The 281734-nt window shown below is 51.0% G+C and overlaps 9 protein-coding genes across 14 annotated transcripts in view; 4 read left to right on the forward strand and 5 right to left on the reverse strand.

Annotated features, from left to right (window-relative positions):
• Positions 1-6544: 6544 nt before the first annotated feature.
• On the reverse strand, positions 6545-28491 carry Slc38a8 (solute carrier family 38 member 8). Its single transcript, XM_028875727.2, has 10 exons — positions 25318-28491; positions 23878-24076; positions 20448-20580; positions 18856-18957; positions 16620-16677; positions 12975-13089; positions 11666-11813; positions 11109-11317; positions 8860-8911; positions 6545-7364 (listed from the first exon to the last, which is right to left on the reverse strand). Exons 1-10 carry the CDS (start codon positions 25543-25545, stop codon positions 7271-7273), a joined length of 1338 nt encoding a protein of 445 aa, XP_028731560.1. The 5' UTR covers positions 25546-28491; the 3' UTR covers positions 6545-7270.
• Positions 28492-32424: 3933 nt separating this feature from the next.
• Positions 32425-87135, reverse strand: Mbtps1 (membrane bound transcription factor peptidase, site 1). Of its 2 annotated transcripts, XM_028875729.2 has the most exons (23): positions 86968-87134; positions 75046-75532; positions 73544-73801; positions 69587-69790; positions 68616-68726; positions 68186-68295; positions 65073-65189; positions 64322-64389; positions 61108-61210; positions 58632-58783; positions 56350-56511; positions 52367-52511; positions 49285-49473; positions 48279-48451; positions 46874-46989; positions 46032-46188; positions 45170-45294; positions 44430-44507; positions 42033-42173; positions 40005-40136; positions 38345-38471; positions 34751-34881; positions 32425-33252 (listed from the first exon to the last, which is right to left on the reverse strand). In XM_028875729.2, the coding sequence occupies exons 2-23, from the start codon at positions 75206-75208 to the stop codon at positions 33056-33058; spliced, it is 3159 nt and encodes a 1052-aa protein (XP_028731562.1). In that variant the 5' UTR covers positions 75209-75532; positions 86968-87134; the 3' UTR covers positions 32425-33055. The 2 variants fall into 2 exon arrangements, with proteins under 2 accessions (XP_028731562.1, XP_037062194.1); XM_037206299.1 differs by lacking the exon at positions 40005-40136 and having other exon boundaries at positions 86968-87135.
• Positions 87136-90674: 3539 nt separating this feature from the next.
• Hsdl1 (hydroxysteroid dehydrogenase like 1) lies at positions 90675-105617 on the reverse strand. Of its 3 annotated transcripts, XM_028875736.1 has the most exons (6): positions 105537-105617; positions 100283-100347; positions 98336-98561; positions 97104-97549; positions 96712-96939; positions 90675-92828 (listed from the first exon to the last, which is right to left on the reverse strand). In XM_028875736.1, exons 3-6 carry the CDS (start codon positions 98553-98555, stop codon positions 92730-92732), a joined length of 993 nt encoding a protein of 330 aa, XP_028731569.1. In that variant the 5' UTR covers positions 98556-98561; positions 100283-100347; positions 105537-105617; the 3' UTR covers positions 90675-92729. The 3 variants fall into 3 exon arrangements, with proteins under 3 accessions (XP_028731569.1, XP_028731568.1, XP_037062196.1); XM_028875735.1 differs by lacking the exon at positions 100283-100347; XM_037206301.1 differs by lacking the exon at positions 100283-100347 and having other exon boundaries at positions 98336-98520; positions 105537-105611.
• A 78-nt stretch (positions 105618-105695) lies between these two features.
• On the forward strand, positions 105696-126706 carry Dnaaf1 (dynein axonemal assembly factor 1). 2 transcript variants are annotated; one of them, XM_028875733.2, is made up of 12 exons: positions 105696-105906; positions 106951-107086; positions 108483-108574; positions 111610-111831; positions 111935-112101; positions 115956-116077; positions 117897-118054; positions 121424-121678; positions 123536-123627; positions 124673-124732; positions 125591-125954; positions 126414-126706. In XM_028875733.2, exons 1-12 carry the CDS (start codon positions 105795-105797, stop codon positions 126506-126508), a joined length of 1875 nt encoding a protein of 624 aa, XP_028731566.1. In that variant the 5' UTR covers positions 105696-105794; the 3' UTR covers positions 126509-126706. The 2 variants fall into 2 exon arrangements, with proteins under 2 accessions (XP_028731566.1, XP_037062195.1); XM_037206300.1 differs by having other exon boundaries at positions 106951-107032.
• A 154-nt stretch (positions 126707-126860) lies between these two features.
• On the reverse strand, positions 126861-134129 carry Taf1c (TATA-box binding protein associated factor, RNA polymerase I subunit C). 2 transcript variants are annotated; one of them, XM_028875730.2, is made up of 15 exons: positions 134028-134129; positions 132814-132952; positions 131771-131852; positions 131501-131598; positions 131340-131429; positions 131184-131257; positions 130437-130675; positions 130213-130329; positions 129991-130108; positions 129832-129903; positions 129564-129699; positions 129321-129458; positions 128703-128877; positions 128480-128617; positions 126861-128397 (listed from the first exon to the last, which is right to left on the reverse strand). In XM_028875730.2, exons 2-15 carry the CDS (start codon positions 132949-132951, stop codon positions 127487-127489), a joined length of 2526 nt encoding a protein of 841 aa, XP_028731563.1. In that variant the 5' UTR covers position 132952; positions 134028-134129; the 3' UTR covers positions 126861-127486. The 2 variants fall into 2 exon arrangements, with proteins under 2 accessions (XP_028731563.1, XP_028731564.1); XM_028875731.2 differs by having other exon boundaries at positions 132814-132967.
• Positions 134130-139353: 5224 nt separating this feature from the next.
• Positions 139354-143578, forward strand: Adad2 (adenosine deaminase domain containing 2). Its single transcript, XM_028875699.2, has 10 exons — positions 139354-139850; positions 140676-140816; positions 141407-141454; positions 141562-141687; positions 141769-141919; positions 142005-142172; positions 142276-142505; positions 142593-142836; positions 143050-143170; positions 143264-143578. The coding sequence occupies exons 1-10, from the start codon at positions 139499-139501 to the stop codon at positions 143366-143368; spliced, it is 1686 nt and encodes a 561-aa protein (XP_028731532.1). The 5' UTR covers positions 139354-139498; the 3' UTR covers positions 143369-143578.
• A 6423-nt stretch (positions 143579-150001) lies between these two features.
• On the reverse strand, positions 150002-164226 carry Kcng4 (potassium voltage-gated channel modifier subfamily G member 4). The gene is made up of 3 exons (XM_028875737.2): positions 163488-164226; positions 160913-161709; positions 150002-155583 (listed from the first exon to the last, which is right to left on the reverse strand). Exons 1-3 carry the CDS (start codon positions 163531-163533, stop codon positions 154813-154815), a joined length of 1614 nt encoding a protein of 537 aa, XP_028731570.1. The 5' UTR covers positions 163534-164226; the 3' UTR covers positions 150002-154812.
• A 32828-nt stretch (positions 164227-197054) lies between these two features.
• On the forward strand, positions 197055-218313 carry Wfdc1 (WAP four-disulfide core domain 1). Its single transcript, XM_028875738.2, has 7 exons — positions 197055-197544; positions 209533-209722; positions 211097-211180; positions 211983-212123; positions 215044-215085; positions 216538-216611; positions 217968-218313. Exons 1-6 carry the CDS (start codon positions 197425-197427, stop codon positions 216594-216596), a joined length of 636 nt encoding a protein of 211 aa, XP_028731571.1. The 5' UTR covers positions 197055-197424; the 3' UTR covers positions 216597-216611; positions 217968-218313.
• Positions 218314-231938: 13625 nt separating this feature from the next.
• Positions 231939-281734, forward strand: part of Atp2c2 (ATPase secretory pathway Ca2+ transporting 2) — a 59577-nt gene continuing 9781 nt past the window's right edge. Inside the window, exons 1-16 of the mRNA XM_028875741.2 lie at positions 231939-232146; positions 249889-249999; positions 252908-253024; positions 256654-256743; positions 258063-258098; positions 258209-258270; positions 261695-261803; positions 265818-265970; positions 266042-266110; positions 266519-266594; positions 270166-270232; positions 274525-274649; positions 274771-274868; positions 276359-276460; positions 277465-277554; positions 281250-281351. Coding sequence (XP_028731574.1) covers positions 232054-232146; positions 249889-249999; positions 252908-253024; positions 256654-256743; positions 258063-258098; positions 258209-258270; positions 261695-261803; positions 265818-265970; positions 266042-266110; positions 266519-266594; positions 270166-270232; positions 274525-274649; positions 274771-274868; positions 276359-276460; positions 277465-277554; positions 281250-281351 — 1500 coding nt within the window. The 5' untranslated portion in view covers positions 231939-232053. The remainder of the gene's footprint in view (positions 232147-249888; positions 250000-252907; positions 253025-256653; positions 256744-258062; positions 258099-258208; positions 258271-261694; positions 261804-265817; positions 265971-266041; positions 266111-266518; positions 266595-270165; positions 270233-274524; positions 274650-274770; positions 274869-276358; positions 276461-277464; positions 277555-281249; positions 281352-281734) is intronic.

Here is a 281734-nt window from a genome sequence, read left to right on the forward strand (position 1 = left end):
GGCACCTTCGCTCAAATCTGTGAAAACTTGGCAGGTTCTCCTAGCAGTTCTCAATCTGAGGCATGCTGGGACCATGAACTGGACTCAGTTTACTTGCATCAGGCTCCCCTTCCAGCTCTTCAATCGCTCACCACCCATCCATCCATCAGCAACAACCATGTAAGTTTCAGCTGGGTGCTGCCCACAATCCCACAGCTCCTTTAGACCCTTGTGGCTTTTGCAACACCATTCCTGACCTTTTCCTATGGATGAGACCCCTCTTAGAACTCGTTTTTCATCCTCACCTCCTGGCCTCTGCAAAAAAAAAAAAAAAAAAAAAAATCCTGGTACTCCTCTGGCTTAGCCAGTCTAAGCCTGATCCCTATTGAGTGTGGTAATGACACTCTGTACGGCTTGGTCCTCGGTCAGCCCTCCCTTTCTTAGGAGATGCCCACAGACAGCTACAGGCTGTAGTGAGTCCTTTCTCCCTCTGCTATATTTTTCGGGACATTTGTGACTACTGTGAGCAATCAGGGCTCCCCTCCCAGGTCCCCACTCTGACTCGGTCTTTCACTCCTTTGCCTTCCTCCTCCCTCAAACCTCTTGCACTAATTCTATCGCTTGTGGCATGTTTGTTTAGTGGCACACCCTGACAGGGCCCTTCAAAGGCATCCACTTCACGCCAGGACCTGCTCCACCCACGGCAGATCTGCTCCCTCTTGCCTTCCATTCAATGCTGGCACTCGGGTCTCTGGGAGGGCTACCCACCTCCAACCGTCCCTCTGGATGTGAGACTGGCCACAGCATTACTTTGGACCAGACAGTAGGGGAACCGGGAAAGAATTCTTCACTTTCTTTCTTCTCCTTTTCTTACTCAACTCCTGTTTAATATATTTCTATGTGTATATGCATGTGAATTGGATTTACCTAATTTAAAAAAAAAAAAATGTTTTGAGCAGCAACCAGATGGCTCTCCTCCATCTTGGCTGGTGACCTCATCATGATGTAGATGGCCATGTGGCTGGAAATAATCTTTTACTAAGGTTTACTAAGGTTAAAAAATACATTTAGTCCTGATGACCTCTGTTCATTTTATCTCCTTCTAGAGTAAGGAAGCAACAAGCCTCAAATATTTTGGATTGTTATGGACTTTTTGTATGATGGTAGAGATGTAAAGCTGTATTTGATTCAACACTGGATTATAGTATACTATAATATATATTATTATATATATGATAATATATGATATATATGATAATAGAAATTAAATTTATAAAGATACATTCTATTCAGATGAACAAAAGCTAACTTAGAGATTCACACCTATATCTTTGCCAAATGTTCAACACCAAGCTTCTAGAGAATTTAAATAAATGATGTTACATGTTTGATAAATAGGGTATCTGATAAACAAGATATATACTCTATGCTGGAGTTTCTGGTCCCCTAGAAGGTCCTTTCTCAGAGTTGGGCCACACCCCAACTCACAAGCCCCTTTTCTCCTGTTCCCATGTGGCCCTGGGATCTTTCCTCTGTCACTCTGCTTTCTCAGGAGACAGTAAGTCCTAGGCTTATGAAAGCTGCTAACATATGGAGACTGTTAGGGAGCACAAGTTGATAGTCATTCATACCTAGTAGACAGACAGTCCTCAAATGCTCAGAGATCTGCAGAATATGGCATTTAAAATGTTTAATTGAAAAGCTTTTTGTGATAGAGAGACATGGTAGCTCCTGACAGCACCTTTACTTCCTCCAAAGAAGATGGCTGGGCACGGAAGAACCCCCACCCGGAACTTGCTCCAGAGTGGCAGCACCAGCCACTGAGCAACACCTGCCTATCACCTCATCTACTGCCTTTCTCCTTGACTGCTGCCAGGACAACAGGACTCTGGGGAATCCATTGCCTCACTTTTGCCTGGACAAGGTAGGCTGGTCCTCCCCACAAGCTCCTACACCATGACTGTCAGATCTTCTGATGCCTGGTAGACCTAGGTCTGGCAGCCAAAGACTGATGTTGCCCTGAGACCTCTGCCCTCAATGACCATGGAGGACCCTGGGGTGCTGTCTCCATAGTCAGCAGTCAGTCTCCGTCACGGTCAGTCACTAACTCGGGTAAAATGCATCCTTCTCAGATCTCTGGTGTCACTGGACAGTTCAACAGCAGCAACCAGGGCTCCAGCTGCCTTCTCAGCCCTCTGTGTAAAATCCACGGGCCTCACTCTCTTAGAGCTGGGACTAAGTCTAGACACAGTTCACCTTGCTACCAGACTCAAAAAAGGGATAAACTCGGGCTGGAGAGATGGCTCAGTGGTTAAGAGCACTGGCTGTTCTTCCAGAGGTCCTGAGTTCAATTCCCAGAACCCACATGGTGGCTCACAACCATCTGTAATGAGATCTGGCTCCCTCTTCTGGCCTGCAGGGATATGTGCAGACAGAACACTGTATACATAATAAATTTAAAAAAAAAAAAAAGGGATAAACTCACTTTGCAGTGACTGCTCTCAGTATCTCCCGGTGAATTAGATAAAAAGAAACAGCTTTAAGGTTTGTTTATGTGAAGACAGGAAAGCTGTCTCACTTCTGTTCATTTGCTTATCCTTCTCTGATCTGATGGTGTTTGATAACCAACCAGGGTACCAATAGATTTTTGCCAATTTTTGCTCTCTCCCCCAACCCCAAGGTTACAAGACCCTTGGTAGCTCATTAGTAAGTTTCCTATTAAAAGGACAGACAGGTATGCTTCATTCATAGACTTCATGGTACAAGATAAACTGGTTTCTGAACTTCAGAGGTTCAGAGTTTTAGCGTTGATATATGCAGTTTTGATAAACTGATAGAACACTGACTACAGAATCTTTGTAAACGAATTTCTAAACAGTCTTATTAAATAAGAAACACAGAGCCAAATACAGGGGTGCAAGCCGTAGAGATCAGAGCAATAGCCGCCAACTCACCTTAGCTCACCACATCGCTGTAGCTTCCCAAGAGAGCCTCTTCCTGTCTAATCTGTGCCTTTATTGCCTTCCTGTTCTGCCTTCTCATTGGCTCTAAGCCCAGCCTCATCACTTCCTCGTCACTTCCTGTCTATACAGACCTCCAGGTCTCTATGATTGGTACTGGGATTAAAGGCGTGGGTCACTACATTTGGCTGTGTCCTTGAACACACAGAGACTCTGCCTGCCATGTGATCTGTGATCAGATTAAGTGTGTGTGCTACCACCGCCTGACTTCTGTTTATAGCTGACTATGACTTCTGATCTCCAGGCAAATTTTATTTATTAACATACAAGTAAAATATCACCTTTTAGCACAAATAAAATATCACCACAAATCTTGAGAGCCCTTTAATTTCTGTGGACTTTACTGGTCACAGCTTTTCAAGACAGGTTAGCATTAGAGATTAACCTCCCGACTCCTTCACTCACTCAGCCACTTCCATTCAGTAAATTTCCTCTGGTTATAGATTTAAAGATATGTTTCATTGGGCTGAAACCAGGCCCTAGAAAGTGTTCATACCTTTTAAACCAAAGCCATAGCTTTTGCTATGACATCAAGATGTAAATCTGTCCCAGTTGTTTTACAGACATTTGCAGGTTCCTGCACAAGTCCACCCCTCCTGCCAGACTCATGCCAAGGCCAGACCCCCAGGGGCCCTCCAGATACACCACCAGCCACTGCACCAACCAAGGACACCAACCAGGCGAATACTGGCAGGTTAACTTCACCCATATGCCCATTCATAAAAACTCTGTTATCTCCTAATTCATTGATACTTTTACAGGATGATTAGAGGCATTTCCCATCTCCAGAGAAACAGCAGATGTGACGGATCCTGTACTCCTGGAACACATCATCCCTCGATTTGTCATGCCATTTCCCCAAGCTCCTGGGACTTCACGGCTGGTACCACCTCTTCAGGCTCAAGTGGGCACCTACTCAGCAACTGGAACCTGATCTTCCAAGATGTCCCAATGAAGGACATATTTGCTGTCATGTCTCGCTCATTCACCCTTGCCTGTTCTGTACAAGCAGGGCACATACATCTCCGCCCCATTCTTCCTGGCAGTTATCACTCTTCCCATAGCTAGCCCCACTCATCAGGCCAATGATAACAATCTATTTTCCCCCTAGCAACCTGCCCTCTCAGCTTCCTTAAGGGGTGTCCAGGATGACAGCTGTCTGAATGCTTCTTCACTCACACCTCCCGCTGTGCGTGACCCGAACTCCCAACTCCCCCACCCCACTTTATCCCAAAATCAGCAGGAAACAGTCTTGAGAATTCGGCACCCTCATTCCCCCCTACACTTGCTACCCATAACTCACCTTTTTATAGCAATCAAGAGCGGGGAATGTTAGCATTCAGACCTGCCCCTGGCCTGCCCAGCATCCTGACATCATCATCCTATGTAAAGTCCTCTTTAAGAAAAAAAAGACCTCCCTCTTCTCTCCCCTCTCCTCTCTCTCCTTCCCTCTCTTGCCATGAGGTAGTGCACACCTCCTCTCTTCCTTTCTTCCCTTTTCTCTTTCTCTTCTTCTTCTCTCTCTCTCCCTCTTTTCCTCTCTCCCCTTCTCCCTTCTCCCAATAAAACTTTCCATGTGGGTGCCATGTCTGCATGGTGTGAGTGACTTTCCACGGTGGCCCCCTTGGCTGCTGCCCACTGTGTCTGCATGGCATGACTCCCTCACCCACCATGGGGCACTTTGGCTCAAACCCACCAAGGCCTCTCTCCCACCATTTTACAAAACCAAGAGGAAAACCAGTTCCACAATTTTGAGCCAGTTTGGAGTAAGCTTTAATTAAATACTGACCAGGATGGACTCTTATTCTTTTCCAGGAACTACAACTTCCAGCATTCCCGGAAGTGACCTGGTCCTTAGACAGGTGGGGTGTACAGGTTGACTCTGACTCTTACAATGGTTCTTGGCAGACAGTAGCGTTAAGAGCAACATGAACCAACGGAGGCCCAGCTCAAGAGGTTTCAGAGGGGAACAATATCAGCAACTAGTCTAGAGACCATTCTTGGGATATTCTGACAATGAATGTGGCTGATTTTTGCCCTTGTCCTAAGAACATGCAGGGGGGGGGGCTGGCTAAATTTAAGAGTTTGGGACTAATTTTATTGGCAGAGAAGAGTTCAGGACTCAATATTGAGTCTACTCCATGGTTGTTAGTGCAGGTCTACAATGGAAAAGGGCAAAAAGGACAAAAAGAAAAACAAAATACACAGTTTGAGGAGAAAAAGAGCACCAGGAAATTCAATGTTGGGGCTGTGATTTGTGCTGAAAGAGAAGAGGAGGGGATGAGTAAAGGGAGGGGTACCCTCAGGGTGAGGCCCCACTCAAATAATCCTGCAACTTGTGGGGGGAAAAAAGGCCTGAAGGGTTTTCTGATCCTAAAAAGCATCAACAAATCAAAGATTATGCAAATGTAATTCACAGAGGGGGGGCGGTCAGATTCCATTCCAAGCAGCCAGCAGAACCTGGCAGCATCAGCAGTGTGGTTCTAGCTTTAGAGTCGTGAAGGATACAGGAGGCAGTAAATGGGTTGTGGAATCTTCTTAAGATGCTAAGGCCAGGAGTATGGCAGGGGAGTTTCTGCATGGAAGCCCCGAGAGGCCATTGCGTGAAGCTGTGAAGGTGAAGCCTGGACTGTGTTGGAGATCCCAAGATGGTGGTGGTGCCAGAGCCATGAATGTCCGCCAGGGAGAGCTGCATGCGGGGAGTGGAAGCAGCCCAAGAGAGAGAAGTGTGTTGCAGTCGGCAAAGCTGGAAGGGCGGAGCCATCTAAGCCCTTCGACCTCAGACATAGAGTTACAGGATTTGGAGTTTGCCCTGATGGGTTTCGATCTTGCTTGGGTCCACTTTTCCTCACTGCGCCCCTATCCCTCTCTTTTGGAATGGTAATGTATATTCTGTGCTCTTGTATGTTGGAAGTATGCAGGGGGTTGTGTAAGAGATTGTCTTGAGTCTCAGAAGAAATTTTGGACTTTTAAACAATTGAGACTGAAAAACAATGAGGTGGGAGAGGTTGCCCGGAAGAACCAAAGCGGGGGAGTCAGGGGACTCAAGGCAGCCAAGCACTTGAGGGCCATCTGCACGACAGGGCTCAACTTTATGATTACAGCTCCTTTGGTAGAGTGAGTTTACAGTCGCAGAGAGACCTGCCTTACAAGCATGTTCAAGGTTATATAAAGCACAACGCTGTTATTTGTCTTCAGAAAACTGCCTGAGGTATAGGAACATCATTTACCATTCTCTAGAAATTGGGGAAGGTCACAGGCATTCCTGTGTCCCTTGTCACATCTGTTGCCGTTCCAAATGTACTTCTTGAGAAATATCGACATTGGATGTTCCCATGCCTGTGTCCCAATTTCATCATATCCTCAGACAACCATATGTCAAACCCTAATAATTGGTACTTTTGGCATCAGACTGAATACATTCTGCATTATGATATGGCTACAAGCCTACAGGCCCAGGGAGAGGAACGTGGTGGTTTGAATGAAAATAGCCCCACAGGTTCATACGTTTGAATGCTTGGTCTTAAGTTGGTAGAACTGTGTGGGAAGGATTAGGAGGCGTGGCCTTGTTGGAGGAGGTGTGTCTCTGGGGGGTGGGCTTTGAGGTTTCAAAAGCCCCCACCATTCCTAGTGTGTTCTCTTTGTCCTGTGCTTGTAGATAAGGATGTAAACTCTCAGCTACTGCTCCAGCACCATGCCTGCCTGCCTGCCACCATGCCCCCCACTGTGACGGTCATAGACTCTAACCCTCTGAAAATGTAAGCCCCCCATGAACTCTTCTGTAACTTACCTTGATCATGTGTCTCTTCACAGCAATGGAACAGTAACTAAGACACACGTCTTTGGTAACTAAGAGGAGATACTGCCAGTGCAGGCAAGTGCTTACTAACAGGAGATGGGCCCAGCCTGGGTAGCTGGCATCCTGCTTGGGAAAGGGGAGCTTGAACAGAGACACACAGGGCAGGTACTGACTGTGGAACCACGAATACAGAGACCCTGAATGACAGACACACCTACAAGCCAGGACCACTAAGGATCTCTTGCAGCCACCAGAGGAGGACAGCAGGAGCAGCACTCCAGAACCTTCCGAGGCAGCATGGCCCACCACACTCAAGCCAAGACTCCAGCTTTCAGTCGCCTGAGTATCGACGGTCCTGAGTCACCAGCTGGTGGTAACTTGTCCCAGCAATCCTTCCTCACCAGGAGCCGTAGGAGGAGCCGAGCTGGGTAGGCAGCCCGCAGGCAGGACGGTCCCTTTTCCCAGAGGCCTCTCAGAGCAACTCCACCACAGCCTCGGCTGTGCTCTGCCCGAAAATGAAAGTGCCCACCAGCACGGTGAGGGTGCCCCAGGCCTCTAGGCAGCACCTGCAATGGAACACATCTGGCTGTGGGGCTGGCAGGATGCAGTACCGGATGGTGCTGGCGGGCCAGCGCCCCCCGAATCAAGACAAAGCTCCCCTGTGCTGGCTAGTTTCCTGTCAACTTGACACAAGCTAAAATCATGAGAGGAAGGCATCTCAATGGAGAAAACGTACCCATAACACCCGGCGGTAGGCAAGCCGGGAGGCCATTTTCTCAACTGGTGATGATCAATGGACCAGCAAGTGGCAGGGTTTCCAGAGAGACCACTGCAGCATTAACAGGGGCCAGAAGGAACTGTCGCCAGAGGGGGGACATTTCTGGCTGAACAACATCAGCCCCCACCCCCAGAAGCCCACAGGACACACCGCGCCACCTGCCACCGCGCCATCAGGTGGGAAGGACAGAGGGCAGTTTCAGAAAAGCATCTTGGAAGCCTATGAATGAACCATGCTGAACTTGTCTGTGACAAGAGTCCACAGCTGCTCCGGGGACCAGTGGGGACCAGTCAGCTAGTTTACAGAAGTCCAGAGCAACTCCCGTCAGGACGGAAGGGGTCTGAGCCTCACCTGCATTCCCGGAAAAAGAGACTTTGGGCTCACCAGGGCTGAAGGATGGGGCTGGGCGCAGACCTGCAGCAGGCACCCACATCCATGGCTGTGTAAGCCATGGGCATCTGAAATGGGCTGAGAGGTACCACACATGGCATGCTTACATGGGACTAGAAACTTATCCAAAACAGGGTCTGCGGGTGTGATTAAGTGCAAGGTGCTGGGGCCTGAGTCCATGGACGAGTGTCCTCCTAAGGAAGAGCTGGTAGAGGTTTGAGGCCCACAACACAGCCCTGCTGGCTGATCAGTCGATCTTAGGACTGCTTCCAGAGCCTGCAGGGTGCATTTGTGCCACTAAATGCCACCCTCCAGGCCGTGGTCATTTCCTGCAGAAAGCTAACCCTTCAATCTGCCTTCGTGTTTCCACAGCTGTGCAGTGGCCATCAAGGGGGTGGATAAACAAGGGAATCCGGTCCCAGGTCTGAGCTGGGGCTGGCTCTGTCCTCACGGGCCTCCTGAGGTCCCCCCTTCATCTGTACGGTGGAGATAGGTATGTGAGGGGGGGTCTAGATTAGAGGAGACCCCCCCAACCCTGGCAAGCTAGATCTGCTACCATGATAACACTGCAGGTGGCCTTGAGTCCTGTCAGCCACCTGACCTTTTGACTCAGGACCAGCCTGTGCCCTGCTCCTGAGCCAAGCTTCAAGGGAGGTGTAGCCTGGGCCACTGGGTTATACTCCAAACAGACAGGAAGTTCCAAACATGGAGCCTGGAATGTATGTACACACTGGTGAGGGCTAGCTGGGAACTGTGCTGTTCTCCTACACGCATGCTCACAGGAGGGTGAGGCCATCACCACCTCTGGTTTCCCAGGCCCAGGAGATCACATCATTCCAGCTCACAGCCCCTTGGTACACCCTAGGTGCCACCCTCATCTTGGGGATGCTCACTTGACTCTTGGTCCCATGGGCTCCACGTCCACAGCACAGATGAGGCACAAACCTGCAAAGGAGACACAGGTCAACTTGGCTCGCCCTTACTGAACTGGAGGTGCAGAGAGCTGCCAGTGCCCCGCAGTGGGCCACGGAAAAGTGGGACATCTGGAAAGGTGGTGTGGCACAGGAGTTAGCGGGCCGCTTGGGGTTGGCGAGGCCAATGAGAGCCTCAGCTAAGCACCCCTGAAATGATTTGGTTGAACAACATGGCCTCTCAGGCCTCTGCCTTCCAGGGGCAAGAACCTGGTTGGTACCCAGTCCTGGGATGCACCCATGGAGCTACAGCCATGCCTGTGCCTTCTCGTTCCTTTCTTTCAGACAGGGTGTGGCAACACAGCCCAGACTCGGCCTAGACTTCTTCATCCTCCTGCCTCAGCTCTCTATTGCTGGGATAACAGGCAAGTGCTACTATGCTCATCTTCCTCTTCCTCCTCCTCCTCCTCCATTTTTTAATATTTTTAGAGGCTGGGGAGATAGCTCTGTTGGTAAAGTACTTGCCTTGGAAGCATGAAGAGACCCAAGTTTGATTTACCTAGAAACCATATTAAAGAACAAAAAACCCAAAGAGACAGCATGGGGCTGGGGAGCTGGCTCAGTGGGCCCTTGCCATGAAAACATGAGTACTGGAGCTCAGCTCCCTAGAATTCAGGAGCTGGTGGTGTGGTAGCCCGCCTATGGTCTCTGCATGCGACGGGCACAGCTGAAATAGCAAGGCCAGGCTTAGCCAACGCATAGGGTGGAAAGCAATTAATGAAGATACCCAATGTCAATCTCAGGCTTCCATCTGCATGCACACACATAGGCATGTGCATCCACATATGTTACAAAAAACAAAAAGGAAAGAGGAAAAAGCCAGGTGCATGGCATAGGCAGATTCCTGGCAGTGCCCTCCCTCCACCCCAACCATGCCTCTTTTTGGCTGGGGCTGTACTTTAGCTCCAGAGCTCTGGCCTGGCATGCATGAGTCCCGGGTTGCACCTCCAGCATTGCATCAGTTCTGTTCGGTTTCAAAGCCTGCCACTTCTGCCTGGAGCTCCCCAGGAACTGCTCCCACACTGACCCTCCTCCCCCACGCCCGGCAGTTCCCTTGGGCACAGGCAAGAGTTGGAGCTTTGAAAAGGCTCCCCTGGAGCCTGAGCCAGACTTGAAAGAGGTGGCATCATACCAGGGAGTTGAAAGAGGCAGGCACCTTGAAATTCATCAGACTCTCCCCCAAACCAGAGTGAATTGTGACACTCTCTGGCCTGGCTTCTAACCATGTAGAGAGCTGCCGTGCCCACTGGTATTATCACTGTCTCAAAGACAACCTGGGTTGGACATCCAGAACATCTGGCCATGGTTCAACATGGGGCCATTGTGCCCCAAGTTCAATATCTACCTAACACAGCTCTTCTCGTAGCAGAATTGCAGAGTCTAGGCATAGAAGTACTACTGTGTGCTGTGCACCTACTGTGTGCCTAGGCCCCTATTATAAGCTGAAGCCTGGAAACAACTGAGGTTTTTCCCTCCAGTCTCATCCCTGCTGGGTTTCCCATCTGGAGAGTATTCCCGCTGTCTCCCCTTGAACTTACCCCCTCAGCTCCTGCACTCTGGGAAGGCTCCCTCAGAAGGCATCATTGCAGAACCCAGTATCTGCCTCCAGGCAGTGCTGAGAAGACTCTTGAGGAATGCTCCTTTGTACTGTGAGCCTTGTGAGTTTCGCACAGACGGTATTTTAAAACAACCAACCATCTCTACAGTGGCAAACACTGACAGTGGACCAGGTAACCCTTCTGTTCTGTCACAGGCCAGGTGTGCCCTGGGTCCCGGAGCCCTGTCTTCCCATTTGTGGGATGAGATGACACGGTACATCTATCTAGGGCTGAAGAGCCACTTAGCCAGAGAAGGTCTGGGAAGCCTGGTCCACACCTGGCTCAGTAACCTAGGCCCTCATCCTATGAGGGTCCTGCCTACAGATCTTGCAGACCAGAGGTTCTGAACCTACCTAAGCTGCGACCCTTTAGTACAGCTCCTCATGCTGTGGGGACCCCCAACTGTTAAAACTGTTTTCATTGCTACTTCACAACTGTAATTTTCTTACTGTCGTACATTGTAATGCAGATATTTTTGGAGACAGAGGGTTGCCAAAGGGGTCACGTCCCACAGGTTGAGAACTGCTGCTGTAGACCGAAAATGAGTGCTGGAGGCTGGAGGCAGCCGCTCACCAGGGAAGATGAAGATGAAGAAGGAGCTGATGCCGCCGATAATGCTGATGATCTCGCTGAGGTCCGGCAGGAACAAGACCATGGCGAGGGTCACTGACACCCACAGGAAGGTCAGTGGCAGCCGAACCCATGGCCCCGAGGGGTCAGCCAGCACTGGGGGACCCCGTGTGGCCCAGGAGCTCCTTTTCCAAAAGTCCTGCATCACAGACCTGTAGACACATGGACACTAGTGCTCAGCCAGCGCCTCTGGCTGCTGACCTCCTGGCTTCCGTGAGTCCTGCACACGGCAGGGTCTGCCTCACATCCAGCTGCGTGTTCCCCAGGGCACCTCTCCGCCCCAGGGTCTGTAGGGTCGGGCGGGGTGGGGTGGGGGGGAAGTCAGGGGGCTCAGGTCCCAGTTCTGAGACATACTTGCTGGTCATCACCTACATGCACTGTGCCTGTGAACCCCTCTCTGTCCATCAGAGGTGACCTCCGTCCTCAGTCCCACAATACACACCTGTACCCCCCCATCCCCGGGAACAGAACCTGTGGTGCACTGGGCTGAGCAGACTCACCTCCCCAGGAACAGTACAATGGGGTAGACAGTCACAATGGAGACGGCAAAGAGAATGCGTGCTACAATGATGGCCATGTCATTGCCTGGGTAGGACATCAAGATATCAGCAGAGACTTCAGTCCCAAAGGTCAGGAAGCCATACACCCCTGCAGGCGGGAGAGGAGGAGGCAGGCACCTGCCATGAGCACAGTCCCACGCGCTTTCCCCCCACAATGCCCTAAGGGGTTCCTTTGGTATGGTGGGAAGGTTCTGGAAGGGTTCCTCGTGCTGGGTCCCCAACACTTCCTGCAGACTAGCTGGTCGCTGACGGCTGGTGCCAGGGCTCAGAGGTGACCACTGACGGCAAGTCCCAGAGCCTTGGGGAATAAGACACACACTTCCCACCTCCCATGGCCTCCAACTCCGGGCAACAGAGCCAAGGAGGCAGCGGGTAGCACATCCATCTTCCAGGTGAGAAAACCAAGGCCTTGACTAGCCTCGGTCCTCCACGGTCACACAGCCGGCAGGAGCGGAAAGCGAGCTCCTTGCCACTGCACAACACTGCTTCCTGTCACCCAGGTCCTTCGCCCTGTCCCGAGACGTTACCTCTGGCCTCAACACATAGGTGTTTCTTGGAGGCCTATCTAGGAAATCCTGTGATCCTATTGGCCCTGACAGAGGGACACCTGGAGGAGGTAATACAGTCACAGCCTTCAGAGCCTGGGGCCGCAAAATGATAGGATCTGCTGGCTGGCCCTGGCAAGTCCCTCAGGTGACCCTAGGAGTCCAAGGCTGCACAGCAGATTCACTGAAGCCCAAAGCCTTCCAAGTCAGAGGCTCCAATAGACGAAAGATAACTCAAGTCAGCTGTACTGAGCCCCCAGTCTGAACAGGCACATGCTGTGACCTTGGGCCTCTTATGGCTACCCTCTGGGCCACGCTTTCACCACCTCTGACGACCTCCGCCTACCTCACAAAACTTGTGAGCACTCGAAGTCGCTTCATCTGGTGCAAGTGTATTGTAAACCTCTTTCCAGATACAACCACATCTTAGAACAGCAAGGGAGAGGAGGACAGGGACACTGGGACATTCAGAACATGCTGTGGGTCTCAGCTTTGCATCTCTAACTGCAGGACCCTGGAAAAGTCACGGACGCCCCCTGAGCCTCAGTTTCCCCATCTGCAGTCTTTTTGTATGGGATGTTACGTATTAAATGAACAACGGCGTTGACAGCCCAGCAGATAGGCTCTCTATGGAGCCTTGTCTTTGCTCCCTTTCCACGGCCACTCCCTCCCCGCTGGGGCACCTCCCCTCCCCCAGGCCCTACCTGTCAGTGAGTAGACAAGGCAGCAGGCCAGCAAGGACAACACAGAGACCAGGGCCCAGTGGGAGAGGCTCTGGTTCCGCATGCTGCAGTAGATGGAGACTGCGGCCTCGTGACACTGGAAGACAGAACTTGCAGCTCAGACCCTCCAGGGACAACGGGGAGGTGTTATCCCCCCAAAGCTGGGAAGTGCCCAAGTGCCCACCAGCAGCATAGGCCAATCTCAGGACACTCCCGAGTGGAGTACTATACAGCTCTCAAAAGGACTGACTTGACTCCCCGCCTCAGTGCAGAAGAATCTCAAAAACAACCTCAGGTTGAAGGAAAGATGCCAAGCCAGGGAGAGGCCTCAAGTTCAGATCACAAGATAAACACATTTATAGCAGGATCCAGGGCATCCAGGGCCCGGGGTCCTCGGCATCCGTGCTGAAGGCACTTGGGGGGGGGGGCGCACAATTCCCGTAATGAGGGCTGTCCTGTGTGTTGGAAGGCATCGGGCAGCATTCCCTGCATAGACTGCTGGATGCTCATGCATGTTAAAAATTCAGAATAGTCTCAGATGCCATCAGACGCCTCTGGGACCCCATCAAGCTGCTGGGACCCCACATCTGTAGTGACAGAGGACAGAACAGCGGTTTGGGTAGAGTGGGTGCTACTGATGGAGAAAGTGGTGAGGGCACTCTCCGGAGGTCACGTGGAAACACCCACACTTGTGATTACACTTTAAAAAGGAGCAAGTTATGGGCCAACAAGCTGGCTCAGCAGGTAAAGGAGCCTGCCACCAAGTCCCCCACCAAGTCCAATGCCCTGAGTTCGATTTCCATAACCCACATGGTAGAAGGAGAAGCTGATTCCTACAAGTTGTCCTTTGACCTCCACACATTCATCACTTCATATGAGCGTGTGCACACACACAATAAGTAAAAACATGTTTAAGGTAACATGCTATATCATGATGACAATTCTCTGTGTAAAACACGTAGCCGAGCCAATGCAATTTGGTGGCAGCCTAAGCCCTGGTACCACACAGCAGGTGAGGGACCCTATGGGGCTCACAGGGTGGAGATGTCCCATCAGGATGCATCCCTACTACCTACCACAGTCACACCCTTGCCCTCATCCCAAACAGAGCTCTTTCCTCCCCCACGGCCCCAGCCCCCACCATGTGTGACTCTGTCATCCCTGGGTCACCATCTCCAGCTCAGAACCATGCCCGGGTAACACAGGAACATCTCCTGACTCCATTGGTGGCCAAACAACAGTGACCAGCTCCAGCCCTCCATTAGGCCCTGTTTGGTTCCCACTTAGTGTGAGATGGGGACCAGAGTGCTCCCAGGAGCCCTGGAGCACAGGGAAGTGGGCTGCACATAGGCCTCGCTCCTCCTGGCCCAACCCAGGGGCAGGAACCCATGAACCTCGGGCAGTGGTGGACACTCACTGTCTGTCCTGGGCTTCTCTTGATGGCCAGGAGCCCCTGAGCTGGGGGCCGGCTCAGCCAGGCAGTGGCGACTATTCCAGACCCTCGGCTGACAGTGGTGGAGCCCAGGGTAAACCCTCCCTCCCTCCTGAGTCCAGGAGCACTTTTGTGTGTGCCCTGTGTCCCTGCCAGGACAGCCAACGGATCCGGCAGTGCCACTTCACACTCTCTGTTCCACCCCTGTGGCTCCTGAAAGGACACCGGCATCTTGGCCCAGTCACGGGTGCTTTAGGGAACCCTGTGGGGGACCCAGAGCCTCAGCTCTGCAGGCCGAAATTGCAGCCAAGCCCCCACACACGGTGAAGATGCGCAGGGATGCAGACACATCTGGAAGCTTGCCTTCCCTATGCACCTACCTGACGACAGCATGTGGGGGCAGCAGGTGCTCCCAGACTCCCCCGTCGATGCCCGGGAGGGGGTGGGGGGGGCGACACATGAGCCAAGTGACAGCCGCCTCAGATGCACAGCCAAGTCACAGGTCCACAGACTGTAGCTGTCCACCTGATCGAATGCCATTTTGACTTTTAAAAGGAATGAGGCAAGCTAGGTATGGTGGCACACGCCTTTAATCCCAGCACTCGGGAAGCAGAGGCAGGCGGATCTGAGCTTGAGGCCAGCCTGGTCTACAGAGCAAGTTCCAGGACAGCCAGGGCTACACAGAGAAACCCTGTCTCAAAAACAAACAAACAAAAGGAATGAGGTGCATCTGACACCCGTGGCCCAGATGACCAGAGGCACAGCGTCACGGACCACTCATGGCAAAGAGATCCACGGACAGGGCAGAGCCATGGTCACCAGAGGCTGGCAAGAGGCGGAGGAGCGAGTTGCTGGTGGCCACACTGCACACTCTGACCGTGGCCACAATGTAGAAGGGCGGTTGGATGAGGTGACCTGAGCCTTAGCAAAGCTGTTTAAAACAAAGCCAGGGGGGCCAGGGGGGCCAGGGGGGCCAGGGGGCCAGGGGGGCCAGAGACAGAGTCTGCAGCCCTCTGCCCCCACCAGGCCCTTCACTGATCCAGTTCAGGCTGGGATCAGGGGTGTCCTATTTCTAAAGGTGTTCGGGGGAGAGGTGGGGCGTTTGAATCCTGTCAGAAGTCCTAATGGCTATAAGCCTTGCTGCCTTTCCTTCCTTCCAGCCCAAGCTGCCAAGCTCGGCCATCTTCATCCTCGCATATCTCCTCAGACTCCCGACTCTCCAGATCCTTCATCCACCCCTGGCCTGTGCCCCACCCCCACACTCGCATCCTGTCCTTCCCAGCTCCCCAGTCACTGCAGCCCTGGAAACCCTGGAAACCACAGCCTGGTTGCTAGGAGAACCAAGGAGGGGGCCGAGGTCAAGGTGAGGGCTCTGAGCATTTGGAAGGGGGGTTTGCACAGGCTGCCTGCTGCTGTGTGTTGACCACACCCAGGGCAAAATCACCCCAGGCAGCTTTCAAAATATCAGGTGTGCGAGCATCTCGAGCATCTCGTGAGCCTCTCACTGAGCCCCAGAAGTGAGGCTGAGTCAGTGACCAGGCTGAGAAATGGCAATGTCGCAGGGGGTTATCAAACACAGCTCTGAAAGAAAATCCAAGCGGAAGAAAAGAACTGGAGGATGGGGGAGGAGGGGAAGGCACAAGGCCTGGGCGCTGTCACCGATCCCGGTGAACTCCGCTTTGTGGTGAAGTGGTTGGCGGTGATGGTTGTTTAAGAGAAGCAGATCTTAACCAGGCGTGGTCCCCTGTAATGTCTCGTGGCCTCCTATATTCTTCCTATACCCTCTAGGCAGGAAAACCTTGAGCGATGTGGTCTTTCTTCTCCAAGGCCCAGGGCAGAATCTACCCATTCTGCAAGTATATATGTGGGTGGCTCTGTCCCCAGGCCTGGCGGCAGCTCTGTGATCACCCTTCAGAGAGGGGTGCCCCAGGTCCCCTCTCCATTCTCTGGATTCCAGACCCAACCATGGTACTGCTGATACACTTGGGGGCATGGGAGACAAGTTCCATGACAGCTTACATCCCCGCTAGGTGGCCCAGATGTCACCACGGCCTCTGGAAGACAGCCCATGGGCACAGCTGGGCACTGAGAACAGAGCAAGTGCTCAGACTTCTCCCTCGGGGGAAAGCTGCACTCTCCAGAGGGCTTGGGAGCCTGAGAACGAACGTCACATTCCAAACGCACTCCACACGCACCTGGAATCCGAAGCAGATGGTAGGGAAGACGCTGAAGGCAGAGGTCCAGGGGGGCGCGCTGTGAAGAGACAGGGGCAGGTGCTCACTACGGAGCGGAACCCACCTTCGACTCGAGAGTGTTTGTTTCTAATGAAATGAGGGAAATGGGATGGAGTGTGGCTGCAAGATGTGTTTGGCAGGGCGGAGTCTGTGAGCGCGCTCCAGGGCTGAGGGGAAGCTTGTTCAACGCTGCACTTCCTAAATACATCTTCGTGGACACTGGGTGACTTGATACTGCCTGGGTGGGTGGGGTCTGGGCAAGGCAGTGGCAAGACAGGACCCCCACCTTCTCTCAAGAGGCTGCCTCTTCCAAATGTTGTGGGATGCTAGGAGACACGCAGCTACTGCCCAACACATCTCCCCAAATGCAAGGTCGGTGTGCCCTATGTCCAAGTCACCTCAAGGAGCCAGTGTCCCCTTCCCTGACTCCTGTCGGGGAGACCCTGTTTGCTTTGCTAAGTAACTCTTCATGTCAGTCTCTGACACCCACAGGGACACACAGTGGGAACAAAAACAGCATTTTGGGCTGTGGAAGCGTTAACAGCCCCCCAAAACATCCCTGTCCTGATATCGCCCAGGACTCTGCCAACATATTCCCTCAGGGCTGAAAGGAACTTTGCAGACAGGGCTAAAGCTTAGGATGAGCAGTGGCTTGGATCATGGCGGTGAGTCCGGTGTGCCACCGGAGACCACACACGTGCAACCAGAGCCTTTGCCCAGTTGTAACAGGGGTGCCACGACCAGGGGGCAGGGCAGAGCTACCACATGGCTGGCTTCGGAGGAGGAAGGGCCTCGGTCCAAGGACTGTGGGCAGCTGCTAAAAGCGGGAAAAGCAAGAGGCTTTCCCGGGAACTCCAGAAGGGGTTGCCATGGTCTCACTGAACATGTGAGCTGGACCTCTGACCCCAGCTAGCACTGCGAGGGAAGACACATGTGCTCCGGGGCGAGGGAAATGTTCCTGGCTGTTTGAGCGCCTTCGTTTGCAGGGACTTGTCACAGCAGCCCCAGGAACCCCACCTACCTTACAAACCCCACCCCGGGGCTGGAGGGATGGCTCAGAGGTTGACAGTACTGACAGCTCTTACAGAGAACCGGGGTTCAATTCCCAGCGCCCGCATGGCGGCTCACAACTCTAAGTCCAGTTCTAGGGGACCTGACACCCTCGCACAGACATACATGCAGGCAAAACACCAATGCACATAAAATTTAACAACAAAAACAACCCCCACCCCACCCAGGTTCTTCCAGCTCCTAGTTCAGTACCACAGCTCCACAGACCAGCAGTGCAGAGACCTCAGCACCACAGCCTCCAAAGATGTTCCCAGATATCACCACCACTCTGCGCCCCCTAGCCTGCCTCCCTCAAACTGCAGGCACACACACAGCTGACCAGCCACCGAGCATCTAGCAGATGGCTCCAAGCTACCTTCTGGCTTCTGTTGTGCCCTGGCCCTCAGGCTCCACCATCTGGGACATGCATCCTCCTGTCTCCTTGCTACTTGTAGTTCCCGGGCCCAGACAACCACATCATCTGCAGGACCCAATACAGGGTGGACATGCTGAGGCCCTGGTTCAATTGTGGCAGAAAATTCCAAGAGTGGTGACTATAGTTACATGCCCCTGAGCTGTGCCCTTCCCTGAGAAACAGACGTCCACACACCTAGCATCTGACCACATCATATCACCTGCCTGGGATGCTCCCCAGCCTGAAGCATTGGGCCTAGGCTGGGACTTGCTGCCTAGTCCATTTCTTACACCTGACTTCCATAGCCGACCTGGTAACCCTTTTCAGGAATAAGCCACGCCCCACCCCTGCTCTGCTCAGAACACTGAGGGTGTCCTAGTTCACCCATGGCAAAAAAAAAAATGTCTTCAAAGTAGCTCTGAGTCCCCACATGACATCCTACCTCACTAAGCCCTACTCTGGGCTGCTCAACAGCCCCACTGTTCTGTAAGCCTGGGCATCTGTCAGGTCCTACAGCCTCCACATAGAGGGTGTGTCTGTTTTTGGCCCAGGAGTGGCCTTCAGTGCCTTGGTTTTTTTTCTGAAGGAGAACTTCCTTGGCTTTATCACACATCAGAGACAGGAGGGATCTCATGGGAAAGAGCCAGGGTTCTGTGGCAAGCCCCATAGGATCTCCTTCCAAGAACCCCATTCCCAACCACAAAGCAGGCAGAACTGTTTACCCAGACTCACCTCAGCAAGGGTCGGGACTGGCGCACGAGGCCCTGGGGCCATAGGTAATACTGCACTGTGATGACCAGGGCAAGGTAGCCAGAGGCCAGGGTACCTAGGATGCTGGCACACAGGACAGAATCAGAGACTGCACCAGAGACACACAGCCAGTGCCCACAGGGGCATCCCAGCTCTGCCCTGGCTAGAGTGGAGGCAGGAAGTTCTCCTCCTGAACCACCATTCCCCCCCCTCCATACGGGGAGCCCCAAGGAATGGCTGGGTAGTGTTGTTCTGGTCCAGAGTTCAGAAGTGTGGCTTCTGGATGGCCCAGCATCCTAGGGAAGAGCAAGCAGGACATCTCTCCTCTCACCAGCGAGTGCCAGTCAGCTACTGGGTTTGATATCCAAGTCAGAACATCTTCAGGCTTGGCCACAGGACAGGGGAAGAGCCTGTTGTGGCCCGAAGGCCACAGGAGTCTTGTGGGCTGCAGCTGTGGAGGGCCTGGACTCTGAGGCCCCTGCTTCTAAGGTTACAAAGTACATTGCTATTTACACACAAGGGAAAGGCCAGTGGTGAACCCGAACTTGGGCGGAGTCTGTCTGCTATTAGGCTTTGGTTTTTCAGTACCATCCCTGGAAGCCTCAAGATCAAAAAAGAATGAAAAAATCATGTCCAATGAGTGTGTAGCCTGCAAGGCTGTGTGGCCTGGGAAGCCTGCTACGGGTAGACGACAAGATGTGCTGTTACAATGCTGTGAAGAAATGCTCAGGAAAATGGATGGAACTGGAAAACACACTAAGGGAAGTGACCTAGTCCCAGCTAGTCAGACACTACTGTTCTCTCTCATGAGTCCCAAAAGCCTTAACAGAGAAGGTGATAGCGGAGCACACGAGATAATAAAATGCAGGGGGTGATACTGGTTAACGGTTCAAGTGTGGATAGGCACGGTAGTGGAGGAAATGTAAGGGGGGGGGTATAACCAAAACTAAGAACATAGGAACAATCAGCAGGGAAAACAACTGCCTTGTAAGCTAATTAGAAAAAGAAAAAAATTTTTTTTTTGGTTTTTCAAGACAGGCCAACATTCCCGTGTGGATAGTAGGGGCATGGACGGGGAGGGGACCACAAAGTCCCACCCCTACCTGAGGGGCTGCTGGAGTTAATTTCCTTTGGGGGGGTGGCCTATAGACGTTGCTCATGCTCCGATGGTAGCCCCACACCACATCTACACACATGTGGGTAATTGATTTTAAAGGAGGGGGAGTAGGAGAGAGAACGAGGAAAGAGGAGAGAGGTGGGAAAGAGAGATTTGGAGGGGATCCGGGGGCAGGGGGAGGTGGGAACGAGGAGTAGATATGATCAACATACACTGTACACGTGTAGGAAATTATTGCAGAGTAAGTTAAAATTATTTTTTAAAGGCCTGCTGCTAGCATTTCTTGGCTTATCTCTATTTTCTACTGTGAGTGCACAGAACCTGTAAAACTTCCAATTTTCTTTTTAAATGGAAGCAAACCTGGCCTTCTTTTATCTCTCTGACACAGTACTGCCCAAGCGGTCACTGCCCACCTGTCACACAGCTCCCCTGCCCAGAAGCCTCGGAGGCCCCATACCTGGTGTACTTCTGGAAGGCGATTTCCCGAAGGGCTGACAGGGGAAAGATGAGCAGGGCGGAGACCAGGGGCAGAGTGAAGTTCTGGGCTGCATACCAGGGCTGTGGGGCGTCGGGCAGGAGGGAGTCACACACTGTTAGAGACAGGGACAGGAGCCAGGCCGTGGAGCCCGAAGTCACTACACCGTACAGACATATGGGCTCGTAGCTAAGTCCACCGGGGCGTGGAGGGATCAGAAAGGAAGTGGGGCCCATCCCATCCCCCCACTTGAAGGAACCCCACAGTTCATGAAGTCATTCAACAAACACACCCTGAGCTTCCTTCTCTGTCTTTGTGGCACCGAGAGCTGAGCAAGGCCCCTTTCTGGTTTGGTTCAGAAGCCCAGTGGCTAGCTCGGGTCAGATGGGACCACGTGGGGCTCTGGCTGCACTGCTGGGGGAAAGTGAGCCGCTTGGTTCTTGCTGCAGCTATGCATTGGTGCTCAGTAACTGCACACGCCACAGCTGGGCGGCTGGGAAATGCAACCCTTGCCCACATTGTGAATTGCAGTGTAAATGTTAGGGGGAGCTGGGCTGGCTCCTCAGTACCAGCAAGTGTGGTTGGGACCCTTAGGGGCACCCGGCTGATGGCAGAGCTGGTCTGGAGCGCCCTGGACAGCAGCAGCCTGGTGCCTGCTGGAGACCCTAGAGTCCTCCCTCAGCCTTCTCTCTCTCCTCACGGGCCCTCTTGCTGGCTCCACTTTGCCTATGGCACCCAGGAGCTCCCCAAGCTGGAAACTGCCCATCCTAAAAGCCACACCTAGACCTGCCATACCGTCTCTTATGCCACACAGTGCAGGACAAAGCCATGCCACAGCACACCTGAAGGACAGGGGAGCGGACGACCTCTCTGTGAAAGCACCATGGAGAACAAGAAGATGCTAATGCGGATCTGGTCTGAGAGGGAGGCCAGGCGGGGGGGAGGGAGGCAAGGAGTGGCAGACAGCCTGAACTGGAGTGACCAGGAACCCAGGCAAGGGGACCACTGGACAGGGGTGAGGCTGGGAGAGGGTCGTGGGGTCGCTTGCATTGCAGTGAGTAAGCCCTCTCCAGAGTTCACCAAAGGCAGCTAGCTGTGCATAGAAATAACTGCCTTGTGGGAACAGCGCCCCCAGCTGGTGAGGTGAGGAAAAGTCCCACAGCCTGGTCACCATCATGTACATCATGTACAGGATAGTCTCTCTCTCTCTCTCTCTCTCTCTCTCTCTCTCTCTCTCTCTCTCTCTCTCTCTCTCTCTCACACACACACACACACACACACACACACACACACACACACCCTGGAGCTACCAAGAGGAGGCAGATGGTGAAGGGCACATAGAGATCCCAAGTGGGTTTTAGAACGCCACACAGGGTGGGGTGCAGACCCTTCACCCACAGAATTTCCTGCAGCCAGGAAACACCAGCCCTCACATAAGAATGATACTACCCCCTTCACAAACTTGAAATGTCTAGACAGCCCATGAAGTCTTCAGCACTGATGGGGTCAGTGTGCCTACCTCATCGGGTGACTACCCCTGAGCAGCCCAGCTCTCTTTAGCATCTCCTTTCCAAGAGGGTGGGATGACAAGGACAGCCACATCCCCAGTGACAGACCATAAAGAGATGAGAGTGCTCTCTCTACCCGTCAGTCCACCGAGACCTGGGGTGGTGCATATCTCAGGAAGGACTCAGGCACAGTGCTCCATCCCTGCGATTCTGACTTGTCAGCACTGCCTCACTGTCAGTTCTGGATCTGAGGTGTGGGAGGGACGCCACCTGCCACAGGTGTGACCACTTACTCACTGGGAGGTCCAGAGAGGCTATCCTCCATATTCCTTGACACTGTCGGAGGTTCTAAAATCCCACAGCCAAGGCCTTGTCATACTGATGGGATCAGGGCAGGAAAGAAAAACACGAACAGCGATACAGTAGACTGCAATCTAACCCTAGCAACAGCTACATTCCAATTAAGCCTAAAGATTCCAATTAAAAGCCTGAGGTTGTCAAGATGATTAAAAAAAAAAACCCATAAGACTCAGCCATATGCTGTCTACAAGGAATGCATTTACAATTCTAAGCTGTAGCTAACTGGCTTCAGAGAAGAAGAATGGGAAGGCTACCCGTGGACACTGATCTTGAGGAAGCTGGTGAATCTATTAATAGAGAGGGAGGCTTCATGCCAGAGATGAAAGCAGAATATTTCATATTAATAAAGGATGGGCCTAATCATGAGGTTTCAAAAGGCACGGAGAGGAGACTGTGGAATTAAAAGGGGGAGGTAGGCAGGTCTGCAGTCACAGCCAGAGGTGTCAACACCGGATTCTTAGATGGCATAGACCAACCAGGGCATTTTAAAACTCAGAAAAGATGGGCTGGAGACGCAGCTCAGGGAACAGAGTGCTCACCTAGCACACAGGAGCCCCTGGGTTCCATTTCCAGTACTATATAACCCAGGCATGGTGGCACACGGCTGTAATCACAGTGCCCAGCAGAGGCATGGGGCTGGAGAGACGACTCGGAGAGGAACATGTACGGCCCGTGTAAAGGTCCAGTTTGGCTTCCAGCGTCTCCACTGGGCGGCTCACAACCGCCTGTCACTCCAGCTCCAGGGGATCTGACACCTCTGGCCTCCACAAGTACTAGCACTCACAAGCACATTCACACACACACACACACACACACACACACACACACACACACATACACACGCCAAACAAAAACATGATTAAAATAATAATAAGGGAGGATAGGAACTCAAGGTCATCCTCAGCTACATGGTGAGCTCAGCCTGAGTCCAGCCTGAGCTACTGAAATCCTGTTTCAAAACAAAAATAACAAAACAACAGGGAATGCCTGCCAAGACAGACCAGCGCTGGGACACAGTGGGTTTTAACAGTCTCTAAATCTCCTAACGGTGCAAAAAGGATAGTCTTGTCCGTGACACAGTTAAGACAGGAGCCAGAGGATCTGAACAACTGCCAAGTGGAAATGAAGCAAGATGGCGCAGACATCTGTAAGTCAGGGTGGAAGGCACAGCAGGCCAACAGAAGGTAGGAACACACGCCAAGCGCAGCTACAGCCATGCTCCGCAGAGGACCAGAGGCCATGAGAACTCGTGTCTTCACAGCGCCCCTGTCAAAGGTGCTACTGGGAAGCTCTCAGGAGGGCCTCTCTGCAGGTGGCTTACTTTCCCATTTGTGAAATGGGCTGTCGTCATTAGCCATTCACCTGCAGCCATAGTCTCTCTCATGCTCCCTTCCTAACCACCCTGGGTCTTCAGGTGAGGCCTTGCCTCTACTGTTCCCCCTTGAGGTCCATCAACTACCCACTGTCCTGCTCATCAACTGGGGGCCCGAGAGTCATTACAGACCCTGCACCCTGGGTTACCCCAATGCCAGGAAGGGACTCACACTTCTCCAGCTGGTCCCCGATCACCCTGAGGAAGGCCACAGAGATCATGATCAGGTTGGTCAGGAAGCAGGCTTCACACAGCTTCCCCATGGCAGCCCCACACAGCTCACGAACCACGCCCTGGTAGGTGGTCTGGCCGCTGATGGAGGCTGCGTAGCCCAGGATGACCAGGCCGCTGATCAGGAAGAGCAAAGAGACCTGTAGAGGGGACCATGGGGCTGTGTACATTACAGGCATGACTCACGGGCCAGCTGGCCCAGGTGTGCCCTCCGTGAAGTCTCTGCAAAGGCCAGAGCTGTGGGTGGCCTGGGCTTCTACCAAGTGGTCCAGAGCCTTGCCCAAGGCCAGAGCTTCAGGGGTGGCGGGTGCTGCCAGCTGCTCTGGGTCTGGGTCTGAGTCTAGGACTCTTACAGCTCTGCCATGTGGGAGAGATCAAACTTCATAAAGCTAGAAAGTTGAAAATTCTCTCCTGTTCTCTTGAGAGGCATGGCTAGGGATGTGGGCAGGACAGGGATGTCTGGCTCAGACCCTCAGGCCAGTCTGTGGTGTGAAGCAGGCCCGCAGACCTGCTGTTTGGCCTGTGAAATGGTGACAGTCTCACTCACCCCTCAGGGGAGCTGGGGCCGGATGCATTCAGGTGCAGGCTCAGGTGAGTGCTCTGTGAGGAGGTGGGCTTTGGGGTTTGTGGGTGGGGGTGGGGGGAGGCTGTTTTACTTATTGCTTTCCAGGGCTTTCTCCATGCTTTTTTTGTCTTTCATCATTTATAGTGAACAATTTCACACAAATGTGAGTTAGACTACTGCCCTGAACCCACTACCCACCCCAGATCCCACAAAACAGGCTCCTGTGCATGCCCCTGTCTGCACTGCCCAGATGCACTCTTCAGCCATCCAAGTTTACAGGACACATGAGCGGGCTTCAGGTAGCACTGTGATTTCCCAGAATGCTTTGGGTGCCCACTGTTGAGAGCTCAGTGCCTTGTACACCCCTCCCTCATGGGCCAAACTTACATGGGAAGAGCTGCAGAGGTGCCTGTGTGGCCCTAGGATGTGCAAGCTGAGCCCCTCAGCACACAGTCCCACCTCACCCCTGGACAGTCCTACATCCAATACTGTCCTGGTCTTGTATCGGTTTCTTCTAAGCACAGCATTGAGGAGATATAACTGTGTGCACCTACAGCTTGTGGCTTTTCCCCCTGGGTAACACTTCAGGGCATGATGGAGCTCATCCTAACCCCAAGAGCCTGTGGAGACTCAGTGGGACAGCTCCTACATGTGACCCGCTTAGAGTAGGACATGTCTCCTGGGTGCAGAGGCTCGGAAATAAAATCCCAAGATGCTGTACACAAGACAGCCAGCTCTGCAGAAGCAACCCTGAGGAGCCTACCCGGAAGAGCTGGAGCCGGCTTCCACCCGCCCCTAGACACCTCTGTGACTCACCAGTGCCACCAGGAAGGTGGGCACCAAGCCTCCTGCCTTGTAGAAGGCCCACGGGAAGTTGAGCAGGCCGGCGCCCAGGGCGGACTTCAGGAGGATGAACAAGGCACCCAGTGAGGACAGAGTGGGGTTGGTGGCGGCATGGATGGGTTTCTCCAGAAGACAGCTGCTCCCTCCGGTCTGCCCTTCCATGACTGGGGCCGCAGCGGGACAGAGAGGGAAGGCTAGCATCAGACCTTCCTCTCTCCTCCCTTAGGTCTCAAAACCAGGTCAGCACCAGGCAGGGCAACCATGGCACTCCTCCCTGCCCTGGCCTCCTCAGTTTCCCCTCCTCTCTTCCCAAGGGGCCCATGTTCATTTACCCCGGCCCTCTAACTTTTTATGTTTCTTCTCTCCCCTGTCCTCCCGCTAATCTCCAGGCGACCCTGACCTCATCCCCCGCTCCCAAAGCCCCAGCTTCCTCTCTCCTGGTGGGTGCTTCCTCTCTGACCCCCACCTATAACCGTAATTCCAATTTCAGCTCCCGCAGTGCCCGGAGCCCTAATCCTTACCAAACCCAGGCAGGTACCCCCCAGTCCTGGGTCAGCAGACTCGAACTTAGGCTTCCTCTTGGTGCTTTGGCTGCACTGCTGGGGCCCTGGGGGGCGGGTGGAAGGAGAGTCTACCTCTGCAGGGATGGGGCTCTTGAGCTGTTCATTAAGGGGACCCTAGAGGGCATATGTTGGGTTAAGGATCCAAGTCTGAAGGACAGAGAGGCCAGACCAGGACCACCTGTCCCAGAAGCTTGCAATGGACCTCAGCGGGATGTCTTAATTCTTGTGACCTGCAGAGGCCCCTCCCTGGGGGTGTGGCTTTGTCAGCAGCTTACAGGAGAGAGCCCAGCTGGAATCCATCAGGGCCAGGCACCCAGAAGTCGATCCCACCCACTGCAGGCTGGGGGTCAGTTTCTTCAGAGCCTCTGCCCTCAGCAGCCCCTCAAGGCCTCCCTCTAGTCTGGGGGAGGGTTTTGGAAGGCACTGGGCTGAGTCTATCACCATCACTCAATGTGGTGATATGGCAGTATGTCTCATGGAGGCGCATCTGTGGAAGGGTCCCTAAAGCACTCCTGGGAGGTCGTCTCCCTGCCCCTTACAACGCCAGTGGTGGGCGCTTCTCAAACTAACCCCGTGCCTCAGATGTACCTTGTTGAAAGGCAGACTGATTGCCTCCACAGTGAGGAAGCCCGACGATCTTGATTCCTAATGAGCTCTAGGAGGGAGCTACACTGAGGGGAAGAGCAACCTTCGAAGCACTGAACCTATGCGCGGCTACTCAGCTGGCGGAAGACAAGCCCTGCTCTGGAAGACACACTAAGATGTCAAGATCAAGCCAGGCATTTCATCGGCTTCTTCTTGGAAGCCTGGCCCCCACTCGCTTCTTGGGGATCCCTTGGAGGGCTCCTGCATACAAGTGGCCAGTCCATCCCTGGCATTCCTGCCTCAGTGAGCCCCGGGGGTGGGGCCTGAGAACCCACCTGCCTGTCTACCTCTGTTTCTCAGATGGACCCTGCTGAGAACTGCTTTCCATCAGACATCTTCTCTGCCCAGGGCCCCACCCCATCCAATCAGCCTATCTGTCAGGGACGGCCCCAAAGTGCTGTTTCCTCCTGTGTTTCTAGTATCTCAACCCTGACTTGGCGACCTCCTTGAGGCTCCACGCAGCTGGTGCTCACTAAATGCCTGACAGCGTCTCAGCGTGACTGCCTGGGAAGGCTGTGATTCCACTGGCCCCCTGCCCTGTGTTGACAAGAGTTAGCACACAGGAAGTACTAAGGGTGGAAGGACTTGGACGAAGGAGGATGGAAGAGACTCCAAAAAGAAGAGGGAAGTCACTAGGTTTCCCCCAGTGAAAGCTCCTGGGGCAGCTGTAACCAAATGCCACAAACTTGGTGGCTTGAAACATTAGGGATTTAGCTGTCATTCTGGAGACCCAGGTCTGAGGACAGCATGTGGAAGGGCCATCCTCCCTCAGCAGGATCTGGGGGATGCGCCTTCTGTTTTCATGGGGCTCCTGGGGCTCCATAGCTATGGCCCGGTTCACTTGCTGGCCTGGGGTCTGGCGTTCAGTGGCTATGCCGAGCTGGATAGCCTTTCAACTCCATGTCCTCCTCACTAGAGCGGGGCTGTTAAATCTGGGGAAGGTGGAGGTGGATGCTATAGGGGAGTAGGCAGTAGGATCAGGGCAGGAGTCCAGGCTGGCAGGGAGAGGGGCCACGCCCAGTAGCATATAGGTGACCGGTGCCATACCACACCTTCCAGGAGCCAGGAGGCTCAACAGCCCACCCACACACACCCCTGCCCCAGCCTCCTAAGGAAAAAGATCAGTCAGCAGCTAAAGCTTTGTACTCCTTAATCAGGCTCAGGGGCTCAGGGCATGCTCCTGTCTCTGCCCAGAATCCTTCATTAGCTGCCCATTAGTGTGCATGACTTAGAAATTGGCCACTAGGCTGTAAAATTCCATGATCTCTTAATTCTTTGGGGCTTTGATATCCACTCCCTTGCCGGCCTCCAAGGCTGTGTGACCTTTCCCAAGCTGTGGAGGGGGCACCCTGGAGAGCTCCATCTGCAGCCAGGGGAGGGTAGGCGGCACTGAGCAGAAGCTAGGCAAGGAGGTGAGCACAGGCACCCTGGGGATCCTGCAGCTGGGGGCTGGCAGGGCACTGCTCTGGACCATCCATGCCTTCTCCCTTCATTCTCCTGCTGGCTGCGCACCTGTCCATCAGTGCATGGCAAGGACTCTCGTCAGAGGCCTAAAGTTCTGGGCCATGTGGGGTAGCTGGTGGGCATGGCCATCTTACTGGCACTGGGTCTCTGGCTTGACCACCTGTGAAAGCAATGCTTCCTGTCTGGAGTCGTTCATGACAAGCAAGGAAGAGAATATTGTGGTTGGTTAGCGCTGAAGCAGGAGCACAGGCCACATGACACTACTGCCTACGGGTTTTCTCTTTAACCTCAGCCCCAAAGGGAGCTTCTAGAAGCTGCCAGCGCCAGTCCATCAGCACCCCAGGCTACCCTGGTTTGACATAGGACTCCTAACAGCTGCCCAAGAAAGCCTGATGTGCTGCAAAGGGGGAATGCCATCATGCGGAGTGGGTGGGACCTCCTGGGGCCCCACAGCCTGCAGAGGCAGCCCAGTGAATGCTGGTGCAGCAGAGCTGGGGCCCCATGGGCCCCTTAGGTAAACACAGGACACCTTAGGGGTCTGGAAACCGGTGAGGCTGGCTGAGGAGGGCACAGAAACGGCTCCATCCTAACCCTCAGGCATGTGATGTGACCTCACATGGCAGGAGGGTTCCACAGATGAAATGAAGACCCTTGAGATGGAGAGGTGAGCCTGGAGCAGTCAAGTGATGTAAGCACTGCAGGGGACCCTCATGGAGGACAGGCCTACTGAAATTCACTTAGATGGCGTCTCAAGACCCTCGTCTGAGATCCTAGCTACTCACTTCCTGCAGGGGCAGAGGAGAGGCGGGGAGGGCTGACTGGGGCAACTTTGGGGCTCAGCACCAATGCTGGGGTGGGCGTTTCAGAGTCGCCTACACTCCTGCAACAAACCCCAATGAGCTCACTGGTTCAGCCAGCCCTTGGTGTCCCAGTCAGGGTACACAGGCGGGTTTGTGTCTCTTTACCAACAATCTTGCAACAGGTGTCCTAGTAAGAGTGCAGGCGTGGTCAGAGGTCAGTAAGAATGGAAGGGCCAGGAGTGGTGAGCTTGGGAGATAAGGACAGGCCAAGATGTGTAGTATCCCCTGGAGGTGAGAGAGGCAGGGGACCGTCCTCTAGGAGCATCCCCGGTACCCCTGCCACTGGACCAAACGAGACCACTTGGGAGCTTCCAATCTCCAGAGCCAACATTAGGGGACAAATAGTTGTTTGCAGGCACCCAACCAGCTCATTTGTCCACCCTGATCCTTGAGAAACCTGAGAGCGGAGGCCTCAGGCTCCTGGGCAAGGGCTGGGTCTGTGGATACAATCCTCCTGGGTCCTCTTGTCTCCTCCCCTGATAACAGGGCTGCTTCTGCAGGTATAATCAGGAGTCCTGTCTAAAAGGGGAGAGAAGAGATTGGACTTTGGAGGTACAAGAATGTCTTAGAATTCACTTCCAGGTTTACCTCCGTCTTGACAACCGTGTGTCCAGGAACAAACGGGAAGGCTGGGCAACCAAGAGACCTGGGGCAGGGCACGGCTGAAGCAGGGCACAGCTGGGGCAGGGCACAGCTGGGGCAGGGCATGGCTGGGGCAGGGCACAGGGTATAGAACTGGAGCCTTTGCCAGGCCCACCACAGCCTAACCACAGACCAATGCTACTCCTCAGGTCTGTAGGACCAGAGATCCTTTCCCAGTGCCCCAGCCAGATGCTTCCTGGGGCTGGCCCAGTCACAAGATCCCCTGGGGAGGTAGGTGTGAGCCTGTGAAAGGGAGGCAGAATTAACATAACTCACTGCGTTGTTAACCGCTGAGTGCGCCTCAGGGGCTTAGGTACATTCCTAGCACTCTGCAACCATTACCGATTAATCACCTCTCCTCACCTCTCCCCGACCCGGTCCCTTTCTCCCACAGCCCTGGCAACACTAATCTGCTTTGTCTCCATGGATTTGTCTGTTCTGGCCATTTCATGCCACCGCCGTCACAGGCAATGCCGCTTTTCGTATCTGTCTTTTCTCACTCACATGTGTGTTTAAGGTTTATCACGAGGTAGCATGAGGCAGAGTGTCCCTCAAGGTTAGTCTGCCATCTCACCGTCTACAGAGACTCTGCCTCAGCTGTAGTAGAACTCTGCACATCTCCTATAGCTTTGACTCAGCCGCTTCCGGCCACGTCTAGGAATGGGGCTTCAGGGTCTCACTACTGCCTCAGACCTTCCAGGTGGATTCCACTGGGGGCAAGACCCTGGAACTCCAGTTTCCAGGCCACTCCTCTGTGTCTTCTAGGCACCAGGGAAAGAAACCAACCTTCTACTAGTATGCACTAAGGGGGTTATTTGAGGGGGTAAAAATCAGGAACTTCTCTGGAAACCCCTACTTAATCCACACAGGGAAAATAAACAAACTCTGGCAATGTGTGGCTCAGCAGATCAAAGGCCCAGTCTCCCTCACCTCAGTGGGCTTCCTTGCTCCGGCCAACCTGAAGACAGCAAAATACTGCAGGCTGTAAGCAGCCTTGGCAGGCTGCCCACTTTAACAGGTGCCCAGAGGTGAAGGCTTGGCAGGTCCTGTGCAGCTGATGTGGACCAGGGTCAGCTTTTGGAGGTACTCAAGTTCTCGTTTTTGCATGGGCCCAGTATGGACAAACGTGAATGTGTAAAGTCTGGATTTGGGCATCCCACAGAGAACAAGCATGGGTTCTAAGAGCACTCTGGAGCTGGAAGGGCTGGGCTTGAGGTATTAAAATGCCTAGAGAGCAGCAAGGGAGCCAGTGTTGGGAACAGTCTCCAAGGTGAAGTTTGCCCACGGCCAGCAACCTGGTTGGTTCTGCGGCAAGCTTGCTGGCAACAGCTATACACAGGCAGGAGCAGTCCATCCCACAGCCACATGCTGTCATCAGAGCTGTGCTAGTCCCATGCCCGCAGCAGCTCCCCTTCACATCAGCGTGGAGGAGGTGACACTGGCCCTGTTTCACACAGGAACCAAAGCCCAGAGACCTTACCTGCAGTCATGACAAGCGGCAGAGATGGGATCTGAACAGGAGGATTTCATATTCCACACTTCCGACTCGTCACCCTGAAACCTATGCTGCCTGGGCCCACCCGCTCTGCTGCCTCAGTCCTGGCCCTTCTCGTTCCTGTGCTCTGGGGATACTCACCCCAGAGGTCCTCTGAGCTGAGGGGTGATTAGTGAGTCCATACCCTTGAGAGTGACCAGAGGCCCCACATTAACCACTTTTCCTTGGGCAAGCAGGAGTTCCATGCAGGCACAGGGTCCACTGTGTGCTGATAGAGCCAGGACTGCTTGTGACATTGTGAAGGACCTCCAACAGGGATCCAGCACTGCATGGGCCTTAGTAATACCTCCCAGACCCAACAGCAGCCACGAGAGCAGCTACGGTTAGGAGTGACTCGCGATCTGCCAAGGGCAAGATACCCAGGCAGTCCTGCTCTTCTCTCCCCAGACTTCCTTCTGCCCACGACCCACAGCAGCCCTGGTCACAGCCACAGGTCTCTAGGCAGCTGCCCTCAGCCATGGTGTACAGGGATCCCATGGGAAGCTGGGACTCAGCATGTTTAAAGAAGCAATTGAAGGAAGAAGCCCAAGTCTGACCAAAATTCATAATGTTCACGCTTCATCAAGAAAGTGAAAGGCCACTTCAAGTCTGATAAAGGAGCTCCTACCTGGACATGGAAAGAAAGTTCACAAGTCAGTAACAAAGGTTCAAATGACCCATTAAAAACCAAGCACAGGCTAGAAACAGCATTTCTCCAAGGAAGATGCACAAATGGTCATTCCAGCTCAGTCTCCGGGAATACACAGAGAAACCACAAGGGATGCCACTGCAGCACTGTGACCACAACAATAGAGATAAGCACGCGCCAGGGCACAAAGACGACAGGATTCACACCTCCTGACGGCAAACATGTCAAATACTGCACGCTCTGGGAAATTGGACAGTTTCTCCAAAAGTATGATGGCATCACTCCTAGGAAGACAAACATGCTTGCTCACCAGCACATGAATGACACTGTCTGTAGCAACTGGCAAGTGGTCTAGCCACAGCAGAGTATTCAGCCATGAAAAGGAATGCCTCTGACACATGCACCACGAGGGAAGCTTGAAGACAAGACACCAACAGGAAGAAAGCAGCAAAGGACCACACGATGTGAATTCATGATAGAAACCACCACAACAGGCAGCTGCTAACAGGCCTAAGCTTTCTTTGGGAGTGACAGCAATGTTCTGGAGTTAAGAGTCAAATGGCACTGGCCACACTACCTAGTGAGAACACTGGAGCTCATGGGAGCATAGCCCAAATGGACATTTTTTACAGTGTGTGCACCAGCTAAGCCAGACCCCTCTCAGGGTTGACAGCGAGAACAGGAAGGTGGCAGGGGTCTGGTATACAACACGTTCCAGCTCTGTAAGGTTATGCATATTTATTGAAAATTTCCTTCACCAACAATGGTGAATCAAGACCCCAAATTACAAAACATGATGGCAGTTGATACTTATAAAAATAAAGCAAAGGCCTGCACTTCCCAGATCTGTGCATGTTCCCTTCAGTTCAGTCTGTCCTCTCATCAAAAAGGTCACGGAATCTGACTCCTTAGGATATCACTGCAGAAAACTGCACTCAACTGACAGACAAAACAACAGGTTTGCTTCCAAACAGCACAAGTCTTTAAAGTGACTCTCCCCACAATAAATATAGAAAATAGCCTGGAACAAGCATGTCTTCGCTTGGTCAGGGTTGCAAGCTTTATGTAGAAAGTGTGTCCCGACAAGCCCTTCCAGGCTCTGTGTCTTTGGTGCACTGTCACGGGGCCTGACGCCACCGTAGGCTGAGTTACTGAGCACCTCCTGTCAGAGCCTAGCAGTGAGGTACCTCAGGATGTACCTCAGAGATGCCTGGGGAGAACACACTAACCCAGCCGCAAGCTGGAGATGGGGTTCCTTGGAAACAGGCACCTCCCAGGATGCTCTTCTGATGCCCTGTGTGGCCATCAGAGTGGTCCAAGGCTTGTTGGCGTCTATGGCTGGCCACTGTGATGGTCACACTGACGGGGTCCTTGGTGGGTGGGTCTGCTGTGCAAGCTGTGGTCGCTTTGCTCTGGGCCTCCTCCGCTTTGGCCGGCTTTTGGCTTTGCTGATCTGTACCACAAAGAAGGCCAGGGCCACCATGGCTCCAAGGAAGGCAAAGACAGGGATGGTCTGGCCCACCTCTTGGTTGTAGCGGCCAGGCATGATCCCTGCAAGAGGACAGTCATTGGTCAATGGTGCCACAAAACTAGAGCTACAGCCTTTCTGAGAATCAGTTCATCAGAGACCAAATGCTGACTCTATTAGCTGAGCTGGTAGGGCAGACATCACTCCTGAGCCAGAGTTAAGGAGCCCAGGCTGCTAACCATAGTGTTGGTGAGAGTCATGGAGCTTGTATTTATCAGCTGATCCCAAGCATCCCTATGTGTATGGGGTAGTGGTATCTCAGACTGTTTAGCCTCCTGGCTTGTGGGTGGCAGGGCAGGCCTCAATCCTATCACAACCAGCCTACCTCAGCAGGGCCCAGAGTTTCCCAAAGATCAATGGAAGACATACTAGTCTCAATCTAGAGGAGAAGAGGACAGTGCTGGAGTCCTACTAGCTGAGGAAAAATAAGCAAGGCAGGGAGGTACTAGAGGCCTGTTGGTCATGTTCCCCAGGGGGCAATTCCTCCTGGAAGGACCATCAGAGAAGCCTCAGACTAAAAGGCAATGATTCTGTAATGAAGCGATGCCAAGGGCTCCAGAGCTGACCATCATCAGCACACCCTATGACCTATACACTTCAGGGTCTTGGCTTCACCTCATGAAGTTCCCCCAGTTAGCCTCCGATGGCTGGGATACCTTTCCCCAGCCAATTCCTGAAATCCAGAGAAAACCTCCCTTGGGAGCTATAAATCCCTGAGGAGGCCACAGGAGTTTCCAGAATAAAGGGACCACACACACTCAGCTGGAGGGACCTGGAACCAACTCTCCCAGCTAAAACACGGGAACCTGGAATAAGAAGTCTGTTCAGGCCAAAGGAACCTGGTACAGCTCAGGCAAACGACAGTCCAGCTGTCAAGACAGGCCGCGGAGGACCCAACAACCCCAGGGGCCAGCATAACAGAGAAACCCCATAGAGAAAAGTTGTTTCCTGGAGCCCACAGTACATACCTGCTTACAGAACTTCAGCAAAGAGTACCCAGATTACTGTTGGATAACTTAGTGTGCCATGTAGCAAACACACTAAAAACTGCCATTTAAAATCTGTACAGAGGAGCTGGAGACAGGGCTCAGTGGGTAAGTGTACTTGTTGCTCTTCTAGAGGACCTGGGTTCGAAGGCTTCCCAGAACCACATAGTGGCTCACAACCATCAACCTGTAACTCTAGTTTGGAGGATCTGAAGAGGGTGTCTGACTCTCAAGGGCACCAGGCACATTGTGGTACACATACATACATACATACATACAGGCAAACACTCACACACAAAAATAAATGTTTTAATTAAAATGTGTATATAGAATTTTCTAAGAGAAATGGCATCTTCATCTCTAGACCTCTTAGCCTTGCCAATTTGTACTACAAAGGCAGCCAGGACCACCACAGTTCCCAGGAATGCCTAGGAAGGCAGGAAGGCAGGAAGGCCTGGCCCTCCTCCCTGGCGAGGGGAAACACCTGGAAACCCACAGCAGGATATAGCCCAGAAAGATGCCCTTGAGGACTCACCTCCAGGAATGTCCCAGGCACCACTTTCTCCAGGGGACAAAGGTCTCACTTGAGGGCGATTCGATCGAAAGTTGGGTAACACTACTTTGTCCAGGTCAATGGAGAGCAGCTTCTGATGTTTCCAAAGATTACTTCCGGGAATAGATTAAAACAAAAAAAGGTAAGTATCTGTCCTCACCTGGACACTTAGCTGATACACAACACACCACAAGCAACATACTGGGCAGCGTGAACCTCCACCTTGGATCGCCTGACTGGGAACAGAGCAACCAGAGCAAGTGCCTGCTTCCAGGTCCTGAGAAAGGCAGAGTCAGATCCATGCTCTGAGATCAGAGCCTGAGGAAGCGCTCTCCCGGGGACTTCTAACACAGCCTCCCAAGCCCATTTCTGTTCAGCACTGGCAACACTGCCAAGCAAGGCAAGAGGACAGTCCAGGCTGGAGCTCTGGAAAGAGCAGAGGATAAGGTGTCACGGAAGGCCTTCTTCCTTCCTTCCTTCCTTCCTTCCTTCCTTCCTTCCTTCCTTCCTTCCTTCCTTTCCTTTCCTTTCCTTTCCTTTCTTTCTTTCTTTCTTTTTTTTTTTTTTTAGGCTCCAAGTAACCACAGCTTGCTTTCTGGATGCAAAGCAATACAGTGGAGGAACTCCACAACAACCACACTCGGGAAATGGTACCAGACCAACCAGCCTGGTGGACTCAGACCAGCAACCGCAATGAGAATAGGACAGATTTGCAAATAATCAAGAACTTAAGAACAGGTGAGCAGGAAACACCTGCCTGCCTGGGGTGACAACCAACAAAACGTGTGCTGGAACTGTGGGCACTCAGGTGGGAGTAAGGCACTGCTCAAAGGCACTGCTCATCTCTGTTTCCTCTTTAGGTCTGAGGAATTCGGTTAGGCCAATGCAATTAGAGCTGAAGATCACAATGGCTGATGCACTCTGAACAGAAATGCACAACCTGTTGACACCTTGGGGAGAGCCAAGGATACTAACAGAAGGAAGGTATCTGAAATGAAGAATTCCTAATCTTCCTGTGTCAGTCCACCTAGAAGTTGTTGACCTGTGTCTTCTTTACTGTAGTTGAAGAAAGGCATAGGCAACCAGTCCCAGCGGCAGCGCCAGGCGTGAAGCTTGTCACTGGAGGGGGTGGGGAGAGACCACCAGTGGCTCCGGCTGAGCACAGCTTGGCCAGCTCCCACAACTGCAGCCCAGCCTGTTTTGGGTGACTTAACGCTACTGCTCAGGATCAATCTGTCTGAAAAGTTAACTGACAAAGACATGGGACCCGTGGCGTCTTAAGCTTTCCAAGCATATTGCTAAGTGGACATTCTAACAGTGTCCTACGTCCTGGAGCTTCCTGGGGGCTGACTGGACTTTCTAGTGGGGCACTGACATAAAAGCACTCACGTTACCACTGGAGCCTCACAGCACACTGATGTGATGGAGGGAGGGTCTGCCTTGAGTCAATGTTCCCACAGCAACGACACCTAAGGACACCTGAAGCCTGAAGACCTGGGAAAAAGCCTCACCTCACAGAGATGGGAACTTGCCCTTAGCATAGCTGATGGCAATCTGCAGCTGTCTAACACAGACACAGAATCTTCTAGAGATTCAGAATATATCCCGATCTAAGTCTCTGAAGACTGAGAATAACTTCCCTCAATCTGTGACATGTGAGATAAGAGAGCAGCTCGGTGGTATGGCAAGGAGAGGGATTGCTGAGAGCAAGTCACAATTCAATTCCAGGAGCTGAACATTATCAGCACCCTGGACGGACTCAGAGAGGGAGGGATTATCGGATGTGGCCAGCCAGATACCAAGGGTGTTGTTGTCTATCTCAGAGCCTTCAGTGCACACCGGGGAGAACTGGGCTTCTGGCACTCCAGCTATCACGGCTGCTCCTCAAGAAGGCACTGCGGATCATGTCTAGAATATAAAGTCTGGTCTGAATGCTAGGATAACAGAAGCTTCTAAATAAATAAGGATTCAGATATGGAAATATATTCCAAGTTTTAAATGATGCAAGGTGAATGAAACGGAAAAGCACTCTTCAATGAAAGGTTCGGGAAGAACACTGCTGCTAAAGGCCAAGTGATATACGTAACTTTCTGTGGGCGAGTGCACACGAGTGCCGGGGCCACTGGGGCACAGAGGCCAACAGTGGTGCATCCCTCCCTCCCTCTCTACTTATTTAAGACAAAAGGTCTCTGGGCGTGCTGCTCCAACTAGACTGGCTGCCGGTGAGCCCCAGACATTCTTCTGTTCCCACTCCTCAGCACTGTGGTTACAGGTGCATGCTGCTATGCCCAGCTTTTTTCTTTTTTTTTTTTTTTTTTTTGTTTTTCGAGACAGGGTTTCTCTGCGTAGTTTTGCGCCTTTCCTGGAGCTCACTTGGTAGCCCAGGCTGGCCTCGAACTCACAGCGATCCGCCTGGCTCTGCCTCCCGAGTGCTGGGATTAAAGGCGTGCGCCACCACCGCCTGGCTCCCAGCTTTTTTCTTTCTTTCTTCCTTCCTTCCTTCCTTCCTTCCTTCCTTCCTTCCTTCCTTTCTTTCTTTCTTTTTAAAATGGGGTTCTAGGGAATAAACTCAGTGTGTGGCAAGTACTTTACTAAGCCATCTCCATGGTGTCAACTTTCCTGTTTTCTGTGACAGCTATTCTAAGACATGGTCCTTGAGCAGAACACTGAGGACCTGCACTCGTGGAGCAGTGAAGTATGCAGGTGATCATAACAGGCCAGGCTGTCTCCTTCTCACAGAATGGGTGGGGATCCTACCCTTGGCTAGGCCACATCTGTCCATCACTGAACCAAGCATAGTGGCAGCCACAAAAGGGGAGGAAGGAGGGAGGTGAGAGATTGTTTTAAAGGAAGCCTATGCCAGGAAGGGTTGAGAGAAGCACACACCTGCCCTGCAAGGGTATGTCTGCCAGTTAGCTCTGGGACACCAGGCCCAGTTAACTTTGCTCCATCTTGTCCTGCTTAGGCAAGATGCCAGAGAGAGGAAGTTGAAGGTGCAAGCTGGTGAGATGGCTCAGCATGGCCTGGCTGGAGGAAACCGCAGTGGTCACTCAGGGCTGAGAAACTGAAGAGAATGAGGCAGATGAAGATGTCAGGTGAGAGACAGAGGGGCAGAGCCACACAAGGCCGGCCACACACGAGTGCAGCACCTCTGGACAAAAGCCACAGCTAATGGCAGGCCCTTCTGGCTGGGCCACCATAGCAGAAGCCACACCTCCCAGAAGCACTTCAGTGCTGGCTGCAGGAGAGAGAAGCATCTGCACTCCACATACAACATCTGGACAGGGAGCACAGCTGCAAACGACAGCCCTCGGACCCCGCTGCAGCCTGAGCTGAGCTGCTGCTAAGACAGCACGTGGTGGGACCCCAGCTTCCTTCAAAGCACTCGACTGCAGGACACCACCAAAGTACGTTTCTAAAGATCAATCTGGAGTTTCTCATTTCCACAACTGTCAGAAAATGACAAGCTAGACTGGATTATTCACAGTGATGTCAGCAAAACTGCATTCTCTCCTATAAAAAAGGAATGGGTCACAGGCCCTGGGGATCAGGAGGAAAGCACATGCAGACACTGACCTGGGCGCAGTCTCATTCAAAGGCTGTGGCTTGGCCCATGACAAGTGTGGACAGGCTGGAAGAGGCCGAGGTTTCGGGTCTCCCAAGTGGGCCTCAAGAACCTTGGAGTACCGATGAAGGTGGTTTCCTGAGGTCAGCAGCAGCAAGGACAGAAAAGGTGACCACCATTATAAACTACAGGAGAGAAAAGGGGCTTTCTGCCAACAGCTGTATTCTGTCAACTCCCCAATGTGCTTCAAGACCACACCTGACAGGAAGCCTGAGTCCCTTCATCAGGGTCTCACTGGCAGTGAGACTATCAATCACACAAATAAGGCCACCAAGGGCAGTGCCACAGAAAAACCTCTCTTCTGGAATACTTAATAATCTGGCAAAGTAAACAAACCAATTACATTTCTAGGTTTTACTTTTTTTTTTTTTTTTTTTTCCGAGACAGGGTTTCTCTGTGTAGCTTTGTGCCTTTCCTGGATCTCGCTCTGTAGATCAGGCTGGCCTCGAACTCACAGAGATCCGCCTGCCTCTGCCTCCCGAGTGCTGGGATTAAAGGCGTGCACCACTACCGCCCGGCTGGTTTTACATTTCTTAAATCTGTGCCCCTCACATTGCAGCCACCAGCTAAGCTACACACTGCTACAGGGCAAATGAAATAGGTGTCCCACATCCAAGGAACTTTTAAAGCAGCAGACTGAAATGTATTATGAAAATGACTTTTACCTTTTCTACTTTGTACGTGTGTGGAGTATACACGTGTGTGTGAGAGTGTAGAGACCAGAGATCAACGTTGGATGTCGTCCTTACTCTACAGTACTCTCATGGAACCTGGAAGTCACAGACTCTGCTGGCCTGGCTGGCCAGTGTCTTATCTCACCCGAGCTGGGGTTACAGACATGCTCTACGTACGCACTCAGTGTTTATGAGGCTGCTGCGGGAGGATCCAAACTGAAGTTCTCATGCTATCTGGCAAACACTCTGTCAACTGAGCCACCTCCCCAACCCTCCTTATATTTTAATGTAGCTGTTGGGATTTCTCTTTCCCCAGTCTTGGCTTTCTTTATTTTGAGATGGGGGTCACTATCAACAGGCCAGTCTGGCCTCCATTTAGTCTCTTCCCATAATCACCTAAGTGCTGGGATTACAGGCATACAACACCATGGCTGGCTGCTACTATAAAATTCTAAACGACTTCTGGGGCTCACATCCTTCTGCGGACAGCACTGCAAGGAAGAGAACATTAGGTTCTGTGAGTACACGAGCACCAATCCACACAGACCCTGGAGCAGAGAGCTTTAGACTCAGCTCACATGGACCGAGTGACCTGAGGTAGCTGCTTAACCTCTCTGCCTCCTGTCTCTTCACCTGTAATCCCAGCTCTATGAGGCTCCAATGCCTTCTTTAGGCCTCACCAGGCACGTGCACATTTCTCTCATGTACAAAAATATTTTAAAGGATGCTGGACTCCAGAAGGGCACCTATATACAGGGCCCATAACTCCTATCCATCCTGGGAGCAGGCGGATGAGTCCACAGCTGTGCTACCAGCACACCCTGAGAAAACTCACCACTCTCACTGAGGGCGGGTCCCTGCACTAGCAAGTAGTACTGTCTTGATGCAGCACTGAGCTGGCTCAAGTCCCTGCTGAGGCACTGTGAGAGACACTCACCTTCCATCCTTTCAGGAGGAGCCAAGCCAGCTCCACTGGGTGGACGCTGCCGGTTCCCTGAATGGCTAAGGCTGGGAGGGGTCACGCCATATGATGTGTACTGAAGGAGCGCATCCAGAAGCCAAAAGCAGTCTGCAGAGTCAACAGGCACACTACTTAGGATCCAATTTGTAAAATGAATCCCTCCAGGAGAATTGAAGAACACTAGCTCCCATGAAGAGGGGGCAATGGAGGTTCAGAAGTCAGAAGTTTAGGTCAATATGAAGCTGATACCCTCACCAGACTCTCCTACTCTTGAGAAGAATGCATGTTCCATAGGCAGGGTTCCGGCCCACCCAGGACAGCTACTCCAGTGCCAGCTGACTGTAGGTGGAATTTACTCTATGTCTCAGGGCCCTGGGCACCTCAGCCCCACTGTGACTGGTTAGGACCACCTGCCTGAGTGTCACACAGCTCCAGACAGCTCATGGGCAAAGACAGAACAGTGTTCATTCAGAGATGGCAAGACCATGTGACACCCACTGAAAAAAGAATAGCCTTCACAAAAGGAGCTCCAAGGACATGAGCTGCTGCTAAGGACCTGAAGTCATCCTGGGAACAGGAAATCGGTTTGAACTATGAGGGAGCAGACATGGAAAGGCCAGTTTAAGATTAGAGGAGAGGGTCTATTATTTGAGTCAGTGGTCCTAACCAATATGGTCAATTCTTTTCTGGACATCTCAGAATCCAAGTCTGAGAATACAAGAAGCTCCCACTCAGAGCTGCACAAAGCCTCCTCCTAAGGAGGCTGCAGATGCTCCCATCCTAGACCTGGTCTCTCTGTCCACTCCCTCCCTCCTACCCCCTATTTACCCAGCCCAAGTCCCATTAACACCTATCTGGACCACAGAAGCTTCATGAGTGGGAAAGACTGTTAAGTACTCTACTCTAGAAAGAGCATGCACTTCTGACCAAGTGCCAAAAGCCCCCAAGGACTCAAAGAGCCGCCATCTGAAATGTACAAGCACAGACAGTCCCTTTAGGCACTTAAAATTTTAATAAAGACTCTTAACAGGAAAGCTCAGATCCTAAAGAGAATTTCTGTGGAAATAAAACATTAATCTCCTATCTGCTGTGACTTTAAACCTTACTTCTGGTTTAAAAAAAAAAAAAAAAAAAATCAAAAATCAATCATAGTCTAAGGACTTACATAAGCCACTGAAATCCAGTCAACATCAACTGGACATTGGGGAAAGGTGCAGCATCTGGCATGTGCCTACGGCCCCACTGTCTGAGCACCCTGAGGTAGAGCAGAGTCCGAGACGAGCCTGGTTTACCAGCATCTTCCCAGATCAAGACCTGCAGCGCTGCCACTGTTCCTTCCTTAAAGGAAGAAAATGAAGTCCACACCCAAGCACATGAGCAGCATTCTTGGAGGATACAAGAGACAGGCCGCAAAAGAGAACTAACTCTGCCTTCTTGCTTCCTGTCCTCAAGAAAATGACAGTGGCCCCTCACTGGTAAACGCTCTCAGCACCCCAAATTCTCAAGTCTTAGGGGAGAGCAACAAGCAAGGCCTCCAAGATGCATGCATGGCTGGGAAGAGAGGCCAGACCAAAGAAACACACAGGACGTCACACAACCTAGCAGGAAGCCTGAGAAGGGCAGAACATGGGTCACCTAGGTAAAGGGACTCCACTAACAGGTGACATTGATTCATGCCCATAAGATGGGAAAACAGAGGTGGATACTGAGGTCTGTAGAGGTTTTGTGTAGCCTCTTCAGGTATCTGCAGAAATATTCCAGCAATCCAAGTACCTGGTAGGCACATGCCTGGCTCCTGTGGGCAAGTACTGTTTATTTCTCCAGCTCTGGCCAGCGCCTCTCCAGAGACAAAGGAAAGAGAACCATGTACCCAAATCATTAAGCCTGTGTGCTTCTTCTTCTCTTTTACGGCCATGCTGGGTTTGAACTCAGGTCTTGTACATCCGAAGCAAGTGCTCTACCACTGAGCTGCAGCCCCAGCCCTCCTGTGTGTTCTTTCCTTACCCTTCTGTCTGTGACTGTCATCCAGGCAATTGGAGTCTCCATACAAGACGATCCGGCCTCCACCCTCAGCTGGAATCTGATAGAGCCCCAGAATGGGAACATTTTCAACAACTGCTGTCTCTTGTTTTAAGACCTCCAATCCTGCAGTGAACAACAGCAGAGAGAGGTCTCTGAGGGATGACTCATTTTCTAGTTGCCTCTTGGCCTGAGATTTGACCTACCTGACACAAAACCAGCAAAACACAACATTCAATCAAGACAGTGCAAATCTTCAGAACAGGGAAGCAGTGTTTTAAGCATTATTAATTTTAGTTTTAACAAAATCCAGCTCTCACAAAACTAGTGTCTACAAATGCAGCCTCTACTGACATCTCAGACTCTATGCTGTATTACAGGAGTGGGACAAACGCAGCTAACTTTTAAAATGTGTGTCCTTCCACATGCCATTCAGACGTAAGACTTGATGAAGCACACACCTTACAACAGCACCTCTGACCTGCCAAGCAGACAGCACATGAAAATGTTTAATGAATCAAGATATAAAAAAGTACCAGTGCCCTGGGCAGCTGCCAACAGCGTAGCCACATTAGTTTATGCTACGTACACTTAAGTTTACCCTACTAGGTGCCAGACGCCATCAGAATTTGCGACTGTGCCTATGGCCAGCTGTTATATGCCCACCTGTGGAGTGAAGTAAGGGATTTAACAGGACATACCCAGATGGCCATGGATGCACTTACATTTAGCCCCAAGCTACCTAAGAATTTTGTTATTTTTTTTCCCCTTTGCTTGCCCCGTTTTCCTTTTTTGGTGATACTGGGGCATGAACCTAAGGCTAGGTAAGCACTCTACAGCACTGAACTACACCCCACCCCTTTTCTTTCTAACTTTTGATCTGATGGGGTGTCCTGCTAAGTCACCCAAGCAGGCATCAAGCTTGTGGTTCTCCTGCCTCAATTGTATCAGTAGTTAGGGATGACAAGCCTGTGTCACCTTGCTCAGCTTTGACTATAAGGCCTTTTCTGCTCTAACATGACAAGCACCATCAACGTACTACCTTTTATATCCAAAGACTATCCAAGTTAACACCAAGCAGTTGACTTTTTAGACTATGCTAAAACACAAAATAAAGTATACATTATTAAATCTACTTTTGCTATCTCCTTTTCCAAAATACTGAACTACAGGAGGCAGCAAACAAGCTAGGAGGCCATCACTCTTACCCCAGAAGCGGCAAGCCTGTGAGAGCAGCATTTAGAAAGCACTAACTTACAATGAGCTAGGCCAAGGGGCTGAGAAGATAAAATCTGGTGCTTAAAGTGGCCACAAACAGTTGAAACACTGTATTGTATTTTCAACTGATAAAACTGTCTCTCGGTTACAGAAAAACAGCCATCTTGATGGTGGTGTGGCTGGTCACTCTGAAGACAGAACACAAGCTGTCACATAAGGCACGTCAGTCTCCTGGCACTTAGCACAGATGAGACATGTCTTACAGCTCGGAATCCCAACTCTGGAGTGACAACCATAGGAAGAACATCCTGTGGTCCTGTCCTACTGTCCTGAACCTAACTTTCAAAACTAGATGTAGCCTGGTTTGTCCCAGCAGGTGGGTTCTGTGCACTCAGCAGACTGTTACCCACACTAGGGGCCTGGCCCAGACTTGAGGGATGTCTGCTGTGAGTAAACATAGATAAATAGCAATGCCCCCTGGAAGGGAAGATAGTGTTTTTTGTTTGGTTTTGTTTAGTTGTTGGGTTTTTGTTTTTTTGGGGGTGGGGTGGGGGTGGGTTTCCAGACAAGGTTTCTGTCTAGCCCTAGCTATCCTGGAACTCGATTTGTAGATCAGGCTGTCCTCCAACTCACAGATATCCACCTGCCACTGCCTCCTGAGTGCTGAGATTACAGGCATGTGCTACCTCTGCCCAGAAGATAGTGTTTCTAACCTGAATCTTCATCAAGCTAAGAACTCTCAAAGCCAACAAGACTATGCTATAGCTGTGCACCAATCACAGAAGATCAACCCTTAGACTGTGACCAAGATAATGTTGAGCTCTGTCCTGGAGAAACCCCATTTCCTCTGCAGACTACACACACACATTCAAATTATCATCAAGAGTCTGTTTCGCTCATTTTGGAATCCCCCAGAGTCCATGTCACAGTAAACAAACACTACTACAGAGAGTTTTAGCAGGAAGCAGAGCAGAGGGAAGGGAAGGCCCGGACTACTTACTAGTGGCATTCTAAATGCCCAACAAAGCATGCAGAAGTGGGCTGCGAGGTGCACACAAGGATGCACCGAACACCACTGAACCAGACACATCAGAAGTGAATCTCTGGGAGAGGGAGAGGGAGATAAAGGAGACTAGAGGCCTGTGACCAGTACCCTTTCTTTACCTTGGTCCTTGAAAGTCTGTGTGATCACGACACCATCTTCTGGAAACTTGGCGATGCTGCACCCCGACGCATAATACACTGGAAAACAATTGCTCATCATTAAGGGAGCAGAAATGCCCAACACTCGACTCACTGACCCATCATGCATTTCAGACCTGGTCTACATCACTATCATTTATTTTTAAAGGTTTTTTTTTTTTTTAAACCTGAAGAGACAAATAGCTATTGCCTGTCCACTTCAACTAGAAGTAATCACTTCAAACTTCAAGTAAAAAATGCTGGTGACATAGTTTCTAAACAGATTTTTAAGAAACATACAAATAAACTTTTTTTTTTTTTTTGCTTGTTAGAAACAGGGTTTTGTTATATATCCTAGAGTGACTTCAAACACCTGTCTCAGGCTCTTGGCTCCCAAGTGCTAGGATTTACAGGCATACCACCATGCCCAGTTTATGTGGCAGTGAGGATGGAACCCAGGACTTTGTGTAAGCCAGGTAAGCACTCTATCAACTGAGCAACATGCCCAGATCTGATGGGGACTGAACCTAGATCCTTGCACATGCAAGACAAGTGACCACTGACCTACGGTCCCAGCCCTAAATGTGCTTTTTGAAGACATTGACTATGTCTTTCCACACTACAGCTCATTTATGAGTGCCATCTCTCCTTCAAAAGCATGTAGCTCAAACCCTCACCCTTCTGCCAACTGCATGCCTCTACACACAGACACAAAGCCTTACTGTCATGGTTTGCCAGGGCAAACTCCCCTTCATAAAGGCCGTCACTGAACCCCATGTTCCACACAGATAGCAGCTCATTCAGAGCTGGGATGTTGGCTCCTCCAGTATCTGGCATCCACCACTGCCTGTAAAAGTAGCAGCGGGCACAGAGAAGGCAAGAATTAAAATCCTCCCATACACTTCCTCTTTCCTTGACAAAACATGGTGTCTTCTGTCACAATCCAGTCCACACATGCATAAAAGTGTCAACTGAAACAAGCTGTTTGGTTTGAGAAATATATAAAACCTACTGCTCCAGCAAATGTATAGAACACATTCAAGCTTTCTTTCATGAAATTAAAATCAGAACTTCTCTGGCATGCAACCCAGACAGGCCTAGTCTAGACTTAGCCAGAACCAGAGAAGGAGAAGTGAGAAAGGAGGATAGACATGCCAAGGAAAATCCGTAACACACACACACACACACACACACACACACACACACACACACACACACACACACACAGCATTTATAGCATTCTAGCCCTCGGCAGCTGACTACACGGTTCTGAGGAATTCTTCCGTGGGTGCATGTCCATTTTCTTATGTTCAGTCTGAAGGGTGCAGGACAGAACAGCCCGAAACAGAGACCAAAGCACAGGTATCCGGGCTCAGCAAGCAAAGACAATGACCCCCTAACTAGCACTGAGTCCGGAAACCTCCGTCTCTCCACAAGGAGCTTTCTGACACACAGACAAGAGCTTTCTCCACCCACACCCGCTACCTAGAAAGGCCACCCCAAGCTAACACAGTTGCCCAAGAGCTTGCTGGGGACTCTAACCCCAAAGCCATCCTGCTCTGCAAATGCCAACTGCAACAGTACCTCGTGTTCTCGTCGTAAAACTTCACTTTCCTCATGACTGACGTATTGTACCAGTCACTGAAGACGACAAGGGAAAGGCCATTGTCCACGTCCCTCCTCAGCTTGGCGATCTCCTCAGGGAAGTACTCTTCTTCACTGTCCACCATAAGCAAAGTGCCTGATGGAAGAAGCACTGCAGTTTGAGAACTGTCCCGCCAGAGCGGCAGAAGACAATTCAGAAGTGACACCTGTCACTGGTGTCCTCCCTACGAGTCTGGTTGGTGCCACCCTGCCCCACTCCAGAGGGAGGTCAGACACACAGCCGGGGCCAGCAAGCCACGAGGACCGGCTAACTGCACTCTTGGTTTTCATCTGTGCTCAATGTAAAGATTTTTCATTACTTTAGGAAAGAGTAATGTACAGTGATAGCATTAATTAAAAAAAAAAAAAGACTGAGCCAGTGAGGTGTTTCACTTCCACCAAACCTGAGTTCAATCCCCATGATCCATAAAAAGGAGAAAACAGATTCCTCCAAGCTGTCCTCTGAGCGCGCGCGCGCGCACACACACACACACACACACACACACACACACACACAATAAATGTAGTAAAAATAGTTAAAAAAAATAGTTTAAAAAAAGGCTACAAATCTCTGTTCACAACCAGTTTCGTACTCAGCTGAGAATTCCAATTATCACTACCTAGTGATCATGAACATCATGGAAAGCCTCGTTCTCCACCTCCACTTGGTCACAGAGACTATCCTGGGCTCCCTTTATCAGCCCACCAGTGAACGTTGTGGCAACACTCAGCACATATATGTATGATGTGGGCTGAAAGACCTGGCCAGCAAGGCTGCTCACCATACTGTGTGGCATCAAAGCATGTAAATGGGGCACCGAGCACCTCCACGAAGTAGCCCATGCTGCGCAGATGCTGGTACATGTCCCTGAAGTTGGTGTGGACATGGTCGCCATTCCTGAAAAGCAACAACCACAGCGGTCAGATGATTCCTCTCCACTGGTTACCACAGGAGGCCAGAGCTGATCCCAGGAGCCAGCCTTTCCAGGATTTCATCCTTTGGGTTAGACAAGCTAAAGTGGTAACAAGAGAGTGCATGGCATGTGCAGATGATAAAATGATGCCGAGACAAGGCTTCAGATGTCCTGAGCAGTACATTAGAGGTACACACTAACTAGTTAGTAGCCACCTGATGGGACAATCCCCACAGGGACACACAGACTGGTGCACTCTGGCAGGTTAAGCACATGATTCCCTATCACCTTGGCTTGCTTTCCTTTCCAAACATGCTCAATTTCCCTGCACAGCTAGATTAACTGTTTAAATGCTGGCAGACAAACCCAGAGCCCATCTCCTCAGCCATGCCCACTTGACAGGTTCCTGTGCAGTCCCTGATGTCAGTTTCCCCTATTCCTATCACTTGTCTGGTTTGGACCCACCACCCTCCCTTTTAGGAAAATTTTACTTTAAAAGGCGAATCTGGAGCTAGAGATAGCTCAGTGGTTAAACTGGCTGTTTTTTACAGAGGTTCAATTTCCAGCACCCACATGGCAATGTACAACCACTTCCAGGGAATCTGATGTCCTTTTCTGACCTCTGCATGTAAGAGGCATGTAAGTGGTGCACAGACTTACATATAGATAAAACATCCACACATATAAAAAAAAAAAAAAAAAAAAAAAAAGACAAATCCAACCCTGTAAGAATTTTGGTCAGGCAGGGTGTGGTGGCACACACCTTTAATCCCGGCACTCAGGAGGCAGAGGCAGGCCTTTGAGTTCGAGGCCACCCTGGTCTACAAATTTCAGGACAGCCAGGACTACACATAGAAACCTGTCCCACACTTTCAAATGGAGCCGACAGGCAGTAGATGGACAGGCTGAAGCAAGCTGTGGAGGGCCTTCTTTCAGGTGATCATGGTGGCTGACGTAAGCCAGATGGAATGCAGAGAAGCAGTAAGAACAGAACCAAGACTTGTCCAGAGGACAGGGACAACACCCAGGCCTCAGCCAGTCAATGGAAGGCCACACACGGGAGGACAGGAGGACAGAGCCTGACAGTGGGACTGACCAGACTTGCCAGTTGACTCAGTGGTGGACTGGGAAATAAGACAACAGAGCATGACGTCAGTTTCTGCTACTCAAGTGTGGTTTAGAGAAGTGGTTGTCTTCACAACACAGCCCCAAGAGTGATATGAGCAAGGACACAGCCCTAGGGTGACAGGATGCAGGCAAAGCTGCTGCTCACCAGTCTAAAGGATCATTCTTCATCCGCAAGTTGTCCCTGGGGAAGTAGCCTGGAGGGTAGCGGAGGTTGTGATACTGGTCCCAGAGGACTCTCTTGCTCCGAGGAGGGGTGGGAATGATCTTCACCTTAATGGGAAGTTTCACTGTGGAAGTATGCTCAGCACCATTTTTTGACTAAAAAAGAAAATGGATAAAACAGAAACTTGAAATGCACTCTCTTTCTGAAAAACTCTTAGTTCAGGTTTTAAAACATCTTTTTCTTTTTCCTCTTTTGTTTTTGAGATAAGATCTCAAACTCAGGGGGCTGGAGAGATGGCTCATTGGTTAGAGCACTGGTTGCCCTTCCAGAGGACCTGGGATCAATTGCCAACACCCACGTGGCAGCACACAGCTGTATGTAACCTCAGTTTCAGGGGACCCAACACCCTCACAAGGACATACATGCAGGCAAAACACCAATGCTCAAAAAAAAAAGATCTCAAACTCAGGATCTTTCTGCCTCAGCTTCCAGATGTTGGGATTACATACAACAGTACCATACTGTGCTCACAAAGCTTGTTTCTATTTACCAATCTAACCCACACAACTTACATATAAGAATATATGACAATAACCTATGTTCATATGTTACAATTAATTCTGTTCAAACTCAAGAACTGACTTAAATTCAGGCACTTTGTTCCCTAAAAGCCACTAGAGCAACAAGACCAACCCTATATTTGTTTCTTGGGAGGCTAATTTCAGACGCACTAATTTTGAGCTTGAAATTAGGCCCAAGAAGGTCCTGTCTGCTGAGACGACAGCAGAGCAGGAAGCACAGAGTGGGTTAAACAGAGCTGCTCTGGAGGCCTGGGCCATGGTTCAAGGCCTATGAGGCTAAGCCAGTCAACCTCGTGGTCCATTAAATGGAGACCCTCGGCACTGAGCCTGCCCCCCCACATCTCCTTCTCCTGGCAGGAGCTGGTGAAGGGTAAAGAAAAACAAGCTACTTCCTGGTGTACCCTTACTTCCATCTCTGCTGGGGAAGCCACCGTGATCATGATGTGGCCCTGCGCGATGCCTTCCCAGGAAGCTGCCTTCTTGGTCACAGAAATGGAGATGGCCAGGTAGCCTGACCAAGGCCATAACACCGAGGAGTAGGAGAAGGCTACTTCAATGTTGTCTCCATTCTGTGGTAAGTAGGGCCGCCACTCAGGCTGCAGGAAAAAGAAAGCAGGCCAAGGGTGAAGTGAGCTGTGTGGACTGCAAGTGAACTAGCCTGGCTGTTGAGGACTATTTCAGTGCACTGGAGTGGAGTCTTGGACACAGACATGATGTCAGCAGTCCACAACACCACTGCTGTGGATGTTCTACCAGGTTATCAACTCCACCATTCTTTAGGAAACGGGGTGCACTTGTCAAGAGTTCTCCAAGAACATGCATCAGATGAAGAGAAGTAACACAAGCACAGACCCTCAGACTTGTCCTCAGAGAGTCACACGACTTAAGTGTCACAGAGGTCAACTGTCACCAACCAAATCCTGCAGCTAGTGAGGGGCCCCTGGAGGAAGGGCTGTGCACTGGCTGTAGTTACTGCCCTGCTGTGTAACATGCACACCCCACCACGGGCCAGAGGAGAGAGGAGAGGCAGGCAAGAAGAGAGCACCTAGAAACCATACAGACCTAAGTCACTGACTCCCTCACAAGCCACAAAGCTTACAGAGCCAGGGCAGCTGCCAAAGTGACTCAGCATAGCTAAAAAAATAAATAAATAAAGTTCTGGAAAAGAAGCTCCTGTAGGACACACCACCACAAATCCCAGTTAATAGCTACTCTTGGAGCTACTGGTTGGCAACTGAGAAAAAAAAATTTAACTTCCATCCATCTCTTATGCAACAAACACTAACTGATGAAGAAACTGAATGTTTAATCATATAAACAAGAATTAGTGTAAACATAAAACTGACTTTATCATACCCCTGTAGGGGGTTATAATTTTTCAAACAACAGAAAATAATCACAAAATATGAAAGTTCAACTATATCAAAGTACAAACCTTTTATAGAGGAAGTGAGGGTTAATAAAACAACCACAGTAAGTCATATCAGAGAACAAGAAAACCGGGAGTGGCATAGCAGGGGGACACTATAAAAACCATAGCAACAGCCAGGCGGGGATGGCACACACCGTTAATCCCAGCACTGGGAGGCAGAGCCAGGCGGATCTCTGTGAGTTCAAGGCCAGCCTGGGCTACAGAGCAAGATCCAGGACAGGCTCCAAAACTACACAGAGAAACCCTGTCTCGAAAACAACAACAACAACAAACCCATAGCAACAGCTATCTTTCCAAGATACAGACACTGCAAGAGCAGCAGGGAAACAAACCTCCAACTCCAGTAAACACTAGGAAGGAAACACAAAGGGAACTGGCACCGAGGGACGATAGATAATTAGTAAACACATGCAGAGGTACCCAACCCATAGAGTTGTTTTACAGTCTTCACTAACCAGAGCACCTACCGCTAAAAAACTCCCCCTCCCCACCACACACAAACACACTTAAGAAATAAAACTGGCAACATCCACACACTGGAGTGGCAACATCCATACTCTGGAGTATCACTCAGCCATAAAAAGGAATAATCACTGAAAGATGCATGAGGAACCTTGAGAAGATTTCAATGAGAAAAGCCAGTCATAGCAGAACACGAACACACACACACACACACACACACACACACACACACACACCACGAGTCCTATAGTATGGACTGTTCAGAGCAGACAAACCAAGAGATGAAAAGCAGACTGAGCCAGGTATGGTAGCGCATGCCTTCAATCCTAGCATTGGGAATTAGAGGCAGGTGGATCTCTGGGAGTTTGAGGCCAGCCTGGTCTATAGCAATTCTAGGGCAGCGAGGGTTACACACAGAGACAAATACAAAATGTATCTCAAATACAAAAAGAAAAAAGAAAAAGGGCAGATTTATGGCCACAGGGACGTGGGGTGGGGGGGTGAGGGGAAATGGACAACGACCACGAGGACAGAGTAAATGCTGATGGGTGTAGTGTTTTTAGGGGTGACAGAAATGTTCTTGAATGCAATGTTGACATAGTCATGTGACTACTAACAACACACTGACAACTGAAAAGAGCCTCATGAAATATAAAACTGAGAAAGCTGTATCATCCAGTGCAGGCATGGTACAGGCAGCCATCAACAGCAGCAGCAGCAGCAGCAGTCTGGTGGACACAGCTCTCTTGCAGAGATTTGGTGTCTGCACCAACAACTGCAGTACGTCCACACCCTGACTCAAGAGTCTCATCTACGGACCACACACCAGAAATAACTCAGAAAAGAAAACTCTGTGTGTAATAGCAAAATATTTACACAGAAAAGCCACACAACTGTTCAAGCAAGAGCACACAGGGACCAAATGATAACCCAACACCCCATCATGCTGACACACACTGACAAAACACTGGTGTATTTTCACATGCTTACAGTGGAAAAACTAAAATCAATTTTTGCCCACCACACAACAACAAACGTGACATCCTGTTGCAATAAGATCTGGTAAAGAATATGTTTTAAACAACAGCTGGGTAGTGGAGGTGGAAGTCAGTTTTCTATGCTTTCTCCTCTATCCCTTATCACTGAGTGATATAAAGGCCTAAACATGAGGGCCTGTTCATGTTCACTAAGGAACAAAGTCATTTTCATCAGTCAGTGGCTATGAAAACTAAAATGTGCTCTGCCATTCAGGAGTCAAAGCCAGAGAATAAATTGAGGCCCTGACTTTCCTGTATAGGAGCAGGTATGACTTTCTGTATGAGAAAGAGCTGCCCACCAACTCTCTGAAGCGTAAGCAGGGGAAAGCAGCACCCCCTCCCCCTTTTCTGAGACAGGGTCTCACTCCGTAGCACTGACTGTCCTAGAACTTGCTATGTAGACCAGGCTGTCCTCGAACTTAGAGATTCGCCTTCCTCTGCCTCTCAAGTGCTGGGACTAAAGGTGTGCAACACCACACCCAGCTCAGCCCTTTCTTAATTTCAGGAGGGATAACTAAGGTATACAAGTCTGGGCCATGTCACACAGAGGAGTTTCACCTTATCCACAATTCTTCCTGTGACTCCCATGCCATTGAGGATGGTGACATTAACGATTGTTGGCATTCCTCCATAGTAGATGGGCTGGGAGCAGTAGGGCCACATGTAGGGACACTCAGTCAGGTCGATGTAGCTAGGACTCAAGCTGAAACAACGAACAGAGTGTTAGTGTAGACCACATCAGAAAGCAACGAGAAGCAGGCAGCAAGCTGGGCACAGGCAGCACAGTGGAGCTGCATACTGCAGGGCTGCCCTGGCTGGCACTAGGGTGTGCCCATCGTGCAGCTCCCTGACTGCTGGAGTAAACAGCGCAGATCCATAGGAAGCACCTCCCGCCTTCTGTAGCCAGGGGCTCTGTCAGCTGCTATGGCAGCAAACCATGGACTGAAGTTGCAAGAGGCTTTCTTGGGCAGAAACCCACCCACGTACCTATGCAGCCTGCTGCTTGGTCAAAAAGCCAGCTCTGTGGAACCCTGCTTGGGGGCTGGGCAGGAGGGGGAAGGTGGGAAGCCCAAGTCTGGATTCCTCCAGATTCCCTGCTCACCAGCTGCCTTCCTCACTTACAGCAGGTCCCTCTGTATACTTGCTCTGCTGTACCAGACACCCTCAGCTGAGACCCATAAAACCTTCCAGTAAAATGCTGAGCCTGGAGAGGTTGCGGCCTGGCTGAGATGGTGCAGAAGTGCTGACACAATGATGCTGCACTTCCTTTCACTCCTAGTGTCTGAAATGCATCTGTGTCAGGTTAACACTATTCCTAGCAAGCACTGGTGTCAGAGATCTGTGCAGATGTGAAGACACACAGGAAGCGGATACGGCAAACAGACAGTGGGCATATAGCTCTGTACCCTTGTTTCATCTATCTCATGATGGCACACTCACCTTGAACATATGTGGCAAACTGAATTACTGCGTAAAATCCTAACATTATCTTTGTGTACATGTTTTCATGTTTAAGCACGTATGGACACCAGAGGTCAATCTCAGGTGGTGTTCCTCAGGATAGACGGATGTTCAACTTGTTCTGTAGGGTATGGTGTCTCACCAGAACATTAGTCTCATAGATTCAGCTAGACTGGCTGACCAGCAAGCTCCAGGGATCTGCCTGATTACGTGAGTGGGCCACTGCAATTATCTTTTATATATGTATTCTGGGGATTGAATTAATGATCTCATGCTTGAATAGCAAGTAGTTTACAGATTGGGCCATATCCCTAGCTTCCCAAACAACATCTTTAGGGATATTCTGCCATCTATGGAGAACTATAACCAACATGTGTTACATTTAGCCATTCTAATAGATACCACCTAGTCTCACTCCTAGTGGCTGGTTGTACGATTATCTGAGTCAGTAAAAGTACTTATTTTAACTGCTCCATGAACAGTTTAAACCAATTAGCATGATTCAACTAAGAATTCCTAAGCAAGCACAATTCAATACCCCACAAAGAAAACAGCACACCAAGCAGCACTGTCCAAGCAGTGGTAGTTTCAGGAACGAAAGACTGATTTGATGTCAGGAAGTCTAAACTACAGGCTCTTATTGATGCTGAACAGTCTACAAAACTCTAAGCATGGTCTTGGTGTGAAACAATAGAAAAAACCAGCAACTAGAAAATCCTACCATGACAACACCTACACCGAGTCCCAAAAGCAGCACTGAATATAGTGGCGAAACACTGAGGAGCCACGTGGGGATGCCACTGCTCCCAGCCAAAGCTATCAGCACTTCGCTGGAGACATTACCCGGTCCAAGTGGACAGAACAGTCAACAAAGGCTTTACATTTTTTAAAAAGTTTTAATTATGCATTATGTGTGTGAGACTATGTGTGGGTATGTGCGCTAAGTGCAGGTGCCTGCAGAAGCTAGAGGCATCAGATCCCTCTGGAGCTGGAGTTACTAGCAATTGTCAGACACCCACTATGGATGCTAGGAACCCTGCTCAGGTCTTCCGTAAGAATAGTACATATTCTTAAACACCGAGCCACGTCTCTAGCACCAAAAAAGGCTTAAGAGTTGGTAAGAAAGACAGAACTACCTCTGTTTCCAATTACATGATATATTAGTATATCTGGAAAACTAGAGAATCAACAAGCAAACTGAATCAAGACATAATTCACAAGACAGAAGGATATTAAATTATAAGAATTATATCAACCAGCTAGCTGTAAATAAAGAGAAATGCCTGGCAATAGTGACAATAAAAACATTAAACACACCAGGCGTTGGTGGCGCACGCCTTTAATCCCAGCACTTGGGAGGCAGAGCCAGGCGGATCTCTGTGAGTTCGAGGCCAGCCTGGGCTACCAAGTGAGTTCCAGGAAAGGCGCAAAGCTACACAGAGAAACCCTGTCTCGAAAAACCAAAAAAAAAAAACATTAAAAACTTAAACTTACCAAGCAACATGTGAGACCTATAGGAGGAGTGTGTAAAGCCTCTTGGGAGACACAAAAACCTTGAATAAATGGCACAGCCATTATGAGCAAATACTGGGACGAGATGTCTCAACAGTTGGAGCATTGGCTGTTCTTTCAGACAGCCAAGTATGATTCCCAGCACCAACATGGCAACTAACAAAGGTCTGTAACTCCTGTTCCAGGGGACCCAACACCTTCTTCTGGACCCCACAGGAACCACACACAAGTGGTGGACAGACATACATGCAGGCAACACACCCATCCACATAAAATAAAAAAAAGAATGGTTTTGCAAAGGACCCAAGTTTGGCTCTCAGCACCCATGTGAGACAGCTCACAACTGTCTAATAACTCCAGCTGCAGGGGATTGCATGTCCCCTTCTGGCCTCTGTGGGAATTGCACTCACATGTACAGCACCTCCACTCTCCACAAACACAACTAAAAACATATTAATACAAACCATCCCTCTTCAGCTGATTTAAACTTGTAACCCAATAAAAATGCTAACAAGCTCTCTTATGGAAAGCCAAGTTACTATGAAAAGCCACACAAAGAAAAAATCTCGAAGAAGAGCCAAGAAGATGAACAATGGGAACCAGCCCTCCTGCACATTAAAACACAAATAGAAGCCCTCAACAGAACAGAGAGGCAGTGGCATATGGACAGAGCAGTGAACTGGCACTCAGAGCCCAGAGACAGGTCCAAATCTATATAAAGGTCAAATGAAGGACAGAGAACAAAAGTATTCCAGGGGGTCCTGGACCAAAAAGGCCTGTGTGGGACCCAGTATACAATGTTGTCTAGGTGGCACTGCAGACTGGGCAGCTGAGCTGGTACCATTAAGATGCCAACATTAGGAGAAGCTGGGAGAAGAACTTCTGGGTTCTCAGTACTATTTGTGAAACTCTGATATAAATCTAAAATCATCTCAAAATAAAAGGTGAAAAAAAAAGTTTTGGTGAAAAACAGCCTCAGACCAATCATGAGAAAACAGAAGATAAACCCACTGGAGACAATCTGTAATGTAAGCAACCAGCTCTTTGCTCCGAGAGTCAAAGCAGAAATGACAAAACACAAACAGACTGCAGGGGCCAGAGGCCAGGCTAACAAATGACCATGTAGGGCCCGGAACCCCAACAGGACAAAGAACACAAGGGTAAGCACCGAGTCGGAGTGGCTACAGAGACCTTATCTACAGAGCCAGTGTCACACATGACTTCAAATAGTTGTGTCAGGTCAGCTAAGCTGTTACCTTTCTCTCGTCAGAGAAGCTGAGCGAACAGGACAGACAATTTTATTTCTTGCAAATTTTCTGCAAACCTAGGTTGTTTCAAAATTAAAGAAATGGAAACCATTCTTTTTGTCACATTCATTAAGGTAATATAGTGTCACTGTGTCAAGAGAAGCCAGGTTTTTGTGCAGGCAGCACCTGGTAGAAGCAGCTCACATCCTTACAACTGAGTGTGGGGGCCATCACTCCCAATGTCAGGCTACTCTTACATGCAGAGGGGGCCCGAGGGCCCAGTATAGGCAAGCCCTACTGAGGATGCCAGCACATACCCACCTCGCCTGTGGTTTATAGCTGCTGAGGATCTGATAGGCTCGCAGCAGATCCAGCTTGCCATGGCCTTGCTCAAACATGTTGACACCAGGAAGCCTCCGGGCTGATGCAATCAGGGCTTGTTTCACACTGGCAGGATTTACCAGCTCCCGCTTCTGCACTGTGCTGAGGAATGAGAAGCAGTATTTGCTCACTTTTCTCTTAGTGCAGAATGAAAACCAAACTGCCTCCAATCTGCAAAAGGGCCAGCATATAGCCTGCAATTTGTTCTCTATCCAGCAGGACTTCTGGTCCAGTGGAGCCAGGAGATGAGAATTCCATGAACTCCACAGGTCCCTGTGTCAGGCCTGACCACTCAGTAAATCTCCACACAACTTTTCTCAGCAGTAAATTTGTAGGCTCATGCCTATTTATACAAAATGAATGAATAATAGTTTCCTGATAATCTGAATAAATCGGTCACACAGGTTACAGAAGGCAAAACCATCAAAGAGGTGCAGGGTCCCCAGAGAGGGACACCAGCTGGCTGGATGGGAGATGGAAAGAAACACAAGTGGATATTGGAGAGAGACCCAACGAGAGGTGGGCAGGAGTGCACGGTGAGGGAGGACCATTGCCTCCAGTGCCAGTCCTTGTCTTTGGTTTGGGATTTGGAGGCCTGAGGCCACTGTGAACATGCCATCATTAGACCGCACCTCAACACACTAACATGTAGCCTTGTTTGGCCAGCTTGGCTCACTATAACTGAAATGTTCATGTTTTCTTATCTATGTATCACATACAAATAAGTTTTAGTGACTAGATTGTGGGGTGGTTGGCAGGCAAAAATGGAAAACTTACTTTCCACTTAGATCCCTAAATATTAACACAGATGGAAGTTGATCTGAGAGCCAAGCAAGTTTTTCAATGGGTAGCTAGACAGTAAGAGACAGCGGGACTAGCTCTTCCTGAGGAATGAGAGTACTACTAGAAATTACAGCTCAGTAGACTCCACCTCCTCACTGAGCAGCATCTACCACACCACAGGCTCCTGTACCCACAATTGCTGGACTACCACAATGGCATCTGATGTGGAGAGGTGAGGTGAAGGCTCCCTCAACGCTGAAACTGCTTGTGTTGAGAGCTGCTACTGGGAACAGTAAATACAGCCTCCTCACCTTCCCACTCACTTGGCAGAGACAGATGGGCTCTACAGAGAATTAGGAAGCCCGGCTTCCTGCTAACAATTATGTGACAGGCAAAAGCAGACCAGTATTTTCTGCTTCTAGAATCCACAGTACTAGAAACAAGAGCCCGCACAGATCCCTTCACTCAGCACATAGAAAAGTGAGAGTGAGTCAGTCAAGGGCAAGGCTGCCTCCCTCTTTTGCTGTTTCACAGGGGAGGGAAGCCCTGTTTCCAGGAAGCACATACTTATTTCTGGGCTTTCAAAGACCTGCTCTGACTTATAAGGGAAGATCAGGCAAGAGACAGACTGCTCCCATCAACATTATTAATAACACAAACCAACTTGCAATTTGCTTCATTATAAAATGGGCACAAAATACAAATTTCAAATATGTAGAGGTTTGCGTTATTACAATATGGTACCTCAACCAAGACCTCAACTAGAGAAGGAGAAAGCCTGGTGTCAGGGATGCAGGCACTTCAAAGACACAACTGGGAAGAAGGGCGACGGCCCCTCTGGGCACGGCCAGGCAGGCGTGCTTTAATTCTGGTCTACCACGTTTCAGAAGCTGCTTCTAGTTTCGTCACCTGCAGGAGGAAGGGCCGAGGACTAAGCTCCACTCCAACTACAGATGAGATTCAACACGACAGAATGCGTGGCACAGACACCCGTCAGTCATCAAGGAAAGTAGCTGGCTGTCAGGACCTAAGTGGCTTCACAGCTCCTTAGCTAAGAGCATGGAAACAAAACGTGAGGTGACGGCTGTTAACTTGTTTCAGCAGAAACCAGTTATTCTCTGCGTCCCATGACAAAATGGTATATTGTTAAATTTGCACAGAACTTATTTAACAAGAAAAAAAAGGTCTTGCTAAGGAAATGGGGGTTCAGCAAGGAAACTTGCACACTTTGTGTTCTTGCCCGACACACACATATTGCAAGAACAAAGCCCAGCCCATCACACCAACACATCTCCATCAAGAGCCTTGGAGAGCAACAGATCCGTGCCCTGCAGGGCTTTCTGGTTTTCTCCAGCTTCCAGCTAGCACACAGAGGGGATCCTGCCTCCTGTGGGAGATGAGGGAGCAGAGGAAGCAAAGGTCAGCTGCGTGATACTCACCTTACTAACAAGGTGACAGCCCCAGCAACCACTGGAGAAGCGACACTGGTCCCCGAGAGTGCCCGGCAGCCCCCTTTCACACCGGAACCCCGCACTCCGGCACCATAGGTGACAATGTCAGGTTTCACACGACCATAGCCTCCTGGTAGTTCCTACAAACAAGGGTAGCTTGGTTTCTTATCACATCTATAGCCCTTAGCCATGGAAGGTTATGTGTGACTAAAACCAGATAGATTTAAACAGTTGTCCGAGAAGATACTGGTTTGAGTCTGAAATACACTGTGAACTGAAAACAAGCTTTAGTGGTAACACAGAAAATAAAACTGCTTTAGTATGTTCTGTAATACTAAATAAAATTAGCCAGGTGGCAATGGCGCACACCTTTAATCCCAGCACTCGGGAGGCAGAGGTAGTTGGATCTCTCTGAGTTCAAGGCCAGCCTGGTCTAAGAGGTTCATGAAAGCCAGATCACAGAGAAACCCTGTCTTGAAAAACAAAAAACAAACAAAGAAGTATAATACTAAAATAACAAAGCAAGAAAAAAAAGTAATTTTGCTGATATTTTAATAACTGCTCAGATCAGAAAGCAGTCACTGACTTGTCACTGAGAGAACCAACAGCCTGCTCTACCTTTTGATAATCTAAGTAATACATCAGAAAAATATTTACAAGTGTCTTCATAAAGAAAACCAGCATGTGGTTATGATTTGCTGTTTCAAAGGGTAAGGCATCACTGAAGACAGGCATGCCTTTAGACATCACAGTCTTCAGATCCCTAAAATGTGGGCCTGTATGAAAAACACAAAAGGATTTTAAACTAACTTTCTCCCCCACACCCTTTTCTCTGTATTTCTAGACATGGATTTGCTGGGTAGCTCAGACTAGACTTGACTTATTTGTAATCTCTTATTCTAGTCTCCTTAGTGCTGGGATTACAAGTATGTGCCACCATGCCTGGCCAAGAATACTATATTCTGTTGAGAAAAAGTATACCTGACCTATTTGAAATGAAAACCTTTTCCAGTCAATCAGTCATAAAAGGCGTGTAGAAGCATGGGCAAAGGGTGAAGACACTGTTTGCCACAGCTTCACAGATAACTCAAACATTTCTTGGTATCACTGAAAAATGAGCCCTTGAGGAAGGCCATGGACATGGCACCATGTACAGTTGGTAAAGGTACTTACCCAGGGAGCTACAGACTGATGCTAACAGATGCTCTGTTTTCTTGCTATCTAACAGCACAAAGGACATGCTAGGGAACACAAAGAACACACAGCAGAGTGCAGGACTGACTCAGAGTAGGCTCGACCAGACAGAAGTCAAGGCAATGAATAGGTCAGCTCCAGAGAGGGCATCCAGTGTGTGAGGGACAGAGACCTAGCATCTAAAAGAGCCCATACTGTACAACTGAGGCTGGCATGGAAGATTAGTCTATAGAGTACTGTGGAGGGTGGGGTGGGACAAGGCCTAAATGTTCCCAGGCAGCTGTGAATCTTTCTGGGTCCTTCTTGAGATCTCCCAGAGCTCAGCACAAACTAGAGCAATGAGACATGATCTGACCCCAAAGAACACTATGAACAGGTGCTCTCCAGTCACCTCTTGAAGGATAAAGCAACTGAGTGCTGCTCTGGGGAACATCTAATTTTGAACCAAACTGAGGTAAAGGAGGGTGAAGTGATACACAATCAAACCCCAAGCAGCTCAATCACTAACATTCTGATACTGATTAATCATTAACACTAGGAACAGTGAATGCAATGACTGTTGGAAGAACAGACATTAACTATTCTCACTGGGTTTTCATTTTCACTTGAGTGGAGTCTGGCACTTGCCAGCCAGTGTTCTCCCATGGAGCTAAATTACCAACCTCGGAATTTACTTCTTAAGGCCAAAGATCTATCTGAGCTTGTATTGAGGAGAATCGCTGTCTTTCTCGCAGTTTAGACAACTGAGTCTGAGTCTACCTCACCTACATGTGAGCTTCAGAAGACAGTAAAAGATTGGGACTGGGAAAGGCCCCTCAGAATCCACCCAGGATCTGCATGGCAGCTCAACTCACTGAACTAAGGTGGCTAACACCAAAGGAGCCTGACCTCTTGTCCTCATGGGGGTGGGTGGTGGTGGTGGTATGTGTGTCCATGTGCATGCGCGTGTGTGTGCACGTGCACATATCCACAGCGCAGGCTATTTCTCTGCTGGTGCACTAACAAATACATGTCAGAGCTGATAGACCAAGGGCTCTGTGAGTCACATTAGGCTAATATAGAAAAGCATACCCAGGGCTGGGCAGCGGGGGTACACGCCTTTAATCCCAGAACTTGGGAGGCAGAGCCAGGTGGATCTCTGAGTTTGAGGCCAGCCTGGCCTACAGAGCAAGATCCAAGACAGGCACCAAAACTACATGGAGAAACCCTGTCTCAAAAAACAAAACACCAAAAACCAAAAAATAAAAAGAAAAGAAAAAGAAAAGCATACCCAGGTAGTCATTCCCCTGGAAGAAAAGCGGGCGATGTTATCTTCAAAGTCAATGCCACCCACTCCAATCACATCCATCTGATCAGCAGGGTTATTCAGAGTGCTAAATTGAGACATATAAAAGAGAAGAAAAAAAAGGAGAAAAATAATTTAAAATGAATAATTCAAACCAGGTCAAGCACTCTCAGAAAAATTTAAGGCCGTATCTTAGGTTCTTCTGTACAAGATATGTACAGCTTTGACAGAAGGCTGTTCCTCAGAGCTGTCCTGTGAAATGCACATTCCTGCACCTTCACGCTATAGCCTCTTATCTGGAAGGTCATTTGTTTCTTCTCTCATTTTCCACCTTATCATGAACAAATGGGGCCTATCTTGAGGATTTCTCCTCCCTGGATTCCCTGGATCTGTCCTGGCCATGGACTTCCCCAGAGCATACACATCAGTTTCTCACTCACCTACATGTTCCCACACCACTTTGGAGTCGATTATTCTGCCTCTTTCATCAGAACAGATACTACCTAAGATGAGCCCAGATCCATAGTTGTGTTGCTACAGTCAGACCTACTGTATGCATGCCACTTCCTTAAGAGAATGTGAGGATAGCTACCGTCACCCTGAAATCTTGAGCCCTTAGATGACAAACACATGCCAGGACCTCATGGCAGTAGTTCTGCACAAAAAGTTATAGTAAAATGACTAACAAAAGGTTTAGGTCCTAGCCAGGCATGGTGATGCATACTTTTAATCCCAGCACTCAGGAGGCAGAAGCAGGTGGATCTCTCTAAGTTCAAGGCCAGCCTGGTCTACACAGCAAATTCTGGGCCAGCTAGAGCTGTCTGAAAAGATTTACATTTCGAAGTCAAGGTGAAGCTGGCTGGAAAGCAGGAGCACTTAAGAACATATGCAGCTTCACACATGACAGCTCTGCTCCAAGAACCCTGACAATGCTGTAACCACAACTGATTCCCAAGGGTTTCAGGGATGTGCAGCAAGAGTCTAGAGCATGTGCTTTCAGAGGCTCAAAGCATACTCAGCCAAGACTAAGAAGAGAGGAACCCGGCAACCCAGCTGATTCTGAATTGAGTAGGGCTGTCAAAAATGGGAGAAGAGGCATGAGGGAGAACACATAAAAAGGAAACAAGAAAAGCTGACATTGGGCTAGAGAGATGGCTCAGTAGTTCAGAAGACTGGCTGTTCTTCCAGAGGTCCCGAGTTTAATTCCCAGCAACCACATGGTGGCTCACAACTATCTGTAATGAGATCTGGTGCCCTCTTCTGGCCTGCAGGCATACATGCAGACAGAGCATTGTATATATAATTAAGGAAGGAAGGAAAGGAGGGAAAGGAAGGGAGGGAGGGGGAGAGAGAGGGAGAGAGGGAGAGGGAGAGAGAGGGAGAGAGAGGGAGAGAGAGGGAGAGGGGGAGAGGGAGAGAGAGAGAGAGAGAGAGAGAGAGAGAGAGAGAGAGAGAAGAAAAGCTGGCATCAGATGCCTTGAGAGCTGGTGCTTGCTACTTGCTACAGAAAAGTATTTAGGGCAGTTCATGCCACTTAAATTTATGAATCACAGCACATCAAGAACTGTGGTCCCTTAAAAGGGATGGTTTGCACATCAGACTGTACCATAGGACTGCCATATAAACACCAACTTCACATCATTGGCCTTGTCCTATGCTCTGGATGCTTTGCATACACTTGCCTCTCCTCTAGACATCCTGCCTTCCCTCAGCAAGAGCTCCAAGGACATCTCAGCCAAATGCAGTATGAACAAATGAATGTGTATATACAGCTATACATACGACCAGTCTCTCTCCTTATTGCACATGACATGTAAAACACATTCCCCTGGCAACTTCTCTTTTCTCTGAGGTCACCTTATACCCTTGGTTCCAGGACTGAACTGCACTCATTCTGATTACTCTGTGACTGAGGGTGACAAGCATTCTATTCCAGAAGTACGCCCAGAGACTGCTTATGAATGGCATCTGTAGAAGGTAAGCCAGAGCTACAGGGAGAGAACTCAGACCCCAGGTTGGTTGGTTTGGGCTTTTGAAAGAGGGTCTTTCTACACGGCCCTAGCTGTCCTGAATCTCACTATGTAGACCAGGCTGGCCTCAAACTAGCAGAGACCCATCAGTCTGTGATTAAAAGTATGTGCCACCACACCCAGCAGGCTGAACTTTTCAGTGCGAAGTGTTTCATGCCTTACACTGCTTTAATTTCCAAAAACTGGCATAAGGCACACCTTGACTTGTCTTCTGCTGCTCTCTTCACCGACCCTGTCAGCCCCCAAGCACCATTTATGAATGCATCATGCACCTAACACATGGGTCCCACTGTGTTTACACCTGCTCTTTTGAGACAGGCAGACATTCATTCATTTACCTCTTAATCACTGTGCCATACACAGTGACTCTCAAAAAATACTCAGAACACACTTGTCCCTAACAAACCCACTATTCTAATTACTGTCTTGTTTTCTTTGAAATAGGGTCTCATGTAGTCCATGCTGAACTTGAACTCCTGATCTTCCTGTTTTCAAAACCTCCCAAGCACTGGGATTACAGGTATATGATACCATGCCCAGCTTGGGCATACATACATTTTGATATATGTGGACACATATGTGGACACACATGCTCACATGTGTTGGCAGAGGTGAGGGCAACACTGAGGGTCTTCCTCCATTGTCCTCTAACTTATTTTCTAAAGCTGCATCTCTCACTGAACCAAAGCTCATCAACTGGTTAGACTAGCTGACCAGCAAGCCCCAAGGATCATCCTCTCTTCATTCCTAACCCTAGTGCTGGGGTCACAGGTACATGCAGCCACAGCTGGCTTTTTATATGAGTGCTGGGAATCCAAATTCAGTTCCTCATGCTGGCATGGCAAACACTTTGCCAACTGAGCCATCTCCCAAGATCCGTTCTACTTTGGAGGGAGGGGAAGGGCAGAATAAACTTTCAGGTCTCTAAACTATAGCTAAGTTTTTTCTTTTAAATTAATATAAAAAAAGATTGCCTTCTACTTACAATTGTTGAAGCAGGTGGTAAGGACTTGGGGGTCATTATGCATTCTATTTTTTTAATTAAAAACCTAACAACAAATTTTAGATATATATAAACAAGAACACATATAAAGACACATGGACTGAAGACACAATTTCAGTTACTTCAGGGGAATAAGAATCCCTCAAGTTATCCTGGGATTACTTACCCATAAAGAGGTCCATCATTGCCGATAGCAGAAACCATGATCACATTGTTAGCTGTTAATTCCCACACCTACAAAATAACCAAGCATTTCATTAATGAATGCTACTATCAATAGGTCACTGTCCCACAAACTGGAACTTCTCCAAGTATGCCCAAGAAAACAGTCCCCTCTAAGGCAGTAGTAGGCCCTGTGGGATGAGCACATGGGATAAGGTTTTGGAGCCAGACAACCCAATGAACCTGGGGCTGGACAATGCAGAGCACATTGGCCCAGTGGCCAGGCTCAGGAAAACAGAGTGCAGATTTAAAAGAAAGGCATCAAGACACCAGGGAGGATGGGCTGGAGAGATGGCTCAGAGGTTAAGAACACTGCTGTTCTTTCAGAGGTTCTGAGTTCAATTCCCAGCAACCACATGATGGCTCATAGCCATCAATAATGAGATCTGTTGCCCTCTCCTGGCGAGCAGGCATACATGGAGGCAGAATGTTGTATACATAACAAATAAATAAATTTCTTTAAAAAAAAAAAAAAAAAAAAAAAAAAAAGGCCAGGGAGGCAGCAATGCTCCTTAAAAATACCCGCTCCCAGGCCTCTAGCTCACTGGGTTGTGACATGCAAGTTTCTGACGTTCATGTGATTAACCCTGTTTCACAAAGCTGTCATTACCTCAGCAGAAATGACACACACTTCAGGTACAAAAGCACAGGAGCTGTCACCCAACAGACTGCCCTTGCACGGTGACTTGACCAACCTTGTCAACAAAGGGATGATCCATGAAGTCAGGCCCGCCGATGCTAAGGTTTAGAACGTCAATCTTCTTTAGGATGGCATAGTTGAAGGCGTCCAAAAACCAAGATGTGTAAGACACCTGGTTAAATCGAAACAGTCCTCTGAGGGCCTCAGCAGAAGTGTAAAGAGCTGTGACAGCTCTGGTTTCTAAGGACAAGCACATTCTTCAAAGCATGGGGACAAATCCCAAGTAAAAACGCTTTAGAATGTAAACATTACACCCACAAACGAAGTCCTTGAACTAGACCCAAAGAAGAGGACTGTGCTGTATGCTGTGTCTCCTCAGGGGGCATCAGGCAACTGTCTACCTCATAGCATGCCTTCTAGAACCAATCCGAGCTTCTAACTGCCTCATAAAAGGACCCATTCTAAGACACTGCTGTCACGTTGAGCATTTCTACAGTTTAAGGCATCTGTCTAACACCCCTCATTCCTAAAAAGACTGAAGGACAAACAGGAGCAACCACAGTCACTTCACAGTATATGTTACCAGTGTTGAGCACCCTCTACTTTCCTTATGTAAATTACATTGCTTTTTGAACTACTACTTCTGTTTTTTGATTGTTTTTCACACACAAGCTAAGCCAGGCACAGTGGCTCACAACTGTAATCCAGGCACTTAAGAAGCTGCAGCTGGAAGACTGCTGTGAGTCTGAGGCCAGCCTGGGCTACAGACTGGTCTGGAAAAAACAAAAAACCAAACAACAACAAAAACAAGCTCATAGTGGGCAGAGTAGTACAGTAAGGAAGAGTATTTTGAAAGAAGGCTTTTTAAAAAAGCTAAACTGCATGCTGATATGCAAAGGAAATCCTAAGAGGCAGCATAGACGGCAAAGAACTATGGGGAGTGAGCTGAAAGCCACTGGAAGGAACAGGTAGGTGTCATCACTGTGCTTCTTTTTGATGTGCTGGAGCTCAAAAATAAAATTTAAAAATATAGGCTGGGGGTGGGGGAGTAGAGGCGGTAGGCAGTAGGAGAGATGGCTCAGAGGTTAAGAGCACTCACTGACTGCTCTTCCAGAGGTCTCAAGTTCAATTCCCAGCAACCACATAGTGGCTCACAACCATTTATAATGAGATCTGGAACCCTCTTCTGGCATACAGGCATACATGCAGTTAGAACACTATATAGATAAACAAATAAATCTTTAAAAAAAATAAATAAAAAGGGCTGGAGAAATGGTTCCGAGTAGTGACTACTAGTGTCAACAGTAGATTTGAAGAATCTAGAAACAACTGGGATATGGGCCTATGGCCATGCCTGGGGTAGGGGTTATCTTGATTATATTAATTCACATGGGAAGACCCATTTTAATTGTGTGTGGGTCCACAGGGCAGAACACTCAGGGAAAAAAGCAAAGAGCACTAGTTGGCATTCATTGCTCTTCTGCCTTGTGATCAGCTGCCTCAAAGTTCCTGCCACCCAGATTCCTGATCATGATGAACAAAACCTTGAACTGTGAGCTAGAATCAGTTTTTTTTCCATTAAGTTGCTTTTGACAGAGTATTTTGTCACAGCAACAGAAAAAAAAATTAAGAGAGTCAAGCGCTTGCTATGCAAACATGAATGAGTTTGATGCACACATAAAAATCTGGATGTGGTAGTGCATACTTGAAATCTCACAACTGAGTAGGCAGCTCCCTGGGTTTTTTTTGCCACCCACACTAGCCTAATGGACAAGTTCCAGTTACCTGAACATGGGCCTACATGTTTAAACTGGATCCTCTAGCCTGAATCAGGTCAGGCCTCCGTGCAACTCTCTCTAGAACAAAGTCAAGCAATCTATGCTGTGACTTGACAGCTCTCAATTTATGGTACCAAGCTCTTTGTTTTGTATGCTACAGTGAACTAAATCACATGATATGAAACTTACTGCCAGCTTGATAATTTCTTTGTTCTTGGGATATGCTAATTATGGAAGTGCTTAAAAGGCTGCTTTCTAAAGAGGCTCCTCTGGCCTCCACCCCACCCCTAATAGTGATCCCCCCCTCTTTCCTCATCTCTCTTAGTCTCTTAACAACATTGCTCTGCAGGCCTTAAAGGGAAGAATCTCTTTTCTTCTAAGGTCCCATAATGCTTAGATCTCTATAAACGGTACTGTTTCTGTCTAATGCTCTCTCTCCCACCATAAGGCCGGCCCTTTCTCCTAATGAATGGCATCTTAGGAAGGGACTGTGTTTCAGTCCCTTCCTGGACCAACTGCTACTGCTCTGCTCTCTCTTTATTTAGTACCAATGAGAAATTCTGTCTCAAGAAACAAGGAGAAGTCAGGTGTGGTGATGCATGCCTTTAATACCAGCACTCAGGAGGCTGAGACAGGAGAATCTCTATGAGTTCATGAGTTTGAGACCAGCCTGGTCTACATAATAAGCTTCAGGCCAGTCAAGGAAAGACAGTGAGACCCTGTCAAAAACAAAACAAAATAAAACAAAAAACAAGGTGGATGGTGTTCAGGTTGACAGATAGCTCCACACACAAACACACATAAATGAATATCACAAATAACACACACACACACACACACACACACACACACACAGGCACAGGCACAGGCACAGGCACAGGCACGTACAGTAGCCTCTTCCTGTTTCCAGACAAAATGAGTAAACAAAGCTGTAACCCTTAGGTGCTGGGATACTAGGATACAGAGTTCAGCAACACAGTCCCCATTCTCCAGCAGTGGGAACTAAATGGTGGCAGGGGGTGGAGGGTGGGGTGGGGGGTATGTAAGGGTGGGGTGGGGGGTATGTAAGCCATGAACATGTCATTAGTCCATCATGGAAGACCTAGACAGTAGCCCAGAGTGTCCAGGCAAGCCTGACTGTAAAAGACAAACAGATCAAGGAACTACAGTAGCCTTGGAGGAAGGTCAGTCATGAGGACTGGGGAAGAAGGCTGATGAATGCAGTGTTGGGGGAAGGACATATAGAAGACAGGACATGTGAGACAGTGAGGCACACATGACAATGAGGAAGGCTGGTACTGCAGTGTGCCATGTGTAGTGGCTGTACCACAGTGCTTCATGTCAACTTCAGCTCTGACCACTCACGTTTCAAGGCCCCTCAAACACCTACCTGATTGTTGGTAAAGACCCTGAAGATGTGCAGCTCTGCATCTGGGGCAAATCCCTGGCACTCCCTCATGCTGGCAATCACACCGGCGACAAATGTGCCATGGCCCAGCCCTGCAGCCACAAAAAAGGAAGTCCCATGAGACAGCTGAGGATGCACAAAGAAGTAGAACACTCCTGGTCTTGGACACGAGCAGCCTCTGCTGTGGTCTGCCCCTCATACTCCTGACACCACTGTTCCTGCTCTCCTTTGTGCGACTCCACAGGCAACCTTTCTCAGCACGTACCTCCTTCTCCCAGCCTCTACTTCCCCACATCATCTGAGAGACTCAGCAAAGCTTCTTAGTACTTGGGCTTGTCTGTGCAATCATAGGGTAACTCACAAGTACTGCCTCCAGACCCAAGAGCCTTGCCCTCATCTGACTGGGACCTACCATCATCCAGGGTCCGCTCATTGGTCCAGTTGGTTCTCTCCTTCACATTCTTGAAGTGTGGATGCTTCTCACTGAGCCCAGTATCAAAAACAGCAACCCTGACATTAGCACCTTATCCCAAAAAGAGGAAACAGCAAACAATCACATTGGGAGAAATAATCTTTCTTGATTTTTACCCATAAAACACCATTCCTTTGAAGGAGCCACAGAAACAGGAAATCAAGGGCAGGCCCCTGGGATAGGACACAGTTCACAGTTCACAGGTTAAGTTCACATACTAGTGAAGACACAGTTGTTTTGCTCGTCAGCAAAGGAAAGGGACTCTCACTGATTCTGAGTTTCATTGTGTAAGACATGGTGTTTCCTGAATCAAGTGGCCAGCTAGTGGGATGATCCCTCAGTTGCTCCACAGTTACAATTAGTAAATATGACTAACTGTCCAAATCCAGGTGTCCATCTTTGAGTGCTATCACCTTCCTAGAAAAATGCAGCTTTGCAGATGTGATGTGGTACTGCAGCACATGATGACAGCCATGGGCTGTGAGTTCTGCTGTTTTGTGTAGTGTCAACAGGAAAGAAATGTTCAAGCCCAAGGTCCTGCATTCCATTCCCAGGTCCCACATAGTAGGAGAGAAGAGACGCCTACAAGTCATCCTCTGACCTTAACATGCACACCATGGCATATATTCACACACACACATGTACATATGAACTCGTATATATGTACACATACACACACACACATTCCTATACATACATGCACATGTACTTGTGTTCAAGCACATACACACAAATTTTTAGATGTGAAACAGATGCTGGGCTTAAGAGGCAAATACCAGGAAAATTCACTGTACCCAGCTCATACACGGTAAGAAGGATAGAAGTATGTGTTGGCAGAGCTGTGGTAGGACAACCCAGCAAACTGCCTCCCTGGATGCTGACTGTCCAAGTCCCTGGTCTGCAGTACACACCTGTGTATCCCATCTGCCACAGCACATCTGCCTGCAATGTCTGGGCAACCTGCCGAGGAATGGCTCTTAGCAATCGCCGACTTGAATGTCTTCCTGTGGCATGCCAGAATCCAGAGCCCAGGGAGAGGCTGGCTCTTCTCAGGGGTCGTGATGACTGCCACTTCTGACTCCACCGGGTTTCATTACATGGCACAATGGGGTCAGCTGAAGTCAAGGAAGAGCATGATCAGAGACCACGAGGACAAGTGCACACACTGTGCTCTAAGGCAAGGCCACCCTCCTGCAATCAGCAAAGTCACCTTGAACTCATGTTTCAGGACTTTCCTCAAGGCAATCGCAATTACGGGACAGTATTTAGTTGCTATATTATACCCAAATAACTTAACAATTCTGTAACCAAGGGAAGGCAGAGAAAGACTTACAGTGACTTTTACAGAAGTCCTACTGGGGTGACCATAATCAGGAGGATCACGAGTTTAAAGCCACCTAGGCTATACTGCAAAACTCTGACTCAAATAAATAAACCTTTTGTGACACTGAAACACTAAAGATAAAAATCATTCTCACCAGTGGCCTGCCCTCAAGAGGCCAGAAAAAAAGGGAAATGACTCAAGAGCTGGCCATTGGAGGATCAGCAGCTTCTAAAGGAAAAAGCTGCCTTACCTCACTGAACATACCTCTGGCCAGACTTTAGCAGGGACTTTAAGCTATGTACTGCCCAAAACTCAGAGATTTTCTTACCTTTTCCAGTTTCCCCTTTCAAGAACTGAAAGAACCAGGAGGGAGAGAGGAGGGTCTGAGGCAAGAGAATACTCTGGACCTATTTTGTGTACTTTTGCTAAGATCTGTCAAATTGTACACTTAAATAATGAATTTTAATACCTGAAAAATCCCTTCCTTAAAAAAATAATTGAGGGAAATAAAAGTAAAATATTATTATGAGTTTTCATTTTACCTCCCAAAGTCTATGTTATAATAAAAAACAATCATATTTTAAAAAACAATTTCATTTATTAGTGTGAGCGGGCACATACAACTTTGAGTCAATTCTTTCCTTCTACCTTTACATGGGTCCCAGGAATTGAACACAGATTGTCAGACTTACATGGCAAGCACCTTTACCCCCTGAGCCACCTCGCTAGCCCTCAAATCAAAATTAATAAATAATATAGTGAGGGACACAGACCATGTCATATGACTAACCACTGAAAGAACTGGGGATCATTGGCTTGGACAGAAGAAACTGATAAAAAGAACAGCAAGACCTCTGCAAATAACAGAGATGATGTCTCGTCAGGGTTCCTATTGCTGTGATGAAACACCATGACCAAGCAACTTGAGGAAGAAAGGGTTTATTTTAGCTTACACTACAGCTAACAATCCATCACCAAGGGGAGTCAGGACAGAAACTCAAACAGGCAGAAACCTGGAGGCAGGTGCTGATGCCGAGGCCATGGAGGGGTGCTGCTTATTGGTTTGCTCAGCCTGCTTTGTTATAGAACCCAGGACTACCAGCACAGGGGTGGCACCACCCACAATGGGCTGGAATCTCCCACATCCGTTACTCAATAAGAAAATGCCCTACAGGTTTGCCTACAGTCTGATCTTATGAAGGCATTTCCTTAATTGAGGTTCCCTCCTCTCAGATGACTTTAGCTTGTGTCAAGTTGACATAAAACTAGTCAGCACAAGTGGACATCTTCATGATGTCATTAATATCTCATATGAAAAGATGTTAGCTTCGTCTTAGGGCCAGTAGAGAGAACCCAATGGGATCCAAAGCAAGACAGATTTCAGCCAAACATCAACATCAAGCAAAACCTGAGCTCCAGTGCTACTACATGCTATGAGCACACTGCTAAGCACTGCACTCTGGCACTATTTCACTTCCTCCTCTGAGAACCAGCGAAGTGATGGTCAGTACCTCTCTATGTTAGGAGAGAAAATGAAGCTTCTAGTGAACAGGAGCTTCATGCTCAAGGCTGTAGCTAGCCACAACACAGTACAGACACTGCAGAAAGGAACCCCATAAGAATGGCCTAGGCTTCATGGCTAGAATCAGGCAACTCTAAGTCTCCAAAAACATTCCAGAGTTCTCAAAGATGAAATGAACCAAAATGAACAGGAAGCTGAATAAAATGACAGTGCATGTACCTGGGTAACTGTACCAAGTTTGACCTGGTTTTCCTGAGTTGTTTGGGCACTGCTGCTCTTTAAGGAGAAAAAAATACAAGACATCTGGGATAACAGGCCAGGCCCTTAAGAAATCAGACCCAAAGTCTGCAACTGACTCAAAGTCCTGGTCTGCTGCACTGCAGATGTCAGCCTTTCCAAAGACAGCACAACCTCAGAGGCTCTGGAGCCTAGCATATAACAGACAAAGCAGTGAGAATAAAATGTTCTTTATTTAGCCTGCCCAATAAAACAAACAACAGGGCTGGAGCTGGAGCTCAGTTGGTAGAATACCTGCCTAGCACTCAGAAGGCTCCAAGTTTTGTTGGTAGCACCACTTAAAACTGGGTGGGATGGTGAGGGCCTATAATCCTCACACTTCAAAGGTGGAAACAAAAGGATCAGAAGTTTAAGATCACCCTGGACTACATAGTAAGTTCCGGGTCAGCCTTGGCGGCGGTGGCGCACGCCTTTAATCCCAGCACTCGGGAGGCAGAGCCAGGTGGATCTCTGTGAGTTCGAGGCCAGCCTGGGCTACCGAGTGAGTTCCAGGAAAGGTGCAAAGCTACACAGAGAAACCCTGTCTCGAAAAACCAAAAAAAAAAAAAAAAAAAAAAAAAGGAAGAAGGACAAAAGAAATGATAGCAAATTATTAAAGTTAGCAGTGTGCTAACCTGGTTTGATGAATAGAAAAAATGTTCTCCTGGTAACACGAGGTCCTCTATAATACAGAAAGCACTACATTAAGTTTGTAGTTTGTTACTTGGGGATGGATTCTACCTTCAAAAGCCCAACTGTAGCAAAACTAGGCCCAAGAAAATGAGAGCCAGACTCCATAGGCTCACACCCAAAGGCCTGCCAGTACTCATAGATTACAAGAGTGTGCTGCAACATCCACCTCTGGTCCCGGTCAGGGGGCTCAGGGGAAACAAAACAAAGCCCAGGAAAAGATCTTTTGCAAGAAGGCTGTAAAGATGAAAACATGCACTCAAAAGGAGCAAAACCTAAGTACAGAGGAGACCCAAAGACAAGGTCTACACAAGGGTGTGGTGGCATACCTCTACAATTCCAGCATTTGCAAAGAGGAGGCAAGAAAACTGTCTCAATTCCAGCCTGGCTACAGAGCAAGACTGGTTTGGGGTTTTGCTTTTTGGGTTGTTTTTTTGTTTTTTGTTTTTCGAGACAGGTTCCTCTGTGTAGTCTTGGCTGTCCTGGAATTCACTACGTAGATTAGGCTGGCCAAACTCACAGAGATCCACCTGCCTCTGCCTCCTGAGTATTGGGATTAAAGGCGTGCACCACCAGCGCCTGGCATTTAAAAAAAAAAAAAAAAAAGCCAAGACTTTCCACTCAACACACAAAGGGCTGGTAGACTGAAAGTCAGAAGAGTCCCAGATGAACACAGAAACCAGCTTCCACAGAGATAGAGGTCACCACCATGGTCTACTACAGACCCTCAGTGTTCCTCCCAAGACAGCATGAAGCTGCTTTTCTCAAGAAAATGCTGTCCACTGGGCATGGTAGTGCATGCCTGCAATCACAGCACTTTGGAGGTGGAGACATAAACACAGGGAAGGTCAGGTGTTCAAGGCCAGCCTCAGCTTCAGGAATTTGAAGCCTGAGCTACAGGAAACAGGTCTCAGAAAACAAAACAAGGAAATTACCTGTCAGGACAACATTCTCCACTGGAGAATTGTGCAAAAGGACACAGGTGTCTCCCAATCAGCCTTAGCGACTCTGTGGTGAAAGCCAAGCAGTGGTGTGGCCTGTGCTCATCATACTTACACTCAGCAAACTTCAGGGAACGAAAGACTTTCCGCTGAGGTGTCACTCGCTTGATGTTTGGATGATCCTCAAGTGTGAGCAGCCCGGCCTTCTGCTTCTCTTTGATCTGAATCACCTCAAAATCACTAGGGTAGTCACTGGATGGGTTGTTCCGAGGTATAATTCTCCAGTTGTCCACTTCACTGCTTTTCAGAGCACTTGAAATAAATGAGTTTCTAGCTTTGGCTGTGAAGTATCCGTTGAAAGCCACAATATATTCTGAAATCAATGGCCACAGTAAAGTAAGTATTTACATACATAACAGAGTATACCTAATTTGAATCTTCACTGGCAAAAGAACAATGTACCTCAAAAGCCCAGAGCAGAATAAGAGTAAACAGAAAAACAAGTGTAAAATGCCGTAGGCACCCAGGCAGCGGTGGCACACGCCTTTAATCCCAGCACTCGGGAGGCAGAGACGGACAGATCTCTCAGAGTTCGAGGCCAGCCTGGGCTACAAAGTGAGTTCCAGGACTGACACCAGGGCTACAGAGAGAAACCCAGTCTCAAAAAACAACAACAACAAAAGCTCTAGGCAGCAGTATTCAGAGTTCTGGGTAAAGCTGACTTACATGAATCTTAATCACACAAAATATACAGTTCAAACCCAGACATCTATGTATTTTTTTAAATGTAGGTATGGGTCTAATGAGATGGCTCAGTAGTTAATAAGCTCTTGCAGAGGACCTGGCTTCAGTTTCCAGTACCCAAGTTAGGCAGCTCACAACCACCTATAACTCTAGCTCCAGGGGATCTGATACCTCTAGCCTCCACAGGCACCTACACACGTGTATATATCCACACACATATATAATCAAAATATAAATGGGTGGGGGGGTGGGGGGTGGGGGGGGTGGAGAGATAGCTCAGTGGTTAAGAGTGCTTACTGCTCTTAGAGAGGACCCTGGGTTCAGTTCCCATGACCCACACAGTTGCTCACAACCATCTGTAACTCCAGTTCCACAGGATCTGAAACTCTCTTCTGGCTTCCACAAGTGCCAAGGACGCATGTGGTCCACAGACACATTTGCAGGCAAAACATCCATCCACATAAAATGCTTGTAAATTGAAAACAAAATAAAAATAACACCCCCCCCCCACAGAAATCTGACTACAGTAAAGAAAGGTATTTCTCCAACAGAGACAGGAGTTCAGGGAATGTGTGCGGCTGTTTGTTCTACAGAAAGTGAAGACAAAGATCAGATCAAGTCACATATTTCCTGCTCAGCCCTTCTGCCTGGGGCTTGACTTCCAAAGTGATGCTCAGCACCTACATCAGCATCCTCCCAACTGTTATACACAGTCAGTTCTACTCCATTACTTAACACCTTAAGCAAATGCTAATGCCTACATGGTGCACACTCATTCCATCTAAAATTTACCACAGAAGTAGAACGGAAGTGAATATTTATATTGTTTGAAAACAAAGACGGGAGGGCCCAGCACTGAAGACAGTTCATTACCATATTCCACCACAGTTGAGGAGAATTCCACCTTCAAAGTCAGGTGGGAACAGCTAGGGCATGGGGCCTTTTCAAAGGCTCTCTTCCCCAGCCTGTCGCCCAGATGCTTCTTCCCACACAGCAAAACCACCAGCAGAAGAAGCCAGATGTTGATGAGCTTCATGGTCCTAAGTGAATATGGTCATAAAATTGCATAAATTCAAATCACACTAGGTTCTTCCGTGATCAGAAGTGAATTTTTGTTTTGGCTAAAAGCTGCAACCTTACTGATGAGCCATCCTACAGACTTGTCCAACGTAAAGAAAACCTCAGTCCCATGGTCACCCACAGCTTGGCCCAAAAAGAGGCTTTCATTTCTTTCTCCGCTTCTTCTCCATCTTGGACAGGGGCTTCTCTCATTAGGGCAGAGTCGACTGAGTCCTAAACTCCATTTGCACACAGACCCAAATCTAGCGGGGACGTCCAAGCAACCACTCCGTGAGCCGATCTGAAATAAAAACAGCACACAGAGACATCAGAAGCATCCCGATGAAGCCAGATATGACAGTAACAGCTGTAATCTAAGTGGAAGGATCAGACACCCCAGTCACAAAACAGACAAATGGGAATATAACACAAAGTGCCTGCTCTTGTTTAGATTTACTTACACCTCACTGCTTTCCTGAAAACATTTCAAGACAGCTCTCTATGAAGTAAAGGGAGAGTAAGTGAGGAAAATAAAGAGACTAAGGACAACAGCTAAGCAGAGGGGCACGAAGCAGGCCAGCCTCCATCCCTGCAGCTACAAAGGAAAAAGAAAAGCCACCCTTCCCGTCCCACCCTCACTTCTGCTTCAGACTGTGCTTCCTGACATGGGTAGCTCTCCACAGGCCAGGGCATGGTGCCAATCAGCATCTACAATTTTTCAGTCAAAAGCATAGTTATAGGACCTTATTTTCTGCTGTAAATTATACCTAAGTACGAACTATTATCTAGCCAAGTCATTTTAATAGGTTCTTTAAGAGACACTGCTTAAATGTACTCATATTTTAAAATATTTTCTGCCAATTTTATGAAAAGGGTACAGACGTTTTCTGCAGCCATTAAATTTATTTTACCTGAAACGTCAAACTTAAATTAAACCAGTGTAATCTATTATAAAATCAGATTAGCCCTTTACTGGAAGTGGAATAGAGAACAGTTTGTGAAGCAAGCTATTTCTAAAGAAAGTATTACATATGAGTATAAAATTTCTCTTAGGCTCAGATCTCTCTCAAAATATTTAAAGTACAGGAGGAACAGCTGTTCTTCACAACAGCGGCAGCAAGAGCCGAGTGCCACAGCATGACCAGCGAATGCAGCTCACATCAACAGTCCAGCCAGGGGAGGGGACATGGAACAAGTCAGGCCCTTGTATTGTCACGAAAGAAGATGGGGGGGGGGGGAGCAGTCACCTTCAACCAAGATGAGTCGGTTAATTCATCCTTCTGGAAGAAACTGGTCCTTTAGAGTATTAAAGAGGTTTTGGTTTCGGCAACTGCCTGTTGGTCCTTCTCAAACGGGAAAGGGATGAAACAGGACTGAGGGAGAAGGACCTAATCAGCTGCTTAAAGTTCACCAGTAGGGCCTTTACTGCTGTACCACCCAACAGTCTGCAAAACCAGCCAGTCTAGAACCCACACCAGAGACTGGGGCTGCTGGGGATGTACTCAGAGGAGAAATAACGATGTCTATCTCAACAGAAGGACAGTGAGAATGTCAATCACAAGAGCAAAAAAGTAAAGCAAAGACCCCCTAGAAAAACCAGAGGTTGGCCGGGCGGTGGTGGCGCACGCCTTTAATCCCAGCACTCGGGAGGCAGAGCCAGGCGGATCTCTGTGAGTTCAAGGCCAGCCTGGGCTACCAAGTGAGCTCCAGGAAAGGCGCAAAGCTACACAAGAGAAACCCTGTCTCGGGAAAAAAAAAAAAAAAAAAAAAAAAAAAAAAAAAAAAAAAAAAAAAAAAAAAAAAGAAAGACCAGAGGTCAGTTAAGCCACCTTACACACTCTGCAGAAGCCAGAAGTCCTATCAGGGCGATCAGGGAACAGAGTCTCAGAGAGCAGCCCTGGTCAAAGAATATACAGCGGATCACTGAAGTAATATAATAGTTCTAATGCTGTAGTAAGTGTGCACTTTACAAAAGGGGCTGGATAGTTGCTCAGTGGTTAGAGCACTGGCTGCTCTTCCAGGGGATAGGGGTTCGATTCCCAATACCCACATGGCAGTTTACAACCATCTGTCACTCCAGTTCCAAGGGATCCAAGGCCCTCTTCTGGTCTCCCTGAGCACTGCATAAACATGGTGCATAGACACACATGAAGGCAAAGCACCTATACACATAAAATTTTAAAAATGAAAAAAAAAAGTTAACAAAAATAATCTCTTAAATCCTTCTGCCTTAAGAGAAAGACTCTATAAGCTAGTGTAGATATATAATGTTAATGTTAGTGAGCAATATTTGTGAGAGCATCATAGGCCTTACTGCAATAAATCACTGTTAACGATGTCCTTGATAACTCTCTCACAGGTAGACAGTCAATTTCTATTATAATGTATTCTATGTAGAAGAGAGAGTTGATGTTTACAAATTAGGCAGGGGCCTGATTCTCTGAAAACAAAGAAATGGAAAGGAACGAAATTAAGTTTTTCAAAAGAAAATAACCAGCCAAGCTTTGTGGCACAAGCATTTAATCCCAGCACTTGGGAGCAGAGGCAGGAGACCTCTGAATTTGAAGCTAGCATGATCTACAGAGCCAGTTCCTGGACAGCTAGGACTACACAGAGAAACTCATAAGGTAGTCAACTCTACTCCAGTCAGTTCTGGGAAATAGGACAGACACACACCGACAGATAGACACCCCCAACATCACAGCACACTCTGCCTTTATTACTCACTATGCCATGCCATTTTATAGAATGCTTACCCAGTAAAATACTGCCAGGTGTTGGGGGAGGGAGGGGAGAGACAGAGACGGAGGGAGGGAGGGAGAGAGGGAGGGAGGGAGGGAGGGAGGGAGAGAGGGAGGGAGGGAGGGAGGGAGGGAGGGGGAGCACATGTAAGCGGGTCAGGGACACTGCTATATGTGTGAGGAAGCAAAGGAGGGCAACCCCAACCACCAGGCCAAAGGCAGGAAGGGAAGGTATCAGAGTAGAGGTCCCCTAAACTGACAGAGTCCCTTTAAGGAGTGACAAAAGGAAGCTTTTAGTTGCACAGAAGCTGAGTTGGGGAGAGCTACATAAAGGGACTATGGAGGGAAAGTAGTGCACCTGGGTACAAGAACACAGAATATGCACAAGGGCATCCTGTCTAAGGAGGAAGGGGATTGGTGCAGGACACTCCAAAATGCAGACATCAGCAGCCAAGGGGAGTGAGCATACAGAGCCAGAGAACACTGCTGCACTGTACAGGCAGGAGGGTCAGAGTACTGGATATGGCAGAAACCTCTGACCTCACAGAGCTTATCTTCCAGTGTGGGGATGCAGATAAGAAATAAGTAAATGCAGCTTGGCTGACAGTAAGTGCTGTGCTTGGAAAGCAGAGAAAGGAAGGAAACAGGACAGTTAAGAGGGATGCATCGCCAACTTGAGTGCCACAGAGGCCTGGAGAAGGGACCTCTAAAGAGGACACCTAAAGGAAGTAGTTTGGAGTGAATAGCAAAGGAAACAGGCCTGCATGGCTGAGCAGATGCGGAAAGGGGGGGGAGGGAGATGGAAGAACTGGGGACAGACCAGGGACAGACCAGGAACAGCCCTGAACATCAGGGAGGACCTCCATTCTTATTTTGAAAGGGAAGGGAAGACAAAGTTGACCACTCAGGCTTCTAGGAGAAATGAATTCAGGGGATAGGGGACCCAGTGGAAGAACATGGGTATAAATAACCCGGGGAGAGAAGATGCTGACTTGGACCTTAAGAATAAGAAGGTAGAGTCAAACTTTCCTGATGACAGATGTGGGAGAGTGCAGGTGAGGAGTCAAAGTCATAAGGGTAACTTTTGCCTGTGCGATGAAGACTAAACGGAAGCTGGCTCAGGGGAACATCCCCATGGAAACTAAGCTGTGAACACCTCCGTTTAGGATGCTCATGGGGGGGATGTGGGAGGAGGGAAGAGAGGGGGATCTGTGATTGGTATGTAAAATGAATAAAAAATTTCTTAATAAAAATTAACTAATTAGAAAAAAGGATGCTCATCAACACAGGGAGGCAAATCCTGGGCCACCCAGCACCTCTTCTTTGGGGAAGATGACAGGAACAGGAGAGATCAAAAGAAAGTCAAAATCAGACTTCCATAAGACAAGTCTGGCCACTGGATGAGTCTATTGGCTTAGTTTTTAGAGGGAGATGGCTCAGCAGATAAGGCCACTTGCTGCCAAGCCTGACTACCCGAGTTCCATCCCTGGAATCTACATGATAGAAGGCGTGAACCAACCCCCACACATGTCCTCTCTGATCTCCACACTAGTGCCCATCCATACAACAAAATAAATGTTTTTAAAATGTTACTGATCTCTTCCAGAAAAAGGTCACACAAAGTGAATGAGTGGCCCTGGTCTGACTGCACTCCACCAAGCCCCATCTACTCCAGAAACTTGCTCTCCACACTCACAAGTGCTAGAAGGAAGTAAGGAAAGAAGGAAACCGCTTCAGGTACAAAGTCTCCTGGAATAAATGAACAAGCTGGAAATGATAGAAAACGAAAACAGCTTTGCTGTGTAGACCCAGGTAACCTGTTTATTGTCCTCGAAGGTGAAAAGTCCAGGCTTTTAAAGACATTACTGTGACAGGCCTGTGGTGGAAAATTACAGAGCCTAAGGTTTCTACAGGTTCCCAATCCTGGAAGAAGGCTCAAATCACTTTCCTTTATGGCTTCTAATTCATGACTCGACTGTTAGAAGATAGTGCCTGGGGCCTGGCACAGAAAGCCAACCATTTACCACTAACCCCTGCGTTCTTGGGCCTGTGTTCAGAAAGATCCTAACCCACAGACATGTCCAGTGGGGCTTTTAAAAAACAGACTGTACTTTGAGAGCTGGAACAGACCTATTCACCTGTATCAACAGCCCATGGTGTCCAAGCTACAACCCCAAGTCAGTAAACAAGAGCCACAAGACATGCTCACTAGCTAGTGGCAAGAAGGAGCACCACATTAGTTAGACAGGTATGTGTACACAGGCTCTCACACAGGGAGAAAGCCACTAACTTGTCCTTCACTTTCTGAGTTAGTATGCTGAGGACAAGGGAACCACAGAGACCCAGTTAGGGCTTGAGTGAGGCAGGTAAGAAAGTGTGTGAGGAGAAGGCCACCAAAAAATAAGATGAATGAGCCATTTAGTATTGAGCGGCAATTGAAATGCTAGTAAGAACTCAAGGTTTTCAGATGTACTCACAGATTAGAAGTAAACAAGTACATATCTGAATACACACCCCATCCACTAAGAGGACATAGCAGCAGTGTCACGTGTTGTACCCCCAAGAAGGAAGCCCACCTTGTGTCCAGATGGCTGAGTATCATTCTCCAGGGAAAGAAGCTGCGTTCCTTGAAGAACAGCTCAGGGCGGGTGGATGGGGTGGAGGTAGGGTGGGACCAGATGAGATGACTGTGGAACCCCTTGTGCCAGACAGTGAAGCAGTGCTCACTGGGAGAATATGCCACCAGAAGCCAGGGTGGGGAGACTTTCCCTAGCAAAATCTGGGACAATCTCAACCTCACAATATATAATGAGTAACAGATCATAACTCCTTGAAAATTAAATGGGAAAAGAGTCTCCAAAACAAATAAAGTGGAAGCTTAAGGAAAACTCTGCTGTTTACATAGTTTCAAATGCCGCCCACTAAAATACATATTTACAAAGGGGAAGAGTGACTTCATCTCATGATCCAAGCCAACCATAGACAAAGGGGCCCAGCCAGGCCCCTCTCCCAGCAGAGGCACTGAGAAGAGCCCTGCCGATTTCTGAGGCTGCTTCCAAAGATTCAGAGCAATCAAATCATGAGGAGGCATTAGATGAACCCCAAGGGACATTTTATGAGGCAACTTAACACTCACCAGTTGTACAGTGATATCTAGAACATAGCCCTAGACAGTACTGACTAACATGAAATGGGGAATGTACCTGATCATGGGGATATACTGAAGTTCCAGCCCTCAACCTCCTGAATCTAAGAATATACAAATAAATCCTTTACATAAAATAGCACATCACTTCTACAGAAGTGGAATTGTGCACATCTACCCACATACTTTAATTTATACCAGATTACTTATAATACCTAAAAAGACATAAATACTAAATGGTTCTGCCATGTCGTTAAGGGAACAAAGCACGCTCAGTACAGACCTGTCCTAAATACTTTGGTTTTTAAAAAGACTTCTTTTATGTTGTTTTGTGTGCATGTACATGTGTACTATGAGCATGCAATGCCCACAGAGGCCAGAGAGGGCTTGTGATTTGTGAGCTGCCATGTAGGAGCTGGGAACAGAACCCAGGCTCCTTGTAAGTGCTGTTAACCAACTAGTCATCTCTCCAACATCCCAAATAATTTCTATCAGCTCTTGGCTGAATATGTGAATGTGGGACTGGGATACTGGGGGGCACACTCTATCTCCCACTCTACAAAGCTGATATGTTTTCTGAAAGGCTCAGTCAAAAGCATCCTATTCAAACTAGCTTTAGTATCTTTACCATCTACATTGCAAAAACAAAAACAAAAAACAAACACAAAAAAACAACTAACTTTTTTTCTGAAAAGCTGAGGCATCTAAAATACAACTCATACTTAATAATTCAACAAACCCAGTAAGTATTCTCATGTTGTTAAGGATTTTTTTAAATCTCAAAACCATTTGTCAATACTACGCACTAAAACCCTTAAAACTGTACAGGAAAGATTCCTGACCAGGAATAAAAACTTAACACTAAATAAGCATTCCTTGGTGGCAAGTGAGATCGAATTCACTGTCTTGAAATAACTCACATAACCGTCATAACATCCTGTTATTACCCCACTTTGGGGTGAGAAAACTGATTCCTAAAGGAGGGATGCCCTTGCTGCCCCTACACCCTGTTGTTGAGTGGGAAAGGTGTCTGGGAACCCCAGTGTCTGGCTCACATTCCTCAGAGGGAAAGAGCCTACTGTTTTAAAAATGTCCCCTAGGAATTCAGTCCAACATGCATGAACCTGAAGCACACTATTTACATCCAAGGATCTACGGAGCAAGACTGTAATAGGGAAATTAGAGACTATCTAAGCATACAATAACAGGGACGGGGAACTGATTATGGTTTGTTTGTACTATAGAATTCCCTGCAGCAACTTTTCAAACTGTGTCTTGAGCCAGGGTGAATCATGGTTCCCCACAGATGTCCACATCCTAAGCCCCAGAATCTGTCCGAGACGTGATGGTATACAAAGACTCAGTTGGGAAAGGTATCCTCCACCCTCTAGTCACTGTAAGATCTCTATTCAGCCAGGTGGGTGCTTCAGAGGGGGGAATGACAAAAGCCGGGTTTGGGTTCTTGTTAGAAAGAAATCAAGGAGCCAAGGAATATAGGTGGCTTCTATAAACAGAAGGAACCAGGTTCTCTCCTGAGCATCCAGAAAAAAACAGCTGTCAGTATCTTGACTTTAGCCCTATGAGACTCATTTTGGACCTCTGCCCTTTAGGATGGTAACACAGGAAGTGAGTGTCAGTTTGTGCTAGTGCTAGGAACAGGAGAATGTGCTAATGAAGTACTAAAGAAATCAGCTCATGTACAGAAAGCACTAAATTCTGCCCCCACCCCCACTCCATTTTTGGAGACAGAGTCTCTCTACGTACCCTGGCTGTCTTAGAACTCACTATGTAGACCCAGCTGGCCTCAAACTCAGAGATCCACCTGCCTCTACCTCCCAAGTGCCCACAAACTGACTTTTAAAATGCATCCATGGAGTTGGAGAGACAGCTCGGTGATTAAGAGTGCTTGCTATTCTTGCAGAGGACATAGGTTTGATTCCCAACACCCACATAATGGTTCACAAACAATCCAAACTCCAATTCAAGGGGATCAATCTTTCTCTTACCTCTGTGGACACCAGGCAAGCACATGGTGCACACATACACACATTTAGGCAAAATAAAATAAAAGTAACCTAAAAAGTGTTTTTAATACATCTATGTATACAGGAAAAAAAAAAATGAAAGATAACAAGATGGTAACAGTGCTTCCACCTCTAGCAGGATGACTTATCCTTTTCCATTTTATTACATTCTCTTCACAGTGTGGAAAGGGTTCTTATTATTTTTATAATTAGATAAGTCATATTATTTGTTATTTTTAATAAATCCTTTAAAATAAATTTTAAACAAGGAAGTTATATTTTCTGGTAAGACAGCAGCACAAAAACTCAACTGTGTGCCAGGCGTGATCTCTGCAAGTTTGAGACCAGCTGGTCTGCACAGTGAGTTCTAGGACAGCCAGAGATACACAATGTGACCCTGCAAAAATAAAAACAAAACAGAACAACAAAAATCAACCATGTCAGACTTACTTATTTTGATACAGAGTGATCTTAAACTAATTTTCTCCAAAAAGCTGTTCCCACAAAGCTGTCTACAGTGGCCTTCCCAGCTAAGAGAGATCACTACTCCTTCCAGAAACTTCACAGGCATACTGCTTACTGGCAGGGTCTCCTGAGGCTGTCCCTGGATTCAACAAGTGCTGATCAGACTAAATTCCCAGGCCTCCTTGTAGAAGACATGGTTATCTTCTACAAAAAGCATACATACCCTAAAGCTGGCCCTCCTACCCATGGCTTACCATGAGTGTGACCACAGCACTCACAGAGAAGAGCCCGGCATCCAACACTAAATGGGGAAGACACCTGCACATCAAGACCGGACACAGCGGGGCGCCTGTGTAAGAGGGAGCAGGAGAGCAAGCAGCAGGAGGCAGCTAATGCCCCTTTCAGCTCTGAAATTCTACTTACGATGTGCACAGGAAGAGAACATCACCAAGATTACACTTCTGGGTGTAATTTAAATATATCTGAAGTTATTTGCTTGAATATAATTTTAAAATCTAATTCAGGTGAAAGGAAATGACCCATATCACAGTCATCTAATTATGCCCCCATGCCCTGCCTCTTAATAAACTAGTTTACTAAAATAACTCCTGTGAAGGCTAACTGTTTAAGCGATGAAAGGGTACTATTCAATTTAATTAAAAGTTGGCTGGAAAACGATCTCTTTTGTAACTTAATTGCATACTTGGCTGTATTCCCACTGTTTAACAGGCTAACAATTAAGCAGTGCTAGAAGATACTCTCTTAAAATAAAGGTGCATATGGAGGTCTCAATGAGCCATCAGTCAGTGTTGTGTGAACAGAAAACCCAAGGCATTTACTGTCCCTGTAGAGTGTGCTCTTGGCTTAAAGCAGTCTCTCCTAGTCCCTAGACATCTAAAAGGTACCAGCCAACCACAGATTGTGCCACCAAACTTCCCACTCCTCATTTTATCTGAAATTCACCTCCTTAAGGAGGAAAAAAAAGCCCACTGTCAAAATTAATAGGGCCTAAGTCTGGAGAGATGACTCAATGGTTAAGAGCACTTGCTGCTCTTCCAGAGGACCCGGGTTCTATTCCCAGTATCCACACGCTCACAACTGTCTAAAATGCCAGTTCCAGGAGATCTGATGCCCTCTTCTGGTCTTCTCAGGCAAGTGGTGCATACATATACATACAGGCAAAACTCTCATGTAAATAAAATTAAAAATGATTAATAGCGCTGGTCAGATGGTCCCGTGGGTAAAGACAGGCACTTGCTATGCTGGCCTGATGACCTGAGTTTGATCCCTGCAACCCTCATAACGGTGAGAAAAGAGGACCAACTCCACAGTTTGTCCTCTGACCTCCACATGTGTGCTGTGGCGTGTGTGCACCTACACATAGCATATGTACATGGGTTTGTGAAACTTATCAAAACACACTGCACCACTAGGAAAGAGAAAGAAATTCATTTGTCACCTCTTTAACCTGCCTTGGTCTATCAAAGTCTGTCACCTCCAAAATACCAAATGTTAGGTCTGGACTCCTTAGCATTTCAGATCACTGGTTCTGATCCCATCTATACCACCCCTGAAAGACTAGAGTAATTAACAATCAAGAGTTGCTAAGAGGGGCTAGAGAGATGGCTCAGTAGCTAAGAGCAATGGTTGCTCTTCCAGAGGACACAGGTTCATTTCCCAGCACCCACATGGCAGCTCACACCTATCTATAACTCCAGTGCCAGGGGATCCAACACCTTCACACAGACATGCATGCAGGCAAAACACCAGTGCACATAAAATAAAAATAAGTAAATCATTTTTTTAAAAGTTGCTAATAATGTACAACTTCCTCCCCAGAAGAAACCACTAAAAACACTCCATGGAGGAGATGGAGAAATGGTCGGGGGGGGGGGGGGGGCACAAGGACTTGAATTCAGATCCCCAAAATTCACACAAAAAGCTGAGCAAGCCAGTGGACACCCATTATCCCAGTCCTGGGAGGCAGAGATAGAACCATCCCTGTGCACTGACCTGTTAGTCTAGCTCAATCAGTAAGCTCCAGAATCCTGTCTCAAAAAAATAAGGTGGTGCATGATCATTGACACCTACAGAGCTCTGGCCTCCACCCACAACTGTACACACATACACAGAGAATTCCCCTCCAGGGAAGAACTGTCTACTGTCACGCAGAGAATCGAATCAAAGAATATGAGAATATGATGGCAACAAGAAAAAAAAATCTGACTAGAAAACACCCTCCTTCATTCCTAGGTGACTAGAGGGCGGGGCCTGCCAACACTACATCACCTTTTGAATAGGTAACAGCCAACTCTAGGTTACGCAGGATGTCTCAGGGCTGCAGGAGAGTCCTAATAGGTAAGAGTGCAGCTCAGGTAGCCACCTCCCCGAAAAACAGCTCTGGAGCCAAATGTGTCACATACCGGAAGATAAAACTTTCTTAGCAAAAGGTGTTCCACATGAATGGGGGGTGGGGGTGGCTGTTATACAATGGAATATCATTTAGCCATAAAAAAGGATGAAATTCTGATTCATGCTACAACCAAAAAGTACTGATTCATGCGACAAGATGAATTCTGGAAACAAGGCACCAAGAAACCAGACACAAAAGGCCACACGGGACCCCTGACTATTCCCAAATGGCAAATCTAAGGAGACAGGTATATTGGTGCTAAGCAGGCTGAAAATGGATACTGACCAAAAAAGGGTACCAGGGGTCTTGGGAGTGGTTCTCAAAGTGGGTGGCGGTGCTGACACTTCAAGAAAGTGGCCCTTTGATATAAAACATGGACATGCTATAAAAATGAAGTTCCTACATTTACAAAGTAACGGTAAGGCAGCGTGGTTTTAAATTCCAGCACCAGAGGTGGAGGGGGGAGGATCCGGAGCTCAAAGCCAGATGAGCCAGAATTAGACTTTGTCTTAAATATTAAAGGTTTTGTTTTTTTTTCCATGTCAAAACTAGTTTTGCAGATTTTAGTGGAAGGAACTGTTTTTCTCTCCGTCCGGCTTTTCTTTCGCTTCCTAACCTTACAGAGGCTGGCACCCAGAATCAGATCTTCAAGTGGGTTCCTCCTGTCACCTCAAAGCGCCACTCGAAAAGCCAGTAATGCAACTACAGTAAATGCAACGACGAGCCTTAAAGTGCACGGACCCGCAGGCCCGTTCCCCGGGGCTCGCGACCGCAGGACCCTGCAGAGGAGGGCGGCGCGTGCGCACCGCGGCGCGCAGGCGCAGGCCAGGCCGCTGCTCCGGGCCAATTGCTGCCGAAGCCACAGCGGTCGCCCCGCGGCCCCCACGCGGGGGACGAGCGGCCGGGCCTAGGGCGCGGCCAGCTCTCGCCCGCGGCCGGCTGACGTACCTGCGTCCGCCTCAGGCTCGAGGCCGGCGGGCCCGGGGGAACGGCGCCTCCGCCGCGAACACGCCTTGACTCTCCATTCGGGGGGGATGTTTACTCGCAACTCTCGCGAGACCACGGCGCTGCAGGGACAGGAGCAGCGGCCTGGCGTGCCCCGCGCGCCCGCCCGCCCGCGACCTGCGTGCGCGCTCCTGGGGTCCCGGCACCGGAGGCGAGAGGAGGGCCAGGGATCTCGCGACATTTGAGGCCCGGGGGCGGGAGCGAGGGCGGGGCCAGAGCGGCCTCCAGCCGTGGGGAACGCTGGTTCGCCGGGCTTGCTGGCCTGCAGAGGAGGGGAAGGAGCACGCGCCTGTGCGCAGCCCCGTGGAGCGACTCCTGTCCAGTTTATGCGTGCACGCCTAAGCTACCTCCACAGCCCCAGCTTCTGGTGGCCAGGGTCTGTGTGTCCCCGCTAAACTACCCACGTGGCCCCAGCGGCTGAGGGCCTCCGATGGCCTGGCTCTATGCACCCATCTAAACTACCCCCCATGGCTGTGGAGGTGAACCTAACATGCGTTCTCCTCAACTAGCCCCATGGCCCCAGCTGCTGAGACGGCCTCTGAGGAGGGCCGCTTCTAACTACTGCCAGGGGCATCTGCACCTTGAAAAACAGGAAGGGCTTTTATAACACCAAATGTTTACCATTTTGAACAGTCAACGTGAAAGTCTGCCTGGCAAAACGTACTTTGGGCGATTTAGAACACCAGAAGGATAGGCGTCTTCTCAGTCTTAATTTAGTACTGAGTCGGACCACAGTTGGCCCTGGCACAACCTAAGTGTAGGCAGCAAGCATGCTTGGGTAATGTGACTGACCCAGACAAAAAGATGGAGGACACAAGCAAACCTAGACTCCTGGGCTCACAATTTAGGAGATGGGCCTTGACTACCAAGCCTGGTATAGAAATTGGGTTATTCACTGGAACCTGCGGCTGAGCAACCTCTTCCTGAAAGAGGATCTGGAGGTGAGCAGGGTGCAGAGGAGACCCTGTGTAGGGCTCTTTTGCTTTGTTCCTCGGGTGCTCAGTCAGAAAGGGCAGTTTGGAAGAGAGAGATGACTCAGCCATTAAGAGTTCACTTAAACCGGGTAGTGGTGGCGCACGCCTTTAATCCCAGCACTTGGGACGCAGAGACAGATGGATCTCTGTGAGTTCGAGGCCAGCCTAGTCTACAGAGTGAGTTCCAGGGCAGCCAGGACTGTTTCACAGAAAAACCCTGCCTCAAAAAACAAAAGACAAAAAAGTTCACTTAAACCAGCATGACGGTGCACACCTTTAATCCCAGCACTCAGGAGTCAGAGGCAAATGGATCTCTGAGTTTGAAGCCAGCCTGATCTACAAAGTGAATTCTGGGACAGCCAGAGCTACACAATTAAACACTCTCAAAATACTGGGGAAAAAGAAAAAAAAATGCATGTAAGAGGGCACACTACTAGGACCCAGGTTTAGATTCAGCAAATATAATGGGCAGCTCACAACCACCTGTAACTTCAGCTTCAGGGGGATCTGATGTTTTTGGCCTCTGTGGGTATCTGTACTCCTATGCACATACCCACACAGACACACACAAATTTTTTGAAAGGGCAATCTTGAGGCAGATGTGTGGTCTGTGAATGTAGCCCCACACTTTGCAAATGGTATACTTCATTTGTTCCCAGGTTCCAGTATATCCCATGGGCGGCCCGTCTTGTGGAGATGCTATGGAGAGACCCTACGGTCTGCCCACTCCCAAGAACTCCAGTCTTGCTCTCCAATGCAGTACTCCCTACTACTTTACTCTCCCAAGCTGTCAGTCACTCCACGCCTGGATCCCAGTAACTAGAAGTCTCTTGCTAACACAGGAGAAACTAGGAACAAGAAGTTGATGGTCTAAAGGATCTGTTAAACCTTCTTAGAAAATATTAGGTTTCACAGTGTAGACTTTAGCCAAAGAAGTGCTCAAGGCTGAGCAGTGTGCTTACCAGCCTGTAGGAAAGAAACATTTGTATCTGGAACATAATTACAGTTTAGGTTTGCTGAGTGTTTCTGTTAAGATTCGTTCACTAAGAATGCTACCTATTAGGGCCATAACAAAAGGAGACACCCTGGCTCAGAGCTGGCCACCAGGAACGTTCCCACATCAAAGAACATGCCTCTGTTGGATCGTCCAAAGGGAAGAGCACTGGGTCACAGCGCTACTGAATACTATCCAGGTACTCTTATCTGAAAAAACAATTTTCTGCCAAGCAAGCAGGATGGCCCTGGTTAACAGCAGCCTAGGGGCTGTCTCAGGATAACTATGACAATTATTTTATTGTACTATATTACTTATTATATTGTTAATCTCCTTCATTCATCTGAATAGCCAAACTTTGGAACTGAAGTGTAACTTTGGGCCCTGAAACTACTAAACTGAGGGGGGATTTCTGTTCATGACTGGTTCCCTTTTGTGCAGTAGCCAGAACCAGTCCCATGCTATTATTAAAGAGTTTCCTTTATTAATCTACAAGTGCTATTGTGACTTCTCACTGGGAAAACATATTCAGTCTATAATATACTGTATTTATGTAGTGTTGGATGTTAGAATCTAGAGAGGACTTCAAGTGTACAGAGGACCTGTGTGGTTACATGCAAACGCAATTTCATTTGATCCCAGGGATGTAAGCATCAGCAGATTTTGGTGTTCATGGGGCTCCCAGGACTGATCCCACACAGACACCAGGGGATAACTGGGTAACCATATGACCACACCAGAGCTGCAGCTGTCCAGGGCTGAGGGTGTTGCAACTGAACATACCCCTCTCCTGGAGACACATCAAACTCAAAGCACACAGGAGGCACACTGTCAGTACTAAGTCAGGGACTATCAAGCTCACTGTGGGAAGATAGGAGAGACTGAGGGCACAGATTGTCAGGTCTGAGGAGACACCAGCAAGCCTCCAGTTCTCACAAAGAGATTTTTACATCACTGAGGTAAGCAAAACAAAAATGGCTGGTCAGGGGGCTGGACAGAGTTCAGTGGTTAAGAGCACTTACTGCTCTTGCAGAGGACTTGAGTTCAGTTCCCAGCAACCACATCAGGTAGCTCACAACCACCTGTAACTCCAGTCCAGATATCTGACTCTCTTTTCTGGTCTCTGTGGGCACCTGCACACATGTGGCATACACTCACACAGATACAAGATATAAAGAAAAATAAAATCTTAGGGGCTGGAGAGAGGTCTGGAGGACCCAGGTTTGATCCTCATCACCCACACAGTGGCTCATAACCATTTGTGACTCCAGTTCCAGGGATTCTGATGCCCTCTGGCCTCCAATGGCACCTCACACAGCCTCACATACATATAAACAAACTTATAAAGATGAATTTTCAAAGAACTTCAGAACTTCATCTGTTCTCTCTTTTTTTCTTCCCACTTTTTAAAACCTACACCTGGCTTTTGTACCTACCACAAGATCGAAATGGCTTGTGATGAGTCACCTCACCATCTCCACACTGCCAAGTTCATAACTCATCCTCACCTACTCAGCCATCAGAGGGGAAGAGCAAGATCCCTTGGGTGCTCTGCAGGTGCAGGCACATTGGTGTGCGCTCTGCTGCTTAATGAGTGACAGTCATGGCTGGTGACAAGTCAACTTCTGCTCATCAAGTCTACAAGGAGGGGAAGGGGAAGAACCTTTTCTGGCAGTGACACATGAAGGAAACAGTGATGCTTTTATTGTTACATTTTAATTCACAGGGTAAGTTACAAAGGTTCAAGTTCAGAGCTCTTCCTTCCTTGGTTTAAAAAAAAAACAAAAACAAAAAACAACAAAAAAACATGTCCACAGTGAGAAGAATAACTCTCGGCAGAGGGGCTAAGTATAAAAGCTAGGAAGCCTAAGGATGCCTGGTTTGGGTCTTCTCCTGGAGCCACGGATCACCACTGTGCTCTGAGTCTGCACCAATCATCAAGTTCTGGCTGCGTCCTGCTGAAGGACCATCACGGACAATGTGGACCTCTCTTATCACATAGCAAGGACTCTGCCCATTGCCTGACAAGTCTGAATACTGGACCACAGGACCTTACACAGAACTGACAGTGTGTCCCTCCTATGGATTTTGTTTTCTGAACCAGGGTTTCACTTTGTGGCCCATGATAGCCTTGAACTCCGGAGTCTTCCGCACCCCTACCCCCAGGGGATCATGCTTGATGACGTTTCAAGTAGAGCTGCTGCTGCTGCTGATCATGTATTCCCCAAAGTTCCCATCAGTATGACAGCAGTACCCACAAATGCTCTTCTGCCACCATCTCCAAGCAGAGTTCTGCACATGTTCTGAAGACATAATTGAGGACAGGAAGAACTTCAGAATCTAACCACTGATTTTCCGGATCCCAGTCACAGCTGTTCAACATAAAGGTGCACTTGCGCCTACGAGGGCTGGAATGTCACCTCAAATAATTCCACACAAGTCCCAACATTCCACCCCATATTCATTTCCCGGGCACAGCATCAGTACCACAATGTTAAGTGCCGCAGTCCTCCACTCTGCACACGACGCCATGGCTTACGGATTCCCAAGTGCTGGCTATGAAACCCGTACACGTGTTTGGTTTTACAAGACCGAATTAAACACAGTAAGTTTCAACACTCACCCATATCGTGGGGGTTTGTGTAAATTATCTTCTCACCAATAGAAGCATCCCCTATAATGTACACATTCATTACACAGGCCAAAAAATGAGCTTCTAACATCATTCCCATAATACCTCATACCACACACAAAAGTTGCTCATATTTTCACCACTATTCCACAAACACTTGATGATTTTATCAACAATGCTCCTGGGAAGAAATTGGACGACACAGAAAAGTGTACGAAAACCAGCCATAAGCAGCTCTGAAGGGGTCAGTTACAACATGGACGCACTGAGATATCACTACTTAGCCACAACAATTACCTTAGAAATCAAAAGATATTGTATCCCAATCTAGGAATGAAACCCGCCCACGGAGTTGGAAAGACAAAAACCACTCAAAGGAAGCAGCGTCAGACATGGTAAGCCCACGACAGGGTTGGGCAGGCTTTTACCAAGTGAAAAGGAGTAACCCAGACCTTTAATATGCTAAGGCTCCCCGTTACCTCGTCCTGACAAAGTCTCTACTAAAGTCATATCAATAACATTGCTCAGACACACATAGCACACAGCACACACATGTTCTGGGGGAAGCGTAGGGAAAGGCAGTGTGCACACACAGATGCCCCGACATGGAGCCATGTGGTGTGACACCATGTCTACTGCTAACACCATCTGCACTCACAGTTCACAGTTAGAAAATAACACTTCTCTGTTGTCTTCCTGATGAACGCTATTATTTTTTGAGATAGGTTTAAACTATGTATCCCTGGCTAGCCTGAAACTCACTACATAGCCCAGACAAACTCAGAGATCCATCTGTCTCCACCTCTCGAGTGCTGGGATTGAAGGCATGAGCCACCACGCCCAGAGTGATTTCCCTTACAGGAGCTGGCCAGTCTAACTGCTAGGAAAGTCTTCCCTTCTGTTCTCAGGCTTTGTGGCTATGTGCCCTGGGCCACCCGTGTGGTCCCTGAGGTTTTCTCACAGACTGAAAGTCGGCCTCGTGAAAGATGGCAACACACTAGGTACTCAGTAAGAGACAATATGCAGGTGAACTAAATGTGTTTTCCAAATGCCGGAATACTGCAGGTTACTGTGGCTTGGCCCAGCTTCTCCCGAGCTTCCAGATTCAGGCTTGGCAGGATAAGGCCTCTTTCCGTAGGGAGCGGTTGAGAAGGTTTGCTCCCCACACCCAGAGCCACTCAGGCATATACTGTGCGAAAAGAAACTACAAGCGAAAGAGAGAGAGAGAGAGACGTGGTTAGAATCCCAAACCATCAAAGCTGAAGAAACAAGGGTACCGACCAGTGCGGGATCGAACCCTGTTAACAGACATCTACTGACCACATTAAACAACAGAGTCTGAGCCCCTTCCATACCGAGGTTTGCTTCTGCATAGGGCACTCACCTCGATTCACTCAAGGTAGCAGCACAAGGCGGGACGACGCCCCATCGTGAGGCCCCACCATCAGCGCCTGCTCCCTTTCTGTTCCATTCTGGGAACGAATGTCCTAAGTAAAACATTCTAAATCCAAGGAGAAGCTACAGCTGTACCACCCCGAACAGGGTTTCATCTAAATCCAAGGAGATGGAAGAGTCTTGCAGGAGTCCCTTGGGAGGCCCCGGGAGTGGCTCGTCCAAATCCAGGGGCCCCTGAGACAGGTGAGACCCTGGGAGCCCGGGTGGTACTCGTTACACGTATGTCAGTGTTTCCTTAGTGGGAAGGGGGCTAAGTCGAGTCAACCAGAGAACAGTTCTCCAGCACGCCAGTCAAGCGCTGGCTCCTTTGGCAGCTGTCTGTGGGGGTGAGGGAAGAGGAGTGATGAACTTTATCCTCAGGGTGCAGACCATGAAGCGCTGGAGTTTCACAGGCACACTCCTGAGTCAGGGTTAAGTTACAGCTGTACTTTATGGTGAAAGCTAAGCATGCCCAGAGCATCCCTGTCCATCACGTTCACCTCCGTAACCTCAGACTGCGCATGGACCAACTCTAGATGGTATGTATAGGCGTCCTGAATAACCCATGCCCTTCGTTATGGGAGACATTGCTCCAGAGACGGTGCCTCACTCTTCTTGTCCTCCGCAGGTCAGTCTTTATCTACTCCTAAACCCTGGCTGCACTACTTTGGGCTTTGCCCTCCCCTACCTAAGATCTCACTTCACTCCATTAGACAGGGAAGCAAACCACCCTGAGCTGGGGTGGTGACAGTCCCCAACTGAAGCAAGAGTTTGGGAAGCAGAGGCACACAGGAAGGAGTTTCAGGCTCTTAAACTCTTTTTTTTTTTGGGGGGGGGGGGGGTTCAAGACAGGGTTTCTCTGTGTAGTTTTGGAGCCTGTCCTGGATCTCGCTCTATAGACCAGGCTGGCCTTAAACTCACAGAGATCCGCCTGGCTCTGCCTCCCGAGTGCTGAGATTAAAGGTGTGCGCCACCACTGCCCGGCCTTTTAAACTCTTTAGAGTTTGAGTCACGTCACGGGTGCTGACCCATCCGAGCTTAAGAGGGCAGTGCTCCGGGGGCAGCAAAAACACCAGTGGAGGCCAGAAAGTTCAGAAAGACACCGGAAGGCACAGTGACCATGCACACTCTTGTCAGTCTCCACCTGGCTTCCCTCGGCCATCCCCACCTCAGCTGGAACTCCTTCCTCCGCTTTGCCCTGCTGTGCTGAGACTCTCACCTAGCCCTTCTCCTTACACGCGCTCTCTGCGGCGTTACCAAACGCTGCCAACCTGCGACCCTGTCTCCGGCAGGAACCCCTCGCCTGAACACCGAGCTGTGCAGCTGCCGCCTCAGCTGCTCCGCCCGGCTCCCCAGCACCCTTGTACCAGCTGTGCTCAGCTCCACTAGCGTTCGTCACACCTGATTACCCCTCCTCAGGCAGCCGCCTATCTGGACCAGAGTAGTCCCAATCCTTCCTGTTCCATCTACCGACGTGTTCCACGTCTCCAGGCGGGAGGCACCTCTCCTGCGAGGTTCACTGCTGGAGCAGAAATCCACCAATGCACATCTGCTATCAACTTCCTCCTCCCGGCAACGAACAAATGCAGAACACCGTTCTCGTTAAACTCACAGCATAAGGAGGCCAACTGGGGTGAGAAGTGTCACCGTTTGTTTGACATATCCCAAATCTGTTCCTTACAGCCAAAGGATGACTGAGGGTGAAAATCTTCATCAAACTGAGACCTTTGTGACCCTAAGAAAGCAATAACTACATGGGAAAAGTCACAGCCAGAGCCAACAGAGAAGTACAGCGTGGCCAAGACAGTGGTGGATGACTATCTTGGCTGTGAAACAAGCAGAGGCTGGAGAGATGCTCAGTGGTTAAGAGCACTGGCTGCTCTTCACCAAGACTGGAGTTCGGTCAGTTCCCAGCACAAATGTCAGACGTCTCCTAACTACCCGGAACTCCAGTTCCAGGGGATCTGACACGCTCTTCTGGCCTCTGTGGGCACTGCAATCATGTGCTTATACCCACAGAAACATGCATAAACACATACAATTTAAAAATGCTTTAAAAGGGCATCACCCTAAAAATTAAGGGGGAAAGAGACAAAAGAAACAGATTGGCAAGGTTAAAACACAAGTTCTCACAGCTCTGCACAGAAAACTACCCTGGGACTAAAGAGCTTCATGGGACTTCTTGGCAGAAAATACATTTTTGTTGCCTATAGTGGTGCTAGGGATCGAATCCAGGGTCCCATGCTTGCACTGAGCAACATCCCTAGTTCATCTATTCGTTCTCTCTCAATTTTAAACTTTTTCTATTTTGAGGCAAGGTCTTGATAAGTTGCTCAGGCTGGCCTTGAACTCACTCTACAGTTCAGGCAGACTCTGTAATCCTTCTGCCTCAGCCTCCAGAGTAGCCAGGATTACCAGCCTGCACTTGCCCCGGCAGCTGCATCTCTAAGAGAACTTCAGGGTCTTAGAGCCACTTTTCACTTTTTGTTTTTGTTTTGAGAAAGAAAAGGTCAGGCTGACCCTAAATTGAGATCTTCCTGCCTCAGCCTCTTGCCTATTGAAAAGATGGCTGGCCTACCATAGCCAGCCTTAAACTACTTTTTGGGCTTCTCTACTCAGTTCTCAAGTATGGACTCGGAAAGAGTTACTAAGACAGCTTTTTAGACAAACCTATAGCTCTGAGCCTTTAGACAAAAGTAAGAATTACGTGCTAATTTACTCATGTTTATTTTGTGGTAGTAAACTAAATTATCTTTATGTATAACAGCCCCCAAACTATTTTAACTGGTAATCAGAAATGCCCAGTAAATTCCAAATCTGGGAACATCTATATCTATTCCAGATAATAAGAAACAAATTATTATAAATCTCTAGTTACTGCCCTTGTAATTAAAATCACAATTTTAAATATTTCATAAAGTTCACATATTTTTCTTTTTTGGTTTTTCAAGACATGGTTTCTCTGTGTAACAGCTCTGGCTGTCCTGGAACTCACTCTTGTAGACCAGGCTGGCTTCAGACTCACCTGCCTCTGCCTCCTGAGAGCTGGGATTAAAGGCGTGTGCCACCACACCTGGCAGAAGCTCAAATACTCTTTCAAGTATTTTTATTACACTTATTTGTGGGTGCACGCATGCCCTGGTGTGTGTGGAGACCTGAGGACAACTTGTGGAAGGCACTGCTCTTCCTCCACCATGTGGGGCTTAGAGACCAAATTCAGGTCGTCAGGCCTGGAGGCGAGCACCTTTACCTGCCGAGGCAGCTGGCTGGCCCCAAATACTCTTAAAATCCTTGTTTTATCTGAACAACAACAACAACAAATCTTAGAAAAAATTCTAGATTTCCTGAGTAAACGAATCTAAGAATACATGGAGGTTTACGGCCCTACCTTAGGGCTTTCTGAACTGGACTGTGCACATAGCATTTCCCCTTCAGACATCACCAACTTCTCTGCACTGAAATCCCTATTCAAGCTGAAGCAGCCTATTTCATGTTTGGGGGGTGGGGGATTTGAAAATTTTTACATGAATCACCCCACATGAGCATCTAGCACTGTAAGTGAAATCACTGAGACATGAGGTGTGAGTGAGGATTCCCAACCCTCGGTCCCTGGCAAGGCTCACAGAGCTGTGGCTCTGACGGCATGGGGCTACCTGAATAGAGTGGGACCAGTAGCCTGTGGTCCTTTTCGAAATGCCCAGGGTCGACACTGCATGCTGTGCATACACTCTCGGCGAAGGTGCCAGCCACGGGCATCTGTGCAGGAAGCTGCCGGGTGCCGTCACACCGGTGGTCACGTAGAAGGGGATCAGACTCTGCACGAAGATCCCTTTAGACGCATACTCATACTGCAGGGCTCGGCTGAAGTGGTCCAGATAGGCCTGGGGGGACAGAAGAGGGGGGGGAACGACTCTGAACCTAGAAGGACTTTGAAAGAAAACCCAGGAGCAAAAGACTTGCCTAGTCCCATCTTGGGAAAAACTGCCAGCATAAGCAAATGGGAGCTGACTACTCCCTGACCATCCCACGGGAAGAAGAGTCTGACCTTGGATGCAGAAATGGCAGCCAGCTGTGGCGTGGGCTTGCAGCAGGCGCCAGAAGACACTGTGACGATGGCACCCTTCTTTCTCGCCACCATTCCCGGAAGCACTATGTGGACCATCAAGCTTGCGGCCGCAATGTTCACATTCACAATGTCCCAGAGCGTGTCCTCGGGAATCTGGGTGAAATACTGGGGGTAGGGGTAGAATGCACCCATGTCATTCACCAGGATGCCAATGTCTCTGTCTCTCAGGGCTTCTCGGATTGGAGCATAAACCTCCCGGCCTCTGCTGAAGTCTGCTACCATGACAACTGTCTCCACCCTGTAGGTGTCAGCTATGTGCTTGGCCACGGCCTGCAGCTTCTCTTCTTCATGGCTGATCAGGATGATGTTGAGTCCACGGCTCGCTAACTCCTCAGCATAGGCCTTCCCAATGCCATCTGTGGCCCCTGCAAGGCAAGCCAGGAGGCATGAGCGTGGTGAAGCATGGCATCCCTCCAGAGAACCAGAACTGCTCACTGTTGCTCTCACCAGAGAAAAATGTACGCTGAGGGGAAATGCACAACGTCTGCCAGTTAAGGATGACACTGAACTGATAAGGTGAATCATAATGCTAGAGGTCCTCAGGCAGGGACCGGCAAGAGGGCTCAGTGGGTATAGGTACTTGCCGCCAAGTCTGACGATCTGAGTTCAAACCCCAGGACCCACATGGTGGAAGGAGAGAACTGACTCCCAAAAGCTGTTCCCAGACTTTTATATGTACACATGGCATACATGCGTGCATACACTCTAAGATACCCTGACAGACAGACAGACCAGGCACTGCTCACACTCAGCCAGAAGGAGTAGGATACTACGGTAGGACTGTTTCCAAACTCACCCCTGACTTGCTCAGGTGTCAGGATGAGCTTTCTGGGACACTTGAGATAAGTCACAATGCAATTCAAACTAGGCAAAGCATTTCTGAGAGCTTTGACAACCCCTAAGGGCAATGTCAAAACAGACAGCAGAAAAGACATGTGGGGGGTGGGAAGTGGGGGACTGGGGACAGGGAGCTGGAGTAATGAGGGGGATGCCTCTGAGGGTAGGGCTCCATGAAGTGAGGTGGGGAGAGTGCAGAATGAGGTCTCAGCAGGAGGCCAAAGCCTCCAGTTAAACTCTGTAGCTCCTTGCTGGAAGCACTGACTCAAAACACAACCCAAACAGAAAGGTCACTGGAGCTGAAACCAAGTTACCACTGACGACGGCCCATCTTCCATACTGCTTGATGAGGTCGGGCCTGCTCCCCAGGCGAGGGATGAAGTGCAGCCTGACCAGGCTGTAGAAGTCACAGATGACCGTGATGCTCTTCCTGGCTGTGTACCAGGCTCCCACCAAGGCCAGTGCTTCCATATAGCAGTTGCAAGACCTGGCAATTTCCCTGTACAAGAGGTAGAAGCTGTCAACGGCAGCCATGGCAACCTGCAGGGACAAGGAGAGAGAGAGCGCGAGCTGTACTTTGTGGACAGAGCGGACCTCCTCAGATGGAGGAGGGAGAACCCCGGGCCCAGAACAAAAAGAAACATGAGTGCCCTACTTCCGAGCGGCAGGAGGCGCAATTACCACGGATGGCAGCTGGGATGTGTCCAGCTCCTGGCGTCATTCAGTCAGCAAGTGTACAGAGGACCTACTGCCTCAACAGTGGCAAGTAGAATGAACACAGGTAGTAACATCACGTGGCCTTGGCCCCAAGAAACATGCATATTAAATAAAAGGAGCACCCCCAAAACATGAGGCAATGGCGCCCTTCCGCAAGAGCGCAGCAGGCCCTCCCTCTCCCTTACTAAGTGTGCACACAGTAAACACTAAAGGGCAGACCCGTCCCAAGTACTGTGACAGGTGTTCAGGATCCAAGACAGGGGCAGGCATTTAACAATTAAAATGCAATCTCATCTGGGAACCTGAGCCTCCAAGCAGAGGGGACCCTGGCGAGGTGGACGGAGGCCAGGCATGCATGGTCTTGATGGCCTGACCAAGGGCTGTGCTCCATCCTGGACCATCAGAGGAGCCACCGCAGTCAGATCCAGGGTCCACTAAATGGCCAGAAGAGCCTGAAGGCTCCCGCGCACAGTCAGACGGCTGAGATCACACACAGGAAACTAGATGAAGCACCACCCCCTCTCCCTCAAAAAAAGAGAATACAGAACTTGTGGGAATGACGGACTTCTGGAAGGAAATCCATTTAAAGTGAGATGAGGGGAGTCCTGAAAACAGTCAACACGGCGGCAAACATGGCACACGCCTTGGGGAAGGAGCAGGTGCCGCCCCCCCCCCCCACTGTGATTTAATTCAAGCTCTATCAGGCTTCGCAGAGGGAAAAATGAAACAAACTAACCACCAAGCAGGAACCTGTGAGCACATCCCCTCCCAGGAAAACGCCGAACGCAGAGGGAAGCATGAAGAGAAAGCTGAGCAACAGCCACAGACAGAAGACACGCGGAGGCAAGCTGTGGAGGCCCTGACCACACAGGGCACTCTCCTTGGTAAGTTCCACATTTCCACCATGTGGGAGAAACGGCGCTGACGTCACGGTAAGTTCTGAAAGCTATTCTCAACCTGGGTAGTGATGTGGACACGTAATTTGGGAGGGTGAGGACGAAGGAGTCCCAGTTTGAGCCCAAAAAGCTGGGCTATTTATAAAAAATAAATATAAAAATAAAAAAATCAGACCCCAGCTGAACTGGTGGTATATGCCTTTAATCCCAGCACTGAGGAGGCAGAGGTAGGTGGCTCTCTGTGAGTTCAAAGCCAGCCTGGTCTACATAGTACATTCCAGACCAGCCAGGGCTACACACAGAGACTGCCTTAAAACAACAACAACAAACAAACAAACAAACAAACAACCCAGGCCCCATAGCACAGGTCTGTGATCCCAACCACTGGCGAGGCTAAAGTGGTAAAATCGAGTTCAAAGCCAGTCTGGAACTTAATGAAAAACATCTAAGGGGGTGGGGGTGGGGGTGGGGAGTGGCTTAGCCAACATGAAGTCCAGGCTACAAGCACCAGCCAGGGAGGGAGAAAAGGAAGGGGGGAGCGAGGGAGAGAGGAGGGAGGGGATGAAGGGATGCAGCTACTGCCCCTCTGCCCCAGCTTCCCCAAGACTCGGGACACCGGTGAAGGAAATCCAGTGGAGGGTGCCTGACCTCAGGGGGCTTCTGCTCTCCTCACTGACGGCCGGTCTTCCCTTGCTGCCGGCTCTGAAGGGCAGCTGTGAAGGAAAAGCAAGCCAACAAGAAACAAAGCCACGGCTCAGCTGGGAACACTTTAACTAAGATCAATGCTTGCAAAACAAAGCAAAAGTTTTAATGCATGAGTCGGCAGCAGAGAGTGTGCGTCTGGGGACAGTCCCCTGGCCTTGGTGGCACAGTGGAGAGGGCATGCCTTCCTTGTCCTGACTCTTTCCTTCTTAGGGACACATCATCGGCTAGGACAAAAACCCATCCAGGTGAGCCTGGGGAACAAGGGCAATCTACACGGCCCTCAGAGCGCCTGCGCCTGAGCGGCCGGCTGCCCACGACACCTGGCTCTGGTCTCTCCACCTGCCTGTGCAGGGTCACCCTCTCTCTCCACTACCTTCCTCGGGCCTCAGCAGCACCTGTTTGAACTCTCCCCCCACCACAACAGCCAGCCTGTGTGGTCCACACCCAAAGCCTGGTAGCTTCTGACTGGCCTGCCTGCACCCGGGTACCCAACACTTTCTCATGCCCTGGCAGGAAGGAGAGGGGCTTGAAGGAGGGGGACGGGGATTTGGGGGGCTTGGCAGGATTCTCCATGTTCCCCCTGGAGACCCTTCCCCAGCGTGCCACTGTCAAGAACTGCTGAGACAGTGGCCCCACCAACTGTGAGGTGTTGCTTAGAAACAGGCACTGACAGCCCTGGTGGTCTGGAGCCTTGACATGGGAAAAAAACACCATTCAGTCATTCCCCCCAGCCAGGTCAGGGCGAGACCTGACTCACACCCACCAAACTCACAGAGGCCTCATGTGGTCAAACACCAGATCGTTTATGAATAAAGCACAAAGTCATCAAAGGACCTAAACCGGTGGTCACTGCCGTGTGTGTGTGTGTGTGGGGGGGGGGGGGTTGGGAAGTTGTCCTCACCTAGGAAAAATGTGTATGGAAAACAAAACCATTCAAACAGAGCAGAAGATGGCACCTGAATGTCCCAGACCAAAGACAACTTGAGACATCAGGAATCTCCTGGGCCCATAGGCCTGGAGACCCACAGAGAGATAACTGACCATCTGTGAGGTAGGGGGTTCGCAGAACTGCTGAGGGAGGAGGCCAAAACGGAGCATACACGGGACACTTCTGATAGATGAGTAAGATCCCTCTGACAAAAAGCCAGCCCCCACTCCAGGCACAGTCCGGAGGCATGCCTGGACATTCCCATGTGTCCTGACATGGGGACAGGAAGGTCAGAGGCAGGGTGGGTGACATGACCACAGTCTCCACAGGGTCACAGTCAAGGCGTGTGAATGACTCTGGGAGCTAGCAAGGGTGAGGACAATCTTCCCTGGGGTCTCCAGAAGGACCGTGCTGGGGACTGTGACTTCGGTGTGGTGAGGTGAACTTTAGTCTCTGACCTGCAGAACTATAAATAAGGAAATAATCATATGTTAAGTCATGTCACAGAAGGAAGTATGGTGGGCCCAGGGACAGATGCCTGGAAGAAGGGATGCACAGACAGATAATGCACTGTCAGTCTGGAAGACACTGCGACAGGCCCTAGGCCATAACCATAGTGTTAACGGGAAGCAAGTCCTTTGCTCTTGGACGGAAGGGTGACCCTGCAGGCTGGGAAGGACCCTCTGCAGCCACAGGTGTGGTGCTCTTCATCTGGCTCGGGCATGTCCATTGAGCCTGCCTTGTACACAGAACCCTGAGTCCTGCTTAGCCTTCTAAGTCAGCTCCTGTCCACTCGCTCTCCTTGGTTCAAATCCCCGGTCACCAAGGGTCTTGAGGGGCAACCTTCTCCGCCTAAGGCCCCTCCTCTCCTATCAACCCAGCTCCATCCTCTGCTGCTCTGCCTCTAACACAATATTTCACTTGTCTCTGCCTCTGCAACTGGAGCTCAGGCCTCCGGAGGTCAGGAGCTGTGTCCAAAACCAATTTCTCCATAATTAAATATGGGCATGGTGGCACATTTATTTAATCTCAGAAATCAAGAGGCAGAGGCAAGTGGGTATCTGTGAGTTCAAAGACATCCTAGTCTACAAGTGAGAATGTGTGCCAAAAATAAAAAAAAAATTTCAAAAGAAACTAGAAAACACATTCCAAAGTGTAAAACCTACCAATCACAGTTCGAAGGAAAACAAACACTTACTCAGTGACCAGCCCAATAAAAGCAGCATCCAATAAGTTCTAGGACACCCAGGCTTTCTCCTTGTTCCCTCTTCTACATTGAAGGGGACACCCTCCTTAAAGCTGGGGTTTGTTTATTTATTTATTTTTTTTTTGAGGCACAGGCTGCCATTGATCTTATCTCAGCATCTTGAATGCTGGCATCACAGCGTGTACCCCAAACCTGCTACTCTGGCTCTTTCTGTAAAGAGCTCTGTCTGTTCACAACACTTCACAACGCCGCTGAGTGCCTGCCTGTTTGAGTGGCTTCTGAGGAGTTCCCCCATGTCCTGAGCTGACCTGCATCCTCCTCTTCCGGAGACTCCTCTACCCGCTGAGGTCACAGCTTTCCTGTAGGTCATGACACTCCCACATACAAGTCCTGCCCATGCTACCACCAGCCCAGGGCCACCACTCAAATTCTTCATAACGTCTCTTGGGCACTGGTGCAGGCATTCACGAAGGGGCATGCTCCACAGCGGAACTGCTGGGCCACAGGCACTCAAGGGTTCCACTCTACCTCGCCGATCCTTTCCACAGTGCAGGCCTGACTCACCTGCCTCACAGGTGGGGGTGCACACTGCCTCCTCTGTGCCACCTGCAGGAACACCCAAGAGTTCACCAAACAACAGGGTGTGTAGGAGTGGTTAGTAATGGGGCCAAGACTTCTCTGAACCATGTGTGACGCTGCTCTGAATCTCTGAAATGCCCCTTCCCATCGTTTGTCCCTCTTCCTATTATATTGTCTTCTTTCTCAGGATGACAAGAATTCCTGACAGACTCTAGACACATGCTCTTGCTGATATTTCTTGCTAGCCTTGTTGATAAGCTGGATGTCTTTGTTTCCAAATCCCTTCCTTTCCAAGCAGTGCTCATCACATTTTACTTCACACTGCATCCCCTGGCAGGAATTTCCTCACAGTATTTTCTAGAAGTTCTTCTGATTTAAGTCTGCAACCCTGGCTTCTGTAATGGTGGCAACCGGTTTTCATGCATCCTCTGTAGGGCTCCACGGTGCCAAAATGCTGTGTATACAAGATTGCTTAGCAAATACAACATTGCCTTAGTAAATCCCATTAGATACCGTTTGAGCCAGAGCTCAAGTTTCACGCTTGAAGAGAAAAAAAACCCAAAACTTTGTATCAGCATTCTGACAAATTCTCTTACAGGTCAGTGAGATTTGGGGAGTTCCTCCCCTTCTTCTGCCTATTTTTCATCACTGACTGAACCAGCAGTAAGGTTGAGGGGAAAGAACAGCAACATGGGAACCAGAACCCAGGACTCTTACCCAAGATTCAACACCCCTGAGATCCAGGTCTCTACTTAGGCACCAGGAATACAGGCAACAGCAGCCCGCGCCTAGGCACTCATCCAAAATAACTGAAACTTTTTGCTTGCACTAAACGTTTGTAAAGCAGGTTCCTGTCAGCCTTACTCACTAGCCAAAAGATGAAACTACCAAAATGTCCACCAACTGATGACCACAATGTGACCCAAACATAATACAATGGGATATTACTGAGCTCTAAGAAGGAATGGGGCATGAATACATGCTGTGGCATGAAAACATGAGGCTGAGGGACAGAAGCTAGACACAACACATGTATAAAACATGTTTGCAATAGGGAAATCTGATTAGGAGCACTGACTGGGGGCAACATGGGGCCCAAATTGCAGCTGATGGGGTGGAATTTCTTTGGGGGTGGTGGGAATTACCTGGAACTAGGGGGTGACAACTGACCAGCACTGTAAATGTACTACAAAGTGCTAAGTTGCACCTTTCAAAATAGCTAAAATGATGAATTTTGCCTCAAAGAAAAAAAAATCCACTGGGAACTGGGAAGATGGCTCTGCAGATTAAATGTTTGCTGTGCAAGGCTGAGTTGAGATCCCCAGTAGTATGTAAGAGTGGAAAACAGTGGAACCAATTTGTAACCCCAGTACTGGGAGGGAAAAAGCAATCGAGGATCATGGGGACCAGTCCGTCTAGCCTAAAGGAAACTCTGGGTTCAGTGAAAGACATTTTCTCAAAAAATAAGGTGGAGCGCAACAGACACTGACCTGTGGCTTTCACACCCACACATGAGCAACACCCCCCACACACACACAACACACACACTCCACTAATAAAGTAGTGTTGAACTCTGCACTTCTGAAATATTCCCGAACTAACCAGTTACTCTGAAAAAGAGAGATCCTATTCTTGGGGATTAAGTTACACTACAACACACTGTCCTTTCCCCATCACATGTAAAAGGGGCTAACACTTCCCGGCTACAAGGAGAATTAGCTGAGGTGATACATAAGAAGCACTGACTTCGCAACCACTCAATAAACCTTAGCCACTAGACAGGATTACTACTCAGGGTTCGATGTTAGCTCCCGCTTTTTGTACTGACCGGACTTTAAGAAAAAGCTTCTAAGCGCGTTATCCCTATGGCTTCACTTTACTCCTTCCTTCAGTCTCATGAGGAAAAGGACGCAGAGTCACATCCCAGGATGTCACAGCTAAGACCTGAGACTAAGGCACGGCTCAGAGCCCTGGCTGGTGGTCCATGAGAGCCCGCCCCCCCACCGGCCCGTGGTAACCTTTATCCCCTGCGGTCACCGCCCAGGGGTGCGGCTGAGTCCCGGTGGTAGAACAAGGACTCGCCACCTCGTTTCCCCATCCCTCCCCTGCGACGCCGGGCGACGCCCAGAGACTCTGCAGAACCCACCCGGCTCTGCAGGATCTGCGCGCTTTCTTCAGCAGCGCTGCCATTCTGCATCAGTTCTGAATCCTAGAACCCATTCAGACCCAGTGGCGGGGAAAGAAGGATAAAGAGGCACCGAAAAAAGGGCGGTCCCGGGGCGTGTCGCGTGTGCGAGCCGTGGGGCGAAGATGAGGCCCGGGACACCTGCACGGGCTGCTGAGGGACCGCCGGGAGCGCGGAACCAAGAGTTCGCAGCTACGGGGCGCGGCAGGGGGGTGGGGTGGGGACGACCCCGAGGGTCGGGGTCCCCGGGGGCGTGGCCAGGGCCGGAAGCGGGGCGCGAGAGGCGCGGGCGCGATACCTGCAGCAAGCGGCGCGGTCTCCGAAGCCCGTCCCGCCGCCAGTCCGCGCAGCCGCCGCCCCGGACTCCGTCGCAGGTCCGCTACCCACGTGATCTGCGCACGCGCCCGGGTGGAGCTCCCCACTAGGCCCGCCCTCCACGGCGTAACCGACTGCGCGTGTGCACTGGTTACCGCGACGACCAGGAAAGCGTTGGACAGCCAACGACTTAGTTAGCCAACCTTAGTGCCGGAGCTGAGTGGCGGGACGAGGAGTGAGCATGCACCCGGAGGCCTCAACCTCAGAGCCGCAGGCGGATGGAGCGACGGAACCCAGTCTGGAGGAGTCAGCGGGCGATCACGGCCGCGCGGGCCCCGGGGTCCGCAAAGAAGGTGCCATCTCGTCGGGGAGCCGAGGGGGCGAGGGCCCGTGTGCCTCACACATGTCCATTCACGCAGCTGGGAGCAACCAGCACCCCTCACAAATGCCTGTCCATACAGCCATGGATCAGCCAGCATTCCACATGCATGCCTTCGCATTAACTATTAATGAATGCTGTACTTTTATTAATATAATCAATCCAGCACATATGGAACGCAAGTTATTTATTCCAATGAATGTTTATCAGGTACCGCCAGTGGCTGGGAATTGTTTGCAATGAATGTAAGACTCAGTCCCCAAACAGTGTTCAGTGTCGTCCAGCAGATCCCTCACAGAGAGAGCTCATCAGCTCTTGAGGTTACATGCATTTGAGGTGCCTTACAGGGTAAAAGTGCTTGCAACACTAGCCTGATAATCTGAGTTTGAACCCAGAAGTGCATAAATATAGTGGTTTGAATCTGTATCCCAGCAGTCCTAAAGTTAGGTCTGAGGCAGTGACTCTTTGGCTAAATTTTACTTGTGTGTAACTTCATATTCTTCAAGAAAACTTACTGGTAAATTCTCCATGACACCAGCTTGTCCTTTTAAATTATTTTTTTCACTGTGTCCTCCCCCTTTAAAAAAAAAAAAGTTTATTTTAGTGTGTGGGGGGGGGGGGGGAGAGATATGCAGGTGCCCAAGGAGGCCAGAAGAGGGCATCAGATACCGTTAGCAATGCAAATGTCTTTAAGGGAGTGCTTGTAGAGAGCAGTGAATTCTTCTGCCTTGAAAATAACACACTGACAGCTTCAATGATCAGTAGGGATCATTCTCAGGAACATATATGGGTATAAAAAAAAACAAGCTCAGGATGCCATTTATATAAATCAAAACCATGACAGCCTAGGTTTGTTTTTTCTTTTGTTTTGAAGCATAGGCTGGCCAAATCCAAAACCTAATGAAGAGTCTCCTTCCTCAGCCTCCTGGGTGCTGGGACCACAGGCTGAAATTGCCCATACCCATCCTTTTTTTTTTTTTTTTTATCTTTACAAGTTGATTCTTCTTTTATTTTACAGAAATTAATGAGACCAAGGAAACATGTGTGGGTCCTTCTACAACATCCTGCCAAAGTCAGAAGCAACAGAGCGGCGACAGTAGGTTAGATTGTCGCTCAGGCTATGCAAGAAATGACAGGGATGATCGGGGCCCCAGGTTTGTGTTGTGCAGCTTGGTAGTACCAAGCTACCAAGGAGTGCACAGTGATAGCCCTTTAGTCCCTTGCTCAGACAACAGCTTAGGAACCTGCCCAGTTATTAACAGAACAGGATAAGAATAGCAGTAGCTTTTTAAGGAAGGGGGGTGTTACTTGTGTATATTTATGTGTGTGTAGGTAGCCATGGAGGCCAAAACCCAAAGTGTTGGGTTCCATAGAGCTGGAATTATGGGAGGTTATGAGCTGCCTGAAGTGTACTGGGAACTTGTCCTGTATCTTCTGCAAATGCTCTTAATTGCAGAGCTATCTTATCATGTCTCCAGCCCCGAGTTCTTTTTTTTTTTTGAAAAAAAAAAAAGTATTTATTACTAGTGTGGGAGGAAGAATATGGAAACGAATGTGTACAGCCATATACCCTGGCACATATATGGAGGTCAAAAGACAACTTGCAGAAGTCCATTCTCTCCTTCCACTGAGGATTCCAGGGATCAAACTTCAGGCTTTGGTTCTACCCACTGAGCCATCTTGTCATCCCCACCCCTCACCCCCCAGGCCCTGCATTAAGACAAGGTCTCACTCTATTGCCCAGGCTGGCTCTCAACCTCATGAACCTCTTGCCTCAGCCTCCTGAGTGCTGGCATTACAAATGTTCACACCATGCCTGGTTCACACCAGTTTTGTTGATAACACTACTAGAAGTATTTTTATTAGGCCAAACGCTGCGAATTTTTAGAACACTGAGATAACAATATTGGGTAAAGAATATAGCTCTAAGAACTATAAACAAACAAATAAGTGGGGAGATGCTGCTGAGATGGCTCAGATGAGCACATAAATTAGAACCCCCAGTTCTAATCCCATGCAATCCCAGTTCCCGTGCAAACACCCAGGCATCTCTGGACATCTGTAATCCCAGAACTGGGGAGGCTGAGACAGAGGAGTCCTGGGACTCACTGGCCAGCCATTCTACCCAAATCAGCAGGTTCAGTGAGAGACTGCCTCAAAAACCATGGCAGATGTGATAGAGGAGGACATCTGACGTTCGACCTTGCACACACGTGAACACGCAAGAACACATACACACAAACATACCGAAGGAAAGGGGAGGAGGATGAAGATATAACAAGAGGCTTCAGATTTAGGACTTCAGACAGAATGGATGGAGGAAAGAACCTGAGCTGGTGCCATGGCTCCCATCGGCATTCTCAGCAGGGCTGAGGCAGGAGGTCCACAAGTTTGAGGCCAGCCTGGATTGCCTAGTGGGTTCCCAGCTGACCTGGGCTACAGAGTGAGACCCTATCTCCAAACCAAAGCAAACCAACTACAAGCCTTACAATATGTTTGCCCACTGACAGGCTGAAAGGAGCCTCTTGTTTGTGTTTTGCATTTTAACAGGATGACTAAAGAATTCCTTCAAAAACTCTGCAAGCAACACAAGCTCTACATCACCCCTGCCCTGAATGACACGCTGTATTTACACTTTAAGGGTGAGTCCCAGGAGCAGTGTCAGGAGACAAAGCAGGAAACAAGCTGCAGAACGCATTTGTGCTCGGAAGCTATTTATTTATTTATTTATTTATTTTAAAGATTTATTTATTATGTACACAGTGTTCTGTCTGCATGTATGCCTGCAGGCCAGAAGAGGGCACCAGATCTCATTACAGATGGTTGTGAGCCACCATGTGGTTGCTGGGAATTGAACTCAGGACCTCTGGAAGAGAAGTCAGTGCTCTTAACCTCTGAGCCATCTCTCCAGCCCTCGGAAGCTATTTAAGTGGAACTCTGCCTTGACTGAATTCAGAAAGGGGCTGTGTGGGTCCAAAGGAGCCACCTGCTGCTGCTGCTGCTGCTGCTGCTGCTGCTGCTGCTGCTGCGTCCTCTTCCTCTTTCCCTCCTCCTCCTTCTTCCTCTTCTGATTTTTGGAGACAGGGTTTCTCTGTGTAGTCCCAGCTGTCCTGGAACTCGCTCTGTAGACCAGGCTGGTCTTGAACTCACAGAGATCCGCCTGCCTCTGCCTCCCAAGTGCTGGGATTAAAGGTATGCGCCACCACTGCATGGCCCTTGTTTCTTTGGTTGCTTGATTCTTTTTCCCCCTTGCAATATAAGGAATGGAAGCAGGACCTCCCACAGGCTAGGCTAGTACACTGCCACTGAGACACAGCCCGAGCTAGCCTCCTTTCCCTTCTTGTTTTGAAACAAGGCTCATCAAATTGCCCGGGCTGCCCTTGAACTCACTTTGTAGCCCAGAAGGATCTTGAACTTCTCATCTTCCTGTCTCACTCAACCAAGTAGCAGGGATTACAGGCCTGTACCACCAGGCACATAACTAATTAATTTAGTCTCAGTATCTCTCACCCCCCCCCCCCCCGCCCCGCCGCCCCGCCACATACATATACATACACTGAAGATAGGATCTTTTTATATTGTCATGCTAGCCTTGAACTTGTGGCCTTCCTGCCTCAGTCTGCTGAGTGCTAGCAGTTGAGGCGCCAGTCAGCATAGCTGGCTCAGAGACTGAGCAGCTTTTAAAGCAGTGGGGCAGTTGTGAACCTTGGGCTTTGGACGGGTATATTGTGAAGGAAGAAAGATTAGGAGGGTCTTTCGTCCTCTCAGAATGCAGGGGACCTGTGGCATCCTAGGGACTTGGGCTTGGTGTCTAGCCCCACATCTGCATCTGAGCTCAGGTTCATGGCCAGGACCATCCTGACCAGTGATGACCAGGATCCCCAGCTCTAGTTGGGGCCCAGTGTGAGGTGGCTGACCTGCTTATCGCTCATCTATTTGCTTGTGTATTATTCAGGAAATCTTTCCTGAGAGCCTTCCATGAATGGGACTTTCTCAGTGCCGGGAATCCAGAGGTGGATGTGGCAAGGATGGTCTAGGGGTCCTGTTGGGTGGGGCGGGCATGGGTAGGCAGCCACGGGGAGGAGGGCGTTATGCAGGGAGGGACACCGGCTCAGCAGCACACAGGCCTCAGGGTTTAGAATGACTTCCCACCGGTCTCCTCCCTTCTGCCCCTTTGAAATTCTCCACCTGGCATCTGAGCATAAGCAGCAGTTAGAACAATGGGGGGGGTGGGTGTTCTCACAGTGGTGGGGGGACAGAAACTATGGAGGAGGGAGGCATAGGAGCCAGTGTGTTAGGCTAAGTGGATTCGGAGTTAGGAGAGAGGTGCCTACCTTTGTCATATGTCACTAGCTAATAAATCACCCTGAAACTTAGCAACTTCAAATACGTTATCTCGCACAGGTTCTGAAGATCTGTGTGTGATTAGCTAGGTGGCTCTGGCTCAGGGTCCCTCTTGAGGAGTTGCCATGTGCCCTCAATTACCTGAACACTGGGCTGGGGCTGGAGAATGGCGCAGTTCCCCACCATGGAAGCCTCTCAGTGGCTGCCAGCTCCACATAGAGCAAGCTGCCAAGAGAAAGAACAATATGGGAATAGGGGTCCCAGTTCCAGAAATGACACATGCCACGCTTCTGCCTTACCTGTCATCTCAGGGCCACCCTCTTCTCTCTATATCAACACAAAGGCTGTGATAAGCTGGGGTGGGGGCCTACCATGTAGGAATGAGAAAATGGGTCAGAAGCCTTGGAGAGGTCAAGCAGGAAGACCAACAATGGGACTGACTGAGCAATGAGGCTGTCACTAGGGACTCCAGCCTGACGTACAGACTGCTACTGGAGGAGCTGGGGACAAAGGGGTTTTCCCTAGGGACGGTGGAGCCATGGGACAAGAGTTGGAGGGTGGGCCAGAGTGCAGGAAAGAGACACACAGAGACACAGAGACTAGCTCAGCAGGGACCCCAGAAGGCTTGGGTGTAGCCCAGCACTAGAGGACTCACTGTCCAGGTGTGAGGCCTTGGGTTCAATCAAAACAAGGGGATGGCTTTGCAAAGAAAAGCCGTTACTAGCTGCGCACGCCTTTAGTCCCAGCACTCAGGAGGCAGAGGCAGTCAGATCTCTGAGTTCCAGGACAGTGTGGGCTATAGAGCAAGTTTCAGAATATCCAGTGCTACCTAGAATGGCCTAGTCTCGGGGGAAAAAAAAAGCAAAAAAAAAAAAAAAAAAAAAAAACAACATCTTTTTTTAAAAAAAGAAAGAAAAAGAGGAAAGAGATGTGGGTGTCTTAATCTCTCAAGTGCTAGACCAAGGTGCAGGCAGATCCAATGCCTGCTTCCAAGTTCACAGATGGAAGTCTCCATCTGTGACCTCAGTCTGTAGCTCAAAGTAGCCTTGAACTTGTGATCCTCCTGCTGTAGCCTCCAGGGAGCTGGGGTCACTGTTGTGCCACCATGCCAAGCAGTCTCTAAAAGGGCACTGATCCCATCATGTGTGCCCCACCCTCAGGAACTCCTCAGCTCCCAAAGGCCCCTTCCAACACCCTCACCATGGAGGTAATGGTCTTCTATATCAGAGTTTGCAGAGACCCCAAGTGGCAGCCTCTGCCACTAGGCGAAACCAACAGCATCCAGGCCTCTCCCCTCTGAGCACACAGGGTCCTCACAGCCCCTCCCCACCAGGGTTTGACCGCATCGAGAACCTGGAAGAGTATACAGGCCTGCGCTGCCTCTGGCTGGAGTGCAATGGCATCCAGAGGATCGAGAATCTGCAGGCCCAGAGCGAGCTGCGCTGCCTCTTCCTGCAAGTGAACCTGTTGCACAAGATTGAGAACCTGGAGCCACTCCAGAAGCTGGACGCCCTCAACCTGAGCAACAACTACATCAAGACCATTGAGAACCTCTGTAAGCTTGGCGGCCCTGCTCTGTACCACATCCCGGCGGAGATTCCAGAGTGTGGGCCGGGAGCACATGCTGCTGTTGCTCATTTGTACCGCCTCCCCTCCAGCCTGCCTCCCTGTCCTGAACACGCTGCAAATGGCCCACAACCGCCTGGAGACCGTGGCAGACATTCAGCACCTCAGGGAGTGTCTGCGGCTCTGTGTCCTCGACCTCTCCCACAACATGCTGAGTGACCCAGAGATCTTGAGTGTGCTGGAGAGCATGCCCTGTCTAGTAAGTACAGCATGCCATAGGCAGCGTGCTTTGGGGTATGCTTCAGAAACGCCGCCCTCCCTCCTTCCCCTCCTTTCTTCCCTCCTTCCTTCCTTTCCCCTTTTTGGAGTTGTGTGGCTTTTCCTTGGGAGACTTGGACAAGTATCTGGTCACCCCTAATGGGGCGCCATCAAGAGAGCAAAGAACGGATTCCACCTAAATGTTAGTAAACCCATGAGTTTACTGGGGTTACTTACAGGAACGTGGCTGACTTAAAGCCTGCATCACTGGGAAACCCACCCAGCACGATGGTACTCCTGAGAGCTGCTTCCCCAGAGCTCCCTGGGTGACTAGCAGGCCGCTCTCTCAGCTGCGGCTGAGTAGCTTCCAAATAACCTCAGCAGCCAGCCGAGAGCTGGGAGTTTTCCTTTTGTTTACTTCCTACGCCTTGTGTATTTCCTTATGCCTTTTGAGCATCCTGCCCTCCTTCCCTGGGAGAGGATGTTTCAAGCTGGAAGAAATAGCTTCAGAATAGTGCTTTCAGCTGAGTTTCTCAAGTGGCAGATGTCACCTGGGGGTAGTTCCCTCCTGTTTAAAACATTGCAGTGGCTATACTCCATACTTCCTACCAGCCACTCGACTAAATCCCCCTTTAATATGTGTGTAGAATATATAAGCTGGCCGGGCGTTGGTGGCACACGCCTTTAATCCCAGCACTCGGGAGGCAGAGGCAGGCGGATCTCTGTGAGTTCGAGGCCAGCCTGGGCTACCAAGTGAGCTCCAGGAAAGGCGCAAAGCTACACAGAGAAACCCTGTCTCGAAAAAACCAAAAAAAAAAAAAAAAAAAAAAAAAAAATATATAAGCTAAATGAATATATATAAATATATGTTAAACACACACACACACACACACACACACACACACACACACACACACACACACTCTGTTGGTTCTGTTCCCCATTGGTCTCAGAAGTGTTCTATCCAGTGCTGATCCAGACATTACTCAGGGTTACTATTCAATCAATCCCTTTTGAGCTGAGCACTCCTTCTCTGCTGGGTTTTTTGTTGTTGTTGTTGTTGCTGCTGCTGCTGCATTCATTTGACAAGGAAACTGTGTTGATGGCTGCACATCCTGGGCCTGGACTTGGAGAACTCTGCCACTTCATAAGCTCTCATGACTCTGGTATTTCCGGGCAAATGAAGATAGAGAGTTGCTCAATTCTGGTTCAGCACCGTTCTGTAAGGTGCATCATGCCAGGCCTGAAGCCTCCCTCTCTGCAAGATGGATTAGTGAGCGCTCATGCTATGGGCCTGACTGGCCTCACAATGTTCCCCATCATGCTTTGCGGGCTGTCTCGGAGGAGCCACACGTGACTGTCTGTCACCCTCTTTTCCTTCTTTGTGTGTTTAAAAAGAACCTTGGTTCATATGGAAGAGCCCGACTCAGTGTTGGCTCTGTCCTCCCACCTGTCAGTTGTCAGAATGGGTTGAGACCCTCACCACCCCTGACAGTGACCCTGAGGCTTGGTTTTGTTTGCATCACTGTAGTGTGAGGTATGAGCCGATCCTTGCTATCATTCTTATGTGTGCGCATGTGTGTATATGCATGTATGTGCATTTATCTGGAGGCTGGAGGTCAACCTCAGCTAATTGTTCTTCACATATATCTCCTCTTATAAGGAAGCCGGTCAGGCCAGTAGGGCCTATCCTAACCTCATTCTAACTTAGTTACCTTGTCATGATCCTGTCTGCAAATAGTTACATTCTAAGGTACTGAGGGGGGAAAACGGGGCCTGGGTAGGGGACATGGGACAACACAGGACACTCCAGTCTGTTACAAAAGTGGTCACTTCTTGTTGTTGTTGTTTGGGTTTTTGAGCTGGGATTTGTAATGCCTTTAAAACCCCCACATACAATGTAGTCCTTAGAATACTTTTCTGCTTCCTGCTGTGAACTTTGAAAATAAGGCCAGGGCAACGAAGAAGCCATGAAACCAGAGCATGGTGTGGTGGTTTCAAAGGTAATGGTCCCTTCAGGCTCATAGATTTGAATGCTTGGTCATTAGGGGGTGGCACTACTTGACAGGGATTAGGAGGTGTGGCCTTGTTGGAGTAGATGTGGCCTTGTAGGAGCAAGTGTGTCACTGAGGGTGGACTTTAGGATTTCAAGTGCTCATTCCAGGCCCAGTGTCTCTCTCTTCCTGCTGCCTGTGGAGCCAGATGTAGAACTCTCAACTATTTCTCTAGCACCATGTCTGCCTGCATGCCACCATGATGACAATGGACCAAACCTCTGAAACTGTAAGAAAACCCCGATTAAGTGCTTTCATTTATAAGAGTTGTGTGGTCCTGGTGTCTCTTCACAGCCATAGAACAATGACTAAGATACATGGCAAGTTGAAAGCTAACTCATTTACATATAATAAAGAAATGTTTCCTCAACAACATAAACCATTTTAGATAGGAAAAGTGTCTGATGTGATCAGGCAAACAGAATGCAACATGATTGAGTCTCATTAACCCTCTCAGCTTCCTCAGGTGGAGTCCAGAAGGTGTACATTTGGCCGTGGGAGAGGGTGCTGGTATTACTAGACCAACTTTCCTTACCATATTCTGACCCCAGGGAATCTGGCGCCTAGTAGGAAAGGCCTCTCCTGGTGGCCCATACATCCTTTCCCAGTCTGTGCCTCTTAGTGTGTTTTGTTATTGTTTGTTTGGAGACAAGATCTCCTGTAGCTAAGCCTGGCCTCCCTCAGCCATTAATTCTTATTTGTTGCCCCTGCGAATGTTTCCTTGAAATGGGTCCCAGGTAGGAAGAACCAAAAACAAATAGACTGAAGTGTGTTTCGGTGAGAGACGATGAGAAATGCAGCTAATAGAACCACTGAGGCTGGCAAGGACTTTGGGGAGTCTTATGGCTCCAGAAGAACCTGTCTTATGGCTCCAGAAGAACCTGTCCTTCCAGGAGTAGAGAGGAGGGTGGCTGAGCAGTCTGTGCCACTGTGGCACAGCACAGGAGCCCTTCTTATTGTCCTGTCACTGCACCAGGATGTGCAGTGACAGTGTGTGCAGGATGTCAATTGCACCGGGATGTGCAGTGACAGTGTGTGCAGGATGTCAACTGCACCAGGATATGCAGTGACAGTGTGCACAGGATGTCAACAGTGTGTGCAGGATGTCAACTGCACCAGGATGTGCAGTGACAGTGTGTGCAGGATGTCAACTGCACCAGGATGTGCAGTGACAGTGTGTGCAAGATGTCAACTGCACCGGGATGTGCAGTGACAGTGTGCACAGGATGTCAACTGCACTGGGGTGTGCAGTGACAGTGTGTGTAGGATGTGCAGTGACAGTGTGTGCAAGATGTCAACTGTACTGGGATGTGCAGTGACAGTGTGTGCAGGATGTCACTGCACCAGGATGTGGTGCTGGCATTTCATTTTGCTCAAGAAAATTGTGTTGTTATTCTGAGGGCACATAATGTTATCATCTTGTGTTTTATTACACTGTGTATACTATATGTATGTTTGTGTGTGTGTGGTGTGTATGTGTGGTATGTGTGCAGTGTGTGTAGTGTGTATGTGTTTGTATAGTGTGTATGTAGTGTGTAGTGTGTCTTTGTGTGTGGTATATGTGTAGTATGTGTGTATGTGTGTGTGTGTGTGTGTAGGCACAGATATGTTGGGTAGGGAATGCATGTGGAGGTCAGAGGACAACTTTCAGGAGTTGGTTCTCTCCTTCTGCCACGTTAGTTCTGGGGACTGGACTCAGGTCATCGGGCTTGGCAGCCAGTGCCTTTACCCACTGAGGCCTCTCAGGGGCCCCGGTTGTCTGGCTTTGATAATCAGTTTGGCTCTGCTTGTTGCTTTGCAGCGTGTGCTGAACCTGATGGGAAACCCAGTGACCAAACATATCCCTAACTACCGCAGGACGGTCACTGTTCGTCTGAAGCAACTGACTTACCTGGATGACAGGCCGGTTTTCCCCAAGGACAGGTAAGAAAAGAGACCTTGGGTTGTGTGCATTTGAGTGCTTGCCAGTCAGCACACTTGGTAGACTTTCAAGTTTTCTGACTTTTGAGCATTTTCACAAACCGGTAAATACCCTCCAGACCCATTTAATGGTACCATCAATGCCTAGCATAGGAACAGGAGCGCTTGCCCACAGATTGTGTGTGTGTGTGTGTGTGTGTGTGTGTGTGTGTGTACCATGGCACACCTGTGGAGGTCAGCTTGCACTGTGTTGGTCCTGGGACTGAACTCAGGTTATCAGACTCAGCAGCAAACTCCTTTTCCTGCTGAACCATCTCGCTGGCTCTTGTCTCTATTTTGACTCTTGGGACCAATGCTTCTGTGGGCATTTGTGTGCACACACAGGTTTGATCACCTTAGATAGATATATAGGAGTAGAACTGATGGATCAGATGACAACCTCATGCTGGGCCTTTGAGAAGCCACCATTTCTAAAATGCCTCACCACCTTCCTTCCCTTCCAGTATTTTGAGAAAATCTGAGTTTTCTGCATCCTTGCCAAAATCTATCAGTTTCACTCCTGCTGTGGGATGCAAAGTGGAGGCCTGTCGTGCTTGTAATCTGCATCTCCCTGGTGGCTCTTGTAAGGTGGTTTTTAATTGTGCACTGGTGATTTGCATCTGTGCTTTGGGAAATGTTGGCTTTGGGAAATGTGTCTCTGTTCATTTAAAACAACAGTGTTTTAAGGAGCAGTTTTGGCTGAACTAAGCAGGAGTACAGAGTTCCCGTCCCCCTCCCAGTTTCCCAGGGTGAGCATCTTGCATCCTTGGGTACACTTGTTACAACTGATGAACCAAAGTTGATGTAGGATTAGTAAATAAACTCCAAAAACTTTTGAAGATTTTTTTACTTTTATTTATTTATTTGTGTGTGTGTGTGTGTGTGTGTGTGTGTGTGTGTGTGTGTGTGTGTGTGTGATGTGTGTGCCATGTGTGTGCCAGCTGCCTGGTGAGGCCAGAAGAGGATATGGGATCCCCTGGAGCTAGAGTTACAGGCAATTGTGAGTCGACTAATGTGGTGTGGGGAACTGAATTCATGTTCTCTACAGGAGCAGCAAGCACTCTTAACCACTGAACCATCTCTCCAGCTCCTTAATTTTGAAGAAATGAATGAGTTCAGGGAGCTGAAGAGATGGCTCAGTAATTAAAGTGCTTCCCTCATGAGCATGAGAGTTTAAATTTGACCCCCAGAACACACATAAAAAGCTGGACACCATGGCATGCACCTGCCATCCCGGCTCTGGAGAGGTAGAGATAGGGCTACTGGACTGCACTGGCCAACCAGCCCAGCCTACTCGGGGGCTTCAGGTGCCAGGAGGAGGCCCTGTCTCAAAAAGAAGGTAGATAGTACCTGAAGAGGAAAGACACCCAAGGTCATACCCTGGCCTCCACACACATAGTCACACGTGTGCAACTGCACACACAAGTACACAGAGGAATGAATAAATTTGGCCAGACAGCATATGTTTATAATTTTAACCTATGCAAGATGTAAAGAGCCTGATAAAGAAATGGCTCAGGGGTTAAGATGTCATCTGTATGCTTATGGTATACATAAAAGAAAATATGAATCTTTAAATAAAAGTTAATTCAGACCTGTATTCTCCTCCCAGATCCCCGCCCCTCGTCACCCACTTCTCTGCCTCCCAGGGTGTCACACTTCCTAGAACTCATTATTTAGCCTAGGCTGGCCTCAAACTCATGGCATGGCAATCCTTCTGCTCAGGTGCAGACAGGCATGAGCCCATGCCCAGCTTTCAGTTCTGTCCTTTGTCCTTACCTAGGGCATGTGCAGAGGCGTGGGCACGAGGGGGTTATGCAGCTGAGAAGGAGGAGCGGCTTCAGTGGGAGAGCAGGGAACACAAGAAGATCACAGACAGCCTGGAAGCCTTGGCCATGATCAAGCGGAGGGCTGAGGAACGAAAGAAGGCCAGAGACAAAGGTACGGCCCAGACTGGAGCTGTGCAAGCTGCGGCTTGTGACCCTTTTCACATGAGCCTGGTGTACAGGTATAGAAAACATACAAAGGCCACACAGTTCCTGCAGAGAGATCACAGATTGTCAGAACAACGCTTTGCTAGACATACAGTTTTCTCATTTAATGAGGAAAGCTGATTTGCATGCTAGTGGAATGGATGTGCTTGGTTATTCTTACATAAAGAATTAAACCTTGGGAGCTTTAGAGATGGCTCAGAAGTTAGGAGGACTGCTGCTCTTGCAGAGGACCCAGGTTTGATGCCCAGAACCCATATGGTGACACAAGCATCTGTAACTCTGGTCCCAGGGGATCTGACACCCTCTTCTGGCTCCCATGGGCTCTGGGGACCCATGTAGTACACAGACATCAGGCAAACACCCATACACATTTTGTTTTTTAACAAAAGAGAATGAGCCCTTGGCTGGTGGTGGAGATGTCGGGGATAGAGCATCTGCAGGCGTTTACAGTTGATTGACACAGTAGTTTCATAGGTGACAGTGCTGAAGCCCTGAGAGGACATAGCATGAAAGGACAGAGCATGCTTAGGACAGCTTCAAAACTGTGGGAAATTCTGTCTTAACCCCAAGCCAAAATTCATCTGCAGTTTTTTGAAGCATGAATCCTAATTAGTCTTAACAATAAAAACCCGGAGTCAGGGTGATACCTGAAAGATCAGAGAAAGATCAGAGCCACAGTCACTCCTTACCTCTATGAAATCTCAGACTGAAAGGAGGGGATCTTGTCTCTACGAATCCTTATATTCCTGCCTCCACCTCCCTAATGCTGGGATCAAAGGCTTGTGGTGGTATTGTGTTCCCCGAAATACTGTGCACGCAAACAAACTTATGGGTTCAGAGAACAGGACAGCCACAATATTAAACATAGAGGATAGGCAGGGGTAGCACATGCCTCTAATCCTAGCATTCCAGAGGCAGAGATCTACCTGGATCTCTGTATGTTCAAGGATACAGCCAAGCATGGTGACTCATGCCTTTAATCCCAGGGAGTGATGGCAAAAAGCAGAAAGATATATAAGGCATGAAGTCCGGAAACTAGAAGCATTTGGCTGGTTAAGTATTAGGCTGGTTAAGCTTTTAGGCTTTGAGTAGCACAGTTCAGCTGAGATCCATTGGGATGAGGACTCAGAGGTTTCCAGTCTGAGGAAACAGAATCAGCTGAGGAACTGGCAAGGTGAGGTGGCTGTAGCTTGTTCTGCTTCTCTGATCTTCCAGCATTCACCCCAATATCTGGCCTCAGGTTTAATCTTATTTATAAGAACTTTTTAAAGATTCCTTTTACAAAGGCTTGAGATCCCAAGTGTTGGGATCAAAGGCTTGAGATCCCAAGTGCTGGGATCAAAGGTGTGTGCCACTACTGCCTGGCTCTGTTTCTCTTTTAGAGAAACTCGGTTCAATCTCGAGTAGCAGAGGGTGGCCTTGAACTCCTGATCTTCCTGCTTCCTCCTCCCAAGTGCTGAGATTAAAGGTGTGTGCCACCACCGCCTGGTCTCTATGGTTAACTAGCTCTGCCCTTTTAATTGTTAATTTTATGAGTGTGTGTGTGTGTGTGTATTCGTATAGGCACAGGTATGTTGGGCAGGAACAGGGCCTTTCACAAAGTCCTGGTTGCTTCCTGAGGTAAGGGCTTGTCAGCAGCTGTCAGCCTGTGTGACCCTGGGGTCACACTCAAATGACCTTCATCAGCAAGACTACCTTCCAGTCAACCTAATAGCACATCCCTGTAATCCCAGCTCAGCCTAGAGGCCAAGGCAGGAGGAACATGTGAAGCCAGCAAGGCCCTGACAAAACAGAAAAGAAAGACTCAACTATTTTCTTCCCCTACATTATAGGAACTTACTGTTCTGGAATCTAGTGGGCCAGCCTTGTGTGTGGTGGCATGTGCATCCTATAGTTCACCGTGCATGCATATATGTTTTCATAGAAAATGCTCTGACTACTCTACCTCCCACCTGCCTTTGAGATCTAATTCCCCCAGGAGAGAGGTGGTGGGTGGCTCAGCAGCTAAGAGCAGTGGCTGATGATCCAGAAGACCCAGGTTCTATTCCCAGACCTTCCAGTGTCTGGTCATGCTAGGATTTAAAAAGAGAGAGAGAGAGAGAGAGAGAGAGAGAGAGAGAGAGAAATAATACCGTAACTATTTTCCACAGATACTTTCTTATAGATTTTTTTAAAACCAATTTTTATTTTGGAATTTTCATGCTTTCAGAAAAGCCAAGGAATCATAAACACAATGACTATATTGTTTGTGCCTATTTGGAATGGATGGAGTTTTTAATTTTTTACACACATGCATGCACACGCACACGCAGACGCACACCTTAGCACATGCATTTCTCTGAAGTGTTTGAGTGGATGGATTGATTGGGTCCCTATGTAACCCAGACTGGCCTCAATGTGAAGCCCTCTTATCTCTGTTTTCCTGGTGCTGGGATCACTGGTGTGGTCACTGTTACTTTGCTATTTCTGTGAAGAGACACCATGACCATGTCAACTTATAAAATAAGGTATTTAATTGGAGGCTTACTTATAGTTTCAGAGGGTGAGTCCATGACCATCATGGTGGCAATCATGGCGGCAGGCAAGCAATCATGGTGTTGGAGAACTAACTGAAAGCTTACATCTGATCCACAAGCATGAGGTAGAGAGAGGAGAGAGGGGAGAGAGGAGAGAGACAGAGACAGAGACAAGAGAGACAAGAGCATGAACTGGAACGATGGGACTTTGGAAACCTCAAAGCCCACCCCCAGTAGCACACCTCCTCCAACAAGGTCACACCTAATCCTTCCCAAGTTCCACCAACTGGGGACCGAGCATTCAAACACATAGACCTATGGGGGCCATTCTCCTCGAAACCACCACAGTCGCCATGCCTGGCCTCTCCTGAACTGTTTGAAAGTAAAGGTAGACCCCAAATCCTTGCCTGCCCTGTCCTCGGGCCGATGTTGTGCTCTCTCCATGGCAGAGTGCTGCCCATCGAGCTGTGAGCAGAGTGATCCCTTACGGGAGACATTCATCTGCCTTTAGGTATCATATGAACACTCCCTCCACACACCTTTTTTTTTTTAAGACAGTCTCATGTAACCCTGCCTGGCCTCCAACTTGCTATATAGCTGAGGATGACCTTGAACTCTGATACTCTTGACTCTACCTCCTAAGTTTCAGGATTACAGGTGTGCACACCATGCCTGCCTAATGCTTTGATGAACTGTGCCCCTGACAACTCCGTGCACTCAGTCTCTCAAGTTCATGGACATGCAGGTGCTCTTGTCCTCTCAGGCAGCTCCAAGTTCAACTCTGGACTTTACTTCTCTAGGGGAGACACCCCTGCCAGACAGTGAGGAGAGCAGCTCCACCAGCCCAGAGGCTCAGGACAAGCCGCCCCTGGGAGAAACCCAGCAGAAGATAGAGGTGTTTGTGGAGGAGAGCTTCAAGGTCAAAGATGAACTGTTCCCAGAGAAGCCAGGTGGAGAAGAGGAGCTGGCTGTGGTGGAGGACAGGACAATGGAAGAGCCAGACCTGCCTGGGAGTCTGGCTCAGTCCCAGACACTCTTGGTGGCCACTGCTGAAGGTAAGGCAGCTGAGACAATAGAGGGCAGCCTCTGACCCTGCGCACAGCCATGACCTCTGACCCTGCACACAGCTATGGCCATAACCTCTCTGTCCCTACACAGCTGCTGCCTCCACCTTTCTACACCAAATAGAAATCAAGACAGCCCCTCACAGTCACACCCACAGGCCAGTCTGATCTAGGCAGTCCTTCACTGGAGACTTTCCTCTCAGATGACTCTAGGGCCCAGAGTCTAGGCTGTCTACTGATAGGTAACCCCAGACTTCCCCAGGATGCCACAGGGACCTCCTCGGAACATTTTGTCCATAAGGCCATGAATACAACATTCAGAGCCCCCAACCTGACAAGTTTGACGTCTGACCCAGGAAGTAGGCCCTGCTGCATGGAGGATCCTGGGAATGCTGCTGTTCTCATGAAAGGATTAGGTGTCAGGGCTTCGGGAATTACCTTGCAAGTGAAGAGGCCTGGGCAGGGCAGAACCTTGGCAATCCACCCAGCCGGACCTTATTCCGTCTCTTGAATCCATGCTGCCCACCCCTGAAGGTTTAAATCTTTAAGAACAGCCACCTGCCTTTGTTCTGCAAGATCTTTAAAAAGCCCCTTGTATCCAAGTCCTTTAGAGGATGTGTGGGCGTGGTAGGAGTCGGGGCAGGAATACCCCTGGCCTGCTCCCAGGACCCTAGGGTCAGTGGTTCCAGTGTGGGGGCTCGGGTATCCCAGGCTCGAGAGAGGCCGGAAATAGAGGACAGAGAGCAGGGCAGGGAGGAGGCATTCAGAGGCAGTCTAGAGGAGGGCAGGAGTCAGGGAGCTCAGGCATACCGTGCTGTGCATCAGGAGCAGCAGGAAATAGAGGACCAGGGGTGGGGAGAAGAGCCCCAGGGGCTATCCAGAGGGGTGCGGGAAGCAGGGCTTGGGCATGGTATTGGGAAGCCACAGGCACCAAGAGAATCTGCTCTGGGTGCCCTGCCCTGCTCATCAGGTGTGCATATGGCTCTCCTGGCTTTGATGGGACCCTGTGCCAGGATGTCTGTCTGGGGCCATGCCTTACTTTATTGCTTATGGAACAAGGGAAGGCTGCCGTGTCTGGCTCAGGGTAGGATTGTCAGACCCGTGACCTGCCTGTTCTGACCTTCTGGGAAGTTTTTCTGTTTAGCAAGGGTCTGCTGTGGCTGGCATTCGAAGGTAAGGGGCTTCTGGGTTCAGCATGTAGGGTTTTGTCATCACCTCGACCACAAACGTCATACACAGATCTGCGGGTCAGGGTGGACTTCCTGGCTTAGCCACCCCTCTCCTGTGCCCTGGTGCCCAGCCCAGATGGAGGGGACCGTGAGTGAACAGACCACACAAGGACAGGGCTTAGGAACTTGGCAAGGAGGGCCTGGCAGAGGAGGACCGATAGTGTTTCCACCCATCCAGGCAGCCTTGCCGTGGTAAATGGCACAGGTCCCTGGCCCTGGAGAGCAGGTGGCCAGGTACTTGATGGACAGGCAGGGCAGGCTGGCGGAGAGGCCTCCACCAGGACTAGGCTGCAAGGTTGGCCTCTCTGGGCTTTGGAAGCAGCTATTGTCCCGAGCACGTCCCCTTTTTGCTGGGCAGTCAGGCTGTCTGCTCTTAGCGTGGCTGCTTCTGTAGACTCACCTCCTGTCACAGCAGGGCCAGCTTCTTCCCGTCTGTCCTCAGCGGGAGGTGGAGGTGCAGCCCTGTCCTCGGTAGAGGACTCGGGCAGCTTCCATGGTGGCGGCTGTCCAGCCACACCCAGGAAGGTCTGCCCTTCCATCTTAACCTCTAGCTTGTCGTCCCAGCCTTTGTATCTGACATCAGCCCTGGGCTTAGTAACTTCTCACTGCTGTTCCTCAGAGTCCACGTCCTCAGTGGCAGCTACTGATGGGACCGGAACCGAAGACACAGAGGCCATTGCCCTGGAGACCAAGGAGAGGCTTTTCATCGATGTGAGCAGGGGGCTGGTCAAGCTGAGGGTGGGGTGACACCTTTGTGGTCCTCACTGTCTATCAGGAGTTCCCCAGGGAGCAGGTACAGCACAGACACCCAGGCAAACCCCCAAGTCCACTCTACTCATATTCAGGTGTGGTGGGCTGGTCCATTTACCTCCCCAGGCTGTGAAAGCCACACTAGAGTTTCCAGGGATATTATAGTGCAAAGTGGTTCTGTGGTCAGCCCTGGAGTCACATATCACTGAAGCCTGCTGGGCCTCACACCCACAGTCTGGCAGGTGGCTCCAGCCACTTCATTGGCTGGTCCCTACTCTGGCTTCCTGTTGGTTCACCATGGTGTGATTGTCCAGTGTCCCTCCCAGCAAAGGTTGTTAGAGCTGTGTCACCCACCCCTCCCCAAAGCTCCTCCCATTTAGGTGACTGTATAATGTATTTCCTGCCTGCAAGGCATGAGAAATCACAGTATCCCATTGTCCCAACGACTGTAATTCAGGGGGCATGCAAACCCATGTGAGCTGGGGCTCACTCTGTCTGCTTAAGGCCTAAGCTTTGCATTCAAAAACTGACCATACAGGACACCGTGAGGATGTAGCTGAATCCTTACTCTGAGGTTACCTTACTTGAGGCATGGTATGTACTAAATATTCTGAGATATGTAGTATGATCATCTCAATATTATGGAGTAGGAACTGGAGAAACAGAGAGGTTAAGCAACTTGCCCAAGGCCACACATCTAGGAAATGGTGGTGTGGTTTTCTGGTTTTCAGGAGGTACTTGAGGCTCAGACTGATGTATAAGAGGTACTTTTGAGTTCGGAGTTCCCCAGGACACAACAAAATGATGAAGCTGTGACAGTCTTCCCATTGGTTAGGTGGTCGGACTTGAAGTGGCAGTGTGGCTTCGAGCATGCCGAAGTCTTCGGGTGGGCATGGGTGGGAGTTACTGAGGGGCCTTGATGAGGGTTCCCTTAGGACATCTTGTCTCTTGTTGATACTCTCTTCCATTGTGTCTCTGGGTGATATGTGGTCACTGGCTCTTTCAGGACCTGCCTGACTTGGAAGATGTTGATGGCATGGACATGTCAATGGAAGACCAGACAAAGGTCAGCACGCTCTTCCCTATACCCCAGAATGGCCTCAAACTTGTGGCATCCTTCCACCTGCCTTGGCCTCCCAAGTACTGGAATTACAAGCATGTACCATGCCTAGTTCTTTTGCTTTTGAGACAGGGTCTCACGGCGCTGCCCATGGCTGGTCTGGAACTTGCTGTAGACTAGGCAGGCCTTGAACTCAGAAATCCACCTATCTCTACCTCCTGAGTACTGGGTTTACAGGAGTGTACCACCATGCCTGTCCCTTAGAGGCCATTTCCTTGTCATGAAAGTGAACTGCCCTTCTGAGCACAGTGACCATGTTTCCCTCACTGAGGAAACAGCCACTCTCTGGCCCCTCTGAGAGCTTATTCAGCCACTTGGGCTTTCTGCTGCATGTTCTATTGGTGGCTGCCTGAAACAAACTGGGGTGTTGCCTTATTTCCTATGCAAAGCTCCCCAACTCATTTACTAAAGCTATACCTAGTGGGAAAGCACCTGACTCTCCACCCTGGGCATAGCCGGGAGCCAGCAAGCCACTGTTTCAGCTCCTGTCCCTAGAAGAGACTTTGGAAGGAAACTGCACGAGGTCTCACATCCAAACAGGCACGCGGGCCACTACACTGTGGGAACTGGGTCCAGGAACAAAGTCCTAAGAGTTGCTGGGCTGTGGGGTGTGGCAGAGGCTAGAATCCAGACACTGGTAGGGTGTGGCATGGGGAGCTATGTGGATGGGGAGTAAGCATGGAGAAACTGCTGGTCGAGTGTCCCTCCCGAGGCCCTGTGCCAGCCTGCTTTCTCCCTACCCCTGCACGTTTTCCTGTATTGTGACCATGGGAAAATCAGACACAGTTCACTCTCTCTCACCAGGAAATGGGCATCCCGAAAATCCAGGTGATCTCCAGCTTGAGTGATGACAGTGACCCTGAACTGAATGACTCTCCTCTCCCCATGCTTGAGCACACTCCCACAGGCTCCACGGGTGTCCTCTCAAACATATTTGCAGTCTGCAAGGACTCCTCAAAGGCAGTCAGGGTGCCTCTCACAGACATATGTGAGCCAAGAGCGACAACAGAACTGGAAACCCAAGGTCAAGTCTTCAGCACCACCCCTCCACGACCCCTCATCCAGGAGCTGGAAGAGGATGGGAGGGGAGAGAATGAATCAAAGCCATCACTCCCTGCCCAGTCCAGTGAAGATGGAGACAGCCAGCTGCCTGAAGCCACCCTACTAGGTAACACTCCAGAGGCTGCTGTAGGGAGGCGAACCACAGAGAGGGGGAAGCAGATGGGGGGTTCTGCCCCACTCACAGGTGACCATTTGGCTGTGGTGTGTCACCTGGCCCTGTGGTTCCAGGCCAGAGGCTCTGAGGAGGGAGGGGACCACAGACACGAGGGCTAAGTGACAAAAGCATTGGTGTTAGCCAGTGAAGGCACAGCAGCTTAAATCACAGGCCTGCTGCTGTGTGCAGGCAGGGCAGTCTGGGCAGCCAGTCAGGACAAACAGAGGACCAGCCCAGGGTTGGATGTGCATTTTAGGTGAGCACTCGCCTTTGGGGTGGCTTGTATTCCCCGAGTTCCTCTTGCCCAACAGTAACGGGGCATATCTGAAGGACTCTGGCTGGCCTGGATCAGTGCTCAGCAAGAAGGGTAGCTCTACCCAAGGACTGACTTGTTTTCTCCTGACTCTTTAGGAGACAGAGCTGAGAATGAAGCACAGTCTTCGTTGGACCTGGGGAAGCCCAGCCCCAGGGCAAGCCTGGAAGATATTGAATTTGGCTTGGACTGAACCCAAGGCAGTCTACACTGTTAGGCTAGCAGTGGCGAGGTGGACGCAGGGCACTCTTTCCTGTGTACCACGGCTGGTGCACTTTGGGACCCTGCACAGCATGTGCTCTGCAGCCACATCTGTGTGCCTTGTACCCAATGCATCGGTTTCCCTGGTTACAGACCCCAGGATTACATAAATACGCTAAGACCCACACAAGTCAGCATGTTACTGGGCTGCCAGTCAGGTTCCAATGGGATGAGACTAGAGACTCCACCCCACCCCACTACGCCGTCTAATGTGTGTGCATCCCCAGGTGGAGGGAGTAGGACTTTACACATCAGACCTGGAAAGGTCCAGAGACACCATCTTCTCTGCTCATATGACCATCCAGCTCGTGGCCAGTGGACAGGTTTATTCAGTCCCTCAGCCAGAGCCAAAGCACCAACTCCTACAGAGCCAATGTGGACTGTCACCCAAACAGTCCCCACCAGCAGCTGCCGACCCACAGTGTGCCACCACAGGAGGCCATTTCCTCTGAGGGCAGGAGGCTAACACTGACACACAGGCTCTACTTTCCAGCAACTCCGCTGCACTGAGATGCAGGGGAGGCTCTGCCCTGGGAAGTGTATCCAGATCCCCAGGTCACAGGAGCTGCCCCTTGGCCATGGCTGCTCAGAGCTTCTGTGGCGTGGTCTCCTGACTTCTGTTCCATGCAGCCCTGAAAATAGCAGTGGGAGCAGTGTGTGACAACCCACACTGGACAAGTGGGTGACTACGGACCCACGGGGTCCCCACATCAGTGACCCTGAGGCAGCCTCTGCAGCTGGTGCTCTGGAGTAACCTGCCATCAAATACATGAAACAGACTTGCTCCCCATTCCTTTAGCTGGGCACACTGTCCTTGGGAGGCAGAGACTCTGTCCTGGAGACCATGTTGGCTAAGCTCAGTGCAAGGCTCCAGGATGAAGGCTAGATTTTCAGGCATGGCTCTCCACACTCAGAAGCCCATTCGTGGTTTCTTCCGGGGAGGATGGGAGCCAGAGAGGACAGGTGCTTGTTGCTTGAAGGGCATGGACTGGAGGCTGGAGACCTGGGAGGGCGGTGTAGCCACAGGTCCTGGAGTGTCCTTAAGTGGCAGCTTGGCCATGAAGTCCCGGAGGGTCTGCCGACGTTCACGCTGTACACCTTGGGCCCACAGCTCCTGTGTCAACTCCTGGGAGAGTGGGGTCCCTGGAGGCCGAGGCCAGGCCTCTGAGGTAGAATGGTCTTGGCTACAAGGGGGGCTGCTGGTATCTGGGAAGTCCAAGTAGCTCGTAAGTGAGGAAAAGGTACTAGCCAGCTGAGTCCGGCGCTTAGGCCGCTTGGTCTGTGTCTGGGACCCTGAGGTCTGACTTTGATGCCTTTTCCACCAGGAGGCTACCCCACCTTCCCAGGCTTCTGCCAAGCGCTCAGTGAGCTCATCCTGCTGGCCGCACTGAGGTGCAGGGGGCGGCTCTGCCCTGGGGAGTGTACCCAGATCCTCAGGCCGCAAGAGCTTCCCCTTGGCCATGGCTGCTCGGAGCTTCTGTGACATGGTCTGGCTCTTCTGCTGCTCCATGTGGCTCAGAAAACGACGGTGGGAAAAGGTGGGGGCGGCCCAGACTGGACAAGGAGGGGCCAGCTCCATCAGGGCCTCCATCCAACGGCTGCAACGGACAGTGGCCTGAGGGGTCCAAGAGGACTGGTCCACAGGTGTTACTGCCTTGGATGCAGGGCCCTCTGGTGCTGAGTGATGACCCCGTGGCTCTCCTTCTCCAAGACTAGAGGCTGGCTGGAGGCGTAGGTGCTGATAGAAGATGTCCCCAGCTGCTGACAGCTGGAAGAGCAGCAGTGCTGGGGCTGAGGCACAGGGTGGGGCGGCAGCCAGACCTAGACAGGGAAGGAGAAGAGCTGCAGGGCCTGGCAGCAGCCCCTCCCCACAGCAGCCCCAAGCCCCTTGTGCCCGTCCCACCTATGACTGGTGCCTCCAGGCGCTCCTGCAGCTGCTGCTGCCTCTTGGGTTCCAGTGGAGGAAAGGCGGAGAGGGAGTCGATGATGGAGGGCAGAGACTGAGGAGGTCCTGCCAGCTGGGGCACGGAGGTCCCCTCTCCTGGAGGAAGGACAGGGAGCTAGGTATCCCAGCCCCAGCCCCTTCCCCAGCCCAGCTCCATGAGCCTCCCTTCTGCCTGGCTGACCTGTTATATGCAGCAGCTGAAGCTGTCCACCCTGGCCCCCCAGTAGCAGGGGCCGTGGGTAGCCAGGGCTAGCTGGGGGTAGCAGGCGGGCAAGCAGGGGTGCAGACGGCAGGCCATGGTCCCACTTGAGCATTGGCACCAGGGGGAGGCGCTCATCCATCAGGTATATCGAGAACTGAGGAAAAGGGAAAGCTGGGCATGGCTGATGCCTGGCACCAGCCTTCCAATAATCCTTTCCAGGCCACACAGCCTGTAGGAGGTACGCAACGCCCAGAAGAGGTCACTCCCATCCGCCTTCAAGTCCCTCTCAACTTGGCCTACCAAACTGAGAACATGTATTTCCTGGGCAGGCAGCTCCATCCCAAAAGGGTTCTCACTACAGACATGAAGAAAGCTCCCAGTGGTAGACTCCCGGGCCACCTGGGACCGAGCTACAGTCAACCTCTGCCTCCTCCCAGGTTTCGATCTGATCTTGCAGATGACTGAGTTTGCCTGCCCTAGTGAGGTCACATGCACAGGGACCCAACACTCCCTGGTTCCTATGGCTGTGTGTCAGGTCTGCTGGCAGGAACTCTGGTGAAGCCTGAGTCAGAGGCCAGGGAGGAGGAGGCTGCTCACCTGGGTGCAGATGAGATGCAGAGGAGTACAGGTAGGACCTGGCTGCCCAAGGTACTGGGCAAGTAGCACCCGCTCTCCTTTCTGGCAGGCAGCCTCTGCTCCAGCACGGAACAGCAGCAGCCCACAGCCTGGGGGACCCTAGGGAAAGTGCAGCACGGTCAGCCAGAGTCTTCAGGCTGGAGATGGGCCTCCCGCAGCCCTTCACTTCCGGCTCTGTTGCTTCTCACCCCCTTGCACCAATACCTGAATGTCAACCATCTTCACACCTGTGCGGTCACCCACAGTCAGCACCCGGGGGTGGGCAGTGAAGTCTGTCCAGCGCCAGGGAGAAGGATCACGGAAGGCCAGCGTCTCAGGGTCCTTGTAGATGAGCTGCAGCCTTGAGAAAGAAGGCGGGTCGTGGGTGTGGGTCTGGTGGGGCTTAGGGGCACAAGGGTGTCGAGGGGCTGGGCTGGAAGGAAGACCATGGCTCTGCTCTGAGGTGGAAGGTTTTAGGGGGAAGCGGAATTACCCATCTTGTGGGGTCCACAGACACACAGCTCCAGAACGGCTGCAGATGGCCATCTCTCCTGGCAGGTGAGGGCTACAGGGCACAGGATGCTATGTTATGATCCAGCAACCCAGCTTTCCTCCAAGCCCTTGCCCTTGCTAGGAAGCCAACATCTCTCACCTGAGGCTGACACCAGTGGCCCCCTTCTCCACCTGCAGCACCTGCAGGGGTGCTGGGGGCCCCTGCTTATCAGTCTTCCACATGGCACAGTGGTAGTCAGAGCGGACGGCCAGAAATGCTGGGGAGGACAGAAAGGTCAGCTTACAGTGTGTGTATCACGGGGAGGTAGCCAGCTAGACGAGGAGGAGGGAGGGGAGGGGGAAGGGAGGGGAGGAATCTCACTTTCTCCCTGGACAGTGCTGGTCACCACCTGCCGTACAGGCCCCCGCAGCTGGATGTGTCCAGGGTCCTCAAGCACCCGGGGATTGCCACCTGAATTCACACTGACCTCCTGGAAATCTGAGCCCTTGGTTAAGGACTGGGATGGACTCTGGTCATCCATCTCACTCTTCCCCTGGACCACTCTGTGGATAGCCTCGGGATCCCCACCAAATGAGGAAGGATACACAGCTTGTCCAAGGCACCTCCGCTAGGGTAGACCAGCTGCCCAGCCCGTGCTGTCCTTCCAGGGAGCCAGGCCAAGGCACCCCCAGTGAAGGCCTCATCCAGCAGCAACTGCTCCCACCGAAAAGCCAGCTCTTCATGCAGCAGCCTCCCCATAAGCACGGACACTGACCTGCTCAGGACAGGGCCCCCAAGGATGGAGAAGCGACGAAGCCGGTGGCTGAGGAAGGCCCAAGGACACCTGGGGACAGAGCAGCAGAGGATGGCACTGGGACAATGCAGGGCAAGCAGACGACCTCTTTCACAGCTGCCTAGAATGCACCCTATCCCGTTCCTGAACCCCAAACCCTGAATATTTCAGTGCCTCATAGTGAGTGGTCCACAGAGAGTGAGAGGCTCCAGCCAGGCCAACCAGTCTTTTCTAGGGTTTGTGGTACTTCAGACACTGACTCCTTAGAATAAGAAGCCATCCTGTTGCTACCTGAATTAAGTCAGACAGAGGAAGTGGACAAGAAAGCAGAGAGCCATGTCAACACTCTGGGTACCTGGATGTATCTGGGCCTAAGATCCACCAATGATCAATTCTCTTTTCCCTTAAGCTGCTTGGAGCTGGGGATTTTGTGAACTCGTGACTCATGACCACGGGCTGGAAAAGCCACTGTGACGAAAACCTGGTCTGTGTCCTAGATCCTTCCACATCCCACCACCAGCCAGGCCTATCCGTGGCTGCTTTCTCACTGGCTACTTGCCCCCAGGGCTGGTGTCCACCGAGGTCCTGAAGCAGCCTCTTCGCGCTGACTATGGTCATCTTTTTCGAGTAGCCCTGCAGGGAAGGCCTGTCAGCTTTGCACCCCCGGGTCTCACCAGAGAGGTGGCCGACCCTTCACCCGGCCAGTGCCACCTACCTTGTTCCCCTCCAATCTGAAGTTCTCCAGCATGAGCTTCCCCAGGGGTGCGAAGGCTATGTCCCCATGGTCCCACAAGAAGTGGCTGAGCTGTGGGGAGTGGCTGTGTCACTCAGCACAGCCCAGGCTGGGTGGCACAATCCCACCCAGGGACCACTTACCTGCTCAGTGACATCCAGCCCAACTTGAGGCCGGAACTGGTTGCGGTGACCTCCCCGGAAAAGGAGATCCCGAGGGGTCATGCCAGGTTCCCAGGGATCTAAGGGGAGAGAGAGGTCAGAGAAGAACCTGAGAAGGCATGGAAACACAATAGTATCTGGAGGTATCCAGAGCCTGGAATGTGTGTGTGTGTGTGTGTGTGTGTGTGTGTGTGTGCGCGCGCGCGCGAAATGGCTGAGGTCCCTGGAGGGAGCCCAGAAGGAGACCCTTACCATGACCAGGAGGCAGCAGGGGGAGGGGTCCTGGTGTCGTTGGCTCCCACAGCAGGTTCTTGGCCAATGGCAGTGTCCCGTCCTAGGGGAACAGGACAGCAATGACATGGCAGAGGTGCACTCCCTGGCCAAAACTCACTCGGTCCTCATGACAGCGCGGCAAAGTCACTTGCCCCAAGTGAGGGTCAGTAAAGAGAAGGCATGGAGCCGGGCGGTAGTGGTGCACGCCTTTGATCCCAGCACTCGGGAGGCAGAGCCAGGCGGATCTCTGTGAGTTCAAGGCCAGCCTGGGCTACAGAGTGAGATCCAGAACAGGCACCAAAGCTACACAGAAAAACCCTGCTCAAAACAAAACAAAACAAAAAGAACAAGAGAAGGCATGGACTTAAACCTAGGCAGCCAACTCCAGAATCAACCCTAATCTCCACTCATACCAGCTTTCAAAGAAGGAAGCACCCAAGACTTGATTGTCCACCCAGGACCCAGTGAGCTCTCATTTCCGTAGTCACTTCCGAGTCCTGCTATTCAGTGGGCTAGCGAGGCTCCCAGCAAATACCAACAAGGCTCCCTTGTCTCAAGGTCCAAGAACACCCCCTCCCCTCAACACCCACTCTTTGACCCACTCTCCTGTATGTACTCAATCCCACAAGCTGGGCAGATAACGATGTCCCTCCCAAGATGCCAGCGGAAATCCTGCCCCCCCTCCCCTGCCATTCTACTGTTCCAGTAGAGCCAAGGCCACACTCTACAGTGTCTGCTTGTTGGTACAAGCTCTCCCACCTTAACTGGCAGTCCCTGAGGTGGCTCCTGGGCCTGTAGGGACCCTGGCACAGAAACACTGGCCAATAAATACCTGCTGAATCTGGGGAGAGAGGAGGAGGAAAGAGGAGCCACAGCCTCTGTGGAGCGACTATCTCTGGATAGCAGGGTGGCCTGTGCACAGAAGAAGTAGCATCTGTCTGGTCCTCTTTCCCCATCACCGGTGCCACTGAGAGTGAATGATGAGTGGGGTACCAAGGGAAGGGCCCTATTTCCATCCTCACCTTGCAGTTCTGTGGCTGGGACCCTGGCAGGGTCAGTGCATCTCTCCAGCTGCACATGAAGGACAGGTCAGGGCCATCAGTCATGCCAAGAGGACCAGCCATAAACAATGAAGGGCGCAGAGAGCTGGGGAAGTCCATCCTGGAGAGAATGTATCTAGGGTCACACATGCCTTCATTAGGAGTCTGAATAGTGCCCTCGGGGGAGGCTACTACAAAGAAGCAGGTAAAAACCAGACTATGCAGCCTAATGCCAGAGAGTAAGAAGGGCCTCAGGAGAACTTCTCACTCCCCCCATCACAGGGGAGGGTGCTGATGGACAGGTGAGGGCTCCCTAAGGGTAGTCAGGGAGATAGCTCGGCATACACTTGGGTAGGGGGTCCAGGCAGAATGACCAGTGAAGGCAAAAAGCTCTGAGGCAGAAAAAAGTGCCAAAGAGATAGGCAACCTCAGAGTATACAAAGAGGAGAGGGTGGGGACTGAAGTGGGATAAGCGCCGTACATGACAGTGACCGGCATGCCATGCTCCACCCCTCTGTGGACAAGGGCTGCATGTTATTCCTGTTTTCCCACTGGCCATCACAGGCTTCTCTGAAAATGCCCACGGATCGAATAAAAGTAAGAACTCTCTAGAACAGCGGTCCTCAGCCCTCTTTCACAGAGGCCGCCGCCTAAGACCATCGGAAAACATAGTTACATTTTCATTCATAACAGTAGCAAATTACAGTTACAAAGTAGCAACAAGGATAGTTTTATGGTTGGGGGTCACCACAACTGTACTAAAGGGTCGCAGCATTAGGGAGGTTGAGAATCACCGCTCTAGAAGCATTAGCTACTAATCAGCCCACACTTTTAGAAAAATTTAAATCGGACATCAGCAACAAGAGCACCTGCTGAGCACTAGCACCTGCTGGGTGAGGCATAAAGGCCCTGAATTTGAGGAGTCTGAGGAATCGGTGTGTGGTTAACTTCCTCACATGTGTGCCCTACGGGGCACCCGGTCCCGAGGCCGCCCTCCCTCATCCCAGGCGTCCCGAACAAGCCTCAGCGCGGGAGCCCGCTGCTGCCCATCATAGGCGTCTCTGAAAATGCCCAAGGATCGAATAAAAGTAAGAACTCTCTAGAACAGCGGTCCTTTCGGTAGCCACGCGGAACCGCCACGTGCTCACATTATCCCCCCGCGCGCAGACTATGCTGGTTCCCGACGAGAGTCTCACCTGATGCGAGGGCCAAAAAGGAGCGGGAGTGCCACTCATCAGCTCCTCAGCCCGGAACGCTGGAGCATCCACGGCCGGACAGAACTGTTTTCCGGATCAGGCCGGAAGTGCTCCCAAGAAACAGGAAGTCCCGCCCTCAGCAAGGCCTCGCGGCGTCCTCCAGCGCTACCTGCCGGGCAAACAAGGAATAGGCTTGGTCGTGGCGCCCGAGGTGTGGAATTCCTATCAGCCCGGTGATGATGGTTGAACTTGCTTTGGCTTCATTAACTTCCTGTCTCACGGAGCGGTTGTGAAGCTTAAACTGATTCGCTCAACAAACTGAGCACCTCTGATGAGCCACGCACTCTATTTATTGTCCATAAATCTTAAGAATCTGCTTTACAGATACCCCTGGGTTCATGTGTGGTTTAATCGGGGGCCCAGAAAAGCAGTATTAGCCTGTAGTTCTCAAACTCCAGTGTGCACCTGCGTGCTTTGGGGGACGTGTTCAAACCCAGAAGCAGCGAGTCCTGGGCGCTGCCTGTAAATTGCCTTTGTCTTGTGACTTTCATGTGAAACTTAGGATGTGTGGCTCTGCTGACTGACCACTCATACCCGGAAGCTAAGAATGTCTCCAGAAATCTTGGGACCTAAAATAGATTCTCCTGATTCACTGTAATCTACTGACATGACGTTCCCTCCAATGTATTTCCAAACTGCTTTGGGTTATGACTTCCTTTGTTCTGGAATTAGCAAAATTTCATAAATCTGTCTCCTCGATGTAGAAGGTTATCCAGGGAAACCTGAATCTGTGTTTCCGGGTGTGTTAGGGTTCTCTAACAGAACGGATTGATGATTGTAGAGTAGAGATTTTATTAGACTGGCTCACAGCTGTGAGCTGGGTAGTCCAACAATCTCTGTCTCATGACCGAAAAGGTGAGAATCTTGGTAGATGGTCAGTTCTTGATGCTGGGTGTCACAGCAGTCCCAGTCTGGGGCTGGAGTCCTGGATGATTCCTGGAGAGCTGCTGATCATCAGTCTGTTGTAATCCTAAAGAAGTTGGTTTGAATGCTGGTAAAGGGAATGCCTCAGCAATGGCATAAATAAACGGTCTCGCCAGAGAGAGTGAGAGCAAGCAGACAAATCAAAACATTCCTTTTTTTCACATCCTTTTATCTGAGTTTCCACCAGAAGGTGTGGCCCAGATTTAGGATGGGTCTGTCTTCTTCAAATAATCTGATTAAGAAGATTCCTCACAGGTGTGCCCAGCAGTTTAGGTTCCAATTAATTCCAAATGCTCAGTTAACAACCAATTTTAGCCATCATGTGGGGCCATGCTCATTCATTTTCAGCTAAAGAGTAAGCTACCTTCTATTCTCTATGTCATAAAGATGAGGGCTGCATTTGAGTCAACATCTTTCCCATTCCCAGGCAATATAGGAATTCCCTGCATGTGGCTTTAGCACCACTGACCAGTCAGAAATAGCATCATTATCCTTGTAGTTTGATACCTTAAGTGTACACCAGAGCCACCTGGAGGCATGTTAAAACAGTTTGCTGGGCCCATTTGAGTTTCTAATTTAGTAGGTCTGAGATAACACTGCTGACCCATAGCTCATACTCTGAGATCTTTAAAGGATCAATTTGTGTCGGGTAGTGGTGGTACACACCTTTAATCCCAGCAATGGGAAGACAGAGGCAGACAGATCCAAGTTTAAGGCCAGCCTGGTGTACAGAGCCAGTTAGGACAGCAGTCAGGGCTATACAGAGAAACCCTGTATCAAAAAAAAAAAAAAAAAGAAAAAAAAAAGAATCAATTTTCAAGAGGTGTTGGGAAGAGGCTCAGCTGGTAGGGTGATGGCTTAGTAAGCACAAAACCCTGGGTTCTAGTCCCAGGACCCCATAAGCCAGTGGTGGCCCATACCTGTAATTCCAGAAATCTGCAGAAGAGGCAGGAGGACCAGAAATTCAAGGTCATTTTTGGCTACATAGCAAGTTGGAGGCCAGAATGGAATACATGAGGCCCTGTTTTATTGTGTTTTTTTTTTTTAAATCAATTTGCAGATTGTCAACTTCCAGCTGTACAATTTGTATTTGGACGGTGCCTGGAGTCAGATGGCCCCTTTCCACCTTCTCTTTCACAGTCACAGTCACCATTTTCCCTCATGGAGTGCTGCCCTAGAATAGGTGCCAAACAGGAAGGTGCCAGAAGACAGCAGATACCCTGCAGGAGGCCCTGGAAGAGGGCGCCATGAAGAGACGAGGACGGGCTTTGTGAGATGACGGGTCTGTCTGCTTTTTCACTGAGTGCTGCTCACATGGCGGTGTGTGCCATTCCCCAGGGGTCTGTACCTGTGCAAAGACCTGTGTACCTGTCTTTACCTCAGTAAAGAAGGCACTGGAAGACCAAAGAAACGATGCCATTGAAGTTCAGCTCGGTGAACCAGTGAGTTCACTGGAGTTATTTATAGGAAGGTGAGTGATCCCCAAGCAGCTGCACTGCCCCCAAGCCCCCACTGCAGCATAGGTGCCTAGATAGGAGCTCCCCGACCCTTTAGTTACCCTTCCATCTCCTGTAGACACTCCAGCATCTGCTAAGACAGTCTGGAGCTGGGCAGGATTATGTGCAGCTGGGGTAAGAGTGGAGGAACAGCTGTCATTTCAGGTGAGGCCCTGAGGACCCTCCCCAGACCCTCCTTCTCTGCGGGCACTTGAACAGATTTGATCCAGGGAGGGTCTCATGTGAGTAATTGCAGATTACAGTTGGTCTCTTTTCAAGATGGCAATGGCCGTAGCCTGCCCAGAGAAACGTATTCCACAGCACAAGGGCATGTTCAGCGTGAACGGTCTGTACCGTTTTCTGTAGGTGTGTTATAGTTTCACAAGTCTTCTCAAAAAGGGAAGAAAATTACATCAGTCTTGCTGCACCATTTCATGGACACTTTGACTTACTGGCCAGGTCACAGCTTACTTTAGTTCTCAGGCCTAGAAACAGAATTCAAAAGGTAAAGGGCGGAATTTGTCTGTCTGGCACAACCCCCACCCAACATGACCTAAACACTGAGTCGGCGCGAGAATGAGATGAGTTGGTTCTCTCAGGGCAATGCCTGCATACTTATTCAAATTGAAAAATGATGTCAGACTGCTCCTGATAGAATTCAAGTCTGGCTTGGCAGACTGGTCTGCCTCTGAGGACCAGCTTTGCCAATGAGGTCAGCGTAGGATGCATTTTTCATAAATGAAATGACCTAAGGCAGCATCCCTATAGTTTAGGTGAAATAGATTTAAAATAATGATTATAATATAACAACAAAAAAAAGACATTTTGCCGATAACTTTGAGATTAAGAATTGGGGCTACCTAGTTTTTTAGAAATTATTTTGGGGTGCATATATGCAAAACCACTGCAGGCTATTCATTTTGAGACAGGGCCTTGCTGTATGGCTCAGGTGGCCTCAAACTCTCAAATCTCCTGCCTCAATCCTCTGAGTACTGGGATCAGCTGTATACTCCTATGCCAAGCTTGAAGATCATATAAGTCAGTTCCCCCCCCACACACACACACACTGTGACAAGTTACCAGAAATCTAACACAGTACAATTTCTTACACTTCTAGAGGTCAGGGGTCCAACACAGACCCGCTGGACCAAAGTCACAGTATGAGCAGGGGCATCTGGAGAAGGGAGAAACTACTGTGTTTTGCCTTTTCCAGCTTCTGGAAGCTTCTGACATTCCACAGCGTATGTCTCCCTCCATCTTCAAGCTAACAATGGCTACTTGAATCATCCTCATGATACTACCTCCAATTCTCTTCCAATAAGGATGGTTGTGGTTACACTGGGTCTGCCTAGATGATCCAGGACATATTCTTTTAAAGTTAGCCAATTAGCCTGGCCGTGGTGGCACATACCTTTAATCCCAGCACTCAGAAGGCAAAGGCAGGTGGATCTCTGAGTTCGATGTCAGCCTGGGATACTGAGCAAGTTTCAGGATAGCCAGGGCTACACAAAGAAACTCTGTCTCAAACAAACAAATAAATAAATAACATTAGCTGATTAGAAACTTTGATTTCCCCTTGTCAAATTCCATCATATATTCCTCGGCTCTGGGGACTAGGGTGTGGATATCTTGGGGAGACCATCATTTTGCCTATCACACCAGTATCCTACATCACCCTTATAGACACTAATTTCTTCACAGATGCTAATTCCAGGTCCTCCTGGCTTGCTTTGAATAAGCTGCAGTGTAATCTAGTAACATATATCCAACACTCAATAAAACAAATGAACTGCTGGGCAGTGGTGGCACACGCCTTTAATCCCAGCAGTTGAGAGGCAGAGGCATAGATCTCAATGAGTTCGAGGCCAGTCTGGTCTACAGAGTGAGTTCCAGGATGGTCTCACAGAGAAACCCTGTCTCAAAAAAAAAAAAAAAAAAACCACAAAACAAACAAATAAACAACCCACACAAGCCTATAGCGTCCAACCTCGTCAAATATTTACGTAGTTACAAGCCTTTAGCATCACTTTCCATAGCCGATACTATGTAAATTGCCGGCACCTCTGCCTTCATCTTATTTTCTTTTCTCTATCCCCCATCACTTTAATCCCCTTACTTAAAATTACATTTGTGTGGCCGGGCGGTGGTGGCGCACGCCTTTAATCCCAGCACTTGGGAGGCAGAGCCAGGCGGATCTCTTGAGTTCGAGGCCAGCCTGGGCTACCAAGTGAGTTCCAGGAGAGGCGCAAAGCTACACAGAGAAACCCTGTCTCGAAAAACCAAAAAAAAAAAAAAAAAAAAAATTACATTTGTGTGTATGCGTGTGAGTGAACATGTCACGGCAGGTATGTGGAGACCACAGTAAACTTCTGGCAACTGAGTCTTTGCACTTAACCTGGCACTTAACCTGTGGGCCCCAAGAATTGAACTCGGGTTCCTGGGCTTGGAGGCAAATGCCTGCTGAGCCATCTTGCCAGCCCCACTCCACTCGTTTTAAATAACTGACACCTTGTGGTATTTTCCAACCCAAACGCAAGTTTTCTGGGAAGGGGAGATAGACAAGGGCTCATCTGGGGCTAGCTCGCACTTCTGTTTGACTTCAAGAAGGTCCGGCGAGAGGTTTTAGAGCGCCATATCCGGCCACACAAGGGACAAGGACCCCGGTACAGGTAAGGGGGCTAAGATGGGCTGTGGTCGGGGAGGGAAGCCCGCAAACCCTCAGCCTTCCACTCCCACGCGTCAAGAGCAGAGGCTGACGGTGCGAGCCCTCACGAGACCTGCCCTCGCGCAACACAGTTGGCGGGTGGCGGGTAGCCAGTAAGGGTCCACACCACCGCTCCGTGAGACAAGCTTCCCCATTGGCTGGTCGCAGCGTCCATCACAGCGGCGCGGTCTGTCATTGGCCGGCTCCAGGCAGAGGCGGAGTTCACGATCAGCTGTGTGCCACATGCTCCACGTAAAAAAGGGCGCGGTGCGAGGTCTGGTGCGGCCATGGCGAGCGTGGACGAGGGTGGGCGCAGGAGGCCTCGACTGGCAGCGTCGCTGCAGATCAGCCCCGGACCCTGGAGGCCCTCGGGAGGCCAGGAGTCCACGGAGGCTGGGGGCGGGGCACCTGGGACCCCTGAACCTGGGCTGGTTACGGAGCAGGAGGCCCGCGAGGAGGCCTGTAAGGCCCCGAGGGGCTCGGTCCTGCGCGCGGGGGCCGCGGGCGACTTCCCTATGGACGCCCGGGGGCTTAGCCTGCTGCCCAGGGACCCGCCCCCAGTGCAGGCGGTGGCCCTGCTCACCCAGTGCGTGGCTAACCTGGGCGTCTCTCTGACCTTCCTGGAGGACCAGACCACAGGTGGGGCCTGGGGCAGGTGTGTGTCTGTTGTGGGGTGAAGGAGCCACTAATTAATGCAGGAAGTTCGGGCTTCCTCCAGTGACCTGCTGAGCTGGCCACGATGAGCCTGGGGTCCCCCAGGTAAACCCCATTCACAAAGGAGCGAGGTGAACAGCTTGAACGATCTGATGCCTTCAAGGCTACAGCTAAGCAAACGTCTCCATTGGCCACCTCCGGTGAACAGGGCTAGTTTCATGCAATCACAGTTGTCTGGGCTGGAGACTGCACCTTGATCATGGGGAGTGCCACTGTCCCCAAAAGGATTGCACACACCTGAAGGAACTTAAGTGTGTTCGTATCCTTGGATCAGGTGACCCAATTCTGAGATTTTTTTTTTTTTTAACCTGCTCTTGGGCTGTTACACCTGACTTGATGGTGTTGAACAGAAAGAGCTTTTAAGAGGAGGGTCCCTGGAAGAGAAAATAAAAGGCTGAGTCTGGTGGCAGGCAGGAAGCTGTCCTATGGGGTGGAGGAACTTCCACCTAGGTTCTATGCTACCTCCCCCAAAGTGCTACCCTTCCTGTCATTCATGCTTGTTCCAGAAGGCTCTGTGAAAGCCAGGTTGAGTTCGCAATGGGGATAGCGTGGAAAGACACACACCACCTGCTGCCTGTAGAGTGCCCACTTAGTGTGCTAGACCCTCCTTTGTTGATCTGGTTGTCATCTGTTGTCAGGAGTCAGGAGGATTAAGGGGAAGGAGGAGGCTAGGGTTGATAAATCCCTTCTAGAAATGGTGGAGATGGGGCTGACGTCCAGGAGGCGCCTTCCTCAAGATCTCTTCCCCAGGTCCAGACTCCTCATTCTCTGTGTGTGCAGAGCTGGATGGGTTGGTCTGTCCTGCAGGAACAGGGAAAAGCAAGATGGAGGCCAAACAGCAGGCAGCCCTCTCTGCCCTTCAGTATATCCGGAAGCAGCTGGAAAGACCAGGTAGCCAAGGCCTAACTGGGGTGAGCAACTGTGTGTATGTGTGCATGTGGTGTGTGCATGTGGGGGCTAGGAGCATATGGTAGGGTGTGTGTGTATGTGGGAGGGTGGGAGTGTATGGTGGTGGTGTGTGTGTGTGTGTGTGTATATATATGTGGATAGGGGGTGTAAGTGTGTATGGTGGTGTGTATTGTGTGGTGTGTGGGGTGTAGTGTGTGTATGGTGGGGTATGGGGAGGTGTGGTGGTGGGGTGTATGGTGGGGTGTATGTGTGTGGTGTGGTGTGTGGGGTGTAGTGTGTGTATGGTGGGGGTGTGTGTGGTGGGGTATGGGAGTGTAGTGTGTGGGGGGGGATGTGGGTGTGTATGGTGGGGTGTGTGTGGGGGGGGAGGTGTAGGTCTACAGCCCCATCTGGGCATCAGCATGGAGAAATGGGCGGCCTCTGCTGATGTCCCACACTGGAGCTAGGGAGTGCAAGAGCAGCTGCTGGTGGACTCTGTGCCTGAAAGGTGGAGACTTTGTCTCCTCTGCTTGGCCTCCCAAAGGATGGGAAGACTCAGTACCCATGCAGCTAGCTCCTCTTGTCTCTTTCAGAGCCCCCTGTGACTCCCCGCCAGTCTCTGCTCACCTCCCTCAGCACCGGTAGGGAGGCACTTGGCTCGAACCCTGGTGTCTGCTCTCAGGGCAGGAGGGCAGGGCGGGGGAAGCATGACTTGTGGGTCCTGCACTGTCCTCTGGTCATTGTGCAGAGAATATCCTGACCCATGAGCAGCGCTGTGCAGCTGTGGTCAGTGCCGGCCTGGATCGCCTGCTGAATGAGAGCTCACCATACCAGGCCTGTAAGGGGACGGTGGCCGCAGTCATCCTGGAGAGGGGTAGGAATTGCCCTGCCCCCACCCCAGCTCTACACACAAGCTCAGGCCCCCGGCCTGAGTTTTCTGTCCCTTCCTGCACAGAGGTCCAAGGCACGATTGGTCACTCCAAAGAGACCTACGAGCTGGTGGCGCTGGGCACAGGCAGCAGCAGCTATGCTGGCTGGCTGGAGTTCTCCGGCCGACGGCTCCACGACTGCCATGGTTTGGTGATCGCCCGCAGGGCCCTGCTGAGGTGAGGGGCAGGCAGACAGGCGGGGGGTCTGTGGCAGGCTGCCTAGGACCATTACCCCACCCCACCCCCTGCCTGTCACTCCCAGGTTCTTCTTCCGGCAGCTCCTGCTGGCCACACAGGGGGGTCCCAAGGGCAAGGAGCGGTCAGTGCTGGCCCCCCAGCCTGGGCCTGGACCCCCCTTCGCCCTCAAGCCCGGGGTCTTCCTGCATCTGTATGTGAGCAACACTCCCAAGGGGGCTGCCCATGACAGCTAGTACGTGTCTGGGGCTGGTGGTCCCTCGGTTTCATTGTGGGGGAATCAGGGTGTAAAGAGTGCCCTGATTCTGGGCTTCTGCCCCCTCCCCCCACCTCCACAGCTTCCCGCTGGCCTCAGAAGACAGTGACCTGCACAGATCAGCCTTCCGTCTGCAGGCCCATGTCTGCGGGCAGCTGAAACCTGTATCCTATGCGGCGCCTGCCCTCCGCAATACCCACGTGGGCTGCCTTTCAGCCAGTGACAAGCTGGCACGTTGGGCTGTCCTTGGGCTGGGCGGTGGGCTGCTGGCCCACTTCCTGCCACCACTGTATGCCACCAGTCTCGTCCTAGGTGAGGGGCACAAAGAGCTGGGGCAGGGAATGGGCTGTGAGTGAGGATATGGTGACTCAGGCCACGCCCTGTGCCTTCTGCCCACAGCTGACCCCTGCCATGACCCTCCAACTGTGAACAGGGCCATTCATTCCCGGCCTAGACTGGACAGTGTCTTGGGGTCATGTCTTCCATATCCATATGTCCGCACCACCTTGCACCTGTTTGCTGGGCCCCTGGTGGCCCCCTCCGAGCCCATGCCCAGCACCTGCCATGGCCTGAGCCTCAACTGGAGCCTGGGGGATCCTGACATCGAAGTTGTTGATGTGGCCACCGGATGTGTGAAGACTGAGTGAGGAGGGTCCTGTGGGACTGAGCCTTATTAGCAGGGAGCTCATGGGTAGGGCACCTCATCCCCCCCACACACACACACAGGGTAAGAGCACTGGGGTGGCTCGTGCCTCCTGTGACTCCGATAACACAGGCCCTGGGTAGGAGGAGATTGTGTGAGTGGCGTGGGCAGGCCTGCCTATTCTTTCCCAGTGACCACCGCATGTCTTCTCAGGGCCAGCACCGGACCCCCCTCCCGCCTCTGTAAAGCGGCCTTTCTCGCGGCATTCCGCCAGGTTGCCAAAGCTCTGGAGAAGCCCCAGCTCCTGTCTCTGAAGACCTACGAGGCTGCCAAGGTGGACTTCCTTTCTCTCCGGCCCTCTCCTCCACTCACGACACTCTTGGCGGACAGACGACTTACTCATCCTGTCTCCTCCTCTCCACGCTAGGCTGTGCCCTACAGGGAAGCTCGCCAGCAGCTCTCTCTCCTGCTGGACCTGCAGGGCCTGGGGGCCTGGCCCTCAAAGCCGCTGGTGGGTAAATTCAGACACTGATCCAGACTTCGAGGGACAAGGACCCTGGTGGAGTCGGACCTCTCCAGTGGGAGGACCTACTGGGGGCCAAGCAAGGGGAGGTGGAAAGCATGGTGGGGGAGGGCAGGGCTAATTGAGGGGGGGCTGGGGGGCTGGGGGTGTCTGGCAATACCCAGTAGTTGAAGAGCAGAGACTCTTGGATGTCTTGTTTGAATAAAGAAATGATCACTAGTAGTCTGTGTGTTTGCGGGTGCCGAGGTAGTGGGTCATTGTGAGGAGCCTTTCATGCCACCACAGGTGGGAGCTCAGACCCCGCCCTCCAGAACTACTCGGCCGGCCGTCATCCAGTTTGCAGACCTGAAAGGAGACTTGGGAGGGTCCGAATGCTGGCGCAGGTCCGGGTGGAGCAGGAGGGCAGGCTGGGAGCATTTTCTTGCCTGTGAGGCCCGAATCCCTTCCTTTCTGAGGCTTAGGCTTGGGGAGCTAGGAACACATGGGTCCTGTGCTGGCTCTTGCGGTGCTTTGTGGGTTAAGTGCCCATATTGAAGGATGCGGGGTGGCAGCAGGCACCGGGAGTCCTTTCTCTGGGGCACTTGGCTGCAGAAGCCCGCTGCTGCCCACTGTGGAGAAGCCAGCACTTTCCAGTTGAGGGTGGATGCTGCTTCCTCCCTCCCCTCCAGGGTGCCGCAGTGGATGCAGAAGGAAGATGGCTGCATCTGCAAACCTGGAGCCCTGCCAGTTCAGGGAGCTGGTGTTGGCCCCGCACCCCCATTCCACAGCCCAAAGCTCTCCGCATCCCCCGCCTTTCCTGGTTCAGAGCGCACTGACATGGAGAGGCCCGGTTAAGCTGGTCAAGGCTGCTGATGTTGATGGCTAGTGTTCTGTGGGAACATGGCCGGCTAAGGGATGCACACGTGTCCTGGGCATCTGAAGCAGCTCTAGGGAGCAGCGTTTAACTCGGGGTGGGTGGAGAGGGACATGTGCAGGACATGGCAGACGGAGCAGCAGTGCTGGGAGGTATGAACCGGCATTCTTCTCGGGTGTGGACACAGGTGCTTTGGTGCCTGGGCCTTCAGATTGGAACCAGGGATTAGAACATTGGTACTCTGGTTCTGCCTTTGGGCTTAAACTGGAGCAGCCCAGGCATTCAGATAGCCAATCAGATGACCCCCCAGCCTCAACAGTGTTGCCCATTCTAACAACCCTGTGTCTGTGTGTCCTGTTGGCCTCTTGATCTGTCTCTCTGTTGGCCCTTAACTGATACAGATGGCTCCTCCCAGAGCTGTTGTTCAGGGCCAGGTTGGTCTCTCTACCTTGTGTCCCGTGGTCAGCCTCTGAGCCTGTGTGCACACTGGTAGACTTGTGGAGAGAGATACCAGGCCCTGTATCTGCAGGTCACACATCTGCAGAGTCAAGTGGCAGCAGATCAGAACACCCATGGCAGAAAAATCCATGTGTGCCTGTGGTTTGTTCCTTACTCTTGGGGGGGGGGGGCATCACCCAGCTCCCAAATAGTCACTCATGGAGGCTTAGTCTTAATTATAAATGCCTGGACTTAGCTTGGCTTGTTTGTTGCCAGCTTTTCTTAAATTAACCCATCTGCCTTTTGCTCTGGGCTTTTACCTTTTCTTTCTTCTGTAACTGTTTCTTACTCTGTTGCTGGTTGTGTAGCTGGGTGGCTGGCCCCTGACGTCCTCCTCCTCCCCCCTCTACTTCTTCCTCCCAAATTTCTCCTTCTATATATCCTCTCTGCCTGCCAGCCTGCCTCTCCTTTCTCCTGTCTTGCTATTGGCCGTTCAGTCCTTTATTAGACCATCAGGTGTTTTAGACAGGCACAGTATCACAGCTTCACAGAGTTAAACAAATGCAACATAAGCAAAAGTAACGTACCTTAAATAATAATCCCCAACATGTACCTGATTGTAGATTCCATTACTCCCTAGACAACCCAGCCTGACACCTATTTATATATTGTTCATGCCTCACTCTGTTTTACAGATGATTCTGAGAGGAACTGAAGCATGCAGGAGGGGAAGCTCTGAGGTAGAGCCCCATGCCAGGTCTAGCTCCCACCGTGCCAGGCTGGGCATAAGTTATATGAGAATACTGTAATGTATTTTAATATTTTTCATTTAGATGGGTGTACGAAAGAGATTGGTTGGTTGATCTTCCCCTCCCACAGCCCTCTGTCCATCTTGTCGGTCTCACCCCACTCCCACCCCACCCCTGCCCTTGCCTCACTTCCTCCTCCTGCTGCAGCTTGTATTTTGCTGCCTTTTTGTCTTTTTAACCCTTCCCTGAGGAGACCTTTAATCCCCCTGAGATTGAACATCTCCACAGCTACTAAGGAAATCAGTGTGCTGGGTTTCTCCAAAAACAACTTCCATACAGGCCAGCTGTACACTCTTGGGTGTTTACCCTAGAGTCTGAGTCCTACCACAGGGGCATCTGCATGTCCGTGTTCATCGATGCTCTATTCACAATAGTCAGGAAACGGAGCCAGTCCAGATGTCTGTCAACCCCGATGAATGAATAATCATGTCTATGCAGGACATAGACACAATGGAGTTGTGTGTAGCCGGAAAGAACAGCGAAATGGCATTGGCAGGAAGATGGGTGGAACTGAGAGTTATTTTAAATGAAGTGTCTCCACCCAGATCTAGAAGACAAATATATGGTGTGTGTGTGTGTGTGTGTGTGTGTGTGTGTGTGTGTGTGTGTGCAGGTGCAGGAGAGACCAGAGGTTGACACTGGATATCTTCCTCAATTGCTTCCACCATGTTTTGAGACAGGGTCTCCTGTAGTCCTGGGGTTATGTGTCTGGGCTGGGCTGGCTGGCGGCCACTGAGCCCCTGGGACCCTCCTGTCTCCACTCCCCGTTACAGGCACTGCCAAAAAACTTTAATTTTTAAACTAAAAAAAGTGGTGGTGGTGGGGCATACACATAACCTCTCCCAAGTGGAAGCCAGAGGGCAGCTTTCAGGAAGTCGATTCTCTCCTGCCATATGGGTCTGGGGAATTGAACTTAGGTCATTGGGTTTGAAGGCAGACACCTTTGCCTACTGAGCCATCTCACTGGCCCTAGGTGCTGGGGACCGAGCTTAGGCCCTCATGCTTGTGTGGCACTCTGCAGGATAGAAGTGGTCATCTTTACAAGGTGAGGCAGGCCTCCTGGAAGACCACAGTGAGGGCTGCCTGCCGTCTGTACTCTCCCATCTCAGTAGCCGGCCAGGGCTGCTGGACTCTTTACCGTGACCTTGGATTTGACTCAACCTCTCTGAGCCCTATTTTGCTGACCTATAAAAAGAGGACCAAGTGAGGTCATTGCTGGTTTCCTCCTGGCTCAGCTGTCCCTGCCTTCATTCTGCAGCTCTGGGCTGCTGTGGAGATCTGCATTCCTCCCAGTCAGGTCCGCATGTTTGGAGAGGTCAGGTAGAGCCAGGGTCATCAGGCTAAGCAAAGGTCAGAGAGCAGGCAGGGGGCTAGAAGGGCCGCAACAGAAAATTGAGTCCTCAGGAGCCCACCAGATAAAGGCCTCGGTGAGCCTCTTGCTGAGAGAGGCGACACAAGGAAGCTGGTAACCTTCTTCTTGACACTTTTGAAATCATTTCTCATGCTTGTGATTTTCCAGAGATGAGGGTTCTGGAAACCCCACATCTATTCATTAGCCCACTTACTACCCACTATTTGCCCCGGGAGACGACTTAAGTTGATGGACTATTCCTACCGCAGTGGTGATGGCAGCCAGGCCCAGAAATGGATCAGCCACTCTGCCTCGGTTTTATGTCCCCGAGCCCGCGGTACCCATTAATCACATAATCACTGAGTAAACAAGTTATTCAAAATGACATTAACTCTGCTGTGATCTGCCAAGAAGTACTCTTTGTCCCTTCGCTGTACCTTTGGGCCTGCCGATCCTTCCCTCCCCAGCCTGTCTTTACCTTACACAGTATCTGCCTAGCTCCCTTCACTGGACTCTATTATCTCAGGGTGACGGAGTCTGTTAATGTCTTCTTGGCCTGATCACACCTCCCCAGGGGGGAAGTTTTGCTGATAGTAGCATATTTAAATTGGGAGCTGATGTAACCTATCCTGGCACACTCCTGCAAGGCTTCTTGGGTGCCTTCCTCAACTTCCAGCCCCCTTCCCTACAGCCCTAGCCTGTGGGAACTTTTCTGGACCTCAGCAGGCTCTGCATCGTGCTGTCTGTCTCTCGGGTTTCATCTCCGTTCCAGTGGCAGAGTATGCACCCAGTAGAAGCATGGACTCAGGGGACCAAGGCTCTGCTCTGCCTTCCTAGTTCCCAGGTCCCCCGTGTGGCAAGTGAATATGGATCCCAGCCATCCAGGCTGCAAGCTGATGGTAGGGTTCAGCCAGGAGTAGACGGGGCTGTTCCTAGCTCCTGACTGTCTTCAGGTCCCGTCTGCCATCAGTCCTGGAGGGAGACCGTTCATGTCATGTCTCCTCCCTTTGAGTCTCCTGCCTGGGAGTTGGGGGGAGGGGGGGCACGGACAAGCTGTGATTAGAACACCAGCATTGTAGGGGCTCTCTTCACAGAAATGTGTCTGGGTGAGGACAGAACCTGCTCTAAACAGGACTCGGTGGGGCTGGGACCCAGCTCCACATGCAAAGCTCTCGCAGTGCCGGGAGGCAGAGGCAAGGAGATCTCCTGGACTCCAGCCTCGTCGAATCAGTAACTGCCAGGTCAAGTAAGAGACCCCCGGTTCACAATAGAACCAGACAGAGGTAGACTTCCCAGATGCCCCTGCCTTGTCCCTGTTCCCTTAGCAACACACATGTCAGGCTCCACCCTCAACTCCACCTCCAAGTACTGACTGGAGTGCTCCACCCAGCATGGACCAGTGTGTGTCCACTCCCCCGCTAAAGGACATCTCAGCAATCATGAAGAAAGTGCTGTGAGAGTCTGTACCAGGACTTGGTGTAGATTTAAATTTTCATCCCTGGGCAGGCAGCTTGTTTTTTGGTTTTGTTTTGCAGGGTTGTTTTTGTTTTTGTTTTTTAGGATTATATATTCCCGGCTGACTTGGACCTTGTGGTGATCCTCCCAGCTCTGCCTCCTGGTGCTGGGGTTGCAGCTGTGTACCTCCACAGCTAGTCCCCCCCAGTTCTGGGAATCATCCCGAGGGTTTATGCACACCAGGCAAACTACCAACTGAGCTCCATTCCCAGACACCAGTTACTGTTAGGAGCAGTCTTAGCTCTGCAGTCCGTCATAGGAAATTCGGTGCTGGCTCTGCGTCCACAGTAGGGGACCATCTGGGGTACACATGTGATGAGGGGGAGCTCTGCGGGTCAGTAAGGAGCCGAGAGGCTAGAGCCACACACACTGGGCTTAATTCTTTAATCCATCACCTGATGACCTTGGGATGTCTACATTGTGCCTCAGTTTCCTCACGGAGCAGGAGGCGGCTGTGGTGCGGTTAAGTGATGATTAGATGTGAAGGCATGGGGCCCAGCATCCCTGATGGGCACTGTGGTCCTCACCCATGGATAACTACCTCACTCTCTCCCCTCTCTTGTGGAGCAGCCCTCTCATTTTCCCAAGACCTCACTGTCCTCAATGTCAGCCTAGCATCTGCTCCCGGGTGAGCCTAAAGCCTCATGAACCAGTTGGTGTCAGGTTTAGATTGGGTGTGTAACCCACTTAAGGCTAGTGAGAAGACGTGTCTGGGATTCTAGGATAAAGGGAGCTTTTGCTTTTCAGGGCCTGGTGGAATGAAAGTGTGAAATTTGGAGCTGGTGAAGCCATCTTGTGGCCAGGAGGAAAGCCTAGGCGTGAAGGTAATATACCCAGAACGACCGAGGGAAGATGAGGTGAAAAGGAGCTTGTTTGATACTGATGGTATTGGCTGGCTCCCTGGATGGAACCACTCCTGATGTCCGCCCGGATTTTCAGTTCTGAGAACTAACACTGTTCCTTTTGTTTGTCTAATGAAGTCTGAATGGAGCTTCCTCAACTTGGAGTCAGATCACCCTGAGATTTCTGGGGTGTTCTCAAAGCGGTGGGTGCTGTTCCCATCCCTGGGTCAGGAGAGCGGCAGACAAGAGAAACATGGTGTTGTCCAGGGAGCCCTTGGCTTTTCTGTGTCTACACAGCTGTTTAGGAAGCTCCCCCACCCAGTTGCCCGGCGACCAGCAGGCTGGATCACGCCACTGCATGGGGGCTGCTTTCCCTGTGGTCACACCTTCCCCCATGGTTTTTCCTGGGCTTTGAGAGGGTGTGAGGGATCCTGGCTCCCACTTTCTGCAGAGCTGGGTGGCTGCTAGGGTTGTACACACTCCTGCTTAAGGCTTCTCCACAGATTAACTCTGTGGACATGGAGGACCAGTTGGGATTCTTCATATATCCCAGGCTGGCCTCAGAGTCTCTATGTAGCCCAGGCTAGACAGACTTTCTATAGAGCCCAGTGTTGTCTTGAACTTAGGAGGGTCCTCCAGAGTACTAGGATTACAGGTGTTTGCCACCACATCTGACTTCTATCTACCCTCTGACTTAAGCCTTTCAGATGGCTCGGGATGGGTGGTCTGGCTCCTACCCTTCTCCCCTCAGAAAACCCTTTCATGACCCCGAGGTCGACCCCCAGTGACGAGGCTGGCGCTGATACACCAGAGACATCACGTACCTCTTTTTAATGCCATTTAATGTTTAATTCAGAAGTGTGCAGGGTCCCAAAAGCTCCCCCAGAAAGTGCAGGTGGCACCTCGGGCTCCACAGGGGTCTACATTTGGCAGGTCACTGCAAATACAACGGAGGCTATTTTTAGCTCAGGGCCCACACTGTCCCGCCTTGTGTCACATGGTGCCTATGCCTCCTTGGCTGTGTCCTCCTTACAGCAGGTCCCAAAGTGGTGGCACTGAGTCCCCCATGTGTCCTCGGCAGCAGGCTGCTGCAGGGGAGGGCCGGCGCCTCTTGTTTTATTTTTAACCGACATTGTATTCCGGGAGGCACCCCTTGGCCAGACGTCAAAGCTGCGTAAAGACAGGCACTGGGCAGAGAACAGGCCGCCCAGGGCTGGACGCGCTAGAGCTGGAGTCCAGAGGCTGGGCTGAGCCTGGCTGTGCCCCACCTGGGGGTGTGTCTCCTAAGTCACACCCCCTCCTTGGTCCTTCCTGTCCACACTTGCAAAGACAAAAGCAGGACCCTGAGACCATTAAGGTCCCACTTTAGAATCTGCGAAGCTGCCCAGGTTTGGGGATGCTGAGTCTCGGGGACTCATTTACCTGCAAGAAGGATATGTTCTCTTCACAGAGGCCCTTCAATGTGGCCAGCCAAGCAGTAGGCAGGTCTAATGTTACTGCTTTATTTCAATCTTTGGGCCAGGCCAGCTCTCCCTGGGCCCTTCCTCCCCTTCCTCCGTCTCTGCTCTTCCATAGTGTGTCCTGGGATCACCTCCCAAAGAAAGGAACTGCCCCTCATTGATAGTAACCCCTCTTCCTCTTTCTTCTGGGGTGGGGAGATTTGCTGGGACTCACGGCATCTGACATATTCGCCACACAAATCATTACAAACCCCCAGGCTGGGTACCAGTGACCACCCAGAAAGTATCCCCTTGTCACATGTGTCTATGAGGACTGGGAGATGTGTAGAGTGTCCACAGTGGGGCCTACAGTGCACCAAGGGAAAGGGTGTGGTGTGGTACCTGAGTGAAGGAAATCTGGTGGCAGGAAAGGATCTTTGCAGGCAGGTGAATCTGGAATGAGCCGCCAGGTTTGGGAGATGGTGAACCGTCCACAGACTGAATGCTGGAGCATTCCTTTCTGTGTGGCCTTCCCAGTTCACCTCCAGGTTAGAAGCGGTTGCAGTGAGTTCCTAGAAGGCCAGTTGCCCATGCTGGGAAGGACTGGGTGGCCTCCTGCAGGATCTCCATGGGATATGTGAGGGAGAGCAGGTCCGGCAAGTCCATTCCCATGTCTCATGTTGTACAATCTGCCCAGGACACTCCACAGTCTCTCTTCCCCTCAATTCAGGACGGTGTGGCAAACTGCTGCTTTCTTTTCCTCTAAAGAACATTCTCCGAGGCCAGGCCCTGCTTCCCATGAGCCCAGGGCAGAGGCAGAATGGACTAGAAAAGACTCTGCTAGGAGTCAAGATACTTGACTATAATAAGATGAGCCAGCTGTGTGGCCTTAGGCAGGTGGTTTTCCCTCCCTAAACCTTGGTCTCTCCATCTTCCAAGAGAGCGTTGATTGATATTAGAGCTCCTTACCCTGTTTGGAGAGTCTTCCTTTGAGAAACAAATGAAATCAGCGACACTCTACCCTCTGAAGCGCATTTGCATCCAGAGGCACATTTGCCCTTCAGGCACACACTGCTCATCTTTTGATGGGACTGCCATGGTGCAGCCCTAGAAGCTCTGGAAGTAGCCCTTGGTCTTGGCACAGCCCCAAGTCAGGATCCTCCTTGAGTCCCTTTCATTGAAGAACTAACTCATCTTTCTCCTGCTGGGCTCAACCCTGAGTGGCTAGAAAGACCTTCAATCAACACTGTACCTCCCTCTGGGAGCCACATCTATGACAGCCTGAAGGTGGCTCAAAGTCAAGGGTCCCCTTTGGCTACAGCCACAGCAGCTGCAGATCACTAGGCTCCTGTCAACCAATGGGGATGAAAACACTACCTAGCAACATGCTTGTTGCTCCACCCATCCAATCATATCAAAAGAGATGCAAAGCCAGACCTGGACCACTTAGACCCATCTCCCAGGATGTTATCCAGGAGAAAAAAAAACAAAAACAAAAACGAAATGGAAGCATTCAATTGAGCCCCACATCAAGCCATCCCTTCCAATTTTCCAAGTCTTATTTAGTGAGAGCTTTAACTGGGTATATGTGTGCAGATGATAAAGATATTCAGTGTCTTTGATGGGTTCAGCTAATGCTGACTTTTGACTTTTCTTTTGCTCTGGTACATTTGGGTTGGCACAGAGAACTGTGGGATGCCTGGTGAGAGCCAGACACGCTGCTGGAAAACATCACCCCAAGCATGTGATGCAGATGAGGCCTCAGTCAGAAGAGAGAGATAGATGCAGATCTGACAAGGGGCCAGGTTCCCTTGTGGCTTCTTCTCTGGTTCCAGGGTGAGCACAACACCTCAGAACAGTGATTTGTGGATAACCCTGCCCTGGAGGAGAGGAGCTGTTTAGACATTTCTGTATTCTTTTAGATGTTGTGAGTGTGCGACCATCATCGGTCAGTGGGGCCTCTGTCCATTTGGCTGGCCTTCCCCTGACAACAGCAGCCCCCAAGAGTGTTCTGTGGAACGTCAGCTAGAGAACCACAGATCTGGCCCACAGCGGTTTACAGGGAGGCAAAGGGACCTGCCCACAGTCATAGACAGTGTGAACCCCCCAGGCCTCAGCTGGTACCCATGCTGTCTTCTTCTTAAAAGCATAAAGGAAAAACTGACTGTTTAGTGTTTTGCCTAATAACAGCTATAAAAATGTCAGCTTGGGAGCCAGAGAGTTGAGCCAGGAGGATTACATGTTCAAAGATAGCCTGGACTACACTGTGAGACCCTGTCTCAAAACAAACAAAAACTAACCTGGCATAAAAGATTAATATAGTTACTTTTGATATGCTCCCAGAATACATCCAGGTACCCCAAGGATTCTGCTAACTGAATCCTGGAGCAGAGCAGCATGCCTTGGGCCTCCTCAAGACATCAGCTCTCCTAGTGTGATACAAGAGGCTTGCTTGAGACGTGTAAACTTGGTAAGAACTAAGGGTGCTCTCCAGACCTTGAGGTCTAGAGAGATGCGTGTGTGCATGCGTGCGTGCGTGTGTGTGTGTGTGTGTGTGTGTGTGTGTGTGTGTGTGCGCGTGTGCATGCACACACACATCTGTTGAGGGGAGTCAGAGAATGTGAGAGTTCCCACGTGGGCAAGATGCACTTTAGGTTAGATGTTGGGGTTCCTCCGGGCAGTCATCGGCTACGTGCTGCAGTCAGGGGAAGTGTGAGCCTGGCACACAGCAGGCTCAACTCAGTACTGGCAGGACCAACAGCCAGGCACGCATGAGCAGGGCTGCAGTATTGCCTGTACCCACGCATGAGCCATGTCAGATTCACAAGGGCCAGTCTATCTCACTGTCACTTCCTTGTGTCCGCTATACTTTCTCCAATGGCCTTACAGTCAATACTGAATGACGGTGCAGCTGTGTCTGTCACTCCTGAGAAGTGCCACAGAGATGTCTTCCAGGTGTGCTGTGCCAGATCAGTAGTGACGTGGAGAAGGTGACCCCACCGGTCATTCCTGGACGGACGACACTCCCACTTCCGCTTGGACCGTCATCCTTGTCCTCACCCCCAGTACAGTCACAGTGCTGTCTTCTGTAAGGCTCTGAGATCCATCACCTCCTTATCCTAGCCTACTCTGTTGCTCTGAGCGTCCCTCCAACATTAGACCTGTGTCTTGGGAAACTTTGGGGCCACTGGCTGCTCAGAGGTCTCGGCTTCTTTCTGGTTTGTCTCTGTAAGTCACGCTCCAAGCAAGCTGCCTCCTCTGTGGATCCAAGGGCTGAGTCTGCTGACAGATGAGCACGTGGATACATGGACACACACAGACACCAGGAATGCCCATCCTCCATCAGTGGGGGTCTGATGCAGGGAGCTAGAACCAGGCAGGCCTAAGGCTGTCCTGCTGAGCTATGTCAGCCAGTGGTGTTTAGTTGACCATGGAAAGCTGAGGTTCCTACTGGTGCTGTTGTTCTCTGAAAGGACATTGTGCAGTTCTTAGAGTCCCCTTGTCAAGGCTAAGAGCTGTACAACTAGCAAGTGTCCACCAAGAGTCCAGCTGGCCAACTGGGTCCTTGCAGGCGGCCCTGCAGCCCAAGTCTCCAGGCATGTCATAGGTGACAGCAGACTTGCCACCATGAGACCCTGGCAGGATTTGCTGTAATGGCCAGGACTGCCTTCTTGGCTAAGAGCTTCCAGAACAGTGAGTACTTCCACCACATTTGGAAATTATTTGGTTGGCGGTGGCAGGAAGTAAGAGAACACATGATCCTCTTGGAAGCCTTGCAGGCTATGTGGAGCTTTCAGTAGGTCTCAGGGCCCAAGCTCTCTGATTCCCAGGGGTAGCATGGACCAGGACAGGGAGTCTAGGGGAGAAGATGGAAATCTGCAGACTCCGGATTTGGCTACTAGTGGTGGTCAGTTCAGTGAGCATCCAGAACCCAGGGTGGATCATCACATAGTATGCAAGGAAAGGAAAAGAACCCAGGAACACTGACCTAGCCTGCCAAGATGGCTGGCAGGGATCTGGGGAAGGACAACGGATGTGCCCAGGATCACACCAATGGTGTCATGGCCTGGCACCTTTCCTGCTTTGGAAGTCGGTCAGTATTCTGAGGACACCCCCCCAGATGGTCCACAGGAGAGGAGAGGTGCGGGAGCTTGTCTCAGCCATGGGATGGGTTGATATTATTGCACATTCCTAAGATGGTGGGCATTACACGTAGCGTACAGGGGAGCCCAGGCCCTCAGGGACCAGATCATCCACGTCGCTCAGAAGCTCCCTTTCGCTGGCCGAGTTTGTGTTCTGAAGACGCCGGAGGCGGGCCTGGACCTGCTCCTGCTCCCGCTTCAGCTCCAGGTAGGAATGGGAGAAGGTGTGAAAGATGGATGTGGCTGGGAAGGCCATGATGAGGATACCGCTAAGGATGCTGCTCAGAGCCACCATCTGGCCCGGCACACTGCGAGGGACCATGTCCCCATAACCCACCGTGGTCATGGAGATGATGGCCCACCAGTAGGATGCGGGGATGCTGGTGAACTCGAGGACCCTTCCGGACTCATTCTCGGCCACGTAGACTAAAGGGGAGAAGAGGGTGACCGCCACACCCAGGAAGAGCAGCAGAAGGCCAAACTCCCTGGCACAGCGGCGTACGGTGAGGCCCAGCGTCTGCAGCCCCAGCGAGTGGCGGGCCAGGCGCATCACGTAGAGGATGCGGAGCGCCCGCAAAACACGCAGGACCAGCCCCACTTTCTCCAGGTAGGAGCTGCCGCTCAGCCTCTCGCCTGCCTCCGGGGACTCCTCAGACACCACAAGAGACACGTAGTATGGAGAGATGGCCAGAATGTCGATGACATTCAGGGGCCCGCGGAAGAACTGACATTTGTTCCGGGCCTGGGCAAAACGCAGACAGAACTCCAGGGAGAACCAGGCCACACAGATGGTCTCCACCACGAAGATGTAGTAGCACTTTCTCGTGCATTCTCCCTGGGGTGAAAGCACCACAGAAGCAATGGGTTAGTCAGCTTTCCTCAAACCCTGGCACAATGGCACAGCGGCCCAAGGGAGGAAGGATTTCCCTGGGCTCGAGGCTTCAGAGGGACAGCCGGCCCTGGTGAAGGCACAGTGAAGTAGCTCCATGGTGGCTATGTGGGGTGTGAGGAAATGGCCTCCCTCTAAAAGCCTTCCGAGGTGTACTGTGTGTACTGTGATGGCCAGAAAACAATCGGGGCTGTCATTCTTTGGACTTTGTACGCCTTGTTTTATGGGATTTTTGTTTTCTCTTTTGAGACAGGGTCTCTTACTGGCCTGGGCCTTGCCAAGTAGGCTAGGCTGGCTGGCCAGCAAGCCCATGAGCAAATATATGACTGAGCCACGTGCCTGTGGACAAAGCAAAATGTTGACAACTGTGGGGGTTTAAGATTTAAATGCTCTGAAGTGAAAAAAGAAATTGCTTCCAGTGTCCAAGCCCAAGGAGTCTTAAATTGAAATGTATTTGTCTGTCCATAAAAAAAAAAAAAAAAGAGGAAGAAAATGGCCAGACCACTCCAAGCCCTGTTGGCCTGCCAGGGCTGGGAAGTTTTCTCGCTGACTTCCATCTGGTCCCTTCCAGGGTCAGAGCAAAAGGATGCCATTGAGATGAAGCCCTGAGTGTGTGTGGCCCAGGGTCACATCCACGTCAACACCCTCCCTCACTCACTCAGGAAGTTACTGGTCCTCCTTGGACTTCTAGGAGCCATTGCCCTAAGGGACTGCAGTATAGGGTGGAATCACATCTACAGCAGCTATGGAGATGCTGAACCCAGCAGACACACACGTGACACACTGTCCCAGAAGGCAGTCTGCTTACCCAGCAGGAGGCTAGCATTCCATAGGAAGTAGAAAATGTTTTCCAACCCCCTGGGAGGGCTTCCTCGGACATTTGCATCAGGACCCTGGATAACCTCAGAGCTTTGGGGCTGGATTCTCCAGGCTTTCCACAAACGTGCTGTGCAATCTAGAGGGGGTCCCTATCTGTCTCTGGGCTCCATTTTTTGATGAAGAGAGCCTGGAACACAACCAGGGTGCCAGCTACAAATACAGATTCTTGGGTCCATCATGAATGCAAAGCCTTGGAGCCAAGCTCAGGCATGGGATCTTGGGGTTTATCTTCCCCCTTGACTTCGGAATCCTCAGAAGACTTAGACTCTGGGCTGCCTTTCCTACAAGGCCTGTTTCTTACAGACATCTGGGAATTTTCCTTAGCTTTAGAGGCTCTTGAGACCTGGGAACACCATCAGTGACCAGCAGCCAGGGAAGGTGACTCTGGAGGGCCCAGCAGGCTGAGCTTCTGCCTCTGGTGTTGGTGTTTGGGTATTCCAGCCATGTACACCCTGTCCTCCCTCCCCCGGTCTGGGCTGCCGGCCTCCCTGCACTGCAGCAGGCTGGCTCTGCCTAATCACTCCACCTGCATCCTGCTCTGCCCTGCATCCTAACCAGCCTGGTACCTGCCTTCGAGAGCTGGCATTTCGGCAGCCATGCTGGGATACCCAGGACAGATGTAGGGGCTCCAGCTGAGGATGTGATGCTGTCCAATTCAGCCCTGCCAATATTTGAAGGAAAGGGAGAAGGACAAATATCAAAAACAAAATACTTCTTCCTCTCTGAGGAAGACCTGACCACTGGGGCTGGGGCACTTTGGTCCACATTGTCCTCATCCTACTGGATTTGGGCACAGAAAAATCTGGTTGGGGATTCCCCCGATCCCAGGCAAAAGGTGGGAATTAGCCTCCGTGCTGTGTGCCTTGTTCCTGGTGGTAGGAAAGCGCTGCCCAATCCTAGAGGCAAGGTGAGCCAGGCCTGAGGAGGCTTCTGTAGAAATGTAAGGACCACACAGGCACATGGGGCCTAGCAAGCCAGAGGCCACAGACCGGCAACACTGGGGACTGGGCGAGGCTCACCTCCAGGACTCCACCCATCAAAACAGCTGCCCAGGGAACCCTGGGTTGAATGCGAAGGGGCCCGGGGGAACTTCTGGGGTGACGGAAATAGTCTAGATTGACAGGAGTAGGGTTGTGGGGGGGGTGTCTTTTTTTTTTTTTTTTAAGAAGTTTTGATATGTGTACCTGAAAACTGTGATTAAAAGAAGGGTTGGCAAAATGGCTGGGTGGGTTAAAGCTCTTGCCGCCAAGCCAAGCTTGACAACCTGCCTAGACCCACATGGTGGAAGGGGAAAAAAAATTTGCCCTTTGACCTACACACACACACACACACACACACACACACACCCTGCTGGACTGGGTTGCAGGGAACTTGAATTTAAGGAACAACCTGGCAGCTTCTTGGGGGGGGGGGTTAAACTCACACTCAAGACTCAGCAAGGTCACGCCTATGTACACACACACCCAAGAGGAATGAAAATACACATACAGGAACGGACACAGCATTCCATACTTTCTCTGTAGCCAAAGAGGACCTTGAACTCCTGATCCTCCTGCCTCTACCTCCCCGGGACTGGGATTACAGGTGTGTGCTACCACGCTAGGTTTAGCCACTGCTAGGGATCAAAGCTACCAACTGAGCTCCAGCCCCCAGCCAAAAAGTGGAAACATCACATAGATCATCAACCAAGGTACCTATGGCCCAGCAAGCGCAGCATAGCCAGAAGGCAGCTGTGGCAGGGCAAAGGAATCGGGGCATGGGTCACATCCCCAGGTCTGAGTTCCTCAGGGTGTCATTGAATCGATATGCCCTATTGCTCTCCTCAGGAGAAGCTGGCCAGCCTTAGCAGCTGGCTGGCTAAATAGAGCCGCTCTCTGCCTGCCTGCTGTCCCCTGAGGACAAATAAGAAACACAAGGCATATATTAGAGAGAACACCGCTTTTTATGTAAATGTCGGGGCCCTGTCTTGAAAGAACAAAGATCCTAAGATTGCCTGGCCTCAGCCTCTCTGAATTATGATCCCCAACAAGAGCATAGACTCTCCAGAGGCTGTGACTCTCTTTGGGGTGTATTAGGGCAGCCTATCAAAGGTGGCTCCACCAGAGAGTAAGCACAAGGACACTGTGACTGTCTCTGGACATGAATTCCTCTTATCCCATGGAACACAGCCGCCAGTTTCTCAGGGACAGCTCTGGGCTGCTCAGGACTGCAAACTGGTGACCTGCCCCTAACTTGATTTCCCCAGTAGCGTTAAGCCCAGCTTGGGTTTATACTTTGGTAATTTCCAAAGCATTAGGCCCTGCAAACACCCTCACCCCTCTGCACAGGGAAACTCCTGGCTCCCCCACACTGTCTCCTATCCCTGAAGAAGGATACATGTGTGGAGACCAGGTGTGATTCTTCAGCAGCTGCGACCCGGTGTCCTTGACTGGGGTAAGGACACGGCTTACTCTGCCCTAATTTTCAGAAGCAAAATCCACGTGTAGATATTCCCATGGGCAAGCAGGCTTTTCCATCGCATATTTTGTGCTAAAGACTGGTGGGGGTAGGGGGGGATCCTGATCGCCAACTACAGTCTCTGGGCAGGGATCAGCTGTTTGAAAGGTTGAGGATTTGAATGTTATATATCTTTTTTCTTTTGGAGAAAACTTTGGTCAATCAGATGAAACACATTTTGTTCAACAAATATTTGCTCATGGTGGTTCTCTAACTGGAATGTTCTCTGGTCCTACTGTATTGTGTGGGGCATATCTATAAGAAAGCAGTGTGTGTGTGTGTGTGTGTGTGTGTGTGTGTGTGTGTGTACATGTGTATGCATGTGGTTTGAGTGTGTGTGTGTCTTTTAAATCTGCCTTCTTTGTCCATTATAATCTAAATAGATGGAGGGTCCATTGATAAGGGCTGTACTGTGAAGTTGAAGAGAAGCAATGTTCTACCTTAGGAAACTGTCTCGTTCTGGTTTCAAGCCCTCAGCCACCCTCCTAACAAATGCAGGCTCCTATTTCATTTTTGAAGTTAGCTTCAGCTGTCAACTTTACAAAGCCGAGAGACTCTCAGAGAGTCTCAACTGAGGAATTGCCTTGATCAGATTGCCCTACAGGCATCGCTAACGTATGTAGGAGGGCCCAGCCTATTGTGGGTGGCATCATCCCTAGACAAGGGGCCCTGGGCTGTGTAAGAAAGCTGGCTGAACAGTAGCCAGCCAGTAAGTAGCCTCCTCCTCCTCTCTGGTTCCTGCTTGAGTTCCTGCCCTAACTTCTCTCACTGATGGCCTGCAATCTGGAAGGGGGAGCCAAATCAACCCTTTCCTCTCCAACTGTGTTCGATCAGGATGTTTATCCCAGGCACGGAAAGTAGAGTAGGACATGGCCCGTATGGCTCCTGGGGTCCTTGGTGTCTCACAGCTCTCTGCAAAGAGAGTGTGGGAGTGTACAGGCGTTGTGGAAGATTAAGATGTGTTTGTTTAATGATGCAAAGATGTGTGGCATTCTTTTCTGTTGCATTTGTTTAACTCTGTGGAGCTGTGTTACTTTGCCTGTCTAAAACACCTGATTGGTTCAATAAAGAGCTGAACAGCCAATAGCTAGGGAGGAGAGGGATAGGCGTGGCTGGCAGGCAGAGAGAATAAATAGGAGAAAGAGAGGTGGTTGGCCCCTCTCCTTCCTCTCTTGTTCCTTGCTCTTTCTTCTTTTCCTCCTTCTTTATTAAACCATCTTAAACTAAAGTGACCTTGACCCAGAGGAAACATTCTACCTGTGTGTAGTTGGTGGGGTTTGTTGTTGTTTTTGTTTGTTTGTTTGTTTTTTAAACTGTTTGTGGGGCCTGCCACCCAGCTCCCACCCAAATAAACACTTGGAGACTTATTCTTACAGATGAATGCCCGGCCTTAGCTTGGCTTGTTTCTAGCCAACTTTTCTTAAATTATCCCGTCTACCTTTTGCCTCTGTGCTTTTATCTTTCTCTATGCTATATTCCTTTCTTTCCCTCTAACTCCGTGGCTGCTAGTGAGGCTGTGTGGCTGGAAGGAGAAAGAAAAGGAGAAGGAGAGGAGGATGCCAGGGGCCAACAGATCTCTCTAGCCCTCTACTTAAAACAAGAACAAAAGGGCTGGAGCTATAGCTCAGTAGTTAGAGAGCTTGCCTAGCATGCAGGAGGCCCCGGATTCAATTCCCAGCCCTACATAAAACAGGGTTTGGTGGTGCACACCTGTAATCCCAGCATTCAGCCAGTATAGGCAGGAAGATCTGAGGATTAAGGCTTCCTTGAGCAAGTTGAGGCCAGCCTGGACTACACGAGACCCTGTCTCAAAAAAAAAAAAAAAAAAAAAAAAAAAAGGAAACTATTTCCATGGTTTCCTAAGCGTCCCTGGGCTGCTTAGTGATGGGCAACCACTCACCTTGTCCTCCTCCGCCCTGAAGTCTGGCATGGTGCTCACACACAGACTGACAGCCGTGGTGGCCACGAAGAGAATGGACAGGCAGGCAAAGACTTTCCCAGGCAGCCCTGACTGCGGGTCCTCCACCATCTCTCGCAGCTGGTTCATGCTGCGGGCCCACCGTGAAGCGTGCACTTCCGAGTGGCAGGTCTGGCGCTGCTGCTGGCGCTGCATCGCCTCCTCCCGCCGCAGCTCGGCCACCTCCTCCAGCTTCTTCATGAGCTTGCGCAGGCAGCAGCGTTCCAGGTTGGCTTCCTCGATGCCCCAGTAGCTCAGCTCCTCCCGGAAGGACAGCGCGCACATCTCCCGCAGGAGCACCAGCTTTCCCGCGGCCAGGAAGCTCACAATCACCCCGAAAGCGCTGGGGCTCCGGTCAAAGAAGAACTCCTGGCTGTTCTCATCATAGTCATCACAGAGCTGTGTGATCTCCTCGTAGCTGCGACACAGACGGAGCCTGCTCAAGCGGCTCAGCGGGAAGGCATCCAGGGTGCTCCAGGGCAGCAGGTACCGACGGCCACCCACGTTCACCAGGATCTCCTTCTTCAAGTCGGCCTCTGGAGAGGCGTCCAGGGTGCCCACCTTCCGGGCCCGGCGGTAGTAAAGGCCCTTGACTGACTGAGGAGGCTCTGGACCAGGCCAGAGCTGGCTCAAGGGGCTGCAGGAGCCAAAGTGATGGTGTCCAGGACGCAGGTGCCTGTCTCTGGAAGACGTGGGCATTGCCACAGACTGCGGGGCCAGGGAGCAGCGGGCTCCCTTGTCTGCCTCCAGAGGAAGAAGAACAAGAGAAGGAAGAGAGGATGAGTCTCAGTAGTACAAACATCGTTGCATTTGTGTACTGTAGCTGCAGCTGCTCCAGCCATCTCTGAACCTTCTATTTACTTCTTGTTCACTGGGCAGCTACCAGATGCTTGGGCCATGCCTTTGGACCCATCTCTACCCCCCTGGAAACATGTACATCTAGGATACAGATGTGCTGCCCACTACACTAAGGAGGTGGTATTTCATGCACACCTCTGTCTTTCTGACACAGACATCATCTTGTGAATGGAGATGTGAACAATGGGTCCTGAACTGTGCCATCCCAGACTGTGTGGTCTTGAGCCTGTGGCTTCCCTTCTCCCTCCTCAAATGATAAAGCTTGTGTCAACCCTGCAGGGGGGGCCAGTGTGGCCGTGTTCTCTGCAGAGAACCACAGAGGAATGACTCAGTCTCTCTGGACCCTCTGCTTGGCCTGTGAGTGGGGAAGCTTGAATTCCCACACTGTTGAGCACAGAACCAGGTCAGGTCAGGAGCAACACACATGCAGTGCCCATAATGGTCACTTCTCAGAGCTCCAACACACCCAGTTCCTTTAACAGACTCGTGCCAACCATCCCATGAGGCAGACAGGCACAGCTCACCTTTGCGGATGAGGAAACTGAGCCCAGCATCTTGCCCGTTGTTTAGCAAACGCAGTTCAGTAAGACACAATGAGGGGCAGCCACCAAATGCTCAGGAGCCAGGGACCACCACAGCCTTGTCAGTCACCTGGCTCTCAGGAGCTCCCCATGAAAGCTTCACACACACACACACACACACACACACACACACACACACACACACACCGCTTTTCTCTCTCAGAGGACCCTGCTATGAGGGTGGAGGACACCTCCCACTTTGGACAACTCTTTCCTACTCAGACATGCATCTTGTGTTTGCCTCAGCCACCCTTGCTGTGTGACCTTGAAGTGGTTACTTCCGTCACTGGGCTGTAGTTTTTTATCCACAGAGCAAAGAGGCTTCTAAATGCTCTCTACATCACAGACCTATTTAGGGGCTCCGCTTAAGACAAGCGTTTTTTATTTTAGCTCGCTCACATTTTTTTTTTTTTTAAAAAAAAAAACTATTTCTATAATATGTCTCATCGTCCCTATTGTGTGACCATTTCTTCAACTATTCATTCCAGCCAGAGCTCTCTCCAGGCACCTATAACCTTCCATTGAGAGAGGCACTCCAATCAGGAGCCAATGGAAATGAAAGTGCCTTTCAGTTTCCAAGCCTGCTGGATGCCAGCGGCGGACAGGAGGAGCGAGTCAGGCCCGCTGGGCTCCACACTTGGGCTGCAGTGCACTGTTAGTTTGCATGCGTTACTTGGTTCACAGCACACAGCCAGTGGGCGGAATGCAACCCGCAGAGAGAGGAGAGTGTTGAAATCCAGGGAGTTCTTGCCAAGCTTTCTCAATTTCCAGAGCAAAACCTAAGACCTAGAGTGCTGAAGGGACTCGTCCAAGGTCACACGGCACATCTGAATACAACCCGGGACTCGGCTTCCTGGCCTGGGGTTCTGTCCGGAGCCAGAATCTTGTCCCATCTCCTTCCACTGAACAGATCTGATTTTGCAGTTTTTGCTCTGCCTAACAGCTGGCCAGCAAAGCTCCTCCAGAGCCAGGGGGAAGTCATTCACTCCAAACATCCCTTCTGCCAAGCTGTTCAGCCCAGTCACGGCTCTAGAACATCCCACCCCAGAACAAACAAGTTCCTCTGAAGTTCAACTCACCGCTTGTCTTAGGAAGTGTGTCCCCAGCCTGTTCTCTGCCGGGCATGGGGAGCCCATTTCTCAGTGATCAGGAAAGAGGCAGTTTTGTGTCAGAGAGGTGGGGGGAAAAAAAAACACAAAACCAAAACCAACTGCCAACATAGCATCCCTGGTAGAGTCAGCGTTCTGTCCTTCTCCGGCCTCCTCTAAAGAGCAGAAGTTTGTTCGTTCTGAATCTTCAGAAGAGCAGGGGTGCAGAGTGGCTTTCTAGAAGGACCCCCGAAGTCCTCCTTCCTCCTGAGAGCTGAAGGTCCGGATGCTGCAGGGAGCTGGGCCAGCTGTCCTGCCTCAGCAGCGGACTTGGTGCTCCAAGTCCCACAGGGACAGCCAGCATGGTCCTGCCCGGGGTGGGGGGTGGGGGTGCTGACGGGAAGGGCTTAGGATTAATCTCTCCATCAGCCAGGCAGCAGGCGGGTGCCGCGGCTGCTCTGCCAACCACCGGGGAGGCAAGGAGAGTGTCTGCCCTCTCTCCTCTGTGAGGAGGAGCTGAGCTCAGGAGACGCTGGGGCAGCTAGGGACTTGCGGACCAGGCTGTTGCAACCTCATGGTGCACTAAGGTGGGGAGATGCCTCGGTAGCGGTTGCAGGGAAGTTTGTAGGTTGGGACAGACTGACCCAGCCTCAGAGCCTAGGGTGGGTATCGGGGAGATGGCTTAAGGGGTTAGGAATGAAGAGGCTTGGAGCCAGGTTCCAGCCTCCAATGTGAGTCCCCTTAGGCAGGTGGGTTAGTGTCTTCATACTCAATTTCCTTATCTGTGAAAGGTGTATGAGTTGGGGGGGAGGGGGGAGGGGCTGGGCTCCCAGGATATAAAATCCAAGCCACAAACTTCTCCTGTGAGCTTGGCCCCGGGTGTAGGTGGGGAGACACCACAAGGGAGTTTCTTGCTGTGTGTCCTTGGTGAGTCACTTCACCTCTCTGGGCCTCCATTTCTTCACCCATCATTTGAGGACAGTGGGAGCAGCAAAGGCTGAAATTGCAAAAGCATGTTAATGTAGGGCTTGCTGTCCCCGGGTGGGTCCTTCATTTGCTTAAAAGGTTTTGCAGCCAGGTGACCTTCACGACTCCGTTCTGTCTGTGAGGGCCCCAGAAGCTTGTTCAAGGTCACCATGCTAATTAGCAGCTGCGCCATCACTGAATTCAGACGGGATCTGATGGGGGGTCCAGGAGCAAGGGGGATCAGAGCCTGGCGGTCCTCAGTTCTCTGTGGCCTGGCAGAGAGGTGCAGGAACAAAAGCAGGAGAGAGAAGCTGGCAGGGCCGGGCGGGGGGGTGGGGGGTGGGGTCCTCAAAGGGTATTATGGGAACCCCAGGGCTCTGCAGACATGGTGAGGGGCCTGGCCCATGGCAGGAACTGGAAACTCAGCCTATTTTCTCTGCCTTCCCACTTCTCCTCCCTGCTGCCTGCACCAGCCAAGCTGAGAGGCTCCAGGCAGAGACCTAGCATCTTTGGGAGGGGTGCTGAGGCTGCCCCTTCTCTGATTCTCCAGTTCTCCTCTCCTCTAAGTCGGCATCCAGAATTCTCTCTCCCCAGAGCGGGCTCTCTGTTCTCCATCTGATTGAGTCCTGTCTTAGTCAGGGTTACCATTGCTGTGATGAAACACCATGACCAAAAGCAACTTGGGGAGGAAAGGGTTTACTTGACTTACATATCGGGAGTAACAGAACACTGAGGGAAACCAAGGCAGGAACTCAGACAGGGCAGGAACCTGGAGGCAGGACCTGATGCAGAGGCCATGGAGGAGTGCTACTTATTGGCTTCTTCCTCATGACTTGCTCAGTCTGCTTTCTTATAGAACCCAGGACCACCAGTTCAGGGTAGGGGATAGCCCCACCCACAATGGCCTGGGCCCACTCCCATCCTTCACTAAGAAAATGCCCTACAGGCTTGCTTACAGCCAGATCTCATGGAGGCATTTTCTCAACTGAAGTTCCCTCTTCTCGGGTGACTCTAACTTGTATCAAGTTGACATAAAACTAGCCAGCACAAGTTCCTTAGGTTAGCCACCCTCCCTGGAGGCCATCTTCCTCTCTTAGTTCTCCCTGGGCATGCAAGGTCTGGATGTCAATCTAGACGCCCCATTCAGGGCTCGGCCAGTGAAGTTCTTGTTGCAGATGCTTGCAGATCTAAATTTGATTCTTTAAAACCCATATGGTAATACACGCCTGATATCCCCGTGCTGGGGAGGCAGAGACAGGGGGTCCCTGGGTCTTGCTGGCCGACCAGCCTGACTTACTTGAGGAGGTCCAGGCTAGTGAGAAGACATGGGGTGGGGTGGAGGGGTGTCCCATGGGGTTCCCCCTTCAGGGCTAGGATTAGGTTCTGCTCTGACTGTCCAGCCAGGCCTGCTGTGCCATGGCTATGTGACCCCAAGGCAGGTTTTCTCCCCTCTCCATGCATCAGGGCAGCTGGGTGACTTCACTTTTAAGCTCCCTGGTCTTTGTGAGCAGTGAGTGAATTATTGTCACAGTACAGGGCACAGCACCTAGCATGCCACCATACAGGTGCAGGAGTTTTGCCCCATTTTCTCTCTTAGCCTCGTCTCTGTCTCTTCTCACAGCAGTGCAAGCATTGCTAACAGAGCATGCATGAGCGGACAGGGGCACCCAGGCTGAGGCTGCTGTGGATGGGTGGTATGTGATGCCCTGACAATGGCTAGCTTTGTAGAAAGAAAACTTCCTCAAATATGGCACTTGCCAATTACAGTGGTGTGAATACTCGGGCCAGTATCAAGTGAACAGCATTGCTTTGTGAAGGGCTGGGGAAGCAGGTGAAGGGGAGACTTGCGCAGCCGTGACAATGGGTTCTGGAACATCACCGAACTTGTGGCTTTCCTGCGTGGCCAACAAAAGGCTCCGCGGGGCAGGGTTCTTGGTCCAGCCCTGGCTGAGCATCAGCTCTCAAGCCTTGATTGTGTATTCCTGTAATGGGCAGTGCCCCCCTGTGGGGTCTCCCTGGAATTCTGATGGGCAGCTGGGGTGATGGTATGGTCCAGGAAAGGCAAAACCCTGAGAGCAGTATTCAGAGAAGAGTTGGTGGTGTTTAGCCACACCTTAGCATGCTTGGCAGGTTCCCTCTCTACACCTCCCCTTCTCCCCAGGACCCATTGACCCGCTCATGGCTGCCCTCAGGCCTGAAAGGATACCACTGCCATGGGGCATCTATACAGAGCCTGTTTGGCCTGGTTTGGGGTGAGCACAGCCTGGCAGGCCCCCTTCCTGAAATGGCTGTCTCTTCCAGCAGCTGATACACGAAGTGCCTCTCCCAGGCCACAGCGGGCAGGTGCACTGTGGTCTCCCGAGCAGTCCAGCTGGGTTCTGTATCAGGCACTGTCACCTAGGTGGCTCTGGGCTTTAGTGGAACACGGACTACCAGGCAGCACCTGCCTCACCAGGTGATGAACTAGAGTTTCAGGGGTGCCCTTAACATGGTGGCAGGAAATTTGGGGTCAGTGTCAGTCTCCAGGAGAGGAGTTGGCTCAGGGTAGGAGGTGATGATGGTGGGGGTGGGGGGGTGGGGGGGTGGGAACTGCCACACCAGGAGGCCAGTGCTGTAGGACACCGAGACAAGGGACTCAGATTCCTGTGGGTTTGAGTTTGGGCATTTTTCATACCCCATTTAACTTTTCCTGCACCCCGCAACAGCGCGTCAAGAAGTATTTTGCTTTGTAAAGCTGTGGGGACATATTTATCACCTTGCCTTGGGAATCTTGGCCACGAGGGGTTCATTTAATCTTCAACTGGCACCATCTCTGGAGCAGATGCAGCGCCTGTCCCCTTGGGCAGCTGCCGAGTGACACAACAATGCAGTTGATGACCTCCACGCGAACGGAGCCTGAGAGAAGACGGGTACATTAAACACCGTCTATAGGAATCCACTTGGTTTCTCTCATTGTTTGGAACCTTTAGGGGCTTACAGAATCATCATCTTTTGTTTTGTTTTGGTTTTTCGAGACAGGTTCTTTCTGTGTAGCCCTGACTGTCTTGGAACTTGCTCTGTAGACCAGACTGGCCTTGAACTCAGAGATCTACCTACCCCTGCCTCCGGAGTGCTGGGATTAAAGGCGTGTGCCACCACACCCAGCTTTGTGTATCTTTTATTAATACTCAGTCTTGGTTTGGGGGTCATGAATGCCCAAGAGAAGCAGGCAGATGAGGGGGAGGGGGACTTGAGAGCTATAAGGGGCAGAGCCTGAGGTCTACAGGGGGCGACAATGGTGGAGAATGAGAAGCAGGATGGCCAAAGCCTGGTGTCCACATTCAGCCTACTGGAAGGGAGCAGACAGCTTGGCTTGGGGAACTAATAGCCCCCGTGTGTCTGACCAGTGTGGATAAAACAGAGGGTGTTTGCTTCTGGAGCTTTCCAAAGGAAAGGTAATGTAAACCAGGACTGCGGTGGGCAGTGTCTACGTGTCTCCACCTCCTGGCTTTCCTGTCTTAGTTAGGGTGTCTATTTTCTTTGACCACGGCCACTCTTCTAAAGGAAAACATTTAATTGGGGCTGGCTTACAGTTCAGAGGTTTAGTCCATTGTCATCACGGTGGGAAAAGCATGACGACAAGCAAGCAGACATGGTGCTGGAGAAGGAGCTGAGAATTCTATATCCAGATCGGCAGACAACAGGAAGAAAGAGCGCCGCTGGGCCTGCCATGAGCTCCGGAAACTTCAAAGCCTGCCCCCAGTGACACACTTCCTCCAATAAGACCACACTACTCCAACAAGGCCACAGCTCCTAATAGTGCCACTCCCTAGGAGCCTATGGGGGCCATTTTCAATCACGCGACCATAGTTCCCCTACTGCTTCCATAGCGGGCTGGCTTGGGAGGTTCTCTGGAGATGGTGATTATCCAGTGTTCTTTCTGTAGCGCGGTGGTCCTGGGTTCCGCATTTAGCAAGTTCTTTGCAGACTCTTCTTGGTAGAGATAAAGCTGGTCTTTCTTTGCCATCAAAGCCACCCAAAGTCACATGTCACTGCCCAGATTTGTCTCACTCCCCAAAGTGTGGTTCTGCCTGTCAATGCTCCAATCCACAGTTGCTTCTGGAAGCAGCTTACCACCCTGAGTTCCCTCGGTGTAGAGTGCAATGGAGTTTTGACATGTGCTTAGTCTTTATTTTTATGAGAAGCATTTAAAAGGCTTTTTGAAAATATTTTTATTGAATTTTTGAGATCTGGTCTCACATAGCCCAGGGTGGCCTTCAACTTGCTTTGTGGTCAAAGCTGACTTAAAATTCCTGATCCCACCACACTTTGGGGAGTGAGACGAATCTGGGTAGTGACATGTGACTTTGGGTGGCTTTGCTGGCAAAGAAAGACCAGCTTTATCTCTACCAAGAAGAGTCTGCAAAGAACTTGCTAACTGCGGAACCCAGGACCATCGCACTACAGAAAGAGGTAGAACTCTTGGGTGCTGAATTATTTGTGTATACTACCATACCAGCTAGATGTCCACTGTCAGCTACAGATGCCTCCTGGGGATGTAGAGAGGGCAGGTGGAGACCAGTGGGACTATGGGGTGCTAGGGGACTCATGGCTTCCTGGTGCAGATGGTGCCTGGGAGGTGGACGTGGCAACCCTGAACAGTCAGTTTGTATCAGGTGATCCCTGTGTCCAAGGCCAGGTTCTGTCTCACGTCTTCATGGTGCAGTGGGCTTTTCAACGATATAGTGGGCCTTGAGTCACCTGTGTCCTGCAAAGGACCCCTCACCTAAGCTGGACTTAGTAAAACCATTTCTTTGTTGTCAGTACTCTACCTGGGCTGAATACATCTTTGCTCACACGTCCCCAGCAATGTCACCCAGCACCACTCCACGTGGATTAGGAAGAGAAGACCTTGGGTTCTGGGGTCAGGACTCAGGGATTCAAGATGCTTTGGCTCAGCTCCGTGGTGCCTGAGGCCCCTGCTGGGATACTGAGGCCAGATGACTCCATTGTAAAATGCAGCGCTTTGCCTGGCTTGATTTGCTATAACAGGAACACTGGCTTTTGCACCAAACGTGCTGAGAGAATTCAAAATATAATCTAGACCAGTATGTACTGCCACGAGAGAATGTCCAGACTGCATCCGGTAATCAAAGGAAACAGGAAGAAGGGGAGCCGGGTGCTGGGTGGCTTTCTCTGGGAAGTCACCTTCCCTTTTTATAGCTCAGGTATCTCCTGGAGATTAAGTGCTCAGCTCTGGACCCATCCTACCCTGGGTCAATGTCCAGGTTGTAATTTCTGCCTTTGCAGCCTAAGCCAAGTCCCCTCGCTTCTCTGGAGCTGTTTTCTCATCTGTAAAGTGATAGGCATAGTATCAGGGGGCTGTTGTAAAGATGGATGAAGATATGCATGTAAGCAAAGCATCGTGCTGGGCTTGAGATAAGCAGCCCAAGGATCATTTTTAGTTATTTTATGAATAACTCTTAAAGGAGATAAATGCATGTTAGGGTTCCTGATATCTGATCACAGCATCGTGTGTGTGTGTGTGTGTGTGTGTGTGTGTGTGTGTGTGTGTGTATCTGCCTCCCCAAGAGCACAAATCCCATTTTCTTGCTGGAAAAAACCCTCCTGACTTGCTTTCACACTTTGTTTTGAGAGCTGTTTGCTCTGGACACTTTCTGCCTTCTTGAAGGTTTAAAATCTAGGACAGAGCTTTTCCTCAGAGGGAGGGGCAAGGTCACAAGGAACATCTGCCGTCCTTGTCCTCAGTGTTCTAGATCGAGGACTTACTCGGACAAGGCTGAAACACCAGAGCAGTAAAATAATTGACCTGATTCCCTTTTGAATGCAGAAGCCTTGTGCTTTGCTGAGACATGGGACTCTTCATCATAAAAGGCAATGCTTTGGGCCACTTGCTTTGCTGGCAATAAGAACGTTGGCTTTTGCACCCAATGTCTCTCCTAGTGAAATATCTTGGAAGGACACACAGGGACAATCCAGTGTAAATTTAAAGCAAGTGTGACTCAGGATCCAGTGCTGGAGGAAGTGGTTCCTACAGGACTAGCAGGCCAAGACACTCTAGCATGGGTGTGTTGTGGGGACAAGGTTGACCTGGGTCTGATCCAGCTTCGCTGCAGAAGGTAGGTTTGAACTAGAGCCAGAATTTCATCTTTATACACTTAGCACCAGAGCTGCCACCGAATGGGCATGTTGACATTGATGAAGGAAAGGACTGAGGGATAGACAGAGGGATGGGAGGATGGAGAGACGAAGGGGTGGTGGGTGGAGGGACACACTCATATCTAGCCTTTTTTTCTGATGTCCCAAGGTGCTTGAAGTCTTGGGTTTTGAGGGTCTTATCAATTTGCTGTGAGACACTTTGGGTCAAGGCCAAGGTAACTTGAATACAGTCTTGACATCAGACAAGACGAAAACTTGTGGAAAAATGAAAGCAGGGACTCGCCAAATCAAAATTTTAAAAAGGCACTGAATTTATAATAGAATCTTGTTTGGCTTCAAAAACATGTCTCTGCACAAACAGAAATTCTACTTTTAAAAATACAGCCTGAGTAAACTACTGAGAAAGGAAAACGGAGTCAATTTTCTTGCAAATAGTGTGCCATGTTTTCTGTAGCACGTGTGAATTGTCTTAGTTTGGATTGACAGGACAAAGTACCATAGACTGGTTAACGTGGAAACAGCAGGGATTTATCTATCACCACTCTGGAGGCTGGAAATCCAAGAACGAGGCTGGCTTCTGGGGAAAGCTCTCTCTAGACTGTGGCCTTCAGCCCTTATGTGACAGAGAGAGCCCTGGAGAACTGGGGTCCCTTTCATGGAGGCACGAATCAACCCACGTGACTGCATCACCTCCTATCTCTATCCCCCCTGGAGCTTAGGGTGACAACCTCTGCACTTTTGGAGGGGGGGAGGGTACACAAACATTGAGTCCAAAACAATTATCTTCATAGAGTTGAACTTATATATATAGGCAAGCTTCAACTCAACACATAACAAATGTGTAATAATTTGGTGAACTAATTTTTGATCCGTTTAGTGACAAATGATTGAGAGCTTATGGCCATCTCTCTATCACAAACTCAGTTACCCTAGGATCGCAGAAAGAGACAGTATGGCAGTTAATTTTATGTCAACTTGACACAAGCTAGAGTCATCAGAGAAGAGGGAACCTCAATTGAGAAAATGTCTCCCTAAGATTGGGCTGTGCACAAACCTGTAGGGCATTTTCTTAAGTCGTGATTGATGGGGTAGGTTCAACTCATTGTGGGTGGGTGTTGCCATCCTTGGGCTGGTGGTCCTGGGTGCTATAAGAAAGCAAGCTGAGCAAACCAGCAAGCAGCACCCCTCCATGGCCTCTGCATCAGCTCCTGCCTCCAGGTTCCTGCCCTGTTTGAGTTCCTGCCCTGACTTCCTTTGATGATGAACTGTGATGTGAAAATATAAGTAAAATAAACCCTTTCCTCCCCAAGTTGCTTTTGGTTATGGTGTTTCAGCACAGCAATAGAAACCCTAAGACAGACAGCAAAGAAAGACTACATATTGTCTTTCCACAGACGACAACCGCAGCCCAGAGAACGCTGTCGACATGTCATTTGGCTTCCTTTCGCGGTGACAAATGCCCAAGAGAACTTTTCAAAAGAGAGAGGACTGATCTCCAGGCTGTGGGAAGACAGAGCATCACAGTGGCAAGTGTGAGAAGAGAGAGGGGGAGGGGGGAAGAGAGAGAGGGAGAGAGATCAGGGACAGACATACCCTTCCAGGAAATGCTCCCACCTACCCACCCACTCGCTGTCCTGGTGCTTCCAACCAGGCCCCACCTTCTAAGATTTCTGCCACCTTCCAATAACATCACCAAATTGTGAACCCATTGGTTAGGTCTGGGAATCCACTCCCTTAGCAATGATTGACCTACCAGCTGAGGACCAAGCTCTGCCATTTGAGTCTTTGCAGGGGTGGGGTGGGGGGTAGGGAGTGGGGGGTGGGGAGGGGGAGCACTTCATCTCCAAGCCTTAACAGTCACAAAGCAGCTGGGATCAATCTTGAGTCTGAATACAGGCATCCTGAGATCGTAGCTAGAAAGACCCACTGTGCCATCCCATCCTTTTATGAGAGAATTAATTTGTGAATATGTTTGCTGATTTGCAAAGTGAACTGCATTTTCAAGGCAGAGAGGACATCTTGCTGACAGATGTCCCCTGGCTTGTGACTCTTGGCTGGCTTACTCCTGGTATCTGGGAAGATGATGGGGTGATAACCCTGTCTGGCCTTGTGGATACTCTGGAAGGGAGACTTCTAGGGTTACCACAGGAGTGTGCTGGGGTCAGTCCAAAAGACCCCTCTGCATAGTCTTCACGGAGTACAGAGATCAGGGCTGGTGTGGTAGCACAAGCCTTTATTCCCAGCGCTAGAGAGTAGGAGGAGGTGAATCTCTGTGAGTTCAAGGTCATCCTGGTCTACATAGTAAGACCCTGCCTAACCCTGAGGTCCATGGCCACTGCTCAGCTCTGGTTCCCCAAAGCTTGTCTCTGTCGTTTGGAATTCCTGTGCCAGAGGCTGTTTGGCACCTGTCCATGTTTGCTTTCTGTTGCTGTGTTAAAACACCATGACCAAAAGCAACTTCAGGGAAGGGTTTATTACATCTTATGGCTTGTAGTCCATTATCCAGGAAAGTCAGGAAATAGGGAACTGAAGCAGAGGCCATGGAGTGCTGTTCACTGGCTTGGTCAGCCTGCTTTTTCTCTCTTTCTTTCTTTTTTTTTTTTCCCTTGAGACAGGGTTTTTCTGTGTAGCTTTGGAGCCTGTCCTGAAACTCACTCTGTAGACCAGGCTGGCCTCGAACTCACAGAGATCCACCTGCCTCTGCCTCCCCAGTGCTGGGCCTGCTTTCTTATAGCACCCAGGATTACCAGCCCAGGCCGGGACACTGCTCACAGTGAGCTGGGCCTTTCCATATCAACCATCAATCAAGAAAAATGCCCCACAGGCTTACCTTCTAGCCAGTCTGGTGGGGGCATTTTCTCAGTTGAGGTTCTCTCCCAAAATGACTCTAGCTTGTGTTGGCACAAGCTAGTCAACTAGTCGGCACAGTGCTAGTCTCTAGTGCTGGGAGTAAAGGCATAAGCTGAAACTAGTCGGCACAGTTCTCCATGTTTCTGACCTCCAGGCTGCACACCCCCAGCCACCCGCCACCATCAGCTCCGGGGAGAATTTAATTGCTTTCATAGTCAGCCGCTTGCTAAGTCTGCAGGCACTGAGGGCTTTGAAGATTAAAATATGGAAAGAAGTTAATTATTTAAAGACACACATTTGAAGTGGGGCAAACTGAACTTAGATTAAAAAACCAGGAGGTCTAAATTACCAATTACCAGTAGCAAGCTCTTCTTAGGTGGCAAATGAGCAGGGGCTGATCTCTGCATCAGACATTCTGACGCACCTTGACTTGGGCATGTCATTCCAGTCCTGTGCATAAGGAAACCTAGGCACAGAGAGGTTGGGTGCCTCCCCTAGGGTAACACAGTTTCAAAAGGCAGCAAGGACAGAGATTTCAACCCATATCTCTGCCCTTTCCTTAGGGTACTATTGGGGTAGGAAGATGTATTCGTTCCTGGATAAATCAGTCCCCAGGGCTCTCTATGAATCAATCAATGTTCCTATGCCTGTTGCATCTATTTGAGGCTGAGAAATAACTATTGGTAGATGTGATGAGAAAGAAAAACAGGTTTCGTGGTATCAGTGAGGACACTTAAGCTATCTGATATTACAGGAACGGCTCACTACGGCTCTAGTAGGACATGGTCCATTAGTCATGGAATCAATTGGTGGGGACGGTGCCAGGAGGAGCCAATTTGATGCCTCTCCTTCCAGCATCATGCTGGGCTTCACTCAGTGGAGCACTGTATTTCCATCTGGACACAGCATCACCAAATCTCATTCTCCTCTCTCTCAATGTTATTAAACACCCGGTGTTGATGAGATTTTTTTGGAGGACAAAACAGTAACTGTGGCTTAATGGTGAGCATCTGCAAGCACATTTAAACCTTGAGTGACTACACAGACCCATGCACAGCCCAGCTCTGCCACTTCCTAGTGGCAGATAGCTTCTCTATGGAGCCCCCCCCCTTTCTTATCCAAGCCTTTTGTGGTACTTCCTGTGTGTCACTGTGGAGAGAACAGCTTGTTGACACCTCCCAGGGCAGCGGCAAACATCCAGTAAGCTTGTATTAGAACTGTCACCGAGGGCAGGGGGTTGAAAGGCAGCCCCCAAATAATGCACTCACCTGGAACCTCAGTGTGTTCCTCTCTTCCAGAAAATACCTCAAATAACATTTGACCAACTCTCTGGGTACCTAGTGGTCCAATCAAGTTGGCATATGAAATTAGCTGCTTGTGGTAGAATACGGCACATAACATGATAGCCTTCTACTCAGTGGAGGTCTGTGTCTCACTGTAGCCAAGACTGTCTCCTGGTCTTCACACATGTGCTATATCATGCATGCACACACACCCATTTACCTGACTGCCCAGACAAAATGTCTGAAACATCAGATTCAGGCCTGGCCACAGGTATGGCCCCAGAAGACCCCACCTCCACACATATCCAGCACCACCTCTGACCAGGTCTTCTGAGTTTGGGGGTCATCCTATAACACTCCTTTAATTTCATTTCTTTTTCAGACCCCTGATGACGTCATGATGCCTTAAAAGAGGGAGTCAGGCATCCATCCTGGGGACACTGCTTGCCCACCCCCAGCTCCCCAGGCTCCAGCCACCTGTCATACTAGCTGAGGTCAACTCTTCCAGGCCAAAGGCTTAGCAAGGGGTTGACTAATACAGAAACCCCATGGATTGAGTATTCTTCCAGAGTGGCCAGCACCCCAAACCCACTGTGCAGGCTGGCATCATCTTTGGGTTTGTGCAGCATCTCACATTCAGGTGAGTTCTGTGTGTGTGTGTGTGTGTGTGTGTGTGTGTGTGTGTGTGTGTGTGAGAGAGAGAGAGAGAGAGAGAGAGAGAGAGAGAGAGAGAGAGAGAGAGAGAGAGATATTAGAGATTTTGGGAGCTGGTTGGCAGGCCCCCCAAAAAGAGCCCCAAACTAAGAACAGCATTTTGGTGCCCCATGTTGGGCACCAATTGTTGTCCTTTCTTAAATCGTTTCTGCCTTCTAAGCCACAGCTGTCCGAGGCAGCAACTGCAACTCCTCCTCTACCAGCAGTGGTCTTGCCGCAAGGGCCGTACATAGCCAGGGGAAATCTGTTCCTCTGGCTCCAGCTCTTGCAAAGCTATGAAGGGAACTTAACCAAACCTCTGTCCCTCTAAAGAACTTAAGATTCAAAGGCTAAGGTGGAATTCTGCTCTTCAGAGAGGCTGAATAGCAAGCAGCCCACCTCTTCTCCTTGCTCGTGTCCTACAAAAAGCCCTCATGTGTCTCCTCACCCTCCTTATAAACCCTTTCTCACCTGGCCCATCCCTACCACTTCCTGTCAGCTAGTTGCTGACGCAGCCTCCTGACCACAGGTGAATTTTATTTAATCAAACACATCTTTGCATCATTCAACAAACGTTCCAGAGCATAAACAAAAGTAACCCACCTTGAAATAATGTTTTACAACAGGGCTTGTTTGGGTTCATAGTTTGAAGGAATATGGTCCATCATGGAGGAAAGGCGTGGAGCCATGGCATGGGAGTGTGCCGCTGAGCTTCCTCATCTCCTCAGATCTTGGTAAAACAGGAAGCACAGAGAAGACAGGAAGTGGGATGAGGCTATAAAACCTCAAGGCCCATCACTAGCAGCCCACATCCTCTGGTCCTAAAGGCGCTACAACCTCCCCACAACAGCGCCACCACCTGGGGGACAAAGTGTTCAAAAATGAGTCTGTGGGATTCACTTCATGTGCAAGCCATAGCCACTGCTCATCTCTAGGACTTTTCTCGATTGCGAAACTGAAGCTGCTGTCACTGAGTGGTGACTGACAGCATCTGTCCCCTGGGAGGACCCCCATCCCACTCTCTGTGGGCTTAGGTCACTGAACATCTTTGAGTCTTCGAGGTTCCTTCCAACAGCAAATAGCCTTGAGTGGAATGTGGCCTGGTGGTACATTTTTATGAAATACCTCTTACATTCTAAAAGCCTGTAACTTTTTCTTTTTAGATGATCTATGTAACCCTGGCTGTCCAGTATGTCACTCTGTAGACCAGTCTGGCTTCAGATTCAAAGAGATCTGCCTGCCTCTGCCTCCAGAGCACTGGGCTTGAAAATGTGTGCACCACCACACCCAGCTAAGAGCCTGAAACTTTTGCTGGACCTCACAGCCGAGTTAATACTACACTATAAAATCATTTAAGGCTTAGCCTGTACCAGGAGGTGGTGGCATGCGTATGGTGTGTTGTGCGTGTATGTGTCTATGATGTGTTTGTGTGTGTGTAGTGTACATGTATATATGGTATGTGTGTATGTGTATGCTGTCTGTGTATATGGGATGTATGTTATGTTGTATGTATATGGTGTACATGTATGTATGGTGTTTGTAGCATACACATGAGTGTACGCGTGCACATGCCCTAACATACCCATGCAGAGGCCAAAGCAGGATGTCAGGTGTCTTCCTCTGTTGCTCTCTGCCCTTGTTGCCTTAGAACAGGCTTCTCTCACTGAACTGGAAGCTAGGCTGGCCAGCCAGAGAGCTCTCAGGACCCTCCCTCCAGTGCTGGGGTTACAGGCACATGCAGCTATGTCCAGCTCTTTACCCAGGTGCTGGGACTCAAATTCAGGTCCTCCTGCTTTCAAACCCACTGAACCGTCCCTCCAAAGCACCAGGACTTATATGTAAAGACGAATGCCCATGTGTTTCTCTCCTATGTGCCCTTCAAGTATTTCCTGGCCAGCAGTTTACCCTGTCTTAGTGACTTGTTCCTGGGAAGAGGCGCGGGTCAGCACCTGGCTGTCAGGCCTGCCTGCAGCTTTCTGGAATGTTCCTTAACTCCTACTCTATGGGAGCCAGGTTATCATTTACCCCATTCTCCAGATGAGGACACTGAGGTCCAGGGAGACTGGATACCACTGTTAGCTTTTGCAGCTGGAAAGTGAGCTCGGACACTTACTCATGCAGTAGCCTCATCAGAAGTGGGAACAGGGGATGAGGGCCTACATTTCCCTCAGTACAACTGGGCAACCCTTAAATCCAGGACAGGTGTGGTTGAAGGTGAGGAGCAAGAAGCATTGGCTGCTGAGTGCAGCTGGTCTGCCAGGTTGCCTCTGTGGCCCAGGCACCCCACCAGCCATTTCTGTTTCTATCCCCAGTGCCTCCTTCACCTCGACCACGGAGAACCACCTGCTCCATCGCCATCATTGGTGTCCTGTGTCAGCCTCGGTTTCCTGGTGCCTTGCCCCGCCTGCTCCTGAGTGAGGCAGGCTGGATTAAGCTCCCCTGGATTAGGGAGGCGCTAATGACCTAATATCTCGGCTGGGGATTTGAGTGATCCCACAGCTCGCAGGAGAAGCTCCCGCTGATTTATCTCTCAGGTGCCACCACTTCAATTATGCTAAATCCTCATCAAGAGAGAATTAGAGGAGATAAAAGGCAAGCGCTCGGGGTTCCCACGGACCACCTGCAACACAGCTGCATAATATCCCCAGCCTCAGCTGTTGCCTGCCCTGGAAAGGTGTCCTCCCTAAAGCCTAATCTTCCCAGGGGTCGTAAGCCTAAGTTCTATGGTGGCCTCTTACTCCCCAGCCTCCTGTTTCTTTAACCATTGGTTCCAGTGGAAGAGCAGGCAATGCCTTCCTGTTCCCACCCTCCCCCAGCTTTAAGGGTTCTCCAACTATACAAAGCTGGCATGGATGCCAGATCCCAGACTCCACTCCTTGCTTTCTGATGGAAGTAAGCTCCTGGCTCACTCACCAGCTGCAAAGGGTACCATGTACCAATGGTACTCTCCAGGCCTCAGTTTCCTCATCTGGAGAATGGGGTGAATGGTACCTTGGGCAGTCCATGTTTCCATGAGATCACTGAAGAAGCTTGAGACATCTCAAAACACACTGAGGGCCACAATATTTTGGAGGTCAGCTTCTGAGCCCTTTCTAGGCTATTCAAGTTCCTGAAGCCCAGACAGCAAATGCTTGATGATAACTTGATAACGTTGATAGCCCTTATATTTATTTGTTTTTATTATTTATTTTTTTGAGACAGAGTTTCTCTATGTGGCAGCCCTGGCTGTCCTGGAACCCACTCTGTAGACCAGGCTGGCCTCGAACTCACAGATTCACCTGTGTCTGCCTCCTGAGTGCTGGGATTAAAGGCATGTGCCACCACCACCCGGCTAAATAGCTCTTATTTTAATAGTAGTTGAAAACACAATTATGTGAGTACATATTTACTTTTAGCATAAACTTGACCTTGAGAAACTTAGAAAACCAGAAGTTAAAACAGCTCAACCACGATAGGATTCAAAAACAGTCAGGAAAGGGAAGCGGGAAGTATGTGACCAGCACACTTGTGACAGGCCATTTAGGGCCAGAACACATCTCAGAATGCATACTCACCTAGGGTCAGGTCTCAGGCTTTGTGGGGACATAGCAAGGCTTGACCTTTGAGGACTGATATTTCTGCTTAGACACTTGGGTGGTGGGATAAGAAACTGTTGGTACATGTCGGGTATCACAGGGCATAGCTGTGATCCAGCAAAGAGGATGGTGGTTCAAAGCCAGCCTGGCTACATGAGATGTTCTCTCAAAAGAAAGAGGGACAGAAGAGAAAGGGAGAAAGGGAGGGAGGAAGAAAGGGAGGAGGGAAGGAAGGAGGAAACTGCTCATGGGGCTGATCTCATTTCTTAAGCAGGGAATGTTCAGGGGAGTGAGTGAGTTTTGGGAAGGGGTAAACTGCAGGCTGTGCAGGTAGGTGGAGCAGCTGCAGGTAGGTAGACCCTGGACCCCACAATTTCCCGGACCATTTCTCTGGATCCTGTAAGCAATGGCCAGTAATCTCTTGCATCGTCCCATTTCTCAGCTGAGGATGTAGTTTTGCAACTCCAAGAGTTTGTTCCAGAGCTTAAGGCTCTCAGCTTGCTACAGCAGCCATCCATGATGGAGGGATGGAGGTGGATTTCAGACAGAGCTGAAAAATAAATATGGAGATTAGATTTTGATACTGGCGACTCCCAGGCAGAAAACAGCCTGTGGCTGTGACTGGATTTGGTCTGGAAAGGATGGAAACACGGTGGGAATACGGTGGGTTTGCAACAAGCACTTTGGAACCGTGTCTGCTAAACTGAGCACATGTCACCTGGCACTCTGGGGCTGATCAGTGGCAGAGCGTCTGCCAGAACCCTGGAGATGGCTGGCCTGGGTGGATCTCACAACCTGGCTGAGTGGAGCCAGGCTTGGAAGAGTGAGTACCCAGCTGACTCTAACTGGCTTCTGCCCCAGAAGTCTGGGCCATGGTCACCTCTCAATGGTGGGGACAGGAGAGGGGATGGAGATGGAGCCTGGAACAGGGCTCCACAGAAGCTATATTGCTCCACAACTAACCCGGATCATGGTTACCTTGACTGTAAAATCCCCTGAGCTTTGTTACCTTTCTTTCCCCCCTGTTCCCACCAATTTGCTTTGTTTGTCGTCAGGGTCTCTTGTAACCCAGGCTGGCCTCAATTCACTATGTAGCCAAAGACAGCCTTGCCATTCTGATCCTTCTGTGTCTCCCTCCTGAGAACTGAGATTATGGGCTAGCTCCATCGAATCTGGTTGAAGTGGCACTGGGAACCCAGGGCTTCATGCATGCTAGGCAAGCACTCGACAAGCCACATCCCCAGATCCACATTATTTTATGTGTATATGTTGTATGTGTGTGCACCAGCTATAAAGATCAGAAGGCAGCATCAGATTCCCTGTAACTGAGTTACAGGTGGTTGTGAGCCGCCATGTAGATGCTGGGAACTGAACCTGGGTCCTCTGGAAGAGCAAGCACAATTTGTACAGCTTTAGATAGTTTATGAGCCACAAATCCACTCTGTGGGAGCCTATGACTCAGTGGTTTATCGTCAGTATATTCAGAGTTGTGCAGCCAACACCACTAATTTGGGGACATTTGCATCTTGTTAAAAAGAAAAGAGGAGCTGGGTGGTGGCAGTGCATGCCTTTAATCCCAGCACTCGGGAGGCAGAGGCAGAGGCAGAGGCAGGCGGATCTCTGAGTTCGAGGCCAGCCTGGTCTACAGAGAGAGTTCCAGGACAGGCACCAAAGCTACACAGAGAAACCCTGTCTCAAAAAACAAAAAAGGCTGTTTGCAATAACTTTGTAATGATAGTCCCTGGTCCCCAGCCCTAGACAACAATGCCCAAATAGAGGTTGTATCCAAACAAGAGTCATTATTGAAATATCCGGTGTAATGGTGCATGGGGGAGGGTGGGGAGGGTGGGGGAGAAGCTTAGGCTGAGCTCACGGGCCACTGTCTTGAATTCACCTGCCCTGTACACACTGTTGGTTTGGGGGACAGTGACCTTGGCGATGTTTTCAGCATAGCAGCACTGCTGTCTTATTTTCCTGCTTCAAGCAGGCCTGAGCCAAGTTGTGGCACAGTGAGAATTCAAATGTGGATGTGCTTTATAGCCAGATAGGGGCAGACCAGGCTTCTCATGTGCCCATGATACAGCTGCCCTGGAAAATTTGTTCACATCTGGATGGGATAAGTCCTTGGAACCTCAGGGTCTCAGAGCCGACTGCTCTAGGGCATGGAAGGCATCATCCTGCCTGGTGCCATGTGCCCAGCACCACATGGACCACAGACACAGAGGATAATACTAGGAAGTAGTAGAAAACTGTGCTCCTGGGTCACCTGGGGATGGGAGGGTGGCCTGGACCTAAGTCACAATGCATAAAGTTGTATGCTGGTCCCACTCACTGGTGACCATCTTGTCTGGGGAGGTCACCTACACTCAGTCCTCACAGCAAACCTGAAAGGCAAGAGGCACTGTTTCTGCTTTTCAAATGGGGAAACTGAGGTTAAAAGATGAACCAAAGGCTGTGCTAACCTAGCATTGGGAAGTCCTGGGTTCCATCCCCAGCACAGGTAAGACCTGGCATAGTAGTGCCGCCTTTAATCCCAGCACCTGGTATGTGGAGACGGAGAATTAGAAGTTCAAGGCCATCCTCCACTACATATCAACTTCCAGGCCAGCCTGGGCTACACAAGACCCTGTCTAAACAAAAATATCCAAAGATAAACCAAGCCAGAGGCTGGAGTTGGCCATGGCTTCCAACGTTCTTCCAAATTTGTGGGTTGCTGGGGCTCAGTGGGGTACCTCCCTGCTGATGTCCCTGGAGCTTGCTCCTGCCATGGGAAAGCCTGGACACTGGAACTGAGCTGTGCTGGGGTTGAATGCCTAGGGAGGCCTCTACCCACAGGGCTTTGCCATGCTGGGAAGCAGCACAGGTTAGATGCTGAACTTCTCCGGGCAAAGAACCCTGTGGGTGGAGGCCGCCCAAGGCATTCAGCCCCAACACAGCTCAGTTCCAATGTCCAGGCTTTCCCAGGCCTTCATGCTTCCTGGCTTTCTATTGGTCAAAGGAAGTCATAAGGATGAGAGGTCAAAACAAGGCTAGTGCTTGGTGCCAGGATTGGTACGTGTGCGCTCTCGTATCTACGTGCTCACCGGTGTGTGTGAATGGTTAAGATTGACAGCAGGCTGCCTGCGCTCAAATATTGACTGCACTTGCTAAGAGCGGGGTGGTCACTGATGGTCTTTGTCTCAGTCTCCTCACTGATCAAACGGGGTTGGCATGGATCAGTAAGCCTCTCTTCCTGCATGGACCCGTTGAGTTTGCCTGGAAAGCATCGAGTGCCGAGGCCAGCACAGTGAATTCTAGAACAGCAGCTGCTGCTGTGATTTTTGCACTGTGATGGTGGTAATCACTGTGGATCTCCAGGCCGAGGGGGCAGAAGAACCAGACTCTGCTTAAGGCAGGGATTTCCAGCCCCTGCTGCTTAGAGGGCTGGAGAGAAGCCCCTGGACAGGAGGTAGAACTGGGTGGTCCCAGGCCCAAGGGACAGACTCTGTCACCAGGAGAGGACTGGAGGTTTCATTCTAAGTCTCTCCGAGCAGAGGTGGGCCCCGGCTGAAGCTCTACTGCAGATTGCCAGGGTGTGGCTGGAGGGCAGGGGTCTGGGCAGGCAGCCATTGGGGGAGGTGCTGTGCCTCTGTGGTGACTGATGGAGAGCAAAGGCTACATGAGGACCGCTGCGGCCCTGTGGTGTTTGGTGCTCGTGAGGGATGGAGAGACATCCTGGGGTCCCCTTGGGTCTCTGGTCTGGGCAGCAGGGTAAATCCTTCAAGAACAAGCATGATGTGGAAGGATCGGTTTGGGCAGGAGATAAGGTGGCTCCAGCTGTGGAAGTGAAATGTGATACAAGCCAGAACTGTGCTTCAAGAGTGAGACATTGCCTAGAGCAGCGGTTCTCAGCCTTCCTAATGCTGCAACTCTTCAGTACAGTTCCTCATGGTGTGATGACCCCTGTCTTAGTTGGGATTTCTATTGCTGCAATGAAACGCCATGACCAAAAAGCAACTTGTGGAGGAAAGGGTTTATTTGGCATACACTTCCACATTGCTGTTCATCACTGAAGGAAATCAGGACAGGAACTCAAACAGGGCAGGAACCTGGAGGCAGGAGCTGATGCAGAGGCCATGGAAGGGTGCTGCTTACTGGCTTGCTCATCATGGCTGCAAATCTTGCTTTCTTATAGAATCCAGGACCACCAGCCCAGGGATGGCATCGCCCACCATGGGCTGGACCCTCTACCATTAATCACTAAATGAGAAAATGCCTTACGCTGAGTCTCAAGGAGGCATTTCCTCAACTGAGGTTCCTCCCTGGTGACTCTAGCTTGTGTCAAATTGACACAAAACCAGCCAGTACAACTGACCCCTTGTCAACGTGACACACAAACATCACTATTAAGTCACAACCCTTCCTTTTTCATACCCAATGTCTCACATTAAAAAATAACTTTAGCCGGGCGGTGGTGGCACACGCCTTTAATCCCAGCAGTCAGGAGGCAGAGCCAGGTGGATCTCTGTGAGTTCGAGGCCAGCCTGGTCTACAGAGCAAGTTCCAGGACAGGCACCAAAGCTACACAGAGAAACCCTGTCTTGAAAAAAAAAATTACTTTAAAAGTCCCAGTCTTTCTAAATTCAAAGACATTAAAATTTCAGTCCCTTTAAAATAGCCAATTTCTATTAAAATCCAGTCTTTTGAAATCCAAAGTCTCTTAACTGTGGGGCACCAGCAAAATACTTCCTTACTTCAAGAGGAAAAATCAGGGCACAGTCACAATCATATCAAAGCAAAACCAAATTCCAACCATCCAATGTCTGGGGTCCACTCACGATCTTCTGGTCTCCTCCAAAGGGCTTGGGTCACTTCTCCGGCTCCACCCTCTGCAGCACACACAGCTTGTCTTCTAGGTTCCACCAGCCTCCACTCCACAGCTGCTGCTGTTCTTGGTGGCATCTCCAAAACGCTGGGTCTTCTGCTGCAACTGGGCTGTCCTGGCATCTCACAGTGCCAAGCCTCAGCTGCTCTCCATGACCCCTTCATGCCTTCCAAACCAGTTCCACGTGAGTGACTAAGACATTACCAAGTCCAGCTGCCAGCATAAAGTACAACCTTGGCCGACTCTGGAACACAGCTTCTTTGTGCTCCAGAAAACACTTCCCAGATTTCACCTCGGTGATGCTGATCTCTTCTTAATCACCACTAATTTCTTAGCTCCAGCTAACCAGCATCAAGTAACCCAGCAAAAAAAGTTTCAATTTAGTAGTTCTGGTATCTTGTTAATCATAGCTGATTCTTCAGCCCCAGCTAACCAGAACCACAGGATCTTAATTCAAAATAACAAATGGCCCTGATAGAGTCTTCAAACTTCCCTTTGAAACTTCACGAGCCAGGCCTCCATCCTCTGCACTGCTCTCAACAGTCTTATCTTCCAAGTTCCCACAGAACATCCCACTGACCTCTTAACACTCAATGGCTCTTCTAACCCAAAGTTCCAAAGGCCTTCCACAATCCTCTCAAAAACACGGTCAGGTCTATCACAGCAATACCCCACTATGCTGGTACCAATTTGTCTCAGTTAGGGTTTCTGTTGCTGCGATGCAACACCATGACCAAAATGCAACTTGGGAAGGAAAAGACTTATTTGGCTCACACTTCCATATCACTGTTGATCACTGAAGTCAGAACAGGAACTCAAACAGGGCAGGCACCTGGAGGCAGGAGCTGATGCAGAGGCCATGGAGGGGTGCTGCTTACTGGCTTGCTGCTCATCATGGCTTGTTCAGTCTTACTTTCTTATAGAACCCAGGACCACCAGCCCAGGGGTGGCACCACCCACTGTGGGCTGGGCCCTCCCCCACTGATCACTAATTGAGAAAATGTCTTACAGCTGGGTCTCACGGAGACATTTCCTCAACTGAGACTCGTCTCTTATGACTCTAGCTTGTGTCAAATTGACACACAAAAGCAGCCAGGACACCCCCAACCATAAAATAATTTTGTTGCTACTTCATAACTGTACTTTTGCTAGTTATGAACCATAATGTAAATATCTGGCATGCAGGACATCTCATATGCCACCCCCCCAAAGGGGTCACTACCCACAGGTTGAGAACCGCTGTCCTAGAGGCAGAGAAAAACAGTGATCTAGGATGAGAGAGCAGCATGTACAGATAGATCCTTAGAGGCTGGGTCGTGCGGATGCATGGGGTCACGTGCTCTGAAGGGTTTAATGAAGAGCAAACAGGGGTGGGAGATAAGCTGATGAGGTAGGCTGGCACCAGGAAGGGAGGGGCTCTGAGTGTCTGGGAACCTGCTCTTGCCCGTGAAGCACAGGCGGCGGCAAAGTGTTAAGCCGGGAAGCAACGTGCACACGTGTTTGGGAAGGAGGGCTGTGCGCAGAAGTCACCACTCACGCTTTGAACAGGGATTACCCAGCTCTGGCGATGAAGAGGCGGAGTCACCCCTGCATGGGGAGCCAGCCCCAGGGGAGAAGCTCAGTAAATGTGGATGGAGTTAAGACGATTATGGTACGGCTTTGAGGGCTGGAGGTGCAAACTGCCATGGCCTTCTGTCACTTGGCAGTAAAGTCTATCAGAAGGCAGAGCAGCCAGACGCCCTACACACACACACACACACACACACACACACACACACACACTGTGCAGTGCCAGCTCAGTAATCATGGAGAATTTTGTAAATATCCTTCCTTCACTGCCTGTCTGCTCTCCTTTATTCTTTCAGCCCATGTTCACCCTCCCTCTGCCCACCCTCCCTCTCTCTCCCCGCCCACCCTCTCTCTACCTACCCACCATCCTCCCGACATCTGCTCCCACTCTCACCTGCCCACTCTCCACCCATTGGTCCTTCGCCTGTCTACTCCCCACCACCCATGAGTCACCTGCCCCTTCTCTGTCCAGTCATCCACTACTCTTTCCTTCCACGCTGCCAGTGAACTGTCTTCCCACCCACCCACCCTTCATCTTCCTACTCTCTCATCTCCCTGACATCTACCCACATTATCTTTTTAAAATGTACTTATTTTTATTTCATGTGCACTAGTGTTCTGCCTGCATGTGTGTCTGTAGGAGGGTGTTGGGTCCCCTGGAACTGGAGTTGCGGACAGTTGTGAGCTGCCATGTGGGTGCTGGGAATTGAACCCAGGTCCTCTAAAGAGCAGCCAATGTGCCTAACCACTGAGCCATCTCCATCCAGCCCCTACCCACATTATCTTGATTCATCCTTCCAGCCATGTCTTTTGCTCTCCACCAGACCTTCCATTTTCCCATCTATCGAAGGCAGTGGTTCTCAACCTGTAGGTTGTGACCCCCTTGGGGGGTCTCACATCAGCTATCTACATTATGAATCATAACAGTAGCAAAATTACAGTTATGAAGTAGCAACGAAACAGTTTCATGGTTGGGCGTCACCACAAGGCAGCGTTAGGAAGCTTGAGAACCTCTGCTCTAAGGGAACAGGTTTCCACCCATCCATCCTTCCGTCCAACTATCTACCCGTTTCTCCCTTTCTCCCTGTACTTCTATCCTTCCATGAATCTTGTCTCCAGCCATCTTTTAATCCGTCTACCCCAATCATCTGATACTTGAACATCTGCTCTAGTCCACATCCTGCCCTGGGCCTGAGAGAACCATTAGTGCACGAGGTAGGCAAGGTCACTGCGTTCCTGCAGCGGACAGGAAAACAGAGGAGTCCTGAGCGCTGCGGAGAGAATTGAAATTGAGCAGTGACGGGGGCTGTACTAACTGGGATGGCTGGGGAGGCCTCGGGAGGTGACATTTGTGCCAATGCCTCCATGATGAGAAGGCAGGCAGGAAACGTTCTTTCTAGCCGAGGGAGTCGTTCTCGGTGAAACAGTCGCTCTGGGGAGCACTCCCTCAGGGGAGTATTCATGTCTTGGAGCAACTAGAAGGGCCTGGTCTAGGAAGGCACCGGGGCCTTTGGAGGGGCCCGGGCCGGGCTGGGGCTGAGGGGAGGAGGCAGTGAGTCAGAGGAGGGCGCAGTGAGCCAAGCCCGGAACCTTGTCTATCAAGGAGACTCAAGGTGGAGCACTCCTGGAGAGGAGCGGTGGCCCTGGAGCATCTCCAAACTGATCTGCTCCCAGGACTGGCTTCCTTGCCAAAGCCACATGTTCCTTTCTTACCGTTTTAACAATTCACCTCGAGGTAGAGGCTTAAACAGCTTGGAGCTATCACACTGTACTTCTAGAGTTCAGTGTGAAAGGGGTCTCACAGCTGGCATCGGCCGGTTCCCACTGGAGGCCCACTGTGTCCTCCCAGCTCCTGGAGGCTGCCTCTACTCCATGCACAGCCTCTCTCTCCGTTGTCCAAGCCAGCAGCTGTGTCTTCCTCTCAGTGTGTCTGACCTCTGACCCCAGTCTTGTGTAGGCTTCTCGGGCTTCCATGTAACTGTGTTATCCCTCCGCATCCCGCCCCCACCCCGGGACTCTTGGGACCACAGTGGGCCCACTTGGATCAGGCAGGACCATCTGCTCCATCCAGGTCTCTGCTCAACCACACCTGCAAAGCCTCCCTACCCTCCCTGTGGCTTGCATCTGAACTATCCCCTCACAGGCATGCTTTAGAGATTGGTCCCTCCTAGTGAAGCTACTTTGGGAGGCCAGGGAGCCTCGAGGAGGTGGAGCCCAGCTGGGAAGGGTTAAAGGTTAGACTCGGCACACCTGGCTCCCATTGTGTTCCCTACCTACCTCCCGGTCTGCTGTGTGAGCAGCCTTCATTTTTCTTTAATAAATGGATCCTTTCCCCAGGAACAGAAGATACTGATTGGGTCCAGCAGGTGGCGTCATGAGCCAGTCCTGCAGAGACCCAGGCTGGTGCCCAAGGCCCCTCACTCCCCTCAGTGTGGGTGGGCAGTCCCACACCCTTTTTCTTCCTGCTTTTGCAGCCCAGCTCGGCCTTCCACAACTTCAGCTCTGCACACCACCAGAAAGCAGAGGTCCAGGGCACCAGAGTATCATGTGACAGATAAAGGCAACCCCGGGCTCACAGCCATTCTATTAGCAATGTGGGCCTGGTCTGGTCAGGATCGCAGTTTGTTTATTTGCTTATTTGGTTTTGTTTGGTGCAAAGAACGTTTTGCTGCCCTTGGCAGTCTTCTGTAGGCCCCATAATCTGTGTAACTGGGTAACAAAGGATGGGCAGCTCCCTCCATCTTGCCAGCAAGGGACACTGTAGTTTCATGCTCAGCCCCCAAGTGATGCTTCTTCATGGGACCTAACACCCCACCTTAACCACCCCCACCACACACACAAGGGGCCTCTGTAGTGAGACAAGAGATGGCAGCAAGGTTTGGAAAGGGAGGACTTCATTCCCTCATCCACTGTTCACCTCTAAGGTGGAAGCAGAGTCAGACAGAAGGGACCAGCCTGAAAGGACAGTGACAATGGGTTCATGCCTGTGCTGGATGGTTTTATGTCAGCTTGACACAAGAAAGAGTTATCTGAGAGGAGGCAAGCCTGTTGTGAGTGATGCTATCCATGGGCTGGTGGTCCTGGATTCTATAAGAAAGCATCGGAGAGCAAGCCAGTAAGCAGCATCCTTCCACGGCTTCTGCATCAGCTTCTGTCTCCAGGATCCTGCACTGTTTGAATTCCTGTCCTGAATTCCTTTGATGATGAAGAGTGATATACAAGCATAAGCCAAATAAACCCTTTTCTCCCCATCTTGCTTTGGTCATGGTGTTTCATCTCAGCAACAGGGACCCTAACAAAGACAAGGTCACTGTGGCTTATAGCACAGGCACTAGGAGGCAGCATTTTATTATGAAGGGGACCAAGGAAAGTTAGGAAACCAGTCACCTTATGTCAGGATGGGAAGAAGACAGTGGGCCCCTGCAGGGAAGGGAAGTACTTTGCAGGGAGCTGCCCAATGCCTGCTGTTCTAGTTAGGGTTGTGTTGAAATTGCTGTGCTAGCCCACCCTGCCCTGCCCCCACCCTGGGACTGTATTGCTGTGATGAAACACCATGACCAAAGCAACTTGGGGAGGGAAAGGTTTATTTGGCTTACACTGCCATATCACTGTTGATTACTGAAGGAATTCAGGGCAGGAACTCAAACAGGGCAGGGACTTGGAGACAGAAGCCGATGCAGAGACCATGGAAGAGTGCTGCTTACTGGCTTGTTCTGTAAGTCTGCTCTCTTATAGAACCCAGGACCACCAGCCCAGGGATGGCACCACCCACAATGGACTGGACCTTCCCCCATCAATCACTAATGAAGACAATGTCCTCCAGACTTGCCTGCAGTCTGATCTTACGCAGGCTCCCTCCTCTCAGATGACTCTAGTCTGTGTCAAGTTGACATAAGATTAGCCAGCACACCTGCCCAACCCTGACCTTGGTGGGTGAGTGTCACTGTCAGGGATGGAGCATAGATTGCACTGATTGGAGGAGCCACCCAGGACTCCAGGGCTGGAGAGCCATGCCTACTCAGCTCCCCCAAGCTGCCCCCTGCTCCTTTCCCCAGCGTGGAGAAGACCCGGGCCCTATCACCTGAGTGGGATCTCATAAGGGACAAGGAGGGTATTTGGGGTGGAGTAGGGGGTGGGGGACACATAGACAAAGTTATGGTGTCCAGTGAGCCTGCACAGCATGGGAACTAGGTCCATGTGCAAGAAACTGCTCCAGGTGCCTCCAGATGATGTGGGCATGGTCTCTGGGGCCCAGGGTGTGGGCACCCCTGCCAGCCCTTCAGAGAGAGAGTGCCTTCTTCCCTCTGGCCAGGTTGGCTCCAGGACACAGGGTCTGGGTGGATGGTGTAACTCCCCAGCTGAACCCCAAGTTCACATCTGCCCAGAGACCTCTTGAAGAGGAGGCTGAATGTGGGGCTCAGTGGGCCCTGGGACTGAGGAAGGAACTTGGGGGCTGGAGGAGGAGACAAAAATAGGAAACAGTGGGAGGCAGAGGCAGGTGGATCTCTGTGAGTTCGAGGCCACCTGGTCTACAAAGCGAGTTCCAGGATAGCCAGGACTGTCCCACAGAAAAACCATGTCTCAAAAAAAAAAAAAAAAAAAAAAAAAAAAAAAAAAAAAAAAAAGACTAGGAAACAGGTGATTGCGAAAGTGAGGGTGTTGTTTAAATATCTTTTATTTTTGTTTATTTTATTTATCTAAATCTAATTTATAAACGATTGTACTTATATTTGTATGTGTTGGGGTTGGCATCTTGTATGTGAGAGCAGGTGCCTCTGGAGGTCGGAGGAGGGTTACTCTCCTCACGTCAGGCTGGGTGAAGACAAGGATGGATCTTGGATCTCATCCTGGGTCTGCCAGGTGGGATTAGGAACACAGTGGACATGGGATAGGAAAGGACTCCACTCTGTGGGTTCCGGTTTCTGTGTCCTGCTGTCTTCCACCCAGGAATTCAACATAACTGTGCCCCCAGAAACTTCGCTGGCAATATTGCTATGACGGCTGGTGACCCAGGCTTCAGCCCAGCCTCCTTGTACCCACTGTGTAAGCAAAGCCCCAGGATGGGGGTTCTCTCTCCTACACTCACTGCTCTAGCAGCAAGCTTGGATGCTGTGCCTACAGGCTCCTCTTCAAGGGTAGAACTCCATGGATAAGAAACAGCACTGAAGCCAGGTGATGGAGGTGCACGCCTTTAATCCCAGCACTGGCAGAGGCAGGTGGATCTCTATGGGTTCAAGGCTAGCCTGGTCTACATAGAGAATTCCAGGTCAGCCAGGGATGCATAGAGAGAACTCTGCGTCACTGTGGGAGTGTGTGGGAGAGATCGCAGTGCTGATGGGAAGGAGGTGATGCAGAGATCAGGCATGTGCTTCCGACAGTCAACTCCTGTGAGAACTGACTCAGCATCCCACAAGAACTACATTAAGGACTTTCTTTTTTTTTTTTTTTCCGAGACAGGGTTTCTCTGTGTAGCTTTGCGCCTCTCCTGGAACTCACTTGGTAGCCCAGGCTGGCCTCAAACTCACATAGATCCACCTGGCTCTGCCTCCCAAGTGCTGGGATTAAAGGCGTGCGCTGCTGCCGCCGCCGCCGCCACCACCACCACCACCACCACCCGGCCATTAAGGACTTTCTTAATCCTCCCATAGGCTTTTCTTCAGAGACCAGACCTCTCATTAGGCCCCACCTCTCTCTTTTTTTTTTTTTTTTTTTTTTTTTTTGTTTTTCGAGACAGGGTTTCTCTGCATAGCTTTACACCTTTCCTGGAGCTTACTTGGTAGCCCAGGCTGGCCTCGAACTCACAGAGATCCGCCTGGCTCTGCCTCCCGAGTGCTGGGATTAAAGGTGTGCACCACTACCTCTTAAAGGAGCCACCACCTCCTAACATCCCCACACTAAGTACCAGTTCTCCAGCTTGGGACAAACCATGGGGACCAAAGGTGATTGGGTTTGGGGAGGGTACTGTGGTGGGAGATACAAGAGGGCTCACGGAAGGACATGAGGCCCAGTGTTACAGGTGGGGAGAGGTCACCTTTCTCTTTGTGTGAGACAGAGTCTCACTGTGTAGCCCTGGTTGGCCTGGAACTCTCTGTGTAGACCAGGCTGGCCTCGAACTCACAGAGATCTGTCTACCTCTGCCTCCCAAGTGCTGGGATTAAATGTGTGTACAACCATACTCAGTTACACAGGTCTGTTTTCATTGGATGGAGTTCTGGTTCCACAGGTTTATTGTGGTTATTTTAGATGTGGTGTGGTCTCAGCCTCCCCTGCAGGGGGCGCTGAAGTGCTTCTAAGAGTGAGAGGGGAGCCACCCAAAGGCCCTTGGCATTAGAGGAGCAGCCTTCCTTGTGGTTTAGCTTGGATTTGCTTCCAGAGGGAAATGTACACAGAGAAAGGCCAGGTCACCCACTAAGCTTGGGGATGAGTCCAGGAAGGGCGGGGCATGGCTGGGGCCTGAGTCTGCAGTGGAGGGGCCTTGGCCAAGGGCCTGGCCAGCCCAGCCCGACCTTGGGCCTTCAGTGCCTTTGGCCTTGGGATAGTCTTTGACTGAAAAGAGGGACCTCTTTGCAATGATCCCTAAAGCAAAGACCCAGAGCTGATCCTGGGACCAGTTCCCACAGCCTGGCCCTGGATGGGTCAATCTGGGCTGGCAGGAGGGAGCGGCAGGCTGCCGCAGGCTAGGGAGGAAGTGGGGAGCTAGCTCCCTGGCTGGGAGGACAGTGAACTGTAACCGGGAAGATGCTAAGTGGAGGTCAGTGGCCGCCGGACGGCCAGGGTCGTGAAGGACAAGGCGGCCCAGGGCAACATCTGTTTCCATTCCCAGCCAGGAATGGAGCCAGCGGGGAGGCCACCCTGTGCAACTAGGGAGGCTTTTCCCACCCCCTGTCCCCCCACCTCCCCCTCCTCAACCCCAACCCCATGCCCGCGGCCTTTGCTGAACACAGCAAGGGAGCCGCAGTGGTAAGGCGCTGCTCCAGGGCACATCGAGGGGCTAGTATGTCAGAGCTCCATCCGTCCGTCCGTCTGTCCGTCTGTCCATCCGTCTGTCCGTTCATCTTTTGGCTCTCAGCTCAGAGAGAGTAGAGGCTAGCCAGAGTTCACACAGCAATGTGCTTGGACCAAGGTCCAAGTTTCCAACCGACAGCTGCTAACATGTTTGAATGTCTCTTCACATCTGAAGGAGAGGGACTAGGGATTCGCCACAGAACCTAGACATGGTGGCACATATCTGTAATCTCAGGAGGTGGGGGCAGGAGGATCAGAAATTCCAGGGCTGGTGAGATGGCTTTCTGGATAAAAGTACTTGCTTCCAAGTCTGATGACCTGAGTCCACTCCAGGGGACCCACATGGTGAACTCTTGAAAGGCTGCCTTCTGACCTCCACACCAATGCCATGGTGCCCCTCTCCAAAAAATAAATAAGTGTAATTTTAAAGAAAGTTCAAAGGTCATCCTCAGCTCTATAGGAAGTTCAAGTCTAGCCTGAGGCTGCATGAGACCCTTTCTCAAAAAGAATTATTTTTAAAAGAAAAAAAAGAATTCGATGTAGCTTTGGTTAAAGCTGGTCTTTTATCAATGCACCAGGGGGAAAAATGTTGTTAGTGTATTTTTAATACAGGAAGGGCTCCCAGCGGCAAGCCAGTCTCGATCTGGCAAAACAATGGCTCTGTATGGCACCGCCCAACCACTTGGGTACACCCAGCCAGGGCTGTGGTCCCTGCCTGCATCCTCTTGGCCCTCCCCACACTCCAGGCCCTTAAAATCTGGAGCTGAGGTCTCCCCTCCCCCTGCCCCCAAGCCCAGCCTCCTGGGGCCTCTGGCCTCAGCCCAGCATCTCCTCAAGTGCCTTGACCTCCCATGGTCACACAGCACAGCAGTTTTAAGCACAGGCTGTGGTCCCCATCTGATCCCCATTCTGCCTCTCTCTCTGCTGCATCCTCCTTCTAGTCCTTTTCATTCCTGACCCCCAACCTCCTTTGCGGGATGGAGACAGTGTGACCACGTACCTGTCACTGTCGCTATGGTGACTGTGAGACTAGTCCCCTCCCTTCGAGACACAGCCTCATTCTGTAGGTCTGGTGGATCTCTAGCTTGTAATCCTCCTGCCTCAGCCTCCTAGAGGCTGTGACGGCAGTTGTATGCCACCATGCCTAACTTTAAATGAGTGACTCATCTTAACACACCAGGTGTTAACCTAAAATGCTGACCCTGAAGGTCATTGTCCGAGCCTTCGGAGCTGGGCCTGACATCGATATGTTTATCAGAACTGTGGGCTGATATCTGAGTCTTCCACTTGGTCTTAAGCCCCAGAGACACAGAGGTGGGGCTTGGGCCACTGTCCCTGGTGTTCTTAGGCCTGACCTAGGTAGATATTCAAAGGCTTGAATGAATGAATGAATGAATGAATGAATGAATGATCTCCACATGTCCTACGCCATGTTCTCTGTACTGGAAGTCATTCACACTGTGGTACGAGGTATGAGTCAGTACCACTTTTGCCTGGTCTGATCAGCATGCTTGAAACTGTTCTGTCTCCCTGGAAGACTCTGACCCTTAGCAATCACTGTATCCTCTGCCTCCTGGCCGTGAGCCCCCAAGCACAGTGCTCTATGTTTTAAAGGTGCAAGTTTTCTCCTTTTTCTGTGGAGACAACCCTTAGGATTCCCTGGAGGAAGCCCCACCCCCCAAGTCTGCAGGAAGGTGCCTCAAAGGTCAGAGACTTCACAGGGGGACATCCCACTGGGCTGGGGTAAAGTTCAGGTTGCCTGGGTCACATACACTGGAAAGGCCTCTGCAGCTTGGGACATCAAGTTCTGAGTCGTGACAGGAAGCTGGGAAGGGGGCTGGCCCTGACCTCACGGTGGGATGCAGGGCCCTTCTGGAAACATCCAGTGGCTGTCATCCTGTGGCCACATCAAATCCCTGATCAAAAGAGAAACTGGCTCCCTAGGCAGATTTGTTCTGTCCTGAGCCTTTTTCCTTCCACAGAAAGCAGTCCGTGTGGCTCTGTCCCCTGAGCAGTGGCCCCTCTTGTCCTGAAGCCTCTGCAGGGTCCTTTTGTAATTTACCACTGTGAAGACTTAACTGTGAGCCACGGTTCAGAGGCTCTGAGTACCACTGTGGGCAGGAGTCTCAACCCAAGAACGTTTATTGAGCACCTAATATTATATGCCTGGCCCTTCGGTGTTAGCTAGGGGACAGAACGTTAGTTTAGTCACACCTTGGGACTTCAGACTGCAGGCCTAGTTTGGGGGACACCTGCCACTAAATCTGAGGGACAAGAAGAATCTTTGTGGCTGAGAGGATTCAGTTTACCCAACAGCAGCATGCACTTGCTGGGGTACAGGCCAGATGCTGAGAGCAGCTGGGGGAGATGCAGACAAGGTCTTGGTGAGCCCCAGGTGGGGTTCCCACCTCCTCTCCCCAGTGTGACACATGGCCACATGTTGAGCAGCTTGTGGCAACCTGATCCAGCTGCCTCACCGCACCGGGGCTCAACTCTAGATGCTGGCAGTGGGTAGAGGGGTCCCAAATCTTCTCTTCACTTCCCTTTTAGTTTTCCCATGCTTGGCGGCTAGACACAGAGAGCTGGTTCTTAGAAAAATGACCCAATGCATTCGGTCTCTTAGAATTCAGAAGTGGGGCCTGAGGGGGGGGGGGGGGAGTTGTAGGGGCGGATCTCACAGTGAGATCAAGGTTCGGATCGGGGCTACGTGAGGGAAGGCCGGTGTTAGAGGTCGGTGAGATGTCACAGAGGAGTGACTGAATTTCCTAGTAGCCATGTGTGACCATACAAGGAAGGAAGAGGACGGGGGTGGGTGGGGGGTGGGGTGGGTGGGTGGGTGGGTGGGGTTGGAGCGGGGGAGACGTCAGACACAGTCATGGTTCCGTTTGACCCGGTGGAACAATTTTCAGTGCAACCACAGTCAGATGCCAAGGAAATACCCGCTTCCCACCGGTTTTCAAAGTGCTTCGGGGCCATTGTGGGAGCTGAGGTGAATGGCTTGGCTGGTGAAATAAACGCTTCCCTGAGTTTGATCCCCAGGGCACACACAAAGAGGAGGGTGTGGTGGTGTGTGCTCATAACCCCAGCGCTGAGGAAGCCAAGACAGAAGGGTCCCTGGTGATCACTGGCTGGCCAGCCCAGCCATCTTGGAGAATTCCCAGTCAGTGAGGAACACTCTAAAAACGAAGTGAATGGTCAGTGCCTGAGGAATGTGAGTGAGGTTGTCCTCTGGCCTGCACACGCGCGGGGACACACACACACACACACACACACACACACACACACACACACACGCGCGCACGCGCGCATTGTTGGCACATGTCGTCGGCTTTAGGACAGTCCTCATTTGGGGCTGCCATATGGCACATTCGTTGTGGTCCTGTGACTGTGTCTTGCATGGCACAGGTGCAGGAAAACGGGAAGGGGACCCCAGCTGCACCTGCATCAGGCGCAGTTGGGGTCCCCAGCATTCACCTGCTGCTCATGGGCACAGCCTTACCTATCTGTGACTCCGGAGTAGACAAAGAAGCCAAGAAGAACGGGGGAAACCCACCAGGTGGAGCTGGCTGTCTAGACAGAGGGTCAGCACTCCAGTCTGTGTAGATGTGTCCAGCGGTGGCGGCATGAGAGGCCCTATCGGGAGCCACACTGGGAAAGCAGGTCCTGGCAGAGGGACCTGTGGGACCGGAGGGAGAGCTCTGACAGGGGCCCTGCTGGGAGGAAAAGCCTTCCTGGGGGGAAACTAGGAGACCGGGCACAGCAAAGACAGGGGAGGTCAGGAGGGCCTCACAGAGCATCATCCCAGCTCAGGCAGAAGCCGGGCCACCCACCGAGAGACCCAGGAACTGGGCCAAGAGCCTGCTGTCCAAGAATGTAGTGTAGGCACATGTGGAGAAGGAAGGGGGATGGGGGCTGGGAGTTGCTTTAAGGGCCCCAGGTCCCAGGTGCTTCTGGTAGTGGGTGGGAGGATGGACCCACCTTCGTGGGCACCCAGGCTGTCGATGCCACCCTGCCTCACAGGCTGTGCCCCAGGGCCCTCTTATAGGTGGCAGAACTGAGACTTCTGCGTGGCGTCCTGGGGCCCCTGCCCCCCTGCAAGTGCCACTGGGGCTGCAGGGAGAGCTGGCCCCTCCTCCTTCAGAGGAGCCCCTCAGGAGGGCCTCTGGGCCTGGGATCACACCTGCACCCCACACTGTTGCCTGATGTCAGAGCAAGCATGGAACCTCCCTCCACCTCTGCGTTTCCCATCTGAGAAATGGGCATCCAAACTGCATCTCCCTCTGCATGTGCAGACAGGCAGGCAGGCATATTGGTGATGGGCTAGGCACTGTGAGCAGTTCCTGCATCGGGGCCCTCAGTGCAGACGGATGAAGGCGCTTGACTGTGCAGTTCCACTCTCTGTCCCACAGCCACATCAGAGCTCCTTCTCCCAGAGAGAAGGACGTGATCCGCCTCCCTATACCAGGGCCACAGGCTCCTGCGGTCCCCTGCCCCCGCCCTGCAGTACCCCCAAAAGCAGCTCCTGGGGCAGACAGTCACTGGCCCGGCCCGTGCTGAGAGCAGCCGCAGCCGCCAGCAGCCCAGCCCAGCCCAGCCCAGCCCGAGGCAGCAACAGCATGCTGGCTAGAGAGGAGTGGCAGCCACGTCTCCACTGGTGCCCCCTCCTCCCTCTGCCCAGCCGCCGTTCGAGCTGAGCTGTCCAGCTTGCAGCCACCCTCATCCCCGGAGCCACAGGGTGGGCTAAAAATAACCCGAAGACCAGCCATCATCCAGGGTGCAGGTGCTGGCTGAGGACACAGGATCGCAGGGACCCTGTGTGGAAGACCAGGCAGAGCACTTCTGTCCCTCACCCAGGCCCCACCCAGGCTCTCGTCCCTCCTCCCTGTTAACCCCTTTTGCCTCCTCTCCCGGGAGGGCCTGAGGAGGTCACTCGTCCTGGAGGAAACTCTGCCACCAGCCTCAAGATGGGCCGCTGCAGCAGGAAGGTCCTTCAGGCTCTGAGTTTCCTGTGGCTGCTGGGTGCCAGCTCTGCCCAGGGCACCTGGGAGGCAATGCTGTCGGCCAGACTGGCCGAGAAGTCCCGAGTAAGTGCCGGGATGGGTCGAGGGGCCTCTGGGGGTGGGGGGTGGCCCAGGGGACACAGGTCCTCAGATGCTGTGGTTTCTCTGCAGTGTGGGAGTCTCCTCTAGCTGAGCTGTAGCGAGTGGTAGGCAGAGGGGACTCGGTGCCCTCCCGAGGACACCCTCCTGCCAGCAAGGAGTCAAGAGTCACGTCAGCCCCACAGGGAGGCTTTGCTTTTGAAGCTTAACTGAAGCATCCTTCTTCCTGGAAAGCAGAATCTAGGCATTTGGTGTCTCCCCGCTCCTAACCCCTCCCCCCCCCGTCCGGACTCCCTGGCCCCCACCTCCCAGTGTCTGAAGCCTGGCCACGGTGCCTTACTCAGGCAGGAACCACTTAGTGGGAAGTATGCTGGCAAAGCTCTATATGGCAACCTGCAGGTACAAGATGAGGAGACCCGCTCACCTTGAGAGTGAAGCAGACAGCCTGGAGACAAATAACAACGAAATCTAGGAAGGTTCTGAGGAGAAAGCCAATGAGACCTCGGTGGGAAAGCCTCAGTGGGGCCCTGAGGCTGAGTCTAAGTGAGGGCTGGTCTTTGGCTGTGTGACTTCAGGCAAGTTGTTTGACCTCTCTGGACACCAACAATCTCCTCTGCAAAAGACAGACTGATGTGTTCCTCTCAGTAAATATGTAGAGGTGTGTGTGTGTGTGTGTGTGTGTGTGTGTGTGTACACACAGGTGCCTGTGGAGGCTGGCAATTGGCGTCAGTTGTTTACCGAGATTACTCCATTTTGTTTCCGAAGGCAAGGTCTCTCACTGAAGCCAGAGTTCGCTAGGTGGGCCAGTCTAGCCAGCCAGCTTGGCCTGACATCCGTCCTGCCTCCCGAGCCCTGGGGCTACAAGTGTCTGCCGCTCCTGCCAGCTCTTACTTGTGTTCTGGATGTGGCAACTCCAGCCCCATGCTTTCATGGCAGGTGCGTTATCCACGGAGGCAACCTCCCAGCTCTAGTGTTCTGATGGTCTCTGTTTGGCAGGCACTGTCCTGGGTGGGGGACACGTCTGCCCGCTGCCTGCCTGGGGCGTCTACACAGCAGTGTGGTCAGCAGAGCATGAATGAGGGGAAGGAAGCCCTGGGGTGTGTTAGCTTTTGAGCACTGAGGAGACAGATAACGAAGGAAGGGCTGGGGTGGGTGAAAGGGGGCACCCTCCAAAGGAGCACAGGTCAAGGGGACAGCGCCCTTCACACACCTGAGCAGATGTGTGGCTCAGAGTGCAGAAAGCGCCCAGGACTCAGAACGCCTGGTGTGTCTCACCAGCTTCAAATCAAAGAATGGTGAAGGGCCAATGCGTGGCTCCTGGGAGGAAGGCAGCCTCCTGGGGCTGGGGCTGCTGGACTCCCCGCCGGGTTCCGGCCGTCAAGTCAGCACCTGGAACATTCTTGTGCATGACTTGCAAACAAGTGTGATGGGAACAGAAGAGTGAGCTTGTTCAGCCCTGCCCAGGAGCAACAGGGGGTTCTGGGGTTGGAGACATTTAACCTGGGGCTTTGAAGGGCAAATATGAATTTGCCAGATCAAGAAGCCTGGAGCTGGGGTATTAATCTGTACTAAGGCTGATCTGGGCTGAAGATCAACACCCTTGGCTGGCTGGATGTTCTTAGCAAGAGACAGGAAGTCACAGGAAGGGAGTCAGGGAGCAAAGTAGTTGGAGATGAAGTTCATATGAGACATGTAACAACCACCAAAGGCTTCCTGGAAGAGGTGGCTATCCTGAAGGGAGCCTGAGGAAGGATTAAGAATTGGGAAGATTCCTGGAAGGCTCAGCATGAGCTGAAGATCAGAGGCCAGAGGCCATCTAGAGGGGGGTCAGGGTGGGAGGAAGGCCAGAGGGAGGGGACGAGCTCCGAGGAAAAAGGCTTTTTCTGCTCTTCCCAGATCCAAGCTCTTTGTATCTTGCGCGCATGCGCGGCCCTTGAACACAACCCCTGGGCTTTGCATTATCCGCAGACATGGGCCCCTCCCTGCTGCTCAGACAGGCATAGGTGATAGAGTGAAAAAAAGTGAGGGGAGAAAAGATACCCTGGGGAAGGCCAGCCTGTGACTCAGAGGCTCGGCTTAGAAGTCCTCATGCACAGACCTCTCAAGAGCTGTGCAGCCTCAGGCCACTCGCTGCCCCTCTCTGGGTCTCAGGCCGTCCTTCAACCTGAGGGTAACCAGGAGAGATGTAGCCCACATGTGCTTAGAGGCAAGACGCTCCCATAGCCTTGCTCTCTTCACGCAGCTTGGTGCTGACCCTTGATGGCTGTGGGCTGGTCAGAGGGGGACCCCCCATTTGCAGGTATCTGGAGCAGACTTATCCTTAAGGGAAGCCATTTTTTATTGAGAAGAGTGAGTCACAGTTAAATGGTAACTCCAGTGTATCTATGACAGATAATTTATCATAGTCTGGTCTGGAATGTTCTCTAAAGACTTGTATGTTGAAGGTCTGGTCCCTAACATAGTAATGTTAAGAGAAGGGGCCCGTGGGAGGTGATTGACAGGTCAGCGCTCTGGGGACTGGATGGGTTATTCCCCTCATGGGCTTATACCTAGACAGACAGTCAGGACACTAGGATGGCCTGAGAACTTGAGGGGGGGGGGTCTGGTGGAGGAAGTAGCTCACTGGAGTTGTGAATTTGAAGGGATCATCTGCTCCTGCCCTTTCCTCTCCACTGTCTCCCCACTTTCCTGACAGCATTGAGAGTGAGACCTCAGAAACCCTGAGCCCAAAGGCGCCTTCCTCCCTCCAGGTGACTTGCGCAGGTGTTCGGTTACAGTGCCAGAATGGAATGCCTACTGCTCACAGCTGGGAGGGGCACTCAGAGGGCTTGACTATTTTACTGTCCTCACTGCCTCTGTGGACTTGTGGGGGGTAATGAGGTGATGCTGTTTATTTCTCCTCTCCGAATGGCCTGGAGTCAGCCACACTAGAGTGGACAGCCCAGGTCACGGAGGTGACATGGTTTTTAAACCCTGCCAGGCATGGCTGGCCACATCCTTGCCCTGGTTCTTCTCACTTCTGAGCTTCTCACCTCCACCTTCAGTGGAGTGGCTTGTATCTGGGGACTGGATTTCCCCAGAGCAAGGCCTGTTCATTTCCTGAGTGACTCCTAGGAGGGGAGAGACAGGAACACTAACCCTGTCTTCCCATGAGAAGCCCTAAAGAAAACCTAGGGATGCCGGGCGGCGGTGGCACACACCTTTAATCCCAGCACTCGGGAGGCAGAGGCAGGCAGATTTCTGAGTTCGAAGCCATCCTGGTCTACAGAGCGAGTTCTAGGACAGCCAGGGCTACACAGAGAAACCCTGTCTCGAAAAAGAAAAAAAAAGAAAGCCTAGGGTTGTCGTCCCTCTGAACTTCAGTTTCCACATCTGCAGTGTGGCATCCAACAGCAGGTGCTTTGTGGGTTCAAGAAAAGACCAGAGTTGAGGCTGGAGAGGTGCCTCAGAGGTTAAGAGCGCTGGCTGCTCTTCCAGGGGATCTGGCTTCAAGTCCCAGCACTCCCATTATGGTGGCTCAAAACTGAATGACTCCAGTTCCAGGGGATCCGACGCCCTCTTCTGGCCCCTGCAGGCACCACCAAGCACACGCTGGTTCACAGACATACATGTAGGTGAAATACACATAAAAATACCCAGACCTTTGCTCTGTGCCTGGCACCACTTTGTGTGTGCACACACGCACGTACAAACACACATACACACATTCATGCATACATCTGTGTGTGTTTGCATACATATGTATACGTTTGAGTGTATGTATGTGCAGAGATGTATGTGTAACTATTATGGGTGTATGCTTGCATACATGTGTATACATATAGATGCACATATGCATATGTATGTTTGGAGTATGTAGTGTGTGTGTGTGTGTGTGTGTGTGTGTAACCTATGAAGGTACCTGGGGCCCACGACAGCTGGGACTGAGGGCAATGGCCATCACCAGACATTCGTCATCTCAGCCTCTCCTCTCTCCCTGGAGCTCACCTCCCGTGCTTGCTTTCGGGGTATCTTGGCTGTACTCTTCGCTCCTGTGGTTCTTATCAGCAAGATTTGTTTACTTTTTCACTAGCTGCTTTTGTAGAAGACAAAAGAAGCAGAGGGTTTGCTCTAGGGTGGGTCTCGCTTGCTTAGTGTCAGGGGGAGGGTCCACCCACGTCTGGAACTCAGCCGAGAGAAGACAGGGCGGTGTCTTGGGGTCCAGCCCAGAACTCCTCAGATCTAACTGAGAGCCCAGCACATACGGGCTCAGGCAGAGGATGTCCATGTCACCCAGAGCATAAAGGAAGCCATGGAAAGTTCTAGAGGGGCATCGCATGTGCAGTTGACAGCGAGCAACACTGCTCCAGCTGAAGTCTTCGGAGCACCCCTCTGGGAAGGGCCTGCTGTGGAGGCCCAGTGCATCCTCACACTGAGCCCCAGCGCCGTGGGCCAGGGAGGTGCTTATTTTTAGATCTCTGACGTCTGAATTCCCAAGGAAGGGCAAGTGGGGCTCTGAGGAAAGTTGGCTTTCTTCCTCCACCACGCAAACCAGACCTGGAGGACATTTTTATTGGTCTAGCTGTGAAGTCTCTAGAACATTCCAAAGAAGGGCAAAGCTCTCTTGTGGAATGAAGGGGTGGAGCGTGTAGGGGAGGCCTGGGGTGAGGGCAACTTTGCAGGTGGGGTGCCAGCTCCCTAGGTGGGGGTCACTCCACAGTTCTCTCTAATACAGCAGTACTGATACTTACCCTCAAAAGATCCAGACGGCCCAGAGCTGGAGGGTTGAGGACAGTCCATGCTCCGTCTTCTTCCACACATCATTTATCTGTGTGGACCTCTGCTTTTTCGTGAGCCCTGTCCACAGCACATGCATTTCTTTTTATTCACATTGTTTAAAAATGTTTAAGTTGAGTTGAACCTCACATGACATAAGACATTTTTTTTATTTTATAGGAAACAGAATCTATGTAGCCCAGGCTGGACTCGAACTCCCTGTGTAGCTGAGGATGACCTTAAACTTCTCATCTTCCTGTCTCCACCTCCTGAGTGCTGAGGTTGCAGACATGTACACCACATCCATTTTATTCAGGGCTGGGGACTGAACCCTGGTTTTCTTTCTTTTTTTTTTTTTTTTTGTTTTTTTAAAGATTTATTTATTTATTATGTATACAGAAGAGGGTGGCAGATCTCATTACAGATGGTTGTGAGCCACCATGTGGTTGCTGGGAATCAAACTCAGGACCTCTGGAAGATCAGCCAGTGCTCTTAACCTCTGAGCCATCTCTCCAGTCCCTGAACCCTGGTTTTTAAACATGCTAAGTGAGCACACTACCAACTAAGCTTCCTCCACAGCCCAAGACAAACTATCGGGGTGTGTGTGTGTGTGTGTGTGTGTGTGTGTTTCTGTGTGTGTGTCTGTGTGTGTATCTATGTGTCTGTATGTGTATCTGTGTGTGTATCTATGTATGTGTGTGTGTTGTGTTTGTATGTGTATATCTGTATTTGTGTATATCTGTGTGTTTGTGTGCACACACAGTGCTGTGCGGTCACCAGCTCTCTCTGCTCTCAAGTGTTTCCCTCCCTCCCCCAAAGGAACCCCATACCCAATAAGCACTCACTTCCATTCTCCCAGCAGCCTCCCCAGGGCTCTGTCTCTGTGGGTTCCCTGCTCTGGGTCCCCTTATGTGTGGTGGATTCACTCTGCACACGATCTACATCTGACGACGGGTGGCAGGTTTGTGAATGTGGCTGGTTCTTATCCTTCCCCCACGGCCCATGTGATGTTCCACCCTGCAGATGACCCATCAGTTGTCCATCCCGTCTCCTCTGGCTGTTCGAGGACACTGAACTTGAACCTGCTGATTCTTCCCTCTCAGGCCCAGTGAAGGCAGAGCTTTGATTCATTTCCTGTGGGTGGCATCGACCAAAAAGCGCTTTGTTAACTTATACAGGTACCAGAATCTCCAGGTTGGCTGCAGCCACCGGGTTATTGAAGAGCTTAGAGGAATCGCTCTACTCAGGTCTGGTGTGTGGAGCTGAGAGACATCTGAGCGGTACCCAGAGCTGGTGTTTGAGGCTCCACTAGGATAGTCCTTAGTGCGGATGAAGGCTGGACATCACGGGAAGGGGGTGCCAAGGCCCTCATGAAGGATGCTGTCATTCTGGCTGAGCCTCTGGCTTCTGTGAGGGATTTGACATGCTCTTGTTTCGTTTCCAGCCAGGCGGCAATGTAGGCTGGAGAGAAGGGTAGGTTACAGCCACAAGCAGGGGTGGGAACGAGCTGTTTCTAGAATGTCCCTGGATGAGGGTGACAAACAGCTAACTGTGCCCTGAACCGGGGCTGTTCCCCAGGATGGTGGAAACTGGGGTGTGTGAGATGAAGGATCCTCAGGGCCAGGCTCTGGAGGGGTCAAGGTGATCCAACCTGCTTCTGTCTATGGGGAGCCACAGCTTGAGCAAGATGCCTTTTCTAGTCCCGAGCCTCTGTTTCCCCATCTGTAAAGTGGGTTGGTAACACCCACAGTGGGGCGTGCTGCAGGCTCCTGAGTGGGGTGAGAACTTGACAAGCTCTGCTTCAGGCCACAACCGTGAACCAGATGGCCCAGGGTCTGAGTCTGGAGCTTTCTCTGGGGTGGTGACCATGTGCCTCAGTTTCTTCTCTGTGTGACAGTGCCAGCAAGAAGGACAAGGCCACACCAGGCAGTTGTCTGAGAGTGGTGTGAGCGCAGAAGCCCTGTCTCAGTGCTGGAGTCCCTTTCCCACGTGCCCACATCTCCTAAGAACTGCCACAGCGAGGTCATCACGTCACCACTGCCCTACTGTCTGTGGGTCTGTCTCTGAACCTCCTCTGTGCCCAGCTGGACCAGAGTTCCGGGGAACGGGGACACGTTTTTTCTTTTTCTTCTTTTCTTTTTTAAAGACTTTATGTCTATGGGTGTTTTGCCTGTGTGCATGTCTGGGCAGCATGTGCATGCAGTGCCCACAGAAGCCAGGAGAAGCTGTTGTATCCTCCGGAACTGGAGTTATGGACAATTGTAAGCTGTCGTGTGTGTTCTGGGAATTGAACCCTGGTCTTCTGTAAGAGCAGCCAGTGCTCTAACCACTGGGCCATCTCTCCAGCCCTGCAGGCTTCTTTTGAACCTGACTTAGCATCACACCTCAGTCCATGGCGTCAGGGGTGTCCAGCCAATCACTCCCTGTGAGTGATGTGTGGGAGGGAGGCAGGGAGCGATGAAGGGCTTTGGTGTGGGTTGGGCAGAATGTTATAGAGATGGGAAGGGGGCCCCCTGAACCCACAGAGTCAAGCTCGGTAGAAACAGCAGTGATCAGTACTACCTGGGGTGAAGCATCGTGGGTTCTGAGCTGGGCACCTCACAGGCCAGGCCTTACCCCAACCACAGCAACTACCACTATTGTGCCCATTTTGAAGAGGAGGAAAACTGAGTCTCGGGTAAGTTAGTGATTTCTTTTTCCTGGAGAATCGATCCCACAGCTCCAGGGTTCAACCCCAGACTGGCCTGATTCTTAAACCTGAGCCCTTAATCCCAACTCCGTCAGCCTTGACCTGTCCCCAGCTTTGGTCCCATTCCTCTTGAGTCTGTCTAAAGGTAGACCCGGCTCCGGGGTTCAAACATAAAGAATGAGCAAAGGGTGTCGGGAAAGTAGCAGGTAGAGGGGGCAGCACTGTGAAGAGTAGGACTGATGCCGATCATAGGTATTGGTGGCATCGTGGCAGCCTCTGGAAGACGACTCATGGGCTAGCCCTATCTAGTCTTTAGGGTGTGGCGTCCTAGTAAGATAAGAACGCACAGAAACAGACACACTTATACATACACAGATGCACACACACACACACACGCACACGCACACGCACACGCACACGCACACGCATGCACACAGGTACATCCAGAAGTGACAAATGGCTGGACGGGGTGTTGCACGTGAGCAGAGTACACGAGTGACCATCCAGACAGGTGTGGATGGCTGGCAGGGCACAACCAGGACGTCTGGGGAGGGCAGGGGGCGGGAGGAGAGGGGCTCGGGGAGCCAGTCCTGGCCTGACCCTTGGGGCTGCCAAGCCTTTAATCTGGGACCGGGAGCTGCAGAGCACACCCTGCGTTTCTTGGAGTCCCTCAGATCTCAGGAAGCACCTCTGTCGGGAGCTTTTCTAAGTGTCACCTTGCAGGACACGGAATGTTCTTCAAAACTGTTTAACCGGGGCCCCTCAGCTCTTGATCCCCCACAGCGACCCTCTGTGGTCAGGAAGCAGCCTAAGGTGCCTCTCTCCGTCCTGGGGAACAGACTTGTGTTCCCGTGGGACAACAGTGGCCAGCATTAACCAGTCTCTCCGCAGACCCCTCACTCGGGCTGCCTCTGACCAACTAATGAGACAGGGGCCAGGGAGAGAAGAGGCTTACTGCTGAGCCCTGGGCACCACGGTGCCTGCACATGGGACCTACTGGGAAGAAAACCCATCACCTCCCCTGCCAGTACCCAGTGGTTCTCAATCCCCCTCCGAAGGGGGCCGGCGTGGCTGTCATGATGGATCAGGATTAGTGTTGGTGAGGCTGAACTCGATCCAGTTCACTTAATCCTGTAGATGATGGATGTGAAGTGGAGGGTAAGGGGTTATGTCCCCTGCCAGCAGTTTCCAAGCAACTGGGGACAGTGTACGAACATGAGAGACAGAGAGGGGCGGGATGCTGAAGACTGGAGACTGCAGGGCTCAGAAGCCCCCCACAGGTCTCCCTTGAGTCTCTGGGGACCTCTAACCTCAGACCTTCCTCTCCATATCCACTAAGAGTCACTTAGCAATGCCTTTCTCTTATCATTCATTTATTTCCTTCATTTCTTTATTTTTGTGTGTGTTTGGGGGTTAGATGTATGTATGCGTGTTTATGGGTAGTCTTGTATAGGTGGGGGATAGATGTGTGTACGTGTATGGGTAGGTGTTTGTAAGTGTGTGGGAAGTGCAGGTGTGGGTACAGGGGTATGCATATGTGTGGACACCAGAAGACAACTTCAAGTGTTCCTCAGGCTCTGTTCACCTTGGTTTCGGTTTGTTTGTTGTTGTTGTTTTTAATTTTTGAGACAGGGTTTCTCTGTGTAGCCCTGGCTGTCCTGGAACTCACTCTGTAGACCAGGCTGGCCTCAAATGCAGATTTCCACCTGCCTCTGCCTCCTGAGTGCTAGGATTAAAGGCGTGCACCACTACCACTGCCCAGCTCTCACCTTGTTTTCTGAGACAGGGAACTCACAGAGACTAGGCTGGCCTGTCTCTGCCTCCCAAGCACCAGGATACAAGCACTTTTCAGTGGGCCTGGATTTTTACGAGGGTTCTGGGACTCGAACTCAGGTACTCACACTTGCAAGGCAAGCTCTTTACTGAGCCCCCTGCTTTTCACAGATTGAATGAGCAATCTGTGCCAGCAAGAAGAAACAGGTTCTCTGGGTGAAGCAGGCTATCACCAGAGCACCCTCATCTTAGCTGCCCCCACCCTGCGCGCCAGCTTTGGGGCAGGAAACCGAAAGCCACGGCCTGCTCTGATGCCAGCTTGGGGGCATCCAGAGCAGGATTTATTCCCTGTGACCAGATGCCCCCTGCGGGACATCAGCAGTAGTGCATGGTGTTCGCAGCTTCAGAGATGGCAGCACAGAATGTGTGCATGGGTCAGGATTGCACCAGGAAGATCCACGCCTCTGAAGGGAGGCCACCTTCAGGAGGATATAAATGCTGAGGCTGGGAGGTGATCCGGCCAGAAGACAGACGTGGAGCAGTCTTCCAGGCAAAAGACCAGTTTGTAGGAGTGGCCACTGGTGGCACTGAGCTAGCTTCCATCCAGGGACAAGCGCCACCCTGGGCACTGCTGTGCCTGTCTCGGTGTGTCTGGTCATCAGAAAACCCAGAGAGAGAGGTGCTGTGTTGTCCCCATATGGAGAAGGGTCACACAGCAGAATGCTAACTCCCGGGACTCAGGTTTGAAGGACCAGGACTACAGAGCAGAACTGGATAGAACTGGATGGAGCAGAACACGGTTTAACACAGGGAAAGTGCTGTTAATATTAAAGATGGGTTCTGATGCAAACAACCCAAGAAGTTTGGCACTGGAGTCTTTTGACTGTTGTTAGACCCTTCACTGTGCTGGACTTGTCTCATGCATCCCAGCTGCTTTGAACACTCCACAGATGCCACGAAGAAGGTGCATGCAGCCACAGCTGCTTGCTGCTGAACTGAGGGCGCTGTACACAGCCACAGCTGCATGGTGCTGAAGAGAGGGTGCTACATGACAGCCACAGCTGCATGAAAACCACAGCTGCATGCTGCTGAACTGAGGGCACTGCACACAGCCACAGCTGCATGAAAACCACAGCTGCATGCTGCTGAAGAGAGGACCCCGCACACAACCATGGCTGCTTGCTGCTGACGCACAACTCTGGCTCCAGCAAGCACTATCATAGCCAGAACGCTTTTGAACAGCTTGCCCTGGACCTCTTGCCCACCACAAGCCTCAACAAACCCCAGCAGCCATTTTCAACTAGAAAGGAAGCATTGGGGAGGTGGAGAAAGGAGGATCAAGGTTGTTCTTAGCTACATAGCAAGTTCGAGGCCAACTGGGATACGTGAGACCCTGTATAAAAAAAAGGTGGAAGAAATAATCCAATCACCAAGTGTGGATCAATGCCGCTATTTCTCCCCCCCACACACACACCATACATATGCACGAAACACATACGTTCTAATGCATACACACACATAGTCAAGACTTGATGACATAAGTCACTTCATTTATCTGTACATGCGAGCATGCCACCTGTGTGTGTATGTGCATGCCACCTGTGTGTATGTACATGCCACCTGTGTATGTGAGCATGTGTGTGTGTATGTGTGTGTATGTGAGTGTGTGTGTGTATGTGTGTGTGAGTGTGTATGTATATGTGTGTCTGTGTGTGTGTGTGTGTGTGTGTGTGTGTGTGTGTGTGTGTGTGTGTGAGAGAGAGAGAGAGAGAGAGAGAGAGAGAGAGAGAGAGAGAGAGAGAGAGAGTGTGTTAATGTCTAATGATCTGCCCTCCTCACGTCCCATTTCAAGTTCCCTCATGACACCGTGACCAGCATGAGTGGAGTCTTGTCAGAGGGACCCAGGGTCGGCTGTCTGGAGTGACCTGCCCTGGCTGCCAGTCAGTGACACCAGCAGCCTCTCTGACTCCCCACACCAGGCATCTGCTTTGCCTGGCTTTGGGTTAGTGCAACAAAAGAGGGCACACAAATGTTCTCAGGTGACCTTTCCACCTCCTTGTTAGTGTGTGAGACTTATCCAAGATGTTTGTGATTATATTCGGTGTGTGATCCATGAATACTCAAAGCTCTAGACATGTGGATAGACTATAAAAAAAATATATGGTTGTTTTTTGTTTTTTTGTTTTTTTCAAGACAGGGTTTCTCTGTGTAGTTTTGGTGCCTGTCCTGGATCTTGCTCTGTAGACCAGGCTGGTCTTGAACTCACAGAGATCCACTTGCCTCTGCCTCCCGAGTGCTGGGATTAAAGGCATGCACCACTACCACCTGGCTAAAAATACATGTTTATACAGAAATATACATGTATAGTATCTGCATGTGTGTTTACATGTACACCCATGTATGTGCAAACACATGTAGACAGAGGAGAGCTATCGTATAGGGATCATACTTAATATGTAGACTGTTGCTCTACCACACACCCCAAAAATACCTTCCTTCTACAGCTTCTTCCTTTTCCCATCCCTCTTTCCGTCCCTCCTCCTGTGCCTCCTCCCATCCCTCCTCCCACCCCCCTTCCTCCATTCTCCCCCCCGCTCCTGCTTCCCTCTTGCAGCCATCTCTTTGGGGACTCACAGAGAAACAGCCAGTCAACCCAGAACTGCTCCATTCACCGACCCACCCTGGCAGCAGGCTCCGCCCAGGGAGGAAGCTCGGGCTGGGAGCCCAGGCCGATGCCCTTCCACTATGTCCCACAGGCTGAAGAGGGTACGCCAACAGGCCCCCGGCAGCCCCGCGCAGACCGCTGCCCACCACCCCCACGGACGCTGCCCCCAGGTGCCTGCCAGGCCACACGCTGCCAGGCCGACTCCCAGTGCCCGCGACACAGGCGCTGCTGCTACAACGGCTGTGCCTACGCCTGCCTGGAGGCTGTGCCACCTCCACCAGGTAAGCTGAGCTGGGCTCAGGGGACGAGGGGGCAGCTGGACCCAGTGCCAGCCTGAGGAAGGGAAGGAACTGGAGCTGTGTGTACTGAGCTCCCGGCGGCCCAGCCCGGGTGTGCTCACCTGCAGCCTTCAGCCGCACCTCTGCAGCATCTGCTGGGTGCAGCTGCCTCATCTGCATGCATGGAGCCCCCAGCATGGAATACACACATTCCAGGGACAGTGTCACCACCATGAGACTCCACCCTTTTAAAAGGGGTGCAGTCTGTAGGATGGCTCAGTCTATAGGAGTGTATGGGATAAAGGGGTCAGGGCACCTGCATCCAAGCCTGGTGACCTGAGTTCAGTCCCTGGAACCCATATGGTGGAAAGAGAGAACACACTCACCCAGGCTGTCATCTGGCCTCCACATGTGCTCACACCCCGAAAATAAACATTCTAAATACACATTTATCTTTATATTCAGGGTGGGAATGTAGCTCCGTTGGTAAAGTGCTTGCCTAGCAAGCCCAAAGCCCTGGGTTCGGTTCCCGCCGCTGTGTAAAGCAGATGTGGCGGTACACACTTGAAATCCCAGTACTCGGAAGGTAGAGGCAGGAGGATCAGAAGTTCAAGGTCATTCTCAGGAGTTCAAAGTCTGCCTGAGCTACAGGGGGCCCTCTCTCAAAAAAATAAAAGTAATCAAATCCAGACTGAGGACTTTTCTTTAAAATCCCTGGCCAGTGCCCCATGGCCCCAAGTGCCTCTAGATTTCCCCCAGGCAACCCTTGCATGCAGGGGTGGAACCCTGATCTGACGCCTGGGTGCTCCTAACATTTCCCCTGGATACCTACAAGGCTCATTCCTCCACAGCCCTCAGACCCTCCTCTGAGAGGGTGCTCCCTTGCCAGCAGCCCCTCCTCCAGCAGGTCCTCCCCCCCCCGCCCCGCCCCTTCCCACTGTTCGAGGCTGCAGAAGTCTGGGTTTACTGTTCTGTGTACCTAGTGTCCCCCACGTGGAGTCAGCCCGGCAGGGCAGAGCGTGCGCTCCTCTACTGTTTTCCGTATCCCAGTACTGTGGTCTCTGGACCCATGCACGGCACTCGGTGAACACGGATGCATCCTCCATTCCTTTCCTGGCAGCAGGAGTGGTTACAGCAGTTAGTGATGCTGACAGCAATGGCATCTGGCCCACGTCCCTCAGCCTCAGCGCTCGGCCGTGCAATTGGGGGACAGGAGGGGGACGGTGGCCTGGATGCTGCAGGCCTGTGGCATGCCCCACAGGGCGACGTGCTGGAGCCCTCCGCACCCTCTTCTATGGGGTGACACGCCCCTCCCTCAAGGCTGGTCACATCGAACTGCCCCCGGGAAGGCCTCCATCTCACCCAGTTCTCTGTCAGTTCTAGACTGGCTGGTGCAGCCCAAACCCCGATGGCTTGGCGGCAACGGCTGGCTGCTGGATGGTCCTGAGGAGGTGTTGCAAGGTACCTGGCATGGGTCCCCAAGTCGGAGCCGGCCCTCCTCCTCACTGGGGTCTGTGGCCTGTGCAGAAAACCCGCAAGGCTCTCCCTGACAACGGGTCTCCTTCCTCAGTAGAGAATGAGAAGGGAAGGGGTCCGGAACCCCTAAAGTCTTAAAGGGCCTCGTTACCACCTTAATGTGGATGGGGCATGGAGGGCAGTTTCTTAAAGGAACCACATACAGGCCTGAGGCCCAGGGGTTTACAGAGGTAGGGCTGCACATGTGTGCATGCCGCTGGACCTGTGGCTTTGCACACTCTCATGTGGACCATCTCCATCAGGGTATGCTACACCTGTTCTTGTGGATGTGGCTGAATGTGTTGTGTCTGTGTATAAGCACATGTGTGCAAAAGCATGTATATGTGTGTTGATTGTGGGTGTGTTGTGTGTACACACGTGGCTGTAGCTGTGAGTGCATGTTTCAGGGTATGCCAGTGTACATGTAATCACATGTTCTTTGGGGGATGGTGTGTGTAGGATACCGTCACTGTGTCTGTGTGCACTGGGTGCTGGTGGGAGGTGGTTCTCAGAGTTTCTGTATGTAAGACACAGATGCAGCCTGGAGTCTGCAGGTGGGAGATGGCCTCTCTGGGTGCACATGTATGTACAAACATGGCCTAGGGTCTGAGTGTACATGTGTGCACTGTGTGAGAAGCACAGACGTGGCCTGGTATCTGGGTGGGGCTAGAAATCGGCCTTTCTGGATGGGGTGCACTGTCTGCCCCCCAGGTCTGCCATCTGAGACCTGGCCCGTGTCCCTCCGCAGCAGAGGCATGCAGCACCACCAAGGATGGGGCGGAGCCACTACTCTGTCCCTCAGGCTATGAGTGCCACATCCTGCGGCCAGGGGACCCAGCCCAGGGCATACCCAACCATGGGCAGTGCGTCAAGCAGCGCCGACAGACAGGTGAGTGCTGCTGCCCTGGCCCCGCCCCAGCCCCACCTGTCACCTGTCACCCTGTCACCCTGTCACCAGAGCCTGGCTCAGAGTCCCCTTGCCCCACTTCCTGCTCCCTCTGTGTCCTGCTCCCACCTGTCACCCCAGCTCTGTGTCTGCTACCTGGGTGACCTTGGGGTCAGTCTCTTCATCTCTCTGAGCCTCAGTTTCCTCCCCTGTGCAATGGGGACCACTTCCCATTGTCATGGGAGCAGGTGAGAACAGCTGTACAGGCTTCTGGGAGTGGAGCCAGGCCGCCACAGGTATTAGGGAACACTGGATCTTGTGTGCCCGTCTCTAGATCTGTCTTTAGCCCCACAGAATTTGAGTTTTTAAAATCTGTTATGAGTGTGTGTGTGTGTGTGTGTGTGTGTGTGTGTGTGTGTGTGTGTGTGTGTAGGGAAGAGCAAGGGAAGGCACCATGGCGCACATGTGGTCTGTGGACAACTCGGAGGAGCTCAGTCTCTCCCTCCACCCTTGTACGGGTTCTGGGACTCGAACTCGGGTCATCAGGCTTGGGCACACAGCAGGCCCCTTTACCTGCTGAGCCATCTATGAGGCCCAAACCTCATAGAATCTGCACTGTCTGAGAACCCTTGCTTCTCAGATGGCAGTTGGCCATCGTGAACATCCGTCACGGAGGTCGTGGATGAAACAGCGAGTCACAAACTCTCGTCTGTGTGAAATAGGCCGAGAGCAGAGTGGTCAAGCTTGGGGTCGGGGTTCTGTAAGGAACAACCAGGCTAACCCACACACATTATGACCACTGTGGCTCCACCATTCTTCCCATGTATTACTGCCAATTCCTAGACACCAGGGCACAGTGAGGGGGGTAGTGGGGATGGACCTGCAGGTGTAGAACACCAGAAGGCAGGCAGCCTTCAGGGGCTGCAGGACAGAGGGATACTTCCATGAGAGGCCCCAGCTGGGCTAAGGATGCTTCATACACTGGAAGCCCCTATCCCTGCCTCTTTCTGGCAAAGTCTCATGTAGCCCAGGCTGGCCCAGACCCTCTACTTACTATAGCTAAGAATGGCCTTAAATTTCTGATTCTTCTGCCCTAATGTGCTGGGATTACAGGCCAACACCATACACTGCTGTGCTGGGTTGCGCACAGGGGGTGGGGTGAAGGGCTTTGTGTAGCAAGGCAGCACTCTCCAAACTGAGCTGCATCCAGGCCCCAGGAAGGTCCTTCTGGTCCCTGGTCTTTTTTTTTTTTTTAAATAATTTATTTATTCTTATTTTTATTTGCATTGGTGTTTTGCCTGTATGTATGTTTGTGTGAAGGTGTCAGATCTTGGAGTTACAGACAGCTGTGAGCTGCCATGTGGGTGCTGGGAATCGAACCTGGGTCCTCTGGAAGAGCAGTCAGTGCTCTTAACTGCTTAGCCATCTCTCCAGCCCCTGGTCCCCTGATCTTGCTCATTTGATTCTATGACTTCTAAGACTGGTGTAAATCAAACCAGTTCAGACCAGATCTAGGGAGTCTGAACTCAGTCCAGATGGATGCATTTCCTGGGGGAAGCTGAGCGTAGAGATCAGGCTATCCAACAAGACCACACCAGAAATGTCCAAGCCCAGGAAAGAAGTGCAATGGAGGCAAGAATACAGACTTGGAACTTCAGAAACAGCTTTCAGCTGCTTCCTCTTTCCTGGGTGGCTTTGCTCTGTCCCCGGGACTTTCTTAGCCTCAGTTTTCCTATCTGTAAATGGGATTTGGGGTGGTAATGTAGTAGTTACCGCAGGGGCAGGTTCTGAAGCTCGGTGAGTGTGTGCCACCTCCAGCCCTGGTACAGTAAGAGGGAGGAATCAGGTCGGGAACGTGCCCCACCAGCTGCAAAGGGCATGTATGTACCTGAGGATGCACCTATGAGTGAATGCACCTGTGTGTGCTTGCACCTGCCCATACCCATGTGTGCTGTGCATGCCTCCCCTCCCCCAGGAACACCTCCAGCCTCCCAGGTGGAAGCAAATTCTCCCAGCCTTGACCTCAGGGCTGTCACTCAGGAATAATTGGTGGTAATTATGTCTGAGTTTGGAGTCATCTTAAAGTCCCTCACCTTCCTTTAGGGCAAAACTCTCAGCAGAGCATAAGAACACATATGTCACGGTAACTGAGAGAAACAGTTAAAAAAAAAGTTTTTTAACTGCATGTTCAGAGAATCCCAGACTTGCAGAAAAGCTGCAGGAACATTCCTGGGACCACCTCCAGGCCCAGCACTATTTAAACATTCTTCTCCCTCTTTTTCTCCATAGAAATGGACACATGCACTTTCTTGGGCCATTTGGGAATTAACTTCTGGGGCTGGATAGATGACTCAGTGGGTAAAAGCCCTTGCTGAGCAAGCACGAGGACCTGAAAAAAAAAAAAAAAAAAAAAAAAAAGCCGAGAGTTGAGTGTGGCCAGGTATGAAATCCCACCACTGGGGTGGGTCAGGCCGATCAGGAAGATTGCTGATCGCCAGCCCAGCTCCAGGTTCAGTGAGAGACCCTGCCTCAAAGGAATAAGGTAGAACATGATAAAGCAGGACACTCAATGTTCTTCTATGGCTTCCAAGCACACACAGACATGTACACCTGCACAAACATAACATGTGCATGCACACACACACACACACACACACACACACACACCTGTGTGCATGCACACACACAATAAATTGTGGGCTCATGACCACTCTAAGGCATAGTCTTCCCTGCTACCAGCTCTCCTGGGGTCAGGGGGTCAGGCCAGCTTTATGATCCGGGTAGTAGTTTCCAAACATTTTGGTCTCAGGTCCCCTTTGACCCTCAAAATAATGTCAAAATATCTGTGCAACACTGCAACTGGAAACTGATTAACACGGCCCCCTGAGAGCCTGCAAGCTTTCTCTTCCCGCTTGTTTTCCAGAGGGGCGGATCCTGAGACAGAAGCTTCACAAGGAATATCCAGGTGAGAGAGGGAGAAGGCACTCTTTCTCTGCAGAAGACACAAGGAAAGGAGGCAAGCCTTTAAGTGACAAAGAAAATATCCAAGTCCAGGGCTGAGCTAGAGGACAAAATGGCAGTTAGGTCTGAGAAATAAAGCCGAGCCCTGTCATTATGATGCTGGGCAGGACAGATGTGAGCCAGAGAGGTGATCAGGGCAACCATGCCCTCACCCTAGTGTCAGAATCTGGGAATGGGGACAGTTATGTCTCTGCTACCCTCACTCAGGGAATTGGAAGAGATGACCCTTCATCCATCTTCCTGGTTGTTCGTTTATCTGAGAATACATACATACACCCATTCATTCATCCCCCTATCCATTCTTACACCCACCCACCATCCCGTCTACCTACCCACCTACCCACTATCCATCTACCCATCCATTGATCCATCCATCAATTCATCCATCCATCTCTCTATCCATCCATCAATTACCCATCCTCCCATCCAGTCTCCTATCCATCCACTCACTCACCCATCCACCTACTCACCCACCCATCCATCCACCTCTCTTTCCATCTACCCTTTTATTCATTCTTCCATCATCTCTTCATCTATCCATCATTCTTCCTTGCATCCCTCTCTCTGATCTTCCTTTCTCATCCACGCATCTACCCATTCACCCATCCCTCTATCTATCCTTTCTTCTACCCATCTACCCTACCTATCCACTTTTATCTATCATTCTTTCATTCTTCATCATTCATCTATCCACCTGCCCACTCATTCCTCCATGGATCACCACTCACCTACCCACTCATCTACCTGTCCATCACCAATCCATCACCCTTCCATCCACACAGCATGTTGTTATCAGGCACTGCTCACCATTCAGGGCTGGAGGCTGTGGCTCCATCTGTAAACACAGCGAACCCAGTTCCTGTCACAGAGTAGCTCAGGCAGGAAATTCAAATACTCATAAAGTCTATGTGGTTATTTCATGGTACCGGTGACAAAGGCTCCAGATGTCACATGCCAGATACCATGAGGACCTTTTAGACCAGAAGAGTTTCTAAGGAGAAGAGCCTCCTAAGGAGGGATCAAGAAAACTCAGCCTCTGGGATTGGAGCCACTGGCAGTGGAAGGTTATGTGTGATGATCGGGGGAGGTGTGGCCGTCCCCATGGCTGCAGTGTGTGACGAGTGAGTTGTGGATTGGGTAAGCAGGAGAGCCAAGGATAAGGCTCAGAGGTAGAGCACCTAGTGTGTCTGAGGCCTTGGGCTCAGTACTGCTCCAGGATGCTAAAGAAGGAGCAGAGACATGCAGGCAGGGGCCCTGCTGGGGCAAGGGGAGAGATGCACCTGCAGACTGCCACGCTGTGCCAAGGCATCCATCCAGACTACCTCTGGAGGTCACAGGGGGCCCAGGCGGGGATCTGAGCAGAACATCTGTCCTGGCAACTGGGTTCTCGTTGCAGAAGGTGACTCTAAGAATGTGGCGGAACCTGGAAAGGGACAACAGAGGCACTTTCAATGAAGCCAAGACTGGCAGGTAAGCGGAGGTGAGATGGATGCTTAGACAGCCATCGTCCCCATGTTGGCCACATGAGGGCGACATCAGAATGTCACAATCCCTCCAGATTCCCAGTACGTCAGAAGCAGGATCTAAACCGAAGACCTGGCTGACTGTGGCCTTCCACGCTTAGGCCAGTGGTGCCTCCAGTGCCCCCCAAATCTTGCCTTTCTCCCCGATTCGGCCAGACAGTGCTGTAGGGAGCACCTGTCTGTCGGCTGTCATGCCAGCAACCCCTGGCTCAGCATGGCTTGTGGCATCGACCGAACTCTACCGCTCAGCAGAAGCTGGTAGTCTGCACTATACACCACAGGGGACAAATCCCACAGGTGAGGCTGACCTCCTGTTAGAAGGGAGTCTACACCAGCCACCGGGGAGATCAACAAGGAGGCCACAGGTATAGCAGGGACTGTGCCAGGAATGACTAGCAGGGTGCAGGAGCTAGCTCCAGTGAGAATGAGGGAGGACCCAGAGGGGCGGGGGTCTGACACTGAGCTCGTAACTGAAATCTGCGGAGGAGGAGGTACTACCTGGGATAAGAGGCTGGAGGACAGGTGCCCCAGGTGGAGGGAAGTGAAGATTGTGGCTCCCACAATGCATCACTTCAGCTGTGAGGAGCCACCGGGAGGCTACTGAGGGGACAGGGGATGTCAAGGAGGCTATCTGCACAGGGGTCTGCCCGGCAGAAACGTACAAAGGTGCCATGTAGCAGCCACCAGAGGGTCCCCGACTTCAAACCCAAGAACCCTCCCAGACTTCAGCAAGCTCACAAAGCAAATGGCAGCCGTGACCATAGCAGTTCCCTAGGGGTCATTGAAAAGGAAGCAGGTTCCAGCTTCCAGGGTATCCTGGGCTAAATCCCTGGTAGACTGTGGAACAGGCAGAGACTGATGCCAGCCTGTCGGCTGTCTGAAAATGACAGCAGCCAGCCTTGGTGTGTGTCTGATAAAGTTCAAGCCTGCAACTTTCACCAGGGCCTTGTGGCCCAGGCTCAGCATGGTCTTGAAGCACAGCTGAGGATGGGTGGATGTTCAGACGCGGGAGCCAGTGGAGCCTGGCTGTAAAGCTCCGCTCTCTACTGTGTAGCCTTAAGTGAATGACTCAACTCTCCAAACCCGTTTCCCCTCTACAAAATGGGTATGATGGAAATGGATGGTCAGTAGCTAATCAGGGACCAGAGACCTCTCAGGGGCTTGAGGGTTTCTCCTTCAAAGAAACACATCTTTCCGGTACTCCTGATGGGTCCAGGGCAGACGGAACTTTAAAAGGCCTGTGCTGTTTGTCCTGCCCACAATCGACTCATATCTATCCTTTCTCCTTTTTCTTCCTTTACAGCTTTTGAGGGACCCCCTCCCATGCTTTCCACATGCTAAGCCTTGGAAACAGGAAAAGAATTTGACCCCAGACATCACACCCAGTTCCACAGAAGAGAACTCTGGAGCTCCTAGGAAATGGGACTCTAGACTCCCAACCCCAGTGTGGCCCAGCCTGGTGTGGTAACGTGGGGGGAAGCCCCTGACGAGCTCTGGGTCCCTGCTCAGCACCCTGGTCACACAAGCCTGAAGCTTCGAGGTGACTTTTACAGATTTGGACTGTGGAAGACATATATCCAATCCAATTGTTCCCAAAATAAATTTGCCCGCCGCTCATAGTGGAAAATGAACTCCTTTATCAAACTTGAGCCACAGCTGTTTTTCAATTTTGTGTTACATTTATTTATGTGTGTACGCACATCTGTTGCAGGGTTTTCTGCGACCACCACGGCCAGCAGAGTAATGATCCTCGGGAGGCAAGAAGATAGTTTAGTTCAGTATGACTAAGTGGCTGGTGCTGGCTCACACTTCAGGAGTCTGGCGGCAAGTAGTTTATTTTAGGCATATTTAAGCACAGCACAATTTGGTGAAAACTTTTTTTGGCAATAATTAACTCAACCCTGAGTGCACACTAAAGCAAAGATGTGTCTATATCAAAACTTTTTGTAAAGCGCATGTGACACTTTCCATAAAGATAGGCTCTGTAGATCGACAAACTCACAGAAAAGGTCTGTGGAAGGATCTGGTGTGGTCTCAGGCACACAGATAGTGAAAAGATCACCAGGCTATTAACCACGTCCCCTCCCAGCCTTCTGGACGGATAACAGGTTATGCATCCCTTCCTTTGAAAGAACAGCCCTATGTGTTTAGTCTTCCAGGTTCCCCTGGTGCTTATCTGTGAGGACAAGGACCTCTGTGCCTCCCACAGTCTGCAAATGTGTGGAGGTCACCATGTCTGGGGGACTGAACTCGGTTGAGCAGGCTTGGTGTCAGCATCTGATCTACTGAGTCATCTCAAGCCGGAGTCAGGGCTTTAACTGTCATGTCCTCAGAGGTGCCATGCTAGAGGCTCCCCGTTGGTGGTTGGCCAGGAGCACAGGGATGCTGTGCCTCCCGAGGCCAGAGTCCTGAGTGCATCATCCCCACAGCAAAGAGGGGCACTGAGAAGCTGGGGAGAGAAGGTGAGCTGGGAGCGGCCCCAGGCCAGTGGCCTTCTCTGGGCCAACTCCCTTAACAAGGACTTCCCTGTAGGAGCAGACTTAATTAAACAATCTCTTTGTGCTGTGGTCCTGCTGACCTTGGCCCGGTCCTGTCTGGGGTTTTCTATCAGCTATTCCAGTTTTAACTCCCCACACCTGGCTTCTCTTTCTTTCTTTCTTTCTTTCTTTCTTTCTTTCTTTCTTTCTTTCTTTCTTTCTTTCTTTCTTTCTTCCTTTCTTTCCTAGAACATTCTCACAAGATCAGTATACTGGCTGATCTAAGGAAAAAGCAGGTTGGTCCCCTTCGGGTGGCCAAAGGGCAGAGTACATTGCATCTGTGACCCCCAGGGAAGGTCCTCTTGTGCTGCTACAGAGGACAGTCACATGATCCTGAGTAAAGCAGACCCCTGTCCCCAGAACGCTCCTTCCTACAGGCACAGTGACCTAACTCGGCAGAGTCAAGGTAGTGCACTGTCTGTGCCCTTCGCTGCTGTGAGATAAGTGTGGGAGAAAGCCATTCATGGACTGGGGGTGGGGAGAGCAGCTGGAGAGGGCTTCCTAGAGGTGGGGAATGTCTGAGCTAAGTTTCTGAGTGTTGGTCTCTGGGGCTGCCATCCCAAGTGGTCACCAGCCAAGTAATTAAAGACAGAAGAAACACAGCACATGACTGAGCCTGTCTTCAGAGCCTGATCCTCACCCCGTGGCCTTGGGCAGCTTCCCTGGCCTGTCCAGCCTTTAGAAAAATGAAAACGGCACCTCCCCCTGACTACTATGGGATGAAGTGAAATGTCAGGGGTAGGAGAAAAGAGAGCGGGTTAGACAGATCTGAGGGGAGGAGAAGGAGAAAGGAGAAGGGGGGGCAGCTCTTGACCATGTTCCAGGACTGACTTCTAACCCACATGACGTCAAGGCAGTGACTCCAGGGTCCTCAGTAGCTGGCTCCCTTGACTTTGGTTTGGACTTGCTCAATGGGTTTATCTTGTTGGTAAGCAACAAAATTGAAGCAATACAACCTCTGGGTTGGGACAGGCTGGCAGGTGGGCTCTGTGAAGTCTGTCAGCACCTCCTTGGATCTACCTGCTGGGAACCTCCTGTCCTGGACCCTGAGACCAGGGAGAGAAAGTCCAGCAGGCCACAGTCACAGGCAACAAAGGAGCTTGTTGGACAGGCACAGCCACGTCCCCAGTCCACACCTATCCCACACCTGTCTCTCCTGCTCACAGAGACTCTGGGTTCTCACCAGGTCACACTCAGAGTGGTTCAACAGGTGCCTGGAGATGGGCAACACCCTGCCCATTAGATGAAGGAGTGCCGCCCTAGCCAGTCTTGGAGACGGGGAAAGCCGAGGATCAGGATGACTATCTCTCATTTCACTAGTCACAGCTGAGACATGGAATACCTGCTCACCACCTGTGTGTCATCAGCAACCAGCTGCCACAAAAATGCCACAGAAAGCCTCCTGCTCCTGTTACCCAGGCTCCAAACAAGAAGTCAGAATGTCCCCTCTGTGAAATCAACAAGATTTATTACTAACATATTTCAAATATAAACTGTTAGATTACGCACCTGACCCTTTTATATTATGAACCAGGCTGGGTGGTGGTGGCACATGCCTTTAATCCCAGCACTCAGGAGGCAGCGGCAGGCAGATCTCTGTGAGTTCAAGGCCAGCCTGGTCTACAGAGTGAGTTCCAGGACAGGCTCCAAAGCTACACAGAGAAACCCTGTCTAGAAAAAAAAAAAAGATTATGAACCAGACTCAAGATTATATGAAATCTTAAAGAGACTGGCTTATTTAATATTTATTTCTATATTTGTATATGTATGTGTGCACATGTATACATATATACATGTTATGTATACATACACATGCATATATGTGTGTATATATATATTTTACAGCTGAAGGAATAAGGCCACCAATGAGTTTGCTGTTCTTATTTACTGTCCTGGTTAGTTTTTTGGTCAACTTGACACAATCTAGAGTTATCTGGGAAAAGAAACCTCAACTGAGAAAATGCACCTGTCAGAGTGGCCTATAGACAAAGCTGTGGGCCACTTTCTTGATTAAGGATTTATGTGGGAGGGCCCAACCCACTGGGAGACATTGCTACCCGTGGGCTGGTGGTTCTGAGTTCTAAAGAAGGCAGGTTGAACAAGCCATGAAGAACAAGCCAGTGAGCAGCGCCCCTCCATGGCCTCTGCTGGAGCTCCTGCCTCCAGGTTCCTGCCCTGCTTGAGTTCCTGCCTTGACTTCTCTCAATGAACTCTGACCCAGAATACGTATGCCAAATAAGCCCTTTCCTCCCCAGATTTATGTTTGTTTGTTTGTTTTCGAGACAGGGTTTCTCAGTGTCGTTTTGGTTCCTGTCCTGGATCTCTCTCTGTAGACCAGGCTGGCCTCAAACTCACAGAGATCCACCTGGCTCTGCCTCCTGAGTGCTGGGATTAAAGACGTGCACCACCACCGCCCAGCCCCCAGATTGGTTTTGGTCTGTGTTTTATCACAGCGGTAGAAAAGGAGCTAGGATTCTTACAGAACATGGGTGAAGGGTTGCAGGCACGTGGGTGACACCAGAGCAAACACATCATTGAAAAGTCTCACCCCACCATGGATGACGCCTTCCCCTTAACTGCACACACAGTGGAGTCTCCTCTTTGGTTCCCTTCCACCCTCTATTTACTCCAGCACCTCCTGAGGCCATGTGCAACTGGCCCAGTATCACAGGCAGCCAGAAAAGGGGTGTGCACAGCCAGAGGCCCAGTCTCACCAGGGGGGGTGGGAGGAGACAAAGGTCTCCTTGCTCCCTGACTCTGCTTTTCATAAGTTCAAACAGTGCACAATTTACCAACATAATATGCATTACAGCCCCAAAGGCTAATGGAAGAACCTGGAGCTGGTGGGCTCCCATAAATGGCTCTCCACTGAGACGCGCACAATATGCAATGATGTCCCCTCCCCAGCCAGGTCCCAGGATGGCTCCACACTACAGATGCACTGTAGGGGTCAAGAGATGCTCATCCCCCACCATCGACTGTGTCCATCACAGCAGCATGTGGATGGAGGCCCCGAGCTCCCCTCGCTGCCCAAGCACCCCTGCCAGCCCAGTTGGGTCCCCCAGGTTCTCCAGACCAGGGATGCTCAATGCCCTGAGTTCAGTCCCCAGCATGGAGTAAACTGGCTTCTTATCCTCGCAGCTGGGAGGTAGAAGCAAGAGGGTCAAAAGCTCTACTTCATCCTTGGCTACGTATTAAGTTAAGGTTAGCCACAGGTCTCTCATTTGGTTATCTAGCAACAGACCATAAGCATCTACTGGGTGCCAGATACACTTCCAGAGGCTGGGACGTCACTGGGAAAAGGCAGATCCTTGCCTGGCTCTCATGGGGCTGACAGCCCATGGGGGACAGACAGTTGGCAGCACTCTAAGTCACATGGGTGGACAGAGGCGTTCTGGGGGAGCACATGGGAGCTCAGGAGGGAGAGATGAATGTGTATGCTGTTTCTTTCTGGTGTTTATTTTTGTCTTAGGGTTTCTATCGCTGTGAAGAGACACCATGACCACGGCAACACTTATAAAGGAAAACATTTAATGGGGACTGGCCTACAGTTCAGAGGTTCAGTCCATTATCATGGTGAGCCATGGTGACATGTAGGCAGACATGATGCTAGAGAAGGAGCTGAGAATTCTACATCTTTGATCCACAGACAGCAGGAAGACTGAGACATTGGGCATGGCTTGAACATACGTGAAATCTCAAAGCCTACCCCCACAGTGATGCATTTCCTCCAACAAGGCCATACCTACTCCAACAAAGCCACACCTCCTAATAGTGCCACTCACTATGAGCTTATGGGGGCCAGTTACATTCAAAGTACCGCAATTTTGGAATAATTACAGGGTTACTGGAGAGTGCCAAGATGGCCCCCAGATCTCCAGAGGCAGAGAGGATGTGCAGGTATGAGGAATCTATCTCCTCGACAGTTACGTTTTCCCTGGCTGTGGCTATGGGGCATGTCAGAGCCAGAGACACAGTCTGACTGCAGGGCAAGTGTGTGGTCTCTGTGCCATTGGCTGACTTGTACAGGTGTACATGACTATCATCTCCACCCGAACAGAATGGCCCATAACACCCATGGAGGTGTCCCCAGCTGTGCCTAGCCTGGCTTCCTGTGTCTGCACTGCAACTCCATGTCATTTCAAGGACAGTACATAAGAAGAGACCCACAGCAACAACCTTCTGAGCCACTGTATCCTCTATTGATCTCCCTTACTCTGTTCTCTCTCTCCCTCCCTCTCTCTCCCTCCCTCCCTCTCTCTCTCCCTCCCTCCCTCTCTCCCTCCCTCCCTCCCTCTCTCCCTCCCTCTCTCCATCCATCCCTTCCTCTATGACAGAAGGTAAAGACATTTTCTCTGATTTCATGATCATGAGCCTCATTTGATTGAGATGCATCACCTTCCTTCTGGAATGTTCTACAACCTTTTCCTGATGCCTGATGGCTACATTGTTTGAAGAAATAAACCAGTGACTTTCTGGAACACTTTTCTTTTGGAACTGGGTGTCCCATCGTGTAACACTGTGAGGTGGCCATTGCTGACTCAGACTCAGAGCTGTGATCACCCAGACTCCTGAGACCCTTGGTAGAATGGGGATGGGGGGACATCAGACCCTCACCTGAGATCACAGCCACCTGCTGGCCCAGCTGTATGTGGCTCTCCTGGAGACACTAGAGTGAGTGTTCAGAAGGAGAGGGCTGACTGGACGAAGACTCATCTGTGCATCACCCATGCTGGGGTGGGAATTGTTGATGGTGTAGCTACCTTCGAGGAGCCATGTTTCTGGAGATAATCCCAGTACACTCACACTCACCAGCTCACCAAGCTGGACATGAGCGATCCCGATATTCTCACCAGCTCACCAAGCTGGACATGAGTGATCCCGATATTCTCACCAGCTCACCAAGCTGGACATGTGTGAAATCTTCTCTTCAGTCGGTCAGTACCCTCCCTAGGGTGAATAGAAAGACTCCCCAAGATAACTCACTCGCCACCACAGGACTGAGATTCAGGCTGGGTTTTAGGCAGGAACACCCTTGAGGTGACATGTACCCCCCCCTTCATACATCCATCCTACCAGGGCATAGGACACCCCTATCCCTTCCTGGTGATAGCCAGGTGGACTCCTGCGGGGTGTCTTCCTGTGAGGTGGCTGCTTTCCCTTTGTGATTGGCAAGTGTCTTGTGGGCACATGTTTCACAACCTTGCAGAGGGCACCTTTCTCACTGACCTGCCTGAGTCAGTGACCATATTGGGGTTACCTACCACAGCATGGGAGACTGGGTCACCCCAGCTCAGGTGACAGCTCACAAAAACCTGCATCTCTGGAGTCTTGGGCACAGGCAGCTCCTCTCCTCTCCCCAGCAATTGCTCACTGCTTACACGGCCTCAGGAGGGGCCTTGCAGCTACTTTCAATTCCTTATGATTCTCATGAGCCTCCTCAGTGAGAGGAGGCTTCAAATTGCAGAAAACAGGTGTACAATGATCGGAGGGACAGTGACAGTGGGGTTCCCAAAAGGCTTCTCCGAGAGGGAACCTCTATGCCTAGGCCTGGAGGAAGAGAGGAAGCTCCACAAATAGCTTGGGGAGATCGTGCCTGCCTGAGAAACCCGTGAGCGTCAGGGCTGGGAGGCAGGGCTGGTGAGCTCTCCTTTGAACAGCAACCAGGAATGAGGGCTGTGGGCACGGACAGGGTGACAGAGGGGCCTGTGGGTCTGGACTAGTGGTTAGAGTTACTGCAGGGGGATGCCTGCGTCCTGGCTCAGGTCTCAGGGGATTCCCAGCACTACCGGTTTGGGAAATGAGTCCAGGGGGAGGCACAAAGAAGAGCCATTTATTTTTACTTTCATTTATGTATGTATTCACATGTGTACATGCAATGTGTGTGAGCGTGCAGAGGCCATAGGGCAAGTGTCTTCCTTTTTTTTTTTTTTTTCCTTTTGTTTTTTTGAGACAGGGTTTCTCTGTGTAGCCTGTCCTGTCCTGGAACTCGCTCTGTAGACCAGGCTGACTTCAAACTCATAAAGATCTGCCTGGCTCTGCTCCCAAGTGCTGGGACTAAAAACATGCACCACCACGATCAGAGACAAGTATCTTTCTTAATCGCCTGCCTGCCTCCTCCTCTTCCTCATCTTCATCTCTGTGTGTGAGAGTGGGGGTGCATGTGTGCCAAAGGACAACCTTGGGCGTCAGCCCTCCCCCTTTGACCTTGTTTGAGACTGGATCTCTTGTTCACCACTGCGCAGAGCAGGCTGGCTAATGCAGGAGCTTCTAGGGAGTCCCCTATCTCTGCGTCCTGTCTTGCTGGAGAGGTGCTGGGGTCGGTCACACACACACACACACACACACACACACACACACACACACACACACACGCATGCACGCATGCGCGCTATGATGTCACACTCTGCCTTGGTTCTAGGGATCAGAACTCGGGTCCTCACTCTTGCGTCTACAGCAAGCTCTTGGCCCACTGAGCTGTCTCTCCAGCCCAGTGGAGCCATTCAGACTGAACCACAAATCCCTACCACACCATGACACTGGCTTGCGAAGGACGCATGTAAAGGGATCTCGGAGATTCGCGTCTACAGCTCTACCTTCTAGAAGGTTCCTTGAAGTCCTCCCAGCCAAGCTCTGCCTTATTCCTGAAAAAAAAAGAAAAGAAAAAATCCTTTGTTAGATAGATGCATTTATGTGTCAGGTGTCAACAATTATGGTGGCTACTAAGAATGATGGAGGAAGGGTTCTCAGGCCTGCCCCAGCCCAGGGAAAAATGACCCATGGCTGTGACCTGGTGACCAAACAGAGATGCCTACGGCTGTGGGAGGAGGGGGAGGGAGCCAGGCATCTGAGCTATGTGTTTACCCCTTGGGCTCCAGTGAGTCCTGGGGCACCTTCACCGGGTCCCTGGTGTCACCATGCACAGGTTGGGGCTCATCCCTCCTGTTGGAATGAAAACCTTACAGGACCACTGGTGTCACCAGGCTGCGTGCGGAGAAGTGGTCGCAGCAGGACAGGTCTGGAGACGATTCTGAGGGCACGTCAGTGACCGCAACTGCGAGAAAACACAGGAACTGGGTCTCGCAGCTGTGGCACGGGCTGCCAGGCCTTTGCTTCTGACACTGGCTGTGCCCTCTGCTGCGCAGAGTCCGCCCTCCCCCAGGACCCCTTTCCTCACTCTCAGTTCCCGGCCCCCAAATCCCCTTCCAACCGTGAAGGCCCCATCCAGGCCACCCGGCTTGCTTATCTTTCTCTGTTTCTTTTCTATCATGTGGATCCATGTTTTGCCTGTATGTGTGTGTGCACCATGTACAAACCTGATGATGCCCACAGAGGGCAGAGGAGGGTGCCGGAGGGGAGCCGGGAACTGAACTCGGGTCCTCCACCCCTTTGGGTATTTTTTAACTAGTATACAAATTTCATTATGGGGGTTTCATTCCCACTTAGTTTTAGTGACCCCCCATCTCTCTGCTCTCCAGCCCTGCCCCTGCTACATCTACCTGTCCACTTTCACACAACATGTGTTCTACTGCCCCCCACATCACGTACCCTCCCCGTCACATGGACCCCTTTTCCTTTCCTGGCCTCCACTCTCACCCACAAACACTCATTTTTGATGATTAAAAGCCAGGCTTCATGTATGAGAGTGAAGAATGCAATATTTGTCTTTCTGAGCCTGGGTCATCTCTTTTAATATAAGATACTTTTTCATGGCATAACTGCTTGTCCCCATCTTTGGGCTGTGGCAGTGACTAGCACCTACCCACATGACCTAAAATTCAAAGTATATGTTCTCTCAGTTCCAGAAGTCACAGCCTGAAATCTGGTACCGTCAGGACCACATTCTCTGCAGGCTCTGGGGCAGGGTCCTTCTTGCTCCTTCCAAGTTTGGGTGGCTCCGGATCTTTCTTGATGACGCTTCAGCTTCTGAGCCTTCCTCACCCACCTATTTCCCTTTCTGTCACTTCTGGTGACATCGCCAGTTCTGGAGTCAGAACTGTGACAGGGTCCCAGACTTGGTAGGCCAAGAGACCTTAGCACAACTGACTCCATGATAGTTGCCATTCAGGCTGTAAATCTCAGATCATAGGCGGTACTTCCTGCCAAAACTAAAACAAAGGCCTAATCCATTGGAGTCCATAGTTCTGGGGAAGCCTCTAATGTTCTAACCTTGCTTTTTGGCTTCTGTAGTTCCACTTCTGGCTCCCTGCTCTTGTTAACTGAAGTATGTCAACCCAGAATATGGTTTCTGTGCCTAGAAGCTCATCCTGAGAAAGACTCAGTGCTACAGTGGAATCCCAAGCACCCAGTGTAGTCACCGGCCAGCTAATCAAGACTGTCTAGTGGCTTAAACCCTTGTCCGAGCAGTCTTCTCTGGTGAGTGCTCCATGATAAGGACCTCCAGTCAGCCCAGGCTGAGTTTACCCCCAGAGGCTCAGGATAAGTGCACCTGTGAAGACCCTCATTCCAGACAAAGGCCCACTCCCGAGTGTGATGGCTGCCATGACAGGATTTAGCATTACCATGGAACCAAGCTTTGAGCATGTCTGTGAGGGATTATCCAGGTTAATGGAGGTGAGAAGAACCTCCCTAAATATGGGTAGCACCAAGCTGGGGTTCTGGGCTCCTGGACTTCCTCAAACAGAGAAATCAGCTAAGTACCAACATCCATCTCTCTCTACTTCCTGACAGTGTGTCCAGCTAGTCACTCTCCTGCCCGCAGGACATCCCCACCGTGGTTGAATGTACTTCTTGGAACGGTGGGTGAAAAACAAACAAACCAACCCTTCCTCAAGTTGTCTTTGTCGGGCATTTTTGTCACAGCAGTGACAAAAAGCAGCAGGTGAGGACTGGACTGTCTTCACCCAGCCGTCACTCAGCCCGCAACCTCACTGCCTCGTGCTGCACCACACAGATTCCCAGCCGCCCGGCTCGCCCACGAGACAGGACAGGGCCAGAGCACGCTGTGCTCCTGGCTGCTTCTCCACCACCCCGCACCACAGCCTAAGAAGTACTGTTGAGGGGCTGGGAGCTGGCTCAGTCTGCAAAGCTCTTCCCATGCAAGCAAAGACCTGAGTTCAATCCCCCATACCCGAATTAAAAAAAAAAAAAAAACAAAAAACAGGTAGGACAGAGCCAGTGGACTCCTTTAATCCCAGCACTCAGGAGACACAGGCAGATGGGGACAGAGTTCAAGATGTGAGGAGACCTTGGTGATCCTAGTGCCCGGAAGGCAAAGAGAAGTAGATTCCCGTGGCCCAACAGCCACTCGGTCATACTGGGGAGATCCATGCCAGTGAGAGACCTTGTTTCAAAAACCAAGGTGGAGATTGACTGAGGAAGACACACAAGGTTGACCTCTGACCTCCACACACGTGCACACACATGAACACACACACAAATGTGTTAAATCAATGAGTGACGTAACTTTCTTCATCTGTACAATATATTCTTACTGTTGTTTTGAGACAAGGTCTCACACGTATGTAGCTCAGCCCGGCCTTAAACTCATAGCAATCCTCCTGCCTCTAACTCTCCAGTGCTGAGATTGTAGGTGTACTGCACCTGATTCCGTGGTTGTATTATTTGTGTGTGCACGGTACTAACACACAAGCCGGGAAGTATTTGAACAAGGAGCCGCCACTTACAGCTCATTCCTACAACTTAAAAATATGTCTGGAGTACACCTGTGTACAGTGCACCCTTTCTGAAAAAGACACCTTCAATTGTCAAACCCGGGAGTGCAGTTTATGACCAAATCAATTTCAGGTGCCTTGAGATTGTGTCAAGCCTGCTCTGAGAGATGCATTCTCGGGAGCCGGAGGAAAGGACTCCACTTCCAAGGGAGAGTGAAGGGAGTTGACCAGTGTGACCTCACTCATTGCTCAAGGTGTCCAGAGCAGACATTTCAGGAAAGGCAACATGTTTCTGGTCAGGTCCCGCCCTTGGCGCTCACCCCTGGTCCAGCTGTGAGGGCCATCTCCAACCTGCACACCTCAGGGGTTCCCAGCCGGTTGCTTTGTCTCAGGACATTCCTTAAAATGTGGGTTCTAGATTCTTCCAAGGTGAAGACAGAAATCAAACAATCAAAGCTTCTCAAAGGAAAAATAAAAACCCTCGGAGTCTGTGGGAATGACCCCGGTATGCCCGTGACAAGACGAAGAAGGAAGATTAAGAAGCAGCAGAAGCCCCAGGTGTCGCTGCTGGGGACACCTGTACAAGAGCCCTGCTCGCTCCAGATCAAAGCCAAAGATGAAAGGCTGGGAGTGCTCGCCTCAAACAGCGGGCATGAGGCATGAGGTGGAGAGAGGCCAGCCAGACACACTAATATGGGAAGAGAAAACTCAGACGGGACAGGAGAATGGCTGGAAAGGAAACTTCAAAACTCTCCCCCCACACACATACCCCTGTGTCAGATCATGTGGCTGCCAAGAAGAAAACCACAGGACCAGACAGTTCCATCCGACGGAGTCAGCTTACAAACAGCACACTTTTACAAACAGCACAGACACGTAGCTAACAGTGCCGTGGGATATGGCCTAAGAACGTGGACTGCACAGCACTGATAAGGGTTCAGTAAGTTCAAATCTAGCCGAGGTGTGTGCGGGCTACATGTTCTCACCACAACACAAACTGAAACTTCAGTTGCTGAAGCCTGAGGGGGCCCGCCCAGCCGCTTCCAGTCACCACGCCAATCTTTCCATGATCTGCTTCGTTTTTTGGGGGGGGGAGCGGGATTCCATGACATCCACCACCCACTGTCCCATCTCTCACTGTGCATTCTCATGCCTGCCCACAAATTCTACCCTCCACACATCTGGTGTTAATAGGGCTGTGGTGATGGGACCCAGGAGCTGGGCCATGCTGGGGAGATGTTGACCAACCAAACCATTGCCGCTGATGTCAGTGTCTGCCTCGGCCCGTCAGCAACGCCTCCCCGGGAAAGCCAGAGGTTCCACACCACCCCAGCATCCTTCTTAGAACCACAGGAGGCAAGTTGCAGAAGAGCCAGGAGATAAAGGAGCCAAGTTCCCAGGGGTCCTCTTCATGAACCACAGACTCTCCTGAGAACCCATGTGGGGCAGTGCTAGACAGCGGCCCAGCTTCCCCACTGCACAAGCACTCACCAGCCACACACCGGACCCTGACGTTTGTTCTGGAAGCTTCTCTACTGCTGCCACAGATGGTTACCTTCTTACCCACCTCCTGGGAACTCAGCCCAGGAGGAGGCACCGATGACTTACTGGCCTCTGCTCAGAGCCTCCTCTTCCCCTGAAGCTCCCCCTTACACACAGCGGCTTTTCCCTCTCTAGGTACCTGCTCAGGAGGCCCTCCATGCACAGAAGCCAGTTCACCCTATTTTGCTATCTCAGGCCCCCTACCTGTGTCCACATCTCTGGGGACAGTCTCCCACTCCAGCGCTCAGATCAGTTTGAGGGTGCCGTTTCCTTCGGGGACCCCAGCTCACACAGGTGGCCAGGTAGTGACACTCCCTCTTCGTGGAGGAGTAAACTGAGGTGGAGAGAGGTGGGAAAAGTCACCCACGCTCACACACATCTGAAAGTACGTGGCCTGGACTGCGATGTCGAGGGAGTTCAGTGGTTTCTCTCTTTGGGAACCGGGGCTGGAGGTCTCATGCTGTGGGAGGGAACTCACAGCCAGAGCAGGCAGTGTGGTGGGGAATGGGCAGCGTGATGGAGGCGCTTTGGTTTAAAGAGAGGAAAGACATGGGGTGCCGTGAAGCCCACTGACAGTGTCCCATCAGGCTGACCGGGACTGGAGTGGCCACCGCTTGGGGGAGCCAGTGAGGCAGGTGGCGAATATTTGCTCAAAGGGGACAGTTTAGTTACACAGACTAATGCCGTTAATTAATTGATTGCCTGTGGTCAAAAGTAAACCTAGGATGGAGCATGGCCCAGCCTTCTCCTCCAGGGCCACCTCTGCTCTGTGGCCTTAGGGACCCTGGTCCACCCTAAAGCCTTCTGGCTTTCCTCAGCACACACTGGGCAACCTGAAACAGTAGCATGGCGCATGTGCTCCTGACCTTTGGGAGTTGTGTGATATCCCTCTTCCCACCTGAGTGTGCCAGCATGCAGCTGACACAAGCATGCTCTGTGCTGAGCCCTGCAGGATGCCCCCATCACCCTGCCCTTAGGACCCCCAGTTCTCCTGGGAAGTGGGTGTTGTCCTGACGGCTATTTGGCAGGGCAATAACCAAAGATTCAGGAAGCATGCAACACTCACTTACCATTTACAGAGAAGAAGATTGCTCTATAGGTGAACAGAAAAGTTGGAGATCTTCCACAGGTGGCTGTGGTACCCCCAGTTTCCCTACTCCCAAGGGCACACCTAGGTAACCGGGATAGGTAAGGCTCCTGTAGGTAAGGTCTCAGCCTTCTGCTCCATTTCAATGACAGATGCAGCCAGGTGGCTCAGAGAGGCCAGGTAACTGGCCCAGAGCTACACTACTACCCCAAGTAAGGCTTTGGCTCAGGACCTTCCCCCTTCCAGGTGATTCTTAGGCTCTGGCAGGTTTGGACAAGAACCACAGCTCTGAGACCACACAGTGGCTTCCTGGTTCTTCCAGAGCCCCTGCGGTGGACCCTGGGAGTTTGGGGTCCTGGCGCAGGCGGGGCGGGCCAGCTGTGCCGAGGGCGGCGCTGCTGCAGCCCTGCCCAGGGGCGGAGCTCACCTGGGGACCAGGTAGCCAGCTCCCGGGCAACCTGGCCGCCCGGGACGCCGGGGAAGCCAGGGCGCGCAGCAGCCGCGGCCTCGCTTGGGCCCCAGGGACGCGGGCAGGGACTGCGACCCGCCCCACGCCCGTCCGTGGAGCAGCCTGGACACCCGCTCACCATGGGGAGACTCCTCAAGTTTCTGCAGAAACTGGCTTTCCTGGGTCAGGACCACCGGTACAAGGCGCTGGAGAGGGACGAGGTAGAGACCTTGGTGAGTCTGACCGATCTGGCGTGAGGCAGGGGCTCAGACTTCCACATTTGTCCCCTAGGATCCTGCACGTGACCCGCGGGACCCCATGTGTCACTGGGCACTGACATTCTGCTCATCACCTCCTTTAACTCTGAAAAAAAAGCTGGCTTCGGAGGAAGCAGCTCCACCCGGCTCAAGGCACAGAACTCACCAGTCAGCCTGGGTAGGCTAGCCCGTTTGGGCAATGAGAAACTGAGACCTGTGCTCTTCAAGGGCATGCAGCTGGCAGGCCACCTGGCCAGGCACTTAACTTAGGTGTCTCTGACTCCAGGGAATTTAAATGCCTGTGCACACACAGGCAGTTGATGGACTTTAAAAAGCTGCTGGAATTGAGGGAAATGGGGTTGAGGTGAGGACCAAAAAAAAAAAAAGCCGCACGAAATCTTGCTGAAGTTTAATAGTGAAAATTGAAGCGGAATGGTAGGACTACGACTTCATTTCCTCTACATCAGTATGGCTTTTAAAAGCTGCTCTGAGCTCAGCATGGTGGCACAGACAGGCAGGTGTATCTCTGAGAGTTCAAGACCAACCTGGTCTACATAGTGAGTTCCAGGACTTCAGTACCAGGAGTTTCTCTCTAGGATCAACAACCATAAAGTTGTTTCTGTGCCTCTGATGGGGCAGCTGGGGTACAGTCAGTGGGTTGGTGACCCAGCACAATCCCTCCCCACCACCGGCTTTGTAAGGTCTGAGAGTGTTTTTGTAAGGTCTGGGTGTGCTCAATGGCACACCCAGAATTCCCATGCTTGCCCCTGGGGAACAACGCCCCCCAAATATGATCTTTCCGTGTGTATGGGGGGGGGGTGCCAGGAAATTTGTTTTGTAATGACAGAAAATCGTTTGCAACACTTCAGTTTTATTTCTTCCCAAAGAATGCCACAGTCAAAACACTCGATGGTATGGTTCTTAAATATTTACGCATTTATTTACAAAGGTTATTGTATGCATCAGTGTTGGTGTTGGTATAAGAATTCTGGTGTTAGGGCTGTGAACTGCAGGGCTCAAAACCATCCGTGTTAGTCTGCAGCCTTGTGGGTTAGCGGTATGCCATAATCCTTTGCTAATGCCAAGTGTGTCCTTACATGTCTGTAATGTGTTGTTAACAGGGGTTTGGCGTGTGTTTGTTGACGCGGATGGCTTCCTTCCTCCCTTTTCTAGTTCTGTCTTTTGATGTCTTGCACACAGCTGGGCATCCCTGAGTACTCCTGGTGCACACAGAGCTGGCTGTCATCAGGGCGTCTGAGAGCGTGCAGGTGTGGGTTTGGTGTAAACCCACACGGAGATGCTCTGAGCCGGGTGGGCTTCCTTCCCCTGAACCGTTCAAAGGCAACCTGTCTGCAGGTGTACTCCCCACCTGGTCGGGTGCTCTGTAGCACACTGACAGCGAGGGAGCCTGGGCATGTGGTGACCAGGACTGAAGACTTCTGGGGAGGCCGGCGATGCTGGCAGCTCTCAGCAAAGGCCAGCTATTGCCACTGAGCTGTCCAGAGCTGGCCTTATAAACAGAGGTACGCAATAAGGGTGCACAGTCAGGGTCTTGGGACAGCGGAACTCTGCGATGGGTCAACGTGTAAGACCCTGGCTTCCATCCTCAGTACCACATGAAACGAAACAACCCCACTAAAAACCAGTCCCTGGAAGTGAGGTGAGGGAAGAAGGCCAGAGGAGACGCTGCTTTTCACTGGGCTTTGAACCCTGTCCCCGACCAAGAGGCTTAGGGAAGAAAGTCTTGTTCACTCTGGGGTCATGTCTGCAACTGTCCTGACTTGGTTTTATGAGTATCTGGTGTGTGCTGTGGCCCAGGCACTGGTGGGCTTCACAGTACACACAGCCATGAGAGGAATCAGTCCTGAGAACTGGCTGGGTCCCCTCCTAGGTCTCTGGCCTCCAGAGGAGCTTGATGGCAATCTGGGGACAGAAGGTGGGTGGGCACCATTCGGCTCTTGCTGAGTATTGACTGGACAATCTTGGCCAGTGCTGAGGAGCAAGGTATACAAACCAGTCATCAGGAGGCGAGGAGAGTGACAGGTGAAAGAGAAGAGATGTTTAATCAGTGCTCTTATTGATTCGATGTGCTGAAGAAGAGAGCCAAATGAGTCTGGAAGGAGACCTCGCCAAGTTACAGGTGCGGAGGCAGAATTGGAGATCAGCACCCCAGCTGGGAAGCTAGATCTTTTTTGCTATTTCCAGGGTGACCAGTAGAAGTGTGTTTGAAAGACTCCTTGGTTTTGATGCTGGACAAAGCTTCTCTCTGATGTCCTGCACAGTAGGAGAAGAACATCAGACTAGAAATTCCTGTTTCTGGGAAGGCCCAGGCGCCAACTCTGCCCTCGAGGCTGCTCCCGAGGTGGGTGTGACTCCCACCTGTCCTGCCATCCTGGCTTTTGACCTTGTCACCCTTCTGGGCTCTGCAGATCTGGGCCTGGGTGCCAGTAGCTGGGCACATGCAGTGGGCACCCTGTCATTCCACCCAGACTCCAGCACTTGTGTGCTGGGCCGTGCTGAGGAAAATGCACGCACTCTCTGCCCTTAGGCATCCATTGTGGAGGGCAGAAGAAGTAGGGCATAGTTGACCTTGACTTTTGAGTGTGGGAGCTGGGAGGGAGTCATGTCTGAGATTAATAGCAGTGGAAAGATGAGTGAGCTGGGCAGAGTTCCCGTCAGGAAGAGGGAAGTACAGGAGCTGGCCTGAGAAGGTCAGGCTACACAGGTGACCCCAGGAGTCTTGTCAGAAAGAATCTGACCTTTCTACTTACAGCGGTGGGACCCTTTGAGTGATTTTAAATCAGGACTTGGCAGTTGTTCACATACTCATAAATAAGCCAGCCTTTAGAGACTCAGTGAAGAAAACAGTCTCAGATTTGCATGTTTAAGACCTGCCACTCAGGCTGAAGAGATGGCTTCTCAGTTAAGAGCACTGGTTGTTCTTCCAAAGGACCCTGGTTCAATTCCCAGATCCACATGGCAGCTCACAGCCATCTGCAATTCCAGCTCCAGGGGGTCATGTGCTCTTCTGAGCTCTGGGGTCACTGCATGCATGCATGTGGCGCACAGACACACACAAAGACAAAACACCCATCTACATTAAAAAAAATAGATTAATTAAAAAAAAAAAAGACCTAACACTTGTCTAGCACGTGCAAGGCCCTGGGTTCTAGCCCCCATCACATATCACAGGACTTAGACATATATACTCTTAGCCTGAAGTTGACCCACACCCCTCAAAATTCACCAGTATGTGGGTATGTTAGAGAAAAGAATTGTACCCTCTACTTCTTGTCTTCTCCAACAATTTACACTGAGGTGTGACTTCAATCCATGTTAACATTCAACCTGCCAATCAAAGGAACCACAGCTCAGCTGTGGACAGGGGCTTGTAAGTATGAAGTTCAAAGCTGCTTTTAACAGGACCAGAAAGGCTAAGACCCAGCCCATGATGACCAATGGCTGTTTGCTCTCCATCCCTAGTGGAATAACCCTTTGTCCCCAAGCTTGTAACAGATACTTGAGCTTGTGCAGCTGGGTGCTTCTGGCTCAGGATCTCTCACAAGGTGGTGGTCACATTGTGTGCGTGGCTGGGGACTCACCTGGAGCACCCACTTCTAAGCACTTCGGCTGTGGCAGGCCTGTTTCCTGGCCACATGGTCCTTTCCAAGGGGCTCCTTGTTGCACAGCAGACAGGTTGCACAGTGTGACTGACTGAAGGCAGACTTAGAATAGCTGTGACTCAGCCTGAGAATGAGGGCTTACGACTTCTGCTGTACCTCTTTGCAATTCTGTGGAGGAAGTCTAGGCTACGTCCCCTCTTAGGAAAGGGATGACATTACTTGAGTGAATACTAGGGGTGGTAATCAGGGGCTCCCTCAGGCTGCCCTCCCACGGTAGTAGGGAAGATTTCCAGCCAGATATGGTGCATATCTATCATCCCAGAATTCTGGAGTGGAAACAGGAAGATCTGCTTTCAGAGTCATCCCTGGCTCCACAGACAGTTCAAGGGAAGCCTGGGCTACATGAGACCCTGCTCTGTCTCCCCAAAAAAAAGAGCAAAAAACAGAGGATGATTTCTTTAGCTGAAATGATTCAAAGTAAAAAGGCTACACACACACACACACACACACACACACACACACGCACGCACATGCACACACACAGAGCCTGCTCAGGAGTTCCCTAATTTTGTGATGTTTCCTTTGACACGATTGTTTCTGAGCTCAGAGTTTGGAGGTTTTGAGCATGCTCATGCCAAGAATGGCCGTTTCCACACGTGTGTGCAGAATGGGATGTCAATATGCAGGAGCTTGCTAGTTTAAGGTCTCAGGCCTGTGACACCTGGTGGCAAGCAGGCTGTGACCCATAGCTGCAGAACTGGCTTGGCCACTTGCAGACAAGGAACATCTGGATTGCAGATGGTGTTTCTTCACTTCAGTCTGTTGTGTTTAATAACTCACTCCAGGGCTCCTTGCGGGTGGCAGGCAGCGAGCTGCTGCGAACAAAGACAGGATCCATGCCAGTCACCTGCTGGCAGCTGGCTGCCCCTCTCTGGCCCTCTCACCTCTGTAGTTTACACTTGAGAGTCCCCAGCTGAGATCTGTGATGTCTCCATTCTCCTGTTAACGAGGTGTGGTGAGACTCTTGTCACTGGTGCCACCAGGTCTATGCTTATCAGGCCAATCGCTGACGGAGTTTCAACTTAGTAAGTTCTCAGGAAACCGGAAGTTCTTGGAGAATCAATCCAAAGATGACACCATGGGATCTATCTAGTCTTAATGCCACAAGCCTTGTCCTGAAGGGTAAAGAAGCCTAGACCCTGAGCTCTGAAACTAAGATCTATATGAGTGAAGTGTTTGGTGTGTATCTGAGGGAAGGGGGTGGAAAGCTGGGGGCTGGGGGTCCTGAGCACTCTCAGTGAGAACAAGATCATCCACCAGATGGATGGGTATAGTCTGTTCCTACCCTCCACCAGGATAGGAACTTGTCTGTCTCATGCTCAAAGCTGCCTAGCTTCTAGGGGACCTAAGTGTTTGAGCTCGCCTCCTGCCCTGGCAGTGACCAGTTGAAATGAGAGCTGGCAGAAAGTGCATCTGGGGACCTCCAGCCTGGGACAAACTGGGCCTTGGCCAGGGACCCTGGCAGAGTCAAGGGCTAAGGGTTGCAGTAGCTGGATGAGGTGGCTGTGAGTGTGAACAGCATATCAGGCCCCCCAGCCTGTCGCATGAGGAGGTGCCAATGGGAAGAGGATGGTTTGGGGGACAGAGGCTGCCATTCTTGGGCTTCCCCTTTCCCAGTGATTCCTGACCGCGATGACTTTGGGTCAGAACCGTAAGGACCATGGGAGTGAGCGCTCAGGGAAGGGGCTCAGCTCAAGGTAGTTAGTTACAGAGAGAGAGAGCAGAGCTGGCTGCCCAATTCCTGGGACTGGGTACGAGAGAAAAACGTGGGATCCCTGTGCGCAAAGGAGGAGAATGTTTTTCCGTCCCCCATTGTCATGGCTTTTACAAAATTATTTTATTGATTACTGTGCATATGGGCACAGCACCCACGTAGAGGTCCAAGGACAACTTCGTGGAGTTGGTTCCATCTTTACAAGGGTTCCAAGCTTGCAGTGCAGGTAGGTGCCTTTACCTGCAGAGGCATCTCACCAGCCTCAATTTCTTAAAAAAAAAATGTGGTTAGTGGGCAGGGGACATGCACACCATGGCACGTATAGGGAGGTAGAGGACCACTTTTGGGAAATGGTTCTCTCCTTTCACCATGTAGGGCCTGGGGATTGACTCCGGTCATCAGGCTAGTGACAGACTCCTTTACCCACTAAGCCGTGACAATGGCCTTGTTCCGGATTTTGACTGCTTCCTAGTATTGCACCCTGTGGATAACTACAGGGCGTGTACAGAGACACCAGAGGGAGGGTGGTCGCGACCACTGGAATGGTGGGTGATGGGAAGTGGAACCCCACGCAAGCAGAGCCACCCACCCAAGCCAAGCCCGTCTCTTTGTCCCTTTGGGCTTCTTCTGTGTGGCACAAACTTGAAGATAAATCAAGACAGCTGGCACGGAGCAGGAAGCTCCAGGTGCCTCTTCTTCTCCCATCCCTTAAGAGCTGGGATCTCTGTGTGCCTGTGGTCTCACACCCAGGGAGCCACAAAGTGGGACATGCCTGGAGCTCTCACAGGAGAGGAAGGGGAAGATTAACACTGAAGCACAGTAGTGGCCTGTGCTGCCTGGGGCTGCACTGGGCAGCTCCTGGGCTGTTTATAATTATGTTTATGAATTATTTTGTGCATGTGGAGGTCAGAGGACAAATTGTGGGAGTTGGTGTTCTCCTTCCACCACACGGGTCCCAGGACTCAAACTCAGACCATCAGGCTTGACAACAAAGACCTCTACTCACTGAGCCATCCCACCCATCCCATTGTAGGGCTTTTGACCTGCGAAATACGGGCAGTGACCGGAGCGCAGCACCATTCAGTGGGGCCTGTGGTCACTATGGCTTCCACAGCTGAAGGGCTGGGGTCTTTCTCTGACTTCCTGCCTGCTTCCTATCTACAGTACCCAGCTGGGGGCGGGAGTTCAACAGTGTTGCTCATGGGTGTAGATGCCCTGGGGTGGGCCAGCCCTCCCTTGGAGGAGGTGCTATTTCTCTGCAACCTGCCATGGCTCACACTGGAGGCCTGGGATGGAGGTATTGCCGACTGGCTCCTCCTGAGACAGAGAGCATCATTTCCCTCACCCTGTCCTGATCATCCCCTGAGGGTGTCTTGTGTCCTGAGCTCCTAAGAACTCTAACCTGATGAACCACCTTTAGTGACCTTGCTTCATCTCAAGTCATCTCTTTTAAAGCCCGGCCTGTAGAGAAGCCATATCCTAAGGCTGGCGTGGTGGTGGCCCCGGAAGGGGATGTAGCACATAGCTCCAAGTTCCCTACGGAAAACAGGAGCTGCCACCATCATGAAAAAAATGCAAGTTTTCCATGGAGTACTTGAACTTAGGTTAAGGCCCCCATCTGTCCCCACTTCTAGGCAGAAACTGTGCGAATGCAAGGCTCTTCCAGAACCTTCTGCTGACCTACTGGAGGGAAGAGAGCCCAGCAAAGCACAATCGAGTGTAGACATGCCCATGACTTGTGAGTCTGAAAACTTCCAGAACCGAGATCAGTATTGCACATGGTCTCTCTTGAACAGCCATGATTATGTGGCCTGGTTAGTCTGTGCATCACCCACAAGACCATTCATGTATTCCCCAGGATTTGTAAGTCTTTGCTTCTAGACAGATCAAAAGTTGGAGTCTCGGGGGTGTTAGGGAAGGAGTGCTGATCTGAGACCACTCTGACCCGGATCTCCCTCCACAGCACCTCGTGGGTCCTCCCCTTCCTGGCGTACTACGGAGGAGGCTGGTGTGCCTCCTCTGGCATATCCTGTGTCCTGTTGTGTAAGGAGACACTTGTCATGAGAGCCAAGGAGCCAGGCTCACTCTCGGGCCTCTGGTTTCCTCCTTTGCCCCCTTCCTAGCTCCTCATAGCTTTTAGACAGCCTAGGCAGAGTCTGCATGGGCCTTGCACACCCTTAGGCCTTCCCTCAGCTCCCACGGAGAGTAAATGGAGTGACCAAGACGTTGCCCTGACTCCCAGCAGCCCTGGGGGCATGTGAGAAGTGCAGTCTTGGGCCTGCTCCAGGCCTCAGACACGGGCACCTACGGCCACTCTGGCACTCTGGGCTCTAGCTGGCTTTGGTGGCTCTGATGCTCCCTGAACCATGAGACCCATCCAATGGATCAGCAGCCTCTTATCAGTTAGACACCATCCTCCTGTGCACCCTCCCTGGGGTGAGAGAGAGTCAGCAGAATGCCTGTCCTACTATGGAGTATATGAAATAGGCCCTATGGGGGAGGGAGGAGCCGGACGGACAGACAGACAGACAAAGCCTGGTGCTTCTGCTGTGATACAGACACTCTCTGGAGGAAGAGGTAGGGCACAGAGAACTGAGATTAGCATTTGACTGGCACACTCCTGGGTCACACTACGTAGACCATAGAGCCCATAGCCTGGCCATGGGAGCGGATACCTGGGAAATTAAGCCAGACTTCTTCCTTCTTGATTTGGGAGGTACCTGCTCCCCAGGAAGCCCTGTGGGCTGGTGGTCCTCTGTGTCACTCTCTCTGGCTTCTGAAGAGTTCTCTTCACAGCTGTCCCCAGTCTATCCCCCAAGTATCAATGTAGTGAAATTTCAGTGTGTCCTGACGTCTCTGCCCATGTCCGTTGGTATTAATTATTATCTCAGGAATCCCCCTGCCTTATCCCCCCCACCCTACCCTCGGGACTGAATGTGACTCTCCGCTCTCTTTTTCTTTCCATTTCCCCCTTTCTACATTCTCATTTCCCCTTTGTATACCTGTAATTTATTTTGTCTCTGTGAACCCACAGCAATCTCAGTGGGCACAGTGCCACGCCTCACCCCCACCACACATTTTGGTCCCATTTTTCTCCCAGGCACTGCTGGTCTGTCACTGTGTGACAGTCAGGCTGTGATGTGCAGGGACATCCTGGTCCTTTCTCTGAGCTGCTCTAAAGGCTGTGGGATATGCTGCAGGATTCCCTGGCCCTGGCTCCTTTCCTGTAGACTCCATCGCTACACCTGGCCCTGTGAGAACTTATGTAATGTCTCCATGCCTGAATCTACCCTCGGTACAATGGGATAAACTATGTACATCGGAGGTGCCTCCTGAGAGTGATTAAATATAGAATTAAATCATTAAGTCATTAAAGAGTGATTAAATATGAAGTAAGGAGTGAGGTGTCACAGGAGGGCAGTTTGTGTGCGTGTGTGCCGGCGTGGACACCCACACTGTGGTCAGACCACACAACCTTGAGTTCATTCTTCAGACACCATTTTTCTCTCTCACTGGCATGAAAATTGCCAAGTAGGCCAGGCTTGCTGGCCAGAGAGTGATCCACCTGTCTCAGCCTCCAACCTGCCTCCTCCCCATCACTGCTTGACTTTTCTTTTTCTTTTCTTTTTTCTTTCTTTCTTTTTTTCTTTTTTTAATGTGATTTCTAGAAACTGAACTTGGGTCCTTATGCTTGAAAGGCCATCTCCCCAGCTCCCACTGTTACTCTTTAGTTAAAGGAGGGCGTTATTACATGACTCGGTCTGTATCTTTTCTCCACCTGCAGAGAGCCACCCCAGGTCCACCGTGCCTCGGCTCCGCCACCTCCCCTGAGTCCTGCAGCATTGGTAGCTTGGCACACACTGCCCCACACTTAGCTGGTTCCCTCTCTGTTTTGAATCCTTAGAGAAAAATCTCCGCAGCAATCAGAGGTTCCAAAATGTCAGATGCTTTCCTAGAGTTGAGGCAACATGCCTGGGAAGTTGGAGGCTGGTCCTTTGGCTTCTAAGTTTCACTTCTCTGTGCTGCTGGCTAATCTCTTGGGCTACCGAAACAGGCTCTTTCTGCAAATAGCCCCTGGCATGTGGGCTGACTATCCAGTGAGTAATCCAGTCATCCTTCCTGTCTCCTCCTGGCCAGGAGGATCCCAGCAACCCAGTGCTGCTACAGCCAGGGATCTGGGGCCGAATGCTCCCAAGACCAAGGGTCAGAGACCTCGCATCACCGAGCTTCAGGGTCAGATACTGCCCACAGGGAAGCCCTTGGCATCTCAGGAAGAGTCGGAAAGGTTTTCCCCAGGGCTAGAGGAATCAGGCTAGCCACACTGATCTACTGATCTCCAGAAATGAGGCCCACAGAAGTGGCCTCAAGACAGGCAGGCAGAACCTGCAGGTGAAACCAGAGGTGTGACTCTGCTTCCAGGAACACAGGTGTGGTACTTCCTGGAACCACTTTTCCTATCATCCTGGGCTCAGCTCAGGCCCTGCAACTTCCTGCTGCACAGGCCACAGCAGGTCCTAAGGAAACCCACCTTGTACAGCCAAACCCAGAATAAATGAGTGAGATGGAGGCCCAGCTCTGTCTGAGAGGCAGGGAGGTGGAGTGGAGGGTCCACGGCCCAACAGAAAGGTAGGCTCAGTCCTCACTCAAAACCTGCCTGCTGTGACCTTAGGTGAAGTCTTTTGATCCTGGGACACCACTCGCCCCTACAACAAAGTGGTTGTTGCACATCACCAGCTAGCCCGGCCTTTTGGTCAGACTTGGGGGCTGGGGCATGCAGAACTGGGAGCTGTGTTGGGGAGGCTGTGCTCAGTGAATGCAAGCTGGGCCTACAGCCACAGAGGGGACTGTTAGAGGACCGTGAAACAGACACTGAATGTCCTTCATCAGGCCCTTACAGCTAATTCATGGCCATGCTGAACACCTTACCTTCACGCTTGCCACTACCATTTGGGCACAAATTGCATGATGACCCATTGGCCCTAAACACTTGAAGATATTCATTTCTAATTACAGTGAGGCCCTTACAGTCCACTCACACCATGACTCAGCCATGGGCACAGTCACATGGTGCGTGGACTCATGCAGGTCTGGAACCTCCTGGAGTTACACGTTCCTTGTCCCCTGTATATGGAATGGTTCCTTGGGGTTTCCTGGTCTTTGAGGTCTGTGGTGTTCTTAAAGATTCCAAGCTGATAACTCTGTGGAGTGTTTCCCCGATTTGGGTTGGTCTAGTGTTTCCTCGGGTAGGCGTTGGCTCCGTTTTCCTGAGGGACCTCATGGGGGGGGGGTAGTGCTGAGTCCCACACTCCACTGTGTCAAGAAGCCTGAGGTGGTATTTGTTTATTTGTGTGTGTGTGCTCACGTGTGTGCGGAGGCCAGAGCTTGATGTTGGGCGTTTCCCTGTCTTCTCCACTTCACTTTTCAAACAGTTTCTCACTGAGCTTGGAGCTTGCTGCTTGGGCTAGATCGGCTGCCTTGGCTTCCCCAGCACTGGGGTTACAGAAAAGCCCTCACATGCCTGGCTTTTACACGGTGCTGTGCTGCGGACTGAACTCAGACCCTCACGGGCGTACGGCCAGCCCTTCACCAACTGAGCCATGTCCCCCGTGTCTTTGTGATGCTGTCTGTCCCACTGCTGGTGGCGGCAGCTCCTCCCCTCAGCTGAGACGAATGTGTCACCCTCTTAGCTCGGCCTGCATGGGCGATGCTCGCCTGAGTGATTTCTTAATCCCACTATTCAGTCATTTCCTAGCTGCCCACGCCAGGGAGAGTTTCCTCTTCTCCCCAGCCCTGAAGTCATTCAGACCCGTGTGAACACACGCATTCCGATTTGATTCTGTTAGTGTCTGCTGTCAGTATTCATTTCAGCCTGCTCTGGCTGCCCACATCCGCCTCGTGAGAGACCGACCCTTCGTAAGGCCTCCGTGCCCTCCTAACCCTCCCCGGACTCTGGTGAGGCTGCTGGGATAGGAAGAAATTCTACACCTACCTCCCATCGTTTCTCCCCAGTCGGGGAAGCAGCCCTGGATCCTGGATCCTGGATCCTGGATGTACATTTTGCTTGGACCACTGTGTTAAGAAACAACAACAACAAAATCTGCCGCTGCTTGTCTTTGCTGGTGGGAGAAGGGGTATGCGCACGCGTACACTGTTAGTCCATATTCAGTGTTGCGTCTGCGCGCATACACACTCGTACATTCCAATCCAATGAATCCCTAACAGCCCATGCCCGCTCCCTGAGGACTTTGCTTACAACACCAGTCACCGAGGTTATCAGGCTACTTCCGAGTCATACAATCTCCCTGTGTGTGAGCAGTCTCCTCCCTGTCACTTATGTGTTGATTCCCAATTACATTGGCTGTCACTCGGCCCAGCTGTGTCCTCTTGTCCATGTCTATGCTGTTCCTCCTGAATAACACACATGGTGGGTCATGGTGGGTCTTGCTGAGAGCTGGCTAGTCCCTTAGGCCTTACACACACACACACACACACACACACACACCACAAACATGCACACACCACAAGCACGCACACACTCAGGTGTGCTTATGTACATGCTCATACTCTCTCACACACATGAGCACACATGCACACATGCATGCATGCATGTGAATACATACACACGAACACTCCAGACACCATTGCAGCCCTATATGGTAATAGGATGAACTCGTTGCCCCTCTTGACCCAAGGCTGCAGCTGCAGCTGTTCTCTCCGCAGTCTTGGCTGCGTGTCCTTGTTGAGTTCATGTCATAAGACAACATACCAAGACTTAAGGAAGGCATAAGCTTTGCTGTGGGAGGCCCAATAGGCAGGTAGGGAACCAGAATTTGAATTCTGAGCCAGTGGCTGGCCCCCCTATGTCCACAGCTGCCTGGGTTGTTGCATTGAGACATTTTTCCACTTGATACTAAGAAGCACTGGGTGGGCCCTCACTTACAACCGTCTGTCCCTCTTTTCTCTGCTGCATTAAGCTATGGCAGGTGACCTGCCTCTCAGGGTGAGTAGGACCTGGGGCTCCACGGCAGATGCTCTCTGCCCTGCAGCATTCCCTCTGGGCCTGCTGGAGGAAAATGGAGGCTTTTCCTCATGAGTCCTTTCCCTAGTGAGCAAGGTCTTAAGGCCACTCAGCATTTCTTCCTGGGGAAGCAACTGCCCCTCTCTCCACCCCTGTCCCCGGGCCAGCCAGCACTGGCTTCCCCACTTTGAACCAGTAACTCTTACTTGTAGTTCCAGACTCCCCAAAGCACAAAACCATTTCCCAAGGCCCCTGCTTTCAGCTACCAGGTTTCCAAACCCAAAGGCCACCCGAGTCCGCACGGTCTGCTGGATTCTGCCAGGAGCATATCTTCCGTCTTCTTTTTCTCCATGTTTTATGTGGACCCCCTTATGCCCAGCGGTCCACACCTCTAATTTTCCTCCTCTATCTCTTGTGAATGGTCCTACTATTTGGGGAGGACCCCGTGGAAGTGTCCGTTATAACTACACACCTGCCCTGGGACCTAGCAATGCCATGTACGACTTAACAGCCCAAACCGGACACAGCCTACATGCCAGCCCCAGAAACCAGCTAATAAATCATGATGCCAGGTTGCTATATGGTAACAGGATGAAATGCCCATGGTCCCACACAGCAACAGAGTGACCTGCCCTCACTGGTGGAGAAATAGCCACTCTCACAAAGATACCAGGAGGACTGGGGTCCCCGGGTGTGACATTTCTGTGGGTTTCTGAAGCAGGCAGAGCAGATGCCTGTGCAAAGCAGTGAGGATGTTAAATCTTCCTAGAAGGCAGTGTGTGAGAGAGGGCCCAGTGGCAGGACGATCCTGGGAGCTGTGAGTTCCGTCGTTGTCTGGGTGGTGCTCAGACATACACGCATGTGAGTCTCTGTACAGCTGTGCGTGACTTACACACGTGACTATGGCAGGCGTACCTCAATTTTCAGTTAACATTTCCATCCAGGGAACTCTTCTTTCAGGGGCAGCTTTGCGCCACACGTTACAGCGGTCCCATGGTTAACCAGCCGGCCTGTTCGTGGGTGTTTGGGTTGACACTAACACAGAGCCACTGTGGACAGTACTGTGAGGTGTGGCTCTGCGAGGACCCCTCTGTAAAGAGGGCGTCTGAACAAGAAGTGAGCAGAGCATTTCCAACTCGAATGAAGCCACACACTCTGCAGTGGGGGCTGTCCTGATTCATACCTCACAGCTGTATGCAAGCCAGCTCTCCCCGCCACCAGTTCCGGTGTGTGGATGTCCTCAGCTTTGCCATGGGGCTTACATTCTTAGTGTACATCTTTTTCCCAGTTTTCACAAAACAACAGCAATAGTAACAATGGGCAGTCATGTTATTCTTCGCAAGGTCAGAGACTCACGTTGTTCTGGTAAACTTTTGTCTCGGTGTTCTGCAGTAGTTTTACCGTTGGACTCTGTTCACAGTGCTCACACTGTACGTTACACGGCCCAGTCCCCTTTCTGTCTGGAACTTGAGTCTATTTCTTATCTTAGTTTTATCTTGTACTTAGAAAGTCCTTTCTCACTCTGTGATCCTAAGAAAAGGCAGGCCTTGGCTTCCTCTTGCACTTGGATGGCTTCGTCTTTTGTCCTGTCTTCTCATTTGTTGATTTAAGTGAAGGTGCTTGCATAATTTCTTGGCATGGACCATAGGAACTGTGGTCTCCCAGGCAGCGGGCAGGGTTCTCTGCATTCAGGAGGAAGCCAGGGAATAAAGGAGCAAGCCAAGAAAGCATTGTTAGGGTAGACTTGTGCCTGCTGCAGAGGCCACGGCACAGGCGTTGGCCTCTGTGGGGATGTGGGTGGTGCTGCCTTAAGGGGCAGCCTGCATTGTGAACACCACTCCCTGCCTGGTCCTGTGCCTGCACTTTCTGACTGACTTCCTGCTGGAGCATGCAGCTGTCAGGGCCGCTCCCCCGCTCCCTTTCTAGTATCAACATTGAGACTGTTCTCATCTTCTCTCCCCTCTACAGCACGTTGGAGCGCCCTCCGCTTTGCATGCACTGTGCTGACACTCCTGTGTAAGTTGGATCATGACAGCCCCTCTCCCATGAGGCCGCTGGAGAAGTGGGGGAGGCCCATGTGTCTGGATACAGGGAGGGGCTGGAGTCTGGAGCTCAGCAAGCAGACAGACGATGACAGCACCAGGGAACCACCATGGCTTTACCGCGACACCACACACCTCCATCACGCCAAGCCACAGCCATGTGCTCCCTGGTGCTTGGAGAATGAGAGTCCATCCTGGGTCTCACAGGTAGAAGACAGTCTGACCAGGGCAGCTCCTTGTGCGGGCTCTTGGGGGCCGGGGAGCTATCTCCCAGCTCAGGGAGCCCACCTGCTGCCCTTGGCTTGTGACCCCTCCCTCCATTTCCATCACAGAGCTCAATGACTCCATCAAGGCAGCACCACACTGTTAGTCTTTTAAAAAACAGGACCTTGCTGTGCAGCTCATACCGGCCTTAAATTCTCAGCGGTCCTCCTGCCTCGGTCTCCCAAGTGCTGAGGTTGTAGATGAATGTCACCATACCCAGTGTGACTAGTTTTTTCTTAGTGGATATGAGTCTCTGGCAGTGTCTGGTTCACATGCACAGAGGAATTCCTGAGTGCTCATCTGGACGTCAGAGGTGACGGGGCCGCTGCACTCTCGTCTGCTGAGCCTGGTACCTGTCTTCCGGACCCTAATTTCTGAAAGGAACCCTACCATCCCCTCATCACCTGCGCTTGGGGTTTTTTGGTGCCAGGAACTGCACGTGGGTCTTCCTTCTCCTCTTCTCCAGTAGCCCTTCGCCTTGTCGGTCATGCCCTGCTGTGACAACCCCTACTAGTCTGAGGAAGAAATTGAGGCAGGGGTCCGATTTAACAAGTATGTTGTAGGAATACACGTGTTATCAGCCCCAGAACAGGCTAGAGATCCTGGGATCTAAGCGAAATGAATAAGATCTCTGCACTGGACAGACAGGGAGGCAGAGAGGCCAGGACGGGGCTGAGGGAGGCTGGGCCCTGCTGCCCAAGTGCCCTCTCTGCCCTGAGCTCCCGGATGTCTGTTGAGCCTGTGTCTGCCACGGGAGATCACATTTGTCCTTTGTAGGTCTCTGTTGGGCTGAGTTCCAGCCTGAGCCTGCTGCTGGGGAAACTTCTCCAAGATGTCGGTGCCCTGGACTGTTGCCTCAGGGCCCCACCTGGGAGCAGCAGGCTGTTTGCTGCAGGCAAACAGTACTCTGGGGTCACAAGGAGGCACAAAGGCAGGGGAGGTCAGCTAGTGTGGGATTCTATTGTACGAAATCCACAGAGGTTAAAGCTCAGAGAAAATCAGTCTTTGACCGTGAAGACTGCAGGGGGTGGGCCAAGGGAGTGTCAGTCACCACAGCCAGGCCAAAAGAGATGGGTGTGTCCTGAAAGCAGGCAGGATTTGAGTGTCTCCAAGCCAGAGGTGGGGGGGGAATAAATGTATTCGTGTGTATGCCTGTGTATGTGTGTATTTATGTTTAAGTGCCTGTGTATATGTGTGTGTGCGTGACATTTCATTGTCACAGGATGCTGTATTTGGAAAGTGAGTGTGGGATAGCCAGAAGGAAGGGTGCAGGTGTGCTCACACCCAGGGCTGTCTCCCACGCAGAGGGAGCAAGAGAGATGGCTGCATGGGAACCAGAGGCTAGCAGTCCAGTGGTGCATGTTTCTCTGTAGAGGGAATTTACCGGGAGCTCTTTATTGGTGTGGAGACATTCGGGGAACCACAGAACTGGCGAGGGGCTGTGTCTGCACTGCCGCGCTCTGGTTTTTTATATCAAGAGCAGAATCCCAGGAGGTGGATGTGTTTGGGGGTTCCTGTGGACAAATCGGCTGCTGGGTGCTCACTTGCACGTGGGGTGCGGCGTTGGTGAGAAGGGAAGAGGAACTTGGACTGTACCTCAGCTAAAGGAAGTTGTTAGCACCTCTCTCTTTCCTCCTTCCCAGTTCCTGGTGGCTTGGCTTGAGAAGGAAAAGATGCTATCGTGTCCCAGTGCCAGAATTCTGGGAAGAACATTGTACATGTCTCGATGTGCCCTGGCACCGAGGTCCCTCTCTCATCACAGTGGCCCAGGCCCCTGGTGTCTGATGGCCTGGGGCTCTGGGCACAGGTCCTCAGGCTTCTAGGACCAATGGTGGCCTCCACCCCTTTCCTCGAGTTATTTAGAAAAACTCATGGAACTAGGGTGTGAGACCACATATTGCTACTCTTTTTTTGTTCGTTTCTTGTTTTTTTCAAGACAGGGTTTCTCTGTGTAGTTTTGGTGCCTGGATCTCGCTCTGTAGACCAGGCTGGCCTGGAACTCACCTGGCTCTGCCTCCTGAGTACTGGGATTAAAGGTGTGCATCACCACCACCACCACCACCACCACCACCACCACCACCCGGCTCAGGAGACACTCTTTACAGTTTATACTCAGCCCGGATTGCTGCAGTAAGGGGGTCCGGGTTTTGAACAAGTAAAATGTCACCCTGATCTGTCAGCCTAATCCTATTAAAGAAGTTTGTTTGGTGCAGCTGGACAGGTCATTCAGATCACTAAGTGCTTTAATACACAGACCTGAGGACCTGAGTTCATATCCCCAGTGTCCACATAGACATGAGTGTGGTGGCACACATCTGTAACACATCTGTAACCTAACCCAGGGCACATGTGTGCAGAGCCAAGTGGAGCCTCAGAGCTCACTGGCCAGCCAGTCTAGGCAATAGGTGAGTTCCTGGTTCAAAAGATGAGAGACCCTGTCTCCAAAAAAAAAAAAAAAGAGTGGGCACAATGATAGAAAATACCAAGTGTTGGCCACATGTATGTGCATACCACACACACACACACACACACACACACACACACACACACACACACGAATATAATAATAATAAGAGAAAAAGGTTATTTCCAAACAGATGTGTCAATAATAGCCAACGACTACAAATGAGCCCCGCATGCCCCTAGCAGGAGGGAGAGCTAGGAGCAGAATCTACACAGGCAGAGGAAGCTGAGCACCTGTGGAGGGCGCAGTGTGGCACCCTGCCCACTGTCACTAACGTGGAGAGGGAGCACAGTCAGAGGGTGCTGGGCATGTGACCATTTCCATAGAGTTCACATTAAAAAAAAAAAAACCCTTTGGGTGGTTGGCGAGTGAGCTCGGGGACTGACGTCACCTGTCCCATGATGTGGGAGCAGATCGCGTGGGCAGGCGTGTGTACTCGGGGTGTGCACACGTTGCATATGTGTGTCCTGCTTTAACCAGAGACCTCACAGCAAAGCGTCTGATGCTCACCAGCCACACTGCTCTCTCCACAGATTGATGACCAGTGTGAGCTGAAAGCCATCGAAAGAGAAAAGACTGTCACAGCTCTGGCACCCAGGGAAGCGTGTAAATGCAGCAAAGAGGATTTGGCCAGAGCCTTCCATGTAAGAACTGTTTGTATCTGTGTTTATTACTTTTCTTGTTGTCTTGACAAAAAATGCCTCCCCAAAGCAGCTTAAGGCAGCGCCGTTCTGGTTCTGGTTCAAGGTCCATCATAGTGGGAAGTCCTGGTGGCAGGGGCGTGGGGCAGCTGGTCGCCTGCACCTGCAGTCAGGAAGCAGAGAGAGATGGATGCTGGTGCTCAGCCTGGCCCTGCACTCATAAGATGAGCCGTCACGCTGGATGCCACTGTGAGGTAGTCTGTGGATTAAGAGAAAGTACCACGAAGCTATCAGTGGAGAACAGTTCTAGTTTCTACAATGCTGCTGTCCGTGGAGCCAGTGCCTGAGGTCCCTGCCGGAGGCCAAGTGTCCTTCCACCCACAGTGCCTGAGGTCCCTGCGGGAGTGTCCTTCCGCCCACAGTTCCTTTGGCAAATAGGGAGAACCAGAGTGAGTGACCAGCACTGTTAGGGAGCCGCGCGGCCCCGGGCTCCTCCAGGCTTCTGTCATCAGGGCTCAAACTCTTCGTCCACGCTTGCATCTCCCTTTTCACCTTTTATGACATGGAAAGGCCAGTTACAGACATCAAATTCTCACAAGTGCCTGAGGGAATTAGAATTTGGGAGCATCGCAGGAAAAAAGCTAGACCTGGCCTAGGAATCTGCCCTCTGGGGCCACAGGATGGAGCCAGCACCATAACTTCAGCTTATATTACTTCGAACGCCAGCCAGAAATGGTGATGCATGTGTGTGCATAAGTGTGCATTGGTATGTTGTATGAATGTGCATGTACATATATGCATGAGCATGTGTGTACAGGTATATGTGTGCATGCATATATGTATTACATGGGCATATGTGTATCTGTGCATATGTATTAGTATGTATGTGCAAGTACATATATGTGCACCTGCATGTGTGCACATGTGTATGCATGTGCATGTGGGGGTATGTGTACATAGGTATGTTGTATGTATGTGCACGTACATATATATATATGTGCATGTATGTACATGAGTATGTGCATGCATATATATGTTACATAGACATGTGCATTCTGGATGTGTGCATGTGTGAACGTGGGTATGTATTATTCATAGTTCATCCTGCCTTGGGAAGAGAAAAGTTTAGCAGGGAAAGGGCATGTGGTACCATGACAGGCCTTAAGAATGACCTATGAGTCCATCTCAAGCCCTGCTTCCTGGGGAGAAGAGAAGGAAGGTCTTTTTCCTTGTTCAGAGTTTTCCTGAGCCAGAAAAATGAGCTCAACCCTCTTTTCCTACAGAGAACCCCTGGAGCCCACTCTCTCTCCCCCCCACCCCACAGCCCTGTGCAGCTTTCTCAGAAAGTTCCCCTGAGCACAAAGCTCCCTGACATGATGACTTAAACTGGCTGCACCTAATGATTTTGTTCTCACTAAGGGCCGGATTAGCATCTGCCATGGGCGGGTGATATGATCACTTCAGCCATTCTCAGGGATGCCTATTTTGTTTAATATGGAATTTGACGATAATAAGAGATACAACATAAGTTATTTGGGGTTTGTTGTTTGGGTTTTTGTTTTGTTTTGTTTTGGTTTGGTTTGGTTTGGTTTGGTTTTTCGAGACAGGGTTTCTCTGTATAGCTTTGTGCCTTTCCTAGAACTTGCTTTGGAGACCAGGCTGGCCTCGAACTCACAGAGTTGTTTTTTGTTTTAAGACAAGATTTCAGTATGTAGCCCAGGCTAGCCTTGAACTTCACAATCCTGCCTCAGCTTCCCAAGGACGGCAGTCACAGGTATACCCACTATGCCTGGCTCTCTGAACCATTTAAGTTTTATTTTGGTTTGGTGTCTGAGACAGGGTCTCATGTAGCTGAGGCTGCCTCAAATTCACTCTGTAGTTGAAGCTGCCCTCGAACTTCTGATCTTCCTGCCTCGGCCTCCCAAACATTTGGATCCCAGGTGTGCACCACAAGCCCAGGATTTCTTAACAGTTTTAAGTGAATGTTCTGTGAAGAACAGTTGCCACTCTTTGCCAATGGCACCGTTATCCACCTCTGGAGTTCTGCCCATCTTGCAAACCTGGACTCTGTCCTCATTAAACAACAGCCTCCACCTCCCTCCTTCAGGCCTCGCAGCTCTGCTTACATTCTGCCTATATGAGCTGCATAGCCTTTCTCCTAGGGACAGGTTTATCCCCTCAGTTCTGCTCTCCAGGTCCACCCATCAACAAAACGATCTTTCTTTCTGAAGCACGTAGCCCTGTCACGAGTCTACACGACATGGCTTATCCATTCACCTCAACAGATGCGGACTGCCTCCTCCTTTAGACTGTTGAGACCAATGCTGCCCCCAGTGTGGGGGTGTAAGCACCTCTTTGTGTCCACTTCCAGTGCCTTTGGGCCTGTATACCCAGAGTGGAATGACTGGGTCATGTGGTAATCCTGTTTAATATTTTGAAAAGCTACTAGGTAGCAGCTATATCCAAGATTCGTTCCCATTCTCTCTCTCTCTCTCTCTCTCTCTCTCTCTCTCTCTCTCTCTCTCTCTCCCTCTTTCCCTCTCTCCCTCTCCCTCTCTCCCTCCCTCCCTTCCTCTCTCTGTGTGTGTGTGCATGTGTGTGTGTGTGTGTGTGTGTGTGTGTGTGTCATTGTGTAGTCTTGGCTTTCCCAGAACTTGCTCCATAGACTAGGCTGGCCTCAAACTCACAGAGACCCTGCTGCCTCTGCCTCCTGAGTGCTGGGATTAAAGGCATCATCACCACTGCCCCGCAGTTTTTCTTTGGAAGGAGAAGACCCTGTTTCTACCTTTCCACTCTCCCATCTCCAGTTCCATTTGCTGACACCGTGGCTCAAGGCCACTGCGTGACTTGTTTCTTTGGTCCTTGCTGGACCCGGTACTGTGCTCACCCTACATCTACTGTCTCCTTTTAGGTGGACCTGGACAGTGGCCTGTCAGAGATGGCAGTGGCCCAGCGCAGGCTGGTCCATGGCTGGAATGAGTTTGTCACTGATAACGCTGAGCCCGTGTGGAAGAAGTACCTGGATCAGGTAGGGGCAGGACTCCCCTGTGTTCACTAGGGGCACTAGCCAGGAAGGGCGGGCCAAGCACTCATTCTTTAAATATTGATCCTGGGTGTCCTTGAACAGGTCCCACCTGGGGTGTGGGGTGAATGAGTTTCAAGGTAAACAGTCTTGTCCTTTTGGATGCTCTGAGCCTCCAGGAGGAGTCCTGCATAGTTGACTAAAAATATAGGTAGCCATGACTTGACCTGCCATGATGGGCACCAGGGACACTTGCCATGAGCCAGGCACCATGCTGAATGGTAAGTAAATATGTAGTATTAATTTATTTTATCATCCCCCTAAAGTCATTTGCAAAGGCAGAGGGTGGGACAGAGAAGCAGGAAGTCCATGCTTGGCAAAGGCCTTGCATGACACGTAGCTTTGCCAGAGGAAGCAAAGAAAGACACGGATGTCCTGGCAAACGGGCATTTTAGAAGGCCACGGGAGAAATAATTGACTAGAAGTATGCCTCAGGAGACTGTAAAAGTGAAGTTATTGTCAGGCTAGGGAAACAGCTCAGTAAAGTGTTTTTGCTGAATGAGCACAAGAACCTGATTTTTAAAAGCTGAGTTTGGTGGTGTGCGGTTGAAATTCTAGATCCAGGGAGTCAGAGGCAGGCAGCTCCAGCCAGCCTAGCCTGCTTGGTGAGTTCCAGACTAGTAAAAGACATGTCTCAAAAAGTAAGGTGGACAGCCCCAAAGAACAAACCAAGGTTGACCCACACACACACACACACACACACACACACACACACACACACACACACACACATTTGCGCACTTCCCTGTGGTCCTGAATTTCAAGTTTACCTGCTCATCTTGGGTGCAGGGGCCCAAAGTCACCCAAAAGTAGGCTGTGATGCAGCCTGCCCCTGAACACCGCTCCATCATAGCTCGGTGCTGGCCTGGTGCTGATGTCTGCAAGTCAAATGTCTAGCCACTGTGAGGGAAAGGGGAATGACCATGACTGCCAGTTCTGGTCTAGAAGTCTGTACTTTGCCCTGTGACCAGGCAGAGATCTCTGACACCTGAGGCATCCGGGTCCTCAATCTCCCTTCTTTCCTTTCTCACTCCAGGCCACATCTCCCTTCTCCCTGTTTGTAGACTCCTGAGCTGCCCTAGGCTTCAGCTGCCCTCTGATTGGTTCTATGTTTAAAACTTTATTGATTGATTGGTTCAAGGACCAACCACACCGTTCAGGTAGCACCCTCCTCTCTCCTTGTGGCTGCCCTGCATTGACTGTTTGGCACCAAAACTGGCTCGTAGGCACCAAGGTGACTCTGGCCCAGCCCAGAAGGTTCTTGAAAGTCCATTGTTCAGGCAATGGAAGCTCCTGAAGTTAAGCCTAAAGATGGAGGCTCAGACCAGCTGGGGCTCAGACCAGCTGGGGCTCAGACAGCGCCGCCCCATTGGCTTTCTGCTAGGTGTCCACCCTGTCTTCATTTCCTCTGGGGCCCTCCTCTAACCTCTGCCCTGCCTAAGCTGCTTGGAGACTCCACAGTGAAGGCTCCCTGCAACACTGGTCAGGACTCCCCACCCCAACTGTGGAGGACCCTCTTCTCTGCCTCCCCCTGTGATTGGTGGGCTGGCTTCTGAGTCTCAGAAGGGTATGAACAAGACCCACCCATTGCCTTGGGTGGTAGGTCCCCTTAAATAGCTCATGAAGGTCTGTGGAACATGGTGGGGCCTGGGGAGGAAACATTTGTATCCTGTGACATTACTCTTCGGGAGAAGGCTGCAGCCTTCGGGATGAATCTATCTGTACTTTGGAGTAGGTCTTGGGCTTTGTGGGGAGTGGGTCCCCCCTTCTCCTTGGCAGCAGACTCCGCCCCATATGTCTCAGACCCAAGTGCTGGGGCTTGTAAGCATCCCACTGTGTGGTGGATTCTCTCCAAAAGAACCACCCATTCCTATCCCTTCCCATCCCTCCTCTCTGTGGCCCTGGCAAGGAGGTTGAGAAACTTCCTGCTAGGTCAAGAGCCATTCCCGGAGCTACTTAGCCACAATCTCTCCCTTCCACCAATTACCAAATACCACAGTATCAGCCTGATCCCGTGGCCAGTGGACATTTATTGAGCCCTGGGCAAGCTACTCTTGTTGCCAGGAGCAACTGGACATGGAGGAGACTCATATATGTAACCCCAGTACTCAGAGGCTGAGGCAGAGGATCACTGTGAGTTCTGGGTCAGCCTGTGCTACATCTTAAGATGTTGATCCAGAAAACTTAAAATAGTCAGGCATGGTGTGGATGCCTGTGACCCCAGCACTTGGGACATGAAAGGGACCAAGGGTTCAAACCCATCCTTGATCATGCAGCCAGTTGAGGAGCCCCTATCTCAAAGACCAAAATGAAAGAGAAAGAGGGGAGGGAGTGAGGGGAAGAGAGAGGAGAAGAAAAGACAGCGCCCTGGGAAACAGGCCGGGAGAAGTCAGACGGCTCCAGGTTATCTGTGAGCCAGTGGTGGAGACAGGCAGGAAAAACCAGATTTCTGAGTTCTTGTCCACCACACCATACCATAGACCCTGCGCTGGGTCATCCAGGGCAGGCAGGGTCTGTGACATCAGGACTGTCATCTCCCAGCTGTCAAGTAGAGGTGGGTTAGTAGAATCAAAGACAAACCATAACCCAAAACCAACATGTCTTTGTGCCTCCCGATGTTGAAGAGTCGAGACTTTGGCTAGAGCCGACTCTGGGGTCCTCCCACAGAGAATAAACACATGGCAGCTCCAGGGGTGAGGGTGGGGTCCATCCCTTCACATGTCACACCAGCACACACTGAAGTAAGTCCTTCTCACGAGCTGTGGGACCGATGCACTGGGCCATTGGGAAGCTCAGAGGCGGAGACACGCTTGTTGGTCCTTCGGTGCTCTCCCTGATCTCCCGGTTCTGTTCTTTGACCTGTTTCTGTATTTGTTCTTCTTTTCCATTCTCTGTAACATGGATCATCATCACGTAAAGGGGTGACAGACAGCAACAATCAGAAGTACAACCTAAGGGGCTGGAGAGATGGCTCAGAGGTTAAGAGCACTGCTTGCTCTTCCAAAGGTCCTGAGTTCAATTCCCAGCAACCACGTGGTGGCTCACAGCCATCTATAATGAAATCTGGTGCTCTCTTCTGACCTGCAGGGACACATGCAGACAGAACACTGTATACATAATAAATAATTAAATCTTTAAAAAAAAAAAAAAGTACAACCTAAGAGGAACATCACTAGAGTCCCCAGAGATGACCGCAGGAGCAGAATGATTGTGGCACACAAGGCTGAGGGTCTTTTGTGGCAAGAGAGGAATGCTTGGCAATAGTAGCCAGGATGGGCATCCATCATGTATCCCAAGGGAACCCCGGATGGATGAGATGTGGCCAGGCAAGACATAGAACTCAGAGTCAGGGCCGGGTCTGGATGGGTCAGGATCAGCCCAGAGGGCTGTCGACAGTGGACTTTGCTACAGAGGAGGAACACCAGATAGAGCAGTGCCCTTCCCAAGCCCTTAGATGCTGCAGGGAGACCTGGAAGCCTGGCCTCACGTGAAGGTCTGAGCTGCCCAGCAGCTGCAGGTGGGAGCCTGCACTGGCCTTTGTGAAATGAAGACCTGCCCTGTGGTTCATCTTCCAGTTCAAGAACCCCCTGATCCTGCTGCTGCTGGGCTCCGCCGTGGTGAGTGTCCTCACCAAGGAGTATGAGGACGCCATCAGCATCGCCCTGGTGAGTGACTGGCAGCCTCAGCCCCTGGGCAGGGATGCCCAGGGCTGGCCATGGCTCTGCTGCCAGGTGTTTTTCAAAACTTATCATGGATTGTGTATGTGTGTGTGTGTACGTGGGAACACATGCATGCACACATGCAGAGGCTAGAATCAGCCTCAGCTGTCGTGTCTCAGGAACCATTCATCTTGTGTAGAGACAGGGTCTCTCACTGGCCCAGAGCTCACCATGCAGGCCAGGCTGGCGGGCTAGTGAGCCCCAGGGACCCACCTGCCTCTGCCTTCCCAGCCCTGGGGTCGCCATTACCACTATGCCTGGCTTTTCCCTCGGGTTCTGGGCCTCAAGCTAAGGGTTTCATACTCACAAGGCAAGCACTCTGCCAGCTGAGCCATCCCCAAAAACCAAGAGTGATGGTTTTAAGGTGAAGAATTCAGGGGGATTTTGCACATTTGTTTGGTCACCTCTGTCCAGTCCAATAAAACACTCTCATTGCCCCAAAAGAAACCCCATGCCATGGACGGTCATTTGTATCCCCCCCCCCACACCCATGTGTAGCCCTGAGGGCCTCCACGCCTCACCTCTCTCTGGGTTTAATCACTCCTGTGGCTGACCCTGCAGATGCTTTGGACAACTATCACACCACTTCTTTGTATCCCCGGCCCATCCCACACACGGGGCTCAGCACTCGCTGCCTCTCTCCGAACGCTGGGGGCAGAGCCGCACCTGCAGGCGTAGGGGAGCCCTCGAGCTGAGGGGTGAAAACGGCAGGCTGTAAGGGAACACGTCTGTGTCACATGATGCCATGATGAAAAGTGTGTCTGCAGGAAAATCTAGACGGGCTCGCAGTGTGGGAGCCCTGGGGAGCAGGGGGCTGCTTTCTGAGTTTCTGTACAGAGCAGCGGTTTTGCAAAGAGAACAGGCAATGTGTTCTGTTCTGTGGTGGTGGTGCTGGGAATTGAACGTGGCACCTCACAGATGCAGGGCAAATGCTCTGCCCCTGAGCCACACCCTCAGCACTCACTGGGTGACCCTAGGCAGGGGCTCTACACCTGACCCCCCCCCTACACACAACACACACACACACACACACACACACACACACACACACGCAGCCCTTTTTATAGGTTGAGACATGGTCTTACTAAGTTGCTCAGACAGGCTTCTGCCTCAGCCTCCTGAGCAGCTTGGATTACAGGTCTGCACCGCAGGGCTTAGAGTGCAGTGTGCTTTCAGAGACCCTGTGCTCTGGGAGTTGGCTCTGGCCTCACTCTCACCTGGAAGTAGTGCTCACACCCTCCCCTTCCCGGCACCCTGTCTTCTAGGCGGTGCTCATCGTGGTGACCGTTGGCTTCATCCAGGTGTGTACATCCTGAGATCCCATCTGGGTGGGGTCACCGGGACGTGATGGGCACTTGCCTTGTCGGGGGTTCCCACCTTTGAACAGCACATCTGATGTGCTTCCTGCCAGGAATACAGGTCCGAGAAATCTCTGGAAGAGCTGACCAAGCTGGTGCCTCCAGAGTGCAACTGGTAAGTCGGGGCCTCCGTGAGCCTGTGGTCCACGGAGGGAGCTGACGGATGCCATGATGAACCTGACCAAGGCTTGGTTAGCGCTGTCTCCTTCGTGGTGTGACATGGGGAAGGCGAGCTCAGCCTCACTGAGGGTGACAAGGCCTGGTGTCTGCCCTGGTGGTGGCCTGCTGTGTGGCCATAGACAGGAGGCTCCATCACTCTGGGCCTCTGCTCTGGCAGCAGGCTCTAGCTAGGGGTGTGTGACCTGGGGCTGCAGATGGAAGGGAAGAGCCTGTGAAATAAAGCAGAGATCTGAGTTCTGCCTGAAGAGAGGGGTCAGGGGTGTCTGTGTCCCCAAACCGAAGTTAAGCCTGGGGCAGCAGAGTACGGTGTGGCTGTGGCAGGGCTGTGTGCAGAGGGATGTCTTAGTCTTAGTTACTGTTCTATTGTCGTGAAGAGACGCCGTGGCCAAGGCAACTTAGAAGGACTTGATTTGGGGCATATAGTTTCAGAGGGTGAGTCCATAATCATCATGGTGGAGAACGTGGCGGCAGGCAGGCATGGCCCCGGAGCAGTAGCTGAGAGCTCCCATGTTGAGACAACAACCATGAGGCAGAAAAAGAGAGAGAATGCCAAGTGGGATGTCATGGGCTTTTGGAACCCCCCAGTGACACTCCTTCTCCAACAAGACCACACCTCCTGAGCCTTCCCAAACAGATCTATAAACTGGGACCAAGCATCCAAAGATACGAGACTATGGGAGCCATTCTCATTCAAACTACCACAAGGGTGCTCTCTGATTGGCTCAGCAGCTCTGGGCAGGTGACAACCTCTTGCCAGCCCACATGTTACTCCTTTGCCATTTACCATCTCCAGCTCCCGTCGATGAGGTTTAAAAAGGAAAATAACAAAGCACCCATCTGTCCTTCACGGCATTCCAACCTAGTACAACCTGTAGTGATAGAAACTTCTAGAAGTATCCTCTCACCCACCCTGTGCAGTGTGGGGTCACTAGCCATGGGTGCCTAACAAGAACTCTAAATGTGGCTGAGTGAGGAGATGGAGTCCTCATTTTCTGTCATTTTATTGAGTTTATTAAAGTGAGCATGTAGGCAAGATGGGGCTCTTGGACAGAAAGGACTCTACGTGCATAAGGTGCCAATTTCAAAAAAATTTTTTTTACATTTGCTTATTTGTGTGTATTTGTATAAATGTAGCATACCATGGTATGTATAAGGTCAGAGGACAACTTTGGGGGTCAATTCTCTCCTGCCATATGATTTCTAGGGGATCCAACGCAGGTGGTCAGGTTGACTCTGCTGAGCCATCTCACAGCTCTGGGGACAGCTTTTAAGGACACTGTGTAAATTCACGAGCCACCTCGGGCCTGTGAAAAGGCACAGGAAAGACCTGCCCTTCTCCCACCCACCAACCCAGCTGAGGGCCCCTAAATGTTGCAGAGTCCCCCCAGCACCTGTGCTGCTCCAAATGAGGACAAGAGTCCCCGTGTGGCCTGAGACACCTTGGAAGGCTCAGACACTTGGCTCAGCTCTGGGCTCTGCGTGAAGTTTGCAGGAACACCCGTGGAATGAGCTGGGGCTGTAGGTAGGAAGAAAGCCTCATAGGTCATGGGTCTGGCCGGTCAAGGTGCCAGCAGTTATGGGGAGTGTGAGAGACAGACAGAGAGACATAGAAAGACAGAGTCAAAGACAGAGAAAGAGACAGACACAAGACGGAGGAAGAGGGGCATACGGAGCGAGAGATATGAGCCCCATAGGCGGGATGAGCATTCTAGAAGATGCAGGGAACTGTGACTATATCTGGACTCAACGGCTGGAGAACGAGCCTGTCACAAACCCAGATAGGGGACATCATCAGCTGAGCAGCATGAGCACGAACAATCTATGATGGTCAACCTGTGATGGCGCCTGGCTGGTCTTCCAGCTTAAATACTAAAGCAATGGGGTGTGTGACGGATGTCCCCAGGGGCCACTCCAGAGACAATTTTCTTAAAAGCAGGGCTGAGGACACAGCGAGGTGCATAGCAATGGGGTCATCCCTGTGGGAGGAGTGGGGGGCTGCAGGTATCCTGCGGGTGGGGTCTCTGGGGTCTCGGAGAGCTCAGGGTCCTTGGGTGAGTGGGGGTGGGGTAGTGAGCTGAGAGACAGGACAACCGGAAAGCAGCTGGTGCTCCCCAGGTGACCACTGCTCAAACCTCACACATCACCCACAGCCCCAGGGGTGTGCAGTGATGGAGAGGACAAGGACAGCCTTGATAGGACACGGGAGGAAGAAATGGCCTGGAAGGAAGAGCCATGCAGCAGCAGGGTGTGCCTGGTGCTCTTGGCTGCAAGGAATGGAAAACTTAATTACATGGGACACAAGGAAATGACATTATGTCACAGCAAGGGACCGGAGTGGGGGTTGATTGACATGGTGCCACGGGCTTGCTCTTGCCTCCTTACTCTGCCACCTTCGGGTTGTTGGCATTGCACTCTGACTGCACACTGGCTTCCCTTGTGGTGCCAAGAGGGCTGCCACAGCTCCAGACATCACAGACACAAAACACTCAAGGTCCCACTGCTGAGACTGTGTGTACAGGGCAAGGAAACCTTTCTCGCAAGTTCCAGCCAACGTGCTCTATGACGCGTTCATGTCTAAGCCTGCCAAGGCAAGGATGGAACCACTCTAATGATTACACCCAGGTGTGACCCACTAGCTAAATAAACTTGTGGCTGTGGAGAAGGTTAAAGGCCTAAGCAAAATTGTGCCCCCTGCCAGGATAAAGGGGATGCCCACCCTAACTGTCAAGGTCTATAAAGACCCTAAGGCCACAAAAGGGGTGTGTGTTTAAGACCTGAATGGAACCAGGAATAGCAGGTCAGGCGGCAGATTTCTGTGGGGTTGCCTCCAAGGCCATGAGAAGCCATTGGAGCATATGGAGAATGAGGGAACTTGTCCTAGCTCTCCCTGGCTGCTGGCCAGAGGGACTAGGAGAAGGGGCATTGCAGTTGGAACCTGTGCCCAGACCGCCCCTGATTGTCCCAGGGCAGGTGGCTACACACTGAGGCGGGCCAGGCTTCCCAGGCATTGAAGCTGCCCCCTGCCCGCCATGACGTCCTTCTCCATGACATCCTCCCTTCCTGATTTCCAAGCCAGGGTGGTACATTCTCTCAGCGTCAAAGTGTGTTTCCCCAGGTGCCGTAAAGCAGCTGGCCTCCAGCAGCAGAGGCTTCCGGAGGCATAGCTCATCTCTCAGGTGAGACCCAGGGTCTCTCGGTAGTCATATGCCTTCCCACGAATTTTGAGACACAAGAGTTTAAAAAATAGAGCTGTAAAGTCTCGAGAGTTTGCCTGCAATCGAAACCCCAAGTTGACCTCTAAATCTGCTTGTCCAAGGGGATGATTCGGGGTTCACGGCTCTACCTCCTCTCCCGCACAGCCTGAGGAACGGCAAGCTCCAGCATATGCTCGCACGAGACCTGGTTCCAGGAGACATCGTGTCCCTGTCCATCGGAGACCGGATCCCTGCCGACATCCGACTCACTGAGGTGAGCTACATGTCACAGCTGGTCCTGATGGACAGGCAGGTGGAGTACAGGCACAAGACCCCCAAAGCCACCATTCCCAAGTGGCTTACCTTCTAAGATAAAAGGTGCTCCTGACTGTGTGGTTTCCATTTTCACAGTTTGTTACCCACAGTCAACTGTGGCCCAAAAATATTAGTAATTTTCTTCACTCTTGAGAGAGACAGAGACAGACAGAGAGAACATTTATTATAATCTGTTCTTATAGTTGGGCATCCTCTGGGGAGCTGGGAGCATGGTCCCATGGCTGAGCTGGGGACAGCCAGCACAGGCCTAACACATCTTGGTTTGTATAGTTTTGTGCTTGTGTGTGTGTGTGTGTGTGTGTGTGTGTGTGTGTGTATGTGTGTGTGTAATCATGTGAGTGTTGGGTGTCATTTCTCGGGTACAGTCTACCTTGGTTTTTGAGACAGTCTCACACTGGCCCAGGGCTTGTGAAGTAGCCACAGCTGGCTGAACAGTTAACCCCGGGACCTGTCTCTGTCTCCCTGGCTCTGGGTATACCACCACACCCTGCTGCCACGGTCACTCCTTCCTCCTCCTCATCTTCCTCCTCTCCCTCCTCCTCATCTTCTCTATTTTCTTCTCCCTGCATGGATCTGGGACTCAAATCATCACTTTACCAACAAAGCTATCTCCCAGCCTGGTTGTGGGATTTATAGAGCAAATCACAAAGGCAAAATCATCTAGGGCAGAACTAGGGGAGGCTATGGGCTGCTTCATAGAAAGGAGGGAAACTGAGGCAGAGAACCATCAAGTGCACCCGAGGCCTGGTTTCGTGACTCCGGTGGGGCTGGCTCCTCCCACACCTTAAGGGTTCAGAGTTACCATCTAGCAGAACCATACCTGGGGCTGTACGACATGATGCTACATTCTGGAGAAAGGATTGGGTGACAGAGTCACCTGGGTGACAATTCCTTCAAAGAACAGGCCAGTACTGTTTGGACTCTTAGTAAGCAGGTGACTGAGGGGTTTATTCATGGAGTTCTGAGGATGCTGCACATCTGGTCAGGAACCGTGCCTGCTGCAAGTGTTCTTGGGAGACAAAGAGGCAGAGCCACGAGAGGGGCTGCACACAAGCCTGGTTTTGAACTCAGCACCTGAAATGCTAACTGTGTAACCTGGAGCTCTTTGCTTACCCTCTTTGTGCCTCAGTTTCCTTCTGTGTAACACAGGACGTGGTAACAGCCCGGGGCAGTGAGAAGGACTAAATAGTTTCATGGATGCAGAACTGTGGGAGCACTGACTGGCTCCTAAGAAGCTCGGCATGTGTGAGGGGCAAGGGAACCCTGGGCTTTAAGTCCTGGCCCTCTGTCTCACTACAGAACTGGCGTTTGTCCAGACTGCACAGTTACCGTGCAGACAGGCAATCCATGACCTGTCACGGTCCACCTGCTGGTGGCTGATTTACATTTCTGTAGCCCTGAGCAGACCACAGGCCTCTAGACGGGTTTAAGCATCTCCCTGACTGCTGCCGCCCCGTATTCATTTCAGTAACACCTTGCACATATTGACAGTGCTAAGCGTGACACCATCGAGCCCCACATGTCTGTCTCCCTGTCGGCATTTTGCAACTCCCCGGGACAATCAACAGCTTTGTTTATTCACGACAGAAAACCTTTATCAGCGACTGAGCCCTGAGACTCAAGAGTGGCCAGCCCTGACCACCGAGTTCCGGGAACAGGAGGCTCACAAGCCTGAGGACATGACTCACAATAGCCTGTGCATGGCTGTGTGGGGTCACAAAGCCTTGCCTTCTATTCCCCTGAGTGGGAACCAAAGCAAACGTTCTTGTCTGTCCTTCCCCTGCAGAGTCTAAAGTGAAGGCTGTAGAATGGAGTTGTCAGAACTCCGAGGAAGCTTTGTCAAGAGGTCCTAGCACTGGGGACAGGCACACAGGGGAGTGGAGAGAACAAGAGGACACATGTGGCCTGGAAAGGCAGGGAGCCTCTGTGGTCCCCATTCTCCAGCACGGCCACCTTGGTCATGCTGCGGTTATGTGGGTTACGTCCCCAGTCCTATCCTGGACCCACTGGGGTCTCCCCACCCCTGCCTCATCCCCACGAGATGGTGCCCTCCTCCCCACAACTACCTGCTCCTCCTCATTCAGACGCTCTCCAGGGCTCCTGGGAAGAGACCAGTGTTTTTCTGTGATCACACACTGCAAACTGCTTTCCAGGCCACTAGAACCACATGCACAGCGGAGGCCCCCCGGACTCGGCCCCCTAGTAATGTTACAGCCGTCTTGGCTCTGCATGAAGACACATTTATCAGAGTGTTTTCCCAGTGTGAACACACGTGGCTGTGTTTATACTTAAGGAGCCTGTTGACACTGTGGGAGTCCCTCATTTCCTCCTGGTGGCCTAGAGGGCTGTTACTGCCTCCTGAGGTGGCACTCAGGGTAGCTTTGCACCTGGCTGTGAGGCTCTGATCTGCTGTCCTTTTCCCCGCCCTGCTACGACTGTCTTCCTATGTCCCTTCTGCCTATCAAGTGCCAGCAGCTGTTGGAACAAGCCTAAGTCCGGGTACAGGCGGACCATGCTCCCTCCCAGCTCTAGAGACCAGCAGCTTCCCAGTAATGGGAGGTGCCAGTCCATGGCTCCTTCCAACACTTTGTTCCTCTCTGATCATTTGTCCTCCCCAAGGATCTCGGGGTGCCATTGCCCCACTCTTTCGAGAGTATCACCTCTCCATTTCAGAGTGCCTGTCACACCTGCCAAGTTCCCTCTACTAAACTGGGTGACTCAGCTGTATGTTCCAAAGATGGGGATGTGGGTGTCTTGGGAGGGTCCATGCCCAAGGGCCTTTTCTGAGCCCTTCTTTCCATCTCAGGGCCCCTCCCTTGCGCCCACTGCCCTCTAGCCCTGAGACAGGGACCCAGGGCCTTATGCATGCTCAGCCCGCATGTCCCACTGAGTTATCTCTCCTGCCTTTGTTTCACTTTTATTTTGAGACAGGTTTCACTAAGTTGTCCAGGCTAGCTTTGAACTTTTGGTCCTCTTGCCTCAGCCTCCCAAGTTCTGAATGACAGACTGGCACTGCCAGGCCCAGCTGATCTAAGGTGTCTATGCACAGGGCACTGTGCTGGGTGCCAAGGATACTGCAGAGAACAGACTTGACCCTGAGCTTGGGTTTAGCGCTCAGAGCAACAGGCCTGAGCCTGTCCCTGCAGGTAGCCCTTCAGTGGCTGTTGGGAGCCTAGGCTGGAAAGTCCTGGTGATTCAAGAGCCCAGCCCCACCTATGGAGGGCAGGAAGGGCTCCCTGGAGACAACCACTTGGGGACTAATCTTGAGGTCAAATGGATGGGAATTAACTGTTTGGGGCAGAAGCCCAAGCTACAAGCCGGGCCCAACCTCCATACCAGAGACGCTGCTATCTCCACACACAGGGGCCCTGTCTGCTGCTGGGACTGTGTCTGTGTGTCCCTATGTCCCCCTCCATGATACTTGGCCCTTCCCATCCTGAGGTCTCAGCTCAGGTCTGTCCATCCTACCAGCCTCCTGTAAAGGCTTTTCTCCCTGTCCTGTGTCTTTACCTGCTGACCCATCTCACCGGCCCCGTTCCACCCCGTTAACAACTCACAGAGGGAACTGAATCACAGCACACAGACTGCTGGAGACGCTCACTCCAGATAGAGTGGAGCCTTTGGTTACCATGCCATATGGCTCACAGTGGTAGAAGGTGCTGGGTGAGAAGCGGGCCCAGGTGCTTGGAGACATAAAGACATTTTCCAAGGAGCATTTGAGCCATGTTTTCTAGCAATTCCGACATTGCAAATAGCATTAAACAAGGCGTGAGACTTGAATGTCTTCCTGGAGGGGCCCCGAGCACTAAGCATTTTTGCTTCTGTGATTCTGAATCTGGGATTCCACGGCTCCTTCCCCACTTGACATCTTACAGGGCTTTTGGTATTGTTGCAAGCTTCAGACCCTCTGAAGGGCAAGAGGGGATCTCAGAGTTTCGCCTTTGCCCCCCAGGTCACAGACCTCCTGGTGGATGAATCCAGTTTCACAGGAGAAGTGGAGCCATGCAGTAAAACAGACAGCCCGTTGGTGGGCAGCAGCGGGGATCTCAGCACCCTGAGCAACGTGGTCTTCATGGGGACCCTGGTGCAGTGTGGGAAGGGTCAGGTAAGCAGAGCCCTGGGGTCCCAGCCATGCAGCTCCGGGCCGTGTGTTACCTCCCTCTCTCCTCCACACAGGGAGTGGTGATCGGAACCGGGGAACAGTCTCAGTTCGGAGAAGTGTTCAAGATGATGCAGGCGGAAGAGGTGAGGGCCACCGGGCAATGGGTGGCCGCGGGTTTGTATCAGGATTGTTCTAAGCCAGAGCCAGCCCTGCTCGCCTACGGAAAGCTGGAGGCCACGGGAAATGGGAGCATGCTTTTTGTTTTTAAGTTTAAAACTCGGCACGTGTGCTGGTGAGCTAGCTGGACGGTATGGGTGTGGGCTGCCAAGTTTGATGACTTGAGTTTGACCCCAGGGACCCACACGTGGGAAAGAGAGAACAACTCTCAAAAGTTGTCCTCAGAACTCCATGTGTGCCCCCCTAAAAAAATAAAACTTACCATGTTTATCAAATATATGTGCATGTACACCCCACATAGTTGTCACTCAGAACAGTCATAAGAAGCATGGGGTTCTAACACGCCATTGTCCTCCCACGCCCCCCACCTGCAGACGCCTAAAACTCCGCTGCAGAAGAGCATGGACAGGCTGGGCAAGCAGCTGACCATCTTTTCCTTCGGCATCATTGGTGAGTGGAGTTATTTCCTGCTGGGTTCTGGAGAGTAGGGCTGGCCGTGCCGGTGAAATTTCAGGAGCTCCGTGTTGGGCACCATGCGTGAACTGGGAAAACTGGGGTCCCTCCTTTGGGTTCTCAGTCTCATTAGTAGAAGAATTTTAAAATGAATTTGGAAGGGACCTTGAGGACATTTTTATTAGAGTTTGAGAGAAAATACTAGGGCTTCTTCCAGGGGGAAGGAGGTGGGCATCTTCCAGGGAAAAGAACACAGAAATCCATGCCTTTCTAAACTCAGACCAGAATGTTCTGCCATGGAGGTCAGCAGCAGCCATCTGGAGAAAGAGGCAAGGTCAGGGGTGGCTTCAGAGAAAGAACGAGAAAGCCCAAAGCGCCAGGGAAAATGTTTCGGCTTTGGTCAGTACCCAAAAGAAAGAGATAGGGAAGAATGAAAAGGACTCAGAAATGGGGCCAACTTACCAGAGTTGCCACGTGAGGCTCTGTGAAGAATCGCAGCAAGGGCAGATTTTCCAGGGAGGAAAAGTACATTATGTCCTTAAGGGGATAATTATTCCTCCCACCTCCTTAGAATGACTTAAGGTGGATCAGCCTCCCTAGGGGTGGACTCTAACTGGTGATTGACAGACCCAGCTGGACCAACTCTTCAGGGAGGAGACAACTGCCTGTAATGTTCTGAACTTTGGAGAAGATCAGAATGCCCGTCCCTACCATCCCTACCGGGAGCCAAAGGTAGAGCCTTCAGGAAGTGGCCCATCCTCAGTGGCCTCTCCAGACCCTATAATGATACTGTTAGTGGAGTGATTCAGATTAGTGAAGGTGCCTGCTGGGAGCTCCAAGTTCATGTGTCCTGGAACAAAGAATTGGACCCAAGGCTTGTGGATGGTGAGAGAAATAGAACGTCTTATTCCAGAAGAAAAAGGTGTGATGGAGAATGGAGTGGACAAGAGAGTGATGACAGGTCCCAGATGCAAGCCCGCACTCTTCCATAGGTCATTTGCACAGAGCCCCTCTCCGGGAGATGTTGCACATGCTCTGTGTTGTTACCTGCAGCCCTGATGGGAGTGGGGGGGTGTTCTAGTCTTTCTAACTGGCCTAGGAGCTCTGGGGATCTGCCTTTCTCTGCCCCATAATGCTGGAATTAAAAGCACACACAGCCATACCCAACTTTTTATGTGGGGTGGGTGCCACGGGTTCGAACTCAGATCCTCATGTTTGCAGAGCCTTATCAGGGAGATGACAGGGACAAGCAGGCTTGTCCATAAGATGAAGTTTCTTTTAAAAAAATGGTGATGAAGGCCAGGTGTGATGGCTCACACCTTTAATCCCAGTACTCAGAGGCAGAGGCAGGCAGATCTCTGTGGGTTTGAGGCTAGCCTGGTCTACATAGTGAGTTCCAAACCAGCCAAGGCTACACAGTGAGAACCTGACTCAATAAATTAAATAATGCTGGGCCTGTGAGTTAGCTAGTTTGTGAAATGCTTACCTTGAAAGCATGAGGACCTGATTCCATTCCCAAAGCTCTCATTTAAGAAGTCAGGTGTGGGCCAGTGAGTTGAGTCAGTGAGTAAAGAGTCTTGCCACCAAGCACCATGATGACCCAAGTTCAATTCCTGGAACCCACAAGGTAAAAAGAGAGACCTGACTCCTGCAGGTTGTCCTCTGACCTCCACATATATGTCGTGGCATGTGCACCCAAACATACACATACACGGACATATACATGCACACACAAAGATATTTGTAATTTAAGAACTTTTAAAAGAATATTCAAAATAAAATCTGGCTGTGGTGATGTGTGTTTATAAACCCAGCACTGAGGAGGCGGAGACAGATGGATTCTTACAGTTCTCTGGCCAGCCAGCTGAGCCAAATCAGCAAGCCCTAAGTCCCCATGAGAGACCACATCTCAAAAACCAAGATAGACACACCGTGAAGATCTAGGCTGAGGCTGCCCTCTGGCCCCACATGAACACCTGTGCACATACACAGGCACACTCTTGGTACCTGCACACACTCAGACATGCATATGCACACAGATGTCCAAGGCGGAAGGAAGGCTCACAGGTAACTGCCATGTTAAAGTAGAGCTTAATCCCATGGCTTGCCTATGGCAAGACAGGTGCTCACTGAGGGAGTCTCCTCTGAAGAGCCCTCTAGGGGCTTCTAGGGGTGTCAGCTGAGTTCCCGGGACTCCTGGAGGCCCTCAGGAGCTGCGGGGAAGCTGGCAGCGTCTCTCTAAGAGATAATGGTATCTACCAGCTCCCTTGGTTAGATCCTCTTGGCATGGCCACCTTCAAGCTATCCAGAGCAGGTCACTGAAGGCGGCCATGGGACGGATGCCCATGGCTGCCCCTTGCCAGGCCTCGCTAGCCAGCAGTGGCATCTTCTGGTTGCAAGGACAGATAAAGTTCCTAGAGCAGACTCTGGGCTCCCTGTCCAGCCCCTGTGCCTAACAGAGCCCCCTAATTCATTTCATCTCGATTCATCTGGGTCCCAGCAAAGATTTCAGTCCAGGGCTGAGTCCTATGACCGGTCACATCCTGTGAGCACCTACACACACATACACGTGCGTGCACTCGCACACACCAGCATAGGCCATCCCCAGTTTCCTGGGCCCTGCAGGGCAAAGCTGGCACCCTTTAGCAAGTCTAAGCACCGTCAACAAGCCACCTGCCCCCTTCCTTCTCACTGTCATTTGTGTCCCTTGCAAGGACAGGGAGGTGTGGCCATGCTCCCATTTTACAGGTATAGACACTGAGGCTACAACTGGCTGCTCCCAGTCCTTTTCTGCATTGCTATAATATCTTGTGAACTTGTTCGTGGGTCTCAGTGGTGGCTCAGGCTGCTTCTGTCTCCATGCCTCCGGAACCCAGCAAAAGCCTGGTGTTTAGTAAACATTTGATGACGGATTGGCAAAGGAGGAAGAGGAAACTTAATCAGGATATAAGACGTATTTAAAAAGCAGTGACCCATGGTTTGGGGTGTGGCTCTGTGAAAGAGAGCTTACTGGTGTGTGGGGGTTCCATTCCCAGCACTGAAGAGAGAGAGAGACAGAGAACAGCAGAGTCTTACCCTCCCTCACACGAGTGACATGGAATATAAATGGGAAATGGCCCGGTGTGAACTGGTGGTCAGTGTCTTCACCCTAAGCCTGGACTTAGAACTTAGACAGTAGGACTCTTCTGAAAGAATAAAACTGGATTTTTCCCCAGTAGAATGAGTGGTTGCAGGTTCTCTTTATTTGTTTGTGTTCATTTGAAACAAGGTCCATGCTGACCTCCAACTCTTGACATCCTCCTGTCTCAGCCTCCTGAGTGCTGGGATTATAAGTAGGAGCCACCATGCCTACATATCCAGGTTATTTCCTCTGAACTACCCTCTCCACCACCCCCCAATTCTGGAGATTGGACCTAGGGCTTCATACATGCTAGGCCACCTTTCATCTCCAGCCCAAAAGCTTCACGCTCCTGAAGTCACTCAGAGAGCCCCTCCGGAAGTGGGCTAAAAGCACGGTGAGGCACTGGGGACCCAGGGACCCAGGCTGATGCTGTCCTGTCTCTTGCAGGTCTCCTGATGCTGGTTGGTTGGATGCAAGGCAAGCCCCTTCTCAGCATGTTCACTATCGGGGTCAGGTGCGTTGTCAAGGCTCCAGGCCCCTCCCCCAGCAGAGCGGGTGGCGGGCTGCAGGGCAGGCAGGGAACGGGGAGACACTTCCTGAGCCCACCGAAGCAGGTCTCCAGCAGCATGTGGGAGGGGTATAGAGCATAGGGTCCCCTTCTCATCCCTCTTTGGTGAGGGCTTTCAGTTTCTAGTTACTGTGACAAAAGGCTCTAGCAAAGGAAGGAAGGCAGCTCAAGGTTTCAGAGGGTTCTGCCCACGGTCACCTGCCCACACACAGGTTAGTCAGTCCTCTCACACGGGCCCAGAGACACACTTTACTAACCTCCTGGCGATTTCTCCATCCAATCAAACTGACAGTCCAGACTGACTCTAACAGGGGCCGGGGCATATAGGTCGGTGATAAAGCAAGTTCCTAGGTTCCATCTCTGCACAAAAAAAAGATCAGCGAAGCCCTTCACCTTGACTTGAGAACATCTGCAAGAACCCTGTTCTTGGATAAGGTCAGCCATACATCCAGGGTTAGGACCTGGATGAATCCATCAATCTCTCTGTCTCTAAGACAGGATCTCATGTAGCCCAGGCTAGCTTTAAATGTCTTACATAGCCAAGGATGGCCTTGAGGTTCTGATCACCCTGCATGTAGCTGGTTTAAGCCCTTTTGGGAATTAAACCCAGGGTTTTGGATGCCCAGGAGTGGGAGTCTGGATCTCCTGATGCCGGGACAAGGAACAGGAACTGAACATGTGACCCTAGCTGGTCCTAGTTCAGTTCCACAAGGTCACACATGCTTCTTCTTACAAATGGGGAAACTGAGATTCAGGCTCCACAATTGCCCTGGAGTGGAGGACAGAATCCAGGAGTGGGGGACAGACTCTGAACCTCCCCTCACAGTGCCTCTAGGCAGGATGGGACCCTTCACTTGCTAAGATTCTGTTCCCACCCTGGGCAGCTGGCAGCCGGAGGCCCACAAATATTGACTGAGCATTGACAGGCTATCTGTTACATCATCAAAGTACTGACTGAGCCACAGGCCTGGGCCCTCGTGGGGTTTTCAGGCTGGTGGAGAAAGTGAATGTGAGCAATTTAAGTGTGGGTGAACAAGGCAGTTACAGCTTAGCGTCTGCCTGTGTTGATACCCAGTGGGAAATGTTGGCTGTGAGAGAGAGTGGGAAGGAGACAGAAAGGGGTGCGGGACTGGGAAGATAACCAGGGATGGTTTCTACGTCATATTGAAAGCAAAAAGTTGAGGAGGGCCAGTTAAGAGAAGAGCAGGAAGGGAGGGAGCACCAGGCAGGTAGCAAGGCCCTGGGGTGGGATAGCCCATGGCGGATCAGTGCCACCAGGAGAACACCACTGACACCTGATTGCTGTCTCTAACAAGCTCCCAGAAGCGCCAAGGTGCCTGTCCCAGGACACACTCTGGGACTGGGATTAGAACCTCCCCCAGCCAGGTCCCAACACAAGCAGAACCAGAGGCACAGCCTCAACACCCTAACAGTGCCCTGTTGATGAAGCCATGGAGAGAGGAAGAGGAGGAGGGGACTCTGAGCCTTGAGGGGCTGCTGAAGACAGCAGAGCCCTCAGGAGCCAAGATACTGAAACGCCACCCTCCACAGAAGGGTGCAGGCCAGCAGTGCAGAGCTCAGGGGCATGGGACCTCCCTGGTGTGGGCAAGGTGCTGGGTCCCATCCCCACCCCTAGCCACAAAGAATTACTATTCTGTATTATCTCCCATCTTATAAACCTCCAAAAGTGCAGGAGCCTAGAAACACATCATGTTTGAAGGATAAAGAACAAAAGACCCCAGTGTCCACATTGATCCTTCCCTCCATGGCTCTTGGCGCACCTGGACAAGAATCCGTTCCTTTCCCTGGAACATTAAATAGGCAAAAACCTTCAAGCTTTTGTGGTAGACCAGTCACCCCGAACCACCGAATCGGAAGGTAGAAATGGCAGAAAAGCCAAGGAGGAAACTTTCCAAAATAAATAAAAACAGAGAATTGTTCTTCTAAAAACTTTTCCTCAGGCCCTGGTGGCTGGAGCATTTCTAAAGATGATTCAAAGAACTTGCTATTCCTGATCTCTCCTAATCTTTATTAGTTTGTGGATTAATTCTTCATTGCTATAATCATATCCAGGTGTGCACACTACGCCCATCCCTTGACATACGGGGGTGTCCCCTCATAATCTTCTGTAAATGTTAGCTTAGCTGGTCTGGCCAGCCCAGGCCATAAAACCAAGGAAGCTGGTTTCACTGTCACCATGGCAACGCCCCCCACGCCCCACCCCAAGCTCCTTGACCAAATTCAGTAATCTTGGTTTATATAACTTGTCTCTGAATGGCCCATTGTCTCCGGGTGAAAGGTCACTATTCATATTCTATTTCTCCTTTTTTTTTTCTTGTGTTTTTTTAAGACCAGGGTCTGCGTGTGTCGCTCAGGCTGGCCTCACACTGGTGGTGATCCTCCTGTCTCTACCTCCTGAGCGCTGGGACTGCAGGTGTGAACCATGCTTGTCCAGAGGGCAGCTTATACCGGTGTGATCCGAAACCCTGTACTACAGCACACATACCACTGATTTTTTTTTTTTAAAACATTTACTTATGTGGGGATGGGGGTGCCCATGTGGAACAGTGACATGTGGAGGTCAGGGGACAAATCGTCTCTCCTTCCACCATGTGGTTCCCGGGGATGGAACTCGGGTCATCAGAGGGTGGCGGCAGGTGTCTTTACCATTTCACCAACCTCTCTTCCCTTCCTCAGTGGGCCACCAAATCATGACAGCGTTCACCATGTAATGCGCTGAGGTCCCGTGGGTGACGAGGTCCTGTGAGCCCCCACCAATTTTTCTGCCTTTTCACTAGCCTGAGCTGAGTGTTCGCTCTGCACCAGCAAGAGTCAGGTGCTCACGGACACTCACGGTCTCACACCTGTCGCTTCAGCGTGTGTCAGCTGGACACCTCAGCCTGAGGAGCCCAGAGGGCCAAATGCAGTCTCTGGGCCAATGCAGCCAGAAACGGCTTTTAATCTGAACTCTGTTATATTTAAATTTTTTATTATCAGTGCTTTAAAATTAGGTCCTCATAAGGCTGGACACGTGGCTCATGGTCGAGCACTCACCTAGCATGCATGCAGCCCTGGGTTCGAATCCAGGGCCACAGAAACCAGGTGTGGCTGAGCTCCTATCTCATCCCAACACTTGTGAGGTGGAGGAAGTAAGATCAAGGTTATCTTTTGCTACACAGTGAGTTCAAGGCCAGCCTGAGCTACATGAGACCCTGTCTTGTAAAAACAAATATAGTCACTGTATTAAAATGGTACCTGGCCTCCAGTTTCTTGGGAAGGATAGTTATTCTAGCAATACTCCTGTCCCAGACCTCTGGGTGACAGCTTGCTTTGAGCAAACCTGGTCTGGTGGGGGGGGGGGTGTCACATGCTCAGCAGGGCTTGGACCATCCCTCTCTTATCTCTTGTGTGGTTTCTCAGGTAACAGAGCTTTCTCTGTCACTCCTACACCCCAAGTAGTCCCTTTCTAGAAATTACTGCGGGCGGTTCCCTCTAATGAAAATACTTGAGAGTTTACTGTGGTTACAAGTCGCACATCTCCGCCCTCACTCCGGGGCCAAATGAGTAGGGGGGAGGGGCTGGAGGGTGGGTGTGGCCAGCTTCTCCCAAGATCTCAGCCTGGCCCTCTCAGCACTGGAGGGGGTGGTGATGAAGTGGGCAGCCATCAGATCTACTCTATCGAGAAGGTGTGTGCAGGGGTGGGGGGGTGAGGGGGTAGGGTTCATTGTGCTTGTGCTTTGGTTCCTTTGGTATCCACAGGAAGAATAGCTAAACCTAATAGACAACTGAAATTCAAGGGACCAGGAGAAGAGTCTGCATGCCCAAACCTGCCACTTTCTCTCCTTTTTTAAAAATTCTCTCATATAGTACACCCCAGCCTCAGTTTCCCCTCCCTCTAGTTCCCTGACTCTGGAATTGCCATGTGCTTCCCCTGAAGCTCTGCCTCTAATAAAATGAGAATGCTGGGAATGTGAAAGGACTTTACAGGCCCCAGTTCACACCGAGACCGTGACCGCCTGCCTGGAGAGGTCCTGTCCCAAGTTGGGGAGGTAGTTCAGCAGCCGAGCGGTCAGGGCAGAAATGGTGAAGGAGGCAAGTGCATTGTGGGGTTGGAAATTGAATAGAACGTCCACGGAGGCAAAGACAAGCTTCACTAAATGAAAGCGTGGTCACCAACACCAGTTGAGAAGTCCCATCGCCCTTGGGTATATTGAGTCTGGTTCTGCTTTTTTACTCAGCCTGGCTGTGGCGGCCATCCCAGAGGGGCTGCCCATCGTTGTCATGGTGACGCTGGTCCTGGGGGTGCTGAGGATGGCTAAGAAGCGGGTCATTGTGAAGAAGCTGCCCATCGTGGAGACTCTTGGTGAGGGTTCCCTCCCCGCAATGCAAACTGAGTCAGGTGGAGGTGTGGGGCTGGGATTGCTCACCCTCCAGAGGCTTGGCAGAGACAACTCATCTCTCTAAACCTGTTCCCATGGCACCAGGCTGCTGCAATGTCATCTGCTCTGACAAGACAGGCACACTGACAGCCAACGAAATGACAGCGACCCAGCTCGTCACATCCGATGGGTTCCACGCTGAGGTAAACCTTGTGCTATCCCACAAGGCAGGAGACCAAGGTGTACCCTGCCGGCCCTTCCCCTGCCCAGAGAGATTACACAGAATCTCCCAGGACAGGGAGGAAGAAATAAATACCTTGGGGGTCTAAGAAAGTATGGTGACCAATTTAAGATGGCTTCCTTGATTTTTTTTTTTAATTATCCAATTTTATTTTTTATATTTTTGCAGCATAGAACCAAAGGGTCTCCTCCATACTAGACAGGCACTGTACTACTGAACCGTACTCCCAGCCCCTCACTAACATCCCACCCCGCTTTTGGGGTCTGGGGATTGCCTGGCTTTTGCCCAGTAAACACTAACCCCGAGCTGTCTTCCCCAGCTCGCCCTTCACTTTCACTTGGAGACAAGACCTTGCTCTGTATCCAGGCTGACCTTGAACTTGAGATCTGCCTGCCCTGGCCTCTCCGCTAGCTAGGATTACAGGCTTGGGCCACTAGGCCCTGCTGCTTTGGGGCTTTTTGAAATGGGGTCCCGCTCTGTATAGTCTGGGTTAGGCTGGAACTCAATATGTAGCCCAGGCTGTCCCGGAAATTGTGATGAGTCGTCTTGTCTCAGCTTCCTACATGCTGGGATTGCCAGGCGTGGGTCACCATGCCCAGCTTGTTGCAAAATTTAAAGGCTACATAAGTACCTGTCGCCAACCGTGACAAACTGACCGAATGACTCACTGTTTGTGCTCCTCTGACTCTCACATGGCACCCTCCTGGACCAGCAATTTCATGTCTGGATATTTTTCCACAGAGCTCTCCAGAGCAAAGGATCAGCAAATGGGGGCCCATAGGCCATGGCCGTCTCTTGTCAATAATGTTTTTTTACTTTCTAAAGGTTTTGTTTTTTTTTTTTTTTTTTTTTTTTGTTTTTTTTTTTTTTTGAGACAGATTTATTTTTGTGTAGGCCTGTGTGCTGGTGTAGGCACATAGGTGCAGTGCCCTTGGAGGCCAGAAGAGGGTGTTGGAGTCCCCTGAAGCTGGTGTTACAAGCAGTTTGGAGCCATCTAGTGGTGGTGCTGGGAACTGAACTTGGGTCCCTTACAAGACCAGTATGCACTCAATACCATTTTCCTGGCACACTGTCATGGCCATCTGTAAACATTCCATGGCTGGTTGCTTTTCAGCCCCGGGCTGCACTGTCTTGACTGACAGGTTTATGAACTGCAGAAGCCTGGATATTTCCTCTTGGCTTAGGTACGGCTACTCCCAAGACGTCTCTGTTTGCACCTTAGCATGTAGGGCCCTTGTGCAGCTACCGCCTCCACAAGGAGCGCTTGCAGTAGTTTGTCATAGTGCATGCACCTCAACTGTCAGAGAGAGGTCCTGGGCGGCAGACAGTCTGCAGGCTCATCCTCACGCATAGGCTCATGGCTTTGGGGCGACCCCAGGAGAGGGACCGGGTGCCATCCCGGGTTTGGGGGTTGGCTCTTGGTAATACCCTCCATCTGCCATGTCCCTCCAGGTCAGTGGAGTTGGGTACAGCGGCGAAGGGACTGTGTACCTCCTCCCGTCCAAGGAAGTAATCAAGGGATTCAGCAATGTTTCGGTGGGGAAGCTGGTGGAGGTGAGTGTTGGGTCGCACTGACCCATAGTGGGACAGTGTGCGACTTGCCTGGAATGATAAAGGGGGTGATTGACAGGGCTTAGGCTGTCACAGCTGCAGACATCACCCCCAGCTGGATGGGACGGAGGAGGGGCAAGGAAAGGCAGAGCCTGGCTGGGCTTGTGGGTGCGGATCACCCACACTGTGTCAGGTGCGGTCCTCCACGTAAGTCCACTGACCTCCATGCATGGCAAGCGGCCTCCAGGGAGTCAGGGCCTCCTCCCGAACAGTCTGCAGCCTTCCCTCCCCTCGGCCCCCTCAGAAACAAACTCAGAGAAGCCCCTGGAGGGCAGAGCTCAGCTCCAGTGTGGCAGGGAAGCAGCAGCTGCCCACACTCCTCGGTCAGGTTTCTAGACTTTTCTCTAAGCTGGCTGTGTACTGCAGAACACTTCCATAAAGCCTGTGGCTTGAGTGATGCCTGCTTCTCCTCCTCTGCCACTCTCCAGCCCCAGAGCACAGTGTCACCCCAAGTGGAGACCCACGAGTAGTCACTACCACCCCACCACCCTACCTCAGACCCTAATCCTCCTGCACCCCAGGCTCCTCTATGACAGCTTCTGGAAACAGCACTCCTCCTGAGCCTGGCATCCCATCTACTGAGGAGACTGAGACAGGAGGGTTCCAAGTTCAAGGCCAGCCTCGGCAACTTAGCAAGCCCTATCTCAGAAAAAACAAAAAACAAAAAAACAAAAAAACTAAAAACAAGTCCGGGGTGTGCAGTTCAGTAGTAGAAGGCTTACCTAGCATGTGAGAACCCCTGAGTCCAATGCCTGAAGATGGAGGGGTGTGGGGGGGGATCCTTGTGTGTTTCTAAGACACCGACTTATTTGAAGGAAACTCTCGTTGCCTGGCCCAGCTCTAAGGCCATGCCTACAATGTCCAACCTTTTCATGGTGTGGGTGAGCTCAGGACCCAGGCGCTAGATCTCGGTACTGACTGCAGATATTCCAACCTCCCCCCTTCAGGCAGGCTGCGTCGCCAACAACGCTGTCATCAGGAAGAACACTGTAATGGGACAGCCCACAGAAGGGGCCTTGGTAGTGCTGGCCATGAAGGTAAGCGGTCAGAAGAGGACATCAGTGTCCTTCTCTGTGGCTCTCCAGTTGTTCCCTTGAGACAGGGTCGCTCACAAGAACCTAAGCCAGGCTGGCAGCCAGCAGGCCCAGCTGTCTCCCTGTCACCCACCCCGTCTTCCAGCAGCACTGAGGCACACATAACCACTTGCTGACCTAGAAGTTTTGGTTCCCAAAGGAGAAATGCTCCCGCCGGGAGACACAGTAAACGTTCCACCCACGTGGAAGCTCAGACTCTCCCCTGGCCACTTTGGGTTTCTGATCCCCTGAAGCAGACAGGCCAAGAAAGGAAGAACAGTGGTAGCTGGGTACTGATTGCCAAGGGGCGCTTGGATTGCCTCTCCACAAGGGAGGTGGGAAAGAGTATGTCTGGAGTGCAGGGCACCCTTCAGGGCATCTCTTGGTGCCACCGTGTCCTGTGATTAAAGTCAATGGGAAACTACAACCCAGGCCAGGCAGGCTGGCGCACAGACTCATCAGGAACGAAGGTGTGGGTCACTCAGTGCTTGCTGAGGGCAGAGGAAGGACAGAATCGGTAGTAAAGAAAAGTAGTTAGGTGAACCCACAAGAGTCTGTTAAAGGAGCTCAGGAATTATTAAGATATAAAATGGGGCTAATACGCTCACGGCTACAGAACGAGATAAACACTGTGCTTCTCCAGCCATTGTTCCACCCAGGGGTAAGGGGAACCAACAGCAAGCCGCTCCACACTGCCTGATCTGGTCCTCGCTACCTGAGAGAGATCGTGACCCCTCTGTCTGTCCTCTTAAATGGTCACATACGCAGACAAGACCACACCCATTTGATCAGACACCCCAAAAGTCATTGGTTGAATGGAATGAATTCCCACAACACTTCCCCCTTTTTTTGTCTAAATAAGAAGGTTCTAAACCTAATACAACGTGTGTTATATACAACAAGAACAATTATCAAGTATTGTCTAGAAGGAAGAAAAGGTAATATCATAAACAAAAATGGAACTACAAGCAACAAGAACAACATCAACCAAGAGACACACACTAAATGTCCAAGCCCTAGGTAATTGGCGAGTTACAGAGATCACTCCAAAAGCTGTCCTATCTTGAAGAACCTAATCTTGTACCTGAAATGCTCTTAGCTAAGATACGACTGTAACCATCTAGTCTTCAGCCCCATCGAAGACCTGAGGAGGAAAATAACACTACCTGAGTAAACAGGAAGTGCAAGCAAGCAACTTCTGAAAAATTGTGCAAGGAATGACAGACAGCTGGCTGCCTGGACAGTCACCCAGTGTTTCTCTGCAACATTGGGGCGTCCACTGTCGGCAGAGACCTAGAATATCGGACAGACCATCTTCAGAGGCAGGAAAATTGTCTCGGCAAGTTCCATCAGTCGCTTTTCCTCGTGTCCTGCTTGTCCAGACTGGACTTACTGTCAGCAGTCCAGACAAGGGCAGTTCTCTGCCCAACAGGCCATTTTTTGCCAAGAAAAAAACAAATTCCATATGGAGTGTCTTTGATGCCCAACATCCTCTCAGGAGTAGATTGGTGCTGCCGGGAGAATCATGTCTCACGTCAACATAGTTATAAATACCAGCTAAGGCCAGGTGACCAATTACAGAAACAAGGATTATAACTGACATGAATGCCTTTAATCCCAGCACTCGGGAGGCAGAGCCAGGTGGATCTCTGTGAATTCAAGGCCAGCCTGGTCTACAGAGCAAGATCCAGGACAGACACCAAAACTACACAGAAAAAAACCTTGTCTTGGAAAAAAAAAAATGTGTTTGTGCTGGTGGTGTCACACACCTTGAACCCCAGCACTTGGGAGGCAGAGACAGGTGGCTCTCCGTGAGTTCAAGGTCACTACAGAGTGAGTTCTAGGACAGCCAGAACTGCTATATAGAGAAACCTTGTCTCGGAAAACAAAATACAAACAAACAAACAAATGAAAATGTGTTTGTGTATAGATACACATATTAAGCAGGTATTTGTGCTTTCTTGCTTTCTTTCTTTTTCATGTAATTATATTGGTTCCATCAACTCTGCTCCTTTAGGAAACCCTGACTAGTAGACACAGGCTCTGGGGATTCGAACTCAGTCCTCAGGTTTGCACAGCAAGCCCCCTTACCTGCTGAGCATCTCCCCAGCCCTAGACATTATGTTTGTGATCTACCCACCCCTCTTTTATATCACTTTCACAATGTTATTAGTTTTCGGTAGTGAGAATGGAACCCAGGGCATCGTCTCTGCCTGAGTTAAACTCCAGCCCTTTTTACTTTGAGAAACGCCCTTGCTGTGTGGCCCAGGTTGGTCTTGAACTCACAATCCTGCCTCAGCCTCTGAGTAGGTATGACTACAGGCATGTGCCACCACACCCTGCCCACCATCACATCTCCATGTTTTGTGAACTCCTGGGGTGACACAAACAAACATCTACTCACCCAGATAGGGCACCCCCAAAAGTTCAATTCCACCCAGGCCCAGCTTGGTGGGTGATTGACTTCACTGGGTTTGCTCAAAGTAGCATGGCGACCACAAACAGCCACATCCCTGTGGAGCCCAGCCCTGATCTGGTGTGCCCCCTGCCGGGAACCTTCTGCCTTCTGAATACTCTAGCATATCCCTGCTGCAGCTGAGGTAAGGTTGAGGAGGTGAGGGTCTGATGCCCGCCCTACCCCTCCTTCTGAGGGAATGTCAACAGGCCTCATTTTGAGGGTCTCGGGATAAGTCACAGCTTCTCAGATAAAGATACTGATGGCTGCCTTTCTCAGAGGACAGCATTCCACAGCACAGCCACTGTTCACCACCGTGGGGGCTGCTCACATATCTGTGCTTTGAGGAGGATGGGGGAATGGGGAACCTTTTCCAGGCATGGTGTCACACGCCTTTAATCCCAGCACTGGGGAAGCAGAGCTAGGCAGATCTCTGTGAGTTCAAGTCCAGCCTGACCTACATAGCAAATCCCAGGCTAGCCAGGGCTACACAGTGAGACCCTGTCTCCATGGGGAAGTGGTCCTCTGAGCCCCTCCTTCCCCAATCCATTCCCACCTCTACCACTTCTGCAGGAGTTCTGGAATGCCTTTCTCTCCCAAACACTGTCTCTAATGCATGGGGTGCCTGGCTAACACTGGTTTGCTTTGGGAAACCCGAGTTTGACCTGGTGAGCAACAGGCCCCAAAGTCATCAAAGACCACGACCACACGGGTGATGATCCTGCAGGCTCCAGACTGTCCCCTCCCAAATGCCGTTGTCCAATAGAAGTTTCCAAAGGCTTGGTCCTGGGACAAGAGAAAAGAAACTGTTTCCTGGGTGAGGCCTTTGAAGCAGGCAGCCTTCCCATAGCTACTGCTTGGGTTTCTGTAGTTTGGATGCTGATTTACACAGACAGAGCTTAGCATACAGCAGTGGTTCTCAACCCATGGGTCACGACCCTTTATGGGGTGTGTGTGTGTGCAAATGACCTTTTTGCAGGAAGTCACCATTGGAAGACCATTGGAAAACATGTGTTTTCAATTTCTGATTTATAACAGTAATACAATTGCAGTTATGCAGTAAAAACAAAAATAATTTTATGTTGGGGGTCACCACAACATGAGGAACTGTATTGAAGGGTCGCAGCATTAGGAAGGCTGAGAACCACTGGCCTACAGCCTGCCTTGGGATGACTCCCTGAAAACACCCCATCTTACGCCCTAGATGAACTTAGGCGGTGTCAAAGATTCCTACACACGGAGAAAAGAGATTCCCTTCAGCTCGGAGCAGAAGTGGATGGCGGTGAGGTGCAACCCGAAGAATGAGGTGAGCCTGGCTGGTGTTGAGACAGAGTCTCACTGTGGGGCCCAAGCTGACCTGGAAGCCTCCTGCCTCGGCATTTGAGAGCCGGGATGATTGGCAGGAGCACACCGTGGCTGTGCTGTCCTCCGTCCCTTACCAAACCAAGTCCCAAACACCTGGGGGGAGAGGATGGCAAGCCCAGCACCTTCCAAGACTTCCAAACGGAGGTGACAGCCATGGACGGGGGCTTTTCTGACCCATGATGCTCACAGTGGGGACCCTGACCCAGCCTCGGCCCTGGGGATTAGCATTGTGGAGTCTCCGACTCCTATTAACCTGCACTGGGAAGTCCAGGTGTGGCCCCAGGGACCTGTTTCTTTGGGGGATTCTGGTGTAGGCTCAAGTGT

This window comes from Peromyscus leucopus, chromosome 5 (assembly GCF_004664715.2).
Source record: "Peromyscus leucopus breed LL Stock chromosome 5, UCI_PerLeu_2.1, whole genome shotgun sequence".
In the NCBI taxonomy this organism is placed as follows: Eukaryota; Metazoa; Chordata; class Mammalia; order Rodentia; family Cricetidae; genus Peromyscus; species Peromyscus leucopus.

Excerpts from the sequence above, each read along its gene's own strand:
- Slc38a8 (XM_028875727.2), bottom strand. The coding sequence starts at position 25,545 with ATGCTAGCCTTCCCTCTCTGTCCCGCTGCGGCCCCAGTCATGGAAGGG. Across the intron at positions 20,581-23,877 it reads CGGGGACCAGCTGGAGAAGT|TGTGTGACTCCCTCCTGCCC; the intron begins GTGAGTCCCTTC and ends TGTCTCTAACAG. Across the intron at positions 16,678-18,855 it reads CAGTCCCGACCCTTGCTGAG|CGCGCCCCCCTGGACCTCTG; the intron begins GTGAGTCTGGGT and ends GTCTCTTCACAG.
- Dnaaf1 (XM_028875733.2), top strand. The coding sequence starts at position 105,795 with ATGCACCCGGAGGCCTCAACCTCAGAGCCGCAGGCGGATGGAGCGACG. Across the intron at positions 108,575-111,609 it reads GCTGTATTTACACTTTAAGG|GGTTTGACCGCATCGAGAAC; the intron begins GTGAGTCCCAGG and ends CCTCCCCACCAG. Across the intron at positions 118,055-121,423 it reads AAAGAAGGCCAGAGACAAAG|GGGAGACACCCCTGCCAGAC; the intron begins GTACGGCCCAGA and ends TTACTTCTCTAG.
- Mbtps1 (XM_028875729.2), bottom strand. The coding sequence starts at position 75,208 with ATGAAGCTCATCAACATCTGGCTTCTTCTGCTGGTGGTTTTGCTGTGT. Across the intron at positions 45,295-46,031 it reads TTTTACGACGAGAACACGAG|GCAGTGGTGGATGCCAGATA; the intron begins GTACTGTTGCAG and ends CTACTTTTACAG. Across the intron at positions 42,174-44,429 it reads ACAGACTTTCAAGGACCAAG|GATTGGAGGTCTTAAAACAA; the intron begins GTAAAGAAAGGG and ends TGTTCACTGCAG.
- Taf1c (XM_028875730.2), bottom strand. The coding sequence starts at position 132,951 with ATGGACTTCCCCAGCTCTCTGCGCCCTTCATTGTTTATGGCTGGTCCT. Across the intron at positions 130,109-130,212 it reads CAGCACTGTCCAGGGAGAAA|CATTTCTGGCCGTCCGCTCT; the intron begins GTGAGATTCCTC and ends TGTCCTCCCCAG. Across the intron at positions 128,398-128,479 it reads CCTGGAGGCACCAGTCATAG|GTCTGGCTGCCGCCCCACCC; the intron begins GTGGGACGGGCA and ends TTCCCTGTCTAG.
- Kcng4 (XM_028875737.2), bottom strand. The coding sequence starts at position 163,533 with ATGCCCGGCAGAGAACAGGCTGGGGACACACTTCCTAAGACAAGCG. Across the intron at positions 161,710-163,487 it reads CACACTTCCTAAGACAAGCG|ACAAGGGAGCCCGCTGCTCC; the intron begins GTGAGTTGAACT and ends CTCTGGAGGCAG. Across the intron at positions 155,584-160,912 it reads TCAGGGCGGAGGAGGACAAG|GGAGAATGCACGAGAAAGTG; the intron begins GTGAGTGGTTGC and ends CTTTCACCCCAG.
- Adad2 (XM_028875699.2), top strand. The coding sequence starts at position 139,499 with ATGGCGAGCGTGGACGAGGGTGGGCGCAGGAGGCCTCGACTGGCAGCG. Across the intron at positions 141,688-141,768 it reads CGCAGTCATCCTGGAGAGGG|AGGTCCAAGGCACGATTGGT; the intron begins GTAGGAATTGCC and ends CTTCCTGCACAG. Across the intron at positions 142,837-143,049 it reads ACCGGATGTGTGAAGACTGA|GGCCAGCACCGGACCCCCCT; the intron begins GTGAGGAGGGTC and ends ATGTCTTCTCAG.
- Hsdl1 (XM_028875735.1), bottom strand. The coding sequence starts at position 98,555 with ATGGCTGCCGTTGACAGCTTCTACCTCTTGTACAGGGAAATTGCCAGG. Across the intron at positions 97,550-98,335 it reads AAGATGGGCCGTCGTCAGTG|GGGCCACAGATGGCATTGGG; the intron begins GTAACTTGGTTT and ends CTTGCCTTGCAG. Across the intron at positions 96,940-97,103 it reads CTGCCATTTCTGCATCCAAG|GCCTATCTGGACCACTTCAG; the intron begins GTCAGACTCTTC and ends CTGTCCCCCCAG.
- Wfdc1 (XM_028875738.2), top strand. The coding sequence starts at position 197,425 with ATGGGCCGCTGCAGCAGGAAGGTCCTTCAGGCTCTGAGTTTCCTGTGG. Across the intron at positions 212,124-215,043 it reads CAAGCAGCGCCGACAGACAG|AGGGGCGGATCCTGAGACAG; the intron begins GTGAGTGCTGCT and ends CTTGTTTTCCAG. Across the intron at positions 215,086-216,537 it reads GCTTCACAAGGAATATCCAG|AAGGTGACTCTAAGAATGTG; the intron begins GTGAGAGAGGGA and ends TTCTCGTTGCAG.